Raw genomic sequence first — 288,358 nt, 5'->3', positions numbered from 1 at the left:
TTTTTCTTAAGACATAGCCCTTTAATCACTCTTAAATCTAATGCCATTCCAGGAGCTTGTGCTATGTTTATTCATTATATACGAAGAAATACTTTTTCAAAAGGATTCAGGTATTATTTTACAGGCAACAGTTTCCAACTGCAATGAGACCCCTCGCATGGCCTCTCCAGGCTTAGAAGACAATGTTGAGAGGCAGGCCTTAGATTACTTTCTTAGTTTTCCAGTAGACTGAACAAATTCCAGAAGCAGGATGAATACATCAAAGCACCCTGTCAGTATTTATCATGGAATCTGTTGGGAGTATAAGAGTGAAACTGTTCACTTACTAACTACTGATCCTATCTGAATGCCCTAGAGGAAAACATAATGATCAAATGCTGCATCCACCTTTAACTGGCTGTATGTTTTAGAAATGTCTAGTAAACATTGCATGAAAGTACAGTAATAGCAGAAAACTCACCACTATCCGCTGCAATTCACCAAAGCATAATTCAAGCAAAAGGCATTAACACATGATTAAAGTTGAGCGCTTAACAATGTTTTGCTGAGTTAATGGTGGGGTTTTTTGGGGGGGGAAGGGAGTAGTAATATTAAATGGCCTTGCTGATTTTTTTAATAACATGCTTACATTTTAGAGCTGTCTGAGTTTATCAAACCAGATCAGTGAATTAGAAAAGATGATCCGGTAATTTATACTTTGCTCCTGTAATTTAATCACAGAACAAAGGAATCATTGATGAAGAAATCTACATGGAGAAGAGAACAAGAAGTCATTAAATAACAAGAAAGGGACATAATGGGGACCTACACATTTAATACCCTCTTCCATTTTTAGAAAAGGGCTGTAATAAACATTATCGCTACTCTCTATAGCTCTTGTTTTTACAGAACTACCCAAGTGGAGTGGGTCTGGATAGTGTATCTTGTAAGAGCTCTTTGCAACAGTTGTGCATCTGTTTGAAGCAGGACACAACATTCATAGTAAACAGATGCTAGTTGTGTGGGGTCAGCGTAAAGTCTAAAGTAATCATTAAAATTAAATGGGCTAAAATGAGCACTTACAGTTTGTGTGCAGCCTACTGCTCCTTCCTCTGCCAACATTAAACCCTGAATAGCTTTTTGTTTTTAAAATACAGTTTTTGTAACTGTAATTTAGACTCTGCAGGGCCTCTGACTGGACAAGCTCCCATTTAACATAAAACCGCCAAGAAAATCACACTGGGCCAGCTCCTGCACTAGTGCCATCAATGGTGCATTTGCTATCACTCTCTGGGAGGGCTCCCCCCCTTAACAAGGTACAAATCAAGAAGTACTGGCTTGGCTCCCTTTCAATGAGCCTTTAGCATAAGGGCATAGCCATAGGAGCCAAGCCGAGCCATCCATGAGTGACTAGAGATACTGACTGCTCAGCCTCAAAACAAAGACATGCTTTCAGATTAGCCTGGTAGTATTTTGAACAGACTTGGCTAGGGTGCCAGATGGTTTCAACAAAAATACCAGACACATTTGACATTACATCACAATCTACATTACCGGACATTTATATTTTCTCAATTTGTTTCCCGAACAAATACTGAACTGTCCGGTTCAAAACCGGACACCTGACAACCCTAAACTTGGCCCAATTCCTCAAACACTTGCTCTTGTGAGCGGCACTTAGTTGCACGTATGGGCCTGCTTGTTTGTGTGCATGTTTTTAGGGTCAGGCTCTTTATTTGCAATGTGTTTTCCCAAATCAGTTTTTTTTCCCTAGGCTCTGGTTTCATAGTCAAGCTTACAATGCACGGTTGTGCTTGAGAACTCCCACCGTGCGCATATCAGAGGCAATTCTCATGTGCTCTGCTTTTCGCTTCCAGTCAGTCTGTTAGAGGCTTTGATTTCCATACTCGACTGAAATGATTTCGGTCAGGCTGTCATTCAGCAACTTGATTGTCATGCGAACAATTGCAAATGTTTCTTCTTTTTGGATTAAAGAGACCTTTGAAAGAGGATCTGTGTCTGCTCTGCTTGTTAGCCACACAGGACACTAGGTTACACCAGTTGACATTGCATTTGTTACAGGGTTTAGATCTAGTATTACCAAGCAGAATGAAGAAAATAGCTATTTTAAGCCCATCATTTTGTCTACAATAGCTTTTCAAGAGCTGTTCTAGGCTTTCTGTGATATGCGTTTTAAGCATTATTGTTTTCACTATTATGCTGTAGCCTTGGGAAAGAAACTTGATGCTCACCCTTTGGTTATCACCTTTTGGTTAGCCAGGTAAAACTCTCGGCTTCTTGCTCAGGACTGCATGATGGTTATAGTTTAAAGGCACTCACTGAATGTCCCAGCATTGCAGAGGAAATGTGACCCATTTTGCACAATACAACCAAAATTTTAAACTAACAAACCCTATGTAGACATGATCAGTTACTTACTTTGGAATCTTGTTACAACAACTACAATATTCATGCTGTAACTAAATGAATACATTAGCTTCTAATATTTTCAGATATCATCTTCACCCTGGGTCCCCTCTGCTTCCTGGGTAGCAGGTCCTGAACTCTAATGATGGATGGGACTGCACTATAAAAACATTTATTAAGTCAGTAGGGGTACATCAGGGAAGCTATGTTGTGCTGGCTAAACTGAATGTTCAAATGCCAAAAGAGGCATTTTGAATGACAGCATGAAAGTGATTTCCTGAGTGACACAAATTATAACAGAGGATAATGGCTTTGTAAAGCAATCACTTTTTTTTCAAACTTTTTGGAAACTCTGAAACTAGTTGCTAGGATTCAACTCTTTTGCCAGCTTTGCTTAGTGAGTACAATCGAGACTGTAGGCTTATGATACAACATGTAGGCTTTACATTACATGATGTTACTTATATGGTTCTACTTCAATAGGGGTATGTCTAGACAGCATCCCTCTGTCGGCAGGTAGACATTGCAAATGAGGCAGGGATTTAAATATCTCATGCCTAATTTGCATAAAAATGTCTGCCGCGTTTTGCCGACTCAGCACTTTGTCTGCAAAAAGTGGCAGTCTAGAGGGGGATCTGTCGAGAAAGAAAGCTTTTTTCGACAGATCCATTATGCCTCCTGCAAGGAGGTTTACAGGATCTGTTGAAAAAGGCTTTCTTTCTCTACAGATCCCCCTCTAGACTGCCACTTTTTGCCAACAAAATGTTGAGTCGGCAAAACGCAGCGGCCATTTTAATGCAAATTAGGTGCGGGATATTTAAATCCCTGCCTCAGTTTCAATGTTGACCTACCTAATCTGCATCCCTCTGCTGACAGAGGGATGCTGTCTACACATATCCTAGGATACATGATGTACCAGATGTTTTGCCTCTTTCAGGTTGAGGTTAAGTACAAAATAAGGAAAAATGGGGCAATATTCTAATTCAATAAGGTTTTAATGTAGCTGTTTGAATGTTTTCTGTTTGTTTTTTTAAACAACATTTTTGGGATGGGTGGGGAATATAGTGTTGTTGTTCATCCATCATGGTCGATGAAGACCTCAACAACAATAAGTGCTTTAAGACTGGATACAGTGTGTCCGAAGATGACTTATCAGGCCAATTCGAGCACCAAATGTTCTGGAACATGTTATGAATGTAACTATGAATATGAATATGAATATGTGTAGGCATTGCAATCATTGTGCTGGTAGCTTTGGACTTGCGCAGCACGCGCTTGTGTTGTGCTTCAGAGATGCGCCTTGTTTCGAGAGCTTGGCATCCCTTGATGTGACTTCTATGTCAATGTTAACTGCATGGGAAAGAGTGCTGCCGAGGTAAGTGAACTGGTCCACTGCCTGTAGCATCCGCCCTGTGACTGTGATTGTGGGTTCTGTGTACGGTACATAAAGGATAGGCTGATACATGACTTCGGTCTTTCTGCTGTTAATGGTGACTCCAAAGTTGTCATAAGCTGTGCAGAACTTGTCCACACTAACTTGCATCTCTGCTTCAGAGACAGCATTCAAGGCACATCGTCGGCAAACAAGAAGTCTCTCAGAACAGTCTCTTTCACTTTGGTGATAGTCTGAAGTCTCCTCAGGTTGAAAAGATTCCCGTCCACTCTGTACTTAAGGCTGATTCCGGCAACGCTGTCCTGGAAGGCATCATTCAGCAGAGCAGTAAACATGATGCTGAACAGTGTAGGTGCGAGTACACAGCTCTCTTTGACGCCATTGGTGACTGGGAATGCCTTAGAAGATTCTCCACCGTCTAGCACTCTGGCCATCATGCCATCATGAAACTGGCGTACCATCTGAATGAATTTGGGGGGGCAGCCAAACTTTGACATGATCCCCCACAGACTTGTCGGCTGACAGTGTCGGAGGCTTTCATGAGGTCAACAAAGGTTATGTAAAGATCATGATTCTGCTCCTGACACTTCTCTTGAAGTTGGGGAATATAGTACACTTATAATCATTGCTTTCTTTGGCTATGTCTATACTGCAACGCTATTTTGGGATACCAGAGTATCCTGAAATAGCTATCCCGCATCTTCACAGCAAGCCCGTTATTTTGGGCTTGCTATTCCGACGTCTCTGTAAACCTTATTCCATGTGGAGGAAGGGACATTTTGCAATAGAGTGTTATTTAGAAATTTAGTGTTGTATAGACAGCGCCAAATTACGAAGATCAAAATAAGATACGCAATTTGTGTAGTTCAACTTACATATCTTATTTCAAATTATGGTGCAATGTAGACTTTGTTTTTATGTACAGTAATACTATAACAAGCATTGATTAACTGAGCAGGAGTTTAAAAAGGATTGAACATCTATATAGCTAACAATAGCTGTCAGAGTTACAATTGGGGCAAAAGTTTTGGAAGGGGAACAACCTTCATGCTTTAGGGCACAAACCAATATTTAAATAACGGGGATCAGGAAGAAATATTTCCCATGAGTAGACTATCCCATAGCTGCCTACTGCAGCATTTCTTACACCTTTTTGTGAAGCATCTGTTGAAGGCAGGATATTGGATTAGAGGGACCCATTGGTTCGTTCTGTCATGGCAATTTCTTTCTACAAAATCAACATAGTTTCAAAATAATCCTGAGGAAGGGATGCTTATAATGAAAGAGGGATGTCTCTTAGCATTTGAGAGATCCGACCATGCCTCAGTCAAAGAAACTTGATATAGCTGCCTGTCACTCATTTTGTTTTACATCTCTACTACAAAAAGGAATTTCTTTACACATCTCTTAGGATTTATTTTATTTTTGTTTGTTGCTCTTTCATAGGTATTCAGCAGTATCAGCAAATGATCCTTAACTCTATTTCTACTACTTTGATTTTATAATCTAGAAAAATACTAGAAGATCAAGTAACAAGAACAGTATTTTATATCTCGATTGGTCACACACAATAACAATAACAATAATAGTAATACAGTTGACAGCACAGCTGACAGCTGAGATGGGCTGGTTGAGGGTTTTAGCCCTGCACTGCTCCTGGCTTCAGCCCCATGGGAGGTGCTGGGGCTTGGACCACTGGGCTTCAGTGGTAGGGTCCTGGAGTCCCCCTCAAAGGGCTTGTGGAAAACTACTGTCCTAGGACAGGAACATGGAGCTAAATTGGTTTCTGCTTCCCAAGTAGGGTTTTTCCCCTTTGTATTATGAGCATAAATCCATGGGGTTTTGCGGGGGGGGGGGGGGGGGGGGGTTGTTTGTTTGTTTTTTTAACCCTGGGTGCCTAGTTTCAAGGGGGAAACTTGCCAAAAAAAGATTATGGATAAGGTGCAATGCCATTTTAATTACAGCTCAAGGGGAAGGTAGCATTTAGAATTGGATCTCAAGGGTCATCTCAGAGCCCAAAACATCCCTAATATGGCAGGGTTTCTTTCTTGATGACCTGGGTTAGAGAATAGGACCACAGTTCTTCACCTCCTGTGCCTCCTAGAGCCCAGTCCCCTTAATAAATCACTGGATCTTGTACACCAGGTGGCCAAGCATTTGTATCTCTCTTAAGACCAAAATTGCTTTCTTCACTCCTTTTTCCCTACCCCCAAAGAAGCCATTCAGGTGTGTCTCCTCACTGCAAGGTTTGATGGTCAATCTGGCTACGTCTAGACTACAGAGTTTTGTTGGAAAAATGGCTATTTTTCTGACAAAATTTGAGTTACATCCACACTGCAAGCACATTCTTTTGACAGTAAATTGAAAGAACAAAGGGCTTTTTGCGCAATTGGCAATCCTCATTCTATGAGGAAGAAGCCTTTTTCCAAAAGAGCTCTTTCTCAAAAAGGCGTGTGTGAATGGGGAAGAGGATGTTTTTTCAGAAGAAGAGGGAAGAGGAAAAAGCACGAGTGCCCTGATGCCCATTCTGTCCATAGCAATCACAGCTTACATGCGAGATAGCATCCAGGCAGTCTGGACACTATCCTTAAAAAAAGTGCATCCCTTTTTTTTGATGCACTTTTGCAGTGTGGAAGCTGTCTTTTGCAAAAAGATTTTTCAGAAGATCTCTTCTGAAAAAAGCTTCTTGTGCAAGAAGCCTGTAGTCTAGATGTAGCTTCTATGACCTCTTCCTCATACACCTGAGCTAAACTGCTCTGCCGCTCCAGCTAATGGTATTCTGTCCCATAAGGGTGCATGAAGAGGGAACTGGAATTTGTGGTCAAAGAAGGGACTAACAGATCAGCAAATGGAAGAAGCCTGATGTGTATTCTAGTTGGGATCATGATAATGGAGTAGATGTCTTGGCTTCTTGGGGCACTCCAACTCAGTTTTCATTTGGCATGATGAGACAGCCCATATGCCATGCAATACTGGAGTGTGAGCAGGAAGTATTACCTTAATGTTTCAACCAGTTGCTGGTGCTCTTTGCAGTCTTCCAGGAACTAAAGCAACCCCTAGAATGGTACACTTGGTTGAATTGTTTCAGTTAGCCCTGATTCCTGCTGAATCGAAGCTCATTTTCTAATTCTCCTATGGAAATGTTATTTTTACATAGTCTGTCTGAACTTCCTTTTTAGCTTAATGTTATAATTGAGAAAAGTACATCTCTATCTCTATCAACACTACATCTTGTGATGTGTTTTATTCAAGATATTTGCTCTGATCGATCTGCCATTTCTTGATTAGACCTAATTTTTCTATTTATAGACTAGTGAGTAGAGTGAGAGGTAATTTAGCATATCTACTGCTGCCTGAGTGGCATTGGAAACTTAAATCTCTTCTACTCTTTAAGAGTGTTAATTTGTTAATCTTTAAGAGTTACAAACCAAAATCAGCAACCACCATTGTGGAGAAGGGAACTGTTTGTGGTTAATTATTCTTGCAAATGGCAGAGTCCTTTTTTATATTAAAAAATGATTTATTCAATGCAATGAATCCAATAAACGTTACTGTAACTGGTACAAAATAATCCATTTAGTCTTTACTCTTTAAATTAAAAAGAATTTCCTTTTGGTATCTGTTTACCCTAACTTGGACTGAAGTAGTCCAATCCACCATTCATTCCCATTATTGGGTCACATGGATATGGGCACGAGGCTGAAAATTACTCTATGAAAGAGTAAATTTGTCTGAGATTTGAAAATTAAACTCTTTTGTTACATTGACAGTAATTTAATTTGGTCACAAAGATGGGCTCCAGTCTACTGAGAAATTGGGGAAATAAGGCAAGAGACTAACCAGCAGCAGGATCATATGTGAACATTGAAATTCAGAATGATGACAGGATGTATTTTATTTTTCTGATTTCAACTGCAAAGTATACTTTACCGTTTGGCATTTTGCCATTTTAGTTAGAATATGGAAATTCTCGCTTGTTTCTCTGAGTGAATATAATGACAAGGCAAAATTCTCTGAATCTTAGTCATGGTTTTGTCTCCAATCATCTCCGTTTTCAAAGCAAATAATTTTCTTTCAGAATGGGACATAATCTTCTGCCTGATAAACCAAAAAATTAAAGTGTATGGAGTCATTGTGGCAACAGAAGAGCTCATGGTGAAGAATGTTTTGTTGGTCTCTTCCAGTAAGAGATTAAATAATGATGATTTTAATTGACCATAGGGGAAATGCTTCCTGACAGTAAGAATCAGAAAAAGTCCATTCATCTATAATAAACAGTCTGAAAAAAAGCCTGTCTCCTACTGCATCTCAAACTATTTCTTGCATTCAGAAAAGTGCTATTGAAAACCAAGCCAGTCTTTTGCTGGCATACAGGCTAAAAGTAAACTGTTTAAGAACTAATTAGCTACATACAAGTGTGATCAGAGTCCCAGGAGAGCCAACTGAGGTCACTCAATTAGGATGAACTGCAAAGAATAGAAGCTTCAGGGGGTAGCCGAGTTAGTCTGTACAGAAAAAACAACTAAAGTTTTGTTAGGCTATAAAGTGCTACCAGACCATTTGTTGTTGGTTTTTTTTGCAAAGAATAGGACAGCCACTCCCCAAATCTGGTGGCTATTTCAGTACTTAGATTTACCAAGCCAGCACAAAACAATCACTATGCTACCTTACTGGTTACCCAGAAGCCAACAACACAGTTTCCTTAAAACAACTCAGCCTTAGGTCTCCACCCAGACACCACTTTAAATGAAGTTCTACCAGCCCCAAAGGATCAGACACATTACCTCCCACTTCAATGAATATTTCAAATATGCATTCAATGAATTTCAAATACGCATTTACAGCCAGTTCTTATTAACCAAAGTACAATTTATTTTTAAAAAGTACCGCTTTTGCTTAAAAGAGATGAGCACACATGCAAACATGAATGCAGTCCTGAGATCAGATTCATAGTTGAGTTCTATAGAGGCAAATAGCTCTTCCGGAGTTAGTCTATAGGTTATAGACCCAATATTCATTTTTCAGGGTGAATCCAAGCAGGCTTGACCTTGAAGAGTCCAATCCACAGTTTAACACTTTCCATGATAAACCATCAAGCAGATCTGAGAGAAAAAAAGATCAGGTCCCAAGGGTCTTTATACAATCCCAGGTTTCTCTTGAGAGCGCAATCTTGAGGCGAACTGTCATGATTATGAGGGTTAGCCAGCAGCCTGGGGATTAAGGGGTTAACTACACCTAGCCAGGTGGAGTGACCAATAAGAATGTAGGTGGGACTTTTCAAACTGGGACAAAGGAATTTGGGTTTTTTTCTTCACTCCTTTCTTCTCTCTGAGAGAGGTCTCTGCAGCTACAGAGAGGGACAAGCATGTCTCTCTCTCTCCAAGACACCATTCTTCATTTTCTGTAAGTAGGGTAAAGTTTAGGTAGTCTCGTTAGGTTTTATTGTTTTAAGGATTGGGTATGGGATCTGAGATCTGGCACTGCTTACAAGATGTTTTGGCTTTTCTTTGTAACTAAGTTCTAGGCCCATGGAGTTTCTCCATGAGTATATTTTGTTACCTCCCTATCTAGTCATTATGTTGCAACAGGAATATTGTTGTAATAATAAAAAGTTCTTTCTTTTCTTTTATTAATCTGGCAGTGGTTAATAGTGTGTCCTGATTTTTATTTGAGGGGTGAGATTTCCCAAATGATCTTTCCCCTGGTTTCTTTAGCAACATTTGGGTGGTGGCAGCGGAAGTTTTATTCCCAAGATCTAGGGTTTTAAGATGTTGGGGGAAGTTTTAGGCCAAAGCCTGGTAGATAAGGCTTTAGGGTACACTTGCTGGCCCCCACTTCTGCATTTATCATGCCAGAGTGGGGAAGGAGCCATGACAGATAAGGCTTTGGTATACACTTGCTGGCCCCCACTTCTGCATTTATCATGCCAGAGTGGGGAAGGAGCCATGACACGAACAATAGGCAACCCTGGAGACTTCCAGTAGACTTATTTCCTGAGCATCACTGATAATTATATAGATGAACATAAGGTAACTGCTTTCTATCAATCACAAATTTTCTATACACTTCAAAGAAAGTTGAATGCAGCAGGGAACCATTTGGTTACATTGTTAACCTCTAACAATATACAGAGGTAAACACACAAACTTTTTCTGTAACAGTATGTCCCTAAAGGTTGAATTTGGGTCATTTATCCTGCAATATGCTTAACCCTTTGTTGCCTCTACATCACAATGGGGAAGAGGAAACTGAAATAATTTGAGAGATTCTCAAACTGTTTCACATTCAAGTATATTTTAACAGATGATTTTGTGGACTACCTCTTTTCTAGTACAAGATCACCTAAAATGTCTGGGATTTTTTTTTACAGTCAACACTGAAAATGGAAGTTTGGGGCTGGTGAAAATGAAGTGTATTTTAGTTTCTCAATGCAATTCATCAAGTGCAAAAGCAAGGAGAGCATGCATCTTCACTCAGCTTCCATGGATCACCAGAAGTGGTTGCAGACCACAGTTGCAATCACTTTCCATATGGCAGGCATGTCCAAAGTCCGGCCCGCGGGCCAATTGCGGCCCGTGTTCCGGTTTAATACGGCCCCACAGGTAATTTGGCAATATCTATCTTTTATGGCCCCCAACGAATCCATATGTATTGAGATGAATACATTGTAAAATCTCAGTTAATGTCAGTTGGTCTAAATCAGTTATAAATATATTTGGACACAACATGTATACTTGGTGTTATGTTCCTGTTCATATTTTTTGAACTTAAAAGTTGACAGACAACCTTTATTACCAATAATATGTAATGTACTTTACAATGTTCCTGACATATATTTCAGCTTCCTGGATTTTCTTTCATCTGGCCTTCAGATATGAAAGGCAGAATGATTTAACACCTGTTTAGATTTGTCATCCATGTGACAAAATGAAAAGTATGCCGTTTGCAATAAACTTTGCATAAAATAGTTAATTTGCATTTAATTTTAATGGTTCAAAGAATGTCAGGCAAAATGGTCGGCCCTCACGCATGTTCACTTCATCACATCTGGCCCTCTTTGAAAAAAGTTTGGACACCCCTGCCATATGGCTTTTGAAGCCATTGTGTCTGAGGAGAATTTCATGCTGTTGGCTGAAGAGAGTTACTGGAGGTGTTGATAGTCATGGACAAACAAAAGGACAGGGATAAAAACAGGGAAAAGTGCTGTAACTTGGTTTCCACTTTCTCCTGTCAGATTTCAGTGGCAGTAGGCTCAAGCTTTTAACGTCTGTGCCCTGGAAAAGGCTAGATCACCACTATATCTGCGCCTGCCATGAGATGAGACACAACTGACAGGTGATATGGCTGTAAGCAATGGCTCTGTAAAGTGATGCTCCTTGGACAGGATATTGGTATTTAGCTAGCTAATTATTGCTTTATGGGTGCTTTGTTGTCATACCACCCATGAGAGATTAAGGCAGAGTACAATCTTGGAGGAGGTAGAAGTCAAAAGGAGCATTTTCATTAGCTGGCGTAGAATGTTTAAGATTCTCTCAGTACTATATAAAGCAAGGCAGTGGCAGAGCTGACATTTGAATCCAAAATTCCTGTTCTCCTAATCCCAGGCACAGTCTCTCTACCAGTCTGTTAGCAATGTTCCAGTTGTAAATGTTCCTAAGATTTTAAAAACTGAATATGAATCTCTTAAAATCAGTGAAAGAGCCCATGGAACTTCCTCCTCAGAGTGAATCCAAGATGAAGATGGAAACTAGGTTTCTGTAGAACCATACACAATCCTGTGCTTCTGTCCTGGATCTTGATTTGGCTCTTTATTTGGAACAATGCTCCTGAGCATTTGGGAGACATCCATCCCCATCTTTGCCAAACTTCTCTATGACCTTTGGTAAGTTATTTAGTCTCTGTGTGCCTCAATTTTTCATGTGTAAAACCTTCCATCCTCCCTATATTATCTGTTAAGGATGTCAGCTCTTCAGCTCAGGGACTGTTGTGCATGCATAGGCAACATCTGCCATGAGTACTCAGTCCTGATTGGTGTCTGTGAGCTTCCATAATCAGTTTCAACTTAATCAAAGTCTAGTGGAGTCTAGTTTTCTTCCTGTGGGTCCATCCTTATCTGCCCACTCTACAATGATACATCTTTACCTCAAAAGTCTCAGTGGTTAGTCATGTTAGTCTGTAACTTTAAAAACAAGTAGTCTTGTGGCAACTTAGAGCCTACCAAATAGATAGATAGATAGATTAGATCATGTGCTGTCTAAAGTGTTCCTCTGGGGTTATAGAAAACCTATTTTAAAGAGGGGAAAGAGCTGTTAATGGCCTGTGTTGCAGTCATGTATCTTAGGTGTGAGCAGGTGGTTGAAACTGTGGATGGCCTATTACCAGATTACTTCAAATAAAACTAAAATCTGATTGAGTATCATTTGTAAGAAGGAAACAGTTCATAAGTGTAACTAAATCAAGATGCTACTATGTAAGGTTTATGTTCAGTGGTAAATATGGGAACAGCGTGACCTGCAAGCTCTGCTCTTTCTCTTAGACTGGGACTTGAGTCTCTGCAGCGGTTTGCCATAGAAACATGATGGAACACAGAAACAAACCCTACATCTTGGGGTCCCTTCTACCCCTATGGTTCTATGATGCTCAGACAAGAATAATCATAATTTTTAAAAGTGTATTTTCAGGCATGCAGTAAAGTCCTGCATATCCTAAGGTGACTTCTGGTGAGAACAGGAGAAACTGCTGTCTGTTCCCACACTGTGCAGCTGTCGGTGATTTCTTGATAGTGACCCTGCTTTTTCTTAGAAATGCTCACTTGTTGGCGCATGTAGTGATCATCCCCTGGGCGATGGGCACTACTTTGTTGTGCTCCTTACGTGTACTGAAGTTGAGACACTGCTCTATTTTTTGATTGTGGAAAAAAGAGAAATAAGAATAAAATATCCAGGAAAGCTACAAGGGTGGGGATCTACTCCTGTTGAAATCAATGGGCAAAACTTCTGGCTTCAATAAGAGCAGGAGCAAGTTACACATGTGATTGCTTTAAATTGTAGCTTGGAAGTGAGACTGACTATTGAGAAAGTAACATTTTCATAAGGCAGTTTTTTTAGAACAGTAAAATTGCAAAGAACTTCAGACATATAGCTATTGACAAATGAAATGCTGCTGTTAATAATAAAGGCAAATTACTTTTGTGTTGTAGAAAGTTCTTAATATACCTAACTTGGCAGCTCAAAGTTCAACCAGTTGGAATATTAACTGGGAAAATATGGAAACTTAATTTTTGGGTTTAGGCACATTAGAAAAGTAGATACAAATCCTTACACTGAACTTGGGCATAGAAGAAATACAGTTAATACCATAATACGGGATATGTAATAACTCACTTACTGATGTGAAAATAGATACTTACTGATGTACACTAGCTGTCCATAAATTATAAAATATTCACACTTTGGTTATAGATAAGAAATCCAGATGAAATAAATAGGGATAGGGATTTAAAATGCACTTGGCATTAGCTAAATGCTACTTCCACTGACATCCATGGGAGCAGCGCAGATATGTCAGTGCTCAGTACTCTTGCCAGTCGTGATCTCCACCGAGGATACAAGTGCAAATTGCATTAAAAAAAACCCAGATAAATAAAATAATCATGTAGGTTGTAACACGCAGGCTGTGTCTACATTGGCACCCTTTTCCGGAAAAGGGATGCTAATGAGACAAGTCGGAATTGCAAATGCCGTGGAGGATTTAAATATCCCCCGCAGCATTTGCATGAACATGGCTGCCGCTTTTTTCCAGCTCGGGGCTTTGCCGGAGAAAAGTGCCAGTCTAGACGGGATCTTTTGGAAAATAAAGCCTTTTCCAGAAGATCCCTTATTCCTCTTAAAATCAGGAATAAGGGATCTTCTGGAAAAGGCTTTATTTTCCGAAAGATCCCGTCTAGACTGGCGCTTTTCTCCAGCAAAGCCCCGAGCCAGAAAAAAGCAGCAGCCATGTTCATGCAAATGCCGCGGGGGATATTTAAATCCCCCGCGGCATTTGCAATTCCGACTTGTCTCAATAGCATCCCTTTTCCGGAAAAGGGTGCCAATATAGACACAGCCCAAGTGTTTGAAAGTTAGGGAAGATCAGAATTGAGATTGTTCATGGAACTTTAATTCTGCCCCTTTCATAGGTCTTGCATCTTATGATGCTCATGTCATTAAACCACTTACTACTGAGGCAAAGGAGTTTTGCCTGAATGTAAACTGCAGATTGACTTGGTTCACCTTTCAGTATGTCTACACTGTGCCACTATTTCAGGATACTTTTGGTATCCCAAAATAGCTATTCTGTGTCTTTGAAACAAGCCCGGGCTTGCTATTCCGATGTCCCTGTAAACCTCATTCCACGAGGATTAAAGGATGTTTCGGAATAGCGGATTATTCGTGCCAAATTATGAAATAAACTATTTTGAAATTAACTCGAAATAAGCTATGCAATTTGCGTAGCTCAAATTGCATAGCTCACTTCGAGCTAAGGGTGCAGTGTAGCTGCACCCTTACACTTCAGGGGCCTGAATCTGATCTCTTTGCACTAATATAAATCCCAAATCTATCTAGTGAGGACAATGATGTGAAGATGGGTGGGCTGGAAAAGTAACCAATAGTAGGGTATTTGAAACAATATTTCATTTTTTTTTTTTTTTTGTCTAGCTTCCCCACCCACTTTCTTCTTCAATCTGCTGTAGAAACTTTCTGGTCCTGCTGTGAGGTCCTGATCTAGATTGGTCCTGCTGTGAGGTTAGGGGACTAGATTTGATGCCCACTTGAGGTCCCTTCTAGTTTTAGTGTTCTATGATTCATAACATACTAACACTATGGAACTTCTAGTGTACAGTAGCATGGGGTCACATGGTGATGTAACGTGTGGCAGGCTACATCACTGCAGTTTTACACCCTGGCTTGCCATCAATTAATGCCTGATTCTACACTTGAAAATTAGATTAATCTAGCTACCACTGCTGAGGCAGTGGAAAATTTTCATGGTCTGAGCACCACAGTTGTGTTGATCTGAGCACCTCTGTATTGACCACCAGGTCAACAGAAAAAGTTTTCTGATCTAGCTACCACCTTTAAGGCAAAATACCTTCATCAACAGAAAAATGCTTTTCCATCTGTGGGGGAAGCAGGCACACTAAAGAGGTGTATCTCTGGTTGTTTCACAGCAGAGCTTGTAATGCAAATGTAGTCCGAGACTATGTCTCCACTTTTTTCTTTTTTTCTCCAAGTTTTCTTAACAAAATCTGCCTATTGGCGATGAAACAGTGAGTGTACATACTGCAATGTGACTTTTATAGAGGAAAATGTCCAGTTTTGATGGTCAAAACCTTTGAGAGACTTTTTTCCTTTCCCCTCCCTTTATTGTTGACAAAAAGCCGTGTAGACTCCTCTGTTTGTTTTGTCCATGCATCTGGTTTCCACCAGTATCCCCCAGTGCCTGTCCTGATGGCTCTGCTCAGTGTTTTGATCTCTGCTGCAGGCATGCACCCCTCCCCTTTCAAAGCTCTGGGAAATATCCGACAGCTGAGTGAGCTGCTCCATTTGCGGAACAAAGAGGAAGTCATTGGAGTGCTCCTGTTCTGCCCTACAATAGGAACACAGCCATAGGCAGGATGTTGCTGCAGGAGTGTGTGGTACATATTGCTGTGCTGCTTTGACATTTCTCAGCACAGAGATCTCACAGAGCTACTCATGATGCTGCTGCCAGCAGCTGAGGAGGCTGTGGGAGAACATGAGGGAACTCCTAAATGCACAGGAATTAGCTGTGCCTTCCCAGAAAGCATTGTTCACACTGTCAGATGATGGTGCCCTAGTGTGGACATGTCTGTCAATAAAGGCTATGTCTACACTGCAGAGTTTTCCGGTATCCCAGAAAAACTCTGCTGCATCCAGGGAATGCGTCTGCTCCTCCAAAAAATTTTTCAGAAGAGCAGACGCGCTTTTTCAGCATCCCTGTAAACCTTGTTTTATGAGGAAGAAGGGATGTTCTGAAAAAGGGTTTTTTTCTGACATTTGGCCCAGTGTAGAAGGTCTAAATGCAAGAAAAGCCTCTTCCGAAAAAAGAAGTGGAAAAAGCTACGCAAATTGCAGTTCACAATTTGCGTAGCTTTTTCTGGAAGAGCAGTGCAGTGAAGGAATAGCCAGAGAGAGCAAGTGTAAAAACCCTCTGATGATTTTGTATTGTTGGGTTTTGATTGTCAACATAAGTTTCTTTGCCAAAACTTGGTAATGTAGACATAGCCTGAGTCTCCATGTGGACAAGCCCTAAGGATGTGAGTAACTCACATCAGGAAACACAGGCTTAAATTAATCAAACGATTCACAATGAATAATTCAAACAGCTCTGGTAGTTAATTACCTTTTTTGTTTATGGTCATTCAGTCAATTCACTCTGTCCCACAGAGCATATCCAAGCCAATGTGGATTAATACTGAATAAGATGTAAATTGGAGGCAAGGAACACAAGCGGTAATGTTATTATTATACTTGCTGTTGCCATGGAGAAGATAGTTCATCTTGGCTTTTTCCTGGTTTGCTTTCATGAGTTTCACATTGGATTGATTTGTGTCTACTCTATAGCAAAGCACCCTTTTCTGCTATTAGTATTACCAGTGCACTTCAAAGGCCTCATCATGGACCACGACACATTTGTTCGAGGTGCTGCACAAACACAGAATAGAGACTCCCTTTGGAATGGAGACTATTTATGTAAAATGAGAATAGGGGAAGGGGGTGGGGAGGAGAAAGGGGAAGAGTACAAGAAAGCAATGGCAGTGGCAGTGGTCTCACCACATAAGTGACCCGTCAGATGTGCAGGCAGCAAAGAAAATGGAGTTTTACAGGAGGATAATGTTCCTTTTGCAACCATTTCTCTCTTTAAAACAAAGATACTGCTGTCATCTTCTTGAGTCTATTTCTTTTGTCAGGGTCTCAATGGGAACACTTTAGGTGTTAGGCAGAGAGTTCACGCTACTTGAAAATAAGCAGACGCACAGCAGGGCTCACTCATTATGTAAATGCCATGCACATTTTTTCTGTTAGCACAATTGTCTTCCTTTCTTGGCTGGAAATTTGGATCTGAAATCTTCACTGCCTCCATAATGACAGTAGCACAACATTTCACAGAGGTCCCAGGAACCTTTGACATTGGGTGCTAGTCTCAAAGATTGCAGCGTTATTAGCTTCTACTGGTTGTACTATAACTTCCCCAGTTGTGTTCTGACTATGTGAATTCACTTTCTAATTTCATGTAATAAGATAACCTTCACTTCATCTCCTTATACTCACAACACATCCAACCCCCTCTTGAACTACAGATTTTGTTTTATAATCTCTTCATTCCTCAGCCATTTCGCTATTCCTCAATATACACACACTGATTATGGGCTGTAATATTTTACCAATATGGCCTCCTTGTTATGCTCTTCACCTCTGCCATTTCAATTTTTCACCTGATTTGAGCATAAATGCTTATATAGAATCATTCAGACTGAACTTAAGATATGATTTTTAATTTTCACATCGCACTTTTAAACTTTAATACGGAAGAACATCCCAAATGTTCTTCCATATTAAATGTTCCACTCATTCCTAATTTTAGGAATCCAACTTAAACAAGTAGGAAAAATATTGGAGGGTTCATCTTCATTCAGGTGATGTGTTCCATTGCACTCTTCTGCCCCAAATAGGTATATATCTTAACTGGTTGCACTTTCACATCAGTGGATTAAATTATTTGGAAGTCACTGATACTAACTCTTTGTGATACTAACTCTATGCTTGTTTGAGGTAAAATAGTTACCATACTTCTCTAAAAGGTTAAATAGGCAAGTTGTTTTGAAGTACATCAAATCACAGTCTGAATTTTTCCCGTGTTTTTCTTATTACAACGCTCCTTCTGTACCATACGTCTGATTTTTTCTATCAGCTCTCTTCACAGCACCGAATTCTCTAGCCATCTCAGAAATAGCATTTATGGGATTTGTTGTCATAAAAATGATGGCCATGACACACATCTCAAAGGCAGAAGTATGAAGTGGAGAATGAGAGGGAATGGAAAGAAATAATCAAGACTCCTACAGGGAGATGATACTGAAACCTCCAGAGCTCCAAGACATAAGCACTGGATTTACCAATTGGATTTATAAGGACAATCTTCATTAGTTTTTTTGTATTAATCTTATCTGAGATATAAACTTTGTGTAACATTAGTGCCTAACTTTTTTTTAAAGGGAGGAAGCAAAGGGAATAGAGGATTAGACTGAGTCCTGAACAAAAGGCTGACTGATTAGTAAAATAAACAAAGGTGATCAGATCAGGAGATATAATACATGGCCAGTCACGTAATGTCACTTTGGAATAAGCCAGCCATAAAAGTTCTAAAATACAGAAGTCATTGGGTGGAAAAGTACCCAAACATTCACTTTAGTTCCCTGAATATCCTAAGCCTCATAACTCCAGTATCCTCACTGGCTCCTACTTCCTGGATTTATAAAATGATTAACTTTCTTAATGCTAGGAGACACTTGATGTGATAGATTTGAAACTGTTTGCACTGGAGCCCCTGAATTGGCAGCCAGAAATAAAAAAGGTTGGATGGGGGATGGGCAGCCAAGAGTGAAGGGCCATGCATCTGATAAGGAATAGAGGCTGCCTGAAAAGGGTGCGTGGATGTGACATAGATGCCTGCCTGTCATAGAAGGAACTGGCAGCAGCAGAGTGCTCTTGTACTCACCTGTCCTCGCAAACTCCAGAAGAGTTGATGAGGCAAATTCCTAGGCAGTCTAGAAGAAGGGTGGCTTAGGAAGAGTCACTGAGACAGCCTATGTCACCCTTGGTTGACATTATTTTTATCCGAAGAATGGCATCTCTGTGTGCTGGCTCCCAAACGTTACCATATTAATATGTCAAAAGAGGCCATGTGTGAAGATTGGACTTTAGCCAGCAGCATTCTGGACTAGCAGCCAGGGAGCAATGATATAGCCAAGCCATATAATCACTGCAGCACCTTGGAAATCTAATAGTAAGTGACTTCTCATAGGTAGTGTGACCTGCACAGATACCTTTGTAGGGGGTAATTATTATTCCATTGCGACTTTATTTGAGGACGGTTTTCTATGCGATGTAAAGCGAAATAGCATTCTGAAACAGTTACCACCTTTCTCCTAGTAGTGACACTTTCCCTTAATCGTGAACAAAACGGCCGCAGTAAAGTGCATGAAACAATGGGTGAAAGGCTGCAAACATTACCACAGTGTGTTTACTGCATCCAGGTTTCACTTTAGCAAAGAGCCCAGCTCACCAAGCCATTGCCTTCCTGTCTTAGCATCTATTTACTTTGATCTGCTTAGATTCAAGTACCCATTCTCCAGATACTTAATGATGCCCTGTTTCACACACCCCTTCCTTTTTCCTTTTTTTCCTTTTCTCCCCCTCCTATTTACGTCGAGTTTTCATATCCCCTATTCATAACTCCGGTCATCTGAAGAAGTGGGCTGTGCCCACGAAAGCTCATGATACCATCTACATGTTTTGTTAATCTATAAACTGCTACCAGACCATTTGTTGTTTTCCTCTGTAACAGACTAACTCGGCTACCCCCTGAAGCTCCAAATGGGGCAATGAGCATTTGGGCTGACATATTACCCTCCAGTGTGGGAATCATGCTGGGAGCAGAGGGCAGTAAACAATCAAATACTGGTGCTCACAGCTCTGTAAGGACACCCGACATGGTGGTGGAGGCAGGGGTTAGGAATATCCAACAACTATAATGCCCAATCTGGAGCAGGGAGACACTTTCTATCCACTCATCCAACAGTACCCAAGCAGCATGCTCAGCTACAGCTCTGTGATCGTTGTGAAGGGGTATGGCATGACACCTGCATTTTACAGAGGGAAAGAGTGTAGCAGTGCATCTTCTCACCAAACCCTCTTATTTACCCTTTCCCACATGATTTATAGATCACATCATGTGTTTTTACAAGGAGAGGGGGGACAGGTCCTCCGTAACTGTCTTTCCTCTGAGTCTGGTCTCCCTGCAGCTTCCTCATCCTGTTCTTCCCTCCCTACTGGAGGATAAAAGGCCTTGTTTCCTATAGCATTACTGCATGTGAAAAATGTTTCTTTTCTCTCTACTTGGTAACAATACAGAAATCAAACAATTTTTTCTGCTAAATGAGGTAAGTGCCTTCTGTCTTCCCACAATACTTGACCCTTAATCAAAAGCATTTGTAGCTTTCTTATGCTTGCTTACTCTTATCCTTCAGTATGTTATAGTTGAAGATTGGAATTTGTTTGTTTGGTTTGTTTGGTTTTTGTTTGTATCAAATTCTGATCACATGGAAATAAAAGACAAAACTCCTTCTCTCCAGGTAAGCAGGAGCTGTCCCTTAGTTTGATCTCTGGCCAGTTGAAATTAGATATTTTTTAAAAGATGCAACAGTAAATATACTGGAAGCCCACAAAGACTGAGTGATGGTATCACAAATCTATTTTACTGAGATCAGGACATGTGGAGTAATTCTGTAGGTTACCCACTGATGCACAGTATAAGTATCAACTAAAAACTCAACCATTTTCAGATGGAAATATTATATTTGCAAAAACGGGGAGGGCAGATAAGCTGTAATCCAGGTCTCACCTTTCCCATAGAGACATACTGAGCCAGATTTTTCCAACCTGAAGGAACTGGAGAGGAGAAGAATTGGTTCTGTTTATAACTTAGTTTGCCACCTCTTAATTCTTAAAAATCGTTTTGCTGCTCTAACTTAAACATCTTCACAATGTCATGGTTGTAAAAGTAAAGTAAGCCAATACATAACCTCCTTAATAGTTTGATGAGTTTATTGTCTAGGGACATTGTTAAAAATCTTTATAATTTAATTTCTCAGTTTTGTGTACACCCTTTTAAAGTACCAGAGGGGTAGCCGCGTTAGTCTATAACTAAAAAAACAATGAATTGTCCTGTAGCACCTTAGAGACTAACAAATATTAGATATAGTGTAATTGAATAGTTGTATTACTGCACAAAATATTACCAGTTACATGACTCTTCGATAGTCCTGGGGGCGGGGATGGCAACCAGTGCGCTCCTGGTCCAACTCCCGGGGAGTCCCCTGACACTCCGCATAGGGGCAGGCGGGCAGGTGGTACCGCAGAGCCAGTGCTGGTGGGCCCCAGCTGATACAGGGGTAGCAAGGAGGGGAAGGGAAATATGTGTAGTTGAAAAGATTAACCAATAAGTCCAGGCTTATTGGTTAATCATATAGTTGAATACACATTGACATCCCAAATATACATATAGGATCATAAGCTATCATGGGCAAAACCCACTTCCTCAGATGAGCAGAGTGGAGAGAAAAGGGGGGACCCTCACAATTTATAACAGAACAAGAAGGGTAGGAAGATAAAAGTACCTTCTGTGAATTATAAGTACTGCTTTGCAACCTTCTACTGCAAGATACTTAGTGGGATTTTGAGTGATGGGCGTGAAGGTCTTATGATGAAATTAAACCCTTTCAGGATTGAGCAATTAACAAGGTAACCTTTTTTTACATAGCAATGGTGTAACAGGATCAGTCATATCCCTGGATTTATTCCAAACTGAAGTGAAACTAACAGAAACATGAATCGGCTGATGCATGCCATTAATATTTATTTTCCTGGTCTTTATGTCACTTATTTAAATTAAGCTGATTTATTTTAATTGTAGCAAATTGATTTAAATCTGGAGTTACAATGCTGCCACGTTACTAATCTCTGCTTATTCCTACTGTATTTCATTGATAACTTTGTTGAAGTATAGAAGCCTGTTTAAACTCAATACATTGAACTGCATTTCAATTTTCCTATTTAGATTTTCTTAAACATGTAATTGTACCAACAACAGCAGGATATCTTAAAGAAAAAAGGCAGCTGTTTTGTAACATACACATTCCAGGGCACTTTAATTATTGACCAAATATGTAAATAATAGATGGATCACAAAGGCATCAGTGTTAGAGCATTGGAAAGTATTACGCTAGGGGTCAACAAATGAAATTAATAAACCAAACAAAAGGAAGTTTTTTTTTTTTCACTCAGGCTGTGTCTACACTGGGCCACTTATTCCAGAAAATCAGCTGCTTTTCCGGAATAAGCTGCGAGCTGTCTACACTGGCCCTTGAATTTCCGGAAAAGCAACGATGCTCTACTGTACAAAATCAGCCGCTATTCTGGAAAAACTATTCTGCTCCTGCTCGGGCATAAGTCCTTATTCCGGAACACTGTTCCGGAAAAGGGCCAGTGTAGACAGCCCAGTGGTCTTTTCCGGAAAAAAGCCCCGATTACGAAATTGGCGATCGGGGCTCTTTTCCGGAAAAGCACATCTACATTGGCCACAGATGCTTTTCCGGAAAAAGGGCTTTTCCGGAAAAGCAGCCTGCCAATGTAGACGCTCCTTTTCCGGAAAAACTGAAAACGGAATAGTATTCCGTTTTAAGCAGTTCCGGAAATTCATGCCAGTGTAGACGTAGCCTCAGTGCACAGTCAACCCATGGAACTCCTAGCCAGAGGATGTTGTGAAGACTAGGACTTTAACAAGGTTCAGAAAAGAGCTAGATAGATTTATGGAGGTTAGGTCTATCAATGGCTATTAGCCAGGATGGGTAGGAATGGTGTCCCTAGCCTCTGTTTTTGAGGATACGGATGATAGGAGAGGGATCACATGATGATTACCTGTTGTGTTCCCTCCTTCTGGGACATCTGGTATTGGCCACTGTCGGTAGACAGGATAGTGGACTAGATGGACCTTTAGTCTGACCCAGTATGTCCACTCTTATGTTATGTCTTCTGGGACTTCACCACGTCACAGAAGGAACTGGTTTATCTCACTATAAAGTTACTGTAGGAGCAATTGGTAAAAGTAGGCTCTACACCTGTTTAAAAATCAATCTAGTCTGTATTTCTGATGCCCGTTGTTGTGGCATCTAAGCATAATATCAAACTCTTCCCCCAAGAAAAATCTTGAGTTTAGAATCACACCTATTACTAAACACCTGACAATGCAGCAAGTTCTGATTGAGAAAGAGAGGCTATGGCATCCAGGGCAGAGTGCAAGATGTAGGGAGAGATTATCAGGTAGGAGATTGAGTAGTGAGGGACAGGTGAACCTAAATGATATGATGGCATGGGGACATTCCTTTGTCTAGGGCAGGAAAGGAAAATTACTTTAGAATACATGGAGTAGGCTTTAGACCCTAAACTTATGGTCTGACTCATATGACACGTTAGTGCTAACCTAGTCTGGGGAAGTTTGGAAGTAATGTATAGAACACCTATTAACAAACAAAGGATGAAAGCAGTGGGAATGGTATCTACAATTTCCCTGATACCACAGCATGGAAGGCGAATTATTTTGTATCAGAACTTTGCCAAGTTGTCTCAGGCTTGGGCATTGATCTCAATGCGTCAGGTTGGTACCAACATTTTTAGATTGCCAAAGATTTACATCTTGTATTTAGCTGTGACATTGTATCCTTTTCCTAGACCTGCAGAAGAGCTCTGTGCAACTCAAAAGCAGGCCTCTCCCATTAACACAGGTCTGTGGAAGAAAAGCTATTACCTCATCCACCTTGTTTGTCTATTATTTTGGGAACAAGGAAGCTACAATACTGCAACAGACATTTTTTCAGGGCTTGGAAGAATGTAACATTGTTCCCACCCCACATTTACCTTTAGCAAAGGTTTAGTAAATTAAACAAAAACTTCATAATTCAGTTCTGTTGGTGGGTGTCACAGTTCAATAAGGTAAAAAGACAAATACAATTGCTTGAAACAATGACTTGATTGTAATATGTAACAGAGTTATTGTCCCCTTCAAGGGAAGTAGATCCAACTCCTAAAGGGCTGCTAGATAGTGGAAGGGGAATGGTGACCTAATCCAAGATATGGCAAATTAAATATTCATTTATTTGAACTAGTAGACCATTATGTAATGTACAGGAATTGGGAAGTATCTCTTTAAATAGTCTGGGAAACATTTAATTAAAAATTTGGATAAACAAATCTAATCTAGTGTGGAGATCAAAGACACAACAGTTTTACACCTCTGCTGCTTTGCATTTAGCGTCATACCTTTGTGTGATAATGATCAGTAAGGTAGACAGAGCACGCTATCTCACTCTCTCTCTCACTGGATGAGGAAAATAAGTGGTATGTAAAAATTGATTTGCAATTTATGTCTTTTCTTTTTTTTCTTTCGAATGTTGTGTTCAACGCTTTATTTCTTTGTCAAAGTTGGACATCCAAACTGTCCAGCCAGTGAACAGCGTCAGTATTATAACTCTAGAAGGTGATGTCACAGACATTGGCTTCCTCCTTGTTTTGGGGTGCTCAACCTGCACTCTGGCCCATGCCTCATCCCATACACACCCTTCCTCCAAGTCCCCTCCCACACCACACCTCTTCCCGTCCCCACTTTACACCAGATTCTACCCCTACTCTCCTCATTCCCCCATCCTTGACCCACCTCTTCCCTCCCAATTTTGCTCTCTCCCCTCAGTGGCTCCTATATACCACAGAATAGCTGATCCAGCCATGGAGCACCCACAGAGTCAGAGCCTATGGGTGGTGTGTGATCTTGGAGGGAGCTGATAGAAATATGGATATCAAAGGAGCATCACAGTTGCCATTCAGGGTCAGACCAGTGGTTTGTCTAGTCCAGGGGTCTCCAAACTTTTCTGCCCGAGGGCCGCATTAACTATCAAACAGCAGTTCGGGGGCCGACTACACACTTGAGGTCCAAATAAAAAACAATCAAAACATGGATGTTGTTTTTAATTATTTATTTAATATTATTTTATTCAGTTATTATTTAATAACCCATTGATACACTACACATGAACACCTGTATTAGTGTGAATGGTGAAATTGTTTCCTGGATGCCAAAATAGAGCCCAGCCCACTAGTGACCTCATGAGAGAGCTAGCCAATAGGATAAGAACGCACTGGCCAATAGGGAGCAATTGTCCACGCCAAGTCCCAACCCCTCTTGCTGTGAGGGACGCGCAGAGCCTGGGCTCGGCCGTCGGTCCGCAGGTCGTGTGGCCGTCCGTTGGCGGCTCCGATCCCCCGCACCCCCGGCCGGGGAGTCTCGCTGCCCAGGGCAAGGGCTGCGCGGGTCCAGAGTCCCTCCTCCGTCCCGCTGGCTCCTCCGGCTTCCCTCTCCTGGCTGCCTGCCCAAAAGAAAGTGAGTGCCGGCTGCCCCTGTCCTTCCGGCCCCTCCCCCTTTTGAGCCGGCACGCACGGGGCGTGCCGCTCACCCTGGCGTCCCTGCCCCTTCTCCTCCTGGGTCCTGCCGCCTTCCTCGCCTGCCGCGCCTGCGGCTGTGCGCCCTCGCTCCCCTCCCCGTGGGCTTTCCCCTGGGCTCTGCTGCGCTGCACCGCTCGGCGCTTCTCCAGGGGAGGGGCTGTTAGTGCGGGGAGTTTCTTCCCCGTCACAGTCTCCACGGGCCGGATGAGAGGGCCTCGCGGGCCGCATCTGGCCCGTGGGCCGTAGTTTGGAGACCCCTGGTCTAGTCTAACATTCTGTCATTGATAATAGCCAGTAACATATGTTTCAAGCAACCTCACTAATGAATTTTAGAACAAACAAACTGAAGGGGAAACTTTTTTCTAACCTCTGCCAATTACAAGTTGGCTTATGGTGCCTGAAGATTTAGACCCATATTGATTTTTTAAAATCCTATCTTAAATAACAGGAGATGTTCTAGTTTGTGTACATATCTAATCCTTTTCTTAATCCTGCTAAGGTCTTGGCCTTAATGATGGTGCAAATACATTCAACTAGTTAATTATGCACACAAAAAAGAATAAAGTAATTCCTTTTACCAATTTTAAATGGTCTGCCTTTCAGTATAATTAAGTGCCCCTTTATTTTTGTAACATGATAGAAAGTAACTAGATTTGTCTAACTTTTAGTTTTTCTCCTCTATATTTTAGTTATTTTACAAGCAACTGTCCGATATTTTTCTTATTTCGCTTTCTCTAAACCCAAGCAGCTAAGAACTTTTGTGAACAAAACATTCTCTTCTCAAGAAAATTCATTGAAAATATCACTGACTCTTTGAGAGACTTGGGCCATTGGGCTGGGCTGCCTATAACTAAGGAAGGTAACTTTTAGATTTTGGCCATTGGGCCATGCCACCCTGCAAACAAGGGAGCTATTTTGGAGGATAAAAATGGATGTGTTTTGCAGGGTGTAGATGGCCCAGCTTGCTGAGCAGCAGAGGGGACTGGTGTCTGGACCTAAAAACTGTTGTGCCTTTGGGTGCAGGGAACACATGAGGAGGGAGGCTCCACCCAGACAGTATGGACAATGAGAGAGTGCCCCCTGTGAAGGTATGGGGGGAGGGGTTCAAACATGTTAGCCTTGGGGGGAGCCTGGACACTTTAAGAGGGAGCGCACCAGGGGGATCTGCAAGGCCCCAGCTAGCCCTGAGGGAAGGGTTAAGCCACAAATGGCATGGAGGAGGGCCTGGGCAAAGGGAAGGCACAAGAGGTGTTTCCATTGCCATGCTGAGGGCTGTATCAAAAGGCACTGCCCCCAGGGGTAGGGGTGGGGGTGGGGGACCAGGAGGTTCAGCCTATGCCTACTCCAAAGGAGGGAGTGGAGAGGGAAAAAGCCTCAAGTAAGAGAGTGTCTGAGGCAAAGAGGCCCAAGATGATTCTGTGGACCCACCTGGGAGCAGCGGGTGCTTCAGTGGGGACCCAGACAGGGAGAGACCTTCACTAGGGTAGAGAAGACCACTGTGGGGACCCAGACCATTGAAAAGGGGAGCAGGCTGCTCCAGAGGGTGGAGAAGCTGCAGAAGGAGAAAAACGCCCTTTATGCCCAGCTGAGGGAGGTGCTGGGCATTAGGGTACAACGCCCTCCCCCGTGGGAGTTACTTAAGGGAGAGGGCAAAATCTAACCCTGAGCAGGGCTGAGAGCAAAGCCCCAGCTGAGGCTGTTATTGCTAATTAGGGCCAAGCTGAGGGCTATATAAAAAAGGGCTCCTAGAGAGCAAGTAGGAGGGACCTAGCTGCTTGGGAAGTAGGAGGCTTTCTGGAGATAGAACAGGGGCTGCTCTGGCCAGGCAAGTATGTAAGCTGCAGGGCCTGAGAGTCACTTGAGTGGGTGCTGCTGGAGGACAGTGTTCTGAAGAGGATGCCAGAATCTCTTGTCACAGGGTGACCTGAACCTTTAAGGGGGCTGTGGAGCAGCCTCACCTTTGTGAGATTTCACCCACCTCCCCAGCCAGAGGGAATGAGGACAAGAGTCGGTGGATGGGGCACATAGACCTGATTCTTAGTCACGGTAAGGGGGAGACAAGGGCAGCCTGTGGTCAGAGAGGAATGAGCTTTCTGTTGAAGTGCGAGACTAACCAGGACTAGGCCACTAGGGGAGTCTGCTCACATAAGAGCAGTCAGGGCAGATTGGTTTTGGGGACCTGTAGCAGGTGGTGATACAAGTACCCCTGTCACAGTGGGAAGGAAGGGGCTGAGTGGGGCCTCAGACAAGGGCTAGAGACCATCATGGAAGAGGACCAATATCTGAGAGGAAAGACCGGATCAGGTGAGAGTCCGGGATGAAAGACTTGTTCTGTTCTATTCTGGAATTCGATTAACTCCAGAAGGTGTTTTTCCTGACCTAGCTGGAGAGCTAGGTCATCTTACTGGCCCAATATTTCTGAGAGCTGGGGGAAGACAGCAGGTTGACCAGAGTGAAGGAAGCTGAGGTCATAGGTGGCAAGTTGTAGGGGTCTGTGGTGTTCAGGCTCCACCAATATCAGGACCCTGATAGTGGTGGAGCTAGGCTCCCAGGCTGGGTCTCTTCCCCAGCCCTGCCTGTCAGTCCCTGTGAACCTCCCCTGGGTATCCCTGTTGGCTGCCTGACCTGAGACTTGCTGCAGCAAGCAGCTCTGCTTGGAGTATTCTCCCTTGTTGGCTGCTGCCACCACAACCTGGCTACAGGGAGCAGCAGCAGTCTTCTGCGTCTGCCAGGGGAGGAGGTGGCACATGGCATTCCCCTCTTCTCCTCCTAGGCAACTTGTAGCTGAGTCCTTCCTGTCTGGAGCTTGAGTGAGTGGATGTGCTGCCAAAAATGAATGTGTTGGGGGGAGGAGAGGAAAGGAGAACAGGATCATTGGGGGTACTAGCTGCAGCCCCTCCCAAAGTCCTCATCCATACCCTAGAGCCTAACCCACTGCCCCCTCATCCATACCTCAGAGCCTAACCAACTGCCCTAGCCTTGAGCCCCTTCCACACTGCAAAGCCCTCACACTCATGCCAGAGCCTTCACCCCCACACTATTTTTATGGGAGGGAGACACTTGGACCCTCTCTGAGCACCACCAAAAACTATACAAACAAGCCTGCCACTTCTGACTGAGGTAGTGGACGGGTCAGAAACAACTCTGCTCTAGACTCTGGTACACATGCTGAAGCACTTAACTCATTGAAGTGCTCGATGGAAAAATGAAAGCCCTGTGTCCCTTGCATAGACAACGTTAACACATTCACACTATAGAGAACTTTTAAAAATCACTGAAGTGTTTTGGGCCATTGCACACACTGTGAAATGCTGGACAGGCATCAAGAGAAGAATCTCAAAATTAATATGCGGTAGCCAGAAGCTGCTAACCCCAAGAGGACTCAGGAAGACTCCAATGTCTGTCTTCTGAAAGACAAACTAATTATTCTTGCCAATTTTAATGCTGTAAAGCTTCAAGCCAATGCAAAAGCATTCAAAAGCTCATCTATTTGTGCTTTGCAGTCAGTACAGAAGTAGTTGAACACTTGTTTTCCTGTTCTTATGCTTACTTTCCTGTATTGACATTCAGGAAATAAAACACTATTTTAATCACCAGCTCAGAACTACATTAAAACTTGTTGGCCCATTGCTTAATGGCAAAAATAAGTAATTAGAGTGCAGTGAAGCTGCAGTCAGAAGCAAGCTCTGGTGGAATTTCTTCTGTAAGCATAGGAACTACCAGGGCTTTTCAGCATGACTAGGGTCCACTCAAGTCTTTGACTTTATCTGTGCAGTAGACCCCCCCAGTAATTGGAACCCCATACACTCATGCATAACAAAGCAGAGTCTGCTTTCCTAACAAGCTCACTGTGATAGCAAGGAGGCTGCTACCCAGCAAACATTAGACAGCACCTGCCTGGTAGTATTACCGATGTAATAAACAAAGCTGAAAATGAGGTCATTGCCAGGCATCTTTACTTTCCTCAGCTGGAAGTGGAGGAGGTGCTGGTAAGGAAAATCTTAGAGGGCATTTCTGTACCAGATTGCTAGGTATTGTCTCAGATTAGCTGGGAACAAGAGCAGATTTTTTTTTTAAGAGATTGAATCTGGGAAGAAAATCTTTATTGAAATGGCCTAGAATGAGCTGGATAACTGACAGGAATGAGAGAAAGTTAACATTAACCTGCAGGAATAAATGATTCCATAACCTTTAGCTTTCTTCCACTGTCATTCATGAAGCATGTTTTAGGGTATATCTACACTGCAAGCTTATTTTGAAATAAGCTATTCCAGACGAAATACTCTAAGATAGTTTATTTCAAAATAGCACGTCTACACTACAGGGAAGCCTCGAAATTAGTCCCAGATGGGCTCCCTTAATGTGGATGTGCTATCTCGATTTAGAGCTCCAGGAAGTACTGGGCAGTAATTAGTTTGAATGGCCCTGGGGAGAAGGTATTTCAAAATAGCCCCAGTAGAGTGTTCACACTACAACTATTTCAAAATAACTATTTCAGAGTAGGCATTATTCTTCATGGAATGAGGTTTACAGAAGTCCGAATAAGCCATCTGTTTTGAATTTATTTTGAAATAACTGTGCCGTGTAGGCACACCCTTAGTGTTTACCTTTTTTTAGATGTTCATTATTATTGCAAGCCTTAGGAATGAGGTGAAAACAATTCTGATCCTTCTGAGACATATTTGCCCCATAGAAAGGGTTGTAATTTGCATCCCATTTCTACTGTAACTACCAGATGGCACAGTTCTCTGGGTGTAGTATTTAGAAAAGAGATTGTCACTGGCTATATCTCTCCCAGACTCTCTTCTGTGTCTCCATTTCCATTTCTGGGAGCAGCAAAACAAAACACTGAAAAACAGATGGCAAAGTCTTCTGAAGCAATGGAGCCAGGATTGGAGATGGCAGTAAGCTTCACTGCACTGGGGTCAGAGGTACCATCAGATTTGGCAGGAACTAACAGGAAGAAGGAGAATGTAGAGGAGGAAGGTTGTTAGGTTAGATCAGTGATGTGATAGTTTCTCAGTAGGGTGTCTGAAGCCTTGGTTAAAATTCTTCCACTGAATTAAAAAGAAGGCGTAAGAGCTAACTTACTTCCTGGAGCAACCTCATATTACTTAAATAGACAAACTCTTACTGTGGCATTTAATGCTTATATAGACTTCAATATAAAAGTATATTCTTGCTGTAGGATGGTTGTCTTTTCCTTTCCCTATATGCTGAAGTAATTGGAAACCAGATATTTCTCAGCTCCAAGCATTTAGGTTCTTCTCATCTTGGGTTGGTAGAACACCCAGATCTGAATTAGTTTACCTGTGTGTGCAGGAAGTTTACCAGGCAAGATTCCTTCAAATCACTCTGTGAATTATGATTTAAGATAAAGTCTGTATAATCTAGTTTAAGTTAATCAGCAAACTGGGTTGTACTGGGTTGACTTCTATCTCATAATATTTTAGAATACATTGAAGCAAAATAATTTTTTTTAGTACAGGCAGTCCCCGGGTTACGTACAAGATAGGGACTATAGGTTTGTTCTAAAGTTGAATTTGTACATAACTCGGAACTGGCTCCAGATTCAGCCGCTGCTGCTGAAACTGACCAGGGGCTGACTACAGGAAGCCCGAGGCAGAGTTGCTGTGCCCCCAGCTTCCTGGAATCAGCCACTGATCAGTTTCAACAGCGGCTGAATCTCGAGCCTGGGACAGAACAGCTGGGGCACTGCCGGGTAGGTCCCCCCAAGACCAACCCGGCAGCACCCCAGCTGCTCTACCCCAGGCGTCCACAACAAAAGCCTGGTCTGCTGTGGGGGGCGCACTAGCTGCGCCCCCACCCCCCAGCAGACCAGGGACACCCGGAGCAGCTTTTCTTGCCCCGGAGGACGCGGTGGCAGGACCACTGCGCGTCTGGGTGGTCCCGCTGCCGGCGAGTTCCGGGGCGAGAAAAGCCCCGTTCGTAAGTGCGGATCCGACATAAGTCGGATCCGCGTAACTCGGGGACTGCCTGTAATCTTAGACTAAATGGTATAATTTGAACAGCAAATGGTGAGATCGTTGTTGTGCTTAAGATGACTGGGCTGATGACCATTTCCATGCATACAGATTGATGGTATATCATTATCTAATAATCTCAGCAGGCTGATGGGTAATGGTCTGGTAGCATCATCTTTGATTTTGAAACCATTTAGAAAGTTCCAAAGATAAGCATACAGATCCCTTTTCAATCTGCTAAAATTTCAGACACCCCTCCCGTGCTCACCCCCTCCACGGAGGCAGTGTTCACCATGTCCCTTGGTCCATGCTGTTTGCTTAGCTCCCACCCCCTCTGTCCCCTACCCATCCATGAAGGTTACGGCAAGGGGACTCTTAGGGCCAAAAGGCAGCTCCTGTCCTGTAACTCTGCCCTTGGCTGGCCACAGAGTCATAGGGGATGAAAAAACAAAGTAAGGATTGGATCTACTGCAGGACTGGGAAGAGAGAGAGGGCTGGAGTGTAAACAGCAGTGCAGCTGGTGGTGGGAGGATGGATAGTGCCTTCTGGAGTATCAAGATCCCATCCTGAGGGCGGGAGGCAGCGTGTGTGTGGCTAGTCGCGAACAGTAAGACCTGGGTAACAATCACCTGGTGGAAAGTCCCAGTCTTGCAGTGGGCCCAATCCTTACTTTACTTTTCCTTTCCTAAACTTTCCCCCTTCAATACTGTTGCAGACCACCGGGGTCTGTGGACCACAGGTTGGGAACCACTGTGCTAGTTCAACAAAAAACAAAAGGGAGCTCTCTAGAAGAGGAGAATAATATACTGAAGGCATTTCTATTCAGGAACACAGTTCTATTGGCACAGGCGATTGCTGAAAGGCTTCACCATCAAACCCATCAACCTCCATATGGAGGTTGCCTAGGGCTCTGACTTACTTTTTGGAATGGATGAATGAAGGTAACAAGGGGTTCCCATTAAAAGCAGCAATTAATAGTTTGTGCTTAGGATTGTAGTTTAGCTAGTGCATGGCTAAGTCAGTATTCTCCTTGTACTTAGTTTCAACTCTGTGTTCTCATTGGCTGAGTGTAACCTGGGGCAGGTTGTGTTGGTTTCGCACTAGTCCTAGATCCCAAAAGCATACCACAGCTGTGACTAGACAGTCAAATGCTAGTTTGAGCTGGTTCTTTTTTTTTTTCATGTTTGTCTTCATGATTTTTTCTTTGTCTATTAAAAATGAGGACTAAAATTCAGAAGATGGCTTAGCTGTCATACACTTCAAAAGCTTGTTTGAACTCCATTTTCTGATTTCCGTACATTACATACATTGTAAATCCACACTGCAAACTGATGACTAGCATCAGAAGACCTAATTGTTCCGAAGGCTGCTTATTTGAGTTTCAGAATGGTGGCTCTGCTAGCAACACTGAAGCAGTAATACCGTAAAATCCAAAGTGCTGTAAGTTGGACACACTAATGAGAAGACAAATATTAGGCAGCCCTGTCTGGTGACTGGCCAATGGCTTGTGTTATCCATCTAGCTTCTAATGGAATGGTTTCTGTGTCATAAAACCTATCATCCCTATTGATAGAGAGTAACTCCTGGATTGAATGGAGTGATGCAGAAATTTACTTAGGAAATTCTCTGGCCTGTATTATGTGGTTAGTCTGACAAGATAATTGTAACGTCCCCACTGGCCTTAAAATCTATTCCTGAACTCCATTCTTTCTTCAGGCCAAGGTTGAGACATGTTCCACTGCTGGGTCCATGCTCTACTTTATAGAGAAATATTATGAGTCTTCTTAATCTGGCTGCTTTAGCCAGCACTAAATGTATTTTATGGTTCTTTTATTTGATTTTGTTAAGAAATTACAAAAGCAGAAAAACTAAGACGGAAGTAAGTAGCAGTGTCCAAGCCACTCAGAAGATGGAAGTTTTAAGCACAACTCTGTTTCCACAGGAGATTGCAATAATATTTTAAAACAAATTCACTCTTGGCACTCAATATGAAGGTAGCAGAAGGCAAAGAGCTCCTTAATGTTTCTTTACAGATGGAAAGTCAATTAGATAAAATTGACTCTTCTTTATAAAAGGTGTAGAAAAAGCACTTCAAAGTCTTCTGAAACCTATCATCTGAATGCCCTCAGGCAGTTGCTGGCTCCACAGAAGGCACCTTGTTGAACTTAACTCTTTCATTGGGTTTCTTTAAGAGGGTGGGAAAGGATATTTAAGTTATCAAAGACTCATGGCGGATTCCATATCTCTCTCCATATCTATATATTAGAGTTTGTACATCTGACTGTCCAGGAGTCCTTCTGTCCATCTAAGTCCATTTGTTCAAGAACTCCTAAATGGTAAACGCTATGACCACTAAATTTGGTATGCAGCTTTCCCTTATCCTAACTTAAACCAAGGCCAGCATTTGGTTGTGCCAGGAAAATGAGATGTGCCTTGGGATCCAGTTGTTTTCTGTAACACAGAAAGGGAGGGGGCTGAGAGCAGGGACAGCTTTGCTCCACAATGACCACTGGAGGCAGTGAGTGCAGGGGACAGTTATACTGCAGAGGGGCAGGGGGCCAGCCATTCCAGGAAAAGACTGGCCAGCCGGGGGCCAGAGCTCTCCATATTTCTGGTCACTGAGCATGGGTAAGTGGCCCTTACCCTAAATGGTCCCCCACCCCAAATCCCTCTCTCAGCGCTCAACCCCAGTGCTGGCCAGCAGCCCCACTTGCACAGGCCCCCCCTTGAGCACCACTAGGGCTGGCCAGCTCATCTCTGGCCTCCTCTCACCAGGAGCAGCTGGGGACAGCCTGCATGGCCCCTGCCCCAAGAGCTGCAGTGCCCATGCAGCTCCACCCACCCAGCACTGACAGGGCCATGACCAGCCACACAGCCCCACCTCCTCAGAGTCAGAAACCAGGGCTGGAACATGCAGCCCTGATCTCTTCCCCCTGAGGAGCTGGCAGCTTTCTAATACTGAGCCAAAAAGTGGCTCTTCCTAAAGCACAGAAGATACATAAAATGAAGCTATTAAACAGTTTCTGGAGGGACCATTGTAAAAGGCAAATTTAGATGTGAAACTGGAAACTCAGCATTGGCTTCTGTTGCCTTTTATAAATCAGTGGTCAGTTTGCATTTCTTTCAGGTGAGGTGGGAGTAGAGAACAAGGAGACAGTGTTGCTATATCAAGATAATCTGGGACATTCCTTTTTACTGTAAACATTTGTCAGCCGATGGTCAGGGCAGTGTGTGTGTGTGTGTGTGTGTGTGTGTGTTAGTTACCGGGAAAAGGTTTAACGTCCGTGTCTTTACCGCTAGGACTGGGGTCCCATCGTGGAGGGCAGCCAACAGGCTGACAGATGCCCCAGAGTTTATAGGGAGAGCTCATTACATCTCAGATTTCAGCTGCTAGGATACAGGATCCCTTCGCAGCGGGCAGTCTAGGGAAGACTGAGAGATGCCCCAACGGATCTGTCACCTGGGAGTGACACTATCCAAAACACCCAAGCTCTTCCTATACCTGTCCCTTATGACCGGCTGAAGTTTTTAAATTGTGCTTGGTTCTGTTACAGCAACTGAAGGAGTCAGGTTAAAGCTTAAACAGTTACAGGTTTATTAAAGAAGCTTATAAATCATATGGTTACAATGGCTATTACTCTATTTCTTAACTGCTAGCAAATATAGATCTTAAAAATGGTTACAAAGAAAATAAAGATAGAAAATAGAAATAATGGTACCAAGTGACAGCTTAATCTTTAAAGAGCTCTAAGTCAATGTGTACACTTAAGACAAAGGACCACATCCAGGTACAATTTTTACCCCCTTCTGTGCCTCTCGACTCCAGCGGGTCAAGCCAGGGCCGGTCCCTCAATTCCTAGGAAAGACAAATACGAGGTGGGCATCCCCATGGAACCTCAGGAGGACAAACACCTAACCTGACCAGCAGATAGATGGTAGATTGACACTCAGAGTAAATGTGCTGCTGGACCCATCTTTATACCCCTAGGGGCCCATATCCTCTTTCTTATCTAAGATGCCAAATTGTACTGGTCCGTTTTTGTGGTGACTGTTCTTACAAGCAAGCTTCAACTTAATTTACACTTGCAAGAGAGAGAACTAAATTGTGAGTACTGGACATTTTTTTTTTTTTTTTTTTTTTTTTTTTTTACTGGGAGGGAGATTCCTCCCCCCGTGGACGGCTCTGTGTTCATATCAATATGGGTTTCAGTCAAGAGCACTCCTTTGCAGCCTCTTGGCCAGCAATTGGCGTATCTCTGTTTACAGCCATTCAGGGTCACAGCAGCCTGCATATCTGGGCCTTCTGTTCAAGGCTTTTACTGCTCTGTGTGCCCTGTATGCTCCAGGCAAGCAAAAATGGATGTTACAGGTGGATTCCTGTCTGGCTACAACATTTTGAGCTACAATAACAAGTTTTTGCTTTGCAGCCTTTGAGTTTAATGGTTGCCCTCAATGACAGCCTGCTGTGATGGCGATAATACTTTTTTGATAGTTTTTCAGCATTAAGTTGTATTTCTCCATTAATAAACATCATGGCTGAAGTATTTCTTATTCCCAGGCTCGCTGATGGAGGGGAGGGGCAAAGGGGGAAATTACCCCAGGGCCTGACAATTCAAGCAGTGATGACAGCCAAAGCCCTTTAAATTGGCCCTTTAAATCACCACTGGGGCAGTGTGTCAGAGCTCCAGGCCGCATCCTCGGAGCAGAGCTAAAGGCGGGGGTGGGATACACCACACTCTGGGCAAAATTGTCCTTGGCTCTGCCCCTTTTGCTCTTGGCCTCACCCCTTCCAGGAGCACAGAATTGGGGCCCTCTCCCATGTTGCTCAGAGGCCTGTGGAGGCTGTTGGCTCTGCTGCTTATTCCCTAATAATATACTGTTGGGATAGCAAACAGAGGACTCTGTACTGGAAGACTGTCTCTTCTATTTTCCTTCCATTCCATTGTGGTGTCCTGTTTCTGACTTAATCTTTCATTAGTTGATGCAATTATGAAATCTATGAATGCTTCAGAAGGAGGCAACATGGTTCAGAGGCTAAAGCCTGGACAAAAAGTGCCTCAGCAGTAGATCTGGGAATGAGGCTGTGATTTTTCCAAAGTCATAGTTTTTTCTGCCTCAGTGTCCCCATCTGCAACCAAGCTTTGCCACTCTTGTAAAGTATTTGGAGCCAAACATTGGGTCTGTTGGTTTCTGCGATGAAACTCCCGTTCACTTCATGGGACCAGGACTTCACCCTTTGTGATGCTCAGAGGAAATGTACTATCTAAAGTAACCATTGCTCTTGATTGACAGTAAAGAGCATCCTGCTTTCAGAACATAAACACCCATGGCTTGATATTCTGAGATTTTCTCCTCTCATTAGCAGAGCTGCAAAAGCTAAGTAGTGCTGGACTGACTAGATAGATTTCTTATAATACAAACAGGCTTTTCCACCATGTAGTTTATATAATTTAAAATTCTGTATTCTCTAATTTTAGATGACTTTTAATAAAATTAAAGTTCTTAAGCAGAGCTGTCAACTAGAGCTGATGGTCGCGAATACCAGAAACAGCAGCAGGGCACATCACTGATAACATTTTGTGATAAATACCTGACTTTTCTGTGCTTCTCCAGTTTTACATGCAAGGGCAGTGCCTGAAGTCACATGACTCTCTTGAGAACCCTAGTAATAGCCCTCTTCATTCACAGATCTCACTTTGCAAAGGAGGGTAAGAAATTCTTTTCCCCATTTTACAAACAGGGAAACTGAGGCAAAAAAGGCCAAGTGACTTACCCAGTGGAAGAATTTGGAATAGTATATAGGTCTTTGAATCCTGGTGTCAGGCATTGTTTATTGAATCTTACTGCATCTCCAAAAAATACACTACTGCAAATGCCCAAACTGGCAGTGTTGGCGGGTATGCTAAGTATTGTATTAAGTCCATGACAAAGTACTACATATGTAAAATACTCATTTTTGTTTCAGCAAGTCAGCTCTATGTGATCTTTCTTACCAAACTGTAACTTGTCCCAGCCAATTAGACTGTGCAGTAGGCTTATGAATAAGAACTTCTTAATGCATTTTTTCCTATACTAGCAATCAATAAGGGTCTCAAATTAGGCAATGTAACATCAACTTATTATTCAGCCTTTTCCTGTTCATTAATAATGCTACTAGACGTACCTCAATCCAGACTCTCCCATGAGAACAGAAGGCATTGCTCTGTAAAATATAAGCAATAAAGAAAATCCAAACCCTGTGAGAACCAGTATATTCACACTAACCATCAGCCCATCACAGGGCCTAAAAAATCTTTGGCAGCAGCATCTCAAGATTCCTTGTCCATCTCTTTTTGTATCTTGGGAACGTGTTGTGAATGGCATTTTGGGTTTGTCCAGTGCAGACAGAAATCACTGGAAAAACTAGTACTGTAACAAAGAACTGCAAATTTGTTATCCTACCCTTCTTCTAGCACTAAAGAAATGTGGCTTTTTAGCCATGTTTTGAATGGCAATGAGATTCTTGGTACAATCTGGCTGACCACCTCTTTGGTAACTACTTAAGATGCCAAACATAGACGGAATACTTTTTCAGTACCTGAAGAGTCAGTTTCCTCTTTCAATAACCTTCTGTTCTGATCTGCTGTATGGATTTCAACAGTGGGTATCTGTGAGTATTTTATTTTCTGTTTATCTTTGTTTTTCACTTACATATAAAAACAATAGCACATGAAGAAGTCTAAGGAAACTTATTTCCTCAACCAAGTTGGGTGAATTCACAATGTTCTTACACAGCTCAAGTAAAATGCTAGAATACAGAGCTAATTAAAATAGATTGGTGCATATTATAATGAATTTTGTTTATTGAATGATGACAAAGTGGAATCTAAAGTTTTAAAACTTCAAGCTTCTTTTGAAAGTGAACACGTCTGGCTTTTTAATGGCATTTTTTCCATTTCTCCTTCAAGTAATACAATTTATCTACCAACACTTTGAAAACATTTCATGAAAACAGAGCAATGGAGCAAAATGTAAGCTTTCTGCTTTCTAATCGTAAATGGCTCCTGGCTCTGCATTGAGTCCACAAAGTTGGTAATCCTTTTTTAATTGGTATTTTTTGGAAAACAGCTCATCTTTTTAACAATATTTTAGCAAATGGAAACTGGTAAGAGATCCTGGACTGTACTACAATAAGAATGTAAAAGTTAGAGATACTGGAAAAGAGAGCTTGCTTTGACCTGGTCATCTATACTAAAATAAAACATAACTTGGAGATTGAGCCTGCAAATGTATGTTACATGGTATAGTCTGACCATGTTTTCATCCAAATTTGGTGAATATACATGTTTAGGCTACATCTAGGCTACAGGCTTCTTTCGGAAGAAGCTTTTTTTGGAAGAGATCTTCTGAAAAATCTTTTTCCAAAAGAGAGTATCCACAGTGCAAAAGTGCATTGAAAAAGCGAACCGCTTTTTTGAAAGTGTGTCCAGACTGAATGGACGCTCTCTTGCATGTAAGCTGTGATTGCTATGGACAGAATGGCCACCAGGGCACCTGTGCTTTTTCTTCTTTCCTCTTCTTCCAAAAGAATTCCCTCTTCCTCATCCACACATACCCTTTTTTGCAAAAGAGCTCTCTTAGAAAAAGGGTTCTGTCTCATAGAATGAGGATTACCAATGCCAGAAAACCCCTCTGTTTTTTTTGTTTTGTTTTTTATTTGTGGAGGAAGCTCCACACTGCGATTGTGTTCTTCAAGTTTTGTCAGAAAAATGGCCATTTTTCCGACAAACTCTGTAGTATAGACATATCCTTATTTTATGCTTGAATGTAAAGCTTGTTCATGGCTGATAGGGGGCTAGTTTTTCACTGGTTACCAGATAAAAATGCTCTCATCAAGCTGTAAGAACACTGATTATTATGCAATAAAAATCTGCAGCTAGATTAGGGCAGAGTAGAAAGCAGTTGCCCAGGACAGATGGAATAAGTGTGCCTTGTCTGAAGCCCAAGCCCCATTGCTTGGGGCTGACACAAGTAACTTATCAGGGCCTCTATGTGATTGGGGCTACAGGCACATGCCCTACTTCCCACCACCTAACACTGGCCCTGCGCTTGCAAGGTTCCTAAAACCATCCTGCAACTCCCATGGGTGCTGGAATCACTAGGTTGAGAAATGACCTAGATGAGTTGAACCTCTGCATACCCCAGGGGTACATGTGTTCCTGAGTGAGAAACAAGGTGAGAGCAAAGCTCATGAGCAGTATATGAAAGCAGTTAAGTAACTAGTAACTTCAAGCATTTGGGAGTTCAGCTTCTAGTATATTAAATTCTGGTTTTACGAAGGAAAACATTTTCAATTACAACTTATCAACAATACTCTTGCCTCCCTAAGTGGACCCCTACTGTCAACCAAAGAAGATCCACTTATAGACGTCGACGAGGAAAGTTGGCAAGGAAATCTTAGTCAATTATTCTATTCATTTGAAACAAAAGACAGGACTATGTAGCACTTTAAAGACTAACAAGTTGGTTTATTAGGTGATGAGCTTTCGTGGGCCAGACCCACTTCCTCAGATCAAATAGTGGAAGAAAATTGGCACAAACATATATACCAAAGGATACAATCAAAAAAATGAACACACATGAAAAGGACAAATCAAATTTCAGAACAGAAGGGGGGTGAGGGGGAGGAAGGTAAATGTCTGTGAGCTAATGATATTGGAGGTGATAATTGGGGAGGCTATCTTTGTAATGGGTAAGATAATGAATGTCCTTGTTTAGACATTACAAAGATAGCCTCCCCAATTATCACCTCTAATATCATTAGCTCACAGACATTTAGTGGCACTGACCTTGTGCAAAAGCATCCATGCCAGTGTAGATGCTCTCTTGTGCAAGAAAGCACCGATGGCTATTTTAGCCATCGGGCTTTCTTATACAAGAAATTCATGTTGCCTGTCTACACTGGCCTCTTGCGCAAGAACAGTTGCGCAAGAGGGCTGATTCCTGAGCAGGAGCATCATAGTTCTTGTGCAAGAAGCACTGATTTAATACATTAGAACGTCAGTGTTCTTGCGCAAGAACTCCCCGCCAGTGTAGACAGGCAGCCAATGAGTAATGATGCAAAAATCATGCCAATGTAGATGCAGCCAATGAGTAATGATGGGAAACTGCATCTTCCCCTCTAATCCCCTTGCTTCTAGCATTCCTCAAGTCTTCCTCTGGTCCTTTTCAACATCTATGTGCAACTACTAGGCACATGAGTCCATGTGGGACCAGTTCACCAACTATATGCAGATGACAGTTCTCTTATGTATGCTACTGTCATGAACTAGGATGTAGGCAGTCATGCCTGTTGGTCAGAGCTGTAACTTTCAGGCCTCATGGTTGGAAGCAAGAGTCAGGACCCAAGTTGGGTAGGATAACAAGGCAGGTGTGGCAGCGATCGCTTCTGCGGTTACAACTGTTGAGCTGCTATTGACCTGCTGCTGATGGGCTTCTGAGCATGCCTGAAGGTTCCCTTAGCTAGTCAGGTTATTCTGCTGTAGCTCACTTGTGCTCATCAGTATGCTTGGCCTAACCAGTCCCAGGTTTGGCTGCAGGCTTTCACTCCTGACACTTTAACCACAAATGACCACCCCCTTGGCACCTAAGTGGCCAAGTGTTTGATTGAGACCAGCTTTTGGATAAAGCGCAGTGGCCTGCAACTGTGCAGTCTGTCTGTTTGATAGTGATAGAAATGTAGCCGTGTTAGTCTGGTGTAGCTGAAGCAAAATACAGGACTATGTAGCACTTTAAAGACTAACAAGATGGTTTATTAGATGATGAGCTTTCGTGGGCCAGACCCACTTCCTCAGATCAAATAGTGGAAGAAAATAGTCACAACCATATATAGCATGAATGACAGTTCAGAGGATTTCCTTTCAAGTGTAGTTTTAGAAGGCTTTTGAAGTAGGATGCAGGTAATTAAGTCATTGAGACAATGTCCTTTCTGGTTGAAATGAACTGCTATTCATGCTAAAATTCGACACTTTGCGCGGGGGTCTCAACAAAGACTCTAGTTATCTTACCCATTACAAAGATAGCTTCCCCAATTATCACCTCTAATATCATTAGCTCACAGACATTTACCTTCTCCCCTCCCCCGCATTCCCCTTCTGTTCTGAAATTTGATTTGTCCTTTTCATATGTGTTGTTTTTTTTAATTGTATCCTTTGGTATATATGGCTCTGACTATTTTCTTCCACTATCTGATTTGAGGAAGTGGGTCTGGCCCACGAAAGCTCATCATCTAATAAACCATCTTGTTAGTCTTTAAAGTGCTACATAGTCCTGTATTTTGTGTCTGTTTGATGCTATCCATAGCCTAAGAGCACGCCTGGGTTCCTTGCTGATGCTGAGCTCTCACATAACAGCATCCATGAATAAAGATTTCTGCCCTCTCCACTTGGCTAGTGTGAAAGTAGAAAAAATTATAATGTAAGAGAAAGATGAATTGTGCTGTAATTGAATAAGTTGAAGGAATACTGTTTGTCTCTGAACAGGAAGAAGAAAAGTATATTAATGTTGTTTGTAGGTATGCAGATCAATGTGCTAGCCAGGTGGGCCTGAGTTAACAGGAAAAGGAACATTAAGTGTTAAGCAGAAAGCAATTAAAATAACCAAGGAGATATGGACCGGAGATTGTTGTGTGCTTGATGTTGAAATGAAGATACTTGTCTAAGTCTCACACTAATCATGTGAAGTTTTGCCCCTCCTTTTAATCCTGTTAACTTGGCTTTCTTTTGACTGTATAAATCAAGGGGTTTGAACCTTGTATGGTACTCACATTTTCTGGGTTAATTTAGCAGAGCAGCTTTGCTGAATAAACAGAGCGGTCTGACAAATCTGTGAGTCCTGTCTAACTTTGACACTAGGAAACTCTGGTCTGTACTGGTAGACAAAGACCTGACCTCAGAGGCAGTGTTCCCTATAAGCTGGGCACTTGTGTGACTACTCAATAGAGATTCAAATGCTGCCCAGCTGATTAAGTCTTGTCCCATCCATAGCTAGGATTTTGTTTCTATTAGTTTGCACACATCTCCGTGAGCATAAAATGTATTCCACACATGAATGGAAAAGATTAGATGGAACATTGCTTAGTGGCGATGAAGGAATGAACAACTCAGAGGGATTATAGCAGTGTCATATCTGGGTATAAAGCCTTTTGTACTTAAACTCCCACCAGTTCAGAACTCTGTAGCGTGTCTCTAGCAATACAGGCTACTGCAAGCCTTTACTCCGTGCAGTGCACTGGCTTCCCACAGATTTGTGAATTATGTTGAAAGTCTCAGTCCTTCTCTTCCATGTGCCCTATCACTTGGGCCCAGGTTATCTACAAAAACCATCTGTAGCACTGAGATGAAGACAGTGATTGACAGCTATGCTCTTCTGGCACAATGGGACTCTCATTAATTAAAACTAACGCTCTTCTAAGCAGAAGCCAGACAACCTGAGTGTGCGCCGAGATACTGGAATTAACCCCCCCAGGAACATTAATGGGCCATCGTAGACCTCACTACTTTTCACTCCAAATTCAAGGTAGTTTTTAGGCATTTTTGATTTTGGAAGATATTTGGGGTAAGATAAAACTAAAGAGGGTGTACTCTGGAGGAGGAGAGGGAGGGAGTTGGAGGGCAGTGGAAGATAACTAATATACCTTTTTAAAGATTATCCTGAGGTCACTTTTCTTCCCAGCATAATTAAAATTTTTAATGCCCTCTCTCATTAAGTCACCAATGAATGGTAAATCCACAGGGCACCTATTGTACACCATTACATCGACACTAAAGATTACCTAGCTTATATCTAGAAGGCAATCTCTTATAATGGCATAGTTTCTAGCCAGACTCTTGGGCTTTCTTCCCAGTACCCTGCAGAATATAACTATTCAAGCCTGGGAAAAATGAGCCCTCATTTTAGAGCCTTTCTATTTATTTATTTATTTTAGCAGCTGAAGAGGAGACCAAACCACAAGATTTTAGACCTATAAGGCTATGTCTACACTGCAACAGTATTTCGGGATACTGGAGTATCCTGAAATAACGATCTTGTTGTAGCAGGTTTACGGGCGTGAGCTCCCACTCTCCTGCAGGAGGGTGGGGCCCTGCGAGCCCATCGCCTGGGAGACGGTCTTATGGGCATGAGCCCCAACTCTCCAAATGGAGGGAGGGGCTCAGTGAGCCCACCGTCTTCAAAGTCTGGGGGAGGGAGAAATCCCTGGGGTCTCTCGGCCCCCTCTGGGTTCTTCCCAGAGGCTTATGGGTCCGCTGCTGCCTCCAGTTCCTTCATCATGATCCCGGGCTTCTGGGAAACGCTGACCACTCCTCCACCGGGGTGGGATAAAGCGCCCCCTGCAAGGTGTTTGGCGGCTCCTGCCCAGTGAGCCGCGCTGCTGCCTTTTCAAATGGCCCGCTGCCGGACATGGCAGGACGTTGCCCCGCCTCCTCAGCATCCTTCTGCTCTGAAGCGTTGCGGGCTTGTGGCGGGGCCCCTCCCTCGCGTGCCGCAGCCGTCTGTCGGCGGTGCAGTGCTGGCAGTTGCTGGTTGCTCCTCTCCGGCTCCGCATCACCCCGCCCCCTTGCCAGTTGAAGGGCCGGGGTCCCGCCGTGCTTAGTGCGGGATTCCGGGAGCCTGTTACCGCAGGCTTCTGGGAGCCCATCACACCTGCATCTTAACAGCAAGCCCTTTCTTTTTAAATATAATGGACTCGCTATTCTGACGTCCCTGTAAACCTTATTCCATGAGGAGTAAGGGATGTTTTGGAATAGCAGGTTAGCTGTGTAGGCAGGGCCAAATTTTGAAATAAGATTGAAATAAGATATGCAATTTGCATAGCTCAAATTGTAGATCTTATTTCAAGCTATGCTGCAGTGTAGATGCACCCTATCTGAAATGAGTTTCATTTTAAAGTGTGCCTCACTTGGAGCAGCTGAGATGCCCTATTATGGTATATCTGCACAGCTAAAGCTGAATTAAACTATGCAAGTTCAGGTACGTCAATTGCATAGCTTAGGCTGAAATAGCTTAATTTTGGTACTGTCTACACAGCAGGAAGTTGAAGGAAGAATGCTCTTCCTTTGACTTCCTTTACTCCTCATGAAATGAAAGTTATCGTAAGTCAGAGTAAGAAGTCCTCCAGATCGACATTATTTCTTAATAAAGGCTTGTAGTGTAGACACGCGCTGTTATTTCAGAATAACGTTATTCTGAAATAATGCTGCTGTGTAGACTTATCCTTTGTGAGTTCAGGAGGAAGCAGATTTTTTTTTTCAGTTCCAAGAAGCTTGATTGTCTATTCTGTAAAACTTCAGGATAGTGATTTATGAAGTGTAGCCATCCTGGCAGTATGTATATGAAACCAAGATGAATTCAAACTAATGGTCTAAACTTCAACTTCTTGTATATCCTGAGAGTCCAGTTTTGATTCTGACTTCTGCAGAGGAGTGTTAAAAAGCAACTCCTACTTGGCACTTTCCAGAGGAATGTAAAACGATTAATTTATGTTGGGTGATGAAGGGCAAGCGGGCAAAGCCGTGTGTAAGGCACAGACATACAAAGAACATAGCCCTGCAAACCTGAATACTACCATGGGCGGCTTCTGTGGCTAAGGCCTACTTGTGTGGGTAACTATTTGGAAGACTGAGTCCTCTAACTTCAGCCCATGACAAATGTTTTCTAGCTGTTTATATAAAAACACCTTAAAATCAGGCCTTAATTGAATTTCCAGCAGATCTCACTGGGGTGTGAAATTTGGCATTGCTCATACAGCTGCCTGTTATGAAAGCTGAAAATGACTACCTGATTAAGAACCTGACACAGTTGTTATTGAAGTTGATGGGATTTTTGTTGTTGATTGCACTGAGAGCAGCAGCAGGCCCTAAACACTGGGAAGTCTGAGATCTAGAGCTGTAAATAGAAGAAATGTTCTATCCCTAGAGGCATATGGAAGCTGATCATCTAGTCTGCCTTATGCCAAGAAAGGAAAGACTGTAGTTAATAAGGATGTCTGTTAATGATGTGAGTCATTCTGCCAGTGCCTGAAAAGAAATATTTAATTTATTTGCCAGAATGAACTAACACTGTGATGTCTAATTACTGTTCATGCTGTAGGGAAAACAAAGCTGGTTGTCTCCCTATATCTCATTCCTGGAAGCAGAACTATTTCAACTGTTTGCATTCAAACAAGGCACAGAAATTAATATCTTTATTGGGGGCCAACTTCTGTTGGTGAAAGAAACAGTGGAAAGAAGTTGGTCCAATAAAAGATATTACCTCCCCCGACCTTGTGTCTCTCATCCTGGGATCAAGATGCCTACAATGCGGCAAATAAAAATAAGAGGCAGGTGTGGAGAAACTAGATCTATGTTTTGCTGCTAAGAGAAGTTTGATAATTATGAAAACTGATAAAGGAAAAATGGTGAGAAGACAGTTTTGTGTTCAGCAGACCCAAAGGAGTCGTCAGATGTCTGTGATGGTGACCACCTTTCACAGCCAAGATATTGAAAGTGCAACAGAGCTTTTCCTTTCTCTGTAATAAGTGCTACCCAGTTCTATACAGGGCAGACTAACTCCAGGTGAGCATATTGTAAACGAATATGAAATGTTCATCATCCATGCCCAGGAACACTCCTTCACCATGTCAGTATGGGAGGAGGGGCTGTGCAAGGCGTACATAAACACTGTTTGGTACAAGGCTGTCATATGGACTCATACTGAAAGATGGCGTTTCCATTTTATTTATTTATTTATTTATTTTGGTAATTGAAACACTTGCTCAATCCTTTGTTGGGAGAGAGATAAGCGGGAGCATAAATTTTTAGTACTAGTTGCCCTGGATTTCCTATTCCATATCCTCCTATTCTCAGTGGAGAAAACCATTCAAAAGATGAAGGGAAAGCACTAGTGGTAGCTGGTACTGGGATATGCTACTTGGTTTGAAGTGGGATGAGAAGTAATTAAATGCAAGGTGGCAATTAGCAGAGACCTGTTTGGACAGGCTCAAACTCCTCTAGTAAAATTATCAAATTACAATAACAAATATCTCTTCTGCCAACAGGGCAAGCAAATTCTGAGTTTTTGCATGATTTATTTGGAAAACAAATATGGTACCAAGTAATAAACTACATGAAATGCCACATAAAGGTATGATTATCTTGAGCGGCAGCCCTTGTAGAACAGGGAAGAGGAAAGAATTGAACAAATGCAATCACAATGGGAGCATTTGTACCTGCAAAGGTCAGTTCATCCTAAGAATCTCTGAGACCAGACTTACAGACACCCATTGTGCCATTTAGATTGTTGTTGATTTCTTAGTCACTCCTATATCTAACAGTGAATCAGTTTCTTGGCAATTGTCACAATTACCATTTCTGATTTTACATTAACTCGGTGGAAAGATGGGATTTGAAATATTAGAGAAGAGGTGGCACCATATCAAAAAAAGCAACTGTCATGGGCAGTGGGTGAAGGCCCAGCCAGGGAAAGCAAGCCCCAGGGCCACCCGTTCCATCCAAGGCCTCACCCCTTCAACCTCCCTCCTCCTTCGGAGCCAAACTCCACCCAACCCCAGCCCTGAAGCTTGATCCAGGGATCCTTGCAGCCACAGCCCTTCTGAGCGACCAGGAAGCATAGGCAGTTTGGAAAGGCAATGCCTTCTCTTGCCTATGTTACCTGCTGCTCATGGCAACTGTCTTGTGAGAAATAACACTAGCAGGCTTTCAAAGTCCCTTCAAGTTTCTAAGTTGGTTTCTATCACCTCTTTTTTCCTTGTTACCTCTTCCAAGCAGAGGCAACAGGGTAAGGAGAAAAGCTTGATATGTGACCGCTTGCATGGACCTTGGAGGGAAGAACGGAGACTGTAGGAGGGAAGCATTTGGAGGGGACAGTGAAGTCTGGCTGGTTGGCACATGGCTCGAATACCAGTTGCAGCATCTCTGTAAATATTCTCTTTAATAAAAGCCAGTTTCGTTTTAGAAGCATGGAGTTCAAGAAACACAGTAGAGAAGATATTGTAGAGTTGTGGTGAGAGCGCTCAGAATATCTCTGGTGCAATTGAACACCTGTGATGATAGGCACTGGCCCGAATTTCCCTCTAGCTGGGAGGTGTTCAACCCACCTCCTTCACCTCAGACCCCACCCTTACTCCACCTCCTCCCGAAGCCCCACCCCTACTCTGACCCCATTCCATGCCTTCCCCCACAGTCTCCACCCTGCTTCTTCCTGTCCCCCCTTGCAGATTTCCATCCCATCCTCTGAGCATGACCTGACCCTGTTTCTCTCTCTCTCTCCCTACAAGAGCCTCCTGTGGCCTGCAAAACAACTGTTCCTAGTGAATGTGAAGGGCTGGGAAGGAGGGCAGAGGAATTGATCAGGGGTCCACTGACAAGTGAGAAGCATTGGAGGGCTGAAGGGGGAGCGTGGCTGCCAGTGGGTGCTGAGCACCGACTAACTTTTCTCTATTGATGCTCCCACCTCAGAACATCCACAGAGTTGGTGCTTATGCCTGTGTCTGTCCCTTGTCAGCGGATCCAGCTGCATGGGCTGTCAAATTGTGGTATAGACATTTGTGCTCCAGTAGGAGCTTGAGCTATGGGCCTCTGGTCGGAGGGTCTCACCTCACTGCCCTTGTCGGATATGCCTTCACCTATTGTTAGCAGAAAGGGATTTTTGTGTCTTGATCCTTTACTGATCACAGTTTCAAAGGATTCCTGAGAGAGTAGTCAGCCCCTATAACCAGCTGGTGCTGATTAACAACTATCCTCACACTCAAAATCACTCTGGTGGGTGCATGCATAACCTCTTACCTTGCAATGAGTTGAATCTCTTAAATGTTCGGAATGATAGTAATGAGAGAGTGAATCACAAGCGCAGGTTGAAAGCATAAAATCTTTAATAAACCAAATCACATTAAATCCTGATGTATTGGGGAAAATATTACAAAGTTAAATAATATTGGTCTGCATATTGTTTTGATGAAATTAATGAAGCTTATTGAATAATCTTTAATTTTAATCTCTTACAATTCTTGATTTGTTCTGTTTCTATTAAATGTTCAAAGTGCACTTTTTATAGTTTTATGCTCTTGCTAGAACAATTACTGTTACTTTAGGATTAACTACTGACCATGACAGAATAATGAACCAAGTACAGAAAATCAAGAAGGCTTATATATTTCCTAAAATGAGCAGAATTCCCCAAGCAAGAAGGGAGGGGGGAGAAGTGTTTTATAGTCTGTATCAGTGGCAACATTTCTATGCATCAGTCTGACTTCCTGTCAAATTTTACATTTGTCACAAATGATCCAAAATTTCCCCTTTACTGTTGATCATTCCAGATAATGTTATTAAACGCCACTATATTGTGAGGTGGAGAAGGGAAGCAATGCTATTCAAGATGAAGGGCTAAAGAATTTTACTATGGTTGATTGTATCTTATAGTTTTGTTCATTCAGCACGCGATCAACCTATGGAACTCCTTGCCAGAGGATGTTGTGAAGACTAGGACTTTACCACAGTTCAAAAAAGAGCTAGATAGCCATTGATGGACCTAACCTCCATGAATTTATTAGCCAGGATGGGTAGGAATGGTGTTCATAGCCTCTGTTTATCTGGAAATGGATGACAGGTGAGGGATCATGTGATGATTACCTGCTGTGTTCCCTCTCTCTGGGGCATCTGATATTGGCCACTGTTGGCAGAGAGGTTACTGGGGCAGGTGGACCTTTGGTCTGACCCAGTATAGCTGTTCTTATGTTTTTGATAAATTATCCCTAAAAATTAAAAGACGTTTTGTATGCCCAATGTCAGGATGATTTTCTGGTTGTTCTCAACTTCCTTGTAAGCCTGCTGAAAGACGCATAAGTAATGTCAAACCTGTCTCACCTTTAGCTTTCCACTCAGTCTTGGCAGGACTCCTACACAAAGTTACACTTTTTCTGTATTTTGAAGATATTACTACACTGTAACTGTAACCTTACCTGCTTTCCTTAATGTAGTTGATATGTTGTAGTTCCCACTATAAATAAAAAAACCCAAAAGATCACTGCATAAGAATGGAACCTTTTCACTCAAATGATTGGCTTCTTGTGCACAGTCAGGGCCAGAGTTTTCTGAAAACTGCAGCTACCCACGTTGTATTAAACGCAAGGACAAAGAGGCTGGACAGCATTCTGGAAATCCACGCCCTTAAATATTTTTATTTTTCTGATTAAAAATAAGTCTTAATGGCTTCTCACCCTGCAGAGCTGACAGAGCTCTGGGAGAATAAGCTGGACTCAATTATGCACAAGCTAGACTGAACTGTACTGTTAATTCCACCTTCTGAGCCAAGGCAAATTCTTCCCTCAGCTATACCTGTGCAACTCCATGTAAAATCATGTGTGGGCGTGTAGACATAACTAAGGGCAGAATCTGACCTACAGACTTATTCCTCATGGTGTGGAAGAGGAGCCCAGAGTGAATCTGCAGGGTTGACTGCAATGTCTCCCCTAAGGTGCACGTGCAGAGCCATGCCCTTTGCTTGAGGCAGGAGAAAGGAGCACTGGGGCTCCTCTTCATACACTCTGGCTCTATTTCTCTGTCCTCCCCTCACCCTTCTCCTGGCCACGAACAGGAGAATGGGAAACCCCAGAGTTCCTTCCCCCTAGCCAAATTGTGAAGATATTTTCTAGAGGTATAACCTGAACTAACAGGGGGGGAAATATAACTCATTTGCTCTCCTAGTAAAAGCTATCCTTAGCCATATAAGCAGAAGACTATTGATTAGAAACAGGGAGATGATGTTACCATGGCATCAGTGAGACCATTATTGGGTATTGTGTCCAGGAGATCACACTTTAATAAGGAGGTTGACAGACCGGAAAGGGTTCTGACAGGAGCTACAAGAACAGTTGTCCAGTGACGCTATAGGACTCAATCTATTTAGTGTATGCAAGAGAAGGTTAAGTGATATGATCTGTCTCGCATGCCTACATGTGGAGAAGAGTTTGGGTAATAGATAGCTCTTTAACCTAGCAGACAAAGTCATAACGAGTCAGTTTGGAAGCTGAAGCTAATTTTTGTTTTCTTTCCATATGCAGACTGTATTGAGGAAATACTTACTTCCTAGAGCACTGTAACTGTATATCTTCTCCTTAAAAGTCATTGGTATCCAAACCATTTTCATGTAAAATATTATCTTTTCCCCCCTGAAATGCTGTGAGATTGTGAGCCCGGTATTCAGTTTTTTCCCTAGTATATGACTACAGGTGAGGAGAAAATAACACGGGTGGCAATGCAAGCTTTGCCTGATATTATGGCTACAGATCACAGCTGCTTGTCTCACACATCTGTACACGGCATTGTTGACAGAATGCTGCCCCTTCATTAGAACTGTTATGTTTTCAAAGGGAACCAAAACACTGAGCTCACTGCTGTAGAGATGACCACAGCTGCTCTTTTCTCTTCTAGTTTTTCTTAAGTTCGCACTCTCATTTACTATTAATAACTTCCAACAATGCCTAAAGGCCACAGCCCCAATGTGCTAGGCACTATATAAACCTGACAAAAATGGTCCCCAATGTGTTGCTTTGATACACGCTTAAAAACTTGAAAATTATTGGTCCTACCTGACTCATTTGTTTCTCTGCCATCTGAAGATTAAATTTTAGCTGGTTCCTGAGGGTGCACAAGCCAGACAGGTTTTGCTTGGTTTATACTAATCCAACCAATTAGTGAATTGGGAACACAGTATAAACCTACTTGAGTTCAACTCCTTTTTCTGGCAGGGGTGACTTGTCAATGACATTCTGGTTCTGAGGGGAAAGTCGTTCTCTTGGGCGGGAAAAGGAGCCAGAAGGTGAGGACTGATGTTTCTAGAGGGAACTGCTAAGGGCTGCCAACTTCAGGGACAAAGCTTAGGCTGAAGCTGGTGATGGTGGTTTGGATACTAATAATGACAATCAAGGAAGGAGATCAGTTTGGATACTCCTTAATAATTCATGTCTGTATATTCTATTGAGGATGGAGTAGGGACTCGGTCAGTTTAAAGGCCATACTTTGGCTTTGGATGCACTTGCTTCATCCCTAATTGATTTCAGTAGAATTTGAAAACATAGATCTGACATCAGAATATGGCTCTGAATTTAATCGGTATCCAGTTGAGTGTGGTCCTGAACTACATATCGGAATCTGTCAACGGTGGAAGTATAGTTTAATGTACTTGCCTGGTCTCTAGTCATTTTCTGTTGCTGAATGTATAACAGTGGATGTGAAGCTGGATATGAGTCCCTTTTCCCTGCACCCCTCTGGGTCTGTGCCCCCCATTCCCTCCACTGCCCCTGGACCCCCATCCCTCTGCTCCTTCCATTTCCCGTGTCCCATTCCCTGTGCCTCCCCTGTACCCCGCAACCTGCTCCTCCCAATCCCTGCATCCCTCTGGCTCTGTGCCTCCTGTTACCCGTTGCACCCCTGTATCCCCCACACCTCTCTGGCTCTGCGCATCCCAGTCCCCCTGCTTCTCCCGGTCCACATGCCCCTCTGGCTCTGTGCTGTCCCTGCACCCCCTTTGGGTCGGGAGTGAGGGGTGCTTGTCCATAGGGAGGGGCTGGACAGGGCAGGGAAAAGGCTGTTGTGACCCAGCAGCGGGAGAAAGGGGAGGGGGAGTTTACTTGAAAAGCCTTTGCCTTTATGGAAAAAAAATAATTAAAATTACATTTGCTATTTATAGGGCTAAAATGCTGGGACAAAAATGAAAACAAAACAGAAAACATTGCAAAGTGCAAACGTGTAAAAGCCACCAAAAAAAAAGGGGGGGGGGGTTGCTTGGGGCGGCAAAAAACCTAGAGCTGGCCCTGGCTGGGGAAGGAGGCTTTGGGAAAGGACATGGTTTAGGGGAGGTGGGGATGGGGCCTGCAGTGGGCAGGGCAGAGGGGTTGCCCCTACCCCCTGCAGGGCATTGCCCCAGGCTCCACACATGTGCCAGAGGACACGCATTCATGCTGATGATGGGTTCTGCTAGATAACCAGCCACAGCAGTGCAGACCAATGTGGTGTTTATTTTCATCATCTGAGTGAGATGCCAGGAGCAGAAGGTTGATTTTCTTTCTTGGCGCTGTAGTTTCTGCATAGGAGTGTTGCTCACTGAAGACTTCTGAAAGCTTTTTCCACGCCTCCCTCTCAGACTTTGGAAAACACTTCAGATTTTAAACCTTGGATCAAGTGCTGTACCTTTGTTTGGAACTCTCGCATTGGTACCTTCCTTGTGTTTTGTCAAATGTGCAGAGTCGGAGACATGCAATTCTCCCCCAAGGAGTTCAGTCACAAGTTTAACTACTTCGTATTGTTGTTTTTTAAAGAGTGTCATCAGCATGGAAGCATGTCCTCTGGAATGGTGGCCGAAGCATGAAAGCTCATAAAAATGATTAGCATATCTGGCGCACAAATACTTTGCGATTTCAGATACAAAAGTCTCATGTGAACATTTGTTCTCACTTTCGGGTGACATTGTAAATAATAAATGGGCCACATTATCTTCCGCAAATGTAGACAAACTTGTTTGTCTTAGGGATTGACTGAACAAGAAGTAGGAATGAGTGGATTTGGAGGCTCTAAAGTTTTGCATTGCTTTGTTTTTGAGTGCAGTTATGGATAAAAACAATTGACATTTGTAAGTTGCACTTCCACAGCACTTGTAGGAGGTGAATTGAAAAATACTATTTCTTACAAATATGTACATTGTAAAAAGGTAATAAAAATTATATAAAGGTAACAGTGTACACTTGTATTGTTTTAATTGAAATCAATGTACAATATTTGAAAAAGTAGAAAAGCATCCAAAATATTTAATAAATGTTAATGCGTGTTCTGTTTAACAGTGTGATTAAAACTGATTAATTACAACAAATTTTTTTTATCATGATAAATGCTGAGTTAAGTATGTGAGTTAACTGCGACAATTGACAACCCTAAAATACTAATCCATTTCATCATAGGCATTTTCAATTATTTGGAGTAAATGTGTTCTTTAAAGAAAGAGAACTTAATTTAATTGCTTTTACTTTATACTCTAGCAAAGAGCATTCTTCCTGTTCTAATACTTGATACTCTAGTGAAAGATAAGATAATTGCATTACCTCAAGTGTATGTTAGCAAAGTCAGCAGCTAACTTTCTCTTTGTTTGCAGTCTGGCATGGGCTTTCATGGATGCCTTTCAGCAACTGGATGTGATATTTTGCAAATCACTGTTTTGAAATTTTAGTCTAGAGGTAATTGGAATACATTTGCACTGTATTTCAGTTAGTCTTTCCCTTTCTTTCCTCAGTAAGGTCACACAAGCACCTTTTGTATTTTAAAATTTGTTCTTTGATAGTAAATAGACTAGTTACTCATTTTTCTCCTTTCAAAGTATGTTTATATAATAGTGAACTCTAGGGTATCATTTCATTTAAAATAAGATCAACTAATATTGGTCTCTTAGCTATCCGAAACCATGTACATTTTCACATTTTAGTGACATTTGTAATAGAACAAATTACCAAAAGTGAACCATAGAGATTTTGCAAAAGCTAATACAATAAGGTTCTGAATAAGGAAATAGTAAATGTCAATCTTAAAATGTAATTAGCACTATAGTTTGACCAACCTAGTGCGAACAGTTAGAAATCTCAGCCAGAGACTCTCTGCTTACGAAGTTACTTTTATTCTGGAGTGGGGGTGCTCATGTAGGGAGCTATTCGGGAAATGTTTATTCCACAGTAGCTATGCCAGTCAGTTTCCCACTGAGACAAGGCCTAAGTGGTATCACACCATAGGGATCCTATCTCTTTGTTCAAGAACTCCTCCTAAATGGTAAGAGCTAGGACCACCAAATTTGGTATACCGCTTCCTCTTATCCTAACTTAAAGCAAGGCCAGGGTTTGGTTTTGCCAGGAAAATGAGATGTGCCTGGATTCTGATTGTTTTCCATAATACAAAAAGGGAGGGGGCTGAGAGCAGGGATAGTTATGTTCTGCAATGACCACTAGAAGCAGCGAGTGCAGGAGACATTTATCCTGCAGAGTGACCACGGGGGGCAGCCACATCTGGAAAAGACTGACCAGTTGTGGCTAGGTATGTTAAATATCGGTTAACTGAATCGTCAAGTAACCTCATGAATTCTTATTGGTTAGTCAACTATTCTATAGTCCTTGGGGGCGGGGCTGGCAGCAGCGCAGAGTGCCAGGCAGGAGCCAGTCCATGAGGGGAACCAGTTTAAAAAACAGCTCCTCTTGCGGACTAGCTGCTTGTTGCCCTGTGCTGCTGCTCTGATAGAGGCAACAGTGTGGGGTGGCAGCAGCCCCTGTCTGCAGGGGAGCGGGGTCTGAGCTCCTGGACCCAGAGAAGCTCAGAACTGAGAGGCTGCTTGCCTGCCTGGCTCCTAATACACTTTAAATGCAGAGTCACGGTGAGGGTAGGTCCTGTACTCAGCATGAGCCAGAACTGAGCTGGGCTGCTGGCCAGCCTGCTAAAAAGCTGACTGGCCAGGGGGAGGGGAAATACATGTAGTCTATAACAATAACCTACAAATTTTTGCTTATTGGCTAATCGGTTAGTTGACAACACTATTACATCCCTAGTTGGGACAGAACTCTCCATAATGCTGCTCACCAACTGTGGGTAAGTGACCCCACCTGCCCTAAATCCCTCCCTCCTGTCACTCAGCCCAGTGCCCCTGCCTCACTCTGACTTTGTAAAATACAAATGACACCCGGCCTCAGTGAAGTGGCTATAGAGCATGCAATAAACATCTTCAGCACCAAAGTTACTATTTTAAGTCCATTGTTTTTTATGAAACAATTCCACACTTATAAATAGCTGCATAAATATTTATCCATTACGCCTGTGTTTAAAAAGATGATCTGATCCTGCCAGGACAAGGTAAGATCTCTCAAACAGAAGGCCTGGCCATTAATTAAAAGATCTAGGTTAACAGGGAATAATTCCTCTTCTGAGAGTAGTGGAATACACAATTGAAATTTGTATGCTAAAAGGGGATACAGTAATTTGAGTACAGGCAGTCCCCGGGTTACGTACAAGATAGGGACTGTAGGTTTGTTCTTAAGTTGAATCTGTATGTAAGTCGGAACTGGCGTCCAGATTCAGACACTGCTGAAACTGACCGCCAGTTCTGACTTACATACAGAATCAACTTAAGAACCCCAGGCGTCCCCAAGTCAGCTGCTGCTGAAACTGATCAGCAGCTGATTCCAGGAAGCCCGGGGCAGAGCAACTCTGCCTGGGGCTTCCTGTAGTCAGCGCTGGTCAGTTTCAGCAGAAGCTGACTTGGGGACGCCTGGGGCAGAGCAGCTGGGGTGCTACTGGACCAACCCAGCAGCACCCCATCTGCTCTGCCCCAGACGTCCTGATTCAGCCGCTGCTGAAACTGACCAGCAGCGGCTGAATCAGGACCTGGGGCAGAGCAGCTGGGGTGCTGCCGGGTTGATCCAGTAGTGCCCACGGGCGCTGCAGGACCAATCGGCAGCGCCCCAGCTGCTCTGCCCTAGAGTCCAAAACAAAAGCCTGGTCTGCTGGGGGGGGGGGGAGCACACTAGCTGCGCCCCCCCCCCCCCAGCAGACCAGGGACACGGGGAGCAGAGCCGCAGCGGCAGCGGTCCCCAGCAGACCACAGGCACCCTGACTGAAGCCGCAGCCGCGGGGGGGTCCCGCGCCTCTGAGGCTTTGCCAGAGCAAAGCCTCAGAGGCGCGGGGAACCGCCGCTGCTGCCGCTCCAGTCTGGGTGCCTGTGGTCTGCTGGGGACGGTCCCCAGCAGACCACAGGCACCCTGACTGAAGCCGCAGCCGCGGGGGGGTCCCGCGCCTCTGAGGCTTTGCCAGAGCAAAGCCTCAGAGGCGCGGGGAACCGCCGCTGCTGCCGCTTCAGTCAAAGCGGCAGCAGCGGCGGTTCCCCGCGCCTCTGAGGCTTTGCTCTGGCAAAGCCTCAGAGGCGCGGGACCCCCCCGCGGCTGCGGCTTCAGTCCGGGTGCCTGTGGTCTGCTGGGGACCGTCCCCAGCAGACCACAGGCACCGGGTCTCAAGGGGCAGCAGCAGCGGTTCCCGCGCTTCTGAGGCTTTGCTCTGGCAAAGCCTCAGAAGCGCGGGAACCCGCCCGGTGCCCCGGTCTGCTGGAGACGGTCTCCAGCAGACCAGGGGCACCGGAGCAGCTTACGAACGGGGCTTTCTCGCCCCGACTTCCGGGGCGAGAAAGCTCCGTTCGTAAGTGCGGATCCGACATAAGTCGGATCCGCGTAAGTCGGGGACTGCCTGTATTCCCATAAAACTTGGGGCAGGCAAGTGAAGCATTGCACTAGTGCATTGGTAAGATAATACAGTTTAAAAGGGACAGACTTATAAGTAGTAAACATCTGGAGACACAATTACTTCCAATAAATTGCATTTTCCACCTATTCAATAGCTGAAAAAGTAGTTGACAATATTATTTGTATTGCATTCTTTAAGAGTAAAAGTTCCCTTAAGAGCATAGTTTTTTTGGTTCAATGTCTACTGTATTCCAGTAATGATAATGAGTAATTTGTAACAGGAGAGATGTGTAATGCTGGGCTGTAGTAGGTTTAAATGATGTACAGATCTTACGTTGGCTAGCTGTTTCAGCCATAGGCAATTGCATATTACCAGGGAAAATCCAATATATAAAACTGAGGTAGTTTTTAACACATGGAATATGCATAATTAAACATATTAGATGTTAATCTTCATAAAAGATTCAGGAATAATTTGTCAAAAATTCACCCACATATCTTGAGAGTTCTAAATTGCACAAGATCATTGTGTTACATCAGCAAAGACCTGAAGCAATAGGGCTGCAAGCGGGTGCTAGAAAAGCTTAGCATAGAAAAGCTAGATAAAATTCACTTTATTTTTTTTAAATATGCCAACTCACTGTTATTTCTTTAAAAAAGCAGTAAAGACAGCACACTCTGTATCTGAGAATCAGCGCTTAAGTGAAGTTTCCATCTCTTAAATAAGATTAAAATATGTTCTGAAATGGCTTCAGTGTGAAGTTAATTCATCAGCATGCATAGTCTCCTAGAACTGGACAGCATGGTAATGTGACATTTGTTTTAATGAGTTTGCTCTTGAAACCCTGAGGTGACAGTTTAATGAACTGTCTGTGCTTTCAGTGAGAGGCAGGAGATGGAGAATTTTGCACACCTCTGTGAGATAAGCATGTAGATGTACTATGGTTATTGACTAAAACTTTTAGGCCCCGAGTAACAGTACATCCCTGTACAGTAGTTAGAGCTATTTTCCTTTGGGTGGTCAGTGAATTCTATATTTTAAAATCACATTCTTGCACTTAAGGCAAGAATATTTATTTTTAAAAATAAAGTGAATTTAGTGCCAGTGAAAGATAGCAGGCTGGCAGCATTAGGGATTGAAGTCCTGTATTTACAAAGAACAAGTAGTGCACAGCCTATAGCATCCTTGCCTGTATGATGCCCCAATATACAATAGCCTTTTTAAGGGGATCACTTTCACAGAGGACCAAAGATCACCTGATTGCCAAAGTGTGGTTTTTTTTTTTTATAAAGACTCTGATTCAGTGCCTGCTGAACTCAACAGGAGCCTTTCTACTGACTCTTTCATCTCTCTATTGAATAAATTTGGATCACTGAGACACCACAGTAATGTGACCACCACAACACCATTTTAAGTCTTCTTACAAAGTAAATTAGCATTTGAGGAGTTAGATTCCCTAAATTTGCTGCTGTTACACTTTTAGATTGATAACTGTTATTCCCACTTCAGTCTTCCATTTGGTCAGCCATAGTTTGCTATCATGTTTGGTTGTTGCTAGGAGTTACTCTGTGGTGCATATTTGAAATATGGCTTCAGATTTCTGAGGCATTTAAGCAATGTGTTGAGGCAGAAAAGCGCAGGGATTTGTGTTAGACATATGCTAGGTGACAGAGGTTTCAGCTCCCCTATCTTGGCTAAGTATCACTGTAGTAATGTGAGGGAATACATAGTTTTGCCATAACATCCATGTGCTAATCTGCAGCCAGCACTCTGCAGAAGTACTACTGCAGTAGGGAAGTACTACTGTGCACATGTACCTGACACAAATGGCTATGACAGGAAGTCACTATTTCTTAGTCCTTTCATGGAGAAATGGCAAGTGATACATGTTCTAAAATTCCATGTTTTGCTTCCTTCAGTTTACATGCAGTGCCATGAATCGTGTCAAAGCATTCTTATATTGATGTGTAAATACCCCAATCGAGGCCTAATAAGCACAGAGAGGAACAGAGGAATTATTTATCATGTCTTGCTTACAATACTATTGCTAATACATCCTAGAATGATGTTTGTGTGTGTGTGGTTTTTTTTTAGTTTTTTTTTTGCAACAGCATCACACTGAATCATGTTTAGGTTGGGACTCACTATAACCCCTAGATTCCTTTCTGCAGTATTTCTTCCTAAGCAATCAGTTCCCATCTTGTAAGTATGGTGCAACTGGTTTTTCTTTCCTGAGTACTTTGCATTTGTCCTTATTGAATTTCATCCTATTTTCTTCAGTCCATTTCCCCAGTTTGTCCAGATCACTTGCAATTTTAATCTGGATCCAGAACTGATTCTAGCGGGGCCTCACTCAATATGCCCTTCCAGCTTGACTGTGAACCATTCATTGATAAGTACTCTCTGGGAATAGTTTTTCAATCAGTTCTCATTACTGTGTTCAGTTTGTCTGGGTGGCAAGATAGGCTCGAGAGTCTCGGTGGATTGCCTGTAACTAACTCCATGTTAAAAACTGGTCTAATGATCCAAGAGTGCACATTTGGAATGAGCTTAATGAAATTATTCATAGAATATACCATTCGGCTGGGGTGTCAGTGTGACAACAGCATCCTGACTGAATCTGCCTTGTCTGTAACAGACTAGCTGAAACTATGTATCACCATTCACCTTCCTCTCCTTTTTCCCCCCTTCCTCCCCCCACACCAAACCTACCATATTCCCTTATGGCCCACTGCTTTACTAACTATAGGAAACTGTCTTGTTTACTGCATGTAATTAAGGTTTTTAAGCTTTTAATTAAAGCACCATGGAAATTGTTTGCCATTTTAACTTGCCAATGATTTTTCCCCTATGTGACTGAGTCGGAATCAGACAAAAAAAAAACAAATTAGATATCACTTTATGTGCATTGGTAACTTGGTTGCTAGTGTACATATTTTACAGGCTTAATTTCAGTGAGTGCTAGGGTTGCCAGGCACCAGCACCACTGACAGGGCTGTAAAAAGTCTGGTCAGTGATGCAACAGGTGTAAGACAGGCTCCCTGACTCCGTGCAGCTTCTGCAAATGTCCAGCATGTCCCTGCAGCTCCTAGGCAGTGTGGCAATGCCCTGCCCCCAGAGCCTGTGGGAACATGCAGAGCTCCCTGGAGCCTCTGAGGGGCTATAGGGACATGCTGGCTTCTTCTGGAAATCACACAATTAGCCCCTCTGCACTGCTGACCAGGAGCTGTCTGAGGTAAGCAGTAGCTGGCTGGAGCCTGTGCCCTGATATCCCTCCCACTTCTTCAACTCCTGCCCCAGGTCAACCCCCCCATCCCAAACTTCCTCTTGGAGCCAGCACCCACATCCCCTCTTGCACCCCCGCTTCCTCTTACAACTCTTCTGACTCAGCAGAGGCCCCCCTCAGCCTACTCCCCACATCACCTTCTGCACCTTACCCCAGCCCTAAGCCTCCTCATGGACCCAACCTCCCTCCCACAGCCAGCACCCCAACCCCTAGAGCCCACTCCCACATTTGGAATGCCTTAGCCCCAGTCAGGACCCCCCTCTTGCACTTAAAACTCATCACTCCTGGCCCCACCCAAGAGTCTGCACCCCCAGCTGGAGCCTTCACCCCTTCTCACCTCAGTGAAGGATGAGTGAAGGACAGTCTGTGTCAGTAGGAAGGGATGCAGTGAGTGGACTCTGAACAAGAGGGGTCACATGCAGTCAGAAATGTAGGGCTGGAAGGGACCTTGAAGTAATCTACTTCCCACTCTCCTGAAATAGGATCAACTAAATCTCTAGACTATCCCTGTCAGGTGTTTGTCAAACCTATTCATGAAAACCACCAATGCTGTGGTCCCTCAGCTTAATTACCTCATTTCTTATCATCATCCCTTGAGAGAAGAAAACAGAGCCTCTAAACCTGAGAGTTACAAAGAAATAAGCACTCTGGTTGGTGACATGGAAAACAATGGTTCTGAGGGTAAATTTTGCAGATGTTACTGGCTGTTAAATCTTACATTCTAACATCTGGGTTGGAAATGCATAACATTTCATCTGTGTCAAATAACGTTCAGCAGGAAGACTAACTTTCTGCAATGTCTTCAGTGAGGAAAATATATGCCTCAAAAACAGAGGGAGCAAGCAGAAGAGTAATTTCTGAAAATTAGAAGGTTGTTTCTGAAAGGAAACATCTACAAATTAGTTCTTGTGGAAAGGCTCAATACCACAGCCACCTTCAGGTTCTGTACAAAGATGGCTCTTCTGTGCTGTATGTGGTTTAGATACGTGCTTGCTCTTGAGGAGATTGGAAATGAACAAGAAATTTCACACCCTCATCTCTTTCTTTCCAACCTTGAGTGCAGAGTGTAATACTGCACTTCCATATTTTTATGGAAATTTTTTTGAATATGACTACAGGTTCTGGAATAGCAGGAAAGGGTGGTAGGGCACCCCTGAGGGCAAGTAGGCAAATTCAGTGGTATGATCAGCCTATCAGGTGACAGCCTCAAGGCTCTTGCATAACTCTCCTTCACTAAGGCCTACTATGGTTGAAGACTCCTCCATAGCTTGGTTCCACACAACTTGGGAGGAAGCAGGAGACCAGAACTCTAGGACTATACTCTGAAGGAAGACTGCATGTTATTCAAGTACCGCAGGTTGCCTTGAATGAAGAGGGGAAAGCTGCTCTATAATTATAAAGATATACACGTTGAATATATTTTTTCATGTTAAGTATAAACAATACAGGCAGTTCTTAGTTGTAGGGAACAGACCATAGTCCTCACTTCAGTTTAACTGCACACTAACCAGCTCTCCTGCTTGTCTTTTGCATGCTGCTTCAATATAGATGTTTTTAGATTTTTCAACCCATCCTTTTGTACAAAAACAGAAGGATTACATTTCTTCTCAATTTGAAAACAGCACAAAGTGATTGAGATATTCTAAAATCCTCCTTACTTCAGCTAATGAAGCCACCAAGTATTGTGTTATGAAAGAGAGGCGGATTTCTGATGGAGAGACACAATGTGACCATGATCCATCATTCCCTGTAATTGTATCATAGGGAACTGTACTTGTTTTTCAAACCATTTGGCTACAGTAAGAAGCTGCTGCTCTCGGAATGCACGGCCAATAAACTGAAGCCCAATTGGCAAACCTCTCTCCGAAACTGCTGTTGGAACAGTTATGGCTGGCAGCCCTGAGGGGGGAGGGAAAAGCAAAATTATTAAAACATCATATGTGGCAGATTAGCTATTACATTAATTATTACAAAAGTGACTCTTAGGAAAGGGAACCAAAACAAAAGCATGTAAGCAAAGACACTAAAGTTAAAAATCTTAGTCATATAACCAAGATTATTACTCTTGGGGGAATTCTGTGCAAATGCACAGAATTCATACCCTCTGCATATTCCCTGCACCTGTAGAAAATGCATTCTGCCAGAGAGGTGCTGCAGTTACACTTTTTACCCGCTAGGGGCTTGTGGTGCCAGAAAGAGGGTAGTTGCTCAGGAACTGGAACAGCCAATTGCAGATATGAAGAGGGCAGAGGCTGGGTTCCTCTACAGGACTAGGTGAGGAGGCACAGGATGGGGTAGTGGTGGACAGAGTGGGACACAGAGGACTGCTGAGGGGTCTCTGGGGACACAAGAGCTAGTGGGGTAACACAAGAGGCTGAATGGGAAGGGGGTACAGGACCACACAGGGACAAGGCAGATGTGCCTGAGTGACTAGGAGAAGCTGGGGTCATGCATGTTCTACATATGGGGGAGGAAGAAGAGGAGGAGGCTCCTCAATTCCTTAACAATTCCTCCCCTCCTCCTACTCCCCCCTCCCCTAAATAGCACCTGTTGCATAATTCTCCCACCCAAATCCACCAATACTCCAGGTACACTCCCAGGCTCCTTTCCAGCAATTACTTTCTTTTCCCTCAGCTCTTCTCCTACCCGATTCCCCAAGCCTTTGCTCTGCTTCTGAGGTGAAATATGGTTTTATAACAGTGAGGGGCAACCTAGGCTAGTGAGTGGGCTGCATGAGTGGCCCACCATCTTAGTGGATCGCAAGACTGTCATAACCAAGATGGTCTATTGAGAGAGGGTAGTTTTGCTAACTGTACTTGCATATCTAGAAATTGTGGGGTATGCTGACTGGATGCAGAAGGAACACATGGCTCTCACAATGTTGTGTGCAATCAGCACACACCTCACTTACTATGCCCTTGCTGTACATGCATGTCACTTTAGTGATATTGGTAGGAAAGAAACTCTGTCGATGGAAGCCAGTGGAATCTGGCAATCCTGTGCGTGAGCAACAGTTCACAAAATATCTTGTGGGCCACACATAGAACCTTGATGGGACATATCCAGTCCATGCGCTGCAGGTTGCCCACCATTCTTCTGTACTGTAAGTATTACTCAAAGTTCTGCATTAATGTGCCTAGTAAGGAATCTATTTGTCAAAACAAATTTCCAGATTCTTTTTTATTGTCTGCATTGTTACAGATATATTGACCTGATTTTGAAATAAATTACCAAAATAATGTGAAGTGTAATTATATTGTGTTATTTTCACAAACCAAATATACAGAATTTTTAAATGGTGTGCAGAATTTCTAATTATTGGTTCAGATTTTTAAAAATGTTTTAGTGCAAAATTCCTCCAAGAGTAATTATATATTAAATTCTTGCACATTTAGTGAATGAACTCACATTACATTACCACCATCTTATGGTCAATATAAGCTTTGCTACTCAGATAAACATACTGACAACTAGATTCAGACAGTTGCTTTCTATACAGAGATCCTATAAAAAGAAGGCAGTCAGCTAGTGAGAATGGATACTAAATTGAAGATTAGCAGGGGAATATTCTAAGTAGAAGCACTTCTTTCTCTACTTACCTGCCATGTTTGCGGCCTGTGTAAAAATATCATCCTGTGCACTGCGGGTTCTATTGTCTTCTTTGATAAATTCTACATATGGTATTGTATCTCTTAGAGTAGTAGGAGTGAGCAAAACATCAATACCACCATTGAAAACATTCACAAAGTCATTGGCGATGAGTCGTCTAACTTTTTGGGCCTTGATAAAATAATTTTCATAGTTCCTAGGAACAAAGAATCACTGGAGTTAGAAATTAAGTTTAATACCATCAATAATTAAAATGGATGAGACACCAGTGGGGAAAAAACAAACCCAGTGTTCCCTCTGAGTTGAAGGACTGCATCGCTTCAAACACCTAGGTTTTCAACAGCACAAACTCAGTCATCAAAGCAGCATGGTTGCAGATGCCCTAATGGCACTAAAGTATGTTCTTAAAATGAGTCATGAAACACATGCAGGAAGAACTAGGATCAAGTGTCACTGAAGAGTGGAGAGGGAATATAAATAAAGGAAAACACAAGCCATGTGAAGGGTAGGCTCTAGATATTTTGTGACCCAGTCTCTTTCTGGAAGTCTACTGTTCAATTATCCCTGAATTTCATTGCATGATGGAAGAGTGATGTCTGGAAAATGACTGATAAATGACATTGCTACATCTGGTCCTTTTTATTGATATTCCAGAGAACCACATCAGGTCTTTGCTCAAAATTCCGGAGTGATTTATTTTATGTAAGCAGCAATTTAGACTGAAGGAGGCTCTGAATTCTTCATCTGTTTTGGTGTATATCTGAAGCAGAAACAAACTAAACAGTTTATATTTCCTACTGCAGCATTACCCTAAGTTTAAGGATTTCATGTCAAGTTTAGAAGTTCAGTTTCGAAAGAATTAGTCAATAACTGGTATTAAACATTTTCTGGTTAAACAGCAAATATTTTGTAAATCAACTGTAAGTAAATACCAGTGTGGTGTCTGATAAAAAAAATTCAGATTATCCAATACATAGTTGTCAGCTCATCACTCTGAAGATCCAATTTGCTGAAAAGTTGTAATGAAAACAAATCTGAAAGTGTCTTAACTTTTCAAGGCTTTAAAGCATTTACAAGAGAACCTGATTCTTAGTCTTTCAAAATGATTGTAAACATCAAGATACAACTGATCCATTTTAAGAGTTGCAGAACTAATGGAAATGTTCAAGACTCATGTAAGACTAAGTGTCTTCAACTAGTTTTCCTGGTTTAAAATTTTATATCAACTGCTTTTAAGAGGAGAAAAGACCGAGTAGTTAAATTTTAGATTTCAAAGGGCCCAAATGCTGATGTCATCTGTAACTTGAAGACATATGGCTTTTATTAGCTCTGTAAAACTTTAAAGCAGTAGGAATATTCTTATGTGCACTCAGTGTCACAATTCAGGGCAACTGCACCTGTATCCTCCTGCTATGGCTCAGTGAAGATACCCCCTCTCAGCTTGCAGCTTTCCACTGGCTAGGGGAGTTCAGACAGCTTCAGCTCAATTCACCTATTGAACAGTTCATAGGTCTTTGATTTGGAGTTTCCAAATGCAGGTAATTAGCATACTGTTCCTTTTTTGGGACTTATCTTTAAAGGCAGAGAACAACAGTACATAAATGTTTCTAATACAATGTGGCAGAGTGGAAATCCTCATTGGTTGGAACCCAACAGGGTGGAGGCAGAGAAAGTGAAAATCTTACAAAGTTAGAGGGGTAATATGCTCTCCAATAACAGTCATCAATGAAGACAGATTGAGATTGGGTGGGAAATAAATATGTTCTTTCTGATCAGTTCATCCAGCTGAGCTTTTAAATTGCCAGGCCCTAGGGCAGCTGCCCCTTTTGTTCCCTCTTCTCCATTGGCAGTTCAGGGCAGGGGGAGCAGAAAGTACAGCAATGTGCCACAGCAGAATTTTAATGTCAGGTGTGTACGGGCCAGTATGCCGTACTGGCCCTCTTTCACTTCTGCAATCACTAAAACACCACAGGCTAAATTTTTGCATGGCTTAACCAAGGAGTACCAATATGGCACTCAAAGTGCCCATTGCACAAAATGCTGTTCTACCTTCCTAAATTGAAGGTAGGAAAGCATTTATTTGTAGGCATTAAAATCCAGGTGTCTCATATTATACAGTTAAATCAATATAAATAGATATTGCCTTAGCAACAAAGAATTTGCCCAATGTAAGTAATTTCATCCTGAGTTGCTTTAGAAATAAGTCATTGATATTGTACATTTCAAATCTCAAATGTGCTGAACTTACTGTTTTAACAAAAAGTAGTTTCCTGATAGAATTCTTCCTCTGACAACATCATTAAACCCTTCTCGTCGTGTTGCAGCATACATGACTTCTGTGGACTTGTCCATACTAGAACGGTGTCCTAAAGGTAAATCACCAGTAATTTTAAAACAAATCCCAAAGATCCATGAAAATAATATAAAATATTTATCTTCATAATGACATAGTACATCAAGTGTGGCAGATATTAACATTTTTTTTTGCACACAAGCTAAAAACTTGTTAAATATTAAATTAATTCTGGAATTATACTGGGGACTACGCATTTGGGGGGGGGTCTCAAGAAATTTGTATCCATTATGAAAAGTACAATGAAAGAAGTGCTGCATATGAATTAGGGATGTAAAATCCTACATAACTGGTTAATGGGTTAAATGGGAAGTTTAATCACTTAATTAAAGGGGGACTGCCACTCCAGCCTGACTCCTGGGGATCCTGCTACAAGCAGGGACTTCGCCAGCCTGCCCAGAGCAGCCCCTGTTTGTGGTCCCCCCAGGTCCACTGCAGACAGGGGCTGCTCCAGACAGCCTAAGCAGCCCCTGTCTGCAGTGGGTTTCATGGGGATGGAGCAATGTTTGCCCATGGTGCAGCCTCTATCAGTTAAGGGTTAAGCAGTTAACCAGTTAAGGGTGATGCTTACTGGTTAACTGTTCATATCCCTAATATGAACACTCTTATGTTTCATTTAAATCTGACAGGGAAGGTAGAGAGAACTAACTCTTCTCATCCTTCATGAAATGCATATGTAGAAATATTTCAGTAATACCGATAGCTCACCCTTCAGTTTATTTTGAGCAGAGTCTAAAAACTGATCTGAAAAATGCATGCATGGTTTGTGCTGCAGAGTACATGCGTTAAAATACAGTTTCTCTCAGTCTAAACAAAATCAAACAAACGTTGCTTGCAGAAATGAAAAGCCAACGACTTATTTACAGGGGTTTGATCCTAAGCGATGGTATTCATTGAAATTCAATGGAATTAATTCCATAGACTTTGGATCAGGCCCTATCTACCCATAACTTAAAGCACACCCAAAACTCAGCACCACTCACACTGATGTAAGCAGCGAAATTCCACTCATTTTTCAATTAAACTGAACTTGTTTATGGCACTTGCTTAACTGTTTGGCAAATGGCTCAATTCTGTGACCCATGGACAGATGCACAAAGAGCACTCAGTCTAGTTCAATACCTGTATATGTGTAATAGAGTATATAATAGACTCTATTATATGTTGGAAAAAACTTAACGCCAAACATTCAACCATTAAATGCAGGTAACCGTGTCTGTTAAGTCATCATAGCACATACACCGTTGGCAGGAATCTTTATACAATTTAATAACCAAAGTGAATACTTATTTTTATATAAATATAGCCCTTTTTCCTTTGAAAACTTTAACTTACCATATTCTAGTCCATCAAACCTAGCCATATTTGATGCTACTTCTGCTGTGCACAGCACATGATAGCAGATAATTGAATACTGTGTGTGGGGTAGACTCACTTCCTTTACTCTGGCACCTGCATTCTCAAAGAGATCAGCAGCCTTAGACCAAAGTGCCAGAGTTTCACTTGATAATCCTGGTGCATGGTATTCCTTAGAGAACAATAGTTAGAATATTAATCATATGCACAACCATCTTAAAAAATTTTCTATGGGTTTACTTTCAAAGATTCTTAATTATCTGCAAACAGGCCAAATTATGGAACATATTATTAGATGCAAATACAGTTAAATTAGACCTCATCTCAACATTCTTTTTAAAATGACTTATTACAGACTTACGTTTGCGTGGAACATTAAAGGATATTAAATAGTATTCAGTTAATAGGTTTCTTTCACAGATTTTAAGGCCAAAAAGATGATCATAATGGTCCTACTCTGTGTTATTCAGGTTAGAATATATCACTATGCAAGTCTTGCTTCTATTTTGTAATTTGACAAACGGGTAGTTTCCCCTTCAGAGTCTATTAACTGCGGTTGTGCTGCACTGAGCTTCAGTTCAGGTACAGTACATATTAAAATTTAAACCACAATACCAGGCTTTTATGTTAAATGAGCAGAATGGCTAAAGTACATGAATGGCAAGTGTCATACCTATGTCAAAGACAGCACTAAATCAGAGTGAGTGTCATAACAGGGGGGTTGGTGACAAGCTTCACTCTGTGTATGCTCTTAGGATTTGCCAATGTGGGGAGATTTGCCTAGCATAGCTACTGAGTGAGCAGTGAGGTACTGAGGAACAGCAGAATTAGCTAGGATGTAAATTTAAAGTGCATTAACTTTCCCATGTAGACAAGCCCTTACAAGGAGGCTCTGATAGACAGCCTGGTTAGTTTAAGTTACTAATGGTGTTTAGTTGCATTTCCACTTTTGGCAACACTTGCTACAGTTCTACCTATTAGTTCAGTGTCAAAATATGGATCCAATCCTGTGAACTCGACCACATCCTAGTACTAACAGTGTTGCTTACACAGAGAAAAACTCATAATATTGTGAAAGGGGCATTACTGGCAGGAGAAATACCACTAGTCTTTTCTTATTTACATCATTTTATGTATGTTAAATATTTTCAATTTTAGTAACTTACATGATCTTATATCTGCTCTTTTTGCATTTCACTCAGCTGAGACAATAAAAATAACCAAACAGTGTCACTCAGTCTAAAATTTTCCTGGTTCACCTGTACTAGCAGAATACTTGGATTGCAATTAGTGAAGGGGAGTTTAAATCCAACCATTTTTCCCATTATCTCACTGAAAGTGTCTATTAATAGAAAAGCTTCTATGAATGTTAATTTAAAAAAAGCAAAACAAATTTTAAATCTTAGGTACATGATCCCTAATTAGAACTCTTTTTGTGCGATTCCCTTCTTTGTACAGCATAAGAAACTTTTGCATTAACGTAGTACTTTTCAGCCAAGGATCTCAAAGCACTCCATAAACAGTCTTGTGAAGTATTACCCCTCTTTTACACTCAGGCTATGTCTACACTGTAAGCTAGGGAAACAATTCTCCTACTCATGCACATGTACTTGTAGCATTAGAGCTTAGCATGGTGTATCAACAGCAATGTAGCCATGGTAGCACAGTAAGCAGCAGCAAAGCCATAGCTGAGTGATGCCAAAAATGTTCACCCCAGTTTCAAGCTGGTTTACATGCAGGATGGCTCTGCCGTGCTTATGATACATGTGCTACTGATATTTGTACTCAGGCTAGCTGTCATTGAGCTACCGCATGTATACACAAACAGAGGGTGCACATCCCTAGCTTGCAGTATAGACACAGATTCAAGCACCAAGAAAAGAGTGACTTCCTTTAAGTCAAATAGGCAGTCAGTGAAAGAGCCAACATTAAAGCCACGGAGCTCAGGCTCCTCAATTCCTTACAACTTCTAGATAATATTCCCTCCAAAGACTGGACAGAACTCTGTAGAGAGAGTCAATGCCCTATAATAGCCTGAAGAGGTAAACAGCAAATCCTGAAATACACACACTTTCAGTTCCACATGCTGTCTCCATAGATCCAAATCACTGAAGACTTTGGGAGCAAGACGTATAACTTTATACTCTATCACTGGAAAGAAAGTTGGAAACGCTACCTTTGGTATTCCTATACAGAGCTTGCTGGCATCTATAAAACTCGGTAGTTCAAACGGCTTAAAGGGATCTTGCACAGTAGTAGAGTCTTTGGGATCATGACCTGCAAGCACACCTGAAAGATGAAAAAAGGCTTGTGAAACTCAAAAGTAGTACAGTGGGCTCTTGAATTCCAAAGATTTTGGAAAAAAATGTATATAAAGACGGGCACTAATAATACCTAATACAATCGCTGCATCATCCACACATCTGGTTAAAATTCCTGGTACATCCATGGAGTTCACTAATGGAATGAGACCATGACGAGAAATCAGTCCATAGGTTGGTTTTAAACCTACTACTCCACAGAGAGCAGCTGGGTTTCTGGTGGACCCTCCTGTATCTGATCCTAAAGCCCTATGGTTTAAATAGAATCATCATTAATAGGACTGATACTTCAAAACAGATCCAAATTGTCTCTGCTCTTAAAAGTCACAGACTTATAAATGGGATTTTTTTCAAATGCACAAATATGAGAATAAGTTAAAGTACATCTTCCTTTAGGCACTCAGCTCCTATTTAATAGGCAAACAAAACCATTAACTAATGAGTATTCTTAAATAAAAGCAGCTGGAATCTTCTATACAACTAGCAGACATTGCTACATAACTCAAACTCTTACACAAATTACCATTTATATCCTTATATCTTCCTGGTGAGAAAATTTGCAGCCAAAAATTCTGCATTCCAAAATTAAAAATTCTGCAAATTTTATTTGTCAAAATTTCAATACAGGTTGGATCTCCCTGATTTGGCACCCTTGGGACTGGAGCAGTCCTGAACCAGGAAGGTTACTGGATCAGGAGAGGTCAATGCTCCTCTCCCGACTGTCAGCTCTGCTTTGGCTCTGCTCCTGGAGGCAGCCCTGGCTACCGGGCTCTGCTTCCACCAGTAGCCAGGACTACGCTTTCTGAGGTGGTAGCTCTGCTGCGACTGGCCTCCCAGTCCCACGTTCCTGGCTGTCCAGGCTCTTTGGTCCAGAAATATCTGTGAGCTTGCCAGACCAATGTTGTGGGCCAGCCCTGCTACTCCCGTCTATCCCAGAGTCCAGTTGGGAGATCAGACACTCACATCTCCTTCCCCCAGATCCCTGCCATGGAGACCCTCCAGCCAATACAGCTAAATGTCCTCCCAGCCCTGTGACCCCGCCTAACCATATTCCTGCACCCTCTCACTCCTCAGATCCCAGCCATGTCCCTCCCAGACACATGTCCCCTAATTCTCAAAGCCCAAGAAGGAGAGAGAGCCTGATTCTTGGTACTAGGCTTGCACGGTGTTTCCTGTGTACTGCCCCCTCCTTCCCCTCAGGCATACTGAGAACTGCAGCTGCTAGGATCTCTCTAGCTCTCCCTCCTTCCCCAGCAGTGTCTTGTATGTGGGAACTGGGCTCTGGTGGGTCCAGTTGATCCTACTGGCAGCCAACAGCATTGCAGCCCACTTCTGCGGGGGAAAAAGGAAATTATATGCAAAAAATATTAATTTTTGCAAAATTCTGCATTGTGCAGTGGTGTAGAATTTCCCCTTGCAAATACTAAGATAAACCTTTCATCCTGAAATTGCACACTTTGTATATTTATCTTACAGCTAAAAGCTACTCCATATACATAATACATTTTATCTATATTTTCACACAAAATGTTAGCATTTTACAACATCATCATAAACCAATACTAGCTTCTACAAAAACCCATCTCTTTTCAAATCTACATTGAAAAAAAAAAAGAATTTCTAAGTGTTTGCATAACTTGGTTGTTTATAGTATATCTGGATTCTGAAGATTATTAGTTCCCAAATCCTATGTCTGAATTATTAGACAAACACTGACACATAAATGAAGTATGTTGGAGGAAGGAATATTACAATTTAAGATCTTTAGACAGCACAGAATCGAGATTTTTCCCCCTTTTTTGGTGGGAGGTGGCATCCATGGATCCCATGACATTTTGAGACAGAGTTGGTATGAATGATAACAGCAACATTCTTTGTTGCTGCCACCATAAATGTCAAGCAGTGCAAAATGTTCCTGGCAATATTTTGAATGATACTCAGAATGAACAGACTAAAGCTTACCTTTACGTAAATCACTGATAATTTATGTTCTGCATTTCAGAACCTCTATGTTTTCCCTAGTGGAACTAATTCTTCAATACAATGTAAATTATCCTATAGTTTCAAACAAAAACATTATCTTCCCTTCTCCTGGCACTTCACTAGTAACCTAGTTCATAGAAAATTCTATAAAACAAAGGAAGCATTGAGGAAAAAAGGGCACACACTGTTATGATGCAGTTAATAATTCCATAAAGGTTCTTACGTAAAACATGTGAAAGAAGACACTGCAGCAGCACTGCCTCCTGAGCTTCCTCCTGTTATCAGCCAATTGGAGTCTTCATTCTCAGTCTGGGTGTTCTGCACACATTTTTCTCTATACTGCCTTGAATAACTCCAGGGGTTTCTGACTGGTCCAAATATTCCATCTGTGCTCCCAGATCTGAGAAGAGAAATTCAGATAGGACAAACATAGACAACTATATTTCAATACTTCACATTATTAATATGTGTTTTTCTTCCAATTCCAACTATTACTCCTGACCCTTCAGGCAAATCTGACTGTGATATGGAAAGGCTGGTATAGATTTACTTGTGAAGTTGACCCAATGCTGTTAAATTAAGAGTTGCAGGAAAGCTTAAAAACCTATTGTTATACCTTCACGCCTTTCTACAGAGCAGACTGAAGGCTAAATTCTCCTAACTCACCCTAAATTAAGTACAACTCTACTGAAGTCAGTGGATTCAAACCATGTAAGCGACAGGCAAATTAAATGATGAGTCTGCTTCAAAATTAAGATCTTTAAGCCTGAGATACAGTAAACTGCCAACCCTAGGTATGAGAGATTGGTTGAAATAGCATGTCATTAGAGAGAGTCACACAATGGTGGGAATGTAGACTGTTCTGTAGAAAGCACAGCCCTTCCTGGAATATTACAGGGTTTCCAAGATGAGGTAGAGTACAGAGGCAATGTGATAATTCTCATGCTTAGGTGACGGATCAGAGGGTAATTCAGTTACCAAGAAAACTGGAGTCATCTTGAAATTAAATACTACACAATTAATCCCTCAGTACCATCCTATCATGCACAGCTGCTACAGTGTCTGGCCTTCCTTTCTTAAAATCTCACCACAATGGATACACACCATAACTGGATAAATATTCACTGAGAAATTCACAGACAGTCATTAGACACTCATGGAGAGAATTTCCCACCATATAACAAATGTATGAAAACCCAGCCGTTAAGGATTAGAAATTGATTATAATCCATGAAACAATATTAAATATGTAATATAACTTACCCCATTGCAAATTCATCTAGATTTGTTTTTCCTAGAAGCACAGCCCCCTGATCCAATAACTTCTGAACTACTGTAGCGTTGTAAGGGGGAATATAACCTTGAAAAAAATCAGACTGGTTAAAAAATTGTCTGATGTCATCTGGAGGACTTTCAAAGTCATCATCTCTGCATGGCAACTGTCACTGTGCAGTGCTACCAAGTTTCTTTATGACAGTAGCAGTGATAATCAAAATGTATTGATAATAAACAGGGAATAAGCCTTAATCAGCACTTTTATTATTTCCTAGAGACTTCCTTCTCCTGAGACTGAGCCAACAGTATAGTTAGTATAGTTAACTCAGACTTGTTCACATGGAGATGAGAACCAAGTAAGCATCACCTGGTGTTGCTTACCAGTTACAGTTAACTGGGGAGGACTGAAGCAGCTCGTCCCTGTTCAATCAGTTAATTGGTTAAAACATAATGTTTAACTGCTTACCTAATTAAAAAGGATTTTACATCCCTAATTGCAGCCTGAGTTCTAACAGCTGTTCTGACCAATACTGATGCAGAAATCTTTTTCTGAGAAAGCTATTAGAGCCTATATCAGAATTTCACCTTCAAGACTCTCACCCATGCACAATTACCCCTGCTTTGGTGGCATGCAGTATAAAGGCAGTCTGAGATACCAACTAACCAGCAATGGTCAGGTTATAGTCAATTTTCCCCCTTTCATTATTACAAACAACACAATAACACTAATTGAAATCAATTAGCAAGATTAGTCCCCAATTTTTTCAGTTTACTTCTTTTTGTATCATTACTCTTTCCCTTCATTAGTTAATGTTTGCTGTTTGTAGAAATCTAATACAGCTATGTGAAATTTTTTCCCCCAAATAGGATAATACTAGTGCTTTTACTAATGAAACATATCCGTACAATCCTATGGACAGCTTGATGGGCCTACTGAGTGAAATGAGCTATGGGTATTCAAAAGGAAAAAAAATTGCTATGAAACAAAAATCCAGAGAACATAATTTGAAATAATGACTTTCATATTAAATATAAGACAACCATTGAGCTCAAGAACTAGGAACAAATGGCTACAAACACAACAAATATTATGTTTGCAATGTGATATGCAGTGAAACCTTGTTAACCAGAAAACTTTGTTAACCGGCATTGCCGCCAGCCACAATACTGTCACATCTTCAGGCACACAGGTCGGGCTTGGTTTACCATGATTGGCTTAACAATTTTTTATTTAAGACGTACTAATCATCTTTAACTCAAAATAGAAATGTGAGACCAACAGTCTCACACTACAAAACTACCAATATTAAAAACCTGAGTTTTACTATTATTGTCCATTCCTAGGTTGATGGAACCCTCAGATAACCGGAATTTTTAGATAGCCAGAATGCCCTAATCCCCGAGCATGACGGATAACACAGGTTTTACTGTACAGGCAGTCCCCGAGTTACGCGAATCCAACTTAAGTCGGATCCGCAGTTACGAACGGGGCTTTTCTCACCCCGGAGGACGGGAGCGGCGGGACGCCCAGATGTGCCGCGGTCCCGCCGCCCACGTCCTCCGGGGCAAGAAAAGCTGCTCCGCGTCTCCCCAGTCTGCTGGGGGGGGGCTACCCCCAGCAGACCAGGGAGACTGGGAGCAAAGCCGCGGAGGACGCTAGCAGCGGGACAGCCCAGATGTGCCGCGGCTGTCCCGCAGCCAGCGTCCCCCGAGGCTTTGCTCCTCGTCTCCTTGGTCTGCTGGGGGGCTCCCCAGCGTCCTCCACGGCTTTGCTCCGCGTCTCCCTGGTCTGCTGGGGGGGGGGGGGAGGAAGAGGGCGCAGCTAGTGAAACTGACCCAGCAGCACCCCAGCTGCTCTGCCCCAGGCGTCCCCAAATCAGCCGCTGCAGAAACTGACCAGCGGCTGACTACAGGAAGCCCGAGGCAGAGTTGCTCTGCCCCAGCTTCCTGGATCAGCCACTGATCAGTTTCAGCAGCAGCTGACTTGGGGATGCCTGGGGTTCTTAAGTTGAATCTGTATGTAAGTCGGAACTGGCGTCCAGATTCAGCCGCTGTTGAAACTGATCAGTGGCTGATTCCAGGAAGACCGGGGCAGAGCAACTCTGCCTCGGACTTCCTGTAGTCAGCCGCTGGTCAGTTTCAGCAGCAACTGAATCTGGACACCAGTTCCGACTTACATACAGATTCAACTTAAGAACAAACCTACAGTCCCTATCTTGTACGTAACCCGGGGACTGCCTGTATATAAAAAGACGATTTAAAAAACATTGACTATTCGCCTGTAACAAAGCAAAACATAACCTGATGATTATAAACTACAGGTTGAACCTCCCAAATCCGGGACTCTTTGCTCCAACAACATCGGTGGTCTGGAAGGGCCAGGCAGCACATGTGGAGCCCCCGCCCTGGCCCAGAACCCCCAGCATCAACGGGGCCAGGCAGTGGCTGGGGAGCTCCAGCCCCAAGCAGGGAACCCCTGGCATCAGCAGTGACAGGCAGCAGCCCAGGAGTTCCCACCCGGGCCGGGGAACCCTCAGCGTTAGCGGGGCCATGTGGCTCAGCTCCAGCCAGGGAACCTTCAGCTGCAGCTGGGGATTCCCCAGCCAGAAACCCTCCATGGCATCGGGGCTGGGATGACCAGGCAGAGTCTGCCAAGGAACTCCTGACTGAAGCAGGACTAGTGGAGGCAGGCAGCTGGAATCCCCGGCAGCACCAGGGTGGCCCTAGTAGTGGGCGGGACGCCGGGTGGCCCTAGGTGGGAATCCCAGAGAACACCCTGTAGCAGCAGGACCGGCAGCAGCCAGACAGTCCCTGCGAGGAATCCCAGGAGATCCTGGGGCAGTGGGCAGGCAGAAAGGTGGGGAGCCATGGTGGGCCAGCTTTAGCGGAGCCAGTGGCAGGGCAGGGAGCCCCAGAGAAAGGAGTCTGGGAGTGGGGCAGCCAGCAGGGGAGCACTGACTTCCCCTGGTCCAGCAAACTCGCTGGTCCTGGACAGTTCAGGTCCCCAAGGTGTCGGGCCAGGGACCTGCAGTAACATTTTAATGTACTGCTTATAGGTAACATCGATCTTCTCATATATTTACATTGTTACAATATTAACAATTATTTAAAAATATGACCCCAAAGAGCACAAAAGTTTGGCAGATGGAGTTAAGGGAAGTGTTGTGCTTAAAAGTAATTCAGTTTTTGAAATGATTAGGCTTTAAATAAGCTGTGCTTCTTCAGAGAAAAGGACCAGAGCTTCAAAATGGTGTTTATTTTGATTACAACACGCTATTTTACCTTTCAGCATGTTTGATGCACATGTTGTTTCAATTCCAGCTGTGCTGAAGTTGTCTTTTATTGCTACAGGAACTCCATCTAAATCCCCCAGTATCTGACCTGGTACAAAGTTGGCACAAAGACAACAGAGGAAAATCTAGTATTAAAACAAACTGTCTGTTACTTAGCAATGACATTTTATTTTACTCTTTAGCTTCACTTATGAGTTATACTCTAATGCTTTTAAAATTATATTTTTCACAATATATCTTTTGTTTTGACATCATCATTTAAGGACTTTACTCAGACCAAGATTTACACTCATACTACATATTCTCTGCAATTGAAGAAGCAGCTTCAACTAGATAAATTATTCAAAAAAGATGCTTACCAATGTAATGCTTGCAATGTAATGCTTATTTCATCTAAAGAAGCTGCTTAAGTCTACTCCACTCCCAAACCAAGAGTCATAGATTCTATCTTCTGATGCTCAGCAACTGTGCTCTAGTAATTGGTAGATGGCTATTAGTTAACCAGGGAAGAATTTCAAAGTGGTTAAACGTCTAGAAGCTGGAACATACTGGCTGGCATTTTGCTGAAGCAATGAGATGGTACGGCAGATTTATTAGGCTGAAATTCCTCCCCTGCCACATCATTCCTCATCTTCTGTAAATAGCGATTGCCTAAAGTGCAATCATAGAATACTAGAACTGGAAGGGACCTCAAAAGGTCATCAAAGTCCAGTGCCCTGCCCATATGGCAGGGCCAAGCACAGTGTATATTATCCCTGAAAGATGTCTGTCTAACCTGCTCTTAAATATCTCCAGAGATGGAGATTCCCATGGCTTGCCAGCCGTGCAGTTCTGCGCTCTGCGTATGCGCAGATCGCTTTGCGCCAGCTTTTCCAGGTTGTAATCTACTCGTCATGGGCGAGTAGTTTACATTATTTGTCGAGCCCTGGAGATTCCACAACCTCCCTAGGCAATTTATTGCAGTGTTTGACCACCCTGACAATTAGGAAGTGTTTCCTAAAGTCCAACCTACACCTCCCTTGCTGCAGTTTAAGCCCATTGCTTCTCGTCCTATCCTCAGAGGTCAAGGAGAACAATTTTTCCCCCTCCTCTCTGATACACCCTTTTAGATACCTGAAAACCGCTATCACAAGGGTGGCCAACCAGTTAGAGACTAAAAGCCAAAATTGCTGTGGATAGAGTACAAAGAGCCACACATTATATATTTATTTTTATATATTTTAATCTATCTACCTATCTAGATATATATATACACAATACACACAATATAGTGATAACAACAACATTACAGAACATTTTGGACAAGAGCACAATTTGAAGTGCCTGTTTCACTCCAACTTGTTAATCTCTGACATGGTTTCCTTTTTTTTTTTTTTTTAATTTATGAAGATTATGGGTTTTTTATAGTTCTAAAAATTCAGGTCTGTCTCAGACTGCAAATATGACGGATTCAAAAACAATAAGGGAGAGACTCATCTCTCAGATGAATTGCTTCAGCCTGGCAAACAATATACAGTGAGCCCTCGCTACTTCGCGGTTCGACCATCGCGGATTCACGACTTCGCGGACTTTTTTCTGTACATTAAAGGGTGGTTTGTTAACAGTACTACATAAAGGGAGGGTTTTAAAAGTCTGAATATACATGTTAAATAAATACGTAAATATGGTGTCCCTACTTCGCGGATTTTCAGCTATCGCGGTCGGGTTTGGAACCTATCTACCGCGATAAACGAGGGTTCACTGTAGCAGCCTTTGAATTTTCTTTAAAGAAATACAGTGTAAACCAGGTACATGCTGATTCTTTTTTTGCCCTGGATTTTAATTTGACATCTGTGTTGGCTGCCTTATTCCACATCCATGAAGACTTTAGAAGACTTTAAGGTGCTTCAGCCCCCCTCCTCTATAACCCATGCCCCACCCCTCTTCCAGAACCAGGCACCCCCAGATCGCTTGCTCTAACCAATGCACCCACCCTTCCCCAGAGCCAGGCACCACTACCCCATCCCCAGCTCTAACCCAATGCCTGGGTCTCACCGGAGCTGCTGCTGCTGCCGCCGCCGCCATCACAACGAGCTTCTTCCTCCAGGCCCTGGGGCGTGTGTGCAGAGCGGTCATGAGCCGAATTTCTCTAAGCAAAGAGCTGCAGGTTGGCCACCCCTGCGCTATCATGTCCCTTCTCAGTCTTCTCTTTTCCAAACTAAAGGAGCCCAATTCCTTCAACCTTGCCTCACATAGCTCATGTTTTCTAGACCTTTAATCATTCTTGTTGCTTTTCTCTGGACCTTCTCCAATTTTTCCACATCTTTCTTGAAATGTGGTGCCCAGAACTAGACAATACTCCAACTGAGGCCTAATCAGTGCAGAGTAGAGCAGAAGAATGACTTCTTGTGTCTTGCTCACAACACACCCGTTAATGCAGCCCAGAATCATGTTTGTTTTTTTTGCAACAATGTCTCATAGTTAGCTTAGGGTTCACTGTATCCCTTTCTGCAGTACTCCTTCCTACACAGTCACTTTCCATTGTGTATGTGTGAAATGGATTATTTCTTCCTAAGTGGAATACTTTGCATTTGTCCTTATCAAGCTTCATCCTATTCACCTCATATTCATCCTATTTACAATCAGTATGGGTGCGTCTAGACTGGCAAGTTTTTCCGCAAAAGCACTTGCTTTTGCGCAAAAACTTGCCAGCTGTCTACACTGGCCGCTTGATTTTGCACAAGAACACTGATGATCTACTGTCCGAAATCAGTGCTTCTTGCGCAAATGCTTTGACGTTCCCGTTCGGGCAAAAGCCCTTTTCCGGAAATGTTTTTGTGCAAGAGGGCCAGTGTAGACAGCTAAAAACTGTTTTGTGCAAAAAAGCCCCGATGGCGAAAATGGCGATCGGGGCTTTCTTGCACAAAACCGTGTCTAGATTGGCACGGACACTTTTCCGCAAAAAGTGCTTTTGCGGAAAAGCATTCATGCCAATCTAGATGCTCTTTTCCGCAAATGCTTTTAATGGAAAAACTTTTCTGTTAAAAGCATTTGCAGAAAATCATGCCAGTCTAGACGTAGCCTATATGTTCACAGAGCCTTCAGTCTCAATTGACCCCATGGTTGTTCCATACAGACAATCAAATAAACAGCAGACTTCACTCAGTTTAACAAAAGGTTCAATCCACCACAGTAAAATAATTTTATGGAAGAACAGCAATTACATATATATCTAGGAAACTTACCTCTCTTATATCTCTCTTCTGATTCTTCAGCTTGTTTTAATGCTGTCTCTTCGGCTATAGTAATGTAAGCATTAAGAAATTTGGTGGCTTTGATAAGGGAGAGACATCTTTGACAAAGCTCTGTTGGACTCACTTGGCCTTCTTTCAATGCTGCAGAGATCTGAAAGGACAGTTTCCATTTTAAAATTGCAAGGACGTAGTTACAAATAATTGGTATGACTTGCAACAATTATTTCAGTCAAGTTCATAAGACTAATTCCCACCCCCATCCCTTAATATTGGAGATAAATCTGATAGATGTAGTCAATGTTCCCTCCATTCTTTTCCATCCATGTGCAGATTTTTTTACATCCATGTGTGAATAAAGATTTATGTGCAAATTAGGTATCTGTTTAACCACACCCTTAGGCTATGTCTACACTTGCGCCATTTTTTTCAGAAGAGGCTCTTGTGCAAGAAGGAGTGTCTACACTGCCCCTTCCTGTGCAAGAAAAACCCTCTTGCGCAATGCCGAGCCTCTTCTGAAAAAAATGGTGGCTCATTAGGTATGCGAATGAGGCTTGGCGATATTCCACGCTTAGCCTCATTTGCATATTACTCGTGCAAGAAGCCACAAGTGTAGACATAGCCTTAATGATTAATGACGGGGGGGGGGGGGGGGGGGAGAGACACCGAGGCATGCTGCCCAAGTTGAAGTAGCCCCTGCCAAGGGTAGGGAGGCCGCTACAGCCTCTCTCCCCAAATCGGTTAATTAAACAGGATTTTACATCCCTGTGAATGTGCACCACTGGTAGAAACAAACAAACAAACCCACCCTAGCTGTGGACGCTCTGCTAATTAGCTAGGCATCATTGGAATCTCTCCCAAGCAGCTGTACACGTTTACAGGGAACGCTGCATTTAGTACTTTTATCATTAGGAAAAAATTCCTAACTGTCAGGGTGGTCAAATATTGGAATAAATTGCCAAGGGAGGTGGTGGAATCTCCCTCTCTGGAGATATTTAAGAACAGGTTAGACAGACATCTGTCAGGGATGGTGTAGACAGAGCTTGGTCCTGCCTTGAGGGCGGGGGGCTGGACTCGATGACCTCTCGAGATCCCTTCCAGTCCTATGATTCTATGATGGACTAGAAGCATTAGCTAACAAAGCCCATCCCCAGCTGTCACATGCAACTCTTTCAGAGCATTTGGGCCTCGCTCAGCTCTGCCGCTGTTCTTCCGGCCAGGTCCTGAGCTGTTTCCAAACACTGCGGTAACACGAAACCCGTCTAAGCAGGGGAGGGGTCCCTGTCGCACCCATCAGGCGTATCGGTGCTTATGGGATCAGGCCGCTCATCCGTGTATTGTGGATACAGAGACAAGCGTCGCAGCACCGTTAGGCTGGAAGGGGGTTTAAACCCGGCTGCACAGGCCTGAGTCCGGGCGGCTGCACCCGGCACTCCCGAGACCCGGCGACAGGCGCGCGCGGGGCTCCCGGCGGCTCGAGGCTCTGCCTCCGCCCCATCGGCGGGAGCCCCCGGGCGGAACCGAGGGAGGGTCTCGGAGCCCGCTCACTTCTCTGAGAGAGACGCGCAGCATCCTGTCCGCGCTCAGGAGCAGCCCGCACGGCCCCAGCCAGAGCGTCAGCCGTGCCTGGGCGCTGCCATCTTGCGCCGCACGGCTCAACAAGGAGCGTCTCCATTGGCTCGGGCGTTCTCAGCCTGGCAAGATGCCGGGTCGCTATTGGCTGAAGTGGGACGGGTGGGCGTGTCCCAGTGGAAAGTGACCCTCAGCCGGGGTATTCTGCGCGGAGGAGACTCCGGCCGGGCAGGGAGACGCGCTGAGAGGAGGCGGGGGGGGACAGACAGACAGAGGCAGGCAGGCAGGCAGGGAGGGAGGTGGGGGGCTGCCGGTCTCCCTCGTTTTGGGGGGGCTGGCTCTCGTGGGTGGAGGCTGAGCTGAGTGGGTGGCTGATCTTGCTCTCAGATTTGGTCGGTTGCAATAAGGCGGACCTGGGGGGGGCCCCCCAAGCGATCCCCGTTTTCTTCCATCTTTCAAACTACGAACCCCTTGGGGCTGTGATGCTCGTGGGGAAAAAGTCAGATTGTTTGGTCATCCTCCTTCGCACCTTGTAGATAAAGTTGATTCTAAAGAGTCTTGCCCCCCACTCTGTAATAGAAGAATTAGAGCAATAGGAGAAGATTTAAAAAATTTAAGCTGGCAAACATACATGGATTTGATTTGCTAAAAATTATCTCTGGGCAGATGGGAAGCATTGGTGTGGACTGCATTTTCCACAACTAGCATATTAGCCAGAATCAAATTAAGATCCCACTATATGCATTGGTAATAATGTATTTAAAGATGCATCTGCTTTATAGGCCAGCATACAGTGGTCTGCTTTTTAGTCGGGGTTCCATTGCAACTTGCCTTAGAAGAGGCAAAAGTTTAATCAAGCCCAGTCTATGTAGAAATATCAGCCTCTCCTGTCAGAGATATACAGTTATGACATCATGGATAATAGACAGATATGGGCGAAACGATGTGCTTCGCTTTTCAAATAGTATGTTGTTCCCTGTAATACGTTTTCCAAATGAAGTAATTATTAAAGTCCATGCTGCAAGTTTAAACCCGATAGATGTTAATATGAGAAGTAAGTGATTTATTTTGAGTAGGAATTATATTTTTGTGTATTTTAGCATTAAATTCTTGGTTCATATGATAAATTAATTTATTATACCTATATTATTTTTATTAAATTGTTGTAAGTTATAGACCAAAATATGCATTTGGCTACAATAGTTTTTAAACAGTGCTTTTTGGGGAAAAAATTCCATGAGTATTGTAGGAAGAGTGTCTTACAGAACCGTTTTCTGTTAAATTGTCATGATGAGTGCTGAATACATTTTAGACTATTCTGCATCTAATAAAGCAAAAGTAGGCTGGGTTTCAGTTTAGTAATACAAGCAGCTGGTTGCAGCCTTGCACATACTTAAAATTTTAAAATTCACTATCAGAAGGAATTTTCTTTATCAGAGGCATCAGTGTGGGGGCAGCAGCCAGTTCCCTGGGAGTGGGGTTTGGGTCAACCAATGCGTGTTAGGATCAGGCTTAGAAAGCCAGGTCCTGGCATGCACCGGTTCCTGGGGAGCTGGCTGCTGCCCTGCGCTGCTGCCTCTGTACCAAAGGCTGCAGTGCAGGTGGCAGCTGGTTCCCTGGGAGCAAGTTGGCAGGCAAGAACCAGTATGTCAGGAGAGCTGGCTTAAAAGCTGGCATTGGCATGCACCAACTCCTGGGAAGCTGTCTGATGGCCTGTTGCAGGTGCATGTAATGGTTGAGCTTTTCAACATCCCTACATTATAAAGGACCGTATTTTCATTCTGAGAGGATGTTTTATGTTTGAGTGTTCCTTCAGGGTTCTTTATTATAATATTGCATAATTAAGATTGTGATTGCTCATTTTTCTATGAGGTTTTTTTTTTTAAATAATAGGACAGTTATGCACTCTGCTTCTATATATTTGGTAGGCCCTGTACATCTGAGCAACCGTCTAATGAATAGAAAATGTTTAGTTCTAACAGGATTTTATTGTTTTTGGAGCATGACCATGAGATGTCCAGAACAGTCATATTTATTTAATGGACCTTAGAATTGCTCAGTACCTCTTTGTGTAAGGCCATTAGTGATTTCCATGTTTATATGGGTGCTGATGTCATCCTTCCCTTCAAGAGAAAAAGGATACATTTGGTAATTCTTTTGTGTCATAAACTATTAAGTATTATTGTATGTTGTCAACTGAAATTCTAAAGAGAATAAAGTGCTGCGTGTTATCACATGCTAACTTACTGTTTTGATCATGAAATAATAAAATGTCTGTCAGTATGATATCTAATATGTTCTAAATAGCTAAATGGTTTTATGATACTTAATAGTTTTGTATTATGCACCAAATAGGGAACAAAATAAATATAAAAGACTAAAATGTTGATACTTGTGTAAACTTTTTTAAAACATAAAATAATACTGTTCTAATTGATTCTAGTTTTTTAGATATGAGAACATTTCAGAATAGTAAAAATAAAATTTCAGGGGTGGAAATGCAAATTTCAAAGTTGCGTTATGCATGGATTAAACACCTTATTCACTGGTTTGATTTGTGCAGTATGATAAAAATAATCCTACTCTGTTAAACCATGTTTATAGATGGCTATGGAGCAGCTGCTTTAAATATGAAGCGTGATCCGCTGAAATTGAAAAGCTCAGGGAGTGAATTTCCTCTAATACTTGGTCGAGATGTATCTGGTGAAATTATGGAATGTGGGCTAAATGTTTCCTATTTCAAGCCTGGAGATGAGGTGATGTAACTAGTCTTATTTTTCTAACTTTTATGTATGTTGAAAATGTACTGTGAAGTCACTATTTTTCTTTGCAAATAACTAATTTTTCCTTGCCTACCTGAAGCCAAAATGAAAACTGGGTTTCATTAATCTTTCTTAACTTTTTTTTTGTTTTTTTATTCTTTACAAATATTAGTTTAAAAATAGTTACCCCATTTCTTGATATGTAGTATCCATCGAGTCAGCATCTGTTAAAATGCTGAGGATGGGGGTTTCTTATATATATATATATATATTTTTTTTTTTTTAAAAAGCATGTGAAGCTTCTTCATCTTGATCGAAACTAGAATTGTAACTGGAAATTTCTCTTGGATAAACCATTTTTACCTTATAATACCAAAAACTTGGACATATTTAAAGAGCCAGAACATTTTTGAGCCTTACACAAATCTTATAAGACTTGTTTTTAACTTTTTTCAGTTTTACTGGAGAAATTGTTTTTTTGGGTATTGTACCTGCTCATAGCTTTCCACTAAGCTATAATCTGCTTTTTCCAAAAGTTCGTATTTAACACAGTACAATACATCTTAGTTACATGACCCATACGTGCTTCTATTAATCATTCCTCTGTAGTTTGGTTTAAGAGAGCAAATTAAACCTTTTTATTACTGTACTCAGAAATAGTGAAACTGATATTCTGTTTAATGAACCTCTGCTTATGACAGATCTGACGTTCTGGAAGTTGGAAAATGACTTTTCTATAATATAAATACAATATTAAGGACATAATAAAACTTTAAATATGTTTTCCCTTTGGATTTAGGTATGGGCTGCAATTCCTCCCTGGAAGCAAGGCACTGTGTCAGAGTTTGTTGTAGCTAGTGGAAATGAGGTAACCATGCAAAAATTTTGATATAAAAACAAAAATTTCATCAGACTTTGTTTCTTCCACAATTTATTAAATTGCTGTTTCACAGTTTTAATATTGTATAGATTTATTTTAAAATATTGTTTATCCTTATGTAATCAAGATATTTTAAAACATGGAAAATTCAACAGCTGAGATTTAGTAAAGCTTATTTATTTTGCAGCCTTGTGCAAGGGAGATTAGAGAGGCTATCAAACTTAAAAACCCAATAATAGTGGGGGATTTCAACTATCCCCATATTGACTAGGTACACATCACCTCAGGATGGGATGCAGAGATAAAATTTATTGATACCTTAAATGACTACATCTTGGAGCAGCTGGTTCTGGAACCCACAAGGTGAGAGGCTATTCTTGAATTAGTCCTAAGTGGAGCACAGGATCTGGTTCAAGAGGTAAATATAACTGGACCGCTTGGAAATAGTGACATAGTAAAATAAAATTTAACATCCCAGTGGTGGGAAAAACACCTCACTAGCCCAACATTGTGGCATTTAATGTCAGAAAGGGGAACTACACAAAAATGAGGAGGTCAGTTAAATAGAAATTAGAAGGTACAGTACCTAAAGTAAAATCTCTGCAAGCTGCATGAAAACTTTTCCAAGACACCATAATACAGGCCCAACTTACTTTGCTTTTTAATTTGGGGTATGCAATTAAGAGAACCAAAAAAGTGCCACCATGGCTTAACAACCAGGTAAAAGAAGCACTGAGAGATAAAAAGACTCCTTTTAAAAAGTTGAAGTCAAATCCTAGGCTGTGTCTAGACTACATGCCTCTGTCGGCAGAGGCATGTAGATTAGACACATAGGCAAAGTCAAATGAAGCCGCGATTTAAATGATCGCGGCTTCATTTAAATTTACATGGCTGCCATGCTGAGCCAACAAACAGCTGATCAGCTGTTTGTCCGCTCAGCGCGCTAGTCTCGACGCTCCCCTGCTGACATCAAAGCCCCGGCATCCTTGTGGGATGAGGTTTACCGGGGCTGCCGACAAAGGGCTTTGATGTCGGCAGGGGAGCGTCCAAAATAGCGCGCTGAGCCGACAAACAGCTGATCAGCTGTTTGTCGGCTCAGCGCGGCAGCCATGTAAATTTAAATGAAGCCGCGGTCATTTAAATTGCGGCTTCATTTGACTTTGCCAAAACAACAAATCTACATGGCTCCGTCGACGGAGTCATGTAGTTTAGACGTACCCCTAGAGAGGAAAATAGAAAGGAGCATAAACTTTGTCAAATTAAGGATAAAAATATAAGAAGAAAAGCCAAAAAGGAGTTTGAAGAACAGCTACTCAAAAAGTGTACAATGTTTAAATATATCAGAAGCAGGAAGCTGGCTAAACCACCGATGGGGCCCTTGGACGATCGAGATGCTAAAGGAGCACTCAAATATGATAAAGTCATAGCGGAGAAGCTAAATGAATTCTTTGCTTCAGTCTTCGTGGCTGAGGATATTGGAGAGATTCCTAAACATGAGCCATTCTTTTTAGGTGACAAATCTGAGGAATTGTCCCAGATTTAGGTGTCATTAGAGGAGGTTCTGGAACAAATTGATAAACAGTAACAAGTCACCGGGACCAGATGGTATTCACCCAAGAGTTCTGAAAGAACTCAAATGGGAAACTGTGGAACTATTAGCTATGATTTGAAACCTATCCTTTAAATTGCCTTCCATACCTAATGATTGGAAGATAGCTAACGTGATTCCAATATTTAAAAAAGGCTCTAAAGATGATCCTGGCAATTACAGACTGGTAAGTCTAACGTCAGTACTGGGCAAATTAGTTGAAACAATAGTAAAGAATAAAATTGTCAGACACATGGATTAATATTATTTGTTGGGGGAAAGTCAACATGGTTTCTGTAAAGGGAAATCATGCCTTGCTAATCTGCTAGGATATGTCTACACAGCAGGCTTCTTGCGCAAGAACTGTTTTGTGCAAGAATTCTTGCGAATAAGGTCTTGCGCAAGAGCGGGTCCACACTACCATGTGCCATGGCAGTGTGGATGCTCTCTTGCGCAAGAAAGTGCTGATGGCCATGTTAGCTAAAATGGCCATCAGCGCTTTCTTGCACAAGAGAGCATCCACACTGCGCAAGAAACCCCTGTTGCCCCTTCCACACTGCATTCTTGTACAAGAGGGCTTATTCCTCGTGTGGAAAGGAATAACTCTTGTGCAAGAAGCCCTCTGTTCCGATGCTTTACTATAAATTTACTTGTGCAAGAATGCGTGTGCAGTGTAGACGCTCCGCAAGTTTTTGCACAAGAACGGCTGTTCTTGCGCAAGAAGTCTGCAGTGTAGATGTAGCCCTAGAGATCTCTGAGAGGGGTGAACAAACATGTGGATAAGGGGAATCTAGTGGAGATAGTATACTTAGATTTCCAAAAAGACTTTGTCAAGGTCCCTCACCAAAGGCTCTTAAGTAAGTTGTCATGGGATAGGAGGAAAGGTCCTTTCGTGCATTGATAACTGGTTAAAAGACAGGAAACAAAGGATAGGAATAAATGGTAAGTTTTCCGAGTGGAGAGAGCTAACTAGTGGGGTCCCCAAGCGTCTATCCTGGGACCAATCCTATTCAATTTATTTATAAATAATCTGGAGAAAGGGGTAAACAGTGAAGTGGAAAAATTTGCAGATGATACCAAACTGCTCAATAGTTAAGACCGAAGCAGTCTGTGAAGAGCTTCATAAAGATCTTACCAAACTAAGTGATTGGGCAACAAAATGGAAAATTTTACATTTAATGTTAATAAATGTAAAGTAATGCCCATTGGAAAAAAAATCTCAACTATACATACAATATGATGGGGACTAATTTGGGTACAACTACTCAAGAGAGATCTTTGAGTCATTGTGGATAGTTCTCTGAAAACATCCACTCAGTGTGCAGCGGCAGTCAAAAAAGCAAATAGAATGTTAGGAATCATTAAAAAAGGGATAGAGACTACGACAGAGAATATCTTATTGCCTCTATATAAAACCATGGTATGCCCACATCTTGAATATCTCATTCAGATGTGGCTGCCTCATCTCAAAAGAAAAAAAAAGGCATTGGAAAAGATTCAGAAAAGGGCAACAAAAATGATGAGGGATTTGGAACGGGTCCCATATGAAGAGAGATTAAAAAGACTTGGACTTTTTAGTGTAGAAAAGAAGAGACTAAGGGGGGATATGATAGAGGTCTATAAAGTCGTGACTGGTATGGAAAAAGTGAATAAGGAAAATGTATTTACTTATTCCCGCAATAAAAGAACTAGGGGTCATGAAATGAAATTAAGTCAAAAATAAACAAAAGGAAGTTTTTCTTCACTCAGTCCACAGTCAACCTGTGGAACTCCTTGCTTGAGGATGCAGTGAAGGCTAGAACTTTAGCAGGGTTCAAAGAAGAGCTGGATGGATTCATGGAGGTTGGGTCCATCAATGGCTATTGGCCAGGATGGATAGGAATGGTGTCTAGCCATTCCTACCCTAGCCTCTTTTTCTTTGGATGCAGGTGACGGGAGGGATCACGTGAAGATTACCTGTTGTGATTGCTCACTCTGGGGCATCTGGTATTGGCCACTATTGGCAGACAGGATTCTGGGCTAGATGGGCCTTTGGTCTGACCCAGTATGGCCGTTCTTATGTGTATTCTACTTGATGGGTTGAGTTAATTTAGTGATTTAAATTCCCAATTGTAAAAGTAATTTAACAGGCAAGGAACATTTATTTCAATTTTAATTTTGTTTTATATTTGTATTTTTTAGTGATTTTTCACAAATGAAGGCTGATTCTCACTGATAATGAATACAGCAACTTGTTTTTCAGCTAAATCTAGCCTTCATAGTAATTATGGTACATATTAGGAGACTTCTCTATGTACATGTATGTTAAGCCACATATATACTTAAATACATTTATTCGGATTCTTAATTTTTTGCATTTTATTTTAACAAAAGTGAATGATACATAGCTGTGTAATTTGTGAGAGCTCTATTTGGATGGAAATGAGAATGTAGTTAAAATGCACTAAATCAGTATTAATATTCAGTAGCTGAACAAAACTACCTCATGCTGGATACATACAAAAATTAATTTCTAATGCAAATATAAAACATGTTTTAATTAGTTGGTGTATTAAACATTGTTATTATTAATTGAATGGATTGTTTCTGGTCAACATATCCTTCAAAATTCTAGAACTAGAGGATCTCATCCTTGCACAGTTAGCTTGTATTCATAGATTGGAAGAGCAAAACAAGCTTTTCCTCTTTTTCCAGCTTGAAGCTGTTTTATTAACTTTAAATGAACTAGCCATTATGCTGAATTAGTTCAGTAAACTGAAATAAGAAAATAGTCTCTAATCTTCTGCAGTCAGTGCTTTTTCATTCAAATGCCGAGTTATCAGTTCAGCAAACTCTAGTTCCAGGTTCTTAGATAGTGGCTTTACACAGTTCAATAGTATGACTCTTTTTGAAAGTTTTGCAGCATACATTTACTGCTTAATACTATTTCTATTTCATGTAAGTGATTGATTATAATAGACTGTAGAAAAGAGTCTTTTTAAATTAAGAGTGTATTTAATGTAAATAATTTGAATTTTTATTGAAATAAATATTTACAAATTACTTTAGTAAACCCTGGTAGTCCACAAATTAATTGTGATATAGACATTATTCCTCCTCTGCTTTAGGTCTCTCACAAGCCCAAGTCTCTTAGTCACACGGAAGCTGCTTCCTTACCCTTTGTCAGTCTAACAGCATGGTCTGCTATGAAGCAAATTGGGGGACTGAACCAAGATAATTGCAGTGGGAAACGGTAGGTAACTGATCCTACTGCTAATGTTTGCAATAAGTTTTGTGTGTTTAATTTTTGTGTAGTGAGCTCATTAAATATTTAAGATAGGTAAAATAAAAAATGACAGTGCGGCGTGAGGATGTTAAATATCGGTTAATTTACTAGTCGACTGACTAACTGATAAGCATTTGCTTATCTGATAGTAGACTAGTCCTTAACATCCTTAGTGCAGAATCATTCTTATATACACAAGTAGTAAAGGTTTTGAATTTTCTTTAGTATGATAAAGATACAGAGATGAAACCTATGACTGAAAGTTTACTTTCTTAATTCGGGTCCTGCAGTTTTATTTTTTAACTGGACTATTTGTCAGAATAATTTTAGTGGGGTTATTAGCTTAAAGAAAGCTTATAGAATCAGATCATCTTATCACATCAAAACAATTGAGGTCTTCCTCATTTTCCTTCTGAACTGAAGGAAAATCCAATGTGGTCCTGATTCTGTAAACACACACATTCTTAACTCTGGTTATGTGATTAGTTTGTTAAAAACAATGGAACTACTCACATGAAAAAAATGAAGAATGTGCATACATATTTGCGCAATCTTGACCTTTCTTTTTGTTACACATATCTGCTCTGCACTTTACTCAATACAGGGGTTACATTGACAATTTGCATGGAGTCCAAAGGCTTAGTTTTCATACAGTTGAACAGACTGTTTGCACCCTCACTGGTGGTAGGGATGTATGGGCTCAGCCAGAACACAGGGTCCTACATGCAGTGCTCCATCTTCATCTAAGTTGAGTTTTTGAAAAAGAGGAGGAGAACTATTCATTATCTTTACTTTATAGACAGCACAAGCTGTTGCGTCTTGCTGAAAGCAAGAAGGTGGAAGAGAGAGAGGAAAAGAATTCAAGACTAACATAAAACTGTAACTTGATAGTGGCAGGTGGAGGACAGAGAAGAAAAAAGTTTTCAACAATTGGAGCAGATACTTTTCCCTGTCATAATGAAATCTGCAGTTATTGTGGCCTTCTGCCCAGTTCTTGTATAAAACTGTAAACAACAAGCACTTAGAAATGTGGAAAAGAGTAAAAAACTCAGGAATGAAAAATAATCACCAGAACTATTATGCTGCAGCCAAAGTTTAGATTTAATGATATGATGGTAGAAATGTACTTATCTGACCTCCTGTCTCCATGCAATATTACTGTTTTATTAAAATGTATTTGAAAGGACATTGGATTTAATGAAAAGCTTTGGAAGATATTGAAGTAACTGGATATTGTGTGCCATGGTAAATTTCATCATGAAAATATTAGGCAAATGTTCGTTCTAAAGATCAACTATATTTTGAGAAAATAAATTATTCTTTGAAATTACTTCTGCCCTTGAAGATACAGGCAGTCCCCGGGTTACGTACAAGATAGGGACTGTAGATTTGTTCTTAGTTGAATCTGTATGTAAGTCGGAACAGGCGTCCAGATTCAGCCGCTGCTGAAACTGATCAGTTTCAACAGCGGCTGAATCTGGATGCCAGTTCTGACTTACATACAGATTCAACTTAAGAACCCCGGGTGTCCCCAAGTCAGCTGCTGCTGAAACTGATCAGCGGCTGATTCCAGGAAGCCGGGGGCAGAGCAACTCTGCCTCGGGCTTCCTGTAGTCAGCCGCTGGTCAGTTTCAGCAGTGGCTGACTTGGGGACGCTTGGGGCAGAGCAGCTGGGGTGCTGCTGGGTTGCTCCAGTAGCGCGGCTCCTCGGCACTACTGGAGCAACCCAGCAGCACCCCAGCTGCTCTGCCCCAGGCGTCATGATTCAGCCGCTGCTGAAACTGACCAGCAGCAGCTGAATCAGGACGCCTGGGGCAGAGCAGCTGGGGTGCTGCCGGGTTGGTCCAGTAGCGCCAAGGAGCGGCGCTGCGGGACCAACCCAGCAGCGCCTCAGCTGCTCTACCCCAGGCGTCGTGGGCAGAAAAGCCTGGTCAGCTGGGGGGGAGGGGGCACTAGCCCAGCCCAGGGTCTGACCAGCCCATGCATGCCACGGATGTCGTGCTGCGGGCGGCCTCTGAGGCTTTGCTCGCCGTCTCCCTGGTCTGCTGGTCAGACCAGGTAGACGGGGAGCAAAGCCATGGAGTACGCCTGCAGCGGGACAGCCCAGACGCGCCGCGGCTGTCCCGCTGCAGGCGTCCTCCGCGGCTTTGCTCCCTGTCTCCCTGGTCTGACCAGCCCAGGCGCGCCACAGATGTCCTGCTGCGGGCAGCCTCCGAGGCTTTGCTCACCGTCTCCCTGGTCTGACCAGCAGACCAGGGAGACGGGAGCAGCTTTTCTCGCCCCGGAGGACGCGGGCAGCGGGACCGCGGCTCATCTGGGCGTCCCGCCACTCCCGTCCTCCGGGGCGAGAAAAGCCCCGTTCGTAACTGCGGAGCCAACATAAGTTGGATCCGCGTAACTCGGGGACTGCCTGTATTGCTATTACCATAACAATCAGCAGAACTTTACATATCTTTCCTTTTATTTTTTAAAAATATTTAAGATAATTGTTGTTAATTTGTTGCATGTTAATGAGATTAATATTATTAAATAAGGTTTCTTTAGGTTAAAAAAATTAAAAATGCCCTACCTGGGTTACAAAAATTACCTAAAATTGAAAGCTCTTTTTTTTTTAAAGCTCTTTTACTTATACTTTTATTTTTGTATTTGCTTCATCTTAGTGAGTTTTCCACATCAAAAACAATTGAGGATCTGATTCTATAAGCTTTATTTAAGCAAATAGCCCCACTAAAATTAACAGGACTATTTGTCAGAATAAAAGGTAACACTACAGGACCTGAATTAAGAAAGTAAACTTTCAGTCATATGTCTCATCTCTGTATCTTTACCATACTAACGAAAAAACGTAGTGAGTTTTACTTCCACATAATCAGTCACTGTTTACATATTCTGTTTATTGCTAATAATTACTTGTATACACTTATACGTTTTACACATTGTTTGATGAATAGTGTAAATAGTTTCAAGTGTTTATCATTTGGGTTGCAAACTGCATGTTGTGGTTAACCTATGGGTTAGGGAATGAAAGTTTTTTGACAGATTATTTTGTTTCTGGAAATTTACTTAATGTTCTTTGCTTCAGGTGTAAGGAATATATATATTTCATATACATGGAAGACCGGGCTCCCTCAGAGAATGACAGAGGCCTGGGTCACTTTGAGTTTAGAGGCCCTGGCCCCCCAACATATCTAACTTCTCATCCACAGGGTCATACTAAAACCAAAAGAATATATGAAAATGAACACTTGAGATATTTATTAACAATTAAGTCATTATACCAATAGCATGTCTTTTTAAAAGGTGACTTTAATTGTGAGTTTCCACTGCAAGCCAAACTCTTCATTTTAGGAATGCTTTTCTGGCTTCCTTGTATGCAAACTCGTTTATAATTGAAGAAAAGTCTAATTTGCGTGCAACCTCAGTGTTAATGTTAAGCATTGTGAGCCCATCCAAACACACTTGTCCCATTGTAGAATGATGATAGTTCTTTGCTTGTTTTAACACGTTGAATGTACATTCATCTGATGCCATGGATGCAGGGAGACTGACAAAAATACATAATAGAATACATAATTAGGAAATACAGTTGACAAACTGAGATTTGAATATTTCTTGACGCATTCTTTTGACTTGCTGCTCGATTTAAAGTTAGTGGAATGTATACATTGAGATTCAGCACTTAGTTGTCTGAACTCCCAAAGGAATCGAAAAAAGGGTACAATTTGTTGCAGTGACTCAAATCGAGATGTAAGACCAGATTTGATGGAGTCAGTAATAACAAAAAAAAATTGACCTGATAGTTTCTTTCTGCATCAGATTGAGATGTTAGGTTGTGATTGGTGGAAAATTCAGATGACATGTCAATCCCCTGTGCTACTGATTTGGACTCAGAAGGATTGTTCTGATCACAGATTGTTTGAATATATTTAAGAAGTCATTCAATGTTATCCTTCTCAACATCTAGTGTAGCATTGCATGCTTCAAGTACAAGGTTAGTAACGTGGATCATTTTTAGCAGCTTCAGCTATATGGATGACATTAAAATGCATTTACATTTGGAAATATACTTCTGAATTGACTTAAGCTCAGGGTACGTCTAGACTACATGCCTCTGTCGCCAGAGGCATGTAGATTAGGCTACCAGGCATAGGAAAATGAAGCGGCGATTTAAATAATCACCGCTTCATTTAAATTTACATGGCTGCCGCGCTGAGCCAACAAACAGCTGATCAGCTGTTTGTCGGCTCAGCGCGGTAGTCTGGACACGTGGGTGTCGACATCAAAGGCATTTGTCGACCACCCAGGTATACCTCATCCCAGGAGGCATACCTGGGTGGTCGACAAATGCCTTTGATGTCGACACCCGCGTGTCCAGACTACCGCGCTGAGCCGACAAACAGCTGATCAGCTGTTTGTTGGCTCAGCGCGGCAGCCATGTAAATTTAAATGAAGCGGCAATTATTTAAATCGCCGCTTCATTTTCCTATGCCTGGTAGCCTAATCTACATGCCTCTGGCGACAGAAGCATGTAGTCTAGACGTACCCCTAGTGTGAGCCTGTGCTGTCAGAGTAAATCATTCAAGCTTATTTAAAGCCTTTCTCATAGAGTCCAAATGGTGTGCAATTGGTTTAATGCCATCAATTTGTGCTGACAATCTCGTTGACATGCCATGAAGGGAAATGGGCAGATGCTGCTTCAGAATTTCCCACTTTTGAGGACTGCTACTGAAAAGGCTATGTAATTGCTGGATTGTTTCAAAGTACTGTATGTGATTGCTTCCTTAAATGATTCAGCGCAATCATTGCCAACAAGATTTAGTGTGTGGTTGCCACAACTGGAGAAAATACAATTTGGATTTTGTTCAAGGACTGCTTGTACTTCGTCCTTCCCAGCCATATTGTCATAGACTTGGCCAATAAAGACTTCAAAATTTAATTTGAAGCCTGTCAGAATTTCAAATACATGAGCGGTGATTACTTTTTCAGGGTTTTTTTGTGAAATTACCGCCCAAAATAAATCCTTCTTCAGTTGAAACTTTTGAACGTCCTGCAATTGTAACATCTCAAACAAACAAGGTTATCTGCTCTTTGAGCACAGTCTGGAGTTGCATCAATAATCATTGAAAAGTACTTTGCATGTTGTATCTCTTTAAGAACTGTTGTTTGCACAAATGTCCCACACAGTTCAATAAACTCATTTTGTATTCTGGTAGACAGATAATGGACCTGTATGTATTTTCTGCTTTCTTGTGGACCCCACTCTGATAGGGCCTGAGGAAGACCCATGTATTCTAAAGTCTTTTTAGAATAAAAAGATAACTCTCATCAAAGCTGTTCCAAACTTTCACTGAAATAGTTTACTTTGGCCACAGTTCAAAAGATGAATTTTCAATCCTTTGGTTGTAGCTTTCTCCAAAAGCTTAGTAAGAAAATAGTAAATTTTAAGTTCGGAAGAAAACTGGCAAAGTGTTTGATGGCAAAAGTATGTGTCTGTTTTTTTTAAACCAATATGTTGAATCCAACATCCAGACGGTATGCAGTACTACGATCTTGAATTGCAAAAGCATTTTTTTCATAGATAGCATGGTGAGAGGATTTAAATTAGAAATAACCTTTGCTTGATGATACAAATTGGACCTCCCTGGACTGGCACCCTCGGGACCTGAGCTGTCCCAGACCAGGGAATTTGCCAGATTAGGGTATTTGCCAGACCAGGGAAGGTCAAAGTTCCCCTGCCGGCTGCCCCGCTGATGGCTCCTCTCTCTGCCCTCTTGCTGCCCCACTAACATTGACCTGGCCAAGGCTCCTTGCCCTGCTGCAGGACTGGTGGTGATCAGGTGGCCCTGGCTGAAGGAACCTCCTTGCCCTGCTGTCAGGGCCACCTGATCACCACCAGTCCTGCTACCTTTGGTGGTTGCTCAGGGTTTCCCAACACCAAGCCGCTTGTGGCCCTGCTGCTGCGGTCTGCCCACTGCCACTGAGGATTTCCAGGGGTTTGCTGGCTCCGCTGCCGGGGCTCTCCGGCCACCTGACCCCACTGACACCAGGATATCCCCGGTAGAGGTGGAGGCTCCTTGATGCCACCCGGCCCCACTGATGCTGGGGCCGGGACTCCCCTGCTGGCCCCACTGCCGGGTTTCCCCAGCTGGAGCTCCTGAGCCACTGCCTGATCCTGCTGCTGCTGGAGATTTTCCAGTCAGGGCTCCCTAGCCATCCCAACCCTGCTGCTGCCAGGTGGGTTTCGGGGGTCCCCGGCTGTCACTGATCCCACTGTCGAGCTCTCCAGCCACCTGACCTCACTGACACTGGGGTTTCCTGGCAACAGGGAGGCTCCCTAATGCTGCCTGGCCCTGCTGACACCAGGCTTTCCCTGCCTAGCTGCAGCTAGCCCAGCATGGACTCCGCAAACCCCATGTTCCCGCTCCTGGGGCTCTTTGGTCCATCAGCATCCGTGGACCACTTCTTTAAACAAATATTTTCTCTTAAATTTACATTGACAATAGGGTGATAAAATACATTTATTTTTGTAGTCCTGTAACCACTGAAATTTACAGTGTTTACATGGGATAGGAGGGGGGGTGGCAGGCGGGAGCCAGTGCTTGTGAGGTGCTGGCTTTTAGGCCATCTCCTCGTGAGCACTGGCTCCTGCCTGTGCTCCCCTCCCCAATGCTGCTGCTGCCTCTCTGTATGAGGCAGCAGCTTGGTGTGTGTGTGTGTGGGGGGGAGGGGTAAGGCAGCTCCATGGGAGCCAGTTTTCGGGGAAGCCAGCTTTTTAGCTGATTCCCCATTAGCACTGGTCCCCGCCTGTGCTCCCCATGCTGCTCCCTCTGTGGGCGGTAGCAGGGGTGGAGGAGAGATAGAAAGCTGGCTCTCGGTATGTGCTGGCTCCTATCTCTCGCATCACTCCGCTGTATCAGAGGCGGGGTGGGGGGAGGGAGGAGTGCCAGCTTAAAAGCCAATTCCCCATATGCACTGGCTCCTGCCTTTCCCCCTGCCTCTGATACAGAGGGACAGGGGACTGCATGTATCCGTTAGGATTGACTGATGAGCCCTGGCTCATCAGTTAATCTTGTAACCAGGTACGTGTTCACATCTCTAATTGACAATTGATTTTTCTGTTAAGGAAATATCACAGCACAAAGCCCTGTGCACATTTGGTGCAAGAAGTCCAAGTTTACGACGTGCTACACTTACTCAGTTCTTTTTGGGAGAAAGGGTGGATATAGTGTTTTCTCTAAGTTGTCTTTTGATTAAAATATATTATTGGCCTATGGTACCACCGCTGGTTATTGGAAAACTCATATGAGCAAGGCCAAGAGCTGTCTGTTTGTACTGGAAGATAGTAGTTTTGGCATAGAAGTCAACAGTGTTACCTCTCATTTTTAGTTATCTGAAAGGTTAACTGTTCAAAGCACCAATTTTGAAAGAGAAACAGCTGTTAATTTCACATAGCCTAGTATCTGAGATCTATAAGAAACAGGAAAGTAGAATATTATTAAAATTTTTGACTTTTATAACACTTTGGCACCTCCTCTAAAATATAACGATATGTATTTGTTATGGCTGCTGCAATGCTGGATTAATCATAGCCATAGTGTTCTAGCTACCACTTCTCTTTTACATTAATATTCCTCTCTGTGTTATTATACTCTCCCCTCACATATAAAGATCATCAAGGAATCTTTGTGTATATTGGCTATTTCTTTAGTTTTGTTCACGTGGATTCTAACATGATGAAATTGTCCTGGTATGCAGTCAGTTTTAATCAACGGGAAATGTTCTTGATTTACAGAATATTAATCTTCGGCGCTTCAGGTGGAGTTGGTACCTTTGCTATCCAGGTGATGTATTACAATAAGCCCTATATTAGTCCTTATAAAAGTACCCTGTGATTAAGTTTGAGAAAGAGGATGTGGGGCAGTTTGTGGTGAATTAGCAAGCTATTGAAAGATCTCAGTGCAAGCCCGAAGGTAAGAGAATTGTTTTGAGTTTTATCATTCCATCTACAGTAAAATCTGCGCTATCCGGAAAACTGTAGAAACTGTCAAATTTCTGACTCTGGGAAGAGGCCAAAAAAAAAGGAGGAGGAACTGGCCCTTTAAGTTCCGGGCCACTTCTCAGATGAGCGTGCAGCACGTACCTGGGGGAGGGGCAAATGCCAGCTGGAAGCAAGCAGCAAGCATCTCCGCTCCTGGTACCCCCGGCAGGCCATCTCTGCATCCCACCCCCCCATACTAGGCCGTATCTTCCCCCCCCAGTGGCTCGTGGCCCCCCCTAGCAGGCCACATCCCAGCCCCCGCAAGGCTTCCGTGTCCAGAATTTTTAGGTTATCGGCACGCCCTAATTCCCAGGAGTGCCAGATAACACAGGTTTTACCGTATTTGGTTATCTCAGCCTAGAGGTTGGCAACCTCCGGCTCCAGAACTGCACGTGGCTCTTTGGCTGCCCCATTGCAGGCAGCATTTTCCTGAAAAAACCCTGAATTTCTGAAAAAACTAAAAGTCCAGCAGTGCAGCAAGGCTCAGGCAGGCTGCCTGCCTTCTGTGACCTTATGCCACTTGCGGAAGTGGCCCACTGCTAGTGCAATCTGTGCACTCCCTGGGCAGAGGCAAGGCAGCTGTGTGCGCTGTCCCTGCCATCAGCACCGCACTCACAACTATGGCACAATTCTTTCCCTGACCCTGCATCCCACACTCCTGCCCCAGCCTAGAACTAAGGATGTTAAGGACTAGTCGACCAGCAAATGCTTATGGGACAATAGACTAGTCAATTTCCCCCCTCCTCCCCGGCTGCCTCTATCAGATTCTTATTGTATAGATTCTTATTGTTTATTTTTAGTATGTTAGAAAATGGTGAATGATATATTGCTTATTTACTAGATATTAAAATTTTTGCTTGGGATTTGTGATGAGCTGCATTAGAATAGTAACTGGAATTTAATTTAACATACAAAATAGCATATACATCTTATTTTTCTTAAATAAAACAAGTCTTTAGAGTTCATGACCTTTTCTGATGTATTTACAAAGCTTAAGGTCAAGAACTAGATTTCCCCCTTTCTTACCCCCCCCCACCTCTATCCTCTTTAGCTAGAAGAAGAGCCTTTAACTCAGTTTGTGATAGAGGGTGAGGGAGTCAGCATGCTTTTTTTTATTTAAACGTTAAAAGACAACTTTACAACTTATCTGAATTTAGTACAAAATGTTTTTATTTTAAACAGGTTTACTTTTAAAATGAAAAGCATTTTATTATTAAGAAAGTAAAAACATCTATTTGAATTACAAATCTGATTACAATATTTTTAAAAAAATCATTGATTTTTCTCCACCTTGCATTTTGTAAATTAGAAGCCAGGTGCATACTTAAACAGTCAGCTCCCACTCTGTTGCAAATATTTATTTGGAATCCGTTGATAATGAGATATTGGTGGTCTTGAGTGTTTTCTCTGTTTAAATAATTTTGAAGTCTTAATTTTCTTTTTTATAGTTAATGAAAGCTTGGGGTGGTCACGTGACAGCAGTTTGTTCTCAGGATGCCAGTACCCTGGTGAAAAAGCTTGGAGCAGATCATGTGATTGATTACAAATCTGGAGATGTAGCAGAGCAACTGAAAATGTTACCATTGTATGTACTAATATAGTTAAGTATTTATATAATACAGTATGGACTATGGGCTCGTCTATACTACGTTTTTCTTTTGAAAGAAGATATGCAGATTCAGTGCTATTTGCATATCTTCTTCCGATCGCTTTTTCGAAAAAGCAAGCCATCTAGATGTGGTCCTTTCAAACCTTCCCCCTCCCCTTTTTTGAAAGAATGCTGTAAACCTCATCTTTTGAGGAAGAAGGGTTCTTTCGAAAAAAGGTGGTTTTTGTTAGAACTGCTTCTAGACTGCTTGCTTTTTCAAAAAAACCTCTTTCAAAAAAGCACTCGGAAGAAGATATGTAAATTTGCACCAAATTTGCATATCTCCTTTCGAAAGAAAAACGTAGTCTAGACATGCCCATAGACAGCAAGCAGGCTCAGTTGCATGTACCTTTTGGGTTGCTCAAATGCTAAATTAATATGGACTAGCCTCTGGCATTTTGAGTCTTTCTGTCTGCAAAGTCTTGCTTTCTAAAGCAGAGCTACTCAACCTGTGGCCCATTTGTTTGTGGTTGGCAGCGTGGTTTGGCTTTACACGGGGCTCAACATGCAGCCCACGGTTGGGAGCCAAAACAAAAAAAATAGTCAATAGAATGGCCTTCTGTTGAGATGCGTTTTAGTAGTTAAATTCCTGGACTGACATTGCTTATTAAAAGTGCTGTCATATGGGTGGAAATCAGGTAAATACTGCATTTTATTAATATCAGCAGAACTGATTTAAATGGGGCCTATGTGTTGTGTAGTCTTTCTTTAATCTTTGTATGAAAGATTGCCCATCAGTGTGAAAGAAGCTATTTGCACGTATATGCAATCACACTTAAGTTCCGTCCCTTGGCATGTGCTGTGAGTATCGTTGTGGCCCCCAGGGCTTCCAACATTGAGTAGCCCAGTTCTAAAGCAAGGTCCCTTCTTTCCCCTCTGTGAAGTGTCATAAATACAGCCTGCTCTGCAGGATTAAGTCCAGAAAAATAGATTAAATCAGTGGGGAAGAGAGACACTCATTTTAACCCAGCTCTGTAATGATTTCCACAACTATATCAGCTTCCCTTCAAGGATCTCAAAACACATAAACATTAATGAAAGACAAGGTGGATGAGGGAATATCATTTATTAGACCAATTTCTGTTGGAAAGCTACACAGAGCTCTTCTTCAGACTTAATTGCTCTGTGCCTCAGTTTCCCTACCTGTAAAATGAACCGTGTTTGCATACCTCTCACAGGGTTTCAAAAGCTTATTTGGATACTGTTTTCAGTGTCCCTATAGCAGGCCTGAAAATAAGCTCTAAGTCCGTGGTCACCAACCCGTTGATCGCGATGTGCTTTCCAAACACATTTCCCCTGTTTCCAGGTTTGATTTCATCCTGGATAATGTTGGTGGAGCCACAGAAAATTGGTCTCCAAATTTCCTCAAGAAATGGTCAGGAGCCACATACGTTACCTTGGTTACACCCTTTCTACTGAATGTAGACAGACTTGGAGTAGCTGATGGCATGCTACAAACAGGAGTCACCATTGGAACCAAAGCTGTAAAGGTACAGTAACAAAATGGATACTTTAACTTTTTGTAATAAGGTCTTTAGATGTAGTCAGACTCCTGGTACAGATGGTTTTGTTTTTGTTTTTTTGCCTGATTCCTGTATGCTTCGTTAGGCTGTTCATGCTCTCCCAGCTGTGTTGGGTTGGTGATAGTTGAGTGATACTGGTATCTTGTCTGGCTGGTGTGGGAGTGTTTTGAGTGCCTCTGAGTTGTGATTTTTTTTCATTCTATAGTAAAACTCCATTAGTCCGGCATCCAATGTTCCGGGACTCCTGATGGTCCGGCACCATCAGGAACCCAGAAGTGCTGGGGCAGCCGGACAGGCTTCCCCCATTCAGCTGCTGCTGAAACTGACCAGCAGCTGAATCGTGGACCCCTGGGGTAGAGCAGCTGGGGTCCTGCCGGGTTGGTCCCGCATCGCCGTCCTTTGGCGCTGCGGGACCAACCCGGCAGCACTCCAGCTGCTCTGCCCCAGGCGTCCCCAAGAGCAGCTGGGGTGCTGCCGGGTTGGTCCCGCAGCCCCGAGGGGCAGCGCTACGGGACCAACCGGGCAGTACCCCAGCTGCTTTGTCCCAGGCGTCCCCAACAGCAGCTGGAGTGCTGCTGGGTTGGTGCCATAGTGCCGCCCCTCGGCGCTGCGGGACCAACCCGACAGCACCAGCTGCTTTATTGCAGGCATCCCCGATTCAGCTGCTGCTGAAATTGACCAGCAGCAGCTGAATCAGGGACTCCTGGGGCAGAGCCTGACTATCGTAAGAGGGGGCTATGAGGGGCCTGGGGTGGCATCCCCTCCCACCCCACTCCAGACCCCTCATAGCCCCCCCTTCTGATAGTCCGGCATATCTGATAATCTGGCACCCCCGGGTCCTAAAGGTGCCGGATTATCGGAAGTTTACTGTATTTTTTTATATTAATTCCTGTTGTTATGATCACAGTAAATGCAACAGATGAAATCCAGGCCCCATTGAAGTCAATGGGAGTTTGACTTGCATGGTTTAATGTGAGATCTTGAATCAAAATCCCTTTTTGTACCTTTTTCCCCTAGAAAAATTGATAGGAGTAAGTCCCCTATCTGTCAGCTTTTAAAATGAAGCTTTTAAAAATGGCACCACTTTTTTCAGCAAATCTTTCAGTTCTGTCTTTGCATGGTGTATCCAAGAATAAAAAGTTGCCTGCAGAATCTATATCCCTGTCAATGAAGTTGAGCTAGAGAAAGCTGACTTGACTGCAGAACCCACATATATGTATAAGACTGCATATATTTGTGTGTGTATAATATAGTTTACTTTCTATATATATTTAATACTAGATTTACCTGGCATTGATCAGATCTTTCAGGGCAGAGGGTTGGAGGTGTGAGGGGGTTCAGGAGTCAGGGATGGGGGGGAGGGGCTCAGCAGAGGGGCTGGAGGAGTGTAAGAGTCAGGGTTGGTATGAGGAGGGTGTCAGGGCAGGAGGTTGTGTGGGAGTGCTGGAGTCAGGTTTGGAGGTGAGGAGGGGCTCAGAGCTGGGGCTCTGGGAGGTGCAGGAGCCAGAAGAGGCCACAGTGACCGGGTGGCAGGGAGTCAGGGCGATGTGCAGTGGGGGCCATGGTAGCTGGGTGGCAGGTCCTCAGGGCTGACCATGGCGGGGCCAAGCAGTGGGTCCTCAGGACTGGCTGCAGTGGGGCTGTGCTGGCCGGGGTAGGGGCTTGGCTCCTCCGGTCTGACCGCAGCAGGGAGGCTGTGCTAGCTGGTGAGGGGGCTGACTCCCCAAGGTTGGCCATGGCAGGGTCTGTGCTGTCCAGGCAGCAGGTGAGAAACTTACTTGCACCCCTACCCTCTGCTGGCCCAATGGAGTGTTAGCTGTCCCAGTCTGAACCTAGCCCTTTGCTGCCTCCTTGTGGTGTTACACAGTATCACGGTTGCTGCTCGCAGCTGTTTCCCTTTCCATGTTATGATAAACAATCCCATGCCAGGCACGTCCCATTGTCCTGGCACAACCAAACCCTGACTTTGCTTTAACGTATGATAAAAGGAAACTGCATATCAAATGTGGTGGTTACTGTTTGGGAGGAGTTCTTGAGCAGACAGACTCTCACTTAAACAGACTCACTCACTTAAACAGATAAACTCTCTCACATGTATAGTAGATAATTCAGTTAATTTAACAGTTGTGAATGACGTTAGACTGAAGCTTCAGAGATGGAAGGTGGCTGGCTCTTCATGGAGCGTGATGTGGAGCAGCAATGTTAACTTTTTTCACATCGCTCCCCTAATATGCCTCAACTCTGTGTCTGAGGTCGACTTGGTTCTTAGCCATGGCCACTGCCACTGTGTGACAGTGCATGAATATGCCTTTCTGCTTAGAGCTGAACTGACAACACCCGCATGCTTCAGATGGGCCACCAACTTAGTCATCAGTCAGTAATGATTTTCTGCCATCATCACCCTGTGCTGGATTTGAACGGATTACTTAGATGTGAAAGTCTCTGAATCCCCAGCAGAATTCAGGTTGTATTCAGTTTTTGCGTGTGTGCACACATAAACATTTGTTTCTTATGCAAGTTAGAAACCTTTATCTATACATCACAACTAGCTAATTTGTACAGTTGGATACTAGATTTCTCTGTGATCTTATTGTGACAGTGCAACATCTGTGTATATACAAAAGTTCCTATGCTTCCATGACATTTAGATACCAGAAAATATTTCCCACATTTTTCGTAAGGTATCTTTCTGGGCTCTGACTGCCTTGTTTAAATGTTGAGTTCACATTTTGAGTTTCTTCTGTAATTCCTTGTGTGTGTGTGTGTGATCTGTCTATTTCAGCATCTCTGTAAAGGAGTCCATTATCGATGGGCATTTTTCACACCGAGTGGCCAATCTTTGGATGAAATAACAGAACTGGTTGATTCAGGAAAGGTATGTTAGAATCAGTAATTTAACCCGCTGTATTATTGCTGAAATAAATGCTGTTCTGGCTTAACAGGGTATAATTCACAAGGAATAAAACATTACAAGTTTTTTAGTGAAAGTGTTAATTTTTGCTCATTTAGTTCTCTCCCCAGTATGTAGAATGTACACATTGGTGTTTCCTACTGGGTTGTTAATAGGATACTCCCCTCTTTTCAGACGTAACACTTAACTGGGAAACTGGGTGATTTTTGCCACTGGTAGTAATTGCTTAGCCTGAACTCTGACAGTGACAATGAAAAAGGGGTGTTGGGATAGTAGAGACACCTGGTTTGCTTCTCCAGTTGAAATAAACTTGACTGCTTCTTCTATCTGTATACCCTGACTCCCCCAGACTTGTGCAGTGCTAGAAGATTTAGGGTCTTTCTGGTCATGGCTGACATGTTTTAGCAGAGTGGTGTGGGGAATCTTTCATGTAATTATTTCTCTTATTAGGAGTGTAAAATTCACTGAAACTTTCACATAATTTCATCAGGATCCGCGGGCTTTTAGGTGACCAGTTGTCTGAAACTTTCCACAGTGGAATCCGAAAAGGGGCACAATGAAAGAGGCGTACTATTGCTTTCCCAATTTTTCCATGTTGAAGAGCTTGTTACAAATGGTCTGCAAGAGAGGACGGGGAGGCTCCTCCTGACAGTGTAATTAGTCTCCCTTCTTTCTCCCCATGCTGGGAGATGAGGTGCTTAGCTTGGTGTAATTGTGTATTCTGTGGTTAATCAACACTGACTTTCAGGGATCTTGTCTTGGTGTGGGAGGAGTGAAAGGGGAGAATACACCTAGATTTACTAAAAATAGCTATGGCTAAAAACACCTACATTTTAATAAAAGTTGCTACAGGAGAGCAGGGAAGGTTGGTGAACCAAATAGCTTCTGAACCTGGTGTGGTGTTTTGTTTTCTCAACCCTTGCCCCTAGAAGTGTGGAAACCCTGCAGCAGGTCCTCTAGTGGAGACATTTTCTTGAGTTTGCTTTCTTCCAGCAGGAGAGGGGGAAGCATAAATAGGAGATACAGCTTCACAAACATCTCTCCCTTGTTTGTGTGGGATTTATAACACCAGTCAGATTAAACTAATGGCACATGTGACAGTGGAGTGTGACACAATGCAGAAAAGCTTCCACTGCCTGATTCGAGACTAGAAAGTTCAAGGGAAGCAGCCCACTTCTCTAACCAATTTAAAGAGGAAGGGTGGGCAAACTTTGTGGCCCTCGGGCCACATCATGCAATTTCCATACTGAGATGGGCCATGAATGCTCATGAAATTGGAGGCTGGGGGCCAGGAGGAGATTAAGGCTCTGGCCTGAGTACAGGCTTTGGGGTGGAGCCAGAAATGAGGCGTTCAGGGTGCCAGAGGGTGTTTCAGGCTAAGACTGAGGGGTTCAGAGGGTGGAAGGCACAGGGGTGCAGGAGGGTACGCCAGACTGGGATTGAGAGCTTGCAGGGAAGGAGATGGACCAGGGCTGGGGAAGTGGATTGGGACATAGGAGGAGGCTCAGGACACAGGATTTGGATGGGGCTTACCTGAAACGGCTCCTGGAAGTGGTGGCCTGCCTTTCTCTGGCTCCCACATGGAGGTGGGACTATGTAACTCTGTGTGCTGCCTCATCCATAGGGTACCATCACTGCAGTTCCCATTGACCGTGGCTCTTGGCCAGTGAAAGCTGCAGAGCTGGCATTTGGGTCCAGGGCAGCGTGTGGAGAACCTGGGCTGCCCTGCTTCTGGAAACCTTGTGGAGCAGAGCGAAAGAAGCCCCCAATCCCACTGTCCATAGGAAGCTTGAGGACTGGATTAAAAGATCCAACAGGCCGAATGCAGCCCATGGGCTGTAGTTTGCCCGCTCCTGGTTTAGATCATTTCTCTGCATAGTCCAGTGTGTTTAATGTGGGTGAATAAAGTGAGCTGGATAAAGCTAGCTTGCTTACTAAGGCAAGCCCAAAGAATTCCTGGGCTGGCTCATCTCTTGTTCTCACTGTGCTGGAAACTGCTCCAGCTGATCCTGTTAATGATGAACAGGTTGTATTTGGGAATTTAAACCCCCAAACATTACTGGATTCACTTGGATTCAGCTGTCAGGATTATATTAATCATATATCCCGGGGCTATAGAAAACTGCAGTCAGACAGGAGCAGGTATTCAGTATTGTTTGCAGAAACATAATATGGCTCTTTTGAATTCTTTAAAAGATACCAAAAGAGTAGCAATTGTGTGTGTCTTTGCATAACTCATTTGTGTCACCTTGTGAATTAGATACTGTTATCATTATCAGAGGGGTAGCTGTGTTGGTCTGTATCTTCAAAAATGATGAGATGTCCTGTGACACCTTAAAAATAGATTGTCAAAATAAATCTACATTAGAAACATAAGAATGGCCATACTGGGTCAGACCAAAGATCCATCTAGCCCAATATCCTGTCTGTCGACAGTGGCCAATACCAAATGCCCCAGAGGGAGGGAACTCAACAGGTAATTGTCATGTGATCCTTCCCCTGTCGCCCACCTCCAGAGAAACAGAGGCTAGGGATACTATTCTTACCCATCCTTTTAGCCATTGATGAACCTAACCTCCATGAATCTATTTAGCGTGTAGGTAGGTGGTGTGTTTTTTTTTTTTTTTTTAATCTTGTTAAAGTCCTAGCCTTGACCACATTCTCTGGCAAGGCGTTCTAGAGGCTGACTATGCGCTAAGTGAAGAAAAACTTCCTTTTGTTCATTTTAAACCTGCTGCCTATTAATTTCATTTGGTGACCCCTAGTTCTTATATTGTGGGAATAAGTAAATAACTTTTCCTTATTCACTTTATTTATTCATACGACCCCTTAATATTATTGCCATATTACAAATGGAGAAAGTAAGGCAGAGAACGGTTTGTTACTGAGCTAGGTTCTCATAAGAAATCCATGGTAAAGTTTGGGAACAGAATCCAAAACTTGCCTGCCCCATTTCTGGGTCTTCACTTCCAGACCATTGTCCCTTTCTGCATGTATTCATATTTAATTTTTTAAAATTTTTTCTTAGGTATGTTTGAAATTAGGTAGTCACTTAAGATCAAGGCAAGAGAAGTCAAACTGCTGGATGTATTTTTGTGCACATAATATTCATATTGTGGAGATTCTATGGGTTCATTAAGAAGAAAAACCCTGTCACTAGCCTTTTGGGTTCAAAAGTTACCCTTGTATACTTGACCCGAGTAATCACTGCCAGCCAGTGCCATATTTGAGTCTGCCAGTAGTTTCAAACCCTGCCTACAAGAGGTGTGACCTTTCTTCTCCCGTTAATCTCACTGTGATGCTAAGTCTAGAGCCTATTGATGACATATTAAGTATCAGCATTAACTATTTCATTGCATATCATTTCAGTGGTAAAGGGGGTGGGAGTGAAGGCCATGGAAGGTGGGACTTGAGAGATGCAGCAGGGAAGGAAATGCAGACACAAGAAAGGAGAAAAACAAAGGCACGGAAGAGGGAAACAGAAAGGAGGCTGGGGAAGGAAGAGAAACAAAAGGCAGAAATAGTGGTGTTGCTGAAGGTGAGCCTGTTGTCCACTTAGTGACAATGAAGTGTCAAAAATGAAATTTTTAGAGGTAATATCAAAGCCAAATCTACTAATGATCTTTGTGCAAACTTCTCAGTGACATAAGGGGAGATTCACTGTGGATGGAGGGAGGGGAATATTGAGTCCTACCATTTATACCTTGGCTCATGAACCATAATTGCAAATGAAATTTGGCCCTTTCCACAGAACAAGTGCCTTTGAGCTAAATACAATCATTCTTGCGCGTCTCAGAATTATTGTGTGTATTTGAACCTAAAATACATATTGCGTAAAGTTTGTGGATAAGCGTGCATATTTGTATGCCGTGTGTTATTAATAGTCAATATTTATATTTGTCCCTAAAGTTCTACTCAGGATCAGTGTGCTGGGTGCAATGGAAACCCAGAAGAGAACCATTGCTATATGCTTTTGGGGTTTGATTCTTCAGTTCTTGCTCAAAGCAATTAGGGAGTTTTACCTGAGTAAGGACTGCAGACTTTAGGCTCTTCTGTCCTCCTCACAACTGAAGGGGCCACTGCACCTCTCTTACCAGAGAAATACAGACCCGCAAGGAAGAATTCATATTGGCCAACAGTTTGAAGATGGCTGACGCAGTATTTCAGTCATAGCCTGTTGATTCCAGAGCTGGATTTGATACATTTCACTCTTTTAACATCAGCAAATAGGTTTCCCGTCTCTGTCCTCTGTCCAATTTAAAACATGTAGAGAGCTCATTGAAGAGCCCAAAAGCAATCGCTAGGAACATTTTGTAAAGCCCTTTTCTCATGCTTTCTCCTGTAGCATGAAGTAAGCACACAGTAAGAGCCAAAACAATTCTGGTAGGAAACCATGGAGAACCGTGAAGGCAAAGGATGGAAAGCTGGGGGAGTCTACACGGGATCACCATGACACCTCAAACCTTGCTCCTATTCTTGCCCCTTATCAATAAGTCCATCCAAAGCATCCCTGTCCAGTGGCATGCAAAGCTCATACCAACCCTTCTTCTATATGCAGTCCCATGAGCCCATATCCATATTATTCTGCATTATTAAGATTGGAGAGCAAGAGTATATTCAAACCCTCTCAGATAAACAGTTCTGTAGTGGTGTGTGTAATCCCTTCTCTCCCCAACCTCTAGTATTTAATCCCTTTTCCCTGAACAAAGTAAGTGCCCCTGACATGGGGCTGATGTGTGGCAGCAAATAAGCAGTGTTTGCATTATCCAATTAATCTCCACTTATATCATGTATTCAGCAAACAGCGAGGCTCCCCCCAGCTGGCCTGCCAGTTCACAGGAAGAGATTTTATCTCAGTCAGTTGTTTATGGTAAGGGTCGAATGACTCATTGTGTTATGAGGTGGTCAGCCCTTTCAGGTTATCCAGACAATGGGTTGATCAGCCGGCCAGATTCAGTTTTTAATGCCTTAGATTGCCAGGATCATCAATTTAGTATTTATGTCTCTAGAACATTGCCTAGGGCCAGTGTTTAAATCAGACCAGAGGTTTCTAACAATGGAGCATATGAGCTCTGAGCATTTGGTGGCAGTGACACACATGGTGTTTTGTATTCAGTCAGGTTGGGCTGGGGGAAGGGGTTCTTCTGAATCCCAATTTAAAAATGTTGTGCTAGGAACATTATGTAACATATTGAGAACCTAAGACATAGATCTGTTGTTGATATAGCCCATAACCTGATACAAGTGATCACAAGTAGTTCAAAATACGTGTTAGGCCTGTGGCAGGTAGCAATCTTGTTTTTTTTTGTTTAGTCTTCGTATAACCAGTGTTGGTGTCTGGAATTATCCTTATTGCGCCTTTTCTCATAAATGGCTCTTCTGTGATTCCACCTAGGGCCCATAACTGAGCTCCATCCTTGGTTGATCACTGTTTTGATATGCTCACCCTGCCACAGGCCACCCTCCCACTGGGCTAAGGGGGGGGTGTGTGTGTGTGTGTGTGTGTGTGTGTGTGTGTGTGTGTGTGTGTGTGTGTGTGTGTGTGTGTGTGTGTGTGTGTGTGTGTGTGTGTGTGTGTGTGTGTGTGTGTGTGTGTGTGTGTGTGTGTGTGTGTGTGTGTGTGTGTGTGTGTGTGTGCGCGCGTTCCTGAACAGTCTACCCTGGTTTTGTTTTAAACTGAAGCTCAGCAAAAATAGATCTTGTTACTTCAATAGGTAGTTTGGCTTCCTTAAGCCATGCTCTGTACAAATCAGCTGCTGCTCCCTGCTTTCCCTCCTCATTGCTGGTGCTAAAGCAATGGAGAACCGCCACTGCTATGGTTGCTGGTTGATACTCCATCTCCCTTGCCAGTAATCACAGCAGGTGGTAGAGCCACTCCATAAGCACAGTTAAAGACATTACTGCATTCAGAGCGCATTGCTTTACCTCCCTCTCCATGATGCTGTTGATCATTAGGGCAGCACTGACCAGCACAGCCAAGCTAAGTTTGTCTTCAACTCAGAATTGCTCCAATCATGAGGTAGCAGTGAGTGCTGTGCAGCAGCGGACTGGCCCCTCCTGCCATTTCTCCATTCCACTGCAAAGAACCACATAGATTGGGGTGCTCCCCATGTTCAGCCAGGTAAAACTTACATTTCAGAGTGTGGTATACAGTGTGCTTGTAGCTTTGATGGTCAAAGGATATTAGAGAAACAAGGTAGATGAGATAATGTCTTTTATTGGACCTACTTCAGATGCTGAGATGTTTTCAAGCTATGCAGAGCCAGGTCGTGGAGTAGCTTGAAAGTTTGTGTCTCAACATCCAGAATTTGGTCTAGTGCCTTTACCCACTTTGTCACTCGAGAGTATGTACACTTGATGCAGCTAACGAATATATATTAACACACTGGTTTTAGGAGAGAATCAAAATATACTATTTTGGATCCTTTCTTCCAAGTTCTACACTTTTGTGTGTGTGTGTTTTAAAAAGTTGCACAAATTGCGACCCACAATTTGTGTACCCTTTTCCGCTTTTTTTTTCAGAAGACGCTTTTCTGACATTTAGCCCATCTACATGGGGCCAAATGTCAGAAAACCCTCGTGTTTCGGAAGATCCCTTAATCCTCATAAAATGAGGAATACAGGGATGCCGAAAGAACGCTCCTGCTTTATTGTAAACTGTTCTGAAAAAGTGGACACATGTTCCCTGAACATGGCAGTCTAGACATAGCCCCAGTTATGTAGGCTCTTCTGCTTGGCATTGCTGATTTGACTTCTCTGACTCAAAAAGCATTGTGACAGGTGAAAAAATCAGGTGATTATTCTGTCATAATAGTTTGTTTTGATTACTAATGTCCTGGCTTATTGCAGCATTTGGGATTTGCTCTAGAGCCGTGGTGTCATGCTATAGTGAACTAGCCACACTCAACCGGCTACATGTGGCTAGTGGTAGCGTGTCGGACACCATGGTTCTAGGGTGTTTGATATCAACAATATGCATCGAAAATATGCAGAGGAAGGAGTGAAGGACCTTACAGTGGGATTTTCAGCTGCAATATTGCAGCTGCTGGCAGTAGTGGACAGATATATTCTGTGGACAGTTTTCAAAATGTTGCTTGGGAAGATGGAGCCCTTCGCTGGTAGATGTCATGCACTCAGTTCCCAGGCTGTTTCCAAAAAAACCTTTGCAGTTTGACAAAGGTGGAGGTGAGGAAGGGAGACTGCTTGCTTGGAACCTTGAAAAAGAGACACTGCTTTTGAAATTTGCAGACTGCTTATTTTATTACATAAATAAAATGTAAATATTACATAAATGAAATGCATCCCAGGATACTCAAGGAGCTGATAGAGGAGGTATCTGAGCCTTTAGCTATGATCTTTGAAAAATCATGGCAGACAGGGGAGATTCCAGAAGACTGGAAAAGGGCAAATATTGTGCCCATCTATAAAAAGGGGAATAAGAACAACCCAGGAAACTATAGACCGGTCAGTTTAACGTCTGTCCCAGGGAAGATAATGGAGCAGGTAATTAAGGAAATCATATGCAAACACTTGGAAGGTAATAAAGTGATAGGGAATAGCCAGCATGGGTTTGTGAAGAACAAGTCATGCCAAACTAATCTGATAGCTTTCTTTGATAGGATAACGAGCCTTGTGGATAAGGGAGAAGCGGTGGATGTCATATACCTAGACTTTAGTAAGGCATTTGATACGGTCTCGCATGATATTCTTATTGATAAACTAGGCAAATATAACGTAGATAGGGCCACGATAAGGTGGGTGCATAATTGGCTGGATAACCGTAGTCAGAGAGTTGTTGTTAACGGTTCTAAATCCTGCTGGAAAGGGATAACAAGTGGAGTTCCTCAAGGGTCTGTTTTGGGACCCGTACTGTTCAATATCTTCATCAATGATGTAGATATTGGGATAGAGAGTACGCTTATTAAGTTTTCAGATGATACCAAACTGGGTGGGGTTGCGACTTCTTTGGAGGATAGGGACATAATTCAAAATAACCTTAGCAAGTTAGAGAAATGGTCAGAGGTAAACAGGATGAGGTTTAATAAAGAGAAATGCAAAGTGCTCCACTTAGGAAGGAACAATCAGTTCCATACATACAAGATGGGAAGCGACTGTCTAGGAAGGAGCATGGCAGAAAGGGATCTAGGGGTCATAGCGGACCACAAGTTGAATATGAGTCAACAGTGTGATGCTGTTGCAAAAAAAGCAAATATGATTCTAGGTTGTATCAACAGGTGTGTTGTAAGCAAAACTCGTGAAGTCATTCTGCCGCTCTACTCTGCACTAGTTAGGCCTCAGCTGGAGTACTGTGTCCAGTTCTGGGCGCCACATTTCAAGAAAGATGTGGAGAAATTGGAAAGGGTACAGAGAAGAGCGACAAGAATGATTAAAGGTTTAGAGAACATGACCTATGTAGCCAGGCTTCATGAACTGGGCTTGTTTAGTTTGGAAAAAAGAAGATTAAGGGGGGACATGATAGCGGTTTTCAAATATCTAAAAGGGTGTCACAAGGAGGCAGGAGAAAATTTGTTCCTCTTGGTTTCTGAGGACAGGACAAGGAGTAATGGGCTTAAAGTGCAGCAGGGGAGGTTTAGATTGGACATTAGGAAAAAATTCCTAACTGTCAGGGTGATCAAATATTGGAATAAATTGCAAGGGAGGTGGTGGAATCTCCCTCTCTGGAGATATTTAAGAACAGGTTAGATAGACATCTGTCAGGGATGGTGTAGATGGAGCTTGGTCCTGCCTTGAGGGTGGGGGGCTGGACTTGATGACCTCTCGAGGTCCCTTCCAGTCCTATTATTCTATGATTCTATGGTTACTGCATTATGCCTTTGGTATTTCAAGGCAGTTGAATAATATTGTAGCTTGAGAGAGTATTTATCAACTTAATTATTCAGCTGGATAGATTGGGACAAATGAACAGGTTCTCCCAAAGGAGAATTGTGATTATCAACAGTGTGTTATAAATAGAAACCTACAAAAATGCACTTATCTGCTTTGTATTTGTGGGTATCTGCATCTGCAGATGTCAGTGTAAATATCCATGGTTCACTTTTGTGGATATGGATGTGGCTAAATTTTGTGTGTGCAGGGCTCGAGTTATAAAAAAGCAGCTTTTTAGCAGAATAAATAGGACATTCAGAGACTCTTATTTAAATACTGATCACAACAACAGCTAAATACAAAACCAGCTAATGTTAAAATGATCATAGCCAGCCGCGTGATGCAAGAATATTGCATCAAGATGACACCAACCTCTGAGAGCAGTGTTCTTGCAGAGCTCTGGGAGGAGGGCTCTAGATCTGATGCCATTTCTAGCATTCCTTTTGGCTGTCAATGAGCTGTGTTTTCAAAAGAAGTTGCTTTTCTGCCTCCCTTGGTACAGCTGGAATGTTGGCCATTAGCAAGAGGCATTGGAGGAATATGTATAAGAGTAAAGCAATGCTGATCAAGGTGCCTAATTCCCACTGGGTCCACTAGCAATTAAGACAAAGACAACCTTAAGTGACTTAGGGTCAGCTTTTAAAAGGTGTTTGTGTCTTAATTGCTAGTGGACCCAGTGGGAGTTAGGTACCTTGATCCCTTTAAAAATCTAGGCATAATTTACATAGATCAACAGCTATTTTGATGTCTGAATTTTAATGTTATCAGCAGGTAAGGAATACAAAGCCCATACTTGTGCTCATAAGGCATTTTTAAAGGTGGAGTCTGTGACATTTTCAAAAGTACCTCAGTACCCAAGTCTCACTGAGTCAGGTGGGAGTTAGACATGGTAAAAGCTTTCAAATATCCCAAAAGGTCCCTAAATACCTTGTAAAAATGTGACCCTATGGAGCTTTGAATCTGGTGTACGTGATGGGTTCATTATGAAATAAGAAACGTGAATGTCACTGTATGGAACACAAGGTAGAATCCTTGTATCCTGCAGATAAGAGTTGTGAACAGTAGATGACTGTATTAGTGACAAGATATGGCCTGGTATATTATTTCCATATTACACAGAACTTTGACGCATGGACAAGGAGATGATGTTAGAACCATGCTCATTTGGTCCCTGTCAAGTGATACCATCTCCCTGTTTGTTTCATAGATCCGTCCAGTGGTTGAGCAAGTCTTCTCTCTTTCTGAAGTTCCAAAGGCCTTTCTTAAGCTAGAAGAAGGACATGCACGTGGGAAAACAGTAATAAATGTAATTAATAAAAAATAACTTCTAAAGCCATTCTGTTTTGCTTGCAGTCTGTTGTAGTGGTCTATTGCATTTGGACACAGATTTGTAGGTGTAGTTTACTATCTTTTCCTTACAAGTCTCTTTAAAATGGTGTTCTACGTTTAAAATGCTCCTAAAAGTGTTACAGGCCATGAATCCAGTGTGCATTGTATGAAAGTTCTCACTTTAAAAAATGAATATAAAATTACCAATATAAAAAACCTAGTTGAGACCTTCCTACTGTGGTTTGTAAAACTTTTGAGAACAGGCATTGGCCTTTCCTCTGTTTTAACGTGGCTAAATTATAGCCATGAGTGAAGAGAATTTGTAATTCTTCATATGGACACTGATAACCATCCTTCTGGTGGCAGGAGCTAAGTTGACAGCCTTATTAATTGTTAGTTCCACAGGGCTGTGCGCTATATGTACCCAAATGCCCTGTGAATGAGTTTGCAAAGGAAGTATTTGCTGACCTGTAAACAAGTGTTGAGCAATAAATTGGATTGAAAGGAACCCCAAGATGCAGTCCCTAACCCCATGCTCCAGTGACTATTCATAACAGGAATAAAGGCTTCAATAGGAAAGGCTGAAGGACCCTTATCTCAGGCAGTCCCATTAGCTTGTAGATAGAGCTCTCTTCTGAGATGTGGGAGGCACCACTTCAAATCCATTTTTCCTTTTGGGGTTCTGGGAAGGGTGTTTACAGCCCATAGAGCCTCCCCACTCTTTGGGGAAGCACCACCAATTCTATGTATGGGGGGCAGGTATAATAGTCTAGAGGGGGCCCAGCATCCTCTAGCACAGTCACTGCTGCTAGGCCCCAGTCGCAGGTTTGGCAGGGAAAATTTGTGCTTATCCACCATGCAGGTTCCAGGGCAGCTGAGGAGAGAGAATCTGCTAGTCAGGTCCTGGGTTCATTCACACACTCCCTGAAATCCAGAGAGCTTAATGGTGCAGCCAGGAGGCTGAGTAACGGATAGTGCCTCTTCTGCCTCCCATGGACTGGAATGAGGCTCAGGTACTTCTCCAGGAAGAAAGAAGAGATTGAGTTTTCCAGGGAGGCGGGGGAAGGAACACAGCTTAGGGTTTGCAAAGGGGAGATGCAGTTGTGGCCAGCACAGGACTCCTCTAAGCAAGGGTGGGGCAGAGGAATTGGGCTGCCCCAGGATTCCTCTGGCCATCTGGAGGCAGGGAGGCTCAGGGCTATGGCTGCCAGGGGACTACAGGGTTTTGTCGACAAAACTATACCTGCGTCCACACTACCGCTGAGTTCTGTCGACATAACGTCGACAGAACTCAGCAGTTTTGTCGACACTGGTAAACCTCATTTTACGAGGCATAACACCTTCTGTCGACAGAGTTTCTGTCAACAGAAGGTGTTATTGCATGTAAACTGTCCTTTGCGTCCACACTACCATGTCGACAAAGCAGCTTGCTTTGTCGACAGAACTCAATGTAGTGTAGACGCTCTTTGTCGACAGAAGTTTTGTCGACAGTATCTGTCGACAAAACTTCTGTCGACAGAAGCCTGTAGTCTAGATGTACCCTTAGTTTTGTTAGAGCAAGGCAAGTACAGGCAGTCCCTGACTTACGCGGATCCGACTTTACGCTTTGCAAAGCCGCGGGGGGGCTCGGGCAGCGGGGCAACCCAGGCACGCCTGGGCTGCTCTGCTGCCAGCTTCCCCGAGGCTTTGCAAAGCCGCGGAGGGGCTCGGGCAGCGAGGCAGCCCAGGCCGCCTGAGCTACTCCGCTGCCGGCTTCCCCAAGGCTTTGCAAAGCCTTGGGGAAGCCGGCAGCGGGACAGCCCAGACGCCCCGCTGCTGTCCCGCTGCCAGCGTCCTCAGAGGCTTTGCTCCCCGTCTCCCTGGTCTGCTGGCCTCCAGCAGACCAGGGAGACTGGGAGCAAAGCCGTGGAGGACCCAGGCGGCAGGACCGCGGTGCGTCTCGGTCCACCGCCCGCATCTTCCTGGTCTGCTGGAGTGGGGGGGGGGCGCAGCTAGTACCCCCCCCCCCGCCCCCAAGCAGACTAGGCTTTTCTCCGGATGCCTGTGGCAGAGCAGCTGGGGCGCTGCCGGTTGGTCCCGCAGCGCCACTCTGGGTGCTACTGGACCAACCCAGCAGCACCCCAACTGCTCTGCCCCAGGCGTCCTGATTCAGCCGCTGCTGAAACTGACCAGCGCTGACTACAGGAAGCCCAAGGCAGAGTTGCTCTGCCCTGGGCTTCCTGGAATCAGCTGCTGATCAGTTTCAGCAGCAGCTGACTTGGGGACACTTGGGGTTCTTAAGTTGATTCTGTATGTAAGTCAGAACTGGCGGTCAGTTTCAGCAGCGGCTGAATCTGGACGCCAGTTCCGACTTACATACAGATTCAACTTAAGAACAAACCTACAGTCCCTATCTTGTACGTAACCCGGGGACTGCCTGTAGTTTCATGCAAGAACTAGTTAAGAGTTAACCTCTAGGCAAGTGGTTCCCATTAATGGATTGCTGAGCAGGGAGAGGTGCTCCTTGTGGCCTAGATTTAGATCTTTCTTCTCTTGCAGGAAGTCACTTAGGACATGCATCTCTACAGCAACTCCCTGCCTCATGTACTCATCTCTTCCCCACTCATGCTGTAGGGTGCAAGTGATTAGGCTGAGTGGAACATCACAGGAACAACACAGCTTAAGTGCCTAAGGGTCCATAAAGTGTTTAATACCCTCTTTAGAAGTGATCTTAGTGCAGTTCTTGTCACAGCAGCAGCAACTGTGTCCACCACATTTGCATTCCCTGTAGGCAATCCATAGTGGAAACACTAAGGACAGCAGAACCTGGGTGATCTTTTCACAACAGACTTGGGGCACAATGAAGCTGGCAGCACCACACTTGTACAGATGAGCTTAACTACAGCTATGTAACAATGAGACTCTGCCTATAGTTTCATTAAATCACATGTACTTCAACAATTTTGTTCAGCTAAATCTAACACACTGTGGATACAAAACAAGCACAGAATTACCACCTTGGAACCAAAACTAACTCTTTAGGAAGGAATAAAAAGCATTTTACAACCACGATTTTTTTTTTTAAAGAGAAAGATGTATTTGAATGTTGATTAGTGCAGTTGTCTGTACAGCAAGTGGAAAAAACCCACACACTTAAAATTAGATTGAAGGCACTAAGACTTCCCCACAGGTAATGATAAAAAATAGAGCACAGTATCCTGCAAGGCAACATACAGTAAAGAAAGTTACATTCTCTTAGATTTACTGTGCAAGACAAAGTCTAGCAAATGCCCCCAGAGGCTACTAGGAGTGGTTTGTCATAACACTGGTTCTAAGCAAGAATGAAATATAGCAGCATGGTACAAGAGTTTACATTCACTGTTCTGTTCTGCCAATGATATAAAATAAAACCACATTTCTAATACTGGGCCAAGAGAGGCAAAAGTTAATACACAAGAACAACCTACAAGTTACTTCATGTGCATCACTTGTTTTTGTCCTCTCTTGAAACAAGCTTTGTGCTAAGGTGTTGTTCCTATCCTACAGTATACATCACTGGAACTAAGGTATCTAAATTCTTATATGGCACTTACCCTTGTAGTATGAATGTCTCCAAGTTCTTTTCCCTACCTCAGCAATAAGCTTGTGTCTTCAGCACCAGTGCATAGCTACAATAGTGTTGCTGTAACAGCCTAGCACCATTGATCTAACCCTCCTGGACTTCATCAGAAATGTTTGGTGAATGCTAAGATCATGATGGATTAGAATGAAATTAACTCTATGGATAGAGAGAGTGGCTAGGACAGTATGTGGAGAGATTGGGAACCACTGTGATTAGTGATGATTTTTAAAACTAAAAGGAAAGAAAAGTATTAAGTTAAATTCCAAGAGCAGTAATAACCGCACTTAATAGAGCTACTGCAAAGTTTGAATATTTGCCCCAAGCAGGTAAGTAAATAACACTTTTAACTCTGTAAAAAAGTAAGGCATCTTTTTAAAGTAGAAACAGAAAATGGGCAAATTCTTCACAGTGGACATACCTTTTTTGCTGCCCAATACTTTTGCTAAAAACCATCTACAGATTTGTATCCTCTAATAGAAAAACTAGAAGAGATTGCTTATTAAAATACAGACTTTAAAATGACAATTTACTAAAATATATCTGCACAGCACTTGCAGTAATTTTGGTAAAAATTTCCCTAAAGTTTTTAAATGCTTTCAACAGACTGATTTTTTTTTGGTACCAATGCATTATTTACATGTTAATTTTGAGGCGATAAATACTCTGATATACTACTACTAAGTTCAATCTATTTTGGATCTCCTCTCATATGTTGCACTTCAATTTTTTGTGGAATAAACTTTACCTAATTCTCTTTGTATGATAATTTTATATTTTTTCTGATAAAAACACCTGTAGCAATAATAAAAAATTCTGAATTAGCAATTCATCACTGACATGAAACTGCTGCTGGGTAGGGGAGGACTTTAACATTTAAAAAACTATTAACAAACAAACAGCAGGGAACAGTTACAAGAGGTGATCAACATAGTTGTAGTAGGTTAACAACCAGTATCTCTCTCAAACTTATAGAATTAGTACTTAGAGCTGAAACTGTTGCTTGTTCTTATGATTGAGAAGGCCACAGGACAGATTTCTCTCTTCTTTGAAGACTGCCACATTAGTTGGAATGTTGGTATAATCTCTCCAATCGATGGACTTGTTTGGATTTATAGAACTAATGCTTCCCAACACTGGGTTGGCTTCCGTTCATTGACCGTGTTCACAACAACGTGATTTTGATCATACTGTGTACCCCCTGAGAAGAAATGTAAAAAGAAAATTAAATGTGAAGAAAATCACTGAAAATGACGGACTGTGACAGTCAGTGCTGTAAATGTTTCAGAGACATTCTGATGATCCATGGTAAAGATGTACATCACCGCCCCCATTCCTATCCTGCCACCTTACTCCCTTGGGTGCTTTCTTCTAAACTTCTCTCTGTCCCCATTTGGTGCCTGAAATTCCTTAACGCTGGTCTGCTGTGAACCTCCAGGTCCTGCTCTTGCAATGCAGAAGGACAATAGGATGAGAATGTCAGGTGAGGCTGACTGGATCAGGACTTTCACCTACCGACAAACAATGCTGCACCACAATCCTCACATGCTAGCTATCTAGTGATTAACTGGTCTCCATAGGCTAGCTAAGGAGTACTCAATATAAAAGAAATGCTGTTGGCCAGCAGAACATATAGCAGTATCAGTATAAATCCCAAATGCCTTTACGTTGTCATTACTCAAACAATCAGATAGTTTCTGTGCACTCAGACTATAGTGCATTGAAATAGGATTCATGTACATTTATATATGTTATATCCCCACCTCTACCTCTCACTGGTAACTGCAACACAAACCATGCACCTACATCTGCATTATTTCAGTGATACTTGACCTTTTCTCTCTCCTGAAATTAGTAAATGGACTGTTACATTTTACTGTCTGTTACATGTGGTATCACTAATGCAGATGATCAGTCTAGAGCTCCCACTGCTGGAAAACCTCAGCTTCTAGGACAAAGAAGTTTGTCACTGAAAACATGAAACCGACCAGGGTTTCACAGTACTCAAGCATTTATTTATTGTCTTTCATGCTGCATTAATATAATGTCTTAGATCTGTCATTAGGGGGTGTCTGAGCCAACTGACAGCCAATGAAGAAAATGTCCATTCACTGAAAAAGAGTCTATTCTTATTCACAAAGATTCATTCTTCTAGACAAAGAAATGCCTTCAGGCAGTTATGTCAATTTCCACCTCCCTAGCAAGCACCACAAGCTCAGGGCTCTATGCTTTCCAATGTGGGGAAAAGACCAAGAGCTGGCACAAAGAGCAAGAATACAAAAGTGTTCCCTGGGCCTAGAATGGTCTCTCCCCTGTGCAATCACTCTGTGGGAGCTCAATTCTGCATGATAGGGCTGTTGTCCATTGCTCATGCTGGCGTCTTGCCTTACGTGAAGCAGAACTTGTGATACGAGAAAAACAAGTTCCTGCCTTATCCAACAGCAGCAATTCCCTCCCCCCCCACCACCCTACCTAGGGTGGATGGCATGGGACCAGCCTAAGGTAGTGCAGCAGAGATAAGACTTATTCTGAGGTGGGCAATCATTTTTGACAGGAGGCCACTAAGATTTTGGAAAGTGGTCGAGGATCGCACTCTTCCAGGATATTAATGGAGAAGGTGTGGGATCTGGGATAAGGGACTGAAGAGCAGGAGAGATACTGGAGTGTTGGAGGGAGTTGGGATGAAGCAGGTGGTTGTGACCTAGGGCAGGGGACTGGAGTGCAGGGTTTTGGGATGTGACCTAGGGTAAGAGGGGATTGTGATCTGGGGCAGGAGACTGGGGTGCCAGATCTGGGAGGAGGGTATGGGTGTAAGAGGGGGACAGAGGATTTGGGTATGTTGGGGGGGGGGGGGCCGAGAGTTGGGCCAGGAAAGGGCTGGGGTGCCAGAAGCAGGCTGTGGCCAAGAGACTTAACTTGCTAGATGCCAAACTAGCCGGCCTGCCTGCAGAGCTTAAAATGTTCCCCAGCCAGCTGCCAAATTAGTCTGCCTGGCCACGTGCTTCATGAATAACTGAGCCCAGGAGCGGAGGCATGGTTCTTCTTGGTTGTCTGGTACTCCCAACAGCCAACTCCAGAAACCAGCCCATGGAAATGTGCTGGGGGTGGGATGGCTCCTAAAACCTCCCCCCTTCCCTCCAGTTTTAAAACAGAAATGGAGCCTTGTAGCTGCTTTTCTGTAGGGCATGCTGGGCTGAGGGGGGGGGGGGGGGGAAGCCTTCATGGGGCTCCCCGCTGCCTTTGCGGTCCAGATCTGGTGGCTTGGCAGACTGGATCTGGCCTGCGGACTGTATTTTGCCCAGGCCTGACTTACACTGTCAGAGCAAAGGGAGACTTGAGCAGAGGGGAAATTGGTCAGGCTGTGTTCAGTGAGATGGTTCTGTTACTGTGCTGAGGCACAGGATGGGCTACAATAATCAATCAATCTTGGCCACGGGAAATAACTAAAAAGTGCTTCTAAGTACAGTTCATAAATAATCATCATGGCAAACTATTCTTAAAGTTATGCCTGCTGGAATACAACTGTATGAGAGACAGGGTTACGGGGTGTAACAGTTTAACTAGTTAATTGATAAGCTGATGTGTATTGGTTCAAGTTAATGGTTAAACTCCTAGGGGCCAATGGGGCTGCTGGGTGCCTGTGGCTCTGGCAGCCTACAAGGCTCTGCTGCAGAGTTAAGAGTCCACATGATCAGCAGCACTGGGATCCATTTAACCATGTAACCGATGGAACTGTAATCGGTTACACAGTTTGTAGTTTAAACCCTTTTTACATCCCTAGACAGTACCTGAAATAGAAGAAAATCCAGACATTTAAATGTTTAAGTGTGTGATTACTATGGGCAAATATCACTGCCATGAACTATTTCTGAACACCCACAAGATGGCACCATTATCACAATTTCTGAACAAGTTCATTTGCTAAAGAACATGTTGGGGCTAAAAATAGATGGTTGGTTATTTAGCTTTAATGGTGGTTCAGCAACATAGAAGGACTAGATACAGGATTTTTTAAAATTAAATTACCTGTACAAGCGACACTAAATTTATTCATGTTTCAGATGTATATAAAACAGATCCTTCACAAAGCACTTGGACATCATGAAAACAAATACTTGGGGGGCGGGGGGGGAGGGGGGAACCAGGCAGGTGAGTTTGTCTCTCACCAACAGAAGTTGGTCCAAGTAAACATCACCTCACCTCACCCGTCTTTACTCCCTAATGTCTACAAACAGTGCATATAGCAAACACCACTTCACCTTTCACAGGTAGAAAGGGAAAGAGGACCCCTTACAGACAACATTCCAGAGTCTACATTCCATCCACCCAGGCAAATGTCTGAGAAAAGAGACAGGCTCTGCACCATGCCTGCAGACCAGGATAATCTGGCTTTGTCTGGATCCAGCAAGAAAGCAATTCCCAGAGTAGATGACACACTCTGCCCACCATGATAACCCCCTGACATTGTCAGCTCGAGCGCCTTCACCAACTTCACTTGCTCCTGCAGAACCTCATGATAAATTCCTTTTTAATCTTGTACTTGGTAGTCTTGGGACCAATTCTGATTCACTGCAAGTTCCTCCCAATTTAAGCCAGTGTGGGATCAGAGTTGGGCTACTTTACACTGGTGTGTCTTGGGTTACGTTTTATTACTATTCAATGGTCAGAGCTGCAGTTATGTCCTGCATTTAAATATACAACAAATGTTAAAACTTTTTTTTTTCCCCCAACAAAATGTTCAAGGCTCTCTGCCCTTCTACTTTTGAGCCTGGCAGTTAAAATCAGAAAGCGAACAGACAGACAGACACTGCATTTTCTAATGCAAGCTAGCCTGTTGAATCAATGTGTGTGTCAATCTACATTTTGCTGTTTGAAGCTATTCAGTTTGATATTCTGAAAATAGTTTTCAAATATTCACTCAAAGTACATGTTGGCTGCATCTAGACTGGCATGATTTTGCAGAAATACTTTTAACGGAAAAGTTTTTCCATTAAAAGTATTTCCGCAAAAGCGCGTCTAAATTGGCACGGATGCTTTTGTGCAAAAAGTGCTTTTGCGCAAAAGCATCCATAGCCAGTCTAGATGCAATTTTGCGCAAGAAAGCCCCGATCGCCATTTTAGCCATCGGGGCTTTTTTGCACAAAACAGTTCTTCCCTGTCTACACTGGCCCTCTTGCGCAAGAGGGCTTTTTCCCCGAGCGGGAGCGGGAAAGTATTTGCGCAAGCAGCACTGATTTTGTACATTACAAAGTCAGTGCTCTTGCGCAAATTCAAATGGCCAGTGTAGACAGCTGGCAAGTTTTTGCGCAAAAGCCACTGCTTTTGCACAAAATCTTGCCAGTCTAGACATACCCACTATGTTTAAGGTCTTTCACTGAAGATGAGCCAGCACACTAATATTTTTTGCCTTTTACACAGTGGTTCAATTAAGACAAACACTTCTGCACAGTGTAGTTATTTAATAAAGACATTTCCTAAATTGGATTTTTTGATAGATTATTACTTAATCATCACACCGTTTTCGTTCGGGGAACAAAAATTCCTCCATCTGGGTTGTTGCAGGATTAGATATTACACAGTTAAAATTGTGAGTTAATTTTAGTATGCACAGGAGGTAAAAGAATTAGTGTTTATTTGTGACAGGAACTATATAGGCAAACGCTGCATAAGCCTGTTCTCACATTTTTGCCAATATGTCTCAAAGCAATAATAGTTTACTCAGACTATTCCCAAAACTACTACAAAATTAGTTTTAACTTTACTCATTTAAAATGAGGGGCTTGAGGGAGACAATGTTTGCTTTTAAAAGAGAAGTTGCGAGTAAACTGGAGAACACTGGTTAAGCACAACAGTAGTGAGCTGTTCATTCTGCTGCTTATCATACCTATGGATTTAGTATTCATCTTATAAAAATTACAAAAACAAGGATAACATCTAAATGAAACAAACTTATAACAAAAGCAGCTGTAAAATATATAGTAAGGGATACAAATCTCAGATCTAGTACTAATCATAATAACGGAACAACTATTTAAGTTATTTGTCCTTTTTGTATTTCAACTCTGCATGTGTTAGAAAACTCATGCCATACAAATGAAAAGAAAAATATGCTAAAGTAAAAAAATCACAGCTTTATATTAAGAAGTACTTTATGTACATCATCAAAGTTAAACATGTCAGAATAATAGGGGATTTCTGAATACTTACACATGCACTAGGGGACATAAAGAAACACAAGACCGATAATTCCCAAGGGTTCTTAAGATAAATATCAGAATAACTGGGTGACATCCTATATCTTTTGCAATGCATGAGGTCAGATTAGATGATCAGAACCGATCCTTCAGATCCCAAATTAAAGTCTATGAACTATAAAGTCATCCTTAATCTACAGGAACACTTTCAGCATATATGCAACATTTACAGTGGACTAATTAAAATCACATTGAAAGGCAACGTGTTCTTACCTTTGATATCTAAAACTAACGTTGGTTTCATTTTGCTAAGGATCCTGCCATCAGGATTAACACACCAATTCTGCTTGTCTTCATTCTGCTCGAATGATAGGCCTAGTTTAGAGCCTGGAGTTATAAGATTTCCTACAATTGTCAAACAGCAGTCTTCAGCCATCTGTATTATTGAAGAGACAAAAGAAGTTAGTTAAAGGGCCTTGTTTCTACAGCTACAGTAATATCTGTACTCCAGGTTTACTGGTCACCAATGGGGGACATCGGCAGGAGATTGTGGTTGTCATCATTCACCCTCTGTTGGTAATGGAAAGGGTTTAACACCATTATTTTCCCCTCATTAATCCTTTCTGATGGCAGCCTCCATCAGTATATTTAAGCAATGGGAAGCAATCAGCTTTTGTTTTCATCTGGCCTTTGAAACTGCGTGCCACACCCTAAGAGGATACAAAGAACTTTGAAGAAGCTGTAGACCCAAAGATCAACTTTGACTTGAAGCTTGTGCCTGAAATAAGAACAGCTGTGTAGGGTAGGAATTTGCATGTAATAAGTCTCTTGGTGGATTAGAATTAGTTAATAGTTTTTTGTTCATTTTAATTTAGTAGCTTACTTTGATCTGTTTTCACTTGCAATCACTTGAATCCTACTTTTAATATTTAACAACACTTTTGTTTATTATCAAGTCCAGTGAAAATAACTGTAACCTGGGGGGAACAACCACTGTGCATATCTCTATTTGATAAGAAGGTGAACTTTCAAGTTCTCCATGTAAACTTTTATACAGATTAAGAGGAATTTATTTGGGGGTTTTAGTCTTTTTTTGGGCATTGGTTTTCTGGGTGCAAAGCCCTTTAGAACAGAGTCCTCCTGGAGCTGACCTGGTTCAGTGTCTGTGTTGCTCTGCAGCAAGGCAGTAACCCCAACTCTGTGCCTTGGCTGGGAGAGACCAGAGGATCTAGTCTAGCGGTACAGGGTAGTGAGGAGCCCGAGAGAGCAGGAAGGCAGCAGTGTCCTGATCAGTACACCAGGGGACAACCCGACAGGGACTTCTGTGATTCACTCTATCACAATGTGGGCCTGACAGCATGGACTACTAGCTACTTTACTTTTAGAGGCTAAGAATAAATTGCAGGCCTGGGAATAAATGTACTTCATTATAGTACATGTAAAAAACTCAGAGATACAAAATCTATTAAATTTCTCCCTACTATTCCAAAGATTCAACATTTGCACAAAAGTTTCATTTAGCCACCATTTCCTTCTTTTTACTCTGCCAGCCAGAATGTGAGTCAGTAAAATACTCTCCTGCTCCCTGCAGCTACTGGGGAATGAGTTTCATGGCAGTTCACTAGTTGTCACTTAGCTAGGTAGGAAAGGCCCTAACTGCTTTCCAGATGCCATGGGCATGGATCATTATTGTGACTCAGGGTATAAGGCAACATAGCTTTACAGGAACTCAAACAGTTTTTTTTATGAGCCTTTGTTTTTCAATGTGTGTCAGAGAGCATATTGGCAGTGTGGTCAGGTGTCTGGCTGCACGTGCAGACAGCCAGCACCACAGACCTTGAGTGAACCGCCCATTGACCACAAGATGCATTAAGCTATGAAGGCACCCAGCTAGGTTTATTGTTGACGAAGCACGGTAATGGCACCTGACAGGCCCTACAAGAGCACTAAGACATGTATGTTTGTGACTATGAACACAGCTCAGTTAGCAGCAAGACTTTCCGCTGCCCCGTAGGCTGCCCAAAGATAGTCCCTCTAGGATGCACCTTTATACCCTGAAATAAATTACCTACTGCCATCCTGACCTTCTCTTTTACGAGGGGTCGGTATGTTTGTTATCCTTGGGGAATGTTTTTGTATCGTCCTTGATATTGGGATGGTCTGGTACCACTTAGTATCAGGATGTGTTTGCAAGAGGACTCTTTGTACTTAGCATTTCTTAGGAAAGTGTATTTTTGCAGTATCAGCCCAATTCTTGGCAGACTCTGTAAGCATGTCCTGCTACCTATCAGGCCTCTAATACAAGGGCTTGTGTTTCAGGCTCTCTTCCTATTACAGGCAGTATTGTATAAAACAGGGATGGGCAAAGGAGTCTCTGCAGGCAGGATCCAGGCTGCCAAGCTGGTGGATCTGGCCTGTGGCCGCTCTGCTGCTTCCCCGCCCTCAGGCCAATTGAGACCTGGGGACAGAGGAGTATGCAAAGTTTCTCTCTAGCTGCCGTGAGCCCCTGGCAGGGCGGGGACAGGGGGCAAGAGACCTCACACGCTCCCCTGCCCCCAGGCTTGGGGATAGGGAGCATGCGAGGGCTCTTCCCATGCCGCACCTAAAGGAAACCACCAGCTGTTTTAAAACAGCAGGAAATTATCTCGGGGGCGGGGGGAGCCTTCACACACTTCCCCATACCAATCAGGCTCTGGGGAGGGGGGCATAAGAAGTCTCCTGGCCCCACCCCTTCTGGGGTAGTCCAAGGCCACTTCAGAAATTCATGAAGTGGCCCTCTTAAAAATTATTGCCCATCCTGATATAAAGTTTCATTTGCCCTTTCCTAAGAGAAATGGCATAACTCATTCATGGTTTAGTCATCTGCAGATAATATAGCTACTCTAAGCTCTTGCCAGTTAAGCTACATGACTGTGGCATAGCACAAGCTGCAGCCCCATGAATTCTGTGCACCATACGTTTTTACTTAGAACAAATCAAATGGCTAATTCTGTGTAAATGAAAGGAGCAAGATAGCCCCATCCATACTCGATTACAACACTGCCCAAGTAGTAATATCTTCAGTGAGACACAAAATTACCATCATGAGGAAGGTATTTTGCATGTGATGTTATTAAAACTGTTTGCTCACTTGGCCTCGTTTTTACAGTCTTCATAATTTCCTTTTACAAGAGCGTCTAACCTGTGCATGTCCAAACAGTACCTCGGTTAATGGAAAAGAGGAGGATTTGTCCCTCAAGCATAACTGACGCAGTTTATGGAGAGAAATTGTTCCTTTTGCAAAATGTCTCTCTTGAACTTTTACAACCTTGCGAAAGAGGTCACATGATTCTTTGCAGTGTACTCAAACAGATTCACTGTATTCAATTAACTTGATTCACTTTAGACTTGCACAAAATAATGCACGTTTAACTTTCTGCACTATGAGTAATGCTACTGACCTCAAAGACTCTACTTATCATGTACAAAGTTAAGTCCAAGAAGATTTTTAGGAGTCTGTCATTTCATCTTGCTGGAATGCCAAATATTTTAACCCCTAAATGTAATCTTCAACACAATACTGTCCAAATAATTCTGAACATAATTTTAATAAGGATGTACAGGTCTCTAGTCCAACACACTGGTCTGGCAAGATTTTATTTAGATGGATGCTCGCCTATCATGACTGTGGCCAAGTTTCCCACAGTCCCATAAAGTTTGTTGACAACCACTAGTTCTGGCTCTCAGTGTTCTGTGCTGAGAGCTCTAATTTACCCCTAAATTCTTTTCAGAACCCTGTAATCAGTGGAAGTGTTGGTAATGCTGCTAGACAATACTGACCTACTGTGGTTTGGCAAAGTCTCTGGGTCAGCAAAGTCACGTCTGAGTGAGCTGGACTAGAGAGGTTCAACAGGAAACTATCAGTAAGGTCCATATTTTAGAACTTTGCCTGTTTACATATTGTTAATTAACATTTTTATGGAGGGGAAAAACAGGACACAGACTAAGGGAAAGCAATATGCAAGGACATGACGTTATAGACTGAACTTTATACAGGCATTCCCCGAGTTACGTGGATCCGACTTACGTCAGATCCCTACTTACGAACGGGGCTTTTCTCGCCGCGGAGGACGCGGGCGGCGGAACCGCCCAGACGCACTGCGGTCCCGCCACCTGCGTCCTCCGCGGCAAGAAAAGCCGCTCCACGTCTCCCTTCCCTCCCCCCCCAGCAGACCAGGGAGACGCAGACCAAAGCTGCGGAGGACGCGGGCGGCGGAGCCGCGGCGCGTCTGGGCGGTCCCGCCGCCCGCGTCTCCCTGGTCTGCTGGGGGGGGAGGGGGCACAGCTAGTGCGCCCCCCCCCCCCCCCCCCAGCAGACCAGGCTTTTCTTGCCGACGCCTGGGGTAGAGCAGCTGGGGGGCTGCCGGGTTGGTCCCACTGCGCCGAGGTGCGGCGCTACTGGACCAACCCAGCAGCACCCCAGCTGCTGTGCCCCAGGCGTCCTCACGTCAGCAGCTGCTGAAACTGACCAGCGGCTGACTACAGGAAGCCCAAGGCAGAGCTGCTTTACCCCAGGCTTCCTGGAATCAGCCGCTGATCAGTTTCAGCAGCAGCTGACTTGGGGACACCTGGGGTAGAGCAGCTGGGGTGCTGCCGGGTTGGTTCCCACAGCGCCGAGGTGCGGGACCAACCCAGCAGCACCCCAGCTGCTCTGCCTCAGGCGACCCCAAGAGCAGCTGGGGTGCTGCTGGGTTGGTCCCGCCGCGCCAAGGGTTGGTGCTACCAGACCAACTCAGCAGCACTCTAGCTGCTCTGCCCCAGGCGTGTCCGATTCAGCCGCTGCTGGTCAGTTTCAACAGCGGCTGAATCTGGACGCCTGGGACAGAGCAGCTGGGGCGCTGCCGGCTTGGTCCCCGCAGCGCCGCACCTCGGTGCTGCGGGGACCAGCCTGGCAGCACCCCAGCTGCTCTACCCCAGGTGTCCCCAAGTCAGCTGCTGCTGAAACTGATCAGCGGCTGATTCCAGGAAGCCTGGGGCAAAGCAGCTCTGCCTCGGGCTTCCTGTAATCAGCCACGGTCAGTTTCAGCAGCGGCTGAATCGGGGACATCTGGGGTACAATATGTACCAGTTCCGACTTACATACAAATTCAACTTAAGAACAAACCTACAGTCCCTATCTTGTACGTAACCCGGAGACTGCCTGTATATGACCTTAATGTTCTTAAACAAGTTAAAAAACCCAAAATCAAACATGTTGGACTAACATATCTAGAATGTTCTAACTCAGTTAAAGAAAAATGCAATATGTTCTTATTTGCTGATATACTGTTTGTTAAAAGAAGATTATCATCACCCAAAAAAGGACTGATAAAAGAGAAAAAAAGTTATGTTTCAGCTGAACTGCACAAGAGTGAGACATGGCAAAAAGGAAGGAAGGAAGACACAGAAGAAATTAATTTTGCAAAGTAAAGAGTATGTGGTTGAATAAAAAAAATAACTAAAGAGGAACTATTCAATGGGTAGAACCCTATGCAGATACAAAAACGTGGACCTGCATCTGACCCACATCCGCCAGCCTCAACTCATCATACAATTTGCAATCTGTGATCTGGATTTTATTTTCAAGATGGCTTGCTGTGCGGATGCAGATGAGAGGGTAAGGGAGGGAACACAGATGAGTGAGTGTGACGGTGCAATATTGCAGGGAAGAGGCAGGCAGCATGAGAGCTGGGACTGGGGTGGGGGGGGGGAGAGTAAGGAGCAGCATGGGGGCAATATAAGGGTTCTCTAGAAGGGTTGGGGGCAAGAGAATGGATTTGCATTATGTGCTGCTGCCGCCAGGAACTCAAGAGCAATAGCACCCGGCGGCAGCAGCTTCTGGCAGATCACAGCAGGGCAGAGGGGTACTGCCTTGGGGCCCTGTCTTCTTCAATCCCCGGAGCAGGGAGGGAAACCCTGCTTCCGAGGAAGCAGCTACCACCCAGGGTGCTGCCCCGGCAGCATCAGCTCTAGCCCTGGTCCCACAAAGCCAGGCTCTCTGCCCTCCTCCTGAGCCAGGCAGCTCGCTGCTTTGCTGGATCTCTCCTCCTCTCCCAGAAATCAGTTGCCTCCCCGACACATGCTCCCTGCTGCAGTAGCTGGCAGCACAGAACAGTGTGTAGTGACATCATGTGTCCCTGAGCTAGAATGGGGGCTCTCGCAGGTTAGTGCTCACCTGGCTGGGGGAAGGGAGGGAGGGAAGGAAAGCCGGCACTCAGCCCTTGTGAAGGGAGCGTTAGGAGTTTGTTTCACCCCTTCCCCAGTGGCAGTGCAGGAGCCTGCTCTAGTGACCCCCTACCCCCACCTGGCGGCCAGGCGGAGTGCTGCTGGCATCCGAATCTGTGGATATCCACAGATAGGCAGAGTTCCATCAGTGGGAACTATTCACTGCTGAAATCAACAAAAATATTTCAAATTAAACATTCTATGCCTCTGTCAAGCCTGAAAAGAATTTTGAATCACAAGTCATACCAGCTATAATGATGGTCATCCAGAAACATCAGGCTGGGTGCTTAAAACAACCTCAATCAACTAACTTTAAACCTTACCCTGCACTTGATGAATCCATCTTGATAAACCCAGATCTGGTTATCTGATTTACTATCTTCTGTAACTTGTATTCTGAGAAGATTCAAATCATCCACATTTCCATCAGCCGACATGAACTTTCCAGTTTCCTTGTTTCGAAGTTTGAAGTATACACGTTTCTATGAAAACAACAGAGCTCTTTAGTTACACTATTTATTGCAGGAATGAACAGTGCTTCTGGTTAACCGTAGAGTAAACACTACTCACTGGTGTAAGGTAGGGTCTGTGGCCCTTGGATTTTGGGTTTTCTCTGGGGGCGTTTAAAAAAATGTCTAAGAAAAAACAGGTGCTAAGAGCAATCTGTGTCAGTGTCATAGGGCAATCAAAATATGTGTATCCCTGCTCTGCAGAATGATAAGTAGTTCAGAAGCAAGCCTGATGCCTGTACAAGGACAATTCTAGGAGACGGAACCAGTACATTCATTGTTCAGTATCAGGCACTTTAATTTCTAGCCCACTTCTAATTATTCAAATTGTAAGTGATTCATGAATTGAAGAATTAATTTCTTAATAAAAACTAATTCAATATGCATAGCTGGTGTTAGCATATAACAGGACAGTCAGGCATGAGAATTTAAGCAGGCTAAACCCTCAAATTAGCTAATCCTTCTAAAAAAAACACGATTCCACCCTATACATTAAATTCACAAATCAATTTGCACATTTAAGAGTTTATAATATAAACAGAGAATGGATTTGAGGTTTTTTCCCCATTGACACAGATGAAAGAGCCTCTGGCTGATGTATGCAAAAAACTAACAGCTTCATTTCCCCAAATTTCTGAGACTAGCACATGACAATACATATATCAGAATGCTTGTGACCAGTGGGAAGTTCAGAATCCTGACTGATGGTTATAATTTAGTCAAAGTATGTTTCTTAAAGATAACATATTTAGGTTAATTTGTGCATACTGACCAATTCAGATTTTGGGAGGCAGTACTGTGAAGCCAAATGGTACCATCAGAATCAGCATATTATTGAAGACAAAATTTTCAAGAATACCTTCTTTTACCCTGATGTTTAATGTTACCTTTGACTGTGTAGTACTAGAAATAATGATTGAAAATGAGAAACTGGGCAATAAAAATGAAGTCTATAAAGAGGATCTCATGAAAACTCTCCGACCTTGAAGTAGATCTCCATCTCTCTCACCTGTAATAAAGGTCGCAGAGAACCTATCTGGTGATAGCCACTTAATTTAGGCCAGTCTGAGATTTTATTTGGTGACAACAACATCTGATGCCCTCTGTAATTACTGTATTCATAGATTATCCATCTGAAAAAAACAAAATACACTTTCACGTTTATCAACTGTCAAACATCATCTGTATTAATGCCAATTAAATACTGTTTCTGAAATAAGTGATATTTTAGACACATTTGTGTTACCAAAATATAGTGCTTAAGTTAATAGTGCTAACAAGTAGGACCATATTTCTTCTCAAGTGGTCTCCAAAATAATAAATTCATCTGATTTTGAGCACTGGAAAATTTGTGCACAAGTTTTAAAATCTTTTCATTTATAAATTACATACTAAAAAGAAATAAATAATTTTAATTGGTTAGGGTATGTCTACACAGCAAAGTTATTTTGAAATAACTTCACTCATGTCTACACAGCCAAACTGCTATTTCAAAATTAGAAATAGCGGAGCGCTTATTTCGAATTTGGCAAACCTCATTCCACGAGGAATAACGCCAATTTTGAAATTGCTATTTCAAAATAAGTGCTGTGTAGACACTTATATCAAAATAGGGGGCCTTCAGCATTCCCAAGGTGCCCTGGTGGCCACTCCAGCCTCAACCAAGAACACTCCCCTCCCTCCCCAGAGCCCTTAAAGGGGTTAACTCTGGCCACAGTGCTTGTGCCAGCTCCATGCCTGCCAGCCCAGAGCCAGCAGTCACTGCCCCTGACCCAGTGGCCCCAAAACATGAGCCAGCAAGCCACTGGCAGTCAGCCCTCCACTGCTCCCCAGGAGCAATCTGCCAGCTGGCAGGAGCCTGCCAGGGCCTGGAGAAGGTGGGTGCCTTCCTGGTCCAGGGTGGAGATCATGGACCTTATTCAGGTTTGGGGGGGATGCTCCCAACATCCATGATCTCCGCACTACATGGGGGAATGCAGCCGTCTATGGCAGGATAGCAGCCAGCCTGGCCACCAAAGGCCACATACGAATCCAGGAGCAGGTTTGCATGAAAATCAAGTTGGTCCAGCGACACTCCCAACCCTGAGCTTCCTCTCCCCCTTCGGCTCCTTGCTTCCCCCTTCTAGCTCCCTTCTCCCAGGTTTCCCCCTCCCCTCTCCCACCTCCTTTCCCCAGTCTCACCAGAGTTTCATTCTCCCTCCTGCCCCAGTTTTGTTAAATAGAGTTGTGTTCATGACAATACATGTATTTTATTTGACATGGGGGGGGGGCTAGAGAGGGAGGACGTAGAAGGACGTGAGGGAGAAGAATGAGGCATAAGCCCCCAGTGGGGCAGACCAGGGAGGCTCTTAGTGCTCCTCAGAGTGGAAGCTCTCCTGCAGGGCCTCCTGGATACTGACAGCCCCCAGATGGACCTCCCGGATGGCAGCCTGCAGAAAGTGCAGCCAGGCTCGCAGAAACGCATCCACGAGAAGCACCAGAGTGCCCAGGGGCAGCTCTGGCTCCATGTTGCAGAGTGCTGTGGTGTGCCAAGTGAGAGCAACCAGAGCACGCAGAGACAAAATGCTTTGCTGTCCCTCATTGAAGTAGGCAAGCAAGCAGGGAAACCTGAGAACCGGCTGAACAAAGGGGAGTCCCTTTAAGCACAGGTCTCAGATAGCCTCAGGCAGCAGCCACACAAAGTAACTCCTGACCTGATGCCCTGCTGGACCTGGGTCCGGCCGGCCTTAAATGTGATTCGGCTTCCACTCAATGTGGACGCTCTATTTCAAAATGCATTTTGTGTGTAGATGCGTTGTTTCGAAATAAGCTATTTAAAAGTAACTATTTTGAAGTAAGATATTTCGAAATAACGCTGTAGTGTAGACATACCCTTAGAGACTACATAAAATATTGTACTTCACGCTTAGTGATGCCATTTCATGAAACATACAGAGAAGCCAATTGAAAGGGGTGTGTAAATATGCTACAAGAGCAGTTGTGTTGTGTACTTTTATAATGGTTTGCAAGAGCTTCCTATCCACAACTCATCCAGGTGAGAACTGCAATGTGGGGTACTTGTAAGCACAAGCACACACAGATCTCTGTCACTTATGCCCTATTGCAGCATGTCCTTCTCCAGGTTTTTTGTTTTGTTTTTTTGGGCAGGGGAAAGGTGGAAAGTAGGAGCGTGACATAATTGGAATGGAAAAGTTCTGCCTGGCACTCTATGGAATGTGCACAGATTTTCTGGCAGTCTTATATTTGCAGGATCCGGTCAGGATTTGCCTTTATGGCTGCAAAAACACTAACAAGACAAAACTGGAGGTGTGAATGTGTTTATTATTCTGTATTACTCTGAATGGTCCAAAGTGCAGGGCAGTTGTATAGTTCCCTCTCAGGAACAATTTCCTAAGGTCTGTTTAGCTAGGAGACTGACAGGCATAATTTTTCAATAACCTTTCAGTGATTATGCACATTTCTCTCCACTGTCTGCACTCTGACTGGCTCCTCAGAAGCCATAGCTATCCCATGAAATGTGTACAATGAGTGCGGCTTTAATTTCTAAGTGCCTCCTTAGCCCATCACCCATCTACCCCTTAGATAATTTAATTTTAAAATGAACCACTCTGATACCTTGTCTGCACCTGGGGTTTACATGAGTATAGCTACGTTTCTCAGGATGTGAAAAATCCACATCCCTAAGAGAAGTAACGATGATGACTTAACTCCTGGTCATTCAGCATTAAATCAATGGAAGAATTCTTCTGTCCACTTTGCTGTTGTCTCTCAGGGAGGTGGATCATCTATGCCAGCAGGAGAACTCTCCCATCAGCATAGATAGTGTGTGCAGAGAGGCTAGGAACAGTAGGTGGGAGATACTAAGAAAGCTAGTGTTGGTGGTTCAGTAGCTGACAGTTATTTATACAATGTATGGCACATAGATAGGAAGCGCTGACAACATTTGGAACAAAGAGACATATAACAGATTAAGGAGTACACGTATACTTCCACTAACTGAATCACTACCACCACTTCCTCCTCCTTGGCCAAGAAACAGATTAGCTTTTGGCCTCAGAGGTGGTCTTGTAAACAAGAAAAAGAAAATCCATCCATTCAGACTGGACAATCCATTCCATTCATTTCAATATTTTAGAATGAAGCAATCACCTGGTTGTTATGGAAATCTGACCCTTCACCTAGCCAAAATTAAGGGAATTGCATAACAGATGTAAATGTCAAGTTATGGATTAAATGAAAAAAACACTCATGTAGCACTTGTAGACTAACAAGATGGTTTATTAGGTGATGAGCTTTCGTGCATCATATTCTGAAAGTGAAGGCTAGGACTATAATAGAGTTTAAAGAGAATCTAGATAATTTCATGAAGGTTAGGTCCATAAAAGGCTATTAGCCAGGGGATAAAATGGTGTCCTTGGCCTCGGTTTGTCAGAGGCTGGAGAGGGATGGCAGGAGACAAATGGCTTGATCATTGTCTTCGGTCCACCCTCTCTGGGGCACCTGGTGCTGGCCACTGTCGGTAGACAGGACACTGGGCTAGATGGACCTTTGGTCTGACCCAATAAGGCCGTTCTTATGTTAATAGGCATGACTATTATGCAACAGAGGGATACAATGAAAAAACAAACAAAATATTCAATAACGAATCAGATACACAGCACAGAATGTGGGGGTGAGGAGGAGGAGGGAAGTGACAAGGAAGGAAGAAATTGCTTATTGTAAGCGTCAATTAAGTGGCTTAACTGGAGTTACTACGAATATCAAAAGGTGGAGAGGTTGTCTTTGTAATGCGTAAGGTGCCAACAATGTCCCTCTGTGGTGTATATTGGACAAACTGGTCAGTCACTTCGCCAGAGAATTAATACTCACAAATCAGATATCTCCACACAGAAAAGCCTGCCAGCCTACATTTTAATGAAACTGGCCATTCCCTTAAAGACCTAACAACATGCATCTTCCTACAAAGAGACTAACACCAGATTACAGAGAGAGACTTCAGAACTCTTTCTTTTATGCTAAAATTGGACACATCGTGAATGGGCCTTAATTTAGATGATAATTACCTTACACATTACAATTTGACCAGGATGGCGACACTAATGGTGAAATGCTAGAGAAGTTAGAGAGACTAAAAAACCCCAAAAGAGCCAACAATAATGGAATTTCAATTAACCCTATACTGCCTAGGAACACGTCAGGACAGGATGCAGACATAACATTTCTAGACACCATTAATAACTGCTTTTTAGAGGGGACAGGCAATTCCTAATTTAGTCCTCATTGGTGCAAAAAAATCTTGTCCAAGAAGTGAATATAGCTGAACTGCTTGGTAATACCAATCATAATGTATTTAAATTTAACATCCTTGCAGGGAAAAAATGCCAAAGAAACTCACCACAACAGCATTTAACTTCAAAAAGGAGAATTAAACAAAAAATAAAGAGGCTCGTTAAACAGAAATAAAATGGTACCATCACAAGAGTGAAATGTCTGCAAGCTCCACAGAAATTCTGTAAAAACAAATTCTGTAAAAACTGCCCATATATCCCAAATAAGAAAAAATATATATCACACCCACAGTCTCTCTCTCTCTCTCTCTCTCTCTCTCTCTCCCCTCTCTCCCCCCCCCCAACATTCGATTTGCTTTTATGAATGCTGCTGACCATTGAGTGGATGTTTTCAGAGAACTAACTACAGTGATTCCAAGATCTAACTGGTTATAGCTAAATTAGTCCCCATAATTTTGTATCTAAATCATTTTGCATTTATCAACATTAAAATGCATTTGCCAGTTTGTTGTGAAATCACCTAGTTTTGTGAGATCCTTTTGAAGCTCTTCACAATATGCTTGGTTCTTAACTATCTTGAGCAGTTTAATATCATCTGCAAATTGTGTCAGCTGTTTACCCCTTTCTCCAGTTCATATATAAAAGTATAATTAGGCAAGCCAAAAAAAAAAAAAAATTAACAGCAACTAACAAAAAAACATCAAAACTATCAGCACAATTTTATTTTAAAGTACATAAACAGGAAGCCTAGTAACTAATTAGTGCAGCGACTAAATGGCTGAGATGCTAAAAAGCTCTTAGAGAAGTTGCAAATAATCTAAATTAATTCTTACATTAGTCTTCACAGTGAGGGAAAAGATTCCTATTATACCTCAGTTATTCTTTAGGCAAAGAATCCAAAGACTGTTCCACACTAAGCTGACAATAAAGGGTGTTTTGGAACAACCTGATAAATTAAACAGTATTCAGCCACCAGGCCAAATGGTATTCACCTAGGATAGCTGTTAGCTTCAGAATTAGCTAAAGACTATTCATCTTAGAAAACAAAGGGTGAGGAGATATTATAGACAGGGCTCACCAAGCGGCGGCAAGCCCTGCTCGCCAGCCGCACAGTTCTGAGCTCTGCGCATGCGCGGATTGCTCTGAGCCAGCTCTTCCGGGGCGTAATCTACTTGCCACGGGTGAGTAGATTACATTGTTTGTCGAGCCCTGATTATAGATGTCTATAAAATCATGAATACTGCAGAAAAAGTGCTTAAGGCAGAGTTATCTACCTCTTAAGAGAACACATGAACAAGGTCACCCAATGAAAAGTAACAGGAAGGATAGTTAAACAAACACAAGCAAGTATTTCTTTATACAACACACAGTCAACTAGTGGCTTTTGATGCTGGGGAACATTGTAAAGGCCAAAAGCATAACTAGGTTCAATAAAAAAATTAGATAAATTGATGGAAGATGGCTAAAAGCTATTGATGGACCTAACATGGTCCGGGATGCAACCCCATTTTCTGAGTGTCCCTAAACCTCTGACTGCCAGAAGCTGGGATTGGATAAAAGGGGCTGGATCATGTGACATCTACCCTGCTCTGTTCATTCAGATACTGGCCACTGTGAGAAGACAGGTTCCTGGGTTAGATGCACTATTAGTCTGACCCAGCGTGGCCATTCTTATATCAATATTTTATATGAACTCAAGTCCTGCTTTCGACTAGGAATGTAAAGGGGGTAACCAGTTAAACCAGTTATCCAGTAAGCATTGCCTTACTGGTATGCTTACTAGGATAATCATTTAACCAGCACCTGGCCCAGCCAGAGCAGCCCACACCCGCGTGCCAGTTACCTGGTTAAACATAGAATTAACCAGTTTCCATTTTTAATAGGATTGTATATCCCTACTTCCTACAAGATGCAAAGCCCTTCCAGTCCAATAAACTTATCTTGTATAAATATATATATTTGTAGCAAGTGGGCCTTAACACTCAGCTCAGTAAACAGAAATAAGATTAACAATGTATTGTAAAGTTAATACTGCAATGGGTTTTCACTTCAAAGGATTTTTTCATTATTTATTGTGTAATTAATTTCCATAAAAGTAATACATTTAACTTACGTGCCACCAAAAACTTCAACAGAAGCTACTTGAGGATTGTATCCTAGGAACTGGAGATTTAAGACTTCCGCCGTGAACTCCATTTTCTTCCCTTTGAAACCTTCCTTTTCAAAGAGGGCTATGCATGGTTCAGAAAGCTCCTGTATTAAAAGAAAGGGTCCAATTTAACACATTTACAGCACTTCAGATTGTCACCATGAACATTAAACTACAAAGATTCCCTACACTCTTGCAGATTTGAAGATTAGACATTCCAAAACCATTTTTTTCTTCTTGTGGCAATACATATGCACAAATTCGTGTGTTTCTATGCACTCAACTGTGTTTTCAGACAAATTTTAATTAAACTCATTGATTTAATTAACCATTTTTAGTTGAAAATCACTGGGGAATTCTGACTTTCGAACACGCAAAAAAAGCAGCTTTAAAATGAGTGTTAAGGCCTAAAACATTGACAGAATTCTCAGCTTTCCCATGATGAACTGTCACTTAGTAAAGTCCAGTAGAGCTTACACATACATCTAGATTAGGGATGTAAAAGTGTAGTTGGTTAACTGATAAGCAAAAGTTGATTAATGCTACAGATTACATGCATTAATGAGAAGGTATATACTCCCACTGTGTGTGTGTGTATTTGTTCAGTTATCCTTACAATGTTTATAACTCGTAGAGATTTAAGGCTTGTTTGGGGTGCACATCCCATTGCAGAAAGATTAGGATAGGCTCCTTCTTCTAACACATACTGATTACCACAGAAATCTTCTTTATCATAAGCAATCCAACTGCAGGAAGAGAAAGAAAAAAGTCTGATAACTAAAGCATTCCACACAACCAAAATCTGCCAATGCTTTCCAACGTTCCTTAGCATGTAAATAAGCACTCATTTTAAATCACGTTGAAATGTTTAATAGAAGTAAGCTGAAATATGACAAACTTTAGAGGTATCCGAGCATTAAAAATCGACATGATTAACTGCAAAACATTTTTTCATTTGACTCCAATGTTAGTATGTAAAACTGGATCCTTCACCTACTTCCCATTTCAGAAAATTATAATATTGTGATTTTAAAAATTCTTTACTATTTCAATGATTTTGCAAGAATCATAATTCTGTACTTACTTGCCACCCAACACTTTTGAAGACTTTGTAGCAAATGAATCATCAATATAACTGGTATTTTTCTCAAATATTTGACTGTCACCTTTGAATTCTGGCTCTGAAAATAGCTGGACCTTTAAAAATCATAGCATAGGATTAACAGGGTATTTAATAACGATTCAACACATTCAACTAGATGAGTCAAACATTACCTTCATTCATGGTTATATTCAAATGCATTTAAAAACCCTGAAGCCTTCAGTTTTGCAAAATTAACATTACATATTTTATCATCCACATGAATTGTTTTGTATGTTGCTGAATGATTTACCGCAGAAAGTAATTTTCAATCTGTTTACCTCACAGTCTTTTTCAGAAAAGCAATTTAACAACTATTAGTAAACAGTGAAACTCTTTAAATATGTGCCAGAGTAGATTTTTAAAACTTTCTTGTAAGGTAAGAATTATAAATGGTCTATAAGCTCATCTGTCCTAGTTCTTTATTCAGCTTAATCTTAGAAATACATTTTCCCTTTCACTCACATGTCAAAACAACCTGATTTCTGAGAATACAAGCATTATATGAACTTTGGAAGGCACAGATACCACGATGATGGGTATAAATTCCCAGATTAGAAAGACTGTATTTGTACTGCTCTAGATGCAGTTGTGTAATTTATATTACAAACCCTTTATCTTATTTAAAATTTCACCCTAACCTGAAAGCCACACAGAGTTTTATTTATATTAATTACTGTAGGAAGATAGTTGATCCAATAATTTAACCTAATCACACAGAAATCATCCGTATAATAGTTATGCTAAATGTATTCACACTTAAAACAGGAACACATCCAGGCACGTAGAAGTTTCTCACAAGAGGAATATAATGTGCAACAAAAAGACTACGTCCCCAAAGAAAACATATGTCCAATGTTTCCTTATTTCACTTAAGAATCTGTTTAGATGAATATAATATGCAGATGCAGACAATTTTTCAAAAATGTGCACGGGGCTGGGCAATAAAAATCCATGAGATATTTCTTTCCCTAAAAGCTAAATAAATAGAGCTGTATTCAGCAGGGCTTAGATAAGGCACAATATCAGCAAAAGATGCAAATCATATCAGATAAGACTTCTTCCTCTCACCAACCCACGACTTTGTGCTATTTCAGCATTTAGTCTAAAAACTTTTTCAAGTTTGATCTGTACATGATTTCTTTTTATTAAAAGGACGAAAACATTTTTTTTCATTTTTAAAAGCCATCTGAAATCCATAAGTATCTTCTGCATGTTCAGAGTCATATCTCCTTGCTTCAGTGACACAAAGTTTTATTTTATTTATTTTATGCATCTTAGAAAGTAGTTTTTACCCATGAAAGCTTATGTCAAAATAAATCTGTTAATCTTTAAAGGTGCCACAAGACTTGTCATTTTTGCAGGCACAGACTAACAAGGCTACCCCTCCGACACAAAGATTTTACTACTCTTTAAAGTAGGATAGCCCCAGAGAGCTATGAGAGACGGAAAGATTCCAACCTAGATTCCCTCATAGCTTGAATTGTTACCTAAATTCTAATTCCAGGTCTAGTTCTGCAACCTGCAGCTTATGGCCTGTTTCATCTGTGTAATTCCACTGAGGACATAATTTGAGAGGGTAGGGGTTGCAAAAATTTGAACTAGGGTACTAATCCATCGAACTATTTTCAAGGTATATTTTCAGGATACTGAAAGAAGTTGGAACACTCAAGCAGCAAAGGAAGAGTTTTTAAGACTGATCAGTTGCATCAGATAGTGCCAAAGGCAAGTTTTTTCTAATATTGCTTGCTAAAAATAGCTAACACTATGCTTTATTTATGGATGAGAAAGGGTTTCTATTTCCTCTCCCTTCAACTTTCACTCAGTTGTAATATTTTTCTTACGAAGTTTTAAGTTAGTGGGCACTGAATCAAAAAGAAGAAACTGTTAATTCACTGTTAATATTCAGAACTTAAATTCACAGAAATCAGGAAATGTTGTATTAACTTTGCATTTCCTGACTTCTGTACTTAATTTTAAAATACGTGATATTGCACCAACAGCCCCTTTGCGCCTCAAGTTTTTAAATACTAGAAGGTCAGGAAATCAAATAAACAGCATGAGTGTAGAAGAGCACAGGAGGAAAGCTAAGCAGAAATGAGGAGCTAAAGATAATGGAGCCAGAGAATATTCACTTCTCTCATAAAAAGTAACACAATGGTATGCAACTATTAGTATTGGCAGCTACTCAACCTTACAGGTTCTCTAAACTTTGATGAGATGTAGCAAACTCCATTCTAATCAACTATTCTGACATCTCAGCCATTTGCTTGGGTGCTTAGATATTTTAGTAATTTGATCAAATTACCATCTGACAGAATGTCTGATTTTTTTTATTTATATGCATTACACATGACAGCTAGAGTATATTTATTTTACAAATTTAGAAAAGGGATTACCTTGAATTTCCCCATTTGGCTACCAATGGTATCCTAAAACATTTAGAAAACAAAAAACAGGTATTAAAAGTGATGAAATAATGCACAGGCGTTAATAAAATGCATGGCTTTATGAAATTAAGCAAACTTAAATTTCATTAGAAAAAGAGGATAAATAACTACAATTGCTTGGCAGAAATATATGAAACTACGGATGTTAAAGACTAGTTGACTAGCTGATAAATAAATGCTTATTGGATAGTCAATTCCCTCCCCCTCTCTTTTGCTGCTCTATTAAATACAGGCAGCAAAGGTGGTTGGGGAATAGGGGGTACTTCAAAGTGGCAGTGCTGCATGGAGCCCAGGGTGAGCTCCGTGTGGCACTGCTTTGAAACAACGCCGTGGCGTTTGCGTGGCGCCTGGGGTCAGCTGGGGACTCCCCAGCTGATCCCGGGTTCCAGCGTGGAGAGCAGAGCCTAGAGTCAGCTGGGGAGTCCCCAGCTGAACCCAGGTTCTGGGGAAATGCCACACGGAGCTTGGGGTCAGCTGGGGACAGCTCCACGTAGCATTTCAAAGCAGCAGTGCAGAATGGAGCCCTGGGTCAGCAGGGGACTCTGAGTCCCCCGCTAACACCAGGCTCCATGAGGACGCTTCCGCTTTGAAATGCACAAAAGTCCTCGCCGGGGACTCTTGTATATTTGAAAGCTGGCACCCGTGTGCAGCCCAGAGTCAGGGGGCTCTCAGACATTTCAAAGGAGGAATGCGAAAGTGCCTATCAACTAGTCAATGGAAATTCCATCGACTAGTAAATTACTCAATATTCAACATCCTAATATGAAACGCAGTAATACCAAAAAAATAAAATAAAAAAAATCTTTCCTTACTGCAACTATGGGCTGAACTGAAGAGATCTTACTATTCTTGGCCCCCCAGGCCTCAATGCTGGGATACAGTCCTTTATCAAGTATGTACTGCTCTCCTGTGAAGTCAGGATTCTCATAGAGCACCCACCTGAAAGAGATACCAAAAATTGTTTTTCAGAACACTGGTGAATATTCATTATTGTCTAAAGTTTTAAGAATATAAGAATGGCCACACTGGGTGAGACCAAAGGCCCATCTGGCCCAATATTCAACCTTATGAAAGCAGTCAATGCCAGGTGCTCCAGAGGGAATTCACAGAACAGGTAATCATCAAGTAATACAAGAAACAGTTAGGGCTCGTCTACACTGGCCCCTTTTCCGAAAGGGGCATGTTAATTTCACTGGTCGTAATAGGGAAATCCGCGGGGGATTTAAATATCCCCCGCGGCATTTAAATAAAAATGTCCGCCGCTTTTTTCTGGCTTTTAGAAAAGCCGGAAAAGAGCGTCTACACTGGCCCCGATCCTCCGGAAAAAAGCCCTTTTCCGGAGGATTTCTTATTCCTACTTTGAAGGAAAACTCTGCTAGAGTACAGTCTCCTTCCTGCTAAGGCATAGGCTCCCAAGCAGGAATGACTTTCTCCCACAAAACTAATTGCCAACTGTGACGACGCGTCGGGATTTTCCCATCTCCTGCACCCCGAAATGGCATGAACAGACTTCACCAGCCAGTAGAATGGAGGTTGTTTATTGTTCCTCCAGCACAGCGCAGCACAGATGTAATCTGGTTACAGGAACTGGGGCTAAGAGGCCTCAGTGCCCCCCTTGAGATAGGGGAGTCCCAACCCCCTCCCCAGCTCCTTCTTCCCTGCCTTCCAGCCAGGAACTCACTTCCCCTCTTCCAGCCCTGCCCACAGCCAGGGCAGCATTCCACCTCCCTTTGTTTCTCCCCATGGGGGGGCCGCAGGTCAGACATGTTTTCTGAGTCACCTTTGCATAATGAGATTTTCCCTGCTGGGTCTTGCTCCAGACAGCAGAGGTCACCACAGCCCAGCAAGTACCCCCACTACGTCACACTAACAAAGTGAAATACAGATTCAAAGGCTTTATGTCCCACCACATGCATATAAAAGAGCACAGAATTTCATCAAGTGATTTCTACTTCAAGCCTATAACGTCTAATTCAGCAAGAACATGTTCTAGAAAGACATCAAAACTTGATTTAAAGAATTCAAGTGATGTGGAATCCACCATATGCACAAGTAAGTTGTTCCATTGGGTAATTTCTCTGATAAAAAAATGTGCAATTTATTTGTTCTCTGAATACATCTAGCTTCCTTGAATCTTGTTATTAATTTGTCTACTACATTAAAGGAGCCTCTACTATAAGATGTCTCCCCATGATGTGCACTTGCAGTTATTAACCTTCTTTTTGTTATAAGATAGAGACTAAAAAAAATTCTCTTTTGTGTAAGGCAGATTTTCCAGATAGCAAATAATTTTTTAAACCTTTTCTTGAACCTTTTTCTATTTATCAATATCATTTCTCAACTGCAAGACCAGAACTAGACACAGTATTCCAATAACAGCCTCGCTAAAACTGTATGCAATAGTAATAACATTGCCCTACATTTCAGTACTTGTTTATACATCCCAAAATTGCTTTTGCACTCTTAGCATATCATACTGTGAGCTCATGTTCAATTGCATTGAAACCTACTTATGAATATGACCCCTTCCCTAGAATTTCACCAAGTCACAATGCCCAAACCAGCAGTTTTCATACCATCATGCATTGAAATAAGGAATTTACATTTACTTCACTGTAAAGCAACTTCTATTATATGCAATTTCTCCATTCTTCAGTAGAGGGAAATCATTTTATGGTTTCTAATGACAGAGCTATTATTCAAAGCATAAGGGGTCTGATTCTCAGCAGATGTAAAGTGGGACAGCTCAACATGACTTCATTGAAGTCATGTTGATTTCTCCCAGCAGAGGATTTGACACAAGGAGAACAAAATACATAAAACTGGTGGTACACAAGCTTTGTCCATGGTGAGCACATTTGTATAATCCTTTACGTTACCTCTCCTTCTGACTCATCTATAAGGCTGTGTCCAGATTCAGGGTTTTTTTTCGGGAAAAGTAGCCTTTTCCCGAAAAAACTTCCCCTGCGTCCAGACTCAAGCTGCGTTCTTTCGAAATTATTTCGAAAGAACGCGGCTTTTCTTTCGATGGCGATAAACCTCAATTTACGAGGAAGAACGCCTTCTTTCGAAAGTTCCTCTTTCGAAAGAAGGCGTTCTTCAATGTAAAGAGGCCGTCTTCGAAAGAGAGCATATCCAGACTCGCTGGGTGCTCTCTTTCGAAAAAGCGGATTTCTCTTTCGAAAGATCCGCCTGCAGTCTAGACGCGATCTTTCGAAAGAAGCTCTTTCGAAAGATGCTTTCGAAAGAAGACTGCAGTCTAGACATAGCCTGAGTCTTTTAACATGCTATTTACTAACCATTTAAGGAATATTCCAGAATACACACCCAAGTCATTTTAAAACTATTTAATCAAAGTGGCATAGATATGTATGGTAAACTAACCACAAGGTTAATAATGTTTACAGGGTGTACCTATAGGTCACATATACCAAAAGCTTTGAAAATGAAACTGCCTAGGCCAATTTCTCAAACAGATGTTTACTAGCCTTTTGATTACACAAACATCTGAATATCACTAAACTTCATGAATTATCCCATTTTTTTAAAATGTTCTCAAATTATGTCAAGTTATTTCAAGCTAAATTTACTATCATGAAAATAAGTATGTGTGATATTAAATCTAAGTGGGAGTGTTAATACATGTCAGATCTCTTGAACATCTTTCCATACTATTGCAAAACCACTCCCCCTCCATTTCCCAGGCAGGTAAAGAGGATTGTATGCTTTAGCATATCAGCTGGCATCGTGGTATCTCACATGAAGTATCCAAGAACAAACCAGAGTCCTGATTCAGGGAAGCATCCCTATTCGTGGCAGCACTTAATGTTCTTAAATTTTGCGCATATGATTAAGTTCCTTTGAAGTCAATGGGGCTTGAGTAAATCGGTGCTGTGCTTAACAGGAAATGACCTACCTGTGTGCTTAAGTGGTTTTCTGAATCAGGGCCCCATTAGTGGGTTTCCAGATCAAAACAAACACCTTTAAGAACACTCAGAAATCAGCTGAAATCCAGTGCAAACTGAGGGGGAGTAACATGATCATTGGAAGTACATATTGTGCACTAGCTGAAGCTTGAGTGATCTTCAAGTAAATCACTCTCTAAGGTGCACCACAGTATTCCAGTCTCAAAATTACAAAGCCCAACATAACTGGGGCAAGGTCTATATGCAAAAAAAAAAAAAAAAAAAAAAATCATCAGGACTTTGTTTCTAAGCATAGTATTAAAGAAAATACATTGCAGCTACTGGGTCTGGATAGCCCAGAAGTAGCTGGGAATATAACATGAACCTCAGGTTGCGAACCTGAATAAAAAAAAAAAAAAAATAAAAAAAAAATAAAGGAATATGCTCTCTCAAAGGAAGAGAGTTAAAAATCTCCACTCCTTTTAGCTGCTTTCTGCAGCCCAGGTGTCTTTATGTAGGACAGGTATGCCAGGTAGCTTTTATTTCAGCCCGTCTTAGCGAGATGTCAGATATGTCTAACCACACCATCCAAATCTGATGAAACAAGAGACCCCCCGGGAGGCATGTCATCTGTGTACAAATGCTATTGCAGCAGACCCTACCACCTCATACTCCAATAGCCTTTTACATACACTGAATGGAAGGGGGTGACCAAAAAAGCCTGTGGAACCCACAATGGAACACTTGGGACAGATGAATCACTAAATGCAACTCAATCTACTCCTGCTAGTAGCTACAGTCACATCAATTATACTTTTGTGGCCAACAGATGAAAGACAAGATTTAAAAAGAACCGTCATGGGTAACTGACTGAGAAATGTGGGTCCTTTTGAACCACTCAGGATTAGTTCCTATATCCCTACAACAGTCTGTAATAAAAACCTTTCTAGGGAGCAATAACCACTTCAAATAAACCTTATTTTAAATTCTTTGTATTTGATAAATAAGACTGAATAAAAAGTTAATTTTATTATTTTTAAAACAAATATTGATTGTGAGGTTGATGAGTACAAACTAAGCAGGAAATTAGAAAAACTGTACACTCGCAAGAAACTCGTTTAGTATCTGTTTAAACTTGTTTTAAGGGTGTTACCTTTTGCAGCTAAATGCTTCCATTTTCAGCCAACTGGGTAGCTGCCAACATGGAAACAGATAGCAAAGCTCACTTAAGAAAGCAAAGTGGAACTTTTAGTTTAATAAAGTTTCTCTTTTCAGATGACAAAATAGTTATTTCCTGGGTTTTCTAACACATTTTGCTGGGATGGTTTTTGGAAAATGAATGAATCCAGTAATTATTTGTTTTTGAATCATGCAATAAACAGTGGTGTTTTATTCCAATTTGTTTACAGTATAGTATATGCAACAGTGAAAGTAAACTTTAGAAACAGACATGTAATTTTTGAGAACAGTGTAACTGAAAACATTACATGTCATTCTTGAAAAAAACTTAAGAACACTGAAATGTTTGCATCTTTGTTTACAAAAATTACATATTTACTCTAAAAAGGTATTAGAACTATTTAAAAGTTTAACAAACTGCATCTATAGCATAGCAGCCTAATTAATGGTATTTCCATTTCAATAGCCCAGAAAACTGCTAGTTGATCGTGAACTGCTAGATTGAAGTGAAGAGGGTGGGGGCATTATCTGGCTTGCTAAAGAAGAGGGAATAGCTCTTTATGGCCAGGAGAGGGAGCAAGGCTCAGAAGTTGCTACAAAAAGTGGGAGAGGGTCAGCATGGCCGGGCTGATTCATCACCAAGGACCAGAAGTTCAAAAGGAGGAAGTTCAAAACAGGGAATTTAGAAGGGAGAAACTACCTATCCCTGGATCAGGTGGAGCAATACCCATTCTCCTTCCTCCTGAGTGGAGGACGTTTCAGGTTTGGTCACTACTTGCTATGGGCTCAGCTAGCTGTTCCTTTCTAGGAGGGCTGGCAAGGAATTTTTCCCCTCACCTCCAGATTGCCTTAGGTCAGGGGTAGGGCACCTCAGGAGGCCCCCAGTTTGCCTGGATCCAGTCCCCAAGACTCAGGCCCCATAACCCCAGCATTGGGAGCTGGCACTGGCACTCCAGCCACCCCACTGTCCCATCACGGGGCTGGAGCACACAATCTACTAGACTGGGCTCCTGTGGGCCCTAGTGTGTGAGGGGAATGTCTCTCTCAGTTGGGGCCATGACAGTGAGGTTCTGCCTCCCCCCCCCCCTTTTTTTGTGTACTGCCCCCAACTGATTTTGCTGTGGGTCAGTAGCCCCCAACCCAAAAAAGTCTCCCTCCCCCACCTTAGGTAGTATGAGTGTGCAGGGAGGGGATTTTCACAACCTCTACAGCTGGCTCAAAGGGGATTTTGCCACGGTGAGTAGGGAAGGGATCAAGTGTGGATCAAGGGTGGATGTCTAGTGCATGTGCTCCACAGGGAAAGGGGAGAGTGATGGGCTTGGTAAAGGACTTAAAAGGAGGTGTTAAAAGTTAAATGGGAGCAGGTAGTTTAGGTGTTCTCATGTCTGGTATGACAGGGAGCCAACCCCTCTTTCCAATAGCCCACCATAACCCTTGGTCAGTGTGGTGGGGGAGGGGAGGTAAAGACAAGGTCCCAGCAATAGAAGAGCTGAGGGACAAATATAGAAAAAGAGGGGGGCTGGCAGAAGCCCTCCCCCAAGATGATACTGAATGAAGATGGATCTGCCAGCAAAGCTCACTTTTTTCTGCCAGACAGTCCCTCATCTAATATAAAACTGCAGCCTGATTAAACCAGTCCAAGTGCTCTTATTCTGCCTTTGACATAGCTAAACAATGTGGTCTTTGAGATACAGATTCAAATTTGGAAGGGGTTTTTGGCCAAAAGCTGTTACCATTTACTATCTGTTCAGTGGCCTATGTGAAATGAGTTGGCAGCTTTGAATTCTTAGTGGACAAATGCCCACATGTTTGCATTTGATTCACACCTTAGTCTGCTGTCTCAATACATATATTGATTCACTAGGCCCGAAGATGAACTGCACACTGTTCAATTAAATGTGCTTCTTCCAGGTTTTCAGATCTGAAGCAAATGAGTAAAAGTATGGGAAAATGGTTGTTTTCCAGCTGTACATTCTCCAGGGTAGGACAACCTGACATTCAAAACCAAGTGAATTTAGCAGCTTTCATGTACCCCATATTTCATATTTTACACCACTGCCATAAAATAATTGTTTTTTTTGCAAGGGAAGAAATATAATCTGTACTCCCAAAAAGATACCTAATACTTTATAAAACAAATATTCATTACGAATATGGTTTGGTTTACTGAAGATTATTTTTTTTTAAAATGTTTCTGCAGTGTTCATCTGAAATGTTAATTACTACAGATTAAATCTTGCTAGTCTAGCACTCTCTGGTACGGCAAGATTTTAGTTAGCTGTCCACTTATGTGTATTGCCAACTTTTCCGTGGACCCATAAAGTTTGTTTACAGCTGCCAGTCCTGGCTCTCACTATTCTATGCTGTTATTTAGCTCTAATTTACCTCCAAATACCTTCTAAAAGCCAGTGAGTGGTAGAAGTGTTGGTAATGCTGCTAGACAATACTGATCTCCTGTGGCCAGTTCTTTGGTTCAGTACTAATCAGGTCCCGGGTGTGTCACAATGGAGAGGTTCAACTTGTAGTAGTTTAGCAAGTTAAAAAAATCCCATGGACACCCTATTATCCATAGGAAACAATATGTATGTAACTGCAAAAAAAGTCTGCTAGCCCTTTGGTAACAGTCATGGTATCTGAATTAACTGTTCAATAGTATTAAGTAGTTATTTAGATGAACAGAATATGCACGGGAGAGATTGCAGGAGGAGTTGGCAGCAACTAGATGTGATAAAAATTAGTTTACAGCTACCCCTGCATACCCATCATCTGAGACAGTAAAACCTTTGTATTTGAGGTTAACAATATTTTCCTCAACAGAATAGGAGATATTCTTAAAAAGCTAAAAATGGTGAAAAGCTGAAGTCAGGAGGAGTCCCTTCCTACTGCACAGGAGATCAGATTTTCACCCTGTGGCTGTGGAGAGGCAATGACTGGAGGTCTAATCCAGGTTAGGATGGAGGAGACTGGCTCTCATATTTTATTCCTCTGCGTACCCAAGTGTACAAAAGGGGCTGAGAGGGTGCAAAACCTGTCAGGTAAAAAGGGCTGCAACAATATCTAAAATGGTTAAAAAAAAAAATGCATTCCTTAAAAACAATGCTTGCAGCTAAGTCACTGAGCTCAATTCTATTGCCCTTATACTTGCAGAATTCACACTTATATCAAAAAGGAGTTTTGCTTTCATAAAGATAGTGCAGGCTGAGTTTCAGGAGGGATCTTTCAATGCAAATTAGCTATCTGTTGGGGTGGGAGAATCAAGCACTAGTGTGTCTGAAATTCCTCCAGTGCTATCGCTCACATTAATTCAGCGTATCTTGGAACATTCCAACTAACCCTTGTTTGTCTTTCCAAAACATACTGCTGTAGAAAATACTTGTCCTAGCAAGGGATTAGCCTGAAGGCTTGAAGCAGAGCAATTATATTTCCAGAGGAAAGCATCATTGTATACTAGCCAAAAAGACAAGCATAGAGTGAAAAATAAACCTTAATTCAATTTTTATTTTATTTTCCCATAGCAACTAAAATAAAAATATTTTACTTAAGATATCAAACGGATCAAACCCTCCCCCACAGTTTACATGTGGTCAAACTAAGTAGGAGGAATGTTTATAATTTGTCATGCTACTTGTTGAGCTCAGAAGCCTCAGGCATTGTTGCAGTACCCCCGGTACCAGCACCTATCCCTTGCTTGAACTGGATTCCATCACATACCAGCTTTCCAGTTTCGTTCAACAGCTTTTAGCACCCCTATTATAACCCCCCCCCCCCCTCCACTGTTCTAGCACTCCTGGACTCATGAGTAAAATCCTCCCTGTAGAGAGCTCCAATTAGAAAGCAGCAAGCTAAGGTTAAACTTTTACATTGGGAAATACCACCAGTTTTCTAAATCTTTAAACATGCATTCATTAATAGATAATTGAACTATTACTCTCTTTTTAGTGACAAAATGAACTTATGTAGGGCCACAAAGTTAACCTGAGTCCTCTGGGGACTATATGAATATGTTTGATAAGGATTCATAATAATCTGAACTGCAAGTAGATACATTTCTTCTTATACATATCATAAAGAGGAACAAATCCAAACTGAACAGGATATTCCCCTCCCCCAAATATTCACTATGAAAAAGTGTCCTATCTCAAAGATATACTGAAAAACACAAATGTATTATGGCCGACATAACATCACACAAATGCCTTCCAAGTATTTATCCTGACAACACACCTGTGAGCTTGTTAAGTATTAAGGGGAAGTGAGGGACAGAACTATTATGATCTGCCTCAAATAACACTCAAAGTTGTAGTCAGAATAGCAAAAAACAATGACATCACACAGTATTTAATTTCTCATGAACAAATAATTTGCATACATTCATTCTTTGCCAGTTAAAAGGTTTCCTAAAAACATCTGGTTAAGTTATGGAAGAAAAATTTCATAGTATACTTATTTACAAACAGCCACATTCTTCCTTGCCTTGCGTGATCAGATAGAGAAGTATATTTGCAGAATAATTTCTTCACTAACATTAAAGCAGAGAGCAATAAAATAATAAATCATGTGCTAATTTATTCTAAAAAGGATCATGAACATGAAAAAAAATGTAATTAAACATATCACTTACACTCCACTCAACACATGTATGGATTGTGTCCTCAGTCCATATCCAGTGTCTTTCAAATTGGAAATAATTCCTAACACATTTATATTGGGACCTTTAGTCCCAAAGTCTTTTTCACTGTACATTATCATATGGGGATTTGAGACATCCTGTTGGAGCAAACAAAAACAAAGGAAAATGTAATAAAATGTTTCACTGCACTCCAGTAGGAAATACTAGATCTTCTTGGAACTTACACCTAGAATAGGTCGCAGCGACTGAAGCTCTTCACTGTAACCACCCCAATCTTTCCATTCCTGGTACTCTCCTTCTTCCAGAAAATACTGATGACCTGCAAATCCTGGTTTCTCATAAGCAACCCAACTAAATATTGGGTGGGGGAAAAAAAGCACATGAGAATGGAACCATGCTACTAATACACAGAGTTGCATTTATCCCATAATCCTTCAAAACAACCACTACTGAACTAATATATGAATTCTCTTTCATTTCGCAAGGAGCTCCTGAACTTTAACCCCGCTGAAAGGAAGCTAGCTTTTTGATCAACCCAGTGGAAAAGGGATAAGTGAGATAGAACCTGAATAAAACCTTTCAGAAGGTAGATCAGTGTTTCTCAACCTTTTTTATTTTTATAAAGTACCCCCAGTACCTACAATTTTCAGACACACAATTTTTTTTTCTACCATTGCAGCACATTTGTTTAGTTGGGCAGGTGATGAAATTTTTGGGTGTAAAAAGTACAAAAATAATAAAGCGATGTAAAACAAACCAAAAATTCAGTTCTCTCCAAATTTCAGTTGTGTTGCCGTACCCTCCCAGACTTCTCTTGAGTACCCTTATACTGGTTGAGAAACACTGAGGTAGACGAACTGAGGAGACTGAGGTTCAGAGTCACTCTTTGACGACACACCAGAAAGGGGCACTCCCCTATTCTTGGGCTGTACGTGTGCAGTACCTAGGGTAGGTTATAGAAGCATATGGCGCTGCTCTGATCTACACCAGCTAGAGCAGTGCATGCTCTAGCCATTGCCACCTGGAAATGGAGTAAGGTGGCAGCACAGATGCTGGGGACATCAGCCTGCATCTGGGGAAATCTCAGCTGGCCAGATCTGCCTGCTTTGTGATACCAGAGCACCACTGGAGGCTTGGAATGCACCACAGAAACTGGCCCTTCCTGTTAGTTATTTGCATTGATCTAACCCAATTTCCAATACTATGGAGTTATTATTTGTACCAGACTTCCCTTCATTCTGTAAGAACTATGTATGTCATTTTCCTCTACTTACATTCCTTCCAACACTTTTACAGACCCCACTGATGAAAATGGCAGTGCCTTAGTTTCTCCAGATTCTTCTTTTTCCTTTTCTTCCTCAGTAAGAGAGAGTATTTCTGATGCCAGTGTCATGTGCTTCCCTGTGAAGAAAGGCTCCTCATAAATGATGATCTACAGCAGAGATAAGATGAAGTGGAGTTGCAGAGAAAGTGCATTAGTCACAAGTTTTGACAGAAGATTGACTAGCACAAATGAACAAAGAATCAGACTATATCAGTGTGGTTCTATACTGGATCTAGGGATGTAATAGTGTAGTCGATTATCTGATAAGCAAAAGCTGATAGGTTAATGCCATATACTACACGCATTTCTCCCTCCCTCACCAGTAAATTTTTTAGCAGGCAGTCCTGACTTGCAACAGGTCTGGAACCTACCCCCTGCTGTGGCTCTGCATTTAAAGTGTATGAGGAGCCCAGCAGGCAGCCCAGCTCAGTTCAGGCTCATGCTGTGTCCGGGAGCTCTGTGCCCACCCCCAGACAGGGAATGCTGTCACCCAACACTGCTACCTCTGTATGAGAGGTAGCAGCATGGAGTGACAGGCAGCTGGTCCGTGGGGGGAGCTAGTTTTTAAACTGGCTCCCCTCGTGGACCACCTCCCTCCTGGCATTCCATGCTGCTCCTTCTGATACAGATGCAGCAGCACAGAGTGGCAAGGGAGGGGATCCTTGGGAGTGAGGCCGGAGCACACTAGCTGAGGCCCCACCCCAGGGGACTATAAAATAGTTGAGTAACCGATAAGCATTCAAGAGGCTAATCGACTATTCAATTAACCGATATTTAACATCCCTAGGTGGCTCAGGGGTCTGCTCCCATATTTATTATCCAGGCACTATACAAGTGATTGCTGTGCCATCATAGATACGATTAATGATTGGTATTCAGATATGACAAACGTTGTAGTATCATGCTGTTTCAGCCCCGTATTTACACAGCCCAGCCACCACATCAGTACTTATGACCTCACATTGTAAATGTGTGTGTATGAGTCTGGTTGCCATGTTTCCAGTTTTAAAAGAGCTATTCTCCTGGTGATTACATTACATTTAATATATCAATTGGTTTTTACCTTTGGCTCTTCAATAGATTCAACTTTGCGGCCACCCTGAAAAAAAGTGCAAAAATAAAAACAACTCTGTTTTTGTAAAATATTTACATATGTATCAGTATTTTACAAAAGCAATCTTCTTTAAGATGAAATTTTTTTAAAGGCCACAATATCAAAGTCAAGAAGATTAAACTCTTATGGGTATCGTTAAGTATAAGAGTCCAAAGACCTTTCAACGGGCAGTTTATACTACTTTGAAAGTTATTAAAAACGATATTTTATAGTTTATTTTTGTGAACCCTGCAGAATCTTGTGATATTAATGTTATTTTTAACATACTAGCACTAGGTCTCTTAGCTACATAGTGTGTAAGCAGTGAAATTAATTTTACCATTTTCAAGGGTTTCAAGGACCTAATGTATGCTTCCTTCTTCTCCCAAAATGCTAAGTTAGGATATTCACCAGGTTCCAACATTAAAGGAATTCCCTGAAAACCAGGTTCTTCATAAATTAGCCATCTAAATAAGACAGAAAACAGTTAAATATTTCAGTGTTACTGAATTACAAGAAACATCAACGTAAGGCTCATAGAGTATCTCAAAACAAATGCCAATGTCCACTAAAAGAAAATAAATACTGAACCACATTTATCATCATGCCTCCAGCCTGAAAACAAATACGCTAGCACACACTTTATGCCTGTGCAGAATAAAATCTGGTCTGGTCTTTTCCTGTCAACTCTCTGATCTGGCAACATCCGTGGTCCGGCATGATGTTACGTCTACTTATGAGTGTGACCAAGTCCCATAAAATCTGTTTACAGCCACCAGTCCTGACTCTGTGTTCTGTGCTATTTAGTTCTAATTTACTCCTAAATGTCTTTTAAGAGCCCAATAAGCAGTGGAAGTGTTAGCGATGCTGTTCAATAATATTGACTGCCTACGGTCCAGCTAATTCTTTGGTTTGACACTGCTGCCAGACTAGAGAGGTTCAACCTGTAGTTGATAATGACTGCACATTGAAGTGAAGAGAGTAGGGGCATTGTCTGGCTTGCTAAAGAAGAGGGAACAGCTCTTTATGGCCAGGAAACGCAAGGCTCAGAAGTTGCTACAAAAGCAGGTGTGGGGTCAGCAAGGCCAGGCTGACTCATCCCCAGGAACCGGAATTATCTGTTTCAGGTCAGGTCAATTATCGGTCAGGTCCTGGACTGTGCCAGACTAGAGAGGTTCAAACTCTATTGATTAAAAAAAACCAAAAAACAGAAAAAACCCCTATAGAACGCCCCTCTAGTATCATTTATCACCCTTTTCTATCTCAAAGTTTCTTATGTACTTTTAAAGGTATCCAAGAGTAGCAACAGAAATTAGAATTATGGACTACAATATCACTGGGAGGAATAATTCCCGGCATGGTCAGAAAGTCGCACTAGATCTGCTCAAGCTAGTGTGCTTAAAAACAGCAGCGTGGACACTGAGGCACTGGGTTGAATTAGTTCTCCAGTTCACCTAACCCCACATATCTGAGGTCAGGTGGCTCTGGCTTGCCACCACCAGGGCCACAAGAGTCCACCATTGCAGTTCCAACTTGCACAGAATAGGGATCATGCATTTAAGAAAGGAACAGAAATACATCATCAATCTCTTGCTAAAAAGAGAGCAATCAGTTTTTAAAATTTATTTTAAATGAATTTGAACCAATGCAGTGTGAAACATTAAGACAAGGGTGGCCGAGCTGCATGCGGCTCTTTGCTCCAAGAAATGGGGCTCTTGCTAGTTTGGCGCTGCACACCCGGACTATTCACAGCCGGCCACTCTGTGCACGTGCCCCAGTACTTGGAGGGTGAAGTGTGTGGCTGTGGCGGTTCTGGTGAGACCCAGACATTGGCTTAGAGTGTAGTGGGGGTGACCTGTAGTGAAGTTTCCTTCAAAGAACCACAACAGTCAGTGATAGACATATAGCACTAAAACAACAGACACACATCTCTATCAAGGGCAACTGAATTGTGCTCAGTAATTTAAGGTATTAATTAATTCCAATTCTATAATAATTAATATAGTATGTACTTGTGCATATCTCTATATTTGATTGCACTGTATCTGGATGTAGGACAGCCTTTCAAAAGTTAACCTGTTAAGCACTTTTTCATTTGTGGGCCCCTAAATAAGGTTCAATGGATGCACGGACCTTTCTGAAAATCTTAGGCATCATCTGCAAAACCCACAGGGTTTTACACAAGCAAAATTATGTGTTTGCATGACTGACAGTTATAACCAACAATTTTAAAACAAGTTCCTTGTATATTAGCCCATATATACACATGAAACTATATACTTACATGCCCCAATGTACTTTCATAGAACAAGTCTTCTGTGTTGTACCAAATATACCCGTTTCTTCAGTATCATCAAAAAATGAAGTTACAACTCCCAGTCCATCTGGTGCTGTGTATAGGTCAATTTGGCAAACCCTGTAATCCTGAAAAAATGGTAATTCTGTAACCGTAGCACCATTTTGTATTGCTCTCATAATTTATTGCAACTAAATCAGTTTTTAAAATGCTTCTGTTGCTCATAAGCCATTTACCTTATTTGATCTAATTTACAGCTGTACTGATAACTTTACATAAATTTGTCAAGGCTGATATTTCTTCTTCTCTCCATGTCTTTAAAACACTCTCTGTGGTTCTCAAATCTAACTTTTTATCCCTAACTTTTCTGCCACCTCTGTGCAGGCATACACTTCCCTCAGTGTTTTCTGTATTTTGTCTAATTAAAATGACTATAACCCCAAACAGAAAATTATTTAATGAACCCTATTTTAAAAAGAGTACAGCCTCTCCCCAAGTTATGAATGAATTATGGACCAAACACTTGGCCGTAACTCGATCTGTTTGTAACTCGAACCCCATTGAGTTACACGTGACCATGCTGTTCGTAACTCAGGGACCGCTTTTACGACTGCTCCATGAGAGCTTTGGTCATAAGTGTGAACGGTCATAACTTGACCGTTCGCAACTCGGGGAGCGGCTGTATTGACAAATCAAGTATACATCTTTTTCAAACATTCTTACTAGCTTATAGCCTATTTTGGCAGCGTTCAAAGCAGACTTCTGAATGACATGCTAAAAACATACATATGTTGTGCATGCTAATATACGCATGAAAACCCACAATCTGTGTGAATATAGATATTTGCTAAGGTAAAATAGGGATTGTGGGTGAGCATTAGAATGTGAGTGTGTGTAAACTGGGAGCCCATAAAAAAGAATGTTAGATCCTATGTACGTACTTAACTTTATTTTTATCAAAGTCTCCCACTCTTCAAGGCTTATGCTGCATTTTAAATTTCTACTATGCTTTATAGAATCGTAGAACTGGTACGGGCTTTGAGAAGTCATCGAGTCCAGTCCTCTGCTCTCATGGCAGGACCAAGCAATGTCTAGATCACCCCTGACAGATGTCCATCCAATCTGCTCTTAAATAGCTCCAGTGATGGAGATTCCATAGCCTCCCTAGGCAATTTATTCCAGTGTTTAACCACCCTGACAGTTAGGAAGTTTTTCCTAATGTTCGACCTAAACCTCCCTTGTTACAATTTAAGCCCATTACTTCATGTCCTATTCTCTGAGGCCAAGGAGAACAAATTTTTCTCCCTCCTCTTTGTAACACTTTTTAAAGAGATACTTGAAAACCGCTATCATGTCTCCTTCTCAGCCTTCTCTTTTCTAACCTAAACCAGGCTATTTCTTTCAGTCTTTCCTCATAGGTCACGTTTTCTAAACCTTTAATGATTTTGTTGCTCTTCTCTGGATGGTCTCCAATTTCTCCACATCTTCCTTGAAATGCAATGTCCAGAACTGGACACGATACTACAATTGTGGCCTAATCAGCTCAGAGTAGACAGGAAGTATGACTTCTCGTGTCTTGCTCACAACACTCCTGTTAATGCAGCCCAGAATCATGTTTGCTTTTTTTTGCAACAGTATCACACTGTTGACTCATATTTAGCCTGTGGTCCATTATGACCCCTAGATCCCTTTCTGCAGTACTCTTTCCTAGACAGTCGCTTCCCATTCTATATGCGTGAAACTGATTGTTCCTTCGTAAGTGGAGTACTTTGCATTTGTCCTCCTTACCTCAGACCTTTTCTCTGTTTGTCCAGATAATTTTGACCCTATCCTCCAAAGCATTTGGAACTTGATCCCAGCTTGGAATCATCTGCAAACTTAATCATCGTACTCTCTATCCCATCATCTAAATCACTGATGAAGATATTGAACAGAATGGGTCCCAAAACAGACCCCTGCAGAACCCCCACTTGTTATGCCCTTCCAGCATGATCGTGAACTGTTAGCAACTACTCTCTGAGAATGGTTATCCAGCCAGTTACGTACCCACCTTATAGTAGCCTTAATCCCTTTGAGTAATGATACATTTCGGAAGAGTAGGTCTCTTTTCTCCCCCACCCTATTAGTGCATAGTATCAGTGTTGATAAGCAACATACCACTACTTATTTTGTTTTTAATCAACAGAATCAACTCAAAAGCTTGAATGTCTCAAACACTCACCCTTTATGTAAAGATAAGTGTGGAATGCTAATAAATCATTTTCTTGACATCAGAATTATTTATGCCAACAGAGGAAACAAGCTGAAAAATATTTATGCATTGACAAGAATAGATTATACTTGCCTTTACTACATGTTTAATTGAACCAATCACTGTAGGCTTAGCAGATTTTTCTTCATCATTTTCTTCAGAAGTATTTTCATCAAAAATATTAGCAAGTTCCAGTTCTCCCTCCTCCAGTGGGATAGAGGGTCCTTCAAAATTTGGCTTCTCGTAGAGAATCCAGCTTAAAAAAAACCAACATTTTCTCCTTCATACTTTCCATGAAATTTTAACAAATGATGATATTCAGCTACTGAACTTGAAGAAGGGAGAAGCAGCAAAGAAGTGGGGAAATGTGAATAGTCGACTAGATTAACCGACAAGTCTAGGCTTATCAGGTAGTCGACTATTTGACTTCTTACTTATATCCTTGCCTTGAACCGCCCTTCCCCCCCACAACTGCCTACAATTAATTCCTTGCTACATATCATTTAGCTTCAGAGGAGCACTGATGCAGGAGTCTGCCTACAGGGACATGTAAAGAGCCTGCCTACTCTGGATCAGCAATCACATTTGCTAAAACAGTGATAGAAATGTAGCCGTGTTAGTCTGGGGTAGTTGAAGCAAAATGCAGGACAATGTAGCACTTTAAAGACTAACAAGATGGTTTATTAGATGATGAGCTTTCGTGGGCCAGACCCACATCTGAGGAAGTGGGTCTGGCCCACGAAAGCTCATCATCTAATAAACCATCTTGTTAGTCTTTAAAGTGCTACATTGTCCTGCATTTTGCTTCATTTGCTAAAACAGTTGCATATATTATATAAAACCAACTTAGGCTAACAATGGGCACAGTATCAAAACGAGTTTAGAAGCCATCTACTAGCTGAGGTAGAGTCAAGCATTAGAATATTGTTTCTTGACTTTGCTTGTCTATTGCATTTTCCAAACTAAGTATGGTTACATTGACAGAGCAGAAATAATAGTGCAACGGAGTTACAAATTGGTTATGTTCCTTTTCTTCTTAACCTTGCGTGTATGAGACACACACAAAAATGCACAAGAAGAAAAATTCCCATCTTACCATCCTCTGACGACTTTAACTAAAATAATTGATGATAGCTCCCAAGAGCTGCAATCCAAAACATCACTAAAAACTTCTATCCCATTCTTCTTAGAGTTTAAGTCACTATAGATCACCATCTATATTAAAAAAATTACATAAGCATTACATTCACTACTTTTAATCCAACAGGGACCAGTAATCTATTAGAAAAGCTATAATGTCACACAACAAAAAATAAAAAATAAAAGCCATACCTTGCCAGGTCTAGGATTGATTTTATTTTGGCTATTTCCTGAAAAGGCCTGAGATAGGGAGAAAATGATACAAGTACATATTTAATAGAGAGTAAATTGTCCATTACAAAATCATAAAGAAATTGTGTTCTCATTTGGTATCATTTAAATTGATTTTAAACCAATATTGAACTAAGTGATGAAGAATATGCAATAAAGCTGTGATTATATATTGTGTTTCTAAAAAACAGAAGAAAATGTTAACATGTTAATGTATTTATTCATATTATACTAGAACCCATGGATCAAGATCCTAACATCTTCAGAAATGGACATACATAACAAAAATACAGTTTCTGCCCTTAAAAATACCACTGATGGATACTGAGAATACAGGAAGGACTATCGCAAGGAAACAATGGCAATACTGGTGAGCCTGAAGAGGTGCATTAGTCTCAGAACACCGCTGCCTCATGATTACTCTTTTTTATAGACATCATTATGAAAATACTATGGCAGTACTGGTTTTCTAGCTTCTGATTAAATTCCAATCAGCACTTGCCCCATTTTTAAGGTAATGGTTTGTTGCTGTCCTTATATTCTTCCCTTTATGCTGCTTATTAACTTTAAATCAAGCTTAGTCAACAGAACATACAATAGGTCCAATTCATGCAAATAAAACTACTGTTGTCCCCCTCTCCTTTGGAACACAAAGTAAAAAAGGCCCTAGTCTGCAAAAGGAGATGTATGGTGTCCTATGAAATCCATGGAAATAAATTACATGTGCCTTTTGCAGGATGAGAATCAAATGCTTGTCAAAAATATTCCATTTAACCCATGAGTAGCATAACAGACAACTATGGTAAGTAGCCATTGAAATATCTTTAATTACTGAGCTTTACAAACTATTTTTGAAACCACCACATTAGAAAAGATCAGAGGAAGTTCCTCCTCTCCTCGCCATGGACATCCAAACTACTGACACATTCCAACTAATGTTTAGTCTTGACACAGTTGACAGAAATCTCAACTCTGAGACAAAACACCCAATGTTAACAGTGCAGGACAGCACTTTCTGCTTTCTTGGGGAGAGGAGGAAGAGAAACAGCTATGAAATAGCCTTCCAAAAGTCCCAACCTACTATTTTTTAAAATAATTAAGCACTGTGATAGATACACCAAAGACAAGCAGAAAAACTATTTCGTTTTGAGAAGTAGCTTCTGGTTTCCTGCATTCTCCCTCAAATCTGTACACCATTTTGAGAAGGTCATTAAATTTGTGAGCTCACAGCTCTGCTATTCTCCTTCTTTCCCACCACCTACTGAACACACTTTGTCTTTTTCGTGCTGGTGGAAAATAAGAGGTCTGTAACAACAGAAATAGCAGTTTCTGCACACTTATTCCTAGATCAGACAATAGAAAAGTCTGTTGCACTACACGTTAAGATCAAGTCAATTTTACTGAAAGAACAAGCAGGTTTGCCCTTAAAATTAATCTTAAAAGTCAAGTTAATATTGTGTGGATGCTTCACATGAACACGTGAGGGAGGAGGGGAGAAGCAGTGAGTATTAAAAGGAAGTATATGTCTTCAAAAGTCTACAGAATTGGCCAAGAAAGTATACTACTGATTTACAAAAGTAATCAAAACAAGCTTTATTTAAAAAATGGGCAAGTGAGGATTCAAAACAGAACTAGTGTTTAATTATTAGTTACTCACTCGGGAGTTTAGACAATTTATGTATTTTACCACATGGATGGAAAAACAAATCAAATTGTGTGATCAGAACATAGCATGAAAGCCAAACAACTTTTCAAACCAGTTAAAAGAGCTGCAACACACTCACCTCCCCACCTAGCAAGCTAGAAGGGATATTTGATTCATACGGGTTAGGCTTTAACCAGCTTAAGAAATTTGTGTCAGTACTTCCATAGTTTGGCCTTTGTGAATTAAGTTCTTCTTTCACATCATCTGTTTGCAAAGATTTTTCCGTGTAACTTGGGACTTTTATACCTGAAAGAGACTGAATTGAAAAATAAAAATAAAGGATTTTTAGCAGTAGAAAGGCAGGATTTCATGTTTAATTTTCTGATTTGTTTGGTTTTATTACCTCCGAGTTTTGAGGCACGTCAAATGGTTTGGCTGCATCAAGTTGTAAAGCAGGCATCCGTATAGAGTCCGTTGCAAAAGTCGTTGTGATGGTATTTACAGAGGTTACAGAGGGAGTAAAGATATTTTCTTTAACTGTAGGTGACAGCAAGCTTGAGAAAACTGTGCTCTTTTCCAGACGGGACCTCTTAATTTCACCATCTGTACTATCCCTGTTGTGCATTTTAAGTTGTAGCGCCGGTGCCAGATCCTGTGTTTTCCCCCTCTTTATTCCCAAACCCAATGTAAATACACTGGGATCAAATACTTTCTCTAAGTTGTCTTCATGAATTGGAGGCATTGCAAAATGGGGCGCAGGGGACTTTGGAAGCTTTGGCCTTTTCTTCTTCTGGGGTATGCAAACTGAGCTGTCTAGATTTTTGATAGTTTCAGTAAACGTTTTCATGTCAGAAGGGGAATCAGAAATATTCTCATCATTACCAGGATAAATATTCCCAGTGTTACTTGGGCTTTGCTGCATATTGATAATATTTTGCTCTAATGTCTGTATGTTTTCTACACTGCCTTTGTTACACTGCATGTTTGTATAGATTGGCTTTCCTGTTTCTGTTTTTTCCCATTCATTTTGTATCTGAGAAAGCACATTCTGCTCTGATTCTTTGGAATCTACATTAGATTTTAGGGGACTGTTTTCTTTAGAAGGAGAGGAGAGCTCAATGTTTGGTAATAATATTTTTTCTTCACTTTGGTGGTAGGATTCTAAGTTTCCATTAATTGCTCTATTAGCATCATCTATTAAAATTTCATTTTTGTTGGAGTGTTGTAAAGATGTTATAGGTAACAAACTGTCTTTTATAACTGTTGTAGAGTCTACATCAGTTTGTCTTAAAGAGCAAGCATTAGCATCTGCTTTACTTATTTGATTAAAAGGAGATCCTGCAACTTTTCCTTTTGTAAGTTCTAGTGCCTTTTCAACCTTCTCATTAACTGAAGTTCCTGCTTGAGAGCCTTCTTCAAGTTTGGTCTTTATTTCTGCTGAGATCTCTTTAGTCCGTGATGCATTTTCTGGTAACTTCTGGTGATTGTTTTGTTTATTAATTATTTTATCCATTTGTTTATATTCCTGGGGTTGTTTTCCAAATTTCAGCTTTGCTCTACCAACGAACGTATTTGATACAGTGTTATTTTTCAAAGCAGGGACATCAGTGGGTCGCTGGCACTGATTAGCATGTTTATTTTCAAACAAGGAAATTTTGTTGGCAATGCTGCTGTTAATTTTATTAACTGGTTTTTCAAGAGAATCGTGCTTACTTCCTAGGTCTGCAGGACTTTTAGGAGCTTTAAAATTCAGGTCTACATTCTTGGGCTTGGCAGGACTGCAAGAAACACAGAGAAAGTTATTTTGCAATGTATTCTTAAGCAGAATCATTCTATCAATTTAAAAATAATCAAACAAAACAGAGTTTCATAATAATACCTTATTCCAATATCAATATTCGGTTAATTTTCAATATTCCAAAAAGACTTCGTAAAAAGAAAGAAATAACTCTGCTACCAAAAGTAACCCAACTCAAGTTAGGAATAAAGAATTTCACACTGTCAGTCATTTGGAGCGGCATTTGACTGATCAGATATTTTTGGACCAAGCAACTAGACAAATATTAGTCAAACTATTTGACCATTTTTGATGTTAACACGGATTTATTAGACTATTAACTAAAAGAATAAGACTATGATCTTTAATAGGCTTAGGTATATTAGATATGCCTAATTACAAAAACCAAGTTATTTAAGCAAGTTAGTTTAATTCGGAAAAATGAGAAACGCAATGAAATAAAGTTCTAAAAAAATTTAAGACTGCAATGAAAGAGGTAGGTTGCTGACACCGACGTCCTTGCTGGAATATGTGACAATATTTGACCATGGTCAAGTAATCATTACGGATGTAAAATCCTATTTAATTGGCTAATTAAGTATACTTTAACTAATTAAATGATTAAAGGGGGGCAAATGGGGCAGTCACTCCAGCCTCTGGATCAGATCAGCCCCTGGCTGTGGAGCACCTGGGCCCACTGTGGATGGTGGCTGCTCTGGCCAGGATGCCAGAGCAGCCTGTCCTGTAGTGGGCCAAGAAGCCCCACAGGCAGGAGCAGCCACTGTCTGCAGCAGATGGGGAACTGCTGCAGCCCAACCAGCTAATCGGTTAAACCTTCACAACCCTACTAATCACAGACTTGCAGAATACTAGAACTGGAAGAGACCTAGAGAGGTCATCAAGTCCAGTCCTGTGCCCACACGTCAGGACCAATCACCATTTAGATCATCCCCGACAGATGCCTATCTAACCTGCTCTTAAATATCTCAAATATCTCCAATATCATCATTGAAGAGCAGGTTAGATAGGCATCTATCGGGGATTTACATCCACAACCTCCCTAAGCAATTTATTCCAGTGCTTAACTACCCTGACAGTTCGGAAGTTTTTCCTAATGCCCAAGCTACACTTCTCTTGCTAAAGGCCATTGCTTCTTGTCCTATCATCCGATGATAAAGATGAATAATTTTTCTCTCTCCTCCTTGTAACAAACTTTTAGATATTTGAAAGCTGCTCTCGTGTCCCCTCTTTGTCTTCTCTTTTCCAAACTAAACCAACACAATTTTTTCAGTCTTCCCTTGTAGGTCATGTTCTCTAGACCTTTAATCATTTTGTTGCTCTTCTCTGGACCCTCTCCAATTTCTCCACATATTTCCTGAAATGTGGTGCCCAAAACTGGGCACAATACTCCAATTGAGGCTTAATCAGCCTAGAGTGGAGCAGAAGAATGACCTCTCGTGTCTTGCTCACAATGCTCCTGTTAGTACATCCCAGATTCAGGTTTTGCTTTTTTTTGCAACAGTGTCACATAGTTGACTCATATTTAGTTTGTGGTTCACTATGATCCCTAAATCCCCTTCTGCCGTACTCCTTCCTACAGAGTCACTTCCCATTTTGAATGTATGAAACTGGCAAAATGGAGGAGGGTAGGAGAGAAGGCAATCCAGGCAGGGAGTTCACAGGGACCGAATGTTGGTGCCACACCACCATGCCAACCTCCCGCTCCAGTAGTCCCTGACGTTGCTCCCTCCGGGGACAAGGTACCATGGGAGAGTGAGGATACTCCTAGACCAGACTATGCAACTGCTCAAGCTGCAGATGGCCTGTGAGTTTGAGATCTCTTATTTAAAGACTTCAAGTTTAAACCTGCAAGTCATCCATGTCAATGCTGCAGAGGAAGGCAAATACCCCACAGGGTCCCTGCTAATCTGACCAAAGAAAAAATTCCTTCCTTACCCAAAATATGGCAATGAGTTGGATCCTGAATATGTGGTCAAGACCCACCAGCTGGACCCCTAGGAAAGGGCTCACTGTAGTAACTGAGCCCTTTTCATCTATTGACCCATTACTTGCCAGTGGAGATATTTAATACTAGCGGAGTCTCATCATACTATTTATCAAGCTCAGGTCTTGAAGCCAGTAAGGTTTTTGCCCTCTGCTACTTCCTTTGGAAGGCTCTTCAGAACGTCACTCTGATGGTTAGAAACCTTCACCTAATATGATAACCAGTTTACATCTATTAATTCCTGTGTCCACCCTGGAAATGAAGAACTTCATCCCTCTGATGTATTTTTATTTCCACTCAGCTTTCTTTTGCTTGGGCTCTTTGAGTCTCCCTTCATAAAGTTTTCCATTCCTCAGATCATCCTAGTTGAACATTAGACCAGCAGAAAAAATAAAATATTAGAACTTAAGGACAATTCTAACTGACCCCTAGTCAGGTTGTATTTCAGCAACAACTGAAACCACTTGGAGCTGGTTTATGCTTACAGCACTCCAGTGGCACAGCTGTAGCACTTGGCACAAATGCCACCTATGTTGACAGGAGAGCTTCTTCCGCCAGCATAGGAAGTCCACCACTGAGAGGTCACAGCAATTTAAATGGTAGAAGCAGTTCCATAGATATACAGCATGTACACTTGGGATTAGATCAGTGTGACTATGTCACTCAGGGGCATGGATGTAGTTATACCAACATTAATTCCTAAAATAGACAAACCTTGCAAAGTTTTTTTTTTTTTTTTTTTTTTTTAAAGAAACAGAAAACAACTCCCTGTATATTTCCAGGACGGTAACGGAACAAGGAAGAAAACAGCTTCATAGGCAAGATTCTAAAGGCACTTAAGACAGGTCTACATTGCAATTAAAAACCTGATGCTGTCCCATGCTGGCTGCCTCAGTCTGTGGATATGCCTAATTGCAGTGTAGACTTGTGGGCTCAGGACGCAGCCCGAATTCTAGACCGCTCCTATCTCACAGGATCGTATAAGATCAGACTTGAGAACAGCAATGAAAAAACCCACAGCTCAAGCTCCCTGGCATGGGTGTCCACTTGCAATATAGATACACCTTACCCCTTGGAACTGTAGGAAGACTAATTTAAAGGTATCTATCTTCCATGTCTCCCTCGCCTGGCCAATAGTCCACCCCACACTTCAGGCACTTCTAGTGTAGTTTTCTTAATAAGATCCTTCTTTTCCTCTCTTACATGCTTTGATGAGCACTCTATTTTGACATTTAAATTATTATGAGCACATATGAGTTAAGGATGTTAAATTGTGGTTATCTAGTCAATAGGACCAATCTGCAGATCCACAGCGGGGGTATCTCCTGGAGCCACCTATGCTACAGCTCTGCATTTTTAAAGCAGTTAAGAGACACCAGTCTCTTACTACATTAAAATGCAGAGGTGCAGTGTCCCAGACCAGCACGAGCAGGGATTACTCGATCCCAGCTCGTGCCGAGTCCAGCAGCCCCTGTTCACGGCGGACAGCCCCAGCTGCTGCAAACAGAGGTTGCTTGGCAGCAGCAGCCCCTATCCATGGGAGGCCCAGCTCCCCACAGGGACCCCTGTGGACAGGGGCTGCTTGGCAGAAGCTTCCCCTATCTTTGCCCTCCCCTCTCACTCCCTCTGATAAAGGCAGCAGGGGCAGAGAAAGATGGCAACCCAAAGACAGTGCTGGGGAGAACTGACTTTTAAGACAGCTCCCCCCCCCCAGCACCAGCTCCTGTTCCCCCCCCCCCCCCGATGCTGTGGGGGGCAGGAGAGGCAGGGGCACAGTGGGGAAACAGCATGAGTGGGGACTGAAGCAGACCCACTCACCCTGTGGTGCTTCCACTTTTGAAATGTGGTAAGAGCTTCGTGAGGCTCTTGCTACATTTCAAAGGCTGAAGAGCTACAGTGGGAACCGGTATCAGCAGGGACTGCTTCAGTCCCCACTCATGCTGTTTTTCCTCTGTGCCTCTGCCTCCTGTGCCTCAGCAGAGATGGTGCTGGGAGAAACTGGCTTTTACGGTAGCTCCCCCCAGCACAGGCTCCTGCTCCCGCCCTTGCTGCTTCTGTCTGATAGAGGCAGCAAGCAGGGGCGGGGGGAGAGAAGGGAGAGAGGATGGAAGTGACTAGTCAAGTCACTACTCGACTGTCCGAGGGGCTTATGCTTATCCAATGGTCAACTCTTTGACAAGTCGCTTAAATCCCTAATCTGAGTTAGCACTCATTAAAAGAAACAATGTGCACAGCAACAGGTTAAAACCACTTTTTTCAAAGAATGAAAAGAAACTATTGAAGAAGAGGTCTCTGTGTGCACACTACATATGAACTTTTGAGGAACCATTTCCCAACAGAGGAATGCAATGAACTTTGAGAAATGACATCTTTATGCATGAGGCACCAGTATAAGTTTTACTAAAATTGGATAAACGTCTTATGTAAAAAGCAAAAAAACCAAAAAAGGACATTTTGCTCATTGTTAGTAGACTTGAAATACAGTTTCATGTGGGGAATAGCGGAAGATAGATTTTAATCTACTCTACCATGCAAACTTGCTTTCTGAACTCATTCAATCTGCCTAATTCATATAACACACTAAGCAATGCAACTCAGAATGTAATTTATTGAGCTGGCAAATTGTTTGCCAAGTGTGAGCAGGTATAAGGCTTGGGCTATACTAGGAAATTAAGTTGTCATAATTATATTGCTCAAGGGTGTGAAAAACCCACACAGCAGCTAAACTGACCTAACCTCCAGTGTAGACAACCCTAGGCTGATGGGAGAATTCTGTCAAGCTAGTTACCGCCTCTTGGGAAAGCAGACGGCCCACTGACAGAAGAGGTCCTCCCATTGGTGTGGACAGCCTCAAAGTGCTATAGCAGCTCTGCTGCTACGGTGTTTTAATTGTAGAGAAACCCCAAGATAGATACCAGTGGATTCCCCTTTAAAGTTGACACACTTGTCTGCTACCATGCAGCCACTCTAAAGAAGCAAGCCAACACCTCCTCCAATGTAGCCATATAGGGAAGGTGACTCGCATAAGCAGGACTCGCCGAACCGCGGCAAGCCCCGCTCGCCAGTTGCGCTGTCCGGGTTACAATCTACAGGCAGTCCCCGAGTTAAGCGGATCCGACTTATGTCGGATCCGCAGTTAAGAACGGGGATTTCTCGCCCCGGAGAACTAGAGCAGCGGGACGCCTGGTCCCGCCGCCCGCCTTCTCCGGGGCGAGAAAAGCTGCTCCCCGTCTCCCTGGTCTGCTGGCAGAGCCAGCAGACCAGGGAGACGGGAGCAAAGCAGCGGAGCACCAGGGGCCGGACCCGCGGCCGCTTCCAGATCAGCTGGAAGCGGCGCGGGTCCTGCCGGGTGCTTCACCGCTCTGTTCAGCGTCTCCCTGGTCTGCCAGGGAGACGCTGAACAAAGCGGCGGAGCACCCGGCAGGACCCGCGCCGCTTCCAGCTGATCTGGAAGTGGCCGCGGGTCCGGCCCCCGGTGCTGAGCAGAGCGGCGGAGGACCCGGGCCGGACCCGCAGCGCTTTCAGCTGATCTGGAAGGCGCGGGTCCGCCAGGGTCCTTCGTGGCTTTGCTCAGCGTCTTCCTGGTATGCAGACCAGGGAGACGCTGAGCAAAGCCGCGGAGGACCCGGGCTGGACCGCGGCGCTGATCTGGAAGCGCCACGGTTCGGCTAGGGTCCTCTGCAGCTTTGCTCCACGTCTCCCTGGTCTGCTGGAGGGGGAGAGGGGGGAACGCAGCTAGTGCCCCCCCAGCAGACCAGGGAGACGTGGAGCAAAGCTGGGGGCCTGTGGTAGAGCAGGTGGGGCACTGCCGGTTGGTCCCGCAGCACCGCTCCTAGGCGATACTGGACCAACCCAGCAGCATCCCAGCTGCTCTGCCCCAGGCGTCCCAAAGTCAGCCGCTGCTGATACTGACCAGCGGCTGACTACAGGAAGCCCAAGGCAGAGTTGCTCTGCCCTGGGCTTCCTGGAATCAGCTGCTGATCAGTTTCAGCAGCAGCTGACTTGGGGACGCCTGGTGTTCTTACCTTGAATCTGTATGTAAGTGGAACTGGTGTCCAGATTCAGCGGCTGTTGAAACTGATCAGTTTCAGCAGCAGCTGATGCCAGTTCCGACTTACATACAGATTCAACTTAAGAACAAACCTACAGTCCCTATCTTGTACGTAACCCGGGGACTGCCTGTACTTGCCACAGGCGAGTAGATTGTATAATTTGTCGAGCCCTGCACATAAGCAAAATATGGCAAAAATGACAAGCTTCACAAATTGCACCAGTACCAGAACATCAGAGGCTGACACAAGCAAAACAAAAAATGCGGTGATAACAGACCAGGCTAATTTAGCAAATGGGCACAAATGCAAGCAGCTACAAACCAATGTTTGAACATCACCTTTCAAAACTGAGGTCAAGACTCACATTAAAGAATACAAACATTGTTCCAAGTTTCATATCTTATGCCAGGGGTGGCCAACCCGTGGCTCGCAAGTCTCAAAAAAATTGCAGCTCCTGACGGAACTGGGATGGTACCCAGAACTGCTCAGGTCAGCCGCTCTCACAGCCGGCCCACTGGGGGCCGCATGCGTGCTCACGGCCCGCACCGTTCTGCTCACCACCCCCAGCACACTATGTCATATCCTGCATATGCAGGCCGGATCGTACACAGCTTCCCAGCCTGCACGTGCCAGCAGCAGGCAGCTGAGCACAGGCAGCAAAAGAGGCTCCGGGTGCGTTGGCGGACCTGGGCAGAAAGTTAGTAGGGGAGGGAGAGAGGGATTGGGTGGGTACAGAGGTGCTCAGGGCACGCTGGCCGCTCAGCACACATGTCCCAGCACCTGGAAGGAGACATGTGGCTGTAGCGGCAGCGGCGGCTCCAGGACCCGAGAATTAGGCTGGGGGGGGGGGGGGGGGGGGGGAGAGGAGAGTGGAAGGGAGAGAGATTGACTTTGGGCGGGGGGGGGGGGGAGGAGTGCGCACAGCGTCCCAGTCAGCACATCCCGAGGCCAGCTGCTCAGCGCACGCACCCCAGTGCCTGGAGGGAGACGTGCATGGCTGTAGCAGCGGCTCCGCCTCTGGGACCTGAGAATTAGGTTAGAGTGGGGGGCTGAGGGGGGAGGCTGGTGCCTGGCTCTGGGGGGAATTGGGTTAGGGCTGTGTGTATCTGGCTCTGGGGAATGGGAGGGGGATTGGGTTAGATCAGGGAGAGTGCCTGGGGGAGGGGAGGGGAGGGGAGGGGAGGGAAGAGCAGCCAGCGCGCTTCCTGAGACCTGGGATCCCCAGGTACTGGCCCCAACTGTCTCTGTCCCCTCCTCCTGGGCAGACCCCCCCCCCCACGAGAATCCTGCCCCCACTTGCACAGTTGGGGCCACATTAGTGAGGCTTGGGGGGTTTTGGAGAGGTTGTTTTTTTGCATCTCACTTACGTAGCTCTGACTGACTTTTCTGTGGGTCAGGGACCCCTGACTCAAAACAGGGACCCCACCCCTCTCATAAATACAACGCTGAAACATTTTGTGTTGGACATAATATTTTATTTAAAAATGAAGCCTGACCAACAAGCCCCCAATTGGGGCCAAGCCCCCATCTGGCTGCAGCATAATAACACTCCTGCACCCTCTCCAGACCCCAAACCTGAGCCTATCATACACTGGAACCCCCTGTCCTGAGCCTCTCTTATCCCCAAACACCTGCACCCCAATCACATCCCCAGTCTTCTGCCACAACACTCCTGTACCATCCACACACTGCAAATCTGTGTCCTGAGCCCATCAAACTCCCAGCCTCCCTGTGCCATGAGCCCCTCATACATCCCAGCCCAAACTCCTGCACCTTCATAGCCATAAGCCTGCGGCTTGCTAAGCACCCCAACCCTCCACCTGACCCCAACACTCCCCAGCTTGGAGCCCCCTCCTTGAGCCAGCATCCTCTTCTCTACTTCCTCCTGCACCCAAATTCCCTCCCAGAGCTTGCACCTCTCACCCCTTCCCAGTGCTTTTTTTTTTTTTTTGGAGAGAGCCACAATAGCAGTGGAGACACCGTGAAGAGCTGGGGCAAGTTGTTGGGCGGGGGGACAGGACTGCGAAGACCTGAGGAAAAGTTCCAGGGGGTAGCCGAGTTTGTTGTTTTTTTTCCTGTAACAGACTAATGGTCTGGTAGCACTTTATAGACTAACGAAACATATTGTTAACAAAAAAGCTGTGCTCTGGGACAGATGTACCAGCACCCATTTTCCCCCAGCGCAGCAGAGAGTTTTTTGTTTTGTTTTGCACTCAACAACTTTGCCCCTGCTCTTCATGCCATCTCCACTGCTATTGTGGCTCTTCATCTGGAACGGGTTGGCCACCCCTGTCTTATGTCTTGATTTTGATTAGTTCTAACCTCATTACTGGTAGACTCAGGTCACTTGGGCCTTACAGTCACCCCTTTAAAAAGGTTTCTAATGTAATAAGCAAAGTCTCCTGGATTTTTAACAGCCATATTTAGTAACGTGTGGATTTAGTGGGCTAGGGACAGAGAGAGAGGTTAACCTTTTGTAGGCCTGACACATAGGAGTAGTTACATAATCTTTATTGTACAGCTTTGTTTTATGTAGTTATATAGATTTTGTTTCATGAGCTGTGTTTTATAACAGCTGATAGGTATTAAAATGTATTTTGTATTAGGTATTATAAATCAGTAAGAAATTGTTTATAGAATAAATTGTTTTTCAACTTCATAAGTCTTTAAGAAATCCTGCCTGTTCCTTTGTAAGAGAAACTGCTTTCTCTGAAATGAATTGTCCTTTGTGTATGTGAGAAATGTGTTAAAACAAGAGACAGAAGACACCAGCAGAATGGTTAACAAGTAGATATGAATGCAGGCTTTGCTCAAATTCAGGATGGCCCAAAAGGGACAGAATTGGTGACCCTAAAGTAAAGGCTTACACCTGTGAATGAGATAAACCAGCTGCAGTCATTCCCAGGATATTCATCCAAGTACTGATGGAACATTAACAGTGGAAGCAGCCTTGAGGCAAAACACCAATTAACAATTAGATGACTCCAGGATGATACTGCAAAACCAACAGGCTAAAGTTGGGACTTATAAAAGTGGGGTGTTGTAACCATGGAGCTTTGGGTTTGCCCGGTGAAGACAACTTCGAAGCACTGGACCAGGGCCAACGGAACCCAGCTCCTTCCTCGTACTTGCCTAATTGGCCACCAGTCTGGCACACGCAGCAATAAGACTGGTCACTATAACACCAGCTTCAGGATGTGTTTATGTGGATTTCTATGCTGTATTTGCAATGGGTGCAGTGTATTGCCTTTTCCCCCTAAAAAAGATCCCATGTGCTTATAAGCATAAAACCTCAACTTCTACTAAAGTAAGTAGGAGTGGCAGGTTTACCAAGCATTAAAAATAAATAAATCAGGCCTTAGGTGAGATATTCAGGTTTGATGAATGAAGAACCTAAGCTATTTATTGATTAGAAAGCCCACTCATACCCATCGCCAAGTTTCAATCAACAATAACCAAGAAAAAGTGTTTTGTTGCCAAACTTTTCAATATCAGGGTCAAATTCTGACATTAAGCATTGTAGAAGACCTACTTTCAACACCTTGAATTCAAATTAAGCATCCATCTAACTGCAGGTTTTTTTCCTATTGCTCTGATACAAGAGTAACTATCACCTCAATAATATAATATGGGAAACTGTGTCAATCTGACATTTACTTAATATTTACACTTAAAAATTCCATTTTTGACAGTACAAAGTATTAGCTTTTCACCTCTCCAGCTGATGTTTATAAGGGTCTTTCCAGCAAAGAAGAACATGAATGGCTATACAGTAGCACTCAGTCATGGACTACAAGACAAAGTGCTGTCAAAAGCACAAAGAAAAAACTGGGAAAAAAAAGCCATTTTAGTAATGCTTTTCAATTACAGGAATTAAGTATTACTTACCATGGTACATTCAAAATTTGACAAAAGCATGATTTTCAAATTCCCAGTGTCATTTAACTGAGAACAATCTAGGTATTTAAAAAGTGTCAAATTAAAGTTTATATTTTGTCAAGGTAAAAGTTACAATGAGCAAAGTATAAAATTACTTACAGGTTAATTTTTGTTGTAACTGTAGATCTTGAAACATCCAAACATAAATTTCTTAGCTTTGTGCTGTCTACATCAGAACTTGCTTCATTTTCTGTGGATCTGCTTAGTTCTCCATTGTGAATCCCTTCAGTATGCAAGTAATTTGTTCCTTCAGAGCTATTGACATGTTTTGCTGTCTTGAATTCAGTTTTACTTTCAGAAAGTAAAGTGGTATTCTCTTTGTCATTGATAGAGGAAACCGTGGAGGTCTCTGTTTTCCTTTCACCAGAAGGTACAGCTACAGCTCCCCTTTCCACTGAAGTACTTTTAGTTGCTGGGTTACCACCTTCTGCTGATGCCACAGGTTGTATTAACTGCTTTTTCGGTAAAGAATCTTTTACTGGATTCTTCAAGCCAGTGGGAGAAACAGGGACTGCATCAGACTGATTCTTTTTAAGTGATCTTCTCCTGGAAGGGGCTGAAGTTGGGAGTTGCTGTTTGCCTCTCTCAGATTCAGTTTTAGGCAGCCCCCTGTGGTTAGATCCATTTTTTAAGTCCTGGTTACTGGAAGAAGAATTCCGTTCAGGAGTCTGTGGAGGAGATTTAACTTTTCTTTCTGAGTTGATTATCTTTTCTGAAGCCACTTCAGAAGGAACATCACCAGCAAAATCACAATCTTCTTTTGCAGTATTCTCAGTCTGATTTCTCTCTCCATTTAGTGTCTCACTTGAGGATTGAGATTTCCTCCTCCTTCCAGATCTCCTACCAGATTTTTTATCCATTGTATCTGTGTCACCACAAACTTCTTCTGATAAACTCACAGATTCATCAGAAGGTATTTCTTCTGTTTTACTAAGATAGATATCCAATGTTAGAATTCTAGCAGGATGTACATGCTCAGCTGATTTGGATTTCAAACAGTGTGGTAATTCCTTTGATACCGCACACTCAGGCTGTGCAGATCCTTGCAAATTAACTAGTTGCTTATGATTTAATATGTTTTTTTCTAAGTCTTCACTAGATAAATTATTCAAACTTTTGATGAAATCTGGTGTTGTGGAATTAGTAATGTCTACAACAGGCTCTTTTTTTAGTTCCAATGTCTCCACTGTAAGGTCACTTTCAGATAATGTGTTTATTTCTTCATTGCTACTGTTCCAATCAGGTGACCTCTCAATATCAGAAAAGGCTTCCTTGCTGCTCCATGCTTTAATAATATCCTCACTCAAAGATGTTATTTCCTCATAATATTCTTGTGTTTCTGCAAGAGCATTCCAACTTCTTGCCTCCTGCACTTGTGAAGCTCTACCTTCTTCTTTCTTTAGGTCTTCATTCTCTATTGATTTAAGTGAAGCTGTATCCTTATGAGGTGAAGCTGATATCCCACTTTTGATATTTGGACTTGTAAAAGGGTCTACTGAGTTTTTGGCATTTTTTCTCCTCCCTGTACTAAACAAATTTCCAAGCTTTCCCAAAACTGGTTTCTTTTTGCTCTCTTCTTTGGAAGACTCTGGAGACTGTGTTCTGGACTAAACAAAATCAGGGAGGGGGGGAAAAAAAGGTTGGATAATGTATAAGTTATTTCTTCGGCAAACATATCAATAAGCATTTGTGGGCCCAAGGGTGACAAAAGGACTCTAAACAATTTATTAAACAGTAGGCCTTCTTAGAAAAGAAATGCTTTACTTTTGTTGTCATGTCATTGTTTTCTACTTACATACATCTTGCTTTTGTATTATTGATAATACAAGTCTCAAATCTTCAAACATTTGTAAACATGCTTTCAGTTTTTTTCATCAGCATGAAGATGGGGCCATAGATTTTTAAATGAGAGGATAAAATTCCCATAGCTATTTTGGAAAAGTAGTTTACTTTATTAGCTGTGTTGCACTATGAACAAAAATCAATCATCTAGTAAAATGGTGCCACATCACTGGGTTCTATGCATATTAGCATACTGAAGACAGAATTTCATCTTATGAGTGAAATTTTACCCTACAACTTCAAATTAACCTGTTCATCAGGAAATCATGAAGTTATCCAGAGAAATAGATTATATTTTAAATATCTTTGTCAGTAACTTGAACACTTTTTTTTTTTAAAAAAAAAGCAGGTATATGCACTACAAAATCTTTAGACCACAGAAACATTTTCAATATTTCCTTCCTAAAGTGATTAGTGCTTTACAAGTCACTATTGTTTGCTGAAAAATCAGAGCAAAATAAAGACTCTTTCACAATGTTTACATCATCTATATCTTTTCAGAATAAACTATACCATTTTATTTTTAAAGGGACTAATATTTTCTTTAATACTAGGACTAGAAGGATTAGATTTTAATCAGTAAATACTGGTAAGCATATATTTCACCATATACACAGAAGCTGCCAAATATTTCCATTGATAATAATAAAAATGTACAGATAAGCCAAGAAAGAAAATGCTGCTTGTGAAATTAAGAGTTTACATTTCTATGTACCTTGTATATTTTACAATCTATGTTTTACAAATTATAAAGTTTTAACTTTTTAAATCATGGGATCTACCTCCATTAAATAATTGACGACCCATATGTTTGCAAAATTGTAAACAATATTATAAAAATAAACGCTTAACTCAATTCTGTGCAACTGTTACAATTTAAATCAATACAAATGAAAAATCTTAAACAATAGCAGCTGTCAAAGTTATACAAAAAAATCTAAATCTGAACAGCTTAAGTATATCGACAGAGTGGGAAATGCCTCAAGATCTTAATATATTTTTTTCTTTGAAGTGCCACCGGCTCCTTGTTGGTTTTACGTGGGGGAAAAAAGGTTGCTCCCTGGCCCCACAAAGTGATATGACAAGCGCTGTGATTCACTGTCCCTATGGGAAACACCTGAAGCACACGGCTCCTGTTATTTCTCCCTCCCAACCCTTAGGGGGAAAGCAGCATCAGAGTTTACTGGTGCCAGTAACACAACGGTGAAGCTATGGGAGCGGTACGCAACTGGATGCTGAACAGCAAAGCTGTGGAAGGCAGCAGTGAGGGCAGCTGAGCCCCTATGCCTCCAAAGGCTCAGCAAGTTGCCCGCTCCCTTTCCTTACCTATGTGCGACCACTGGCCAGAAGGGGGAACGCGAGGATTTCCATGCAGGAAACGCCTGGCGTGACCAGTCTGCGCCCCATGCGGACTTCAGCCCCGAGTGCACTGCACAGGCATCCCAGCTGCGGCAGCCAGGTGGGTGCGCACAGCCTCGCACACTCATCCCTCAGCTATGCTCCCGCCTCCTTCCTGCTGCTGCTGCTACTACTCAGGGCAGGGGAAGCCAAGAGAGAGCCCCCTCAGCACCCACTCCCGCGCCGGGCCCCTGCAGGCTACTCACCACGAGAGCTAGGCGGCCCCCACGCTCCCTTCCTTAGGCAGCCACCCAGCCGGTGCCCCGCGTGGGAGCGCAGCCGCCAGGAAAACCGCGCGCCGCTACTCTCCGCAGCAGAGGCGCCAGGTGTCTGACTCTGCCGCCCGCCTCCAGCCGCTCCGCCCCCTGCGGCCACGCCCTGGACTCGCTGCGCAGATCGGGGCCCGGCCGGGCGCGGGGCAATGCGGCGGGGGCGTGCCCGGCGAGCGGGGGCAAAGGAGCCTTCGGGCGGGGCGCGGGGAAGGGACGCCCTGAGGCGCAGCACTGCAGGACACCATGGAGGCGGCCGGGGGGGTTAAAGCCCAGGAGTGCGCGGCTCTGGAGGGAGCAGCCCGGGACACTGGGAACGCAAGGAGCCAACGCCGGCCTGCTCACAGCGGCGGCGGCAGGGGAGCTGGAGCTACCAGCTCATGTCTGAACAACTTGAACAGCTGCCGTAGTAGGGCTGAGTCCCAGCGATCCAGGGCCAAAAGCCGCCCCGAGCAAAACCGACACACTTTGATGCGGCGGAGGAAAAAAAGCACTGACTTCAGTGCAGGAAGGCACGCTATCCCCTCCAGGCACAGCCCTACGACGCGGCTTTGGTGATAAACCCGGGCTTAAAATCCTCAAAGCGGTTTTGTACAAAGCAAATGCCCGGGATTAGTGGGGGTGGGGAGTGGTGTAAGTGGATACATTAAGCAGCATCGTGCTTGGCTAATTATCCTAATGGTTGGGTGACTATCAGCTATTCTGCTAGGTGGAAAGATCATGTACAGATTCCAACTTGTTAGCGTGCGGAACAGCAGGGCAGTAGCGTCCTGCCCCGTAGCTTTGTTCAATGAACAATATAGAAGGGATCCGCACCCGTGAAGAGATGGATTCAAACTACTTGACTTTCAACGGGTCTAGCATCTCAAAATGTAGATATTAGCCTGTTACTAAAACATGTTTTAGTTAAAATCTTGTTACAACGCCTTTTAATTGCAGGAACAGAAATTTGAGCAGTGAAGAAATGCAGGGTTAACTAGCAAGAACGTAAAGCCAAAAGAGAATAACTGAATGTGCATTAATGAATATAGTTCTATTACCACAGTCTCTACAAGGAGAATATGTGTTATTGGGGGATGAGAGTCAGCACCCAGAGGGTAAATTAAATTTGAGACCAAAGAGTGGTTTCAATAAAGCATAAAAATAGGAAGAAATCCTGGTAACAGACTAACTAATAAAACCCTCATCAAGACAACTCAAGAATAAAGTTAGGTCAGTACATACATGTTTTCAGGATTGCAGTCCCAAGTCATTAGGGCTATAGGTATTCCCTGTGTGCACAAGTGAAAACCTCTTTCTTAAAATGATGTGATTCAAGCAAACAAAATCTTGCAACCATAAAGTACAACCACCCACATATGAAAAATAAAATCCATGCAGGGCTGGCCTTACCATGAAGTAAACTGAGGCAGCTGCCTCAGGTGCCAGACTGGGGGGGGGAGGCTGCCACTAGGACCCAGAGTATAGAAAATTGTCTGCTGCTGGTGCAGTGAGGGGGCATCATTTGAGCTCCCTGCCTCAGATACCAAAATGTTGTGGGCTGGCCCTGAGTCCATGCTTATGTCAAATATACTGTACAGCAACCAATCCACAATTTATAGAAAGCTCTTCATAAGAAACACTCCAAGTAAATTTTAACTTTGCCCCTACAATTACATAAATACCTTTGAGGATGTGGACCAAAGTATCTGATACTTTTATAGATCTGGACCCTCAATTTGCAATTGTCATTTAAAGAGTTCTATGATCATGTCTCTAGTAGTTGCTGTACACATCTGCCAATGAGAATTTTTGAGATGTATAGTCCTCACTTCACTGACCAAAAGAATGAAAAAGAATGGCAGTGATTATTTGAGTAGCTTCTGATATAAACAATGCTAAGGATGTTAAGTATGGGTTAATTAACTAATTGAGTAGTCAATGGAAAGTCCAATGACTATTTAATAAGTTGATATGGGGGACTCCCCCTGTGGTTCTGCACTTTAAATGTTGTAAGAGCCTGCCAGATTCTTGCTACATTTAAAGTGCAGAGCTGCAGCAGTCCCGGGGGTGGTATCCCTCTACCCCGCCCCCAAACCGCAGACATGGTGCTGGGTGGAACTGTCATTTAAGACAGTTCTCCCCAGGACCAGCTCCTGCTTCCCCTCTACCCCCCTTGCTGCCACTGATACAGAGGCAGCGGGGGGGAGAGGGGGGAATCGACTATTTGAGTAGTCACTTGACTACTCGACAAGCAGTTACCTACTCAACTAGTCACTTATATCCCTAAACAATACCTAGCTCTTACATAGAGCTTTTCTTCATTACTTAGTGACCTTAGTTATTGATTTAGCCTCACTGAACATAGCTATCAGATCCAATCTGCTGTATATTTGAGAGAGTTTGTCTGTTTAAGAATGCCTCCAAATTTGGAACATAGCTTCCTTTTATCATAATTTAAAGCAAGGTAAGTGATTGGTTGTGCTAGGAAAATGGGATGTGCCTGGAATGGGACTGCTTCTCATAAAACCATATGGAAAAGAGATAATCACCAGGCAGGTGAAAGGGGCTTGCTGGGGGCATGCCCCTCCATCTGGGACAGCCCTAGCCCTCAGCCTCCCATGCTCCAGGTGCTTGTTAAGGAGGGCAAGAGGCTGAAACCCCTCCCCTGATTTGTATAGGAACACCGGTGACTGTTCCCCTTTGTCAGAGGGAGGGGAAAGTGCATGGTTTGCTGCTTTCCTCACTCTGATTGGGGAGCATAAAGGGCATACAAATCCAGACCTGTCCCAGCTGGGTGACACGCTCCCCTCTCCTGACTGTGCCCATTGAAGCTATGGCCATGGGCTTCTCACCTGGCCCCAAGCTACTGCCGTGAGAGAAGACTGGGTAGTTCTCTGCCCTAGGGCAGCCTATATACTGAATCTTTTATGCCCAACCCCATCCCACAGCAATGATTTAAATGAGCATGGACATTTTAATTTTATTTTTTTCCCCAAAAAACAAAAATAAATTAAGGACCCGAGGAATGCCGGGTAAAACTTCTAGTATAGGTTGAGCCTCCCTTGTCTGGCACCTTCAGGACTTAATGGCTGTGTCTACATTGGCACCCTTTTCTGGAAAAGAGATGCTAATGAGACACTTCGGAATTGCAAATGCCGCGGGGGATTTAAATATCCCCCGCTACATTTGCATGAACATGGCTGCCGCTTTTCTCCGGCTCGGGGTTTTGCCGGAGAAAAGCGCCAGTCCAGATGGGATCTTTCGGAAAATAAAGCCTTTTCCGGAAGATCCCTTATTCCTCTTAAATTCAGGAATAAGGGATCTTCCGGAGAAGGCTTTATTTTCCGAAAGATCCCGTCTAGACTGGCGCTTTTCTTCGGCAAAACCCCGAGCTGGAAAAAAGTGGCAGCCATGTTCATGCAAATGCCGCGGGGGATATTTAAATCCCCCGCAGCATTTGCAATTCCGAAGTGTCTCATTAGCATCCCTTTTCCAGGAAAAGGGTGCCAATGTAGACACAGCCAATGAGTCTTTGACAAAGGAGTTTGCTGGCGAGGTTGGGGATAAGGATGTTAAATTTTGATTAGTTAATTAATCGACTAGTTGATGGGATTTCCATCGACTATTCAATCAGACAATAAGGACTAGCATGGCGTTCTGCCTTTGAAACGTACAAGAGCCACAGCCAAATTGTTGGCCCCAGGATCCTTGCAGTGCTTCCACTTTGAAATGTACAAGAGCCCCAGCGGTGACTCTTGTACTTTCAAAGTTGGAATGCCGCTGCTGCTTCCCTGCCCCCTTCCACAGAGCTGGAGCTGGGGGGAGCCAGCTTTAAGCTGGCTTCCCCCAGCACCTCTCTCTTCCTCCTCTTGCTGCCTCTTTGTGATAGAGGCAGCAAGGTGGAGGGGAGGTGATTGGTCGATTAGTGTGTTGATTATCCAATAAGCTTTTGCTTATTGACTAATTGCTTACTTCCCTAGTTGGGGGCAGGGGCTCCTCTCCTTAGCCACTGGGCTCCACTGCCCCCAGCCCTGCCTGCCCTCGTGGTCCCACCAGCTTTGTTGCCTCAATGACTGCAGGCTCTGCTGCCCAGTGCGCCCCAGCAGCCCTACCAGATCCATGGCCTTGAGTGTTCCAGCAGCCCTGCCAGTCCCGTGAGCTTCAGAAGATCTGTCAGCCCCCCGAAGGTGTTGCCCTGCAGGCTTTGCAGCCCCACCAGCTTTGCTGCCCTGCTAGCTGTGGGCTCTGCTGCCTTGCGGGTTCCACTGTCTCGCTGGTCTGCTCCACTCCCGACCACCAGCAACCTCTGCCACTGAGGCTCTCTGGTTAAGCAACATCCATGGTCCTATGGATGTTGCTGGAACAAGTCCTGGACCACAAAGGTTCGGTTTATAATAAATAAAGTGGCTTGATGATGACTAAGGCTGTCAAGCGATTAAAAAAATTAATTGCAATTAATCATGCAAATAAGCATACTAAATAATAGAATACAATTTATTTAAATATTTTGGCTGGTTTCAGCATTTTCAAATATTGATTTCTATTACAACATAGAATGTGCATGGCTCACTTTATTTTTGATGAAAAATATTTCTTCTGTTTTTTGTAGCACAAATATTTGTCAGTTCACCAAACACAAGTACTGTAGTGCCATCTCTTTATCACAGAGATAGAATTATGTGCCAAAATAACTTCATTCCAAAATAAATAAAACAATATAAAACGTTAGAGCCGACAAGAAGCTATGGTTAGAAATCTCATATTGGTTCCTTTGAGTTTTGTCAAATCTGCAATGAAAGTGTTCTTAAAATGAACAGAATGATCTGGGTCACCATCTGATATTACTCAAACATGAAATATAAATTTAACTAACATTTTTTAATCACTGTATGGAAGCATGTCCTCTCTGGAATGATGGCCAAAGCATGAAGGGGCATATGAATATTGAGCATATATGGTATGTAAATGCCTTGCTTTCAGGTGACATTGTAAATAGGATGTGGGCATATTATCTCCCATAATGTAAACAAACATTTGTCTTAGTGGTTGGCTGAAGAAGTAGGACTATGTGGACTTGTATGCTCTGAAGTTTTACACTTTTTGGTGTTTTAGTGCAGTTGTTTAACAATATATATATATATTTGTAAATTGCACTTTAATGATAGAGACTGCACTGCAGTATTTGTAAGAGGTGAATTCTAAAACACTATTTCTTTTATGTTTTTTTACAGAGCAAGTATTTGCATTAAAAATTTAATGTGAGCACTGTATATTTGAAATTACAGAAAAAACAGCCAAAATATTTAATAAATTTCAACTGATATTCTATTGTTTAAAATGCAATTTAAACTGTAATTAATCAGGATTAATTTTTAATCACAATTTTTTGAGTTAATCACATGGGCTAACAGCAATTAATTGACAGCCCTAATTATGACCTAATTTGTGCAAATATAAACATTAAATGTATTTTCAATTAGTTATAACTACATGGAAAGAGTGAAGGGCTAGTAACAAAATAGTTGTTAGCTATAGGGAGATAAACTGAAACACTGGAAATCAGGCCCATTTTAAATTAATTTAAATGAAATTTACTAGCAGTTTTGCTTGTTAGGTCTCTGAAAATTAATTCTGTACTTAACAAGAAAATGCTGTACATTTGGAGGTGATCCATATAATTGAAATTATGTTTCTAATGTGCATTATTTTGCATTTACCAAATTGCATTTCATCTGCTGTTTTGTTGCCCAGTCCTCAGTTTTATGAAGTCCATTGGTACCTCTTTGTAGCCTACTTGGGACTTAACTATCTTGAGTAGTTTTGTATTATCTGCCAATTTTTCGACCTCACTATTTGCCCCTTTCTCTAGATCATATATGATTATGTTGAAGAGTACTGGCCCTAGCAGAAACCCTTGGGGGACACCACTACTTACCTCACCCCATTCTGAAAACTGATAATTTATTTCTATCCTTTTCCCTCCTGTATTTTAACCAGTTATCAATCCAGGAGAGGACCTGCCCTCTTTTGCCATGTCAGCTTACTTTAAGAGTCTTTGGTGAGAGATCTTGTCAAAGCCTTTTTGAAAATCTAAGTATACTATATTCACTGAATTACCCTTGTCCACAATATTGTTCTTCTCGAAGAATTGTAGTAGGTCGATGAGGCATGATTTTCCTTTACAATAACACTTTTTGACAGATGCCTTTTTACTTTGTTGGTCAGCCACGGTGGCACTTTTTTGGTTCTTTATTTTTTTTAAATTAGGGGGTATATATTTAATTTGAATTTCTATTATGGTGTTTTTCAAAAGTTTCCATGCAGCTTGCAGAGATTTCACTTTTGACACTATACCTTGTAATTTCTGTTTAGCTAACTTCCTCTTTTTTTGTGTAGTTCCCCTTTCTAAAGTTAAATGGCACCATGGTGGGTGGGTTTCTGTGGAATTTCCTTCCTCCCCCACAAACACATATTACATTGTATTATGTAATGTTCACTTACACCAAGTGGTTCAGTTATATTCACCTCTTGGACAAGATCCTATGTGCCACTTAGAACTAAATCAAGAATTGCCTCTCCTCTTGTAGGTTCTAGGACTAGCTACTCCAAGAAGCAGTCATTTAAGGTATCAAGAAACTTTGTCTCTGCTGTTGCCGCTCAAGACAGAGATCTTCAAGTAACTGTGGCTAGTTCTCTGAAAATATCCACTCAATGTGCAACGGCAGTCAAAAAAAGTGAACAGACTTTTGGAAATCATTAGGAAAGGGAAAGACAATAAAGTTAGAAAATATCATATTGCCTTTATATAAATCTATGACATACTCACATCATAAATATTGTGTGTGGATCTGGTTGCCCAGTTTCAAAAAAGACATAATGGAAATGTAAAAGATACAAAATGTAACAAAAAAATAGTGGTATGGAACAGCATCTTTATGAGGAGAGTTGAGAGAGACTTAAAACTTTTCAGGTTGGAATAGAGATTACAAGAAGGGGATATGATAGAGGTTTATAAAACAAGAGTGAAGAAAGGAAAGGAAGTGTTATTTACTCCCCATTACACATAAAGCAGGGGTCAAATAAAATTAATAGATAGCAGGTTTAAAACAGAAAAAGGAAGTATTTCTTCACACAACGCACGGTCATACTGTGGAACTCTTTGTCAGAGGATGTTGTGAAGGCCAAGAGTATAACAGGATTAAAAAAAGAGCTAGTTAAGTTCATGAAGGATAGGTTCATTAATGGCTATTAGCCAGAAACAGCAGGGATGGTGTCCCTAGCCTCAGTTTGCCAGAAGCTGAAAATGAGTAATAGAGTATGGATCACTCTATAATTACCTGCTCTATTTAGTCCCTCCAAAGCAGCTGGCATTGGTGATTGTCAGACAGGATACTGGGCTACAAGGACCTTTGACCTGACTCAGTCCGGTCATTTTTATGTTTTTATATGCTATATTATTCATGCATTAAAAAGAGCTAAATTCAACCTTAACTATTGAGTCACGGTAGCACTTCCATAATGTATTGGCATGAAAAAAGATTTCTGAGTTATTGAAAAGCATTCTGGGTTACGTTTTCATATACAGGCAGTCCCCGGGTTATGTACAAGATAGGGACTGTAGGTTTGTTCTTAAGTTGAATTTGTATGTAAGTTGGAACTGGTACATATTGTAGGGGAAACTCTAGCCAAACATTTCTCCAGAGCTCAGTTTTATTCTCCCACACCTCACTTCCCTCGGTCCTTTATTCTCAAGCTGAGGTGTCTGCTGAAAAAAGCCGTTCTGCGTCTCCCTGGTCTGCTGGGGGGGTGGGGGCCTAGCTTCGCGTCTCCCTGGTCTGCTGGGGGGAAGCAGCTAGTGCGGGGTTGCCTCACCCCGTTTGTAAGTAGGGATCCGATGTAAGTCGGATCCATGTAACCCGGGGACTGCCTGTAGTGCATGTTAAGTCCCATTGTTGAGTTGGTTTGCAAGACTGTACCTGTGAAGAACTGCTATGTGCAATTATCTTGCATAACTTGCTAAATATGTTTGACATGCAGTATTTCAAAATCTAGTTTTACTCTCTTACTAAAGTTTGAATTTGTTTCATGTCTAGATAAACAGATGCACATATGCAAGAAAACTGTTGCTTGATCCTGAAACACCAACTAGGGTTGCAATAGTTTAGTCAAATAACCGATTAGCAAAAGCTTATAGGTTAATGCTATAAACTACATGCATTTCCCTCTCCACCCCCTACCAGTAAATTTTTAGCAGTCAGGCCAGCAGCCCTGCTCAGTCCTGGCTCACGCTGGGTCCGGAACCTATCCCTGCTGCAGCTCTACAGTTAAAGTGTATTAGGAGTCAGGTGGGCAGGAAGCCTGGCTCAGTTCCAGTTTGCGCTAGGTCCAGGAGATCAGACCTGCCCTCCACAAACAGGGGCTGCTGCCACCCCGCATTGCTGCCTTTTTAGCAGAGGCAGCAGCATAGAGTGACAAGCAGCCGGTCCGCAAGAGGAGCTGGTTTTTAAACTGGCTCCCCGCATAAACTAGCTCCTGCCTGGCACCCTGTGCTGTTGCCAGCCCCACCCCCAGGGACTATAGAATAGTTGACTAACCGATAAGAATGCATGAGGTTACTCGACTATTCAATTAACTGATATTTAACATCCCTAAAACAAACCCCGAGTTAATTATACTGAAGTAACAGAGCACCAGTTACACACAACACTTACAAAACACACAAGGAACACAAGAACCTAAGAACAGCCATATTGGGTCAGCCCAAAGGTCCATCTAGACCAGTATCCTGTATTCTGACAGTGGCTAATGCTAGGTGCCCCCACAGGGAATTAACAGAAAAGGTAATCAAATGATCCCTCCTCTGTCACCCATTCCCAGCTCCTAGCAAGCAGAGGCTAGGGACACCATTCCTATCCATCCTGGCTATTAGCCATTGATTGAGCTATCCTTCATGAATTTATCTCGTTCTTTTTTGAACCCTTTTAAAAGTTCTGGTCTTCACAACATCCTCTGGCAAGGAATTCCACAAGTTAACTATGTGCAGAAATATTTCCTTTTGTTTGTTTTAAACCTGCTATCTATTAATTTCATTTGGTGACCCCTACTTTTTATGTTATGGCCAAGTTCTTGCCCTGAAAAACTCATATTTTAATTCAGACAAATAGAATATGTAGAACAACAGTGAAATTCAAGAAGACCTAAAAGGCAATAGTTTTTTATAATAGCTAATGATTTGGGGTACAAAGCTTGGAACACCACAGAGGGGGCTAGTTTACAGAAAGTACTAAGAACCCAGCCTCTGAAAATGAGGTCCATTTAACGTGTTTCAGTGCATCGAAAAACAGGCACCCAAAATCAGTAATAATTTTTTAAAACCCGGATCAAAGATGGAATTAGTGGCAAGGGAACCACAGGAAAGCTGATATGTTTTTAGAATGACTTTGAAGGTGAACTGAAGACCACACTGCATAGGGAGCGGGAGGCTTTTCCAAGTGTACTGCAAGCATTTTTTATGAAGATGATGTTCTATTTAGGGATGTTAACTTGCATGTAATCAGTTAACTGAGTAGTTGATGGAATTGCCATTGACTATTCAATTAGTTGAAAAGGGGGGAAACTGCAAAACTGTACCGAGGTGTACCGGTAGTTCGGAATAGGAAGCCTAGTCCGAACTACCTAGTTCGAGCCCCGTGTAGCCGCGCTGCACGGGGTTCGAACCAGCGGGGTTTTAAAAATGGCGGCTCCCCGCTTATGCAAATGAAGCCCGGGAAATTCAAATCCCGGCCTTCATTTGCAAGTGCGGTATGCCTACATTACCCTCCTAGTTCGAACTAGGAGGGTAGTGTAGACATACCCTCTGATAGAGGCAGCAAGGGGGAGAGGGGGAGGAAGTGACTAGTCAAGTCACTATTCAACTAGTTGCTTATATCCCTAGTTCTAGTTTTAAGACTATGTAAAACTGCCACCTTCTTAATCAAAAGTATTCCTGTTAGACTGAGCAATGCAGAGCCAATACAGCCAAATCCCAATTCAGCAAAACACTTACATCTGCTAATCTTGATTTCAGTTGAATTTAAGCACATGCTAAAATGCTATGCTGAACCCAGAACTAAGGGACTAAAGGGATGTTTAATTGAGTTAACTTAATATGATTGACAAGCCCTCTTACAGCATGTCCATACTTGGGGGAAAAGGTGTATTTTTACCATTTTATCATAAAATCAAAGTGTTGAAAAGACATTTATAGTTTTAACACATTAGCTGGTTGAAGTAAACCCTACGCACTACCTTAAAAGTAAACAGAATAAGCTGCAAACTCTAAATTTGACTTTCACAATTCTTTAAAATTCAATTTGTTTTATCAGTAAAAAGAAATGTACCTTTAACTAATACAATTCTAATTATATAACGGAGTGTATTTTTAGATCAGGACAGGTGGTTTATGGGGTTTTGGATACCTTTAAATTACAAGTCACAATGCTAAAAGTATGTGGGAAACAGAAAGCATCAGAATGGGGTTCTGGTGATGTCACAGAAGTGGCCATAGTGGAATGAGTTGTTCCATTCTTTATTGTGATTGAGGTTCAACTGTTCAAATGCTAGAGTACTAGAATTTTTAGGACATAGCAACTATTGAAGCAGTGTGGAGCCTCTACTGGAGAGTGGAAAAATTGACACAGGAAGAATGAAAAAAAAAAAATCTAAGGGAACACAACATTATAAATCAAAATAGCCAGTATAATGGGGAAAGATAAAAAATGGATAAAGTATAATGCAATGTGGAGAAAACATTGAAAAGTTAATTAAAAACTAAATGTAATTGCAGAAAAGTGAAAAATATTAAAGATAACAAGAGCAAGAAACCTGTACTGAACCATTTTTTAACCAACTATTGCAAAAGCAACATTTATAAGTGAAAATTAGAGCAATTTTTGAGGTTTTATTTATTTTGTGCATTTGGCGCCTTAATTTTGCTGCTCATTATAAGCAGTTTGTCTTTCATTAAGCAATCTAGGAGGAATATTATATTAGACAACTGGAAGGCGTAGTTATAAAAAAAATCCAACAGAAATAGTGGTGGAACTTGGGGACAGGTTAATTAACTTTAATTAACATAATATTTTAACTATTTAAAATGGACTAGGTTTCAGTTTGACAGAGTCCATTTCAGATATGTAGGCAAAACAAGCTCTAACTCCAACAATTACATTACTAAACTCCCTTGTAGGTCTTTTCCTTCTCCATCATCCTCCACTTTGAGATTACACCAATCATCATAAGGTCTAGGGCACAACTACTACATTTCTCTGAACTCTGGAGACATGCAATGCAATTATAGTATTTGGGGAATTTTTGTTAACACATTTTTTTTCTGAGCTACACTTCTAGAAATACATTCTGACAACCTTTTTCCAGAAAGAAAGAAAGAAAGAAAGAAAGAAAGAAAGAAAGAAAGAAAGAAAGAAAGAAAGAAAGAAAGAAAGAAAGAAAGAAGCAGATAAACTAGAAGTTCTCAACTTTCACATTTTTTATGGTCACTGGTTTGTAAGTTTCAGTTTCTCCGTTTCTAGTATTTCAGGCTTTTTTTCGGTAAGAAACGTGCATCTCCAAAACCTCTCAATTTCCCCATAACCTATTTTACTAGAACTATGTTTTTTCAGCTTATGAAAATGAGTTATAGAATGTGCACAGTAGAAAGATTTTTGTAACACCACGCAGCAGAACACAGGGCTTATGTTCTACTGAAATTAGATGTAAATCCCACAGCATATATGTTTGATTGAATTTTGGAGGGAAACTGCAAATCTCAATTACAGGGCTGGCTCACAACATTTTGGCACCTGAGGCGGGGAGCTCAAATGATGCCCCCATGCCTCCTGGCTTGGGCCAAAACTTTGAAAGGTCTCAATTCTGCCTTCTTCCTGTTCTACTCCTCTCATGGCACTCCACCATCTCTGTGCATCTAGAACAGAGAGAATACATATGCACCAGCAGCAGACACAATTTTCTACACTCTGGGTCCTAGTGTTGCCCCCTCCCCCAGTCTGGCACCTGAGCAGCCACCTCTGTTCACACCTCATCATAAGACCAGCCCTGCTCAAGAAGCCTGAACATGGGGTCCAATTTCTACATTCTGTCCTAAGTGCGAGGCAGAAAGTTTTACAGATTGGAATACACACACACAAAGTGACAAAGGAAGAAGGGATTCTGCAAAGTCAAAGACATAGGACTCAGGAATTTTTTAAACTTCACAGAGCTGAAAATTATTAAGTATTTCCACGAAGCAAAAATGTTCAGTACATGTGAAGTATGGATAAAAATTAAGCAGATCCTGTTCTATGTAAGCGTTTGGGAAAGGCTTCTGAACACAAAACAGCAAACGCAGCAGAAAAAGAAAACATGCCTGTTCTCATCCCTAAAGAAAAGAATTTCACCATACTGAAATTCTTATCCCCCATTTTGCCAACAGCAGCTTTTGATTTTTAAAGGCAGACTCCCAGAATCAAATCGAGTGCCAAGCTTCAAATTGATTTAATGAATTTAAATAAAAAATTGACTACATCTTAACCCAAAGGAAGTTTAAAAAAAGAGAGAAAATAAAACATTGTTTGCCTTACCATGATGATGATAATCCTTTTTTGATTAGATCTTTACAAAAGATCAAGCAGACTATGAGACGAAGTCCTGTATATGTTAAAATAATTCTATTTCTCTCTGAGTCTCACACCTTAACTTTCTCCCTCCCCGGTACTCCTCCTTTGTCTTAGGAGTATCCAGTTTTTAAAAAGAAAATAATATTTGGACCGAGCTCTTCTGGCAAGCAGAAAATGACATCTGTGTGAGCGACTCAATTACAATTGTGACACTTGGGCTTCTAAGGGTTAATTAAGGAGGTGAATCCCTTCATAGGTGTAACATCAAAAAGGGCAGGACCTACTGTAAAGAATTAAGGAGGCATTTTCTCAGATCCTTAAATGTATTATTAATTAGCCTACAGATACAAGAATGCAGACATGCAATGCAAGGGGAAAAAACATAACGTTGTTCTCACAAATTTGATTTAAGTTTACTGATCTCCCTTTAAGGCACATATGCCCTTGTCCAAAAAGAGATTGAGCCAGACTGACATCCATTTTTATTCAGCTCCTGAATAAGTATATCAATAGATACATATTTTTTTCCATGGTCTAATGGAAACCACCACCAAGTAATATAGTATTAGAATTTAAAAAGCAGAATACAGGAACAATACGGCTAGAAGCAAGGATAATGCAAAGTCAGAGAAATGAAACTAGGGGAATATTTCAAGTCCAGTGAAGTTTAAGATTTCCAGAGATAAAATTTTACTAGAAAAATAACAGTTAACAATTACTGCATTTAGTAGCTCCTACATGAAAAAGTAAAACAAAACACACACAGAAAACCCCAAAACAAAAACAAACAACAGAACCAAAAAAACCACATTAACTGTCCATATCTGTGTGTCAGATTATCTAGCACTTCTTTAGGCAAAACAAATATACATAAAGTTTGCTTCCTGTAAAGACTGCAGTAAATATTAGAACCTCTTGATCCAATAAGGGAAAAAGAATCTCTCTCAGTGTACTTTCTCTATAAAAAGAGACAACTATTTAAACATTCACCCTGTGAAACAAGACAGGGCAGATTTAATAAAACATTTCGTTGAATGTTCTTGGCTGAAATCCTAAGTCTGATGATATACCTTAAGACAGATCCATTAAACACAATCCATCTCCCTCATAATTCTAAATACAAATCAGGGGGTGGCAAAGAATCTAATACACATGTGTTCTATATTGCTGTCTGCAGGTATTTCATTCTTCTGCATTTTGTGAGATTACATTATCTTATTTTAAGCTTTTAAATCAAAATAGCAACATAATTTTAGTCTGGAATTAGAGCAGGAAGTCTAATTCAGTCCCATTTTTAAAAAATGGCACTCTTCAAAGAAAACCAATTTGTATAATTTTTATAGGCAGGAAGGTAGGAAAATAGGTATCTCTTAAAGCTGTGAAGTATAAGTGTCTGTACTAAAAAGTAATCTGTAACTCACTAGAAACATTCTTTCAGAGGAACCTATCAAAGCCATTGCTGATTTATCCCCTCCATTTTAAATTTTTGCTGTCAATGCAGCTATGTAATTATCCTGAAAATATATTGAGCAGGTCTTACAGCATTTCAGAAGATTTGCAAGACCCACGAGAGGCACCAGTTTATTGCCCAAGCAACCAGTAATCAATTTATTATGACAAAGGAATGAATAAGTTATTGTAAATAATTATGAATGAAAAAACAAGAAAAAGCCATTAAAAATCTAAGTGGGTCAGTTAAAAAATTGTAAGCATGAGTAAAACTGGCCAATAAATACTTTTCAGTAAAGTCAGTTGGACTCTTCCCCTCCTTAAGTAAGGCTCATGCACTTCAGACACCTACAGCAACACAATACACATACCAAACTCATAACATTTGCACCAGAGTACAAAACTGTACACTGACCTCAGTCACATGAAGATCTATTGGCTAATTGTATTACGTGTAATGGAGGGAAACATGAGGTCAGAATTATAGGTTTGCATTCTAGTGCAAATATTAATTTCTACTTTACATAACTTTCAGCAATATGCGATAGGAAAAAGTATTTATGAACTTTAAAACTGTCATTACAGTTTTTAAACTTTAAAACTGTCATTACAAACACAAAGTTAAAACAACACAGGGCTAACCTCAACTAGCATTAATGTGTCATCTCACATTAGAAATGAATACTGCCTCACCCCCAGTCCAGCAGCTTTGTATGACTCAAAGGCCAAAATGGCACAAAGTGGCCCTAAAAGTTTTGGTTTGGGCCACAAGAGGATTCCCCACAGGACCTGTGGAAGTCAGTGGTAAGAAGCAGCCTCGGATTATCAGGCTGGTTTAAAACCACCATAATCCCCTGCATCTCCTGGTCTTGTAAGAGTGTAAAACCAATATATAAATTGCAAAAAGAACTGTGGATCAGATCAATCATAGATCTGGAAGAGACCTCAGGAGGTCATCAAGTGTCCAGCCCCCTGCCCAAGGCAGGACCAATCCCAACTAAATCAACCCATACAGGGCTTTGTCAGGTAGAGTTGCCGAGTGTCCAGTATTGTACCGGACAGTCCGGAATTTGCGCACTCTGTCCGATAAATAAATGAGAAAATACTGCACATGTGCAGTGTCCGGTATTTTCTGATTTTTCCAGCTGCACACCAGACAGAAGCCTGGCGTGGGAGGGCGGGGAGCTGCTGGGAGTCCCAGCTGGGAGTTGGGGCCACAATTGCCGCCGGGAGTCCTCAGTCGGTTGAGTGTGAGGAGTAGGGGAAGCCTTCTCCTCACTCGTGCATCGCCAGGAGCCTGCGCGGGACAGGCAGCAAGTTCCCAGGTCAGTCCCGCTACCCGCCGGCCAATTTGCTCCCCCCCCCCTTCCCGGCCGGCCGGTTCTCCCCCACATCCCTTCCTGATCTTCTCCAGCCAGCCCCCCTGCACCACCCCCCAGCTCTGCTTCCCACCAGCCCGTTCCTCTTCCTGATCTCCCCCAGCCACCGCCGCTGCACCTCTCCCCGCCACCGCCAGCTGTGCTTCCCGCCCCACTTTCTCCCAGCCAGGCCTGCGGCCCCTGACCCCCCCACCAGCTCTGTTTCCCACCTCCCCTTTCTCCCGGCCAGCCCTGCAGTCCCTGACCCCCCCTCCCCCATCTCTGCTTCCCACTGGCCCGTTCCTCTTCCTGATCTCCCTGGCCAGTACCCCCCACCAGCTGTGCTTCCTGCCCCCCCTTCCTCCTGGCCAGCCCCACCTCCTCCCATCTGGTTCCCCCTCCCCCGATATCCTGCAACCAGCCCCGTTCTGCCCGACCCCCCCCCCCACGACCAGCCCTTCGTCCTGTTGGCCTCCCCCCCCCCCATGTCCTCCGGCCGGCCCTATTGCCCCTCTCCCATTAGCTATTTCCAGGCCCTCCCCTTCCCGGCCAGCAATGCTCCCTTCCTGGCCGGTCCTTTCCTTCCCCCCCCCCCCCACCCCGTTAGCCTTCTTGGCTGCAAGGGCACACTGTTGATTCATATCCAGCTTCTCATCCACTATAATCCCCAGGTCCTTTTCTGCTGAACTGCTACTTAGCCAGTCGGTCCCCAGCCTGTAACAATTCTTGGGATTCTTCTGTCCCAAGCGAAGGACTCTACACTTGTCCTTGTTGAACCTCATCAGATTTCTTTTGGCCCAATCCTCTAATTTGTCTAGGTCACTCTGGACCCTATCCCTGCCCTCCAGCGTATCTACCTCTCTCCCTGGCTTAGTGTCATTTGCAAACTTGCTGAGGGTGCAATCCATCCCCATATCCAGGTCATTAATAAAGATGTTGAACAAAACTGTTCCTAGAACCGATCCTTGGGGAACTCCACTAGAACCGACCACCATCCTGACACTGAGCCATTGATCACTACCCTTTGGGCTCGACAGTCTAGCCATTTTTCTATCCATCTTACAGTCCATTTATCCAATCCATACTCCCTTAACTTGCTGGCAAGAATATTGTGGGAGATGGTGTCAAAAGCTTTGCTAAAGTCAAGGTATATCAGATCCACTGACTTTCCCATGTCCACAGAGCCAGTTATCTCATTATAGAAGCTGAGAAGGAATTTCACAAAAGCCTACAACAAAGCTGAACATATATGACCTGTGGTTTATAGACCAGCCTTGCAACATCTGAGATAGCAACATTTGAAATAGAAGTAAATATATTCTTCTTGGTTGGTGTTAAAACATACACTAGGATGAAGAATGAAAATATTTTGTCAAACTATGAGTATTTAAAAATGAAATTAAGATGTTATTTTCCTCCACAGCAGTTCTAATGAAGGTAATCAAATAGATACATAATATACCTGGAATAAGACAGTTATTTTATAAATACAACACAATATTTGATTGTAAAAAAAAAATCTTTTAACTGAGGTCTCTCTCCAATTGGGCACCCACATTAGTGGCCAAAAATTAAAGCACCCACATTAGTGGCCACTTCTGATAATTTGGCCTGTAATCTCTCTGGGCCTTCAAAAGTGCACTTGTAAAATGGGGTTAATAAATACTTATCCACCTAGGTAAATTTTGTTGAGCTCTACAGATGAAGTGCTAAGCGCAAAGAATTATTGTGAGCATTATCCTGACTTTCAAATATTATTAAGCATGTCTCCTAATTATGAGAAGCACTATACCAAATGTCAGTATTCTGTAATTTCAAAAGCATACAAACTAATTATTAAAATCATTATTGGACAAAAATGCTTGATTATTAGTTAGGGTAAGTGTCATATTTGTAGTTCTGAAAACAACACTCACAGAAACAGAAGAATCAAAATCACCTAGTGTGACATTTCCACAGGTACTGAGAGTTGTGAGGCACCATGATACCACCTGTCTTCAGCAGGAGGAAGCCCTGTCATACCTGCTGGGGGTCAGCTTCCCACCCATGGGCACTCCCCTCCTGGCCTCACCAGGCCACGTTCCTACTCTACAGGCTAATGATAGGCACACTCAATCCCTGAGTCTTTTGAGCATCTCCTTGGTCCCACTGAGCACTCACAGAATTCTTAGCTGCACTGCTCCCAAAGATACTGCATATACGTGCTCATTGGTTTCCCTGCAGCTTGCAGCTCTGTTTATAATGAAAGTCTACTTAAGAAATAGTACAGATTTAAGTGATAGCAAGTAGTAATATTAAAAACAAATTAGTTTTGTGTTAAATAAAATGATAACATGCATTCTAGAACCTAGACTTACTTAATAGCTATTATCATATTTTACAATTTTGTTCACCAGCATTTTTCAGCCTTGTAGGCTGTGATCCCTTTTTCATGAAGCAAGACACATACTCAGCTTGTCTCCTCGGTGATGGATACAGGGTGTACCTCAGTATCCCCAGTTGCATCTTCAACACCTATTCTCTTTACTCAAACAGGAGATGTTCCTGCTCTCCCCCCCCCCCCCCCCCGTAGCTTTCCCCTTGTGTGGCATCTGGTTCACCAATATAAGTCTCCACCATAGTTGTGGTACACTCAATACACACTTGACCAAACAAAAAGGATAAGTATCTCCTACCCCGTGTAAGTTCCACTGGGCGTAGAACCTGGGTCTATAAACCTGCAACCCTGCAGCATCTGTAAACACTTCGCACTTCATTATCCACAACCTGCTGTGGACATAGTTGGATATCTGCTTCAAAGAGTCTGACAGGCAACAGCCTTATCAACTTTCTGCCCTATATAAGTCCAAGAGGCATTCCAAGAAGTGTTCAGGCAATAATGTGAATCTCCTTTAGCTACTGCAATCATTCCTGCTCTTGAACTCATGGCTGTGACCGCTGCCTGATTTGGACTTCACCTCTTGAGCTGGACCTTGAAATCTAATTCAGACTCTGGTATCAACCCTGGCTTAGAATCTTACTATAAACTCCTTTGCTACTCCCAGCCTCAGGTTTGACATTGTTCTGACCTGAGGTCATAGCATGATTGCTGTCGTCAGGACAATGACACTCCTTGAACAGAACCTGTTTATCATCTTCTGATGACCTGCAACTTACATACTTTCTGAACAGTTCTCACTATAGTTATGTAACTCCTTAAAGTGATGTCTCCTTAGTGATGGATACAGGGTGTACCTCAGTATCCCCAGTTATATCTTCAACGCCTATTCCCTTTACTCAAACAGGAGATGTTCCTGCTCTTTTTTCCTCCCCTGTAGCTTTCTCCTTGTGTGGCATCTGGTTCACCAATATAAATAAGTCTCCACCATAGTTGTGGTATACACAATAAACACTTGATAGGACAAAAAGGATAAATATCTCCTACCCCGTGTAAGGTACACTGGGTGTAGAACCTGGGTCTATAAACCTGCAACCCCACAGCATCTGTAAAGACATCCATCTATCCATCTTGCAATGATATTATTTTGCCTCCATAAACATCCATGGTAAACATGTAAGCAACTAGGATGTAAGCGAATAGTCGACTATGATAAGCATAAGCAGATCTGGTAGCCCCATCTCAAAAAAGATAAATTAGAATTGGGTGAGGCTTACTGGATCTGGTTAACTGGTAGGGAATGGATCAGCTGCCCACCTAAAATTGGGGTTTAGGAGCCTACCTACTTTTGGGGGGGGGGGATCTGGGTTCAAGGATCTGACTTCCTTCCAATCAGACAAAATTATTCATGTGGAATACTCCTATGTGAAATTTTTCCAAAGAAATGTTAAAAAATGCTAGAGACCCAAAATTAGATTAATAGTGCCTAGCATTTACCATAAAATAATGGAAAATTCTAACACAAAATTTTGCAAAAATATGTGTTCATACTGTTAGCCAAAAATAAAATATGCCTCAAAACACACACAAGTAGCATACAAATAATATTATGTTTATGCATTATAAGATGTGTGTGTGTGTGTGTGTGTGTATAAAATGTAAAAAAAAATAATAGAAAAATATATTAGAATAAATTATGCATTTGTCTCCTGGAAATATGTATTATTTTAGAGCTGAAGAAAATTATGGATCTTATTATTTATGTTTTCATGCAATTAAGACTCTTAAATTAGCAATTTGTAAAAAAGTATTGGCTACTGAATGTTATTTGCTAGAGCAGCGGTCACCAACCAGTAGCTCAGGATCTATGGGTGGATTTTGGAGCCTCTGACAGGTGATTCAATTGGTTTGGTCAAGAGGCTATCAAGTGGCAGCACTTCAGCTGCCCCTCCCCTCAATGCTGCACATATCCTGCCCTTTGCCTTGGAGCTATCCCCTCAGGACCCTCCTGCTTTCTGTGCAGGGCAAGGGGGGAGAGGAGAGGTGATAATGTCAAGGTGTCCCCTTTCCCACTCTATATCCTATCTCCACAGAGCAGAGAGGGGGCACAACAGGACTTGGGTGGGAGTTTGCTGGTTGCTTTTGGGACTGGTGCAGGGCAAAGACAGGGGTGAGCCTGCCTTAGCGTCCCCTGCATCACCATCCAGGAGACACCTGAGGTAAGCGATGCCCAGCTGGAGCCCACGTCCCGAAACCCTACCCCAGTCATGAACCCCTCCTACACCCCAAGCCCCTCTCCTAGCCCCGAGCATCCCTGCATCCAAACACCTACGCAGAGCCTGCACCTAGAACACTCTCCAACACCACAACTGCCTGCCCCAAGCTCAGCCCCTCTCAAACTCCAAATCCCTTTTAATCCAATACCAGAGCCTGCACCCCAACTCTCTGCCGCAGCCTGGTGAAAGTGAGGGAGGATGGGGAAGGGAAGGAGGATAGAGTGAACCAGCCTCGGAGAAGGGGTACAAAGGAGGCAGGGAAAAGGTATTTGGGTTTGAGGTAGATCTTGGATTGCACTTAAATTCAAAAAGTGATCTCATGCTTAAAAAGGTTGGAGACCCCTGTGCTAGAGAAATATTAATTTGCAATAGTATTAAAGATCTCGTTAGTGTTATCAGAGGATAGGCTATATAAACTACACATTCCCAGCTGCTATTTTTAAAGAACATTCTAACGTGTTCCCACATATCAAGATTGCACCTCTTACAAATGAAGACTAATGCAGGAATGTAGTACAGGTTGGCCCTACCTGGTCTGGCACCCTCGGGACCTGAGCAGTCCTGAAACAGGGAGTTTGCCAGACCAGGGGAGGTCAATACTCCCCTGCTGGCTGCCCTACCCTGGGCTCCCAAGGCTGGGACTCCCACTCTGCTGCTGGTGTTCTGCGGCTGGGACTCCCACTCTGCTACCACCAGGTGTTCCCCTGTCAGGGCCATCTGGCCACCACCAGCCCTACTTAGACTCTGCCGCCCTGCTGCTGCTGGGGATTCCCCAGGGCTCCCAGGCCACGGCTCCCCTACTGCCACCTGGCCCCGCTGCCACCGGGTGTTCTCTGGCCGGGGCTGCCTAGCCACCCTAGCCTCACTGTCACTGGAGATTGTCACTGTCACTGCCCAGCCACCGACAGCCCCACTTGAACTCTGTTGCCCTGGCTGCCGCAAACAGGGGCTGGTGCCGGAGCAGTCTGTTTGCGATGGCCATGGTGGCCGCCATGAACAGAGACTCCTCCAACACCATCCACTGCGAACAGGGTCTGCTGGACTCAATGCAAGCCGGGACCAAGCACTCCCAGCTGATGTGAATTGCTGCACCTTTGCATTTAAAATGCAGAGTAGCAGTGTGTGTGGTTCTGGAGCTGGCTCCTGGAGCTACTTCCACTGCAGCTCTGCACAGCAGCACTTATCAACTAAATGTATAGTCAATACAAATTGTATCAACTATACGATTAGCCAGATAATTGCATTTTAACATCCTTTCCCTTATGGTTCCCTGGCCCGGGGGTGCTTGGCCACTGCCTGGCCCTGGTGCTGCAGGGGGTTCTCCAGCTGGCGCGGAGCTCCAGAGCCCCGCCTGGCCCTGCTGATGCCAGAGGTTCCCCAGCCAGGCTGGGGCTCCCCAGCCCTGCCTTCTCCTGGGTTGGTTTCTGCTCCCTTTTGGTCCAACAACATCCACAGGTGTTGCTGGACCAGAGAATCCCAGATTTGGGAGGTTCAACCTGTAGATTAATAAATATATGCATTTCTGATACTTTCTGGGAGCATTGGTATCCATGAACAGATTAGTGTTACATTTGAATTTCTTATAAGAATTAGTTTTAGCTGGAAAGCAACACAAAATATTGTTGGATCAGCATTAACTTCTGTCGTTTACAACAAAAGGCATTACAAAGTTAACTTCTAAGTTAATCCTTAGAGTCAACATAATTGAGTAAATATTGCTCTAACTACCACAGCTCTATTGCATGGCTTGAAGTATTTCCTAGACACTTATTCAAGAGAACCTGATAAGCTAAAGGGGAGCAAGGCTCAAGGACAACACTCTAGTAAACCCTACACAATCCCTCTGTCCTTCAGCTGCTGAGAAAGGGGAGGGTGCTGGGATTCTTATTGAAGACCAGCAGGCATCTAATACATTTGAATTTTGTCTTTTCTCTAACTGCTAGGAGGAGAAAGTGTAGGTACCATCTCACTACTACACTACTGTCCCCCTCCCAAGTATTAGATTTTTATCAGAAAATGTTAAACATTAGGGATGTGAATGACTAATCAACAGGCTAGTCAACTAGTCGCTTACCCTCCCGCCTCTATCAGAAAGAGGCAGCAAAGGGGGGAGGCAAACGAGGGATTACTTCAAAGCGGCAACGCCGTGTGGAGCCTGGCACCAGACCTTGGGGCTTCACACGGCGCTGCCACTTTGAAATGCCGCGTGCAGCTCTGTGTAGAGCCCGGGATGAGCTGGGGAGTCCCCAGTTGACTCCAGGCTCCGTGCAGTCCTGCCGCTTTGAAACACCGCGTGCAGCCTAATGCCATTTCAAAGCGGCAGAGCCGCATGGAGCCAGCGTCAGTGGGGGAGTCCCCAGCTGACGTCAGGCGCCACGTGGCGCTTTTGCTTTTCAAGTGTAGTGTGGAAGTAGAAAGAATTATATTGTAAGAGAAAGATGAATTATACTGTAATATGTTTGTAGGTATGCAGATCAGAATGAAGCCAGGTGTGCCTGGGATAACAGGAAAAGGAACATTAGGTGTTAGGCAGAAAGTAATTGAGGTAACCAGGGAGATATGGACAGGAGATTGCTGTGTGCTTGATGTGGAAATGAAGATACTTGACTAGTCTCATACTAATCATGTGAAGTTTTGCCACCTTTTAATCTTGTTAAGTTGGCTTTCTTTTGACTGTATAAATCTAAGGGGTTTGAGCCTTGTATGGTACTCACATTTTCTGGGTGTATTAGCAGAGCGGCTTTGCTAATAAATAGAGCGGTTGGACAAATCTGTGAGTACCGTGTCTGACTTTGACAGCTACAGTACAATGGTACTCTGCAGGCCCTCCTCTACACAACACCTCCAGCTAACATTTAAAAAAAATATTTCGCCCTGTGAATAGTTTCAGTGCAGGCCTCTGCTGCTGCTCTCACCTTTCCAAGCCCCAGAATAATGAAACTGAAATATTTTATCAGTTTCAGAGCTCTCAACAAGGCTCTCAGTGGCATCAGTGACCAGGCTGGTTCATTTCAATTCCCCTGTGCTGCTGCTTAGAAAAGCCAAAGCAAGTGATGTCCGTACTAGAGCTGGAACTGTAGCTTACCCTCAGAGGGTGACCAGATGTCTAGGGATGTAAGCAAGTAGTCGACTACCAGATAAGTCTAAACTTATTGGGTAGCCAAGTCAACTACTCGACTACTCACTTCCCCACCCCTTGCTGCCTCTGTATCAGCAGCAACAAGGGGGAGGAAAAACAGGAGCCAGTGCTGGGGGAGCCAGCTTAAAAGCCAGTTTCCCCGCAGAATCATCTCTGCGGTGCCACCTGCCCCTCCTCCCATGCCGCTGCTTCTATCAGGGGCACAGAGGGTAGAGGAGGCTGCTGGACCCAGCGCAAGCCGGGACTGAGTAAGACTGGCTCCCATTACCATTTAAACTGTAGAGCCACAGCAGGGGTAGCTCCTGGACTGGTGAGAGCCCAGGGACAGAGCACCTTCCCTTATCGACTAATAGTGTAGCCCAGGGATTCCCAAACTTTTTGACACGGGGACCATTCACGAGCTTTTGGAGGACCAGCATTCATTTGCATATTTGCATATTCATTAAGCAAATGATGAATATTCAAATAAGTTGTTTCTGGTCCTCCCAAAGCCCCCAGTGCCAGCGTTAGCAAAGCTTTTGCTACAGTCACCCACAATATTCTTGCCAGCAAGTTAAGGGAATATGGATTGGATAAATGGACTGTAAGATGGATAAAAAGCTGGCTAGACCAGGGTTTCCCAAACTTTTTACTTTAGTTGGAACCCAGTTTTTTTAGTACTGTTTTTTGCAGCCCAAAAATATAAACACATATAAAAAAAAGAATGAAAAATGAATAAATTTTCAGTTTTCACCCAGCTGCATCCTCCACCCAGTCTGGGCCAGGGCTTGGGGGACCCAGCGCTGCATGGGCACTCCAGGAGGAGGGAGCAGGAGCAGACTGGGGGTAGTGTAGCTGTCTAGGAGGGAGGGTGCAAGGAAGGGTAGGGTTGTCAGGTGTCTGGTTTTGTACCGGACAATCTGCTATTTGAGGGTTTTGCCTGAGAAACAAATTGAGAAATTACCAGACATATAAAATGTCTGGTATTTTCTAATTAGGTAAGTTTTATTATAATCAGGTGTATCAGTCCTTAGCTGCGAACTGCCTGGATAGAAGATGTGCTCACGCTGCCTGAATGTGACTACCTGCCAGGCAGTTCGTAACTACTAGAGGGAGAGTATGGGATGGGGGGAGGGGGGCAAAATGGCATCCCCAGGCAGACTCACTCCTTTGCCAGGGTCTGTAGCATCTGCATGTGCCCAGGTCAGTACCGCTCCCTCCCCCTTCTCCTCCTGATCTCCCAGTCAAGCCCTGCTGCCCCCGTCCAGCCCTGCTTCCAGCGGCCAGTTCCCCTCACTCCCCACCTATCTCCCCAGTCAGCCCTGCTCCCCCAACGACCCCTCCCCCCAACCAGCCCAGCTGCCTTCATCCAGCCCTGCTTCCTGCAACTGGTTTTCCCGTCATCTTCCTCCTGTTCTCTCCTGGTCATCCCTCCTGCCCCCCGTCCAGCCCTGGTTCCACCGCCTGCCCTCCCCGATTTCTACTGGACAGCCTCACTGCCTCCAACCCTGCTTCTGCCACCTGCCCCCCCTCCATCTCCGCAGGACAGTCCTGCTGCCCCCAACCCTGCTTCCTCCACCTGTCCGCCTGCCCCCCCCATCTCCATGGGACAGCACCGCTGCTTCCAACCCTGCTTCCGCCGCCCGCCGCCCACCCACCTAGATCTCCACAGGACAGCCCTGCTACCCCTAACCCTGCTTCCACCGGCCGCCCACCCTCCTGCCCTGATCTTCGCGGACAGCCCCGCTGCCCCGAACCCTTCTTCCCGGCGGCCGGTTCTCCCTTCCCCCCGCCGCCACCTCCTCCGAGCCCGCCCCGCTCTGCTCCCCTACCAGCAGCCACGCTGAGGCCCGGTATTTTTTTCCCGCGGCCTGGTAGCGGGCCGTGGCCCATAGTTTGGGAAATGCTGGTGTAGCCGATACAAATTGTATCAACTACACAATTAGTCAATTACCTACCTCTTGACATCCTTACAAATGTCCTGATTTTATAGAAACAGTTCTGCTATTCGAGACCTTGTTTTATATGGGTGCCTATTCCCTTCCCCCCTCCTCCCAATCCTTTGTTCTGAGTTTTCACACTTGCTATCTGGTCACTTTACCTCAGAGATGCTGCATTTCATTGATTGACTTAGTCATCATTGGAGGCTAGCTTTGCAACTGCAAGGGCTAGAAAATTCACTCTTAAAAATGAATTCTTAAGGCTGAAGGGAAAAAAAAATCAAACCAAACAATACAAACTCCCAAAATGAAACAAACATACCAACAAACCAACAAACCATAGTCTATTCTAAAGATATGTTTCCGTATTGCCAATTCAAAAAGTATGAGTCAGGGCCTCAAAAGCTATATTAGCTTAAAGTTATTATTTTTAAATAAATACATTAAATAAATGTAGGGAGATTCTTTTAGAAATTGGACTGAGATTACTATCACTTAGGAGGAGGAGGGAATTATGTGTATGTGTTGGATCTAAATGATAACATAAGAGGAAAAAGTCTGCATTCCATTAACCAGTCTCCCAAATCACCCAAAAGCAAAACAAAGCTCTGTAAGCTTAAAATAAACATTTTCATTCTGAAACTATAAAAGCATAAGAAAAAAGTATGCTTTTGTTTTAACGAAGATAGCACAGAGTTCTTACAAAATATAGAATCATAGAATCATAGAATAATAGGACTGGAAGGGACCTCGAGAGGTCATCGAGTCCAGCCCCCCGCCCTCAAGGCAGGACCACGCTCCGTCTACATCATCCCTGACAGATGTCTATCTAACCTGTTCTTAAATATCTCCAGAGAGGGAGATTCCACCACCTCCCTTGGCAATTTATTCCAATATTTGACCACCCTGACAGTTAGGAATTTTTTCCTAATGACATATGTGTGTGTCATGATACTAATTTATATAAACTGCAGGTCTGATTTGGTGATTCAAGCAAGGAGGAGTCCAGATCAAGGAGTATTATTCCCAGCTGTTTTTCTGAGCAAATAAAATTCAATAATATTAAGTAAACAGCACTCTGGAGAAAGGAAGCTTTTGTCAAAAAATTATCACCCTAATCCTTCTATAAAGGTATTAAGGTTCCTTAATTCAGATCTCAGATGCCCAAGTGATTCTCCCCTAAAATCAGCAGAAAGCTTGATTGAACTGATACTTCTAAAGATACAAAAACAAAAACATAACTTCTTCTCCAACAAACAAACCAGCCAAACCCAAACCAACCCCTCTCCAAATCCGAAACAAACGTTTAAAATATTTTAACTGGCACAAGTTAATTTTTAAAATTCTCTCATGTTTCTAAAGTGTTGTTACATCCCTGGAGACATGGCAATTGCAATCCATTACCATTATTACGGCCATCGTTGGGGGCTCAATGATAATACACCAAATCTCACATGCCAATCTACTTATTCTTTGCACCAAAACAATGATTTCCCACTCTAGTGAATTTAAACTTAAAGACACAAAAAGAAACAGCTTTCCCACTCAAGAATTATGTTAAATGAAGAAAACTTAAAGGAAAAATGGGTAAGAATGAGAGCAATAAAGAGAAAAGTCAGATTCATATTAATGCATTTTTAGGATGTAATTTACAAGAAAGTATGATGCAATTATTCTGATCAAATAAAACTAGGTTTACATCGCAAAATGTATTTATGTTAAAGTTAAATCCTGATTTAAGGACAGATTTGTGTAGTTACAAACTGATTTTAGGAGCCTCTATTTATCTGTCTAATTGTTGCCTGTCAAGATGCTGAAAATTATCTTAATGAACAAAACAATGGAGGAGATTTTCTTGTATCCAAGAACCTTCTTTTGTTCATCACCATCCCCATTTTGACATCTTACTCAAAGAATAATTTAGGAAATGTTATGTCAAATGAGGACTAGAAAGAATGTCTCGGGGCATGCTTTCAACAGTGACACATAATATATTTGTTTCAAAGAAATAAATGAAAATGTACTCTGTTTATAAAGTAATAATTCAGTTATCAAGTGAATAGAATAAGAACATGAAGATCAATCATTTTTTCATAACAAGAGACTGGAATGGATATTGGAAATACAAGCAATCCTTTCGTTGTGATTATTTTATTGCAACTAAAGATACAAAGTGATAGATTACACATACATTCACAGGTCCCAATATAGTGCAGTGTGCAAAGAAGGAAGCATAAGGCAACAGGCACTGCTATAAAGCACCACCGGTGAGGACAGGAAATGTCAGGCCTCTGGAAAAGGTGGGGGATCCTGCTCTGGGCCCTTCCAGAAGGGGTGGGCTGGGGCTAGTCTCTCAACAACAGCCCTTTTGAACTGCCTGGATCACATGGCCAGGGACCCCAGCAGCAATTTAAAAGGGCCGGGAGCTATGCCATTGCTGTGGCTGCTGTAGCAGCAGCCAGGAACACTGGGTCCTTTTAAATTACTGGATCCCAGGGCAGCTGCCCCCTTTGCTCCGCTCCATTAACAAGGGAATATGGTTCCCATTGGCTGGGAACAATGAACCATGGCCAACAGAAGCTGCAAGCGACCATACCTGCAGATGCTAAGATAAATAAAGTGTCTGGTGGCCTACCACCAACTAACCCTGGTGAACCATGTCTGGCACATGGACCACTTATTGCTCACCCCGATCTAGAGCAGCATGCAGTCTTCCAACAGTGGCTGATGCCAGATGCTGCCGAAGTAATAAACAGAAGAGGGAAATCTATCAAGTGATCTATCCTTTGTTGTCCAGTCTCAGTTTCTGGCAATCATAGGTTTAGGGATACCCCAATCATGGAGTTATGCCTGTTACTATATTGGCTAAAAGCTATTCATGGACCTCCTCTCCATCAATCATCACCTTGTAGTGGTGGAGAGGCTTGCGTGTTCCAATGACCCTGGAGAGTGGCACTGCCTGGAGTCATCTACTCCCTTAGGGTCACCCATGGCAGAACGGTCAAGGGTGAGGTTCCAGACAAAGTGTGATCCAAGAAGTCCTCAATGGAAGAGCATCAGAGGACAACTGCACAGCGGAGCTGAAACTGTTGTGTAATGTTACAGCGGCTGTAAAGGCGGACGAAGACTGCAGCAGATAGACAAGCTCCAATCGTTGTGGTGTCTATGCCATTGGTTTCAAGCCCTCTATCTGTCAAGGACAGAATGGTGACTGTTGTGCACTAGTCTCCCTGTTTTAAAAGAAGTCCCGCACAGGCATCTTCCAATTTTTGGGAAAACAACACCTGCACAAGTCAAAAGTCCAGTGGCAACAGGAACAGGATAGTGAGATCTGGAAGTTCCTAGTCACTGAAACGCAGGCAGTGGGTGCGTGATTCAGTCTTGCTCAAGGACTGAGGCAGGTTGGCATCTTGGCTGCTGCACCCATAACTGAGCAGTCCTCTTTAGCACCCACTCTGCTCACCCCACGTGGGGAGGGGACTAGAAAAAGTGCCCTAAAAGTAGTCTAGCCTCTTTCTCTCCTGGCTGGATATCTGCATCCAGCAGGATCACCACCCCAGTGGTCAAAAATGTACGGAACTTTTCAACTTTGGAACCTGGAACATATGTACCCTGATGAACAACAGTCAGGGTATGTCTACACTACCCCGCTAGTTCGAACTAGCGGGGTAATGTAGGCATACCGCACTTGCAAATGAAGCCCGGGATTTGAATTTCCCGGGCTTCATTTGCATAAGCCGGCCGGCGCCATTTTAAATGCCGGCTTGTTCGAACCCCGTGCCGCGCGGCTACACGCGGCACGGGCTAGATAGTTCGAACTAGCAAGCCATTCCGAACTATCTGTACGCCTCGTGGAACAGATAGTTCGGAATGGCTTGCTAGTTCGAACTATCTAGCCCGTGCCGCGTGTAGCCGCGCGGCACGGGGTTCGAACAAGCCGGCATTTAAAAATGGCGCCGGCCGGCTTATGCAAATGAAGCCCGGGAAATTCAAATCCCGGGCTTCATTTGCAAGTGCGGTATGCCTACATTACCACCCTAGTTCGAACTAGGGTGGTAGTGTAGACATACCCTCAGTGACTAGACCAATGTACAACTATCATTGCTCATGAACTGAATTGGTTTAACATCAATATAGCTGCCTTGTCCAAAATTAGAAGAGCTGATGAAGGACAATTGAGGGAGGAGAAAGGAGGATACACCTACTTATGGAAGGGAAAAACCTTTAGATGAACCTTAATTGTATGGAATAGGGTGACTTTGCTATTAAGAACAAGGTGCCTCGTAAGGTGCCTCTCTGAGCTGCCAGTAGGCATCAATGGGCGGCTTATGACATTCTGATTGAGGCTTACCAACAGGTAACTATTGTGAGCGCCTATCCACTAACAATGGATGCTGATAAGGATGTACAGGAAGATTTCTATTGTTAACTGGAAATCATTTTATCAGAGACCCATAAAGAGGATAAGATAATTCTTCTGGGAGATTTCAATGCACAAGTTGGAAGATACTCAGTCCTGTGGAAAGGAACAATTGGGAAAAAAGGACTTGGCAAAAAGCAACTCAAATGGAATCCTGCTCCTGACCAAGTGTGCTCAACATGAACGTATCATCACAAGCACCCTTTTTTGACAAAAAGGAACAAGTTAAAAACATCTTGGAGGTACCCATGTTCAAAGTACTGGGAACTTCTCGACTGTGCCATTATTTGTCCTCGAGATCGTAGTGACATACTTCTCACAAAAGCAATGACAAGTGCTGATGACTGCTGGACTGGTCATCGCCTCATTCGATCCACAATGAAAGTTAAGATCAGTCCTAAATGGAGGCTGCAAAAGAAACAGATCAGGCACAAGCTGAATGTTCATGGTCTGAAGGACTCTATTAAGCATGATAGCTTCCAAGAAGTCTTAGAAGAAAAGTTTCCATCAGAGTTTCCAGAAGAAATTAAGGAACGTTGGAGCCAGCTGAAAGCAGCAATCATCAATAACTGTGAGGAAACTATTGGCTACCACACTAGACAGCATCAGGACTGGGTTTGATGAGAATGATGTTGAAATTGAGCAGCGCCATCAGTGAGAAGAGAATGGCATTTCGTGCTTGGCAGAATGATAAATTGCAAGACAAAGAGAGAAGTCCATGCTAAGGCGAAAGCAGAAGTCCAACATAAAAAACGGAGAACTCAAGAAGAAATGGTGGACTGAGAAAGCACAAGAATTCCAACATTTTGTGGATAACCGTAATAGACATAGGTTTTTTAAGTGCTATTACGGATGTTTATGGGCCAACTTGTCATGATATGAACCCCTTTCATTCAAAGGATGGAACCACACTTTTGAAGGACAATGAAGTCATTAATTTTTACTGGAAAAACATTTTGAAGATCTTCATAATTCCATGGTTGCAGATGAAGTTCCTGAGCAAATTCTCCAAAAACCTTTTACAGATGAACTCATAGACCCTCCCAATTTGTATGAAGTATACAATGCCATTAAGCAGATGAAGAACAAAGGCAACAGGTCCAGACAGGATCCCCGCTGAAATCTTTAAAGACTGTGAACCAGAGTTAATTTGGTACCTTAGCCTGCTTATCCTTAAAATCTGGATTAAGGAGGAGATATCCAGTGAAATGAGGGATGCCTTGATTGTTACCCTCTTTAAAAAAGGGGATAAAGCAGACTGTGGAAAGTATAGTTGTATCTTTCTCCTAGCTGTGCAGGCAAAGTCCTGGCCCGGGTCCTTACAACCCATCTTCTGCCCCTGTCAGAAGAAATTTTGCCAGAGTCACAGAGGGGCTTCCAACCATGTTGTGGAACTGCAGATATGATCTTCATTGCATGGCAGCTGCAAGAAAAGTGTCAGGAGCAAAACCGACTACTGTACATGGTTTTTATTGATCTAATTAAAGCTTCTGACTCAGTGAATCGCTGTGCCTTTTGGACTGTACTTTCGAAGATTGGATGTTGTGATAAATACATCAATCTCCTAAAGTTGCTTCATAACAACATGAAAATGACTGTTCTGAGCAGCACTGGCTCCCAGAGTAAACCTTTCAAAGTACAAACTGGAATCAAACAGAGCTGTATCATCACCTCAACCATGTTTGCGGTCTTTATTACTGTCATTTTCGACCAAACTGCTGGGAAGCTCCCAACTGGCATTGAAATCATCTACAGAATGGCTGGAAAGCTGTTTAGGCTTAGCAGACTGAAAGCCAAGAGTAAGATTTCCGCCATATCTATCGTGGAACTTCAGTATGTGATGACAATGTAGTTTTTGCCCACTCTGAGAAAGATCTTCAGGCTATCTTAAACGTGTTTGCTGATACTTATGCATGTCTTAGTCTCACCCTCAACATCAAGAAAACCAGATTGCTCCACCAGCCCTCTCCAAATGAGGAACCATGCATCCCATCTATTAAAATCAACAGAGAAGCATTGGAGAATGTTGATCATTTTCTCTACCTTGAAGTTATCTTTCTTCCAAGGCAAATACTAATGTAGAAATCAAACATCGTCTGAGCTGTGCCAGTGCAGCCTTTGTTTGTTTACAGCACGGCTACGTCTAGATTACATCCCTTTTTCATAAAAGGGATGTAAATTAGACGCATCGCAATTGCTAATGAAGCGGGGATTTAAATCTCCCGCGCTTCGTTAGCATAAAAATGGCTGCTGCTTTTTTCAGCAAGGAGCTTTGCCGGAGAAAAGCGCCAGTCTAGACGCTGATCTTTCGGAAAATAAAACCTTTTCTGAAAGATCTCTTATCCCTTATTTTTAAGAGGGATAAGAGATCTTTCAGAAAAGGCTTTATTTTCCGCAAGATCCGCGTCTAGATTGGCGCTTTTTTCCGGCAAAGCTCCGTGCTGAAAAAAAGCGGCAGCCATTTTTATGCTAATGAAGCGGGGAGATTTAAATCCCCGCTTCATTAGCAATCGCGATACGTCTAATTTGCATCCCTTTTACGAAAAAAGGATGCAATCTAGACGTAGCCCACAGGGTTTTTGAAGCTCATGGCATTTGAACAGACACCAAACTTCTTGTCTATCAAGCCGTCATTCTCCCAGCAGTATCATATAGGTCTGAAACCTGTACAACCTACAGACATCTCTTGACAATCCTTGAGAGGTATCACAAACACTTCCTCTGCAAGATCTTGAAGATCAAATGGGAAGATAAGTGCACTAACATCAATGTTTTGGAGGAGGCAAAAACCACCAGTACTGAAACAATGATCATCTATCAGCAACTTCACTGGACCACGTTGTTTGGATGCCAGACCATCACCTCCCAAATCAGGTCCTATTTTCTCAAAAGAAAGAAGAATACTATAACATGGGAGGACAACAGAAGTGTTCTAAGAACATGCTAAAGGATAACTTAAAGAAATGCAACATTGACACTGACACTTGGAAGACACTCACCCAGGATCTCTCAAAATGTCCTACGCGATGGCTCCCTGCATTTTGAATTTTCCCACCTGCATGCTGAAGAGGAGAAGAGACACAGGAGGAAAGAGAGACTGGTTTCTAATCATGGTCAACAACCTCCTGCTGTACCTGGAAACATCTGTCCTCACTGTAATAGAACGTGTGGTTCAAGGAGCAGCTTTATCAGTCACCTGAGGGTCCATAACTCGCATGGAAGATGATCAGACTTGGCAATGAGTGATATCCTATCATCATCATTCATGGATACATGAACTTATCCAACTCTTTTTTGAACTAAGTTATACTCCCATAGAGTTATTTTCTCTACGGGAAAGAATTAATGGACACAAATCAGATATCCGAAAGGCAATATACAAAAACCTGATGGTGAACACTTTAATCTTCCTGGACACTCATTAATGGATCTCCAAGTCGCTGTTTTGTTTCAGACCAATTCCACAAGCCATATACACAGAGAAGGGTTGGAACTTAACTTCATTCACAAGTTTAATTCTTATGCAAATAGTATGAACCCGGATATCGGATGGCTTGCACGTTATCTTCCACATCTTAATGACTTAACCAACCAACCAATGAAGGTGCTAATGGTTCTTGATGTCTGTGTAGAATCTGGTGATGGTCACCTTCCTTTCCAAGTGCAAACTGATGGATCGTATCAGCCTCTTGTAACTATTTAGTCTTTAAGGTGCTACTAGATTATTAGTTGTTTTTTAAGTTTTTCCTGTTACAGACTAACTCAGCTACCCCTCTGAAGCTTTTAAGTTATACTTGTTATACTTCTAGCTTTCACTACACTCCCTGGCAATGAGTTCCACTGACTGACTTCCTGTGTGAAGAAGTATTTCCTTTCCTTTGTTGTAAACATGCTGCCTATTAATTTCATTAGGAGAACCCTACTTTTTATTAAATGACGGTGTAAATGCTCAGAGTAAGTGTGCTGCTGGACCCATCTTTATACCCATAGGGGCCCGTATCCTCTTTCTTATCTAAGATGGCAAATTGTGTTGGTCCGTCTTTGTGACGCCAGTTCTTACAAGGGAGTTTCCACTTAATTTACACTTGCAAGAGAGATAACTAAATTGTGAGTACTGGACATTCTTTATTGGGTGAGAGATTCCTCCCCCCGGACGAGTGTGTGTTCATATCAATATGGGTTTCAGTCAAGGCAGTTCTCTCAGCCTCAAGGTCAACAATTGGCATATCTCTGTTTACAGCCATCCAGGGTCACAGCAGCCAGCATATCCGGGCCTCCTGTCAAGGCTTCAAAGACTATGCTGATCTTACTGCACTGTGTGCCCTGTATGCTTCCAGGCAAGCAAAGATTGATGTTATGGGGGAGGGAGGGGTTCCTGTCTGACTACAAGTTTTCAGAGAACTAATCATGATGAGCCATTTTTGAAGGGTAACAATCATTGGTGATGGGTAGGGAGGACTAGGGAGTCAAATACACTGCTGAGCTTCAAACTCTCTTCATCTGGAATCGCCACCCGAGTTCCAGATCTCAAGACCAAGCTGTCCACACCCAGGTTGCCTCACACATACCTTTTCAACCACCCTGAATCTCTCTTCCACACAAAGCCCTTCCACACTTGGATCCTGCCAGGCTGAGCCTATTTGCCCCATATCTGCATTGAGGAGCAGGGCTGGACATGCATCTAAGACGCATCTAAGGATGGGAGGATCTCAGAACTTTGGCTCTAATCTGAGTCCAGAAGCCTGCACAGCAATTAAACAACCAGTTAGTCAAACTGCTTGGGACAGCTGTGGGGTTTTCTTTGCTGGGGAGACCCTTAAAGTGTTCTGTGCTTGACATACATAGGTATATTAGCATTATCTGCTCTGTGTAGCCATACAGATGTTCTAAAGATACTATTAAGGAAACTTTGTCAAATACCATTTCCTGAATCTCTCTTTGGGTATGTCTACACTACAAAGTTAGTTTGAATTAACGGACGTTAGTTCGAACTAACTTTAATAGGCGCTACACTAGCGCTCCGCTAGTTCGAATTTAATTCGAACTGGCAGAGCGCTTAGTTCGAACTAGGTAAACCTCATTTTACGAGGATTAAGCCTAGTTCGAACTAGCTAGTTCGAATTAAGGGCTGTGTAGACCCTTAATTCGAACTAGTGGGAGGCTAAGGCTTCCCAGGTTTCCCTGGTGGCCACTCTGGCCAACACCAGGGAAACTCTATGCCCCCCTCCCGGCCCCGGACTCCTTAAAGGGGCACGGGCTGGCTACGGTGCCCATGCCAGGTGCAAGCCTGCCAGCACCCAGCCAGCAGACCCCGCACCTGGCACGGATCGAGCCACCCACCTGATGCCCCCCAGCCCTCCCCCTCTTCCCGGGACCAGGCTGGTGGCTCCCGGGAGCTTGCCCGGGACCGCAAGAGGTGGGCACCCGCCTGGGCTAGTGCGGACATCGTGGACCTTGTCCACGATCTCCGCACTAGGCACAGGAAAGTGGCCGGCTTGGGCAGGAGAGCTGCCAGCCTGGCCACCCAGGAGCAGGTGTGCAAGAGAATCAAGGGGGTCCACTGAGACCCCCGACCCTGAGCTTACAATGGCCGTCCTGGGTCAGACCAAAGGTCCATCTAGCCCAGTAGCCTGTCTGCCGACAGTGGCCAACCCTAGGCACCCTGGAGGGGATGGACCGGAGACAGTCACCAAGCCATTTGTCTGGTGCCATCCCTCTCCAGCCTTCCACAAACCTTGGGCAGGGACACCACTCCTACCCTGTGGCTACTACCACTCCATGTACCCAACCTCCATGACTTGATCTCACTTCCCTTTAAACTCTGTTCTATTTCTAGCCTTCACAGCCTCCTGCAGCAAGGAGTTCCACAGGTTGACTCTTTGCTTTGTGAAGAACAACTTTCTGTTACTAGTTTGAAGCCTGCTACCCATTCCTTTCCTTTGGTGTCCTCTAGTCCTTCTTTATGGGAACTAATGAAGAACTTTTCTGTATGCACCCTCTCCACCCAACTCCTGCTTTTAGAGACCTCTATCCTATCCCCCCTCCGTCTCCTCTTTTCTAAGCTGAGAAGTCTCAGTCTCTTTAGCCTCTCTTCATATGGGACCTGTTCCCAACCCCTGATCATTTTAGTTGCCCTCCCCTCTCCCAGCCTCTCTCTTCCCCTCTCCCACCTCCTTTTCCCAGTCTCCCCCAGTTTTGTTCAATAAAGACAGATTCCATTTTTGAACACAATTGTCCTTTATTTTGTACATCAAGAAGAGTGGCTAGGGAAGGGTAAGTGGAAGGAGGTGAGGGAGGAATGGGGCATGAGCCCCCGAGGGGGAGGACTGGGCTGGCTCTGCGGACTTCTGGGGGTGGAAGCTCTCCTGCAGCCCCCCAATTGCCCCCTCTCTCCAGATGGCAGCCTGCGGCAAGTGCAGCCGGGCTGATGGCCGAGTGGTGTGATGTGCCCAGTGTGGGCACTCTGGGCACTCCAAGCCAGGACTGGTTTTCAAGCAGGGCACCCCTGAGAACTGTCTGTCCGGGGTGGGGGTCGGGTCCCTTTAAGCACGGCCCTCGGCTAGCCTGAGACAGCATCTCCACGCTCTAAGTCCTCCTCTGATGCCCTGCCAGCACTGCTTCCGGCCATCCTTAAGCCCTGTTCAGGGTCCACTTAATGTGGACATGCTAGTTCGAATTAGCAAAACGCTAATTCGAACTAGTTTTTAGTTCTAGACGCGTTAGTTCGAATTAGCTTAGTTCGAATTAACTAATTCAAACTAAGTTAGTTCGAATTAGCGCTGTAGTGTAGACATACCCTTTCTGTGTTAGTACAGACATGCTTGCTGCCAGGTATTTTGAAAAACCATCAAAATAACTGAAAATGTTATGATTATACTATGTTGTTTTGATAAATGAAATGTGCAAAATTTTGCAGAAATGTAAAATATCCTGCTCAGAATTTTTACTTTTTTGTGCAGGCTTCCTAGTTCGAACTACCTAGTTCGTACCGCGTGTACCCATGGGGCACGGAGTCCGAACTAGCGGACATTTAAATATGGCGGCACCCAGCAACATGCAAATGAAGCCCGGGAAATTCAAATCCCGGGCTTCATTTGCAACTCCGGTTGACTACATTACCACCCTAGTTCGAACTAGGGTGGTAGTGTAGACATACCCTTGTAGACTAACAGATTTATTGGAGCATAAGCTTTCGTGGGCAAAGACCCACTTTGTCAGATGCAACTGACGAAGTGGGTCTTTTCCCACGAAAGCTTATGGTCCAATAAATCTGTTAATCTAAAAGGTGCCACGGGACTTCTTGTTGTTTATGCAGATTTGGACTAACACGGCTACCCCTCTGATACCAGTCTTCAGTGGAAATTAACACAGAGGGGATGGTACAAGGAGGCAAATAGTGGCTACTTAGAAAAAGTTGCTCAGAACTAGGTGTGTCAACTGGAGTGCTTAAGGTGCAGCTGCCTCAGTTTATGGTTTCTGCAATCTCTGTTCAAACTGAACAGGAACTTATGCATGTTGTGAAAGACTCAGGAAGAATTCTCTGAATGCTTAATGTACTCATTTTATTCCCAATGAAGTATCAGCCCCCTGTAGGACCAGGTTTATGTGGACTAAAAAAACAAACAAAAAACCTTTTCAGTCAAGTTAAGTGAACTCAATTACAACTTCCCTCTTAACAGTTTAACATTTTTATGATGATGTGACCTGGTCATTATATAAACCTAAGCCTCGTCTTTGTCCACAAAACCTAATGCTCCAATAAATCTGTTAATCTATAAGGTGTCACAGGACTCCTCGTCGCTTATATAAACCTAGGTTCCCTCCTATGCTAGGATGCAGCTCCCTAATTATCCAGGTGCATTCTGATGGCCAAGGCTTTAACAGGGTTCAAAAAAGAGCTAGATAAATTTCATGGAGGATAGGCCCATCAACAGCTATTACCCAGGATGAGCAGGAATTATGTCCCTAGCCGCTGTTTGTGAGGGCTGGGAATTGGGTGACAGAGGAGGGATCACTTGATTGTTCTGTTCATTCCCTCTGGAGCACCTGGCATTGGCCCTGTCAGAAGGCAGGATACTGGACTACATGGACCTTTAGTCTGACCTAGTATGGTCTTCATGTTCTTACGTGGCCACCATTTTGTCACTGCTGAGTTAACTTTGACTGAAAATAACTTGTTTTGATCCATGGCACGGTCCTAGAGGCGATTTATTCTTCAGCAGGAATGATATGAGTGAATCAAACATTCAGGGCGTTCTTTCTTAGTCTATGTTATTTACAATGAACCACACCGTTCCTATGATCTTTGAAAAAAATATCGAAAGAACAGTAAATTTCATATAGCGTAGGTTACAAGATGATCAGATCCTGCAATCTTAAAGGACTGTCTACATGAGCCCTTGGTTTCCATACAGATTAGTTCAACTGAGTCAACTTAAATGCAGAACAGCTTTTACCAGCATGTGTGGTCTAATGTCCAGAAAACTCAGATTTTATCTCAAAGACTTATAAGTGGGAACAAATTCTGCCCTACTTTGCTCTGTACAATCTCACTGAAAACAAATAGCCACTCCTGTGCAATCCAGGGAACAAAACAGGATTGCACAGAGGTATCAAAGTGCAGAATTCGATCTGAAGAATCTTTATTACTGGTGATGTAAGGAAAGGAAATTGCCCAGCTTCACTTTCAGACTCCTGGAACAGTCTGTAGGACTGACAGCTAGAAATGAATGTTACTACTTTATCCAAATGTTGTATTCAGTAGGATTTCCCTAATCCACACATTCTATTTGCACAAAAATGGTAGAAGGCCAACTGCCCTATATCTAAGCAAAGATTAGTCTTTTTCGGAAGTCTTGTATTTACTAAAACTTCACTAATTTTATAAAACAAATACTATAATGTAATTTAATCAACTTACAGTACAGTCAACAAACTAAATAAAAAGGCACTTTACCCTTGTGGGGGGATTGTTTACTTGCAATTAATTTTCAATGGAGCTCCCACTTACACACATAAACTTTAAGATCTATTGTGTGCATTATGCATTTTCAGTCACCTAAACCTTGCCTTTTGCATGCACAGAATTACACAACCTATACTTTCATCACTAGACAACATAAGCATCATGAAAAAATAGATTTTCTGGTGCATTATTCTTTTTATTTATGAATTACATAAGAACATAAGAACGGCCGTACTGGGTCAGACCAAAGGTCCATCTAGCCTAATAGCCTGTCTAATGACAGTGGCCAGCACCAGGTGCCCCAGAGAGGGTGGACTGAAGACAATGATCAAGCGATTTGTCTCCTGCCATCCTTCTCCAGCCTCTGACAAACAGAGGCCAGGAACACCATTTCTATCCCCTGGGTAATAGCCTTTTATGGACCTAACCTCCATGAAATTATCTAGCTTCTCTTTAAACTCTGTTATAGTCCTAGCCTTCACAGCCTCCTCTGGCAAGGAGTTCCACAGGTTGACTACACGCTGTGTGAAGAAGAACTTTTTTTTATTAGTTTTAAACCTGCTACCCATTAACTTCATTTGGTGTCCTCTAGTTCTTCTATTATGGGAACTAATAAATAACTTTTCTTTATTCACCCTCTCCACACCACTCATGATTTTATATACCTCTATCATATCCCCCCTTAGTCTCCTCTTTTCTAAACTGAAAAGTCCCAGTCGCTTTAACCTCTCCTCATATGGGACCCGTTCCAAACCCCTAATCATTTTAGTTGCCCTTTTCTGAACCCTTTCCAAGGCCAAAATATCTTTTTTGAGGTAAGGAGACCACATCTGTACACAGTATTCCAGATGTGGGCGTACCATAGTTTTATACAGGGGCAGTAAGATATTCTGTGTCTTATTTTCTATCCCTTTCTTAATAATTCCTAGCATCCTATTTGCCTTTTTGACCGCCGCTGCACACTGTGTGGAATTTTTCAGAGAACTATCCACGATAACCAGGGCTCAACAAATTATGGAAAACCAGACAAAAAAAGGGACTCGCCACCCTCCCCCCCAAAAAGTGTTTTTTAATGGCATAAATTCCTAATAAGAATAAGAACAGTAATTACTAATAAGTTATTAATAAATATTACCCAAGTTATTAATAAATATCTTATAAACCTCTACCTTTTCCCTCTGCTGCCATGTCTCCTGTCCTTGCTCCATCAGCTCCCCTGGTGCCTGCTGCCCCCCAACCTCTCACCCTCCTCTGCTGTCCTGACTCCTGCCCTTCTCACTGCCCTCAGCCTTCCTGAGACCTGCCCCCCTCCACCAGCCCTTCTCTCCCCCCTGTGCCCACTCCTCCAGTAGTCCCACTCTGCTCATGCAAGCTACACCTCCTCATCCCTGCTCCTAACACCTCCCTCTACACACCTGCCCTGCCTCTCTCCTCTGGTGCTGGTCCCTCCCCTGCAGGTGTCTGCCCTTCTGCTTCACCCCCAGAATCCCCTGGCACCTGCACCCTCCTGGTGCCTCCCCCTTCCCTCACTGCCTCTGCCCCCTTTGCCCTCTTTTTCCCTGATACACACCCCCTCACCACCCTCTGCCCCCATTCCCGTCATGCCCCTGTGTCCTTACGCATGCCTTGCTCCATCCCCGCCTTCCTCATGCCCACCCCTTCTTTCAAGCCTTCTTCCAGCACTTCCCCCTCTCCCCTCTAGCCCCCAGTGCCCTTACCCTCTCCTCTCCCAGCATCACCCTGTCCCCCCTCCCACCTCCACCTCCACTCCTGCCCTTTTCCTCATTGTCTGCACTCGGCCCCCTGGGATTTGTCTCTCCTGTACCCCTATCCCTTGGTGCCTTCCCCTTTCTTCTTCTTCTTCTCCGGACCCCTCCCCTCCCCTCAGCACAAGCCCCTTCCCCATATTTTTCCACTCCCCTCCTCTCCCCTCAGCCCAGCCCAGCCCCTTCCCCTCCCCCAGGGCCAGCTCTAGGTTTTTTGCCCCAAGCAAAACATTTTTTGGCAGCCCCCTTTTTAGCCCTATAAATAGCAAATAGCATATTCATTCGTTTTTTTCCATAAAGGCAAAGGCGCTTCAAGTGAACTTCCCCTTTCACTGCTGCTGGGTCACAGCAGCCTTTTCCCTGCCCTGTCCAGCCCCTCCCTATGGACAAGCACCCCTCACTCCCGACCCACAGGGGATGCAGGGAAGCCACAGAGCCAGAGGGGTGCAGGAAACAGCGGGGGCGTACAGGGGTGGCACAGGGAACAGGAGGCACAGAGGGACGCAGGGGTTGGGGGGAGCAGGGTCCGGGGTGTGGTGGAGGCACGGGGTATGGGATGTGGGGAACGGGAGGGGCAGAGGGATCGCCGTCTAGGGGCAGTGCAAGGAACGGGCAGCACAGAGCTGGGGGGGGGCAGGGATCGGGGGGCAGGATGCGGTGGAGGCTCAGGGAATGGGACATGGGGAACGGGAGGGGCAGAGGAATTGGGGTCTAGGGGCAGTGCAAGGAACGGGCAGCACAGAACTGGGGAGCAGGGATCGGGGGGAGCAGGGTGCAGGGTGCAAGGGTGGTGCAGAGCCAGAGAGTTGCAGGGAAGAGGGAGAGCAGGGGGTCCGGGGTGCAGGGGAGCAGAGGCAGCATGGGGAACAGGTGGTGCGGAGACAAAGGGGTGCGGAGCAGGCGCAGCAAGCCGGGAGGTTGACAAGGAGCAGTCTCTCGCCAGCAAGTGGGCTGGGGCCGTGGCGCCGCAGCCAGCTCCCAGGGACATGCGGCCAGATCCGAGCTGCCGCGGCCCTTTAAAATCGGCGGGGCCATGTCCTGCCGGCGTCCCACCCTCTGGCTCGCACCCCGCCTCCTCGCGCCAGAGCTAATGCAGGCATCCTGGTGGCAAGAATCGCTGCACTTCCGTCCCGGCGGCGCTCTGCTCCTCCGCTGGCCGGCGGATCAGATGTGGCTGCGCCACCCATAGTACGGGCTTCGGCCAGCCCATCACAACAGCCCACCGCGTCAGTCCACCCCTCCACTCATCAGCTGGTAAAATCTACTCACCACGGGCGAGCAGGTGAGTGTATTTGTCGAGCCCTGACGATAGCTCCAAGATCTCTTTCCTGATTCGTCATATCCAAATTAGCCCCCATTATACTGTATGTATAGTTGGGGTTGTTTTTCCCAATGTGCATTACTTTACACTTATCCACATTAAATTTCATTTGCTATTTTGTTGCCCAGTCACTCAGTTTGGTGAGATCTTTTTGGAGTCCCACACAGTCTTCTTCTGTCTTGACTATCCTAAACAGTTTGGTATCATCCGCAAACTTTACTACCTCACTGCTTACCCCTTTCTCCAGATCATAATTAGCTTATAAAGCATTCAAATAACCTTTATTTTTAATCAAGAAAATGATTTCCTGACAAAAAGTGAAGTATTTTTTGGAAAGCTTTATATTTTCTATGTCATTATGCCTACTCTAAATTTATTCTGAGTTGCTGAATTTATTAAGTTGCTGTCTTGAATTTCAATATACTGTTCGTTGATTTTGATAAAGTTCTTGGCTTTGCCAAGAACCATAGGAAAAACAAAAGGTGGGAGGTAGGCTTAATGGATAAAGATATCTCTAGCATTCTGTCATTAGGGTTCAACTGGAGCCCAGAAAACAATAGTATGTTATTGACTGATGAACTTACTCTTTGCCACTTGCCTGCTTGGCTCCTTTCCCCTTGTACCTGTACAAGTGAGATCTTTGTTCTTGGAATCAAGGAGTCTGGTATAGTTGCTTTATATACAATCAATCACATGCTGGATTTTTTGAGATTTTTTTAAAAGGAAAATCATTGACAAACTGTTACACCAGCATCATTGTTAACAACTCCATGTAGAATAGAAAAAATTCAGATGATAGTTCCCATAAGCATATGAATATGATTGCAATCTCTCGCTAGTTTTTCTCTTGTATGACTCTATTAATTTCAACTGGATTATTCCTGATTTACACCTTTGTACATGAAATCTGAATAAAACATGCTTTTCTTTAATATATTAAAATGTATTTAGTAACATTTAAAGGCCAACCTCAATAATACTGAACTGTTAGATACATACACATGACTCCTGCCAAAAAAAAATTAATTTCTTGACTTCTGCAATTTAAATTACAAAAGTCAGACTTTGCTTTTTTATGTCTTCATTTTGTTATATAACAATTATGGAGCTGCTTTGTAACTTTTTAGGGTGTTTCAGCTGCAGGGTGGTTTTTTGTTTTAAAATACAGGATTGAGTTCCTGCGAAGAATGAAACGCCAACATTTTAACTAATATCCTGCCAGGCATTAACAACTAACTTGACAGTTTTCATATCTCGTTATAGCACTGTTCCATAAAGGGGAAAAATAACAAATTTTTAAATATGTAAAAAATGCGTATTAAATATTAAAACTTTATCATTCTCTCATCCTGCAAGAAAGCAATCTGATATGTAAATTTCACAGTAAGAGAGATTTTAGCGTACTAATTTCATAGAAAACAAAGACAGTGACGCCACAAGTAGTGACGTTCTTTTCTGCTCCAAAATTAACTCTCAAGCTGGTGACTAGAACAATACTGATTTTATCCCTGATTTTAATGCAAGCTTATACTGTTTCAAAATGGTGCACAGCACAATTCTGTATTTTATCTGTATGTTTCCACAGAAACAAATACAAATATAGTCTGCTGAAGACAACATAGGATATGTTGTTGTTTCCATGATTAGCAGTGTAAGTCATAATTGAATATGCTATGGCTCAAACACAAGTTATGGATCTCATGCAGAACTTATTGGGTGATTTTTTATGGCCTAGTGTTATGCCAATAGACAGACTAGCTGATCAAAATAGCTGTTTCTGGACTTTAAAAAACACACACTATGAATTTTAGAATTTTAAATAAATACATATAAGTACTACAACTAGGAAAATTCAGTTCTTTTCAAGTAGTAGACTGCTGTTTAGTTCTGGTTATGGGAAAATTAATTTCTCTGCTGAGCCAGATAGTTTTAAAATAAGTTATGACAAGAAAGGCATTACACAATCTTGACTGTAATCTAATAGCTGAGATATAGTTCTCACACTAGACAGAAATAATTAGCTTCTTTTTTTTCCACCAGCTTGCTGGCATGCAACAATACTCATGACAAGCAGATGAGTAACACTACTGGAGAAATGAACATGAAAAAGCAAATACACTCCCTACTTTCCTTCCCTGGAAAAATTTTTTTGTAGGAAACAATACATGCCGATTAGTTAATGCATTACTGCAAGTGTGCCACTTTACTATACCTGTATTTGTTGGCTTATACATATTTCATGAAAATACAATCTAAAAGGAGAAAAAGTCATATGGTATGTGTCTCTCTATGGAAGATCTCCTCAAGCCATTTCACCCCCCTCTCCCCAACAACATTTGTTCCTAGATTATTACAATGTATAATACTTCTGCAAGTTAGCCGATGAGTTCACAAACATGTTTCTTTTTTACAGTAAAGTTAAGAAAACATTAAATATTATAATCCTTTCTTCCCCCAAATGATCATCCTTCCAATGAAATGTTTTTGATGCCCCCTTACCTTTTTTGACATTATTGGTAGTGCAGTGATAGATATTGAAATTGCTGAGGGAGTTGGAGAAGACTGGGAATCTGGATATGGTATTGAAGACAACTGGTTGTCTTGAGCAACATAGTGCTTATTTGATATTTCAGAATATCTGAAAGGAGAGAAAACATTGGATTTTTAATAAATGCTAATAAAATAAAGTCCATGATATACTTCCTCTGCTCTATTATTAGGCCTGGTCTACATCTAAAATGTAGGTTGACCTATCCAGGTCACTGCTGGGTATGACAACTACACGTCTCGAGTGTGAATCTGTTAATCTTCTATGTAAATGATGGAAGAATTCTGTTGATTTAGCTTCCACCTCTCAAGAGGGTAAATTTATGACAGAAAAACTGGTTTGGTCATTAAAGAAAATGTCTGCACCACTGGTGGGCAACCTGCAGTTTGTGGGCTGCATGAAGCCCACCTATGTGTGACATGTGAAATATATTGTTTACTGTTGCCCAAGGGCCAGGTTGCCAGATTCTGCTGGTTTCAGTTCACACAGATGTTTTTCTTACTAGCAGGGGTGGATATAGGGTAGGGTGAGCGGGGCAGTCGCCCCGGGCCCTGCGCTTCAAGAAGCCCCGCGCATGCGCTATGTCAAAGGGGGGGGGGGCCGTGAAATTGTGCTGCCCTGGGCCCCGCAAAATCGTCATCTGCCCCCGCTTACCAGTATTACTAAAATGACATGCATGTGAAGTGAAGTGCATGCTGATTTCATACAAAAGTGACTGTGAGAGACATATGTTCCCTCTGCATCCAGTCAAAGCACTGGCATGAATCAACTGGCACACAAATTCTAGATATGCAGACACAGATAGCAAAACTACCCTATCCCAGGAGACCATTTTGGTTATAACAATCTTATAGCCCACTGAGATGAAGGAGAGCCACTCACGTGCCCCACTCACTAACTTAGATTGTCCATAGCTGGTCTACACTGGGGCTATGTCTACACTACAGGCTTCTTGCACAAGAATGGCCATTCTTGCACAAAAACTTGCAAAGCAGCCACACTACAAGCCCCTTCTTGCACAAGAAAGTTTGCAGTAGATAGTCAGAAGAGAGGGCTTTTTGCACAAGAGTTATTCTTCTCCCCACTCACGAGGAATAAGCCTTTTTGCACAAAAGCCTTTTTGCACAAGAAACCCCTATGACTAAAATGGCCATGGGAGCTTTCTTGCGCAAGAGAGCATCCATGGACTCTCTTGCGCAAAAGCACATCTCTTGTGCAAAAGCACGTGGCAGTGTGGACGCGCTCTTTGCGCAAGAGTTCTTGCGCAAAAGTTCTTGCGCAAAAACCTGCAGTACACTGCCGCTCTGTCGCTGTAGAGCTTTTAGTGTTGACGTACCCTTAAATATGCCTTCTTATACAGCCTGCTAAAGTAATTTTTATCCCTGTTACTGTTTACATCCTTCAGATATTTGTACATTCCATGCTGTTTTTTAGCCAAGGAAATCATTTTTATTTAAGTCTTCTAATGTTTTCTCAAAAGTATTCTCATCAGCCCATAATTTTTGGTTGCTCATCTTTGGACTTCTAATTCATCAGTCTTTTTCTGGTAACAAAATACAGGACTATGTAGCACTTTAAAGACTAACAAGATGGTTTATTAGATGATGAGCTTTCGTGGGCCAGACCCACTTCCTCAGATCAAATAGTGGAAGAAAATAGTCACAACCATATATACCAAAGGATACAATTTAAAAAAATGAACACATATGAAAAGGACAAATCACATTTCACACGAAAGCTCATCATCTAATAAACCATCTTGTTAGTCTTTAAAGTGCTACATAGTCCTGTATTTTGTTTCAGCTACACCAGACTAACACGGCTACATTTCTATCACTTTTCTGGTAACAAGATGCCTACAAGTGACTGCAATATTCAGTGGAGGCAGTCATACCTGAGAAGAAACATTATCTCCTTGTTCTGTGATGTGACCACTATGTACACAGCACAACACTGCACAGGGCTTTTGGATCCATCATGCACTGCACGTTCTGCTCACTTCACTCTTACAAGCAGTCTCATCAAAAAGTGGGACTATTAACGTGAAGAGAGATTGGCTCAAGATGAGCATGATGGTATGTCATTTGTGCACATGGTCATAAAGTAAAGTAAAAACTGAACCAAGCAGGTGACTCAGTTTCACATACAATAAAATATAAAACTTAAATGGACCCAATTTTGCCAGTATACTTACATCCCATATCATTAGCTTGATTTCAAAATTCTGAACCAAGAGGACTTACATTTCATTTCACCGTGCCCCACTAAAGGAGAAATGAGACATTTTAAAAAATTGAAATAAATTCAGCATAAAAAATGTGACTCATGTAACATGAGATGCTTTTGTGCATCTTTGGAATCTGGCTAGTGAGGCACCCTCATATGTCCCTGTGTGGGCAGGAAGGAAAGAGCTTCACAGAGTGGTTATGTTCCCTCTATGCAGGGCAAGAAGGTTTTGAGTCAGCACAGTTGCACTTGGTATAACAGGCTGTGCTTTGTCTATACCTGGCAGAGTTTACTTCCTCCTCCTCCTGTCCCTGCCTCAGAGCAGTATAGGAACTGAGAAGGAGACTGTGATGCTTTTGAGTCACTCTTCTGTCCAAGTTGCTCCTAGAGCTGTGAAACAATGCTTCAAACTTTGGGCTCACAGCAAAGTCACACCTTAGCCTTTGGATATCAGCAGATTCTGCAATTATGCTGCTTTATCAACAAAATAAAAGTTTCCCTTCCCAAGTGTGACAGGTGTGGGAGAGAATATAGGTGATTTTTTTCAGAAACTCTAATGTTTAGTTTGTTTTTCCTTTTTTTTTTAAGCTTGTTTTCTGTAAGTGATGCTGACATCAAAAGACTGGGACTGGGTCACTTCCCTTCCCACTGCTGGAATGTGCGGGAGGCCTCCCAACCCCTGCAGCCTGCAACAGGCTCCCCTCCCCTGCTTTTCTCCCAGGCCATATTGCTAGGGCAAAGAGCTTGAGGGGACCTTCTGCACTCACCAACAGCGAGATGCAGAGCTACATGGTTGAGACCCAGGGGAGTAGAGCGGACTGGAACCTGATCACTGCACTTCCTGCCACCACCAGTGAATGTGGGTGGAGGGGCTGACCCCTACTGCCAGTGCCAGACCCTCTGTTAAAGTCTTCTGGGCCCCAGCAAGGCCCCTCAAAGCACTGGGCTGAAAGCAGTTGGACAAACAGGACACTTCCTGACAGCTACTGGCGCTTGCCCCTCCCCCCTCATGGATTTGGACGAGGGTACACATGACACTTTGTGGTCCCCATGTATTGCTTCTTTTGGGGGTGTCTAGAACTCCTTCAAAGTGGCACCACTGTTAGTTTAGAAAAGAGGAGATCGAGAGGAGACATGATAGCGTGTTTAAATACTTGAAAGACTGCCATATAAATAGATGGAGAAAAGTTTCTCTCTCTTGCCACAGAGGGCAGGACAAGATGCAACGGCATAAAAGATTTAGACTGGCTCTCACAAAAAAGATCCTAATAGTAAGAACAGCAGAGCAATGGAACAGACTGCCTCAGAAGGTCATGGAAGTTCCTTCACTGGATGTTTTCAAAAGGAAGCTGGGTAACCATCTGTCTTGAATGGTTCAGACTAGGGATGACAAATCATGTTTAATTGGTTAACTGGTTGAACATAATGTTTAAGGTTAACCGATTAAATAGTGTTGGTGGGAAGGGCTGCTCCAGCCTGGCTCCAGTCTCCTGCTGCAGACAGGGCTGCTTCAGCCATCCAGAGCAGCCCTTGTCCACGGCTGGCCCCACAGGTTTGGAGCAGCCCACTCCCCATGGTGGGTGGGAGCTACTCTAGCCCACACTGGTTAACTGGAAGCACTAAGCATCACCCATTCAAGTGACCATAAGATCAACCTGTTAACCTTTCACATCCCTTGTTTAGACACAATACATCCTGTATCTTGGCAGGGGGTTCAACTTGATCCTTGTGGTCCCGTCTAACCCTAAAATTCTATTATTTTAACATGCCTACTGCCCACAGCATTTAACTACTTTAAATTAGCTCCACTCACTATAAGAGACAATCCAGAAGGTGATCAAGGGCAACTGCTCATGTGGATGAAGGTCTACTCATGTCAGATGCTAGAAGGTTCTTTTATGCCCCACTTTTGTTTACCATGGATATGAGGCCTCTGGTGGGGCTACTCCAGATATATGGTGCAAGATGTCTTCAGTACCCTGGTGCCACTCTGCTTCATGTCCAAATGATCTTATTAATGCAGCAGAACAGAAGACCCAGTGTCAATAGGAGATCAGGATCTAGATGCAGGCTAACTGGCTAAGGCCCAATATAGCATTAAGGAGGCATTAATGAGAACAGCAGGAAAAATGAACAAGTACACTCCTGGCATGAGGGAAGTCACCATTTGTGATTCAGGTTTGATGTTTAGGTCCTTTTATCACCTATTGATGAGGCAACTGAGTTTATTTCAGGTGCCGTTTAAACTCCAGACAAATACCTAGGGATTCATCTTTATTCCACTCAAAAACTAGAGCTGGTGGAAAATACGGCAGCAATCTTAATGAACAGAGCTTCACGCCAGGAGTACACAGTTTATCTGTTCAAGAACTATACTCAAACTTTGTCTACACATTCAAATTTAAAGCACTACCATGGCAGTGCTTAAACACAGCAGTGTGGTCATGGTAAGAGTGCTGGGAGAGAGCTCTTACAGCACTCTAAGTAAACCACCTCCCTGAGGGGAGGAGCTAACAGTGCTGGAAGCACATCTCACAGCTCCGGGAACCTGCTTACACTGTCACTTTATAGCACTGTAATTTACTATGGTCAGAGTGGGGGTGTTTTTTCCACACTCTAAGGCTACATCTATACTGCACATTTATTTTGGAATAAGATTCCAGAACAGTGATTCTGAAATAGCTTATTTCAAAATAGCTATTGCAGGGAAGCCTCAAAATTAGTCCGAGGCAGTCTTCCCTAATGTAGATATGCTATTTCGATTTAGAGCCCCTGGAGGCACTGGGGAGGAATAAGTTAGAATGGCCCTGGAGAGGGGCTATTTCGAAATAGCAGAAGTGGAGCAGCTACACAGCCCCTATTCCAAAATAACTAGTTTGGAATAGGTGTTATTCTTCGTAGAATGAGGTTTACAGAAGTTGGAATAAGCCTCCCGTTATTTCGAAATTATTTCAAAATAACGTTATGGCTGTGTAGACGCTCACATAGTTATTTTGGAATAACATCCGTTATTCCGAAATAGAGTGTGTCTACACAGCAAAGTTAAGTGAGAAAGTTATAGCACAGTAATTTGCTAGTGTATAGACAAGCTCTTAGGAGTTTCTGACTGGAATATAAAGTTATGGTTTACAACTTTTAAATCTCAGAGTGATTTAAAGACCAGGTGACATGGGAAATGATCCCTCTCTCTCCATGCCACACAGTCACAGCTTAGATAATCAAAAATAGTCAAGCAACAATCCTTTTAAAAAAACAACAGGGGGGAAGCAGGTAGCAGAGCATTCTTCCAAAAATCACCTCAATTCTGGAATACCCTTCCTGTCTTGGTATGTCAAAATACCAAATGGCTGAAAGAAAAAATAGGATTTGCAATATGTCATGAAGGTTACTAAATCCTCATAGTTGTTTGCAAGGCCCATTTATTATCTCAGACACCCAGGGTGGCAGTTTAACCAGGAGACAGGGGGACAAGGTGTTTGCGGGTGATGGTGAGCCATTATTACTTGCTATTATATGTCTGAAGATAAGGTTGTAAAGTTAATTATTCTAAAGGCAACCGGAGCATGGGATGGGTGCTTATCTGAGCCCTTTACACTGACATTATTGATAGGCTGACATCTGGTTGCACAGTTAATCAAAATAATAAAAATACAATTCAATCAATCTTACAACAGTGGAGCTGGAGCAAAGGAAGAACAACTTTGCCATAGGGTGGCATGACAGCGGTGCAAAGCATGAAGAAACACTAGTCTCTAAAGGCTTTAGGAGATGTGAGATGCAGAGGCAGAAGATTCTGTTTACCAAGAAATTACTACTGAACAATGGAAGAGCTGACAACAGATACAGTAGACAAAAGTCATTAAATACAATTTGAAATTAGAGGTATATGTTAGAGACAATGCCCTTCAGCCTAGCAGTTACTACCTTTCTTTTGTTTTGTAAGAAAATTTAACAGTGAACAAAAGTATTTAAGATAATAGACATGAACACTATTCAAACAAGTAAATTCGCAGTTGGAAAAGACTGATAATATACTGTCAACAAAACACATGGCACACTGTTCAGTATAAAAAACTGGATCACGGTTTTACTCATAAATTAATAATGTTTAATAGGCTAGCAACTGTCACAATTTTTATAGAGGTGGATTACCTGTTTACATCACTCTTCCACCTACTGTCTGTTATTTAATAGCACAGTCTTCAGACTATGCCCACTAGATCTTTTTGCATATTTAACTCCTAATCTGGATTGATTTTTATGAAACATGAAAGAAACTCACTTTCTCTCTCCACCTCTACCACTATCGCCTCAAGGCTGAATGTATTTATAATTTGCAAAATGTAAGAGAAGCTGTCCTGAAATGATAAATAATTGGGTGCTAGGCATACCAGTTTTGTAGCATAAATGACAGATGCTTACTATATTTATTTGTTTAAGGAAAACTAAGTAAGAGACATAAAATTCTAGTTTGTATGAGTCCTGGTTTTACTGTAACTCCAAAGTGGAATATTAACAAGCAGTCACAGTAAAGTATAAACACTCTATGCCAGAACTCTGCCACCTACTGGCCACATTGTAGATTCATAAACATAACTACTTATGTCTCAGAGGGATAACCTTGTTAGTCTGTAATTAAACAATTTTAAGAAGTTGGTTGTGCTCACAAATGCTCATGATGATATTATCTATATTTTTTGGTTAGTGTCTAAGGGTGCGTCTACACAGCACCCTAAACTTGAAATAAGATAAGCAATTTGTGCTATGAAAATTGCATATCTTGTTTCGAATCTATTTCAAATTAGCTTATTTTGAAATTTGGCATGTCTACACAGCGCCAAATTTTGAAATAACATGCTATTTCGAGCCATCCCTTAACCCTCGTGCAACGAGGTTTACAGGGATGGCCAAATAGCTTGGGTAGATGCTGAGTAGCTATTTCGGGATTCCATAGCCATGCAGTGTAGACCTACCCTAAGGTGCTACAGGACCATTCATAACTTTTTATGTTCACTTTTCAAAGAACCGAGAGCTGTAAAGCACCAGTGAAAACTACCCATGATCTCATTTCCTTGCCATGGCACAGTAATTTCTTATTGGTCACATGAAAGTGTTTTGCCCATAGAACTCACACCATTAAGCTTTTCCTGATACTTGGCCTACATGTTCTTAATTTCATGTTGTTATTCTTAGTAATGTTCCACTATGCAACTTCAAATAACTATTCCTCCTGCTTGTTGAATTTTCACTTTAAAAATATTTGTAGACTTTAACCATGTTTCGCCATTTGGCAAATTCTTTAACTTCCATTGTAAATTAATTGCTCCAGATTCATCTCCATTTTTCTTGTTCTTCTCTGAATTACCTCCAATTTGTCAATATCTTTCCAGTACTGAGGTTCCAGAAATTAACACATATTCTAGGTGCAGACATATCAATTCTATATAGAAGATTTATTACCTCTTTCTCTGTTACATGATTTTTTTGTATGCAATTAAAAACTGCATTAGGCTCTTACCATTGCAATAAAAGATTGCAAATTGCGCACACTTATAACATCATACTGCACCTTTTCTTCCCTTTATACTATATAGACTTTACAAATCTATATTGACTTTCTTATTAGGAGAACCATCCCAGATTTCCATTTATGCCATCAAACCATAATCAGCATCCTTTAGTAGCATTTCTAGTTCTTATTTGTTTCCTATATGCTTTGCTTTAGTGTACAAATACTTTAAAATATTAATACATGACTTCTTTAATCTTTGCTTTATCTAATATTCTCTAGCAGACTATTTGAGTTAGTTCAGCCTTCCATTTTATCCCCTATAAGTCCACCTAACAAACCCTATCAGTTACTATTTTTCAGTAATGACCATCCAATGAAAAAATTCTTATCCCAGAAGTCATTCCAATGTTCTACGTATCCAAAATTCTCTTCTCTACATCCTCAGTTAGATTTTTGAATTTCAATATATAGATTTGTTACAAAGTTTGCCACTGGGTGGCACATTCACTGTGGTGCAAGATTTATCCAAATCCTACCCATATCATAAATCCTATCCATAACCATCATTCCCCTTGTATCACAACCACGTGATTCCACTATCTCCTTATTAAGTACAATTCAGTTTAGGTGAGGCAGAGATAATGAGTAGGTGTCTGCAGTGAGGTTTTTAGTTACTCAACTACTCTTGCAAGTACATGTGGATTTTTTATTGTAATTTTTCTACTTGCAATGTTGGGGAGAACAAATCATATTTAAGTGCACGAAAACTAAATTATCCGAAAGTTTATTTGCAGCTATCTAGAAAATGTTCTATATTTGCTATAATCAAATGTCTTGATATTGAAGATATTACAATGAATTAATACCAGTTGCAGGCATAAAGCAAATTGGAGTCCTTCTTGGCATTACTACTTTTTATGTTAGCATGCAAAAGCCCCAATCAGGGTCAGAGCCCTAAGTATTAGGCAATGTATAAATAGCTATATAAGATACATTCCTCCATCTACAGAGCTCACTTGTACCTGCTCTTTACATTTGTTAACGTAAATCATCATACTTTAACTGTGCAGAAATCTACACTCAACAGCCCTTGGATATCATAATAATAATAATCTTGAAAAGTTCATGGTGCGCTATATGTTCAAAGCATTGTATGAACAATAATCTTCACAATCTAGGCTAGGTAGAGGAATATCTCAACATAACATATGGAGGAATTAAGGCAGTGAGGTGAAGTAATTTTACCAAGGAAAGAGGAGTCAGGAGTAGGGATGTGAATGGTTAACCAGTAGGCTTCACCCTTACTGGGTGAAGCTTACTAGTTCTGGTAAACCAATAGGGGTTGGAATTCCAGCCCTGCAGGGCCCACTGCAGGCAGGTGTTGCTCCGACTAACCAACCAGAGAAGACCCTCTCTGTGGCAGGCCTGCCCCGGCACCCCCGCTGCAGGCAGGGGCTCCTTGAACTGGTTGGCCGGGACAGCCCTTGTTTGCAGCAGAGCGGGGCTGCTCGCCCTTTAATCAGTTAACCGGTTAAACATACGTTTTAACCAGTTATCCAGTTGAACAGGATTTTACATCCCTAGTCAGGAGTTCTGAGTCAAATTTCTCACTCATTCTTGTATAGGGTTGCCAGATGGTTGAAACAAAAATACCAAACACCCCCCACTCACCCCACCCCCCAAAAAAAAACACCGGGAAAAAATTATGTTGAAGGGAAAAAGGGGGGGGGGGGGCAGATGATCAAAGTTGTTGAGCAAAAGAAAAAAGACTCTAAGGACTTTTTAAGCTAAAAAAATAAATAAATAAAATAAAATAAAAAAGCATGTCCCCTTTAAGAGTGAGTGCAGGAATAGGAACATGGGAGCAGTTGAGCACTAAGTCCCAGGGGAAAGCATTGCTTCCCCTAGGTCTTTTGGCCAGCAGCCATTTTGTGCCGGCAGCCTTGGGGAACCAGGTAAGCATGGGGGCTGAGGCTCTTGAGGACTGGGGGGAGGAGATGCCAGGTACTGAGTGTTTGTAGGGTCACCAGGCACCCAGCATTTTCACCTCCTGGCCGGGGAAAAATTCAGAGAATACCGGACATCTCCAGTGTCTGGTATTCTCTGAATTTTTTTACCAGACAGGAGGTGAAAATACCGGACTGTCCTGGTGAATACCGAACACCTGGAAACCCTATTCTTGTAACCTATGCTGTTTCACATTTGTATTACTGATCAGCCATGATCCGATGATATTCTTAGAAATGCCACCTTTACTCCTACTATACCACATAGTAGTACTGCTTCCTGTACTTTTTCCCCTCCATTGATCAAGTTACCCCTATATGCAGGGATATATTTGAGTAGATATTTATGTATCAGTGATGTGTCTTAAGACATTAAGGTCAGAAAAGATGTTCATTTGATTTTTAACCTCCATAGACACACAAACAAAATTCCTTCCCTCTGCAATATTATTTGAACCTTTTACAAATGCAATGGGTAGCTAAAAAACTAGTATCTGAATTACTGTATTCTTTAAAAACTTCTGAGAGTAACTATTTTTGCTTAGAGTGAGTCCAGTTTCAGAATCACATTAATTTGGATACCATTAAAATTGTTTTAGTACCAAGAGCAATCAGAAAACTCTTAAGTTCTTATAATAATGTAAGTGCTTATGAGAAAGTGAGATGATACACACTGCATGGGAGCCAGTGTGTGGGCAGGTGCTTAGCAAGACTATCACATCACTTTGTCAATGCGCCAACATCCTGATAAGCAACACCCTTTTATTTCAGTGACAGTGCTCTTCTGCACAGAGATGATGTGATGAATTTGGGGTAGGCCCAACTGAAACCCAAGTCTTCGGCAGGAAAAAAAAAAAAAGAGCTGTCTGCCTCAAGAAAATAATTTACAAAGTTCTGAAACAGGGAGTGTGATTTTATCACCAATTTAATGGTGAATTGTGCATCACAACAAGAGGAATGTAAATAAAGGATAATCACTACTTTTCTGAACTTCAGTAATCTAGACATTTAGAATACTGAGAAAACGATTCCAATTCACACTAGAAAATTTTAAAGAGTTTTAAAATACTCTTTTTCATGGATGCCAGGATATGTAAAGGTATCAGTTATAATATAGAAATGGAAATCTAGCTTTCAAAAGTTGCCTATTAAGACTTCACTGAGATTTAAGTGGGAAAAAAAATTTATTACAATGTGGTGTGGTAAACTTTTAAATTACATATTCAGTTTTTATAATACATAATCTTCAGGTACCATGACAGTAATCAATATAAACTATACTGCTTTTCTGTTCTTGGTCCCAGATTTTATAATGGATTGTTTGATTGCCGATTTTAAACAACATATTTTACCACCAAAATAGTGTGCATTGTTGTATTTGCCTAACTTTTATACATATGGACATGATATTGGCATTAGATATATATTATCAATTGTAGAGATTTTAGTAAGAATTTGTAAAAAAAAATTATAACAACAACTTTGGCTTGATAAACCACTAGCTACTTTAATTCAAGTTCTCTACGTATTTCTGTGCTAAGCATTTTTGTATGAAGATTGAATTGTACCCTAGCATTAACAAGATGACAATTCTCTAAAACACAAAACTTCAAAACAATTTGGGGAGGACAAGCTCAGAATAAAGCCTCATGACCATAGATACGTAAACACTATGTTGTTCTACATATTTGTTGCTATGTTTAAAGAAGTTATTTCAGTACAATTTCTATTTTTCAAATAGAATCTGGATATTGGAGACAAATCTATTTTGGATTTTTTTCCATTTTTAAAAATGCATTTTCATATTTCCTATAGTCTATTGGCCATTTAAAGTGAGACAAAAGACATCCTAAACTAGAGCATGATAGAATAGTGAGTTGGGAAAAATCATGGAAAGTATTCACTGTATGATGGGGGAAACGAAAACCAGCAAAGTTTGAATATATCATATCTGTTCAGCAAAGGCCTTTAAGAGCAGGAGCTAGATGAAAGAAATAAGGAGTTGTAGACTCCGAAGCTCTAAATGTTATTTGATTTAAATTGTCATGATTACACTTCAGAAGCAATCCTGGGGTGAAGGGGAGGGGCTGGTTCCAGAGTGAGGAGCAGCTCCTGGCTGACAGGCATGATTGCTTGGCTGGTCTCCTCCTTCTCCACCATCCCATCCTCCTGAAGGCCGATGCTGGGCTTGTCTTGGCTGAACTCGATGACGACAGCGGGGGATGTGACTGGCCGCCCTCCCAGGATGGCATCCAGATGGACATAATACCAACGGCTCTGGGGTGCCTCTTCAGAATGTCTGCTCTTTTCCCTGGCCTTGAGGTAGGTCTGTAGAGTCTTTGAACTTCATCCGGCACTGGTCCAGGGTCCAGGTGTGCCTTTTGTCGGCCATGCTAGTGGCGATCTGGCCATAGATTTCGGTATTCCTTTTCCTGGTGTGGCGATCCTGGAGGTTGGTCTGCAGTGGCAGCCAAGGGAACCATGGGAGTGCTGGCAGCCATGGAGGGTCTGAGGGAGCATTGGGGTTGGTCATGGCTGCCTCTGATGGTGCTGTCTCGCACGGGGCATTCAAAGCTGGCCATGTGTGAGAAGCCCTTCTCCTGCTCTGGGACTTTTAAGCTCCGCAGGAGGAGGGGAGCAGTGGAGATGCCAGGTGTGGCCAGAGCAGGTAGAGGTGAGAGGCCTCCGGAGTCAATTATTTTGAAATAGCAGCACCGGAGCTTCCATGCTACTGCTATTTTGAAATAGTTATTTCAAATGACCTATATTAGCTGGGGAAGGGGAAGTGAAAAAGATTAACTTTGTTTTTCAGTAGGCTCACAGTGCAATTTTTTGTAATTTAAAAATGTGAATGTTTCATTAATAAAACCAGTACAACAATTTAAGGATGCTTCCTGTTAACAAAAGAATAGCCCTATTCTGGATTAATAAACTCTAAGGTATTCAGAAGCATTCTATCTCAGGGACTATTTGTTATAAACATCTTATCCTAGGTTTATTCGTGCTTGAACACAATAATTATCTTCTGAACAGGAAATACCAACAAGTAAATTACATTAAGTACATGGGATGGAGACTGTGTCAATTATGCTAAACTTCAGTTACACAGGAAAGTAAACAGAGGTATTGCTTTCACACACACAAAAAAAGTGTGCTTCACAGTGAGATGGCTATCTTGGTGTAAAGTAGTATTGTATATAAGGCATAGATATAAACTCTTTCAATAAAGATTGACCTCAAATAGCTAATAACCCCAGCTCTAGATTATCTTAATTAGCTATACTGAATTGAAAAACGATGGCTCATCTTCACTAGGATTTTACATCTTCACTAGGATTTTTATAGCTATCTTGATATAAAAACAAACCTCTTTTTACAGTGACTACAAAGTCAGAAGCAACAAAATTACTTATGCGTTCTATAAGAGTTAAGCTGTTACCTTCAGACTCACCCATTCTTTTAATCTGAGCTGATCAGAATTGCTTCTGAAACTAACCTACTCATAGGAGAGAAAACACTGTATCTTTTGAGACCAAATTCAGATTTAGCTCCTCTTGCCACTGATATAAACAAAGAAATAAATACATGAAATAAATTCTCTACACTGTTTCAATGTGCATGTTTTACTTTGTTTTTCTATCAAGACTGCATGGTACTAAGTAATTTATTTCCTTCCTTAATAATTCAATTCCAAAACTACATTCATCTCTGACAACTTTCATAGGGTTCTTCCATTGTCCTTGTTCATTTGGCAAACAAATGCATACTCCTGAAATAATTCATCTTTTGTGTTGTTAGAGGGCTAAGTGACCGTTCATTTTGTGAGCTCATATGCAAAGCATTGTCTGTTTTGTGGTGTAGCTATAGTTCTTGGCATAAGACAGACAGCTCCACAATTCTGATTTAACAAACTACAGGCTTAGGAATCAAATACATACAGAGATGAATTGGACATATTGGTTGTTTCACTCAGAATGCTATAGGAAGTATATTGCTGTTAAGGAGAAGGTGAAGAAGGGAACCATGAAAATGATAAAAAGAATCTAAATTATAAGGAATATCTTTAAGGGAGTTAACTTGTTCTCACTGGCCTTCAGCCATACTACCCTGGGCTATAAATACTTCTGATCTAATAAACAATGTTTGACCTGATCAGCACTTAGCTGGAAACTCTGAAGGAAAACCCAACAGGTGAAGGAAATGGTGTTGGTGACTCATTAAGTAACACTCATCATCATTATTACCATGTTCCCATTACGCCCATGGCATTTAGGGCAATGATGAAGCTCCACCACTCTTCTCCGTTTTTGGCAAGTCTCGCAATGGTTCCTCAGACGTGCCCCAGTTTTTTCAGCTTGGCTTCCACCACTCTTCACCATGTTGTTTTCACGTGGCCTCATTTTCATTTCCCTTCAGGTGTCCAATTTATTGCTACTCTGGTGATTAAATCAACTTCCATTTGAAGCACATGGCCAATCCATCACCAGTGCCTCATGGCAATGATGGCACTCAAATGTTCTAGGATGCACCTAGTTTGAGATGGTTCCGGGCCAAAAGACACAGATGATTTTTCTGAGGCAGGTTGTATGGAATGAAGACATGTCAGAGTTTCTCACTCCCCAGCATTCTGGACTACAAAGTAATATTGGAAGTACACAACTCTGATAAATCTTGAGTTTGGTTTTGGTGTTGTATTTTGATGATTTCCAGACTGCATTTAAGCTTCTGAAGATGTGCCTGGAATTTTTTTATTTTGTTCCAGATATCCTGGCTTATGGTGCTGCCCAAGTATGTGGATGTTTCTACATTGATGAGAACATACTCTTCAATCCCTACTCGTGATGGTGAGGCAATATTAATGGCCATTATATATGTCTTATTGTGGTTGATTTTCAGTCCAATTTGCAGACTGAATACATTGAGTCAAGTTGTTTTTTTCTTGTATGTGGTACTGGATGTGTAACAGGAGAATAAGATCATCTGCAGAGTTCAGATCGTCAAGGAAGAGAAAAGTCTCCATTTAATGCCTCTTGTCATGTCTTCTGTTGTACACTCCATTACCCAGTTGATGGCAACATTGAAGAGGATTGCAGACATGACACACCCCTGACATATTTCTGTTTTGACTTCAAAACTGAGCTCATTGTGATCAACATTGTATGTACAGTTGAAATAGAAGCTTTGGATTATGTTATTACAATTACTGAGAGTCCCTTTATTTGGTATCTGCACTGCAACCCCATTGGACCACTCATCTTGCACTTTTCCCTTTTCCCAAACTGATATAAATAGAGGGGCCATGATAGACGTTGCTAACTCAGGAGTTACCTTGACCAATTCTGCATTTATGTTATCCTTGCCAAAAGCTTTCCCATTTTTTAAGGATTTGAAGGATCTGTTCTTTAGTTGGAGTGTCTGTTGATATCAAGATCTTCTATTTCCTGGATGTTTGTTTCCTCTTTCGGTGGCTCCCCATTCATCAATTCTTTGAAATGCTCTGTCCAGCACATTTCTTGTTCCTCTTCTGTTGTTAATAGACGGCCTTGTTTGTCCTAGATGAAAGTGTTTGTTGGTGTCTGCCGTTTACTGTACCAGTGATAAGCCGGTAAAGTGTTTCATCACTGAACCGATAGTCAGGCAAACTGCTAGGTGACATTGTACTGCTGAAGGTACAATGATTTAGTGATGTAAGTGACTAGTCAAATAGTCAACTAGCTGATAAACCTAGGCTCAGCTAGTTGCTTCTCTCTCCCTACTTGCTGCCTCTATCAGTTGGTTCCCCGCAGCACCATCTCTGCAGGGGAGGGGCAGAAGAGAGCAGAGGTGCAGCGGTTCGCCCCCCTTATCAAGTAATCGAGCAGTCAATGGAAATTCTATCAACTACTTGATTAGTTGAATAAATGCAATTTAATGTTTTTTACCATGATTCAGATAGTATACCTGAACAGTATAATCCTCAACACCTGTGGTTATTAAAAGATCCCATGACATTGTTTCACAATATAAGTTTTTAATCCTCGTATTTTAGCAAATACCAATTCGAGTAATTTCAGGCCTTTTACTAAAAAAGAAATTCTCCAGCCATGTAGTTAAAATGTAGTAGTCTAGTGTTTGTATAAGAATATAATAAGCCTTATGCAATGTTATGTGCCTCAGTGTACTCTGCCAGCCACCTTTTCTGATTAACAGGAAGGAACGGAATAGTGCCATTAGTAAAGATGCAACTAACAGGTTGTCTGTGTCTGTTATTGTTGTCAAGGCAGGAACAGACCAGAACAGCCCTAGTGACTAATTATGGTCACCATATGTTACAGGGTTAGCCGATGTAACTGACAAATGTTAGAGAATGTTGTGATTTTTCATTACAAACAATTCTGTACTGTGTAGTAATAGTGTTTTGGTATGACTGGAGAATGCGTGTATTAATTAGATACATTTGAAGGTTGTTTCTAGACTCAGATGTACCAAGACAGGGGAGTTGGGATCTCAGAGGAACCACAAGATCATATAAACATTCCCATTATGATGAGAGCAGATTGACGACCCTGAAGTTAGAAGCAAGCACTTCCTATGTGTGAAGATAACAAATCCCATCGAAACCAGCGAGGGTCAACACCCAGAAAAATTGTCAGTAGACGGATATTAAACAATAATGAAAACAACCTCCAGATAAACGTAACGGTGCAAAGTGACACATTGCAACATGATGCAGCAAAATCCACAAACTTCCATGAGAAGGGATTCCTATAAATGATGGGGTGTCTTGCATGTTCCTTTGGTTTCAGAGGGGTAGCCAAGTTAGTCTGTAACAGGAAAAACTTAAAAAACAACAAATAGTCTAGTAGCACCTTAAAGACTAACAAAACATGTAGGTGGTATCATGAGCTTTCATGGGCACAACCCACTTCTTCAGATGACAGTAGTATTAGAAGTCCAGATCCAAGAATAAATAAGGGAAGGGGAAGGAGAGGAGAAGGGAAAAAAGGAGAAAAAAAGGAGGGGAGGGAAAAAAGAGAGACAGTAAAGTAGATGGATCAAATAGTTTCAAGAGGCTGATAAGAACAATTAGCACCTCCATTGTTGGTTTGGTTGGTTAAGTCATTAGGATGTGGGAGGTAGTGTGCTAGCCAGATGATGTCCCTATTCATACCATTTGCATAACAATTAAACTTGTGAATGAAGTGAAGTTCCAACCCTTCTCTGTGTATTTATGGAATTGGCTTGTGGAATATTTTTTTCAGAGAGTCCTTGAATTTGATCACTAGCTTTCACACTTTTTAAATTACACATGCACAGTGATGGCCTACTCCTTCTGAACACTAGTCTATAATTTCGGAAACAAGGAAATGAAAACTCAGGAAGATCCACATCATACTAAATAAAATAAATGATGTGGATGAAGGATTAATTAACTAATATTGAAGAGAAAACTAGACTGAATTCTGGAAAAAGGAATTAAGGAATGTGGTAAAAAAAACAAGAAGGAATGAGCAATCCAAAAGAGGTAGATATATTAATATTGTTGTGTATTTTCATGTTCCCACTTATGCTCATAAACGAATGTGTCATGTAAACGTTCTGGAATTTTAAAATATGCATGGAGTGATCAAAAGGGTGTATTTCTTCAGGAATCTGAGAAAGAAAGCTGTATGTATACTTTTTCACTGAATTTTCAGTTGGTCTACCACAGGGCTACTCAACTTTGGAAGCTCCAGGAGCCACAATGATACTTATAGCACATGCCGAGGGCCACGACTTAAACGTGGCTACATATTAATGCAAATATATATGCAAATATATGCAAATAGATTTTTTCACACTGACATGCATGAATACATAGATTAAGGCACAACTACACATCATGCAGCCCCATTTAAGTCAGTTCTGCTGATATTAATAAAATACAGTATTTACCTGATTTCCAACCACATGACAGCACTTTTAATGAGCAATGACAGTCCATGAATTTAACTACTAAAACGCATATCATCAGAAGACCATTATATTGACTACTTTTTTTGTTTTGGCTCCTACCCACGGACTATATGTACCCAAACTGCAAACAAACAGGCCGTGGGCTACATGCCTATTCCAATAGTTTGGTAGAAAGAGGCTTTTCCGAAATTTGGCCTGTCTACACTGGGCCATATTTTGGAAAAACCTCCTCTTTCGGAAGACCCTTCTTCCTCGTGGCATGCAAAAAAAGTCAGAAGAACAGAAGAGTTCTCTGGATATGGTCGAGTTTTTCTGGGATACCTCCCAGAAAAGTCTAGACATAGCCACAGTTTCAAAACAGATGAGCTATGAAGCATGAGTTTTATCAGTGAAATGTCAATAGAATAAAAACTATCGGGGTAATGGAAGAGCCAGAGACAAGACCACCCTTGCAGTCTTCTAAAATGTATTATTTAGAATGGCTTGTTATGGAGTCTCCTGTTAGAAACTCTGTGGTTATCTGCTGCATGTCTTATTCCATTCTAAACCCTTCTTTAACCCACTTTTAACCTTCTGAAAATATTTTTACATCAGTAGACTACAACCAGATTATCATATATATCAACTTGTATTACGAAAAAAAAGAAAAATCTGAAGCAACTGCATGCCACAACATAGTTAGAGCAACCCAGAGATAGCCACTCAGGATCTGGGGCAAGACATTTTTCATAGCTGGGTCCTATTGAATAGTGTGAGGTTAGAATGCACTTTATTCTGACCACCTTTCAAAGCACAATCACAACAATAGGACTCATGAAAACTTTAAAAAGTTTTAAAAAAGTAAACGTGATCAATATCCAGAGATAGGCTACATTCAGTCAGCATCCACTCCTGATTACTCTGTGTGATTTGGAGAAGATTGGTATCACTCAAGGCAACCTGGATGAAGGAGGAGGGGAAGCTATTAGCAGTCTCCCCAGGAGGCTGCATGTGCCAGACAAAAATACCCCCAGGGCGACTGTGTGTGTCAGACATGCATTTCCCTTCCCTACTTGTGGGCTAGGAAAGTAGCACTATCCCGGAAAGCTAAGCCAGACCAAGTATGTGCCAGGCACAAAGGAAAGCCATCCTGTCCTATCCCCCTTCCTCCTGCCTGAAGACTCCTGGCCTTACTGGATCCTCTCAGGGGAACACGAGTCCAGATGTTCCCCTGAGAACTCTGTGCACCTGCTGTATGGTGCCTGCTTTAAAAGCAAAAATTTGGCCTTGCACAGAACACATCTTCCTTGTCTTTAGAGAGACCTTTGGTGTAGGCTAACAGATTAGCATTAAGTTTAACACAATATATATCCTGTAATGTGTGTCCTTATAACTTTTCATTGTGGCTGGAACTGCAGCCAGCTGACTGAATACTTCCCCTGTTCCATCATCTGTCTGCCTGGCTCAGATCCACAGGTGAAAAGGCACAAGGGAGGACATGTTCAGGGAGCAGATGGAGTGCATGAACACCCCCGTGGAGGAGATGAGGGCAGAGTGCCAGGACCGGATCACTGAACACCAGGAGAGGAGAGCCTGCAGGGAGCAGCAGGCAAGGCAGCAAGAGACCATCTTTGCCTCCCTGGCAGCTGTGATGGAGCACCTGGCTGCATATCTGGAGAGGGCTTCTTCCCAGAACCATGTCTGCCCTGATGACAACACCAGTCCCTCCTCTCTCAGCTCTGTTGCTTCTATCCCAATGGTCCCCAGGGTTTGCCAGGGTCCCAGAACATGGAGCAGGGGGACTCAAAAACAGCCTTCCCCTCCAGGACCTCAGGAGGCAAAAGGCTGTCCCTCACACATTTCTGAATCCCCCTCCCACGTCAGGTTCCCTTTTCTTTCATTTCCCTGCTGTTTTTTAAAAACTCATTTTTTAACAATGCTCTCTTTATTGCTTGTACTGCAGGGGTGGGATATGGGATTAAAGACAAACATGGGGAATGCAGGGGCAACTTGTTGAGAGCAATGTCAAAGTGTCTCAAAAATGTCCATTCATAAAACTGTCCTTTAAGGCCTCTGATTTGTACTGCCCCGCACTTTGCTCTCCTTTTCGCCCTGGCATCCAGCTGCTCAAATTCTCTGACTAGTTGTTCTGCCTCAGCACCTTACCCTGCCAGATAAGTTTGCACCATGCTCTTGCAAAGATTATGGAACACACAACAGGCTGAGGTCAGACCAAGTCAGGACACTCCTAAACCTGCCCTTTAAAATGTCCAAATGTACATTTAACCACCATTTCTGTATTTCCTCAGCCTGTAGTTCAAATGCTCCTTGCTAGGGTACGGCTTGCTTGCCTGTGTACGGTTTCATAAGCCACAGGAGCAAAAGGTAGGCTAAGTTGCCAAGGATCACAATAGGCATTTTTCCGCCTCTCCGATTCTGATTTTTCTGCCACTTCCTCTGTGCATCTTTCTGAAGAGGCAGCACAATGGAGAATTACCCCTTGCAGAGTTTTGGTCCCAGAGGGCACTGGGAGCATCGCTCAGAATGCAAAGCCACCCACAGTGCATTGCTCTCTGAGTCTACAGTAGGCTCCCTAATGGGGATGCATTACTTCAGACTAAATTCGATTCTTCCCCCCCAGTGAGGACATGGACCTTCAACTTTGCAAAATCAGGTGCTCAGAAATCAACCGTAATAGATTCGACCTTATCTTGTACTGCAGACATGGCTTATTACTCAAAGCTGTTATAAATAACATAGTCTGTATTTTGAAATATGTTTAACCTGACAACATCCCTTTAAGGCTGCAAATTTCTCCACGCAAGACTATCTTTGGAGAGGTCAGTCTCTGAAATCTCTGTTGAAAAGGATACTGATTAGATGCAACACAGAATTGTATTTTTTTCCTAGACTAACAGAATCATAGAATACTAGAACTGGAAGAAACCTAAACAGATCATCAAGTCCAGTCCCCTACCCTCATAGCAGGACCAAGCACCATCTAGATCAGTGGTTCTTAACCTTACTGCAGCCAGTACCCCTTTGGTTCTCAAATATGTTCTCGCATCCCTTATTAAAAATCGTTGAAGTAGGTCAGTTATTTAAACCTAAGATATATCATAATAATTTGGCATGTCTCAAACCCCCAGGGGGTGCATGCACCCCAGGTTAAGAACCACTGATCTAGATCATCCCTGTGACATGTCTATTCAATCTGTTCTTAAATATCTCCTGTGATGGAGATTCTAGTGTTCACCTGTCCTTTTATGTAACAGCACTCAAAGGAGGTACAAAACCAGAAATAGAGCAAACAAGTGATTATTAATTATTAAATGAATAAGGACCATCTTTCAGGAGTTAAGCCTTCTTTTATTTATTTTGATGTTCTAAGTTAATAAATTGAAGATCTGAAAATTAAAACACTATTCTGCAGAACACTTCCACACAGACAAAGACTGCACTGAAATCCTTTATCAGAGTAAAGTTTCAGAAGATAACACTCCCATCTGGAATGTCACTCTGAGCTATTACAAATCTCTTTCAGAAGGAAAAAGTAACAGAATCTACTTACATTATTTGATGAGACACTACAGTACAATAAAGACACAGGAGCTGATTAATATCTTTGACTTTGCTTATTAGCTTGTCTAACATCCTAGCTCCCATTTATATATACTTAGAAAACAATTAATGACTGTGCATGGGACCATATTGTCCCAAAAATGAAGGTGTGTCCACTGCCCTTAATTATGTAACTAGACCTTCCTGTTCCTCCTCCATTAAAGGTGAGCTACAAGAGCTGGTGAAAACTGAGTTAATCCTTGATTTATGTAATAAATGCCCCCACAAGTCAGGCAACAGAGCTTTTAAACACAGAAATTCGGAATTAGAAACTTTCATTTCACATCAAACCTGCTACTTCAAAATGTCCTAATGGAGCCCTCCACCGAAAACTTTATTTTCCCATTATATTATTGCAAGTCCTTTACATTTTCATAAGCATAATATTTAAATAAAAAATAAAATTATAATGAGAAGCAACATTCTGTCTGTTAAAATGAAGTGTATGAATAAAAGCAACATAGCCACCTGAGCATTATATATAGAGAGATCAGTAAGTGGTTTCTTACAACACTGCAATATTAAAGATGGATGAAATAGAAATGAGATGGAAATAAATTATTTATATTTAACGCCGCTGTTTTTTAACCTAATTCTATTTATTCAGTCATTAATTTTACAATTGTACTAAGCAAACAATCAAGAGTTGGCTTTAAAAGTAGACTTTCTACAGAAGCCTTGGCAGACATTCAGGAAGTTACCTTTGTTATAAAGACTTTGCCAGTTCCCAGGAAAAAAACATGAAGATTTAATTAAAGCAAGGCTCCATTCCAGATCTCAGACATAAAAGGTGGATTATTTATACAGTGCCATTGCTGTGGAATGTCTTGTTACATCTGTGTACAGTGCAAAGTTCCATTCTCAATGCCTGTATTCTAAACAGACAAAACTATAGGCAACAGTAGGGAAAGGGGCAAAGTGACTGACATGAATTTTATGTCTGACATGCATTGTCTTACTTCCAAAAGGAGGTGGGTTTTTCCCTACGAATATTAAATTCTAATCTGATCTCGGTTAAAGGACTATGGAGAGGTATGAGAGAAGAGCTGATAGTAGAAAGCTATCTGAAAAGGTTTTTGAGAAGAACTTTACAGAACAGCAAATTTGCTTGGCATGTTAGACAAGGGAAATTATTCCAGGCACTGGGAAGTAGCTTTAAAGCATTACAGTGATGATATTGAGAAAAGAATGAGGTTTCTCAGGGGCAGCAGACGAGCAGAGGTGTTCTTAAAAAAATGGAAAGAGACACTTTGTACTTTGCCCTAACAATAGATACCAATGTTTTTAAGAACTCTAAAAGTGATTTTGAAAAATAATGTACATTTGTTACTTTTGGAGGAAGGGGAAAGTAGCTGTAGAAACTGTGAACTTGTGCAAACACTGTGGGGCAAAATTGTACAAATCAAAACTTTTGAGCTCTGTGCTTGTGCCTTTATGTCCCTATTATGCTAACCAGAGTTAATGATTTTGTGTGAAGAGTTCCACAAGTCAAGCCATTACAATGTAACAGGAAGGTAAGTGGTGATGAATAAAGTTTTTAACCGGAATTAATGGTTGAAAAGTATTAGTATTTAATTTTTAATATTTACATTTCAGTAGCACCTAGAGACACCAATAAGGGATCAGGGCCTCACTGTAGCAGGTGTTGTACGAAACTCATTAAAAACATGTCTACAAGTTCTCTAGATCAGGGAGGGAGGAGAGATGCAGGGACGGGAGTGGGAAAGGGGAAGAGGCAAGATGGCTGTGGAGCCCCACAGGACTGTGCTCTTGACTTCCAGCCATGGGGCTCAGAAGTCACCCTACCTCTTCACCTAATCCCCCCATCCAGTTCTTGCTCAGTCAATGCTGACTCCTGTGCTGCTGCCAAAGTGGAGCCCTGCAGCCAGCAGCAGCAGAGGGGAAATTATTGACCTCTTCTGGTGCAGCAGATTTCCTGGTTCAGAATTGATCATATCTTGAGGGTGCCAGACCATGCAGGTACAACCTGTAGTCACTGTAAACTTCTGAAAATCACTGTAGAACTTCTGTAAAACATACCTATACACATTTATATATATATTGACAACTCTGATCTTAGATAAAAGATTAGACAAGAGAAATACACAAGTTAAGAAACAAAGAATGTTGGAGTTTCACAAGACAGTCACTGCCAAAAAAGCTATGATTGAAGAAATGTCATCTCGTTCATATTTAGTCAACACCAAAGTAGGAAACAAACACCTTGTAGAGGTACCTGAGAACGCACCCAAGGAAGAAAATGAGCAGCTAAACAGGGAGAGTGATTTGAGAATTGATGCACAGGATGGGGGCGAGGACTCTTTATGGACTTATCTTATTTCAGACTACATGGAAGAGACTAAACAGACTACTAATGATTCTACAACAGATAACTCCCGAAACAGCAAAGAACAAATTCCTGTTGCATAATAAAATAAGCATAATACTAATAGTTTATATTATTATAAAAATATAGCTATGTAATGTTCAGTCACTGTATTTGCTAGCTAGAACATGTTCAGACAGGGAATGTAAGGGGGGCATGCCACAAAGGTTAAGCATTGTCAGGGAATCTAAAGTTGCCACACATCCTTTTCATTCAGACTCTTACACACATAGTAGGGCACCAGTTGCAGAAACTAACTTAGAGAATACAGCCAGGCTATATTACGGCAGCAGAAGCTCTGTTTCCTTTAAATAATCACAAAACTTGCTTTGGTCATCAGTAAAATACTGTAGTGTGAGCACTACACCATTGCTGTTATCACCAGTGCAATCCCTTTAATTCAGTTACTACCTGCATATTTCTTTAGTGCAGACAACACTGAAAATAAAAGAACCCATCTAGGTTCTTATACAATGTAACATAATATGTCATCACAAAAAATTTACTTAAAAATATAACATTTGCTTTATAAATGCAATTATGAAAAAAATCATTTATAAAATATTTAGGCCTTTGTTGTACCCTTGTCATACTGCAATGCTAATTTCATTTTACATTGATAAAGGCAGTATACTAGAGCTGGAGTTACTTAATTGTTTTGTTTATAAATCTAACGCCTATTATATCACTATGTTTATTATTCCTTATGGGAAATAAAGGAAAAATACTCTATTTTTACATGATAAAGATGAGTTACCTGGGTAAACTATATCTTAACAAGGGTAGCCTTACTGTAAAGTAAATACAGCACCATTACTATTTTTCATAGAAGATGTTTCTTGTTGCTAACAAAGAAGTAATTATTAAGGGTTATAAATGTGTCATGCAGCCTTAGCACACACACAAGTTGTTTGGGTCAAGAACTCTTATTTGTTTTGACTCATACTAAACACTTTATATACTAAATAGTGGACAAACTGGAGTCTCTGGCACTAACAAATACTTATTTAAGATGCTACGGTTTAACAAGAAGCAGTCAAAAGATTAACAAAAACTGACATCTAGGTTTTAAATTATATTTCTATTTTCAAGTAAATTAATTTGGCGAGGCAGCTAGAAATCTCCCTACCCACTCTTGTCTATTCCATTCTTAACAAACTGCAGTAAAAACACCATCTTTGTCCCACTGAGTTTGGTCCAACAGGAAGTTTAGCTAATTTAAAATCCACAAGAGCTTGCATGGAAAGCTTTTCCCTTTTCTTACTCACACTGAAGGAAACCATTCCTACCATAATGCTGTTTTATGGTTGTTCTAAAAGGAATATGGTAATCCCACACAGTTCTAATTTATAACTCGTTAGCTTAATTGATGAATCAGCATATTGAACTTTCACTGAAAATAAGAGTAAGGCTGATCAATTTTAATAGTTCTATTGCATAATTCTCACCCCTGCTTAAGGATGTGAATGACTAGTTGACTAGTTGCTTCCCCCACCTTGCTGTCTCTGTCGGAAAAAGGCAGCGGGGGGGGGGGGGGGTTGAAAAGGAGGGACTGCACTTTGAAATGCTACAGGGAGCATGGGGCCACTGGGGACTGCTTGGCCTCATGGTGCCCAGAGCGTTTTCATCTTTGAAGTGTAGCAACAGCCTCCAGGCTATTGCTGCACTTCAAAGGTGGAGGCATCCTTATCAACTAATCAAATAGTTGATGCAAATTGCATCGACTATTCGATTAGCCAGTTTATCTAAATTAACATCCCTACCCCTGCTGAGAAATTTTATGTACAATAACCTTTGCTCCTAGTCTCCAGAAAAGCATAAGCATTTTCCTCAAGAGGACAGAGTGAAATTATTGACTTTCAAGCAGATCAATTTGCAAGCATTTGTATTCCACTGTTAGTTTTCCTAGGAAAGTAACAATCCATTAAAAACAATACATGCGGCACACTACAGGATTATTTCTGATCCACACTATACACAATAATTAAATCCTCTGATAATTTGGAGGGATGTTATTGTTTTTAAATCATATTTTGAAGATAGCTTTCGTTTTCTTAAAACATTACCAGACATATGTCCAAATAGGGGATATGTTGAGTATCTTATGCAAGGAGCTGAGCATTTGTAAGCCACACTGAATGACACAGGAATTGTAATTTTCACCACATTGGAGTATTAGGTCAGTTAGCAAGAACTACATGGCTCATTTCACATGAACAGACTTGTCATCAGTAAGTAACTGGCTTATCAAATGCACTGTTAACAAAAGCATGTCTGCTTTCGGGAATTTAATACAGGTCTGAAGCTCTTGCCTCCCAACTCCACCTTGTATCATAAATATCTTTTAAAATTATACAAAAATTTCAAAACTTGATAAATTTCTTATTTTTAATCAGACACATTTTTAAATAAAATGTTGCGCAAATATTTGCTTGTAAAAAGTGCCGGGTTAACAGCCATGAACACCAAAATCATTGTTATTAAATATTATTTGCATTACAATAGTATGTAGAGGCTTTAGTCAAAATTGGGGCTCCATTGTGATACACATGTAAGAGAAAGTCCCCATTTAGCAGATGGCAGAGAAAAGTGATTCCCATGGAATTAACCACTGGATCCACCTACAAACCCTGAGGATCCCATAACAGTAACCTGAGAACTGTGCATGTTGAATTTCCACAGAAACCAACAATATGCCTGTCTAGTTTAAACAGTGCCCAGTTCTCATTTCTTCTGTGTAATATATATAAACAAGCTCTGTGTCACCAGCAAAGCACACAAGTATTCTTTGAATGGAGAGATTCCTCCTATTGACTTTCAAGCAGGTCAATTCCCATTTACCTTTCAGTTTTGTTTGATCTTCTGCACTTAACAATGGAATAATCACAAATAAGATACACAGTAGCAATTTTGTCAAGGACAGCCTAAAACAAATAAGTATGACACTGAAAAAAAATCCTTAACCTTTTACCAGAACACAACAAGGGACTTAGGGTTGACCATCAAAACACTTCTACCAGATAGAAGAGACCAAATAACATGTGCACAGACAACAATTTTAACTAGCAGATGTACCCGGCGTTGCTCGGTTATGTAACTGAAGGTATTTTTATTTTTTTTTAATAAATGAAAAATATACATGTGTTATTTGAATGGCTATTTTTTAAAAAATACAAAAAACATGAAGGAAAATGAAGGCTGGAGTTAGAATTGGCAGTGAGGAGGGGCAGGGAGTAGATGGCTTAGGGCAGAGGGTTGGGAAGTGTGAGGGGCTCAGGGCAGGGTGAGGGCGTGCTGAAGTAAAGGCAGGTGGGAGGTGCAGGATGCAGGGTGGGGGAGGGAGGCTTTATGGGGCCACCTGTGGCAGCGAGGGTGGTGCTGCTCCAGCGGCAACTCCTCTCAGAGGGACAGGGTAGGGCTTCCCTGCCAGTGGGCTCCCCGAGTGAGCCTGCAAGCCATAGGGAGGGCATCTGGAGAGAGACGAGGCTCCAGGGGCTGCCCTCTCTAGCAGCAGCTTCCCCGCTGCTGCAGCCTGCGGTTCTGGGGGCTTCCCCCTCCTCCAACAGCCCTTTGTGACTTGCAGGCTATCTAGGAAGAGGCCAGGCTCCGGCGGCTGCACCCTCCTCCAGCACCCCGCTGACTCTCCCAGAAGGGGCAGGCTCCAGGTTTGGGGTAGGGGGGCTCCTTATCGGTGCGCTGGCAGGCATGATGGCAGAGTTCCAGCCCTGCTGGACGCTCTTTTGCTGCTACTGCTGCCCCCAGTGGTCAGTATCGCATCCCTCCCCTGTCTGTGCCCCTCCCTTTCACATTCCTGCTCTCTCTGCCCCCTCCCTTTCCATGTTATGGGAAATATTCCCATTCCTGGCACTTGCCATTTTCCAGGCACAACCAACCCCGACCTTGATTTAAGTTAGTGTAAGAGGAAGCTGCATTGCAAATTTAGTGGTCCTAGCTCCTGCGGTTTAGGAGAAGTTCATGAACAAATGGGCAAACAGATGCACTCTAAAGTATATAGATAGACAGACAGACAGACAGATAGATAAGATTTTGTTAGATTCTAACAATTAACCATGTGATTCAGATCAGTCTGTAGCAGCAATCTGTCCTTCTGATTATTTACTATTCTTTGTTGTCATCTGAAAATTTTACCAGCAAAGGTACTATATTATTATCATCTATATCATTAATAAGCATATGAAGAATGTAAGACCAAGGACCAACCTTCTAGGAATACTGCCAGAACAGCCCCACTACATGAATACCTGGAAGGCCACCATTTTTACTTTATTTACTATGAAACATTGCGTTGTATCATAAGAACGGCCGTACTGGGTCAGACCAAAGGTCCATCTAGCCCAGTAGCCTGTCTGCCAACAGTGGCCAGCACCAGGTGCCCCAGAGAGGGTGGACCGAAGACAATGATCAGCGATTTGTCTCCTGCCATCCTTCTCCAGCCTCCGACAAACAGAGGCCAGGGACACCACTTCAATCCCCTGGCTATGAGAAGGCAGATTTTCAGTGAGACTTTTATAGGAAAAATTAAGCAATATTTCCTCACAAATGACAATGAAATTCTTATTGATAAATGTAGTCCTGCTCTTGCTCCCATTGTTATTACTTAGGACTCAGTTGTGACTTTGCCACAGTTCCTGAGCAGTGAGTCATTGTAGCAACCTGAAGCAGACCATAAAGCAGATGGAAAATAATAGTATCCACTGGATCATCTCTATTAAACATCCTCTCCTGAGTTATTGGCCTATGGCCTGATCAACTCCTATTACAAAGAATGGAAAGATATTCACTTATGCTAGTGCAATTTGGATCAGAAATCTTAGGCACAACACCACGTTGGTAAAACATCCCACAAACATATCTGGAAAGAAGGGAGGAAATGTGAGTGTGGGAGTGACTTTTCAGGCTGTGACTGTGAGGGTGGTGCTTGCTTAAATGAATTCTAATAACATACTACGATACAGTCCTTAATTACAATGCACCAGAGGGTACAGGCAACCTTAAATCTGGCATTTTCTACCTTCTTAGTGCTTGACTTGGCAACATAAACAATATTCTTTTAAAGCAGTTTTCTTTTTGTAACATTAGTATAACTTGTGTGCTTTCTCCTTTATCAGGAAGTATGTGCAGATGAAGAGAGCTGGACTCTAATCCAAGTCTGCTCAATAAGAACAGAATAAACATAAAATGTTTTTGTATTGCTTCTTCAAATGTGCATGGGCTGACATTGTCAGCAAACTACAACATGTAACATATAACCTCAGCCATGCAGAATGCAATGCTATCCACAGCCTCAAAAACAATTCTAACATTATAATCAAAGAGGCTGGCAAAGGGGATGCTGTAGTCATCATGAACAGAACAGATTATGAACAGGAGGCTGCCAGACAACTCACCAAAACCAGATTCTACAGGCTCTTCTCCTCTGATCTCACTAAAGAATACCAAAAAAATCCCTGAAATCATATGCTCATGAATAGGGTTGCCAGATGGTTGAAACAAAAATACCAAACACCCCTCCTCCCCACACACACAAAAACCACTGGGAAAAATTCTGTTGAAAGGGGAAAAAAAGGGAGGGAGACCAAAGTTGTTGAGAAAAAAAAGGACTCCAAGACTTATTAAGCAAAAATAAAATAAAATAAAATAAAATAAAATAAAATAAAATAAAATAGCATTAAAACAGCATGTCCCCTTTAAGAGTGAGTGCAGGGATAGGAGCATGGGAGCGGTTGAGCACTAAGACCCAGGGGAAGGCTTCCCCTTGGTCGGCAGCCATTTTGTGCCAGCAGCCTTGCGGATCCAGGTAAGCATGGAAGCTGGGGTCGGGAGACAGGGGGTGTTGGGAGCCATGGGTACAGCTACACTACAACGTTAATTCGAACTAAGCTAATTTGAACTAACGGATCCAGACTAAAAAACTAGTTCGAATTAGCGTTTTGCTAATTCGAACTAGCGCGTCCACATTAAGTAGACCCTGAAGCGGGGTTAAGGATGGCCGGAAGCAGTGCCGGCAGGGCATCAGAGGAGGACTTAGAGCATGGAGATGCTGTCTCAGGCTAGCCGAGGGCTGCGCTTAAAGGGTCCTGACCCCCACCCCGGACAGACAGTTCTCAGGGTGCCCCGCTTGCAAAGCAGTCCTGGCTTGGAGTGCCCTGAGTGCCCACACTGGGCACATCACAGCACTCGGCCATCAGCCCGGCTGCACTTGCCGCAGGCTGCCATCTGGGGAGAGGGGACAATCGGGGGGCTGCAGGAGAGGTTCCACCCCAAAAGCCCGCAGAGCCAGCCCAGTCCTCCCCATCGGGGGCTCGTGCCCCATTCCTCCCTCACCTCCTTCCACTTACCCTTCCCTAGCCCCTTTTCTTGATGTACAAAATAAAGGACAATTGTGGTCAAAAATGGAATCTGTCTTTATTGAACAAAACTGGGGGAGACTGGGAAAAGGAGGTGGGAGAGGGGAAGAGAGAGGCTGGGAGAGGGGAGGGCAACTACAATGATCAGGGGTTGGGAACAGGTCCCATATAAAGAGAGGCTAAAGAGACTGGGACTTCTCAGCTTAGAAAAGAGGAGACGGAGGGGGGACAGGATAGAGGTCTCTAAAAGCAGGAGTTGGGTGGAGAGGGTGCATACAGAAAAGTTCTTCATTAGTTCCCATAAAGAAGGACTAGAGGACACCAAAGGAAAGGAATGGGTAGCAGGCCTCAAACTAGTAACAGAAAGTTGTTCTTCACAAAGCAAAGAGTCAACTTGTGGAACTCCTTGCTGCAGGAGGCTGTGAAGGCTAGAACTAGAACAGAGTTTAAAGGGAAGTGAGATCAAGTCATGGAGGTTGGGTCCATGGAGTGCTATTAGCCAGGGGGTAGGAGTGGTGTCCCTGCCCAAGGTTTGTGGAAGGCTGGAGAGGGATGGCACGAGACAAATGGCTTGGTCACTGTCTTTGGTCCATCCCCTCCAGGGTCCCTAGGGTTGGCCGCTGTCGGCAGACAGGCTACTGGGCTAGATGGACCTTTGGTCTGACCCAGAACGGCCATTGTAAGCTCAGGGCTCAGGGTCGGGGGTCTCAGTGGACCCCCTTGATTTTCATGCACACCTGCTCCTGGGTGGCCAGGCTGGCAGCTCTCCTGCCCTAGCTGGCCACCTTCCTGTGCCTAGTGCGGAGGTCGTGGACGAGGTCCACGATGTCCGCACTAGCCCAGGCAGGTGCCCGCCTCTTGCGGTCCCGGGCAAGCTCCCGGGAGCCACCAGCCTGGTCCCGGGAAGAGGGGGAGGGCTGGGGGGCATCGGGTGGGTGGCTCGAGCCGTGCCAGGTGCAGGGTCTGCTGGCTGGGTGCTGGCAGGCTTGCACCTGGCATGGGCACCGTAGCCAGTCCGTGCCCCTTTAAGGCGTCCGGGGCCGGGAGGGGGGCAGACGAGTTTCCCTGGTGTTGGCCAGAGTGGCCACCAGGGAAACCTGGGGAGGGCTAGCCTCCCACTAGTTCGAATTAAGGGTCTACACAGCCCTTAATTCGAACTAGTAAATTCGAACTAGGCTTAATCCTCGTGGAATGAGGATTACCTAGTTCGAACTAAGCGCACCATTAGTTCGAATTAAAATCGAACTAACGGAGTGCTAGTGTAGCGCCTATGAAAGTTAGTTCGAACTAACGTAGTGTAGACATACCTCATGGGAGGACTCAGGGCGGGGGGGAAGGCCAGCCACTGAGGGTTGCCAGGTGCCCAGCATTTTTGCCTCCTGGCTGGGGAAAAAAATCAGAAAATACCAGACATTTTAGGTGTCTGGTATTCTCTGAATTTTTTTACTGGACAGGAGGCGAAAATACCAGACTGTTTGGGTGAATACCGGACACCTGGTAACCCTACTCATGAAACTCCCTGCTACAACTCAGGACCAAATCTACATATACACTATCCCAAATCCGGATCAGGAGTTTTCTATCTGCTACCCAAGAGCCACAAACCTGGAAATGTCAGATGACCCATCATCTCAGGCATCAGCACACTTACAGCAGGATTATCTGGTTATATTGACTCTCTCCTCGTACCCTATGCTATCAGCACTCCTCGCTATCTTCGAGACACCACCGACTTCCTGAGGAAACCACAGAATATCAGTAATCTTCCTGAAAACACCATCCTGGCCACCATGGATAGAAGCTCTTTATACCAACATTCCACACGATGATAGATTACTGGCTGTCAGAAACACTATCCCTGATGATGCCACTGCACACCTGGTTACAGAGCTCTGGGACTTTGTCCTCACCCACAACTATTTCCAATTTGAAGACAATTTATATCTTCAAGTCAGCCGCACAATTATGGGCACCTGCATGGCTCCACGATATGCCAACATCTTTATGGCTGACCTTGAACAACATTTCCTTAGCTCTCGCCCCCTAGCACTGTTACTCTACATACTCTACATGACATTTTCATTATATGGAACCACGAGAAGTAGACTCTTGAAGAATTCCATAGGGATTTCAACAACTTCCACCCCGCCATCAACCTTAGCCTGGACCAGTCCACTCAAGAGATCCACTTCCTTGACACTACAGTACAATTACACGACAGCCATTTTTCCATCACCTTATACTGGAAACCTACTGACCATTAAACTTACCTACATGCCTCTAGCTTTTATCCAAGACACATTTCCCAATCAATTGTCTACAGCCAGGCCCTAAAATACAACCAGAATTGCTCCAATCCTGTATACAGAGACAAACACCTACAGGATCTCTATCAAGCATTCTGAAAACTAAAAATCCACCCAGAGAAGTGAAAAAACAGATTGATAGAGCCAGATGAGTACCCATGCATCAGCTTCTTCAAGATAGGCCCAACAAAGAAAACAACAGAACACCATCTGTCATCACCTAGGGCCCCCAACTTAAATCCCTCCAGAGCATTATCAACAATCTACAACCTATCCTAGAAAATGATCCCTCACTACTTCAAGAGCAGACTTCAAAGAGAAACTGCAGAGCTACAATTCATCTGCAAATTTGATACTATCATTTTAGGTTTTAACAAAAACTGTGAATGGCTAGCCAACTACAAAAGCAGTTTCTCCTCTCTTGGTGTTCACACCTCCACATCAGCTGCTATAAGTGGGCCTCATCGTCCCTGACTGAACTGACCTCGTTATCTCTAGCCTTACTCTTGATTGGAACTCTTTTCTACCTGCCTGTATATTTATACCTGCCTCTGGAATTTATACCTGCCTCTGGAATTTCCACTACATGCATCTGACAAAGTGGGTCTTTGCCCATGAAAGCTTATGCTCCAATACATCTGTTAGTCTACAAGGTGCCACAGGACTTTTCGTTGTTCTTGCAGATTTAGACTAACACGGCTACCCCTCTGATACTTGAAAAGATATATTGTATCTTGTCCTCCACATCAAAAAAGTTGTCTACACACCTGATGACCTACTGAAAAAACAATCACAGTTGGGACATGCTCAGTAGAGGAATTTGTTAGAGTTTGACAGCTCAGTTCTCTGAAGATTCCATCTGCACTAAGCTTAGTCTACCCAGGGGTACAGAAACTGAGCAGGATTTTCTCTCTATGACTGTTTTCTTGGCTGCCAGGTACTGATATGACACAAGGCACAGAGACCAAGATCAGGGAGGCTCTCTGGTATTATCAGTTCTCTCCCTGTTTGCACACAGAGTTCAGAGGGAAAGGGGGTGAAGGAGCTTAAGGATAGGAGGCATTGAGGGGGAGGGAGATATGAGGTGAGAGAAGGGGAGAGAAAGATAGGAGACAGATAGGAGCAGAAAGGAAAGGAAGACATTGGCTGGACAGTGCTCACAAGATAGGTAGATATTTAATTTTTTTTATCCTTAGTGTTCAGTTATTTACAAACAAACCATCCACACCCTGCACTTAATACACATTTATTAATTTCCTTGTGGGTTTTTTAATGGTGTTTTCATCATAGTATCTTCATTCTTTACAAACATTAATTAATCAATATTCACCACACTCCGGTGAGTTGAGGTGATATTATTGTTCCCATTTTACAGCTTGGGAGCAGAGTTTAATGCCAAAATTGTTAAGTGCCCCCTAATTTTCCCCCATAATATATTTGAAAAATGGTTATACCATTTACTCTTAAATATTAGCCTGATGCAGACACCTGACATGGACTAGATTTTATGGCATACTCAGTATTTTATAACATTTTATATACTGAGAACAGAGCTTCTATTGATCCAAATTATACTTGTGAGTGCTTAGTACTTTCACAAATCAGACAGCATGAATCTTAGTTTGGGTGCAAAAAAATTAGGAACACACAGGGGTCATTAGTAAAAACTATGGATTATATGATTTGTCCAGCATCATAGAGGAACTCTATAGCAGAGACCAAAGTAGAATCCAATTCTCCATTATTGCATTCAATTACCATCCTTTTTCTGCCTACAGTTCACAGCGGTCCCTAGGGATCCGATCACACTGGCCAATAACGCGACAGTCACCTGCAGTTCACTGCTTCACTCACCACATACCTTCCAGCTTCTGTAACAAAAGAAGCAGTTGATTCTATAGACAAAGCTTTATCATAATGTATGTGCACAATGGGGTCTGGTCTCATTAAGGGTCCATAGGCAACTTAATTCAGGCACTTCTTAACTTCTAAGGGCTGGACTTTGTAAATTAATTCTTTTAACATAGGGCAATTTTTGTTTATCTTTCAAATGTATGTATATAATGAATGAAATTGTACAGTGTTTTCAAAAGAAAAATTTGTGGAGATAAAAGGAGCAGCCTTGTTTAGAAAAATCAGTTTAGTCCTATACTGATACAGCTCAACTTTTGAGATTAAAAAAATAATTTCTTTTTATAAAATAACAGAAAAGAGTAGGGTATTTGAATTAGATAATTTCCAAGGGGAATATAATGAAATGGTTATGTCAAAAAAGGAGAAGTCTTGACTTCCTCACATTGCAATTATAGTTCCACAGATTGTTGTCCAAATATTGCACCTTCTCATGAAGAAAGAATGAGAGAAACTCACTTCCAAAACTGAAGCAAGCAAAAATGGTGATTGTCTCAGGGAATGTTAATAGTAAATCAAATCAACACAAAAATTGCCCCATCACCTAAACATGTGAAATCCTCGCCTCAGTGAAGTTAAAGGCAAATCTCCTATTCATTTTGGTGGAACCAGATTGTCATCCTAGTTCTCATCAACTTGCATAAAGGCCAAGTGAGTGTAACTCACTCATCTCCTGGGTGTGCTGGTGAATATCCTTTAGTAGTACCGAGACCACTTAGGCTACGTCTAGACTACAAGCCTCTTTCAAAAGAGAGTGTCTAGACTGCAACCACTTCTTTCAAAAAAGTGAGCCGCTTTTTCAAAAAGAGACCACCTAGGCAGTCCGGATGCTCTCTTTCGAAAAAGCCCTGTTTGCATTCAAGAACACCTTTTTTCAAAAGAGCACGTTCGAAAAAAGGCATTCTTCCTTGTAAAATGAGGTTTACTGCGGTCGAAAAAACCCGCTGCATTCTTTTGATTTAATTTCAAAAGAATGCGGCAGCAGTCTAGACACAGGGGAAGTTTTTTTGAAAAAAGGTCACTTTTTTGAAAAAAACCCTGTAGTTTAGACAGACCCTTAGGGACTAATTAGTCTTCTACAGAAGATTCACAGGACTCATGTAGTAGAAGCTCATGCATTTTGCTTTGGAGGTTCCCAGGTTCAATTCCTCCTAACAACCAGGGTTTGTTGGTGTTAAATATGCATAAAAATGTGCTTGCAGTATTGATTAACAGGTTAACAGCACAAAAAACAACTACAAGATTAAGATCCATTGACGTGGCAGGCCTGTATGTGGGGGTGGGGGTGTGTGCAAAGGGTGTGAAAGCACCCCCTCCCATGGTCTCCCAAATAACCATACTCCAGCCAGCCAGGGGAAGGCAGGAATGGCATGCTGTCTGAGCCTCCGTCCCTCATGGTGTGGCCGGTTGGGGGAAGGCTGCAGTTTGATTTTCCTGCTTACTTGGGGGACCATAGGGGTGCATTCACACACTTGCGGCCCACATTTACAAAAAAAGCACCCCCCACTGAATAAATACCAAACATTAATGCCAATTTTAATTAAATAATATAAGTCAAAAGCATCATGCTGCACTTCCCACTAGCCTATTCAGGGTCACTGTACAACCTAACCCTAGCACAAATGAGGCATAAAAGCCTCTACACAAGGCCATTCTCCCCATGTCATCCTGATCCTGTGAAAGCTTACTGCAGGGTGTCAAGGCACAGGCATCCTTACAAAAGTCTTTCACAAGTGGGTACATTTCACCCTTTATGAATTCAGTCCAATTATTACTGTATGGAAGGTAATGAGCGCTTGTTCCAGCTTGCCCCTTATTTTAGTATCTTTCTACAGAAACATGCATTTTAAAAGCATACATGCTTCACCCAGTGACAACATTACACTATATTTGGGGAAAAAATGAAGTATTTGATTCATGAGATATATCTTGACATTTTATCAGAACTGATTTTTTTCCCCTCCTTTATAAGACAATACTAGTAGTATATTTGTATTCCCAAAGCACTGTGCATACTTTGGCATGGTTCTGAATAGTTTATTATACAATTATCCCTTTTTCATTCTCATGGTGTTGCAAAGTGAACATAACTGGAACACCTTTAGACATTTAAGCCCAATCTTGCAAACAAGTACATGCATAACTTTATTCATGTGAATAGTTTCACTGACTGCAATTGGATGAGTCACAATGTAATTTTACATGCCTCATTAAATGTTTGCAGAATTAGGGATACATTTTATTATATTTAGTTTAACGTTAAGAGTGTTACAATTTATTAAAATTGCAATCAGTAAAAAGACTTGTATCATTAAAACTTCTTGTTTAAGATAAGGGTAAAAGTCAGCAAGTAACAAACTCCAATTAATCAACAAATGCTATATAATATACATATCCTGAAGCATGGTTCACACACTTCTCCACAGATGGTAAAGCAAAGAATAGTAAAAAGTTAAGTTAAATAAATTATACAGTAAAACCCCGATGGTCCGGCATCTGACGGTCCGGCACTCCTGATGGTCCGGCACCATCAGGAACCCGGAAGTGCTCCGGGCAGCCGGACCATTGGAGCTGCTCTGCCCCCAGCTTCCCCAATTCAGCCGCTGCTAAAACTGACCAGCGCTGAATCTGGGAAGCAGGGAGCAGAACAGCTGGAGTGCTGCCGGGTAGGTCCAGTAGCACTGCCCCTCGGGGCTGCGGGACCAACCCAGCAGCACCCCAGCTGTCCCGGATTCAGCCACTGCTGAAATTGACCAGCGGCTGACTCCAGGAAGCCCGAGACAGAGCTGCTCTGCCTCTGGCTTTCTGGAGTCAGCCGCTGATAAGTTTCAGCAGCAGCTGACGTGGGGACACCTGCGGCAGAGCAGCTGGGGTGCTGCTGGGTTGGTCCAGTAGCGCCGCTCCTCGGCGCTGTGGGACCAACCCAGCAGCCTTCCAGCTGCTCTGCCCCATGCGTCCTGATTCAGCCGCTGCTGAAACTGACCAGGGCTGACTCCAGAAAGCCCGGGGCAGAGCAGCTCTGCCTCTGGCTTTCTGGAGTCAGCCACTGATCAGTATCGGCAGCGGCTGACTTGGGGACACCTGGGGCAGAGCAGCTGGGGTGCTGCTGGGTTGGTCCAGTAGCGCCGAGGAGCGGCGCTGCGGGACCAACCCGTCAGCACCCCAGCTGCTCTGCCCCAGGCGTCCCCAAGAGCAGCTGGGGTGCTGACGGGTTGGTCTCGCGGCACCAAGGGTCGGCACTACCGGACCAACCCAGCAGCACCCCAGCTGCTCTGCTGCAGGCGTCCCCGATTCAGCCGCTGCTGAAACTGACCAGCAGCGGCTGAATCGGGGACTCCTGGGGCAGAGCCGGACTATCAGAAGGGAGGGCTATGCGGGGGTCTGGGGTAGCATACCCCCACCCCACTCCAGACCCCTCATAGCCCCCCCTTCTGATAGTCCGGCATAGCTGATAATCCGGCACCCCCTGGGTCCTAAAGGTGCCGGATTATCGGAAGTTTACTGTATATGGAGAACTATTAGATCATTTTGTCTCCCTCTGCCAGTACAGAATTTCTCCATATAACTAGAGTTGTCAAGCAATTTAAAAAGTTAATCACAATTAATCATATGATTAAAAATCATGATTAATCATGGTTCACCATACAATTAATTGTGCTGATAAACAATAACAGAATGTGTTAAACACTAGGATTGTAAGCGACTAGTCGAGTCAAGTAGTGAGTCGACTAGTCGCTTCCCTCCCTTACTGCTTCTATCAGGGAAGAGCAGGAGTTGGTGCTGGGGTGAGGTGGCTTGAAAGGTAGGGTAAAGAAGGCAGAGGGTAAAGAAAGCTGCCTATGGTTCTTGTACACTTCAAAGGGAGAGGCACAGAGAGATAGCCAGTGCTCCCCTTATCAACTAACCGAGTAGTTGATGGAAATACCATCAATTACTCAATTAGTCGATTAATCAAAATGTAACATCCCTATTAAACACGGAATACATAGTATATAATGCTCACTTTATTTTTATCACAAAAATTTGCACTGTAAAAAACATTTCAATTCCCTCATTACTGTACAAGTACTGTAGAGCAATCTCTTTATCATGAAAGCTGAACTTACAAATATAGAATTATGTACAAAAATAACTGCATTCAAATACAAAACAATGTAAAATCTTTAGAGCCTACAAGTTCACTTCTTCAGCCAATCACTCAAACAAACAAGCTTAGATACATTTAAGAACCTAAGAACAGCTGTACTGTGACAGACCAAAGGTTCATCTAGATCAGTATCTTGTCTTCCAACAAGTAACTCAGAAGGAATTAACAGAACAGATCAAGTGATCCATTTTCTATCACTCATTCCCATTTTCTGGCAAACAGATTGAGTTAATCACATGAGTTAACTGCTATTAATTGACATATGTTGCTGAGTTGTTGTTCTTCTCTGGGGTAAAGTATATTCCATAATCTAAAAATTTAGAATATTTTTCGTGATATTTGGCCTGAGTTTTCATTTACTTAATTTCATGTCATTATTACACCTTAATTAACTGTTTTTCTCCTTGTCAAGATACTGTGGGATGACCTCTCCATACATATGGACAGATGCCACTCTTCCTGCAAGAATTCAGCACCTAGACAAAGACCAGTTGGATCAAGCTTAATTTAGATAAAAATTGAAGTAATAGACCAGAAAGGCAAACAATCAGAGAAGCTACTCAGATTTCTGACTTCTATCTACCCTGAAATTGTCAATACACCATTAAGTCTCTATTATTATAAGTTACCATTGTGTGAAGTAACAGCAGTAACATCTCAACTCCTCAAACTTGGCAAATGACTACTTCCATTGCATTCAGAAAAGACCCTTGCTTCTGTAACCTGGGCATTTGTTGGATCATAACTGCACTATTGTAAGTCTTCATACCTACAGCTGACAATCAGGGCCAGACAAAAACTTCAGAGTCTGTGCATTATCTGTTGGCCCATTTATCAACATTTCCAAACAGTCACAACACCAAGGGTGCATGATTTCCATTGGCTCCCTGTCTACTTTTGAGTCATATTAAGGTTTGGTTCCTGATTTTTAAAGTTTTCAGTGTGCTGGGATCAGTCTTCCCTACAAACCACGCCCTCTGTTGAGACCCAAAGAGATTGCTACTCAGAGTGGGGTGATGTGGAGAACAGATGTTCTCAATAAAGGCTCTCTGTGTGGAACTCCCTACTTAATGGGGATTGAGCCCATGTCCAACCATCTTAAGATCTGGATGCAAAATTTACTTTTTTGCACTGACACTTCTTCAGTGACAGTAACTAAAGAACATTAGAAAGTAGAAAAAGAGCTTTCAAGCAGCTGGATGGTACCTTTGGGATTCAGGGTTATGCTACTATACATTTTTCTATTCCAGGACCAGGATGCTAAAAATGATGGATGCCTTGCAAATTCCCAAGCAAGTTTTTTGTGTGTGCTCATATCCTTAAAATATGCAAATGTACACTTTTGCAGGCAATTGTATCTACCTCAGCATATCCTCATTCAGAAAGGATATGCAAAACACATTCATTCAAATTATTTCAAATAAAGGCTGTTTTAAATTGCAGAAGTGTAAAGCACGACAGAAATAACGTATATTGAGCAGGTATGTTCTAATTAGCATCTGCCTCGTGAACAGTGAATCATTAGACCAATTATTATGCTAGCCTGTATTATAATTCAGAATTGATTAGCTGCATTTTCTAATGATGCTTAATATAGGCTAAAGAAAATTCATTTAATTATTTCCTCTGTCATGGTATAGATATTTCAGTCACTCTCTGCCCTAATCAGTTTCAGAGATGGAATTCTGTAATCTCTATAAAAATAAGGTCATTTTTGCTATCCAATGTCTAAGAGTTGATAGTAACCCTGGGTATGTCTACACTACCCCGCTAGTTCGAACTAGCGGGGTAATGTAGGCATACCGCACTTGCAAATGAAGCCCGGGATTTGAATTTCCCGGGCTTCATTTGCATAAGCGGGGCGCCGCCATTTTTAAATCCCCGCTCGTTCGAACCCCGTGCCGCGTGTATGAGGAGTAACGGTAGTTCGAACTAGGAAGCCTAGTTCGAACTACCTAGTTCGTGCCGCGTGTAGCCGCGCGGCACGGGGTTCGAACGAGCGGGGATTTAAAAATGGCGGCGCCCCGCTTATGCAAATGAAGCCCGGGAAATTCAAATCCCGGGCTTCATTTGCAAGTGCGGTATGCCTACATTACCCTCCTAGTTCGAACTAGCGGGGTAGTGTAGACATACCCCCTGTCATCTTCTCTTGGGCTGTGTCTAGACTGCAGGGCTTTTTCGAAAAAAGTAGCCTCTTTTTGAAAAAACTTCACCTGCGTCTAGACTACAGTCGCGTTCTTTCGAAATTAAATCGAAAGAATGCGGCTTTTCCTTCGACGGCGGTACTCCTCATTTCACAAGGAAGAACGCCTTTTTTCGAAAGTGCTCTTTCGAAAAAAGGCATTCTTGAATGCAAACAGGGCTTTTTTGAAAAAGAGCATCCAGACTGCCTGGGTGCTTGCTCTCATTCAAAAAAGCGGCTTGCTTTTTCGAAAGTACTGCTTGCAGTCTAGACGCTCTTTTTCGATAGAGGCTTTTTTGAAAGTATCTTTCGAAAAAGCCTCTTTCGAAAGAGGCTTGCAGTCTAGACGTAGCCTTGGATATCTACTAGAGATAAAAAATCCCATTTAATTAGTTATCTGGTTAAACATTATATTTAACTGGTTAACTGATTTAACAAGGGAGAACTAAAGTGCCGCTGCCCATGGTGAGCTGTGCCGGGCCTGCTGCAGATGGGGACTGCTCCAGCCCCTGCTGGTTAACTGTAACCGGTAAGCATCACTGAGTGATGCTTAACAGTTACCAAAACCAATTAACTATTTACATCCCCATTATGTACTCTCCACAGTTGCAGTACTCCCAAGCAAATGTAGACTTCTTAGTATAGCTTGGTTTGTTAATATTTTCATTCTTCTTCATACACAGTAAGACTTACTGTTCTCTAGCATTTTTTTCCATTCAAGCTTCTGAACTGGTACTATCTGAACCAACTGTCACATATCCACTTCTGTAGTTGTCCTCTCCTTACTAAGGAGGTTAAAATGCGGTTAATTGACTAGTTGACGGAATTTCCATCCACTAGTTGATAGGCACATCCGCATTCCTCCTTTGAAATCCTGCTGGGGATGTTGTACATTTCAAAGGAGGAACACAGAACTCTGCGTACAGCCCGGGACCATTGGGAAGTCCCACTGACTCCAGGCTGCATGCAGAGTGCCAGCTTTGAAATGCACACAAGTCCCCAGCAGGGGCTTTTGTGCATTTCAAAGCCATGGAGGCCGGGGTCAGCAGGGGCTCACAGTCCACCACTGACCCCGGGCTCCATGTTATGGGCTCCCCTGCCCCTTTGAAACTGCCGCCTCCCTGCGATTCAGAGGAGGAACAGGGGGGCCTGGGCTGACCCCAGGTTCCATGTGATATTTCCTAGGTCCTGGGAAAATGCTGCGGGGAGCCCAGGGATGGCTGGGAGTCCCCAGCCGAGCCCGGGCTCAACTGCAGCTGCCCCTTTGAATCACGCGGAGGTGGCAGGCTGCTCCTTTAAAACACTGCCTCTGCACAATTCCAAGGGGCAGCCATGGAGCCCGGGGTTAGCTGGGGACTCCCAGTTGACCCCGGGTTCCAGGGAAGTGCCGTGTGGAACCTGGGTCAGCTGAGGACTCCCGAGCTGATCCTGGGTTCCGGGGAAATGCCGTGGGGAGCCCAGGATCAGCTGGGGATCCCCAGCTGACCCCAGGCTCCAGGGCTGCCCCCTTTGAATTCCCACAGAAGTGGCGTTTTAAAGGATCAGCTGTGCAGCTGCCGCCTTGGGGTTTTAAAAAGCGATCTTCTGGGGTTCTGTTTAGCAGGTCTAGAAAGGACCTGCTAAATCAAATGCCAATGGCACCGGTTGACCCAGTACTGGTTTGCAAGGAGTAAGGAAAGTTGATAGGAGAAACTCTCCCATCGACCTCCCACAGTGGGGCCACCACAGAAATTCAATTTAAGGTACATTGACTCCAGCTATGCTATTCTCATAGCTGGAGTTGAGTATCTTATATTAAATCCGCCCCCTTCCTCCCTCCCCCGTGTAGACATGACCCAAGTAAGAAAAAATTATAGCTAAGCAAAAATCATTAAAAAATTAACATTTTTCTGTATCCTGATTGTGCACAATTATAACACTCCTTGCAACTGCCATTCAACTATTTATTTTTTTAAACTAGATTTAACTGCAAACTTCCCATGCTCATTTGAATAGGTACCTTTGAACATCAAGCCTTCACATTTGTAGTTAGTTGGATGACCACGCATATCATACCAAAATGTGACAGTTTGCTAAGCATTCTAATGTTTAAAATGAGCTCTAATGTATACTTTAATGAAATATATAAAGTCTCCATTTAGGCTACTGTGGATATACCTTTCATGGCTAACCAATATACTTAATAAGAATCTAATGCTTGCACAAAATATATTGAAAACAAAAGTTATAATTGAGACAGATTGTAAAATGCAATACATTTTAGGCAACACCACTCAAAATTATAACAATTTCCTTGCTTCAGCCCCACACCTCCTTTTTTTTTTTCTTTTTTGGTGTGGTGATGATATAAAACTACAGGTTAATGGAACAAGTATTTAGAATCTTCTAAAAGTCCATGTTGTTTCAGGAAGTGTTGTCGACATAAACATGTACATTTCTATTAAAAGATGTCTACAAAAAATCTTTCCTAGTAGCTCTGCAATGTCTAAGGACCTAATGGCTACGTCTACGCTGAACAGTTATTTCGGAACAAGCTATTCCAGAATAGTTATTCCAAAATAGCTTAGTTCAAAATAGCACGTCTACACTGCAGGGAAGCCTCAAAATTAGTCTGAGGCAGGCTTCCCTAATATAGATGTGCTATCTCGAGTGAGAGCCCCAGGAGGAGTAACTTAGAATGGCCCTGATGAGGGGCTATTTCAAAATAGCAGAAGTGGAGCGTTTTATTTCAAAATAGCTATTTTGGAATAGGCGTTATTCTTCATAGAATGATGTTTGCAGAAGTCAGAATAAGCTGTTAATTATTTCAAAATCATTTTGCAATAATGAAATAATAGTTATTTCGGAATGATGGCCATTATTCCAAAATAACTTTGCTGTGTAGACAAACCCAATCTGTCCCACACTGCACTCAATAGAAAAATTAGTGGCCTAAGAACTGAAAACAAAAAGCTGTGCTGTTGTGTGATATTTATAAACCTGTCATTTCAAAGTGTAGTAATTAGTGAGTTTTGTTCATGCTTTGTCATTACCATGTTCCTTACTTACTATGCAGGCTAAACTCTCACTGACTTTGCTAGGTATATGATAGTAGGAGCCTAACTGTTGTGTTTCTACTTTTTAATCTCATCTATTTATTTTCTTTGGGCTTTGTATTGGTATCCCTGAGCCTGTTACCTGAACACTTCTCATAGCAAGGGACTTGCTGTCATTGAATATTTTACTCTTCTTTCCCTGGTTATAAAATAGCTGTATTTAGGGTTTTGCCTTTTGGAGGTGGAGTGAAAGAAAGTGAGCACAGTATGTGTTGTTGCAAGTGTTTCTCATCAATGAACATTAAGTTCAGTTTGGCTGTCAAAAAACATTATAGAACACATTAGTTTTAAAATTCAATCATTCTGCAAGGGACTTTTTAGAATTTGTATAAATATATGAAAAATATTGAAAGTTGTTCCATATACACATTCAGAGTACGACTAGACTACAGGCTTTGTCAACAGATACTGTCGACAAAGCTTCTGTCAACAAAGAGCGTCTAGACTACATCCAGTTCTGTTGACAAAGCAAGCTGCTTTGTCGACATGAGAGTGTAGACGCAAATGACAGTGTAGATGCAACAACCCTGTTGACAAAAGGCGTTATTCCTAGTAGAATGAGGTTTACAAAACTGCCAAGTTCTGTCCACGTTATGTCGACAGAACTCGGCGGTAGTGTAGACGCAGGTATAGTTATAAAAGTGGACTTTTGTCGACAAAACCCTGTAGTCTAGACACACCCTCATATACAAACTTCTGTAATCAATATTTTAATACATACACTGGACTACCCTTAATTTTGTAAAAATATTACACGTACAAAGACAAACTCCTCCCATATGTAAACATAACTAAGATTTTGAATTATCTATAATTAAGAGATGTGTATTTAACTTTAGACACTTCTGAATCCATATAATACTAATACTACTAATTCTCAACTGCCTAGACATTAAATTTCAGACTTAGAGCTCATTTGAACAGCATTGTCTGGAGCACTCACTCAAATTTACAGTAATCGCCCACAAATTCATTAAATACATGAGAGACCTGATTTTCAATTACCCTACAACTCCAGCAGCATAAAGGGGCTGTAAGTGGCTCCAAGGAACATTTCCATCATAAAGATGTTCCAGTAAACAGGGAAGGGGGGCATGACTGGAGTATGCCACACTAGGACTGTTCTCCAGTGGCAGCCTTCTGAAGGCTGGAGGTGCCCTGAAGCTTGCCCCAACTCACACTGCAGGCAGAAAATATGAGGAACTGCCATGAAAAAAAAGGTCCCCTTTCTCTTCCTTTCCCATTTCCGTGCTGAGCCCAAGAACTAGAGCACGAATGTGGAGCAAGTTACCAACAGTTAAGGCAGCTACTGAAAACACACCATGTGCATTTTATGAACTCCTTTTTACCCAGGAAGTTTCTTTCTGCCGCAGGCACAGGGTGACTGTTACTTTTATGCCCATTAATAAATTTATTGATTTACACACAAAACATGTTGACACTAGCAGTCCCTGTTTCTATGCAAGGGATTATTGAAAGTAGGCAACTATCTTTCAGATGAAATGTTAAGGGCTTTGTTTCTGGAAGAGAAGGTGTATGTGACTTGATGGATCTGAATGTGAGCCAAGAGAAGCCAGCTGTATTTGTAAATGTGAACATTGTGCAAACAAGCAACCTACCCTCACTTGTAAATAGTATTTTGATCACCTCCCCCTCCCCACACACACAACCAGCTTTGAAGCAAAATGCAGGACAATGTAGCACTTTAAAGACTAACAAGATGGTTTATTGGATGATGAGCTTTCGTGGGCCAGACCCAAGCTCATCATCCAATAAACCATCTTGTTAGTCTTTAAAGTGCTACATTGTCCTGCATTTTGCTTCAACTACCCCAGACTAACACGGCTACATTTCTATCACTAACCAGCTTTGAGTTTCACAACGGTGGGGCGCTGCCCGACCGAACTACGGGCGATTCAAAGTTCCTTCTGTAGCCCTGGGTGGGCTCTCTCCCCGTGCCAGGCTCTGGGCTGATGGAGGCGAGGCACGGCCGCGGGTGCGCAGGGGACAGGCGGACTGGCACACAGGGTGAGGCTCCGCAGCGCCTGGGGGGGGCTGCCCAGGAGGGAGCCGGTAGGTTGGGGGGAGAAGGGGTGCGAACGGGCGGTAGGTGGGGGGAGCGGCGGGGGGTGGCAGGGCAGGGGGGGGAGCGGCAGGGGGGGAGCGGCGGGGGGTGGCAGGGCAGGGGGGGGAGCGGCAGGGGGGGAGCGGCGGGGGGTGGCAGGGCAGGGGGGGGAGCGGCAGGGGGGGGGTGGCAGGGCAGGACGCGCAATACCTGCTTCTGGCGTGCCCGGGCTCCGCGCTGGCGCAGAGGGCTGAAGGGGGAGACCTGTCATCGTCCCCTGGCCCCAGGTGCTGCTGCTGCGGCTGCTGCTTCTTCAGGCGCCAGTGGCTGAAGGCCGAGCGCTTCTTGGGCTCCCTCTCCGAGGGGCTGCTCCCGCCCTGCCGCTGCGGGGACGGCGGCTCCGCGCCCATCTCCGGCTCCGAGTCCTCAGACTCGCTCCAGTGGAAGAGCTTCCCGAGCCGCCTGAGGCCCCGCTTCTCCATGCCGAGCGCGGCTGGCGGGGAGGTCGCCAGCGAGTGAGGGCGGGGGAAATCCGTTTGCCTTCGCGCAGACGGGTGGGAGCCGCAGCACCCTCTAAGGACCAGCTCTGGGCTGCCCCAGGAGCTCCGAGCTTCTCGCAGCAGCTGATGCTGCAAACCCCGCCCTCCCCGTCTTCTCCCAGGCACTGCGGTTCCCAACTGTCCCGCGGCGCAAAGCGAGCTGCAACGATTTCCTGATTTTGATTTGTTTGTTTGCCTAACAAGGCAGCTCCCGCCTCTCTCCTCTCAAACCACCGCCGTCTAAACCCCTCCCCACTGAAGAAGCAGCACAGTAGCAGAGCCACCGTCTATTGCACAGGAAGGGAGAGGTTTGCATTACCTGTGTGTAGGGTGCAAATTATACATTATCTTGTTGTTGTCTGCTGAGCCCGTTTGCCCAGGTCCCTGTGTCACTCGCTTATGCAACGAGTGCTCTGACAGCTTGCTCCACCACTGTACACACAAGGTAAGTTTCTACCACCCAAGATAAAGAGATTTGGCTCTGCAGCACAAGAGAGCACTGAAGATAGCAAATGAGACTGCCAAATCTATCAACTTTGAGATTTATTTATCATCTACTATTAGTGCTTTAGGCTGGTGGGAACTATAATTGTCCAACAGACTTAGCTATTTTTTAACATTGGCCAAAATTTTTGAAGTTACCCAGGCCTAGATGTAACTCTGCACCTAAATGTTAAATGGCCTGATTTTCAAATGCGAAATGGCCTAAACATATTATGATTTGTGGGCACTAAGCACTTCTGAAAATTAAGCTTATTTTCTGATATGGATAGGATCCAAACTTTAGTTTGAAGAAATAGTCATTTTTCTTTCCAAAATAATTTTATGAATACCATAGATACTAAGGAAAGCCATAGATTTTAGTTATTTATGAACACTAAAGTGATGGTCAAGTCAGAATGACATTTTTGACATTTATGTGCATGAACCAAATCAGTAGATTTTGTCTAACCCAATTTAGTTTTGCAATAGTTACACTGAATTAATTCCAAAAAAGAGTATGCAATAAATCAATCGGATTCTCAAACTTAGCCTGAGTTGGCTCAGTCCCACCACCTTGCTGACTTTATAAAAATGGGTTTGGGACCTACTTTAGGATCCTGACTTCACAGTTTGAGAATTGCTGGATTAGAAATCAGTGGATCAGGATTCTTTGGCTAACAGTTTTCTATCACCTTTCACTTCAGTCTTATTCAGTAAGATGCAAAACACCAAGTAGATATTCCTCTTTTCTCTCCAAGTTTTCAGACTAGAACTGGATGGCTGGATAGCATTGTTAGCTTGTCTACACTAGAACATATAATTAGATTTACACAAATATTTTAGGATTAAAATCAATCATTAAGACAAAATTAAAAATTTTCAGAACTGTGTCAGGAACTAAATAATTTAGACGTGAGAAGGCATGAATTACTCATAATTATTGAATCTTCCTTACTGTAATTCCGGATCATCAACACTGTTCTGTTTTCCATAAACTGATTTAATGTACAAAAGCTTCAGAGGGGTAGCCGAGTTAGTGTGTAACAGGAAAAACTTAAAAAACAACAATAGACAAATAGCACCTTAAAGGCTAACAAAACATGTATATGGTATTATGAGCTTTCATGGGTGCAACCCATTTCTTCAGATGACATCTGAAGAAGTTGCACTCATGAAAGTTCATGATACCATCTACATGTTTTGTTAGTCTTCAAGGTGATTTTATGTAATAACCTGAAATTCCAATGAAAAAATAGATTGTAACCATTATGGAAGAAACATTGCTTTGTCAGTCTGTAAAATATTGTGTACATATATTGGCACTGTATGCATAATAATTCATCATAATAAATTACCACTGAATTTTCTGTTTTAGCTCTTCCAATAAGCTATATATGAAGGCTACAATTTACTTTTTAAATTCTAATTATGCATTTTCAGAGTCCATCAAGAAACGCTTAAAAATCCTTGTGTGAAATCTCACACAATTGAAGTCAACAACAAAACTCCCATTGACTTCGGCTGGGCCAGGATTTCATCCATTTATATACTAGTAACTCTTGTGCAAATTATTTTACATAGGGCCTGCAGTCCTTAGCTAGGTAATATTCCTGTTGAAGAAGCTAGAGGGAATTTTATCAGAGTAAAGAGTTCAGTTAGCACTAGTCCTTTAAAAAGATGTGGCTGATTGTGGAGAGGTCTGAATAGAATTTGTAAAACAAAAATCAAGCTTATGAAAATAGTTTTCCATTTTGGTGCTGTGAAATCATTGTAAAGTTTGTATAGGAGCCCCTTTGCTTCATAGAAAGCAAAATAAACTCAAGTTCCTGAAATCTGGTATCGTGCCCCAAAAGGGAAAAGATCTGTCTACACAGAAGGCTCTTGCATTGGTATCCCACCACTTGAGGAGCATATATGCTTGGAGGTGCAAAAAAAGCAGCTCCCTCCTTTGGGAGAGGCCAAAGTGTGGCTCACAAGCCATATATATACCATGGAGTTCTACAGTGTAGCTCAGAGCCACCCTTCTTTCTAATATAGTCGGTGCCTCCCACACAGACTACAGCTGCCAACATGCCACACTCTGTCTTGATCCTTGCAGTGGGAGTAATTTACTCAACTTAGTGCAAATTAGGTGCAGCCCTCAAAGTCCATGCAGGGTGTACAAACATGTCAGTCAGGCAAGGTTTGGGAGTTCCAAGGAAACTACACTAGTCTGTATTCTATTTTATTTTTGCTAGTTTGTAAAGCACACAAATCTGATTTTACTTCTTAACTTTTCATCCAGTTAGTTTATAGCAAGAAATTACCGTCAAGAAAAAGCCCGGGCAGCTTCCTCCTGTGCTGCATATTCAGTTCTTTCCTCACTATGTCATTCCCAAAGTCAATCTTCTCCTATCGTTGGGTGAAATTCACCACAATGCAGAGTGCTAGCACAAGTTCTGTACAATACTCAAGTTCCACTTCAAACTTATTTTAAGGACTTAAATGGTAGGATGGGCAATCATTTTTGGTGCTGGGGGCACTCCAAGATTTTGAAAAGTGGCCAAGAGCCACGCTTTTCTGTGGAGAAGATGTGGGGTCTAGAATGGAGGTTGGGTGCAGAAGGGCGCATGGGTTAAGTGACAGGGGTATAGGAGATGGTGTGAGGTCTGAGAGGGAGTTTGGGTAAAGGAGGGGGTTGTGACCTGGGTCAGGGGATTGGGGTGTAGGGTCACTGAGGAATTATGGGTGCAGGAGACAATTCTGGCCAGGGGGAGAGGCTGTTGGAGGAGGTACAAAGTCTGGGAGGGAATTGTGACCTGAGAGAAGGGGAAAAGGCGGTGCAGACTGCAGAGGGTTTGGGTGATGACTTGGGGCAGGAGAATGGGGGGCTGGGGCTGGGAGGGTGTTTGGAGGCAGGAGAGGATTCTGGCCTTGGGGAGGGGAGTAGGAGGGATAACAGAGTCTGGGAAGGAGTTGTAACCTGAGGCTGAGGGGTGCAGAGAGTTTGGATGGTAACTTGAGGGAGGGAGTTGGGGTACAGGAAGGGCTTGGGTGCCAGAGGCAGGCTCTGGCTGGTAGGCGCTTACTTAAGTGTCTCCTAGCCAGGATCTCTGCAGCACCCCCAACGCAGGCTGGACTCCCTGCTGTAGCCCCTGATCACTTTAAACTGCAGGCTGAAAATCCAGAATGCCAGCAGTCTGTTTAACCTACAAAATGATCATAGTTTAATTAAAACAATAGGCTTGCCGGTTTATTTTTGTGATCTCCTTTTTAGTGCAAACACCATCTTTTCCATTCAGGACTGGCAGAGAGAGCATTGTCTGCTTATGATGGATTCCAGCTCTCGAGTTATTTGCAGGCTGGTAGCCCCAGATCACTTTAAACTGCAGGCTATTCCCTCCATGTGGCTCTCAGCTCTGGGAGAGGCTTGCGCAGCCACCAGACCAAATGCTCAGTTCCTATTGACTGGTTGTTTCCAGCCAATAGGAGCTGAGGATTGGGTTGGGGCCAGGGAGATCACATGAAACCTCCCCCTCCCTGCAGAGCAGAGAGCCCATGGACTATGCTTTAAACTGCGGCAGCTGTCGTGCTGAGGGTTCCGGCAAGGTGGCCTACAGGCTGGATCCGGTCCCCAGGCCATATTTTGCCCAGCCATTAGGAATTACCATTATTCGGACCCTCTGCAAAAGGATAAATTGTGCCTTTTAAAACTCACAATGCTTCCAACAACTTTTGTACCTTTATGCTTCTTTGATTTATCTACATAGTTAATATAGATTTATATAAACATGAAATATTTGCTATGTACAGAGCCTGTGTCTGAACTTGGATTGGATATTAATGTTTGTAAAAGTGCCATGTAGTTGCTGTGAATTAAGGCAAACCCACATAAGGCAGGTCTACACTTATCTGGAGATTGGCGCTGCAGCACTCCACCCTCTTCGTTCCCCTCCTACCCATCATTTGCTGTTCCCTGCCCTTACTCACTTTCACTGGGTTGAGACAGGATGTGTGGACTCTGGGGTGGGAATGAGGGATTTGGGTGTGGGAAGGGGTGAGAGGTGCAAGCTCTGGGAGGAAATTTGGGTGCAGGAGGACGTGGAGAAGGGGATGCTGACTCAGGGAGGGGGCTCCAGGCTGGAGAGTTTTGGGGTCAGATGGAAGTTTGGGTGCTGAGCAAGCCGCAGGCTTGTGGATGTGAGGGTGCAGGAGTTTGGGCTGGGGTGCATGAGGGGCTTAGGATAGGGGATTGGGAGTATGATGGGCTCATGACACAGATTTGCAGTGTTTGGATGGTGCAGGAGTTTTGTGGCAGAAGACTGGAGATATGGGGGTACAGGAATTTGGGGATGTGAGGGACTCAGGGCAGGGAATTCAATGTATGATAGGCTCAGGATTGGGGTCTGTGGGGGTGCATGAGTGTTATGATGTGGCAGCCAGATGTGGGCTTGGCCCCAATTGGGGGCTTGTTGGCCAGGCTTCATTTTTAAATAAAATATTATGTCCAACACAAAATGTTTCAGCATTTATAAGAGGGGCAGGGAACCTGTTTTGGGTCAGGGGTCACTGACCCACAGAAAAATCAGTGGGGGACCACACAAGTGAGATGCAAAAACACAACAGGAGGAGGAGGTGGCTAGGTTGAGGAGTACCCGCATCCATGAGAAATTCCTGGACCGTGTTCATGGAGAGACAACTGAGGTAGCTGTCCCGGTACACAGGACTGTGGACACACCACTGGTGGAGGAGGAGATGGCTCAGGGTGGACAGTGGCAGCTGATTACTTCTGGCAGCAGGCACTGCTCCACCCCTGCTCCGAACCCACCCTCCGTGGTATTAGGAAACCATTATGCTCTTCTTTATACAGGAGATAAGCAATCACCCCCTACACCAGAGGAGGAGAAGCCCCATACCCCCAAGGCTGGGAAGTCTTCTGCCACCACTGCGAATAGGAAATGTAGGGTAGTGGTGGTTGGAGACTCTCTTCTGAGGGGGACGGAGACGCCCATGGAGGCATTGTTGAGGATTATCCGGCCTTCTGACTACTACCCCATGCTACACATCCATGTGGGCACAAATGATACTGCGAGGTGTGACACTGAGCAGATCAAGAGTGACTATAGGGCTGTGGGAGTAGGGGTGAAGGAGTTTGGAGCGCAGGTGGTATTCTCTTCAATCCTTCCTGTTGAAGGTAGGGGCCCTGGCAGAGACAGGTGCATCCTGGAGGTGAATGCCTGGCTGCGAAGATGGTGTTGCCAGGAGGGCTTTGGCTTCCTTGACCATGGGAGGCTATTCCAGGAAGGACTGCTAAGCAGGGATGGTGTTCACCTTTCGAGGAAGGGGAAGACCCTATTTGGATGGCTAACCTAGTGAGGAGGGCTTTAAACTAGGTTCAACGGGGACAGGTGAGCAAAGCCCACAGGTAAGTGTAGAACATGGAGACCTGGGAGATGGGTCAGAAATGGGAGGAAGCGTGGGCTACAATGGCAGAGAGAAAGGAGGGTCAGAGCAAATCAGGATCTTAGATGCCTATATACAAATGCGAGAAATATGGGAAATAAGCAGGAAGAACTAGAAGTGCTAATAAATAAGTACAATTATGACATTGTTGGCATTACAGAAACTTGGTGGGATAATACACATGATTGGAATGTTTGTATAGAAGGGGATGGCTTGCTCAGGAAGGATAGACAGGGAAAAAAGGGAGGAGGTGTTGCCTTATACATTAAAAATGAAGACACTTGGAGTGAGGTGGAGATGGACATAGGAGACAGAAGTGTTGAGAGTCTCTGGTTTAGGCTAAAAGGAATTAAAAACAAAGGTGATGTCATGCTAGGAGTCTATTACAGGCCACCTACCCAGGTGGAAGAAGTGGATGAGGCTTTTTTTAAACAACTGATAAAATCATCCAAAGCCCAAGATTTGGTGGTGATGGGGGACTTCAACTATCCAGATATATGTTGGGAAAATAACACTGCATGGCACAGACTATCCAAAAAGTTCTTGGTCTGCATTGGAGACAACTTTTTATTTCAGAAGGTTGAAAAAGCTACCAGGGGGGAAGCTGTTCTAGATTTGATCCTAAGAAATAGGGAGGAATTGGTTGAGAATTTGAAAGTGGAAGGCAGCCTGAGTGAAAGTGATCATGAAATCATAGAGTTCACAATTCTAAGGAAGAGTAGAAGGGAGAACAGCAAAATAGAGACAATGGATTTCAGGAAGGCAGATTTTGGTAAGAAGAGAGCTGATAGGTAAGGTCCCATGGGAATTGAGATTGAGGGGAAAAACAACTGAGGAAAGTTGGCAGTTTTTCAAAGGGACATTGTTAAGGGCCCAAAAGCAAGCGAATCGATGTGTTGGAAAGATAGAAAATATGGCAAAAGACCGCCTTGGCTTAACCACGAGATCTTGCATGATCTAAAAATAAAAAAGGAGTCATAAAAAATGGAAAGTAGGACAAATTACAAAGGATGAATATAGGCAAACAGCACAGGAATGCAGGGGCAAGATTAGAAAGGCAAAGATACAGAATGAGCTCAAACTAGCTACGGGAATAAAGGGAAACAAGAAGATATTTTATAAATACATTAGAAGCAAGAGGAAGACAAAGGAGAGGGTAGGTCCACTGGTCAGTGAGGAGGGAGAAACAGTTACAGGAAACTTGGAAATGGCAGAGATGCTCAATGACTTCTTTGTTTCGGTCTTTACTGAGAAGTCTGTACAAGTGCCTAACATAGTGAATGCTAGTGGAAAGAGGGTAGTTTTAGAAGGTAAAATAAAAAAAGAACAAGTTAAAAATCACCTAGAAAAGTTAGATGCCTGCAAGTCACCAGGGCCTGATGAAATGCATCCTAGGAGCTGATAGAGGAGGTATCTGAGCTTCTAGCTATCATCTTTCAAAAATCGTGGGAGACAGGAGAGATTCCAGAGAACTGGAAAAGAGCAAATATAGTGCCCATCTATAAAAAGGGAAATCAGAACAACCCAGGAAACTACAGACCAGTTAGTTTAACTTCTGTGCCAGGGAATATAATGGAGCAAGTAATTAAGGAAATCATCTGTAAACACTTGGAAAGTGTCAAGGTGATAGGGAACAGCCAGCATGGATTTGTAAAGAACAAATCATGTCAAACCAATCTGATAGCTTTCTTTAATAGGATAATGAGTCTTGTGGATAAGGGAGAAGTGGTAGCTGTGGTACACCTAGACTTTAGTAAGGCGTTTGATACAGTCTCACATGATATTCTTATCAATAAACTAGGTAAATACAACTTAGATGGAGCTACTATAAAGTGGGTGCATAACTGGCTGGATAACTGTACTCAGAGAGTAGTTATTAATGGTTCACAATCCTGATGGAAAGGTTTAACAAGTGGGGTTCTGCAGGGGTCTCTTCTGGGGCCGGCTCTGTTCAATATCTTCATCAACGATTTAGATATTGGTATAGAAAGTACGCTTATTAAGTTTGCAGATGATACCAAGCTGGGGGGGGAGGGGTTGCGACTAATCTGGAGGATAGGGTCATAATTCAAAATGACTTGGACAAATTGGAGAAATGGTCTGAGGTAAATAGGATGAAGTTTAATAAACACAAATGCAAAGTGCTTCACTTAGGAAGGAACAATCAGTTTCACACATACAGAATGGGAAGCGACTGTCTGGAAAGGAGTACGGCAGAAAGGGATCTAGGGGTTATAGTGGACCACAAGTTGAATATGAGTCTGCAGTGTGATGCTGTTGCAAAGAAAACAAACATGATTCTGGGATGCATTAACAGGTGTGTTGTGAGCAAGACATGAGGTCATTCTTCTGCTCTACTCTGCACTGGTTAGGCCTCAATTGGAGTACAGGCAGTCCCGGGTTACGCGAATCCGACTTATGTCGGATCCGTACTTATGAACGGGGCTTTTCTCACCCAGGAGGACGCGGGCGGCAGGACCACCCAGACGCGCCGCGGTCCCGCCGCCTGCGTCCTCCGGGGCGAGAAAAGCTGCTCCGCGTCTCCCTGATCTGCTGGGGGGCCAGCGGCTGAATCTGGACTGCCTGTATTGTGTTCAGTTCTGGGCACCGCATTTCAAGAAAGATGTGGAGGAATTGGAGAGGGTCCAGAGAAGAGCAATGAGAATGATTAAAGGTCTAGAGAACATGACCTATGAGGGAAGGCTGAAGGAACTGGGTTTATTTAGTTTAGAAAAGAGAAGATTGAGGGAGGACATGATAGCAGTTTTCAGATATCTAAAAGGGTGTCATAAGGAGGAGGGAGAAAACTTGTTCACCTTGGCCTCTGGGGATAGAACAAGAAGCAATGGGCTTAAACTGCAGCAAGGGAGGTTTAGTTTGGATATTAGGAAAAAGTTCCTAACTGTCAGGGTAGTAAAACCCTGGAATAAATTGCCCAGGGAGGTTGTGGAATCTCCATCTGTGGAGATATTTAAGAGTAGGTTAGATAAATGTCTATTAGGGATGGTCTAGACAGTATTTGGTCCTGCCATGGGGGCAAGGGGCTGGACTCGATGACCTCTCGAGGTCCCTTCCAGTTCTAGTGTTCTATGATTCTATGAACCCCTCCAAAAAAACCCACGCCTCACTGATGTGGTCTCAACTGAGAAACCTCACTCCCCTGGCACTCCAGTCCCATGCAGGAGGGAAAGGGGGAAGAGGGAGAGTAGTCAGGATTGAGGTTCAAGTCATCAGGCCAGATTAACTCTTCTGGGGTTCCAGGGTTAGTGGAATTTGTGGGCCCCTCTACATTCTGAGGTGGGGCCAAAAATGAGGGATACAGTGTGTGGGACAGGGCTGCCAGTGAGTGGGATAGAGTTGGGGGTGCAGAATCTGGGTGGAAAATAGGGTACAGGAGCAAGCTGGGGGTAGGAGCAGGGTGCTGGTGGATGTCTGGCCAGGAGACAGGGTGCTGGATGGTGTCTGGCCACAAGGCAGGAGCAGGGTGCTGGTGGGGGTCTGGCCAGGGAGCAGGTTGCTGGTGGGGCCCTGGGCAGAGGGGCAGGGTACTCGTGGGGGTTTGGAGGGAGAGGGCAGTGTTCTGGCGGGGGCTGGGTGCTGGTGGGGGCCTGGGTGGGTAGTAGGGTAATTGTGGGGGTCGAGGAAGGGGGCAGGGTGCTGGTGCAGGTCTGGGCAGGGGGAGGGGCAGGAACAGCTCGTCTGGTACCTAGGTGTCCCGCAGCTGCGGGCCAGATTCAGCATTTCAGCAAGCATGTGTGCTGCTCCTCCCCTCCCCAAAATAGCCAGAGTGCTTCCTGAGAAGTCAGATTTGGCGTGCAGCCCGGGACTTCCTTCCCCGGGCTACCTTCCTGGCATGCAGCTGAGGAACTCCCCCCCCCCCTCCCCCCGACACCGCAGGAAGCCAGAGCTACCTCCATTTTCCCAGGAGGTAGCACCAGCATGGTCTCCTTCTTGGGGGTAGAGGGAGGTTGGGGGGGGGGGATAGAACACCTCACGATTGACTGATCATGCCCCCGCAATTGACCTGTCAATCGTGATCGATGGGTTGGTGACCACGGAAGTAGCAGAATTAATAAAGACCCACTAAATCAACCGAAAATCACTCTCTCATTGACTTCAGTACTCCACTGGAATGAGAGGCATAAATGAAGTCGATGGGAGAATTTCTCCCATCAGTCACCCCAGTGGAGACCCCATAGCAACATGATCTAAGGTACATGGACTCCAGCTATGCTATTCATGTGGATGGAGTTACATATCTTAGATTGACATTGCCTTGTAGTGTAGTCCTGACCTTAATGTCATTGATTAGCAATCGTGTTTTGGGCATGTGGAGTTTATCAATAAGCAATATGGATATAAGAAAAAGTGACAAGGAGTCCTGTAGCACCTTATAGACTAACAGATGTATTGGAGCATAAGTTTTTGTGGGCAAAGACTCACTTCGTCAGATGTAGGTACATGCATCTGACGAACTGGGTCTTTGCCCATGAAAGCGTATGCTCCAATATATCTGTTAGTCTGTAAGGGTATGTCTACACTACAGAGTTAGTTCGAACTAACTTAGTTCGAATTAGTTAATTCGAACTAAGCTAATTCGAACTAACGCGTCTAGAACTAAAAACTAGTTCGAATTAGCGTTTTGCTAATTCGAACTAGCATGTCGGACCCTGAACAGGGCTTAAGGATGGCCGGAAGCAGTGCCGGCAGGGCATCAGATTAGGATTTAGAGTGTGGAGCTGCTGCCTCAAGCTAGCCGAGGGCTGCGCTTAAAGGGACCCGACCCCCACCCCGGACAGACAGTTCTCAGGGGTGCCCCGCTTGAAAACCAGTCCTGGCTTGGAGTGCCCGGAGTGCCCACACTGGGCACATCACACCACTCGGCCATCAGACCGGCTGCACTTGCCGCAGGCTGCCATCTGGGGAGAGGGGGTAATTGGGGGGCTGCAGGAGAGCTTCCACCCCCAGAAGCCCGCAGAGCCAGCCCAGTCCTCCCCATCGGGGGCTCGTACCCCATTCCTCCCTCACCTCCTTCCACTTACCCTTCCCTAGCCCCTTTTCTTGATGTACAAAATAAAGGACAATTGTGGTCAAAAATGGAATCTCTCTTTATTGAACAAAACTGGGGGAGACTGGGAAAAGGAGGTGGGAGAGGGGAAGAGAGAGGCTGGGAGAGGGGAGGGCAACTACAATGATCAGGGGTTGGGAACAGGTCCCATATGAAGAGAGGCTAAAGAGACTGGGACTTCTCAGCTTAGAAAAGAGGAGATGGAGGGGGGACAGGATAGAGGTCTCTAAAAGCAGGAGTTGGGTAGAGAGGGTGCATACAGAAAAGTTCTTCATTAGTTCCCATAAAGAAGGACTAGAGGACACCAAAGGAAAGGAATGGGTAGCAGGCTTCAAACTAGTAACAGAAAGTTGTTCTTCACAAAGCAAAGAGTCAACCTGTGGAACTCCTTGCTGCAGGAGGCTGTGAAGGCTAGAACTAGAACAGAATTTAAAGGGAAGTGAGATCAAGTCATGGAGGTTGGGTCCATGGAGTGCTATTAGCCAGGGGGTAGGAGTGGTGTCCCTGCCCAAGGTTTGTGGAAGGCTGGAGAGGGATGGCACGAGACAGATGGCTTGGTCACTGTCTTCGGTCCATCCCCTCCAGGGTCCCTAGGGTTGGCCGCTGTCGGCAGACAGGCTACTGGGCTAGATGGACCTTTGGTCTGACCCAGGACGGCCATTGTAAGCTCAGGGCTCAGGGTCGGGGGTCTCAGTGGACCCCCTTGATTTTCAAGCACACCTGCTCCTGGGTGGCCAGGCTGGCAGCTCTCCTGCCCAAGCCGGCCACTTTCCTGTGCCTAGTGCGGAGGTCGTGGACGAGGTCCACGATGTCCGCACTAGCCCAGGCGGGTGCCCGCTTCTTGCGGTCCCGGGCAAGCTCCCGGGAGCCGCCAGCCTGGTCCTGGGAAGAGGGGGAGGGCTGGGGGGCATCGAGTGGGTGGCTCGATCCGTGCCAGGTGCAGGGTCTGCTGGCTGGGTGCTGGCAGGCTTGTACCTGGCACGGGCACCGTAGCCAGCCCGTGCCCCTTTAAGAGGTCCGGGGCCGGGAGGGGGGCATAGAGTTTCCCTGGTGTTGGCCAGAGTGGCCACCGGGGAAACCTGAGGAGGGCTAGCCTCCCACTAGTTCGAATTAAGGGTCTACACAGCCCTTAATTCGAACTAGCTAGTTCGAACTAGGCTTAATCCTCGTAAAATGAGGTTTTCCTAGTTCGAACTAAGCGCTCCGCTAGTTCGAATTAAGTTCGAACTAGCGGAGCGCTAGTGTAGCGCCTATCAAAGTTAGTTCGAACTAACGTCCGTTAGTTTGAACTAACTCTGTAGTGTAGACATACCCTTAGGTGCTACAGGACTCCTTGTCACTTTTGCAGATCCAGACTAACGCGGCTACCCCTCTGATAATTGGATATAAGAAATATTCCTAAATTCTAATATTGCCATTCTAATTTCATTTCAAGTTCTGTTGTGTTCTTGCAGTTTAATGATACATTGACAGGAACATCAAAAATTGCACACACTACTTCCAAATAATTTGTTCATAGCCTATATATACCTAATATTTATAGAGTAAGGCCATTATTCAGGAAAGTGGTTAGGCACATCTTGAAATTAAATACTTGCTTCAATGTTTTCCTGAGTGAAAGCCTAATTTATGTTCAGAAAAAACTCGTTTTTTCTTATAAATCACCTTATATTATATACTGTACAGAGAGACTAATTTTATGGTACTTTTAATATTTTTTTTGTTTCTTATTTTCATTCCCATTTTTTCAAATTATTTCCTTTTAATTAATGTATATATTGTACTTGGGGTTCTATCATACCATGGTTATTATCTCATAATTTTGGTTGTAACTAGTGTTCTTCTGTCATTCTTTAGATTCTCGTGGTATTTTAAGTCAGAGAAGGATTTTTGTTTAAGATTGAAATAAATTATACTAATTTTGAATCATAGGATAAACTATATTTAACAAGTTTTCACCTTTTAGTTAGGGACTTTAATTATCCAAAATAGCTTGTTTTAGGACTTGAAATGTCTCCTACTTTTAGTTCAAAATAACTAATTCAGAAGCTACTCTGGAAATTTTAAAAAAGAACTAGTTGATTCACATACACAGAAAATTCTTACAAATATTTGCTTTATCATTAGAGACTTTAGCAACAAAATATGAATAATTTACTGTTGTTTTATTACAGTCATAGATGTGCTAGAAGCTCATGGAAGAAGACGGGTCCCTGCCTTCAAGAATATACAGTCTAAATAGAAAAATAGTAATAAACTAAATATTTATATGCTAGTATGACTGAATAAATACTTAAAGGATATGAATCTACACTGATTAAATTCAGTGCTGTCGAGTCTTAAGTAAACTGTTTAGGTATTGGTGAATCTGCAACTGACACCTGAAGTACATGGAACAAAAAACAGGACTGTGTAGCACTTTAAAGACTAACAAGATGGTTTATTAGGTGATGAGCTTTCGTGGGCCAGACCCACTTCCTCAGACCCACTTTCTGAGGAAGTGGGTCTGGCCCACGAAAGCTCATCACCTAATAAACCATCTTGTTAGTCTTTAAAGTGCTACATAGTCCTATTTTTTGTTTCAGCTACACCAGACTAACACGGCTACATTTCTATCACTTAAGTATATGAGTCTGCAAATGCAGAGCTGTTCCTACATATTTCTGCTGATATGTAGGAATTGCTTAAGGGTTAAAGCTGTTGGAGGCAAAGGAGGAGCAAGGGGAGAGTTAAAATGGTGGTTGTTCTTTCTCACCTGTTCATGATGTTATTTGGTTCCCTAAACTGTTGGGCTGTGTCTAGACTCGCCAGTTTTTCCGCAAAATCACTGCTTTTGTGGAAAAACTTGCCAGCTGTCTACACTGGCTGCTTGAATTTCCGCAAGAACACTGATGATCTCATGTAAGATTGTCACTGTTCTTGCGGAAATACTGTGCTGCTCCCGTTCAGGCAAAAGCCCTCTTGCACAAATCATTTGCACAAGAGGGCCAGTGTAGACAGCACAGTACTGTTTTGCGCAAAAAAGCTCTGCCATTAAAAGATCGGTTGGCAGTGCAGCGGGGATGAGGCAGGCTTTTTACATCCCCTGGCTCTGCGCAGTTCCCAAAAGTGGATGGCCCCTGCGGCTCTTGGGCAGAAGGCAATCAGAGGGGCTCCATGTGTTGCCTGCACTGGCGCCACAGGAACTAAAGATGTTAAGGGGTGGTTATTTGGCTAATCGTGTAGTTGATACAGCAGGGGTAGCTCCCAGAACCAGCTGAAAGCCAGTATTGAGCAGTCCTGACTTGCACAAGCTCTGGAACTCTGCAGCTCTGCATTTTAAATGTGGTAGGAGCTATGGGGCTCTTACTACATGTACAATGTAGACCCATAGCACAGGTGGTTCCTGGAGCCCCCAAGCTTTTACTACATTTAAAATGCAGAGGTGCAGCGGTCTTGGACCAGCACAAGTTGGGACTGCTTGGTCCTGGTTCGTGCCGGGTCCAGCAGCCCCTGTTCACAGTGGCCCGTACTGCGTGTGGGTAGGGCCTACTCCAACAGCAGCCCTTGCCCCTGGCCAGGCTGGGCTACCATGAACAGGGGCAGCTGCTGGAACAGTCTCTGCCCATGGTGAGCCTTGGCCCACCACAGGCAGAGGCTCCTTCACAGCAGCCTCCTCTATCAGATAGAGGCAGCAGTGGGGCGAAGGAAAGGCAGCATCACGGAGATGGTGCTAGCAGAACCAGCTTTTAAACCGGCTCCCCCCAGCACCAGCTCATGTTTCCCCCCCTTGCTGCCTCTCATACAGAGGCAGTGGAGGGAGGGGGGAAGTGAGTAGTCAAGTGCTCCGTTTGATTACCCAATAAGCTTGTGCTTATCTGGTAGTCGAGTAGTTGACTACTTACTCACATCCCTACTGGGAACCATGGCTAATGGAAGCTACGGGCAGCACGCACAGCTCCCTGGCATACCATCCACTCCTGGGAGCTGCAGGGACCTTGCCTTATCCTGCTGTGCTGCTTACTGGGAGCCAATTGAGGTCCATACCACCTGGCTGGAGCTCATGCCCCAATATCCCTCCTGCACCCCAACCTCCTGTACCAGGTTGGGATCCCTTTGTGCATCATAATTCCTTTCCAGAGCTGCACCCCAGTGCTCCGGCCCCGCTCCCTAAAACTCTGTCCTGGCACCCTCCACCCTCTCCTACATCCCAACCCCGAGTCCTCTCCTAAGCTCCAAACCCCTCATCCCGACAGCCTGCACCCCTAGCAAGAGCCTAACCCTATCTCACACCAAGGGCAGCTGATAGGATTGATGGGCTCCTGGGAAAAGGGGGGAAGCCAGCTCCACACACGTGGAAGGGGTGGGGCCTCGGGCAGAAAGGGCAGGGCTGGGGCAGCCAGCCCCCACTGCTGCCTGGACTGCTTCCCTGCCCCCTCCGCCAGCTCTCCAGCCGCTGGGGAACACTGGGGCCACCCAGCTCTCTGGCTACCCGGAAGGGCTGGGGCGATGGCACAGCTGCCTGGCTCTGCATCCGGTTAGGAGGACTGAGGTCACAGCATGGCTGCCCAACAGGGGCTCTTGTGCATTTCAAAGAGAAAGCGCTCTCATGGAGCCTCAGGTCAGCGGGGGACTCCCCAGCTGACCCCCGGGCTCCTTGGAAATGCTGCACTGAGCCCAGGGTAAGCTAGGGTGTCCCCACTTGACCCTGTGTTCCACACGACACTGCCACTTTGAAGTACCCTCTCTTCCTCACCGGGGGGGGGGGGGGGCGGGTGCGGAGGAAATCGATGTTCAGGGGGCTAGGGGCAGTATCCTGGGAAGGGGAGGTTGCAAAAGGGGCAGGCCTCATGCAGAATGCGTGGGATTAGGCATTTGCCTTCCCCAGTTGAGCGTTCACCCACCCATGCCTCAGTAGATATAAATATCTTGTACAAATCATGAAGGTCCATTTATGTCAACAGAGCTATGGCATTTTACATCAGTGGAGATTCCTGCCCATTATTTATGTATTTATCACATCTGATAGTTACTACATGGAGCAGACAGTTCACAGTTTCCTGTTAAAAGAATGCATTGATTCAAAATTCATAACTGTGATTTCAGATCAAATTCATCTGTGGTATGACTTCACTACTGTCAGTGGACTCAATAAGGGATGAATTTGTTTCACTCATTTCTTTGGTTCAATAGTGCAGTTCAGAATTAAAAAGACGGTTGTGCTGCTCACTGTCATTATTCTTTTAAGTAGAAGTCTCCTTATTCAGAGGAATGTAAGAATATTTATGTTTGCAAAACAAATCTGCATAAAATTCAAATCTTCAGGTTTGTTATATTTCTTCTCTGTTACACTTACACAACTCTTATTATGTAAAAGCAAGGAGTCCTGTGACATTTTAGTGACTAAGGGTATGTCTACACTGTTACTCCTCCTGCAATGAAGTGTAACAGCTAATCTGAACTAAGTCCTTTGCAGGAGGAGTTACAGTTAATGTGAACTAAGAGCTTAGTTCGGATTAACTTCTGACTGCTGCGTGTAGCTGCAAGCAGTCAGTTCGAACTAAGGGGATTTAAAAATGGCGCCCGCCAGGGAACATGCAAATGAAGCCCGGGATATTTAAATCCCGGGCTTCATTTGCAAGATCGAATCCCTACATTAGCCACCCTAGTTCGGATTAGAGGGCTAGTGTAGACATACCCTAACAGATTTATTAACGTATACGTTTTTGTGAGTAAAACCCACTTCATCAAATGAATTGGAGTGGAGTTTACAGTGGCATGTATGTATCTAAAGACAACAGAAGAAAGAGGGTACATGTGTAAATGAGGCTAATCAAGTCAGGATGAAAATGGCTCACTCACAGGGTTTGTGGGGAGCCAATTTATAAGCTGGCTCCCCACAGTACCAGCTTCTGCTCCCCTTCCTTCTAATAAAGAGGCAGCAAGGGTGGGGAATGCATGTATTCAATAAAATTAACCATTAAGTTTAGGCTTATTGGTTAATCATGTACTTGATTACGTGCTGACATCCTTAATCTTCAGCTTAACTAAACTTTCTGAAAATACTGGTCATTTAATGCATTCTGGCCCAGTTCTGAACCAAAAAACAAACAAACAAACGTCTTTATATTTCTGGAATAAGGGGAAAAGTCTCTAGCATGGATTATTGACTAGTATCCAGAGAGGGAATAAACTGCATCAGAGACAATGAAATCATTTAGTTTTGTGGTAAAATTTAACAGTGGGCTCTTGACAACCCTAAAGTGCTACCTTTAGTTTATAAAAACTTTCACATAATATTTAAAACCTGCATTTATTATCTGTTTCAACACACTAGAACTTTGGGGAACTTTACTTCCAGCAAGTCTCAACTCCTTATAGTATAAAACAAAAGGAAAAACTATGTAGCACTTTAAAGACTACCAAGATACAAGTGCTACATAGTTTTCCTTTTGTTTTAGCAAGATCAGACTAACACGGCTACCTCTCTATTACTACTCCTTATAATATGTTACTGGTGTTGGATAATATGCTTAAATTAGGCTCTTGCTTATTCATTCTAATTAAAAAAAATTGTTCAAAGGGTTTCAGATACTTAGGGAGGAGTCCATCCTTTTGTTTTGGGTTATGTACGTGTCTCAAATTATAAAACATAAGAATAGCATTAACCCAGCGATCCACGTGTCAGAAGAGTTTTTCCATTGCTGAACAATAATTTCCGGTGCAGATGTTATGAGAGCGCTCACAAGAAGTGTGTTGATGAACATTTAAACATTTCTAAATTTGCTCTGTGACCTTGAATGTCAGAACCTGGATTTTCAGGGTGTTTCATTTTTATAAGGGTCTGAATTGATTTGTGAAGCAGAATTGAGAATTAGCTAGTGGAGGCTACTCTTAACTTGACCTTCGATCTTTTTCTGCTGTAGAAGATGGTCTACCTTCCATTTCTTAGATTAGTGCCACTAGTAGAATAGCTAGATTATTAAACAACGAGACTGTTATAGACTAACAGATTTATTGGAGCATAAGCTTTCTGCATCTGACGAAGTGGGTCTTTGCCTATGAAAGCTTATGCTCCACTAAATCTGTTAGTCTATAAGGTGCCACAGGACTTCTCGTTGTTTATGCAGATTGAGACTAACATGGCTATCCTTCCGATAGATTATTAAAGTATTTTGCCAATATGAAAGGGCCAGACTCTGCCATCCTTATTCTCACTAAGTAGTAGTTATTCTGCAAATAATTCCATTGAGAAAGTGGCTACTTCATTGGCTACGTCTAGACTGGCAAGTTTTTCCGCAAAAGCAGCTGCTTTTGCGGAAAAACTTGCTAGCTGTCTATACTGGCTGCTTGAATTTGCATAAGAACACTGACGATCTAATGTAAGATTGTCAGTGTTCTTGCGCAAATACTATGCTGCTCCTGTTCAGGAAAACGCTCTCTTGCACAAATGTATTTGCGCAAGAGGGCCAGTGTAGACAGCTAAAAACTGTTTTGCACAAAAAAGCCCCAATGGAGAAAATGGCGATCAGGGCTTTCTTGTGCAAAACCGTGTCTAGATTGGCACGGACGCTTTTCTGCAAAAAGTGCTTTTGTGCAAAAGTGTCCATGCCAATCTAGACGCTCTTTTCCACAAATGCTTTTAACGGAAAAACTTTTCTGTTAAAAGCATTTGCGGAAAATCATGCCAGTCTAGACGTAGCCATTGAGTAAAGTAGCATGAGGATTAGTGGAAAAATCTGGCCTAAACTTAATAGAAGCCTTTTGGCACTATCAGCATTGGCTTGTTTGATGTGGACCAGGAGCAGTTTATAATGTTGGTGTCCCCCGTTTGCATATTCAGTTCCTTCCATTTACCACCACCCATGTCTCTGGCCAAACATTTTATTGTGAAGCTGCTTATTTCAACTAGAGTTTTTAAATGTGATGTACCAATTGTAAACCCGAATGCAAGTGAAAATGAATAAAACTATGTTAATTTTAGCACATAACTAGAAGTATTACACAACATAAAGACGCTGTGACTTCAGTTACTTCTTAGTGGTATTCAATTCTATTTTCTGGCTGGCCAGATGAGGCACTGCCTTAATCGTGGGAGAACAAAGAATGTTTTGGGTGTCTGCTCTCTAGTAAACTGGCCACTAGCCAGAGATTGCAACTTTTCAAGAGTTGTATGTAGGATTGTATTTATTCATCTTAAAATAAAAGATTAAGTGCATTGGTAAACAATATTCCAATGAAATCTTGCTCACAAGTAATTATACGAATAGACTATAATAGAGTGGACCTGCCATGAGTTGTAGGGCTCTTTCTCCCTCCATGCTTTCCTGTCTGAATAGGCTAGGCTGTGGAGGAAAGAGGGACAGAGGGTAGTACCCCTCCCATTCATCACACTTGTTCTCAATTAAATAAATTGAAAAAAACCCATAGGCTTTGGAGAAATATGCAAATGAAGCTAAGCGTGGAATATCGCCGAGCCTCATTTGCATACCTAATGAGCAGCCATTTTTGCAGAAGAGGCTCTTGCGCCGGGAGGAGCTGTCTACACTTCCCCTTCTTGCGCAAGAAAAACCCTTTTGAGCAATGCCATTATTCCTGAAAATAATCAGAGTAGTGGAATTGCGCAAGAGGGTTTTCTTGCGCAAGAAGGGGAAGTGTAGACAGCTCCTTCTGGCTCAAGAGCCCCTTCTGCAAAGTGGTGGCTCATTAGGTATGCAAATTAGGCTTGGCGATATTCCACGCTTGGCGATATTCCACAAATACATACTTTACTTACATACTTGAAGATAAGCATGTATTTAAGTACTTTCCTAGATCAAGACACTAGAGCTACCCTAGAGCTAGTTTTTATAACACTACATAAGAAAAAGAAGTGTTGTTTAAGTCAGGTAGAAAGTGCACACTAAGGCAGCTGATTCTCTGTGAATACCATTCCTGAATACGCTTTTCAAAATGGGCAGATGCAAACGGCATGCCTGCTCTGTAGTAGCAATCCCTCCTGGCTAAATGTGACTCTGCTAAGACCTGCCTCCATTTTCCCATTGCTCATAGCCCCTTAAGAAGTCCATGCAGGCCAGATACTCAAAATATTTCCCGTTCCTGAGTCCAGTTTAACTTATGAAGTCTCCACCCAGCTTGGAGCTAGATCTTCCCCTCTCCTGCACAGGGGTCTGGTGTCTCCCAAGCTGCACACCATCCCACCTTACTGATGGGCTATCGTCCTGCTCTCCCAGAAGGTCTTACCTAGAGTTTAGCCTACTCCACAGGCCTATCATCTGCTCACTCATAGCCTAGCAGAAGCCTTCCTACTCTCTGTAAACATGGGCTAGCAACTATCTGCTGCTGTCTCCCCTTTATAAGGCCCAGGTGCCATCCTTTTAAGTACTACTGTGCAGCCAGTAAAATCAGCCCAGGAACACTGAATCCCACTCTCTTTTAAAAGGACCAGTATCCTGTAACAGCAGAAAATAACATATATTTAGGGGATGATTTATATAATTAAATAGAGACTAGCCTGATATTAAAAAGTTTGTATGAGAGAAAAGATCATACCCCAGTGAAGCGGGCCCACCCCGCACTGACCCCGCGATCACCCTGTCACTCCTGGGGGCGGTGCGGGGCTCGGTAGGAGCATGCACGCCTTGTAGCGCGGCGGCAGCTCAGCTGAGCGGCAGAACAGAGGGCGCCGCAAAGGAGCTCTCAGCAGGAGGTGAAAGGGGGGGCGGGGCCCTGGGGGCTGACGTCAGCCGACAGCGGTGATGTCAGATGTCCCCGTCGCGACCGCGGGGAGTTTAAATGGAGGAACGGAGGAGCCGAGAAGGGGGGGAGTGGAGAGAAGGGGGGGGGGGTGAGCAGGAGGAAAGAATAGGTGAAGCCGAGGTAAGCCAAGCGGGGTGGAAGTAGCCCAGGGCAGGGCAAGGAGCTGGCGCACCGGTGGGTTGAGGGTCGTTACCCCTCCGGTGGGACAGGTCCTTGAGAGTATGTCCTTAGGGCCCTGGGCTGGGGTCCGGGAGAGAGGGTGGGCCCGGATCCCCCTCCCCGCAGTTCCATGGCTGTAGGCATACCGACACGGGAAAAAGGGGATTGTGACTAAGAGACAAAAAGGGAAGAAGAGGAGGGGGAGCAGGACAAACCCTCACAATCATGCTTAAACTTGCTTCTCTGTCTGACAGAAAAAGTGAGGTTATTAGACTTTAAAGATAGCTTTACCTGTTCTGTCCTCTTGCTGAACGCTTTTTTATGGCTGGTTCAGATTGGACAGATGTTAAAAGGATAAAATAAAAGATTGTAACTAAGGCACTTCATTAACTAGGCTTCAGATCCCACTGTATCTTTCAGTCAGAATGTAATAAAAATAGTAATTCAAATATCCACATGATAATCCTTCTTATTACTGCAGCCTCTTCTCGTAAATGGTTTTATTACATGAATTGATTAAGGAGTTTTTCACTATGTAGTGTTCTGTCCAGTACTATCAGGCTTATGAGTTTCACAACTGAATCCCAATTGTGTCAGTTAAGTTGTTATGGCTGACTCCAATTTTGTGTAATTGGTCTTAAGATCATCATTAACTTATTTACCTCAAAGGGATGTTGTGAGGCTTAATGCATTAGTGTTGACTGAGCAATTTGAGATTCTTTGTATAGCTTTTCTAAGTTCAAGAGTTCTTATTTTTTCTCAAGGACAGTCAATTTTTCACTATTCACATATTTTATATTTTTAGTGAATACCTGCAGAGGTGCCAGACTAATTGCTATAGACAATGCAATTGTCTGTTAAGCCACGGAAGAGGCACACATCTTAGCCAAAAGAGATGTAATCCTACCATTTTGCTTCAACCTGGATCTGGAGGTAGTAAGGGTGAGAAAGTAGTTC

General features: G+C 42.9%; 3 protein-coding genes across 5 annotated transcripts; 1 reads left to right on the top strand and 2 right to left on the bottom strand.

The window, feature by feature from the left end:
- Positions 1-59,287: 59,287 nt before the first annotated feature.
- QRSL1 (glutaminyl-tRNA amidotransferase subunit QRSL1) lies at positions 59,288-80,794 on the bottom strand. The gene is made up of 11 exons (XM_075923955.1): positions 80,659-80,794; positions 79,105-79,264; positions 75,870-75,968; positions 72,576-72,672; positions 71,536-71,712; positions 69,403-69,578; positions 69,185-69,297; positions 66,988-67,180; positions 65,548-65,665; positions 63,290-63,495; positions 59,288-61,589 (listed from the first exon to the last, which is right to left on the bottom strand). The coding sequence occupies exons 1-11, from the start codon at positions 80,680-80,682 to the stop codon at positions 61,378-61,380; spliced, it is 1,575 nt and encodes a 524-aa protein (XP_075780070.1). The 5' UTR covers positions 80,683-80,794; the 3' UTR covers positions 59,288-61,377.
- A 180-nt stretch (positions 80,795-80,974) lies between these two features.
- On the top strand, positions 80,975-113,519 carry RTN4IP1 (reticulon 4 interacting protein 1). 2 transcript variants are annotated; one of them, XM_014573686.2, is made up of 9 exons: positions 80,976-81,736; positions 83,287-83,438; positions 84,244-84,312; positions 89,020-89,144; positions 96,970-97,018; positions 98,664-98,800; positions 100,170-100,353; positions 103,169-103,261; positions 113,391-113,519. In XM_014573686.2, the coding sequence occupies exons 1-9, from the start codon at positions 81,436-81,438 to the stop codon at positions 113,505-113,507; spliced, it is 1,227 nt and encodes a 408-aa protein (XP_014429172.2). In that variant the 5' UTR covers positions 80,976-81,435; the 3' UTR covers positions 113,508-113,519. The 2 variants fall into 2 exon arrangements, with proteins under 2 accessions (XP_075780071.1, XP_014429172.2); XM_075923956.1 differs by lacking the exon at positions 103,169-103,261 and having other exon boundaries at positions 80,975-81,736.
- Positions 113,520-117,382: 3,863 nt separating this feature from the next.
- On the bottom strand, positions 117,383-266,650 carry CRYBG1 (crystallin beta-gamma domain containing 1). Of its 2 annotated transcripts, XM_075923953.1 has the most exons (23): positions 266,183-266,650; positions 220,185-220,323; positions 172,651-174,158; positions 161,182-162,556; positions 160,918-161,094; positions 159,095-159,142; positions 158,859-158,977; positions 157,856-158,018; positions 155,500-155,639; positions 153,556-153,682; positions 153,186-153,221; positions 152,073-152,230; positions 151,023-151,149; positions 150,790-150,935; positions 141,897-142,023; positions 141,034-141,066; positions 138,578-138,690; positions 138,110-138,239; positions 137,458-137,597; positions 131,066-131,189; positions 129,871-130,029; positions 123,578-123,740; positions 117,383-118,311 (listed from the first exon to the last, which is right to left on the bottom strand). In XM_075923953.1, exons 1-23 carry the CDS (start codon positions 266,452-266,454, stop codon positions 118,223-118,225), a joined length of 5,613 nt encoding a protein of 1,870 aa, XP_075780068.1. In that variant the 5' UTR covers positions 266,455-266,650; the 3' UTR covers positions 117,383-118,222. The 2 variants fall into 2 exon arrangements, with proteins under 2 accessions (XP_075780068.1, XP_075780069.1); XM_075923954.1 differs by lacking the exons at positions 220,185-220,323; positions 266,183-266,650 and adding an exon at positions 188,660-188,905.
- Positions 266,651-288,358: the final 21,708 nt, after the last annotated feature.

The sequence above is a fragment of the Pelodiscus sinensis genome, chromosome 3 (genome assembly GCF_049634645.1).
Source record: "Pelodiscus sinensis isolate JC-2024 chromosome 3, ASM4963464v1, whole genome shotgun sequence".
Taxonomy (NCBI): Eukaryota; Metazoa; Chordata; order Testudines; family Trionychidae; genus Pelodiscus; species Pelodiscus sinensis.
The sequence above is the reverse complement of the archived record's forward strand: the minus strand, read 5'-3'. Positions and strand labels throughout refer to the sequence as shown.

Bases quoted from the DNA above. Each gene is read 5' to 3' on its own strand.
- RTN4IP1 (XM_014573686.2), top strand. From the start codon at position 81,436: ATGTATTTAAAGATGCATCTGCTTTATAGGCCAGCATACAGTGGTCTG. The intron at 83,439-84,243 runs GTGATGTAACTA...CTTTGGATTTAG, and splicing joins ATTTCAAGCCTGGAGATGAG to GTATGGGCTGCAATTCCTCC. The intron at 89,145-96,969 runs GTAGGTAACTGA...CTTGATTTACAG, and splicing joins GATAATTGCAGTGGGAAACG to AATATTAATCTTCGGCGCTT.
- QRSL1 (XM_075923955.1), bottom strand. From the start codon at position 80,682: ATGCTGCGCGTCTCTCTCAGAGAA. The intron at 75,969-79,104 runs GTAAGTTTCCTA...ACTTTGTACCAG, and splicing joins AGAAGAGAGATATAAGAGAG to GTCAGATACTGGGGGATTTA. The intron at 69,579-71,535 runs GTAAGAACCTTT...TTTAAACCATAG, and splicing joins TCTTCTTTCACATGTTTTAC to GGCTTTAGGATCAGATACAG.
- CRYBG1 (XM_075923953.1), bottom strand. From the start codon at position 266,454: ATGGAGAAGCGGGGCCTCAGGCGGCTCGGGAAGCTCTTCCACTGGAGC. The intron at 137,598-138,109 runs GTAAGGATAACT...CTTTTAATACAG, and splicing joins CTCTACGAGTTATAAACATT to GAGCTTTCTGAACCATGCAT. The intron at 118,312-123,577 runs GTAAGAACACGT...ATTTCTTCTCAG, and splicing joins GTTAGTTTTAGATATCAAAG to GGGGTACACAGTATGATCAA.